Source organism: Columba livia, chromosome 2 (genome assembly GCF_036013475.1).
Source record: "Columba livia isolate bColLiv1 breed racing homer chromosome 2, bColLiv1.pat.W.v2, whole genome shotgun sequence".
Taxonomy (NCBI): Eukaryota; Metazoa; Chordata; class Aves; order Columbiformes; family Columbidae; genus Columba; species Columba livia.
In genome coordinates, this window is record NC_088603.1 from 126,795,982 (window position 1) to 127,009,031 (window position 213,050).

Genomic DNA, 213,050 nt, shown 5'->3' on the forward strand with positions numbered 1-213,050 from the left:
CTACCATCGGTCATGTGTAAGGGTTTTAATACCTGGAAACTTCCTCCAGATCATCACATAGGACCATTGTTGGAGCGAATAAAGGATTCAGCATTCCAATTCAATGAGAATCACGCAAAGCCATTTATTACAGAAACAAGCCTCCTTATATATGCAGTTATTTCCTGATCACGTGTCCATGCTCCAAGTGTGCGCTAATTGATTGGATATCATCTATGTTCACGAACTGTCCATGTGCCTGAGTCTCACTGCTGATAGGTCTGTTGATTTACGTTGTGTAGTTGCTAAACTGTTTTACTTCCACAGCAGATCTTCTTTTCAGCTTTCCAGGGTGACCTTGAAATTCCTTTGGGCCTGGCTAGTTCAATAACAGATCTCCATCTAATAGAAACCCATCCACAGACCATGAAGGTAATTAAGGGAATTAAGGGATCTCGCATAGGAGGAGAGGCTGAGAGAGATGGGATTGTTCATCCTGGAGAGGAGGAGGTTCATGGCAAAATCAATATCTCTTGATAGGAGGCAGTGAAGGAGGAGGAGTCAGGCTCTTCTCAGTAGTGCCTGCTGACAGGACAAGAGGCAGTAGGCACAAATTGAAAACCATGAAACTATTTGAACACAAGAGAAGACTATAGAACACTGGTCAAACGCTGACACAGATTTCCCAGAAAGCCTGTGGAATCTCCATCTGTGGAGATACTCAAAACTTGGCTGGACAACCTTTCCTGTTGTCCTGGGAGCCTTCTGTAGGTGACTCTGCTTGAGCAGGGGGATTGGACTAGATAATCTTGAGAAGTCCCATCCATCCTCAGTTATGTAATTTTGTGAATAGGCCTAAAGTTGTGTGGTACCTTTTTTTTTTTTTTTTTTCAACAGGACTTTTTAAATAGAGTTCAAATCTGGTCATCACGTACCCTTGGACCAAAATAGCTCTTGTTGCATTCTGGAGGTATAGCATTCCCATGGGAACAATCTGATTTTGGCAGTTTCTCCAAACCTGTGGCTTCCCCATAGGGAGCAAGAATTGCTGTCTTTCACATGCTAGCATAATCAATATACTGTCTTAAATAACTTGTTTCTATGTTTAAGACAAGTGGTGTTATCTAGTAGTCAGGTTCCTTGATACATCACAGTGTAAAATCTGCTCTTCGGTTGCTCAAAATATTTTGTTCAGGCTGAAACTTTTCATCATGTGTATTTGCTCTACCTTTCTTTTTATCCCTTTTTCCCCCAATTTTGGTGTAGTGAAAACTACAATTGGACCTATTCAACTTTTTCCTGAAACTAGGGGAAAAGAGTAATTTGCACTTCTGTTTAGTATACTACTTTAAGCAGGTTGTCAGGAAAATTGGCTAAGCTTGTGTGCACGTGTGTTTTCTGCAGATTGTGTCTGATATTCAGAAATACTTTTCCTATCACTGCACATCTGCTGTGGGCTTTGCTGGGTTCAGTGGCCTTAAATGAGTCATAAAAAAAACCCCCCAAAACACCCGAACAAAACTACGTCATCAGTAATACTTTTGCTGGCCCAAATAGCTGGAGCTGCCTGGGTGAATGAAGGAGCATGGATCAGCTGTGTGACGGCAGCAGGAGTGTAAACTGGGACAGGGATCACTTTGGCTTTAAGGTCTCCTGGCAATGAGATGACAAACATGAAGGAATTCTTACCACTATAGATGATGGGGAAGAAAAAGGCAGTAGGCTGCTGGTCCTGCCTCTTTCAGCCTTCACCTTGGTCTGTGAGTGTGCACGTGGGTTGTAACAACTAATGGCATGTGGTTGAAGCCAAGAGCAAAGGGGAATGAACAAAATCAGAAATTGTAGTGGTCCCTTATTTCTCCTCTCCTAAAAGAAAGAGGGTGCTTGCTGACAGGAGATTAAACTAGTTTGAGGCATCTGGCTATGACTGCTGGAGAAAGGGCACCCACATGAATTCAGGAGTGAGAAAGCAAGTGTGGTGTTCTACTCCAGTGGTTTCAGATGCTTTTGCTGGTTATCACTTGAGAAAACTTCAGCATGGGGTTCAGTGGATCACTCTTTGTCTTTTCACCACAGCATCAGTCTTCTTGGTGCTAGTGCAAGCAAGTGTGAAGCACTTAATCTCCTCCGTAAGATCAGGGCAGATGCCATAGAGCTTTGGGACTTTGGTTCTGTGCCTCGCTGGTGAAGTCCACCTGAGAGGGTGAAAACATTTTGAGCTCATCATCAGACACACTGTCTATTTTAGACAGGTCTCCTATGGAAACAAGTTTCAATGATTGAACGGTGTTGGCTTTTCTGCCTCTGTCTTCAACACATCAGCCTATTTGAACCGGATTTGGCAGGGGAGTAAGGTCCTTAAAAGCATGAATTTCTGATTTTCATGAAAACCAGTGTCTGTTTTGGAATGCCCATTGAGCACTAGTGTCCCACCGAAGAAAGTGCTACATTGGGGTCAGTATGCAAGTTTGCAGGCTAGTCTGCACATGCAGAAATGGCCAAGCAGGACACATGTAGTGGAGCCAGTGCCAGCAACTGCTGCTTCTTGACTAGGTTTTATGCAAGGGAGCGTGTGTACTTAGGAACGGGAGGATGCAGGGAAGTAGGACACATTCAAAGAAACAGCCTTTTCTATTTCTGCTCTTTGAGAAGCATCTTGTGGGAGCTGTATTCTCTATTTCCCAAAAGGTGTCTGAGGCAAATAGCCAGATGATGTCTAGTTACCAGAACACAAATATCTCTGCTTATGCTCTCCTAGTAAGGACTCTTCTCGCTGCCTCAGCTTGTACTGTGGCTGTAGAAGAGTTTTACACCCTGGTTTTCATTTTAGTCCTTCTTCTTAGGATGTTGCAGGTTTAGAAAGATACTTTGATATGGAATCTTGAAGATTTGGATTTTCTTTCCAGTCATGGATTGGAGAGCTAGGCAGAGAAACCTGCAGCTTTCAACAGTGGTCTCAAAATACACATGGAAGTGCCCTGACGTATTTGAGTCTTCAAGAAATCGGTTCCTTCTGTATAAAGTAGCGACATACCTTTTGCTAACTGTTTGAAAAGGGTACTGAATTACTTTTTACTCTTTTAATGTATTGTGCAAATCTAAACTTCCACTGCAGACAGGAAAACAGTATAACCTGAGGATTTTACAGCACTTTGTTTCAATAAACAAATACTCCTCCTGTCTCAGAGGAACTTTCCTGTACCTGTTGCAAAGTGTACTTTTTATACCTGCTTAGCTCTGTGTGTTTACTCAGAAGGGTATTGAAGCACGTGTTTGTAAATACACATCAGTTACGATATACATTGTAATATACATCTCGTGGGAAGGTGTGGAAGGGGTAGTTGAAACGGTTCTTTTGCTGATGATTAAACCAAAACAAAAACAACTGCTGATTCCCCGGCCAGCCAACTTACTGGGACATTTTTATAATTCTTGTGCTCTGTTGTTGGAGATCTCCAATTAGCCTCAAACTGGAGCTCGCAGCTTGTGTGTGAAACAGGCAGCTGCTGGCACGCAATCCTCCCTGAAGTTGTTTCCTTTCCTTTTTCCTGAGATTTAGCGAAGGGGGGGAAGGGGTTGGAGTCACATGGATACAAAGCTTTTGATTAATGTCCAAGTCTGTGCTGCCGCGGAGGCTTTCCAACCTCTCAGCTAACAGGGCGAGCTGGGAACCAGTGACCGCTCGTTTCCTTCAGGCTGTGTCCCCTTCCTGACGGGAAAGCAGCGCGGACAGGGCTGGCTCCTCGCCTCCGGACCTCGGGCCGCTGCCGGAGCTGGGTGAGAAGGGGCTGAGGCTGCTGCGCCACTTGGGGACCGGCCGCAGCCCGGCCCCGCTATGTAACTTAGCGGGGTCTTTTGTTGTCCGCAGCGCAGTGCCGGGGCGTTCGGGCAGCGCTGCCTGCAGCCGGGAAAGGCGCCGGGCTGGGAGCACCGCTCCCCATCGCTGCACCATGACCGAGGAAAGCAAAGGGGAAGGCAAGGGGGAAAGCGGGAAGGACTTGGAGAAGCAGCTTCGCCTGCGTGTCTGCGTCCTCAACGAGCTGCTCAAGACCGAGCGGGACTACGTGGGAACGCTGGAGTTCCTGGTGTCGGTGAGCGGAGCGGAGAGGGGGCTTTCCCTCGCCCCACGGCCCCGTGGGGCCGCGCTTGCCCCCGGGAAAGGCGGCGCCCACGGCGGGGAGCGGGCGGGCTGCGGCGGGACCCGCCGCCGGGAGAGGCTTGTCCGTCCCCAGCTCTGCGGGGCGGCCGCTTGGAAGGGAGGGAGAGGAACAGGTTTTGAGATGGCTGGGGAGAGGGGTCGTGTGTTCCACCAGCCCAGGTGCTCTCCTGGGAGAGCCTGATCTCACTTGTCCGGGCACGGAGGCTGAAGGGATAGTGTGTTTGGGTTCAGGTCTGCCGGGGGTGTGGGGGCTCGTGTTCATGGCAGGGCGCCGCAGCCCCCTTACTGGGGGTAGTCCTTGAAGCAGAGCGGTGCGGGGGGCGAGGAGGAGGCCGGAGGGGGTGCTGGAGTGCAGCAGCTGCTTGGCATTAAAGCCACATGGGGCATTCCCTCCCGTCTTGTGATGCAGGGTCAGCTGGGAAGGTAACGCGTTCTGGTGAGAGCTGAGTTGCAGCAGTTTTAGCATCTTTCTACATCTGTCTGTCAGTGTTGATAGGATTATTTGTGCCAGGTAATACTCTAGTCAGAAAGGCAGGAGTTTTCACTTTCTCAAAAAAAAGAAGTGACATAGTATTACAGAAATGCTGGCAGGGTTTCATTTGTGCATGGTCGTGGTAGCATCCCTTTAGAACCCTGTTGAGATAACTATGTCTAAATCAGCTGCTTGAGGTTGAGAAAGGTTTCACAGTAGCCCCCTCAAACTTTTCTCTCCTCTGTCTCACTGAAGAGGGGGAATCCTTCGGACTGCAAACTTCCTGCTTTGCTGCCTTGAGATCTGTGAACTTTCTGCTTATTATCATGAAAGAGGACATTCTCAACTTGGCTGTGACAGGGAGAATAAAAGCACAGACACTGGAGTGAAATAAGATCTACAGAGTAGCTTATTTTCTCCATATGTTTGTCCTCAGCAGAACCATGAAAATGGTAAATGATCCAATGTGTTTTCTATTTAAAAAAAAAAAAAGTTTTAATATGTACATTTGAGAAAGTGGCCACGCGATTATGTTTTACTTGCTTCCATTTAACCATCAGATTTTACCAGTTGTAAAAAAATACCTATCCTAAGGGAATGCTCTTCAATATTTTATCTTAAGCCCCAAGTTTGGTGTATGTCAGAGTCTTAGATCATTTCAGAAAATTCAAAGATTTGTAATATCTTTAATTTTGGATTCAACAGTTTAAGGCATAACAGATACTGGTGTTCAAGCAGTAAGTGCTCAGCTCCTTCTGAAGAGCAGACTCTGTACATATTTGAAGTTGCATCCGTATAATGAATTTAGGGATAAGTCTTTTTGCAGTTTTGATCAAGATGATCTAAATAATGTGGAGAAAGGGAGGAGGGCTGGTGTTAAATACCTGATTCTGTGTGAACTTTTGCATATTCATGGTTGTGAACAGGGTTCAAGTGATGGTTCAGAGAAGTCAATCCTTCCCAGGGAAATGTCGTGCATTTTAACTGTACCTCAGCCTTGGTTTGAGGAAACAGCTCCTGAGCTTTCTTTTGGTCTGCCCACTTGGACTGCTGTTGAGAGCAGCCGTGATGGTGGATTTCTGAGGGCCAGTGGACTAGGGCCAGTACGGACACCATCATATTTATTTTATATAAGCCATTAAAGCCATCATTGGACTTTTTCTTATGGTTACTTCTTGGTCCAGAGGCTAGATCCTCTCATTTAGGTGTCCTAGGCTTATGGTTCCCTTTCTTTTTCTTAAAACCATTGTCAGACCTAGGACCACCTCTTCTGAGACACAAACACTGTCCCAGGTTATTTTGATTCACCTCATGAGGTGGTCTTGGACACAGAGCCTGGGTTCCTTTAGGGTATCTGTGAACTGGAAGGTTTTCTGTAGGAGCACATCCAGCTGCTAATGAGTGTGCAGTTCCTAGGAGTAGAGTAGAGCTAGTCTGAAGTGACTCCACCACCCACAACAGTGTGGGATCTTAGTGTTGACTGTTTCTCTGCCCAACCCCTGTCCTGTTTTCCAGGACATCTTGTTAAAGTGGAGGCAGCCCGAGGGGTTGAAGTTCCATTGAAAGTTAAAAGAGTTAGGCTTCCAGGTCGCCTCAATGCCATCAGTGGAGCCCATTGTGGTAGAAACTGTGTTTCATTTATGACTGAGAAGCTGAAGTCGTTTATAGTCTTCATAACAGTTCATACGGAGCACCTGCAGTTTTCACTGTAGGTAATAGGAACAGAGTATTCACTTAGATAAGTGAAAAAACCGCTGGTTTCAGGGTTAGAGCCTATTTCTTCTGTGGGGTTACAGAATGTAATCTTTTATGATGTGTATGGTTCATATGTAAAATTATGTTAGCACTTGCATAGTAGTGGTGGGCAAGAGAGTGAACTCTTCACCGATTTGGACTGCAGTTTCCACTTTGTGGAAATTTACATGCCCCGTTGAGGAGGCATGTAGATTAAGGACCAGAAAAATTCAGTTTCCTTGAATCAGTTGTTCTTGTGTGGGAAAGTGGGATTTGTGTGGAAGCATGGTGTTCATCATACACATGATTTTCCTGAGTACTTCATAAGATCTTGTGACGTGAATTGGTAACATGCGCAACCGCTTTGGCTGAGGAAAAGTTACATGGTTGCAATGGGCAGTATGTAACACAGACAGGAGTGGAAATGAAGTGTAACCCTGATTTTTGAGTGGTGGGAGGAGGAGACCCCTGTCATGTTGGGGAAATGGGGCTTTGCCAGGTACGGCTTGGGGCCTCCTGGAGAATCAAGAGATCGTGATGAGGCAGTGACTTTGCTGGTGTCTATCAACATGGAAAATGCTTTGGTTTCCCTGCACTGGAAACATGTATGTTATATGTTAGGTGTATTCAGATTCTTCAGTTTATATTGGAATTAAAGAGCGTGTCACTGAGGACAGATTTCTGGTTGGTTATTAAAAGTAGTTTTGTTCCTCTACTCTGTGATTCGTCATCATCCAGTTACCGTCAGTGTGGAAAGCAGTTTGGTTTGTGTTCTCTGTCAAAAGTCTACAAGGCTTTTAAGTGCAAAGCAGAAGATTTAATATATTCTTTGTTTTATTAGGTGGATGTAGCTGAGTAGTTAGCCCACATGAAGTTCGTTCACCTCTTCTTTTTGGCTTTAGGCCGTGTAGATAACAGTGTATTGTTTTTAATCTGTGCTCATCACAGATCAAATCTGAGTGGAAAGGTCTGGTTGTATTAATATTATTCTTTCTGATCTCCTGAATCTTCAGTAGTAAACTGTAGTTGCACAGTATGTTGAGACATCAGTAATACTGAGCAATAACAACTTTGGGCCCATTTGATTGAGGTATGTAAACATATATGAGGTAGATAAACTTGAATCCACCAGTAGTCCCAGCAATGTTGGAGGGAGGAGCCGTGCACAGGAAATTATGGAGAAAGGCTTAAACTTTTCCTTCAGACATTTCACGATAACATTTGGAGTGTCATTGCAACACCAGAGCTTTTCTTCTTGTTAGCATTTAACATTTCTTAAAGAAACATTATGAAGGAGGAATTTACCCAAGGTGCTAAAGCGTCTTTGAAAACTGTGTCTACAGATGGAGTTTATAATGAGCTGCAATATGAGGTTTCTGTTATAAATTATTGATACTTTAATGGCTAAATTAGCAATTGGGATTTTTCTGCTGCTGAGTGACCTCTCTGGTGATTATATAATCTTCCTATGGCAAAATCTTTGTCTTCCAATGAAAGAGAAGCTGTACTTGCAGGGATAAAGGAGAATCTTGAGAATTAATTAATTAATCAGTTTATTGATGGATTAACCAAAATGCACTTTCTGGAGAAAAAGCAACAATTAGTGGATACTCTGTCTAAAATAATTACGTTATCCAACTGAATCATTACTATTGCCTTGAGTGTTCATGGTAAAGACGCTTTTAAAAAACATTTTGTGACTTTATAAATATGTGCCCTATCTATTTCATTCTTTACAGCAAACGAGTGTTTATATTTCATATACTCTGTGTAAACATAATGAAAATTTCCTACTTTGCTCTGTAAGCACAGTTACCTAACTAGAGTAAAACTACATAAACTTTTCCAAGATTCTCATTGGTCCATGATTTTATGCTGGGTAATATACTTGACTTTTTAATAAATGTTTTAAAAAATAAGTTTTGTTTAATTCATTGCATAAATCAGAATGTTCACCTGAACCCTCAACATAGCAGTAGTAAAGAGACCAGTAAAACTGAAGGTAAAAGTTGCTGAGAAATTAAAAAGCATTTAATAGTAAAGATTTGCTAAAAAGTGAATGGCTTAATTTGTCACGTTGTAACTTAGGGTAAGGCTTAGTTTTTATGATTGTGCTTTACGCTGACTGGCCAGTAAAGGTAAAGCAGACTATGAAAAACTTTTAGAATGTAGGTACACCGCAGGGAAATAGGCTAGGCACAATAGTAGGTAAATGTATAATTTTTTTTCTTTTTTTTTAAGGGGGGAAGGAAATTTTATTTTGGAATACAATTGGAAATTTAGTAGATCTGCTACACTTGGTACTTCAGGGGATATCCATGGAAGTAGAGTTTATTTTTCTATGACAGGGATTGTTTTTCTGGTGCTGTTTTTGTGTTCTGACAAATTTGACGTTGATGGGAATAGAAGCAGATGTTAGCACTTGTGTAAGCCTTCCAAAACCCCATGGCCTCAGCTGGGGTGACTGGTTAGATCCTGAAGCAGCTGGGGAGGAGAAAAAAAAGCTAGGTTATTATGTAGACTGTAGTGTGGTTTGCAGAGTCTTGTCTGTGAATATATATACGTTTCTGCCAGTTAACTCTCAAATCTGAGTTTGATTCCATTAGATCCCACTGCACTATCTTCTCCCCTCTCTTCTGCTTACACTGGAGTGCAACAAGGGTTCGTTTTCTTTAAATGTGTGGCTTGTTAAGGGAAGCAGAATCCTTGCTTTTCAGTGGGCATAAAGAGATTGTTGTTTATAGGTTTTGTTGTCCAGCTTCCTCAGAGGCTGTGTGGCTCCTCAGGATTGGGATTTCCCTGTTGCACTGAGCCTTTCCTCTCTCCTGGCTCGGTAGATATTTCTCTGATTGTTGAGCAGCCTAATTAGTTGGATGAGTGATTAATAGTAATTGAGACTCCAGGTAAACTTTAGTCAAATTCAGTGTTGCTAACCCTGACCAGCAATGAAGTATTTGTGTCCTGAATTGAAACTCCTCAAATGGCTATGTTAGATGATGAAATTAGGTTTTGGGCCTTTCACAAAAGAGACACTTTTAAATTACCTTTTATGGCTGATACAGTAACAACATGTGTGTGTTGTTTTTTTGTGTGTGTGTGTATATATCACAGAATCATAGAATATCTCAGGTTGGACTGTATCCATAAGCATCATTGAGTCCAACTCCCTAAGTATCTTACATGTGTATCTCAATTACAGTAATGATTGGTGACTTCATAATGGTTTGCATAATTGCATTTATATTTTATTAAAGGGATTTAAATGAATGGAAGGGAAGGGTTTTAGCTGGCTGCATTTTTTGATAAGGTTATGTGATTTCCTTTCTTTCAGGAAAAGAAAAACAACATTCTATGGCTGCTTCATCAGAAAAAGTCAAAAGGAAGTGCAGACACAATTACCATAGAAAGTCAATATCTTTTCCATTCACTTCCATTTTCTGATGTTTTTAACTTGCTTAAGCGTTACCAAAAAAATGTGAATGTGGTATTCTATTCTTCTTTGACTTTGCTTGGCTGTATCAATGGCACCACCTGTGGCCTTTATCAAAGTAAGGGTAACTGCTTAAAAGCTGTTTATTTTTTTGTAAGCCCCACCCCCAAGTCTGAATGCTTGCTTTATGGACTGGATTAGCAAGAAAGCTCATTCGCATCTCTACTAACTAGAGCACAGAGTTCATGCAAGATATGGGGGTGGCCAAAAGCAGAATATTTCAGACGAATTTTCAAGCACAGTCTTATCTTATATGGAGTGTAGGGTCTTATGCTGCACTATGTTGTAGACAGATGTTTCATACTTTTAATGGATTTTCTCTTATGTTCTCAGATGCACTTAGACTATATTGTGAAAAGCTGCTCTTTAAGAAGAAGGTGGTTTGTTTAGCTGGTCAGTGAAAAGTCTAAATACTGGAAGGAGAAATCTTTGTTTCATACCATTTAAGAAACTTCTGTTCCTAAGACTTATTGTAGGCTAAGGCATACTGAAGGCCATTATATGCTTAAGGGTGTTGTACAGCTTCTTGATTGTGATTCATCATATTTGCAGTGTTCCAGGTATTCCTGTGCCCTGCCTTATGGCTCAGTCCTAACTCTCCTGCCACGTATATTTCATAAGTTCATAGTATGAGCTGCTGATTTAGAGTAGACTATTTAGAGGGGACCATCAGTCAATACATCCAGACTTAAGTTGCTCCATGGAGCCTAACACTGTTGAATAGTATGCTGTTTGCAGTGATTTCAGATATTTATGGAGGCATATTTTTCATCCCTCTTCCATAATAATTTTTGTCACCATTCTACAACACCAAGCGCTTTGAAACGATACATTCCAGGGTTGGTTTTTATTTTTTTGGTAGGGCTAGCAGGAAGAACAATTTTGTCAAAGAAGATGAAGTCAAAGTTAGTAACAGTATTATGCTATAGGAGGAACTGAGTTCTTCACATTGGAAACCAAAAGGAACTGTATTTTGGCCAAAATAAACAAATTCAAACTGGCTATAGTTGACCTAAGATGCTGGTAGAGGCAACTTGCCAGTCTGTAGAAGGGTATAACCTTGTCTGTACGTTAAGTGTATGTGCCGATGTTTGAAAGGGATTGGATTACCCAATAATTTAGATTAATAATTAGAATAAGTTTGGCTCTACCTTTTAATACAAGTAACTTTGTATACTTATGAACTTATGTATATTCTTTTTCAGGAATTAACTACTTTTGCTTTAATTCTCAACTCTATGCATAATGGTTCAGTTCTGTTTTTAACTGACCGGGATTATCACTCTCTTTGGTGAACAGATTGTGATTTGGTGTGGAACTCGAGATGGCTTAGGGACAGGCTATTTAGGAGGAAAATAAAGACATGCAAGAACGGAGATAGTAAAGTCAAAGCTCCCCTGGCATTGAAATTAGGGATGAGAAGCGCAACAAAAATAACTTCACTAAGTACCTGGGTAGTAAAGAGAAGGCTAAGGAAAATGTGTGCCTATTGCTTGGTGGGGCAGGGAGCCTTGTGAAAAGGGGACACAGAAAAGGCTGAGGTACTCCACGCCTTTTCTGCTAGAGTTTTCACTGACAAGCGTTTTCCTTGGGCCTCTTGAAGCTTACTTGCAGATTTTGTGAGACTGTGTCATTGCCAACAGTGAATGAAAGCACGAAGTACTTAAGGCAGTTGGATATACGCAAGTATGAGATCAGATGGGATGCATGTGAGGAAGCTGGCCAGTGGCAATGTGAGGCCTGTCTGTCATCTTTGAGTGGTCATGGTGATTGTGGGAAGTTCCTGATGACTAGGAAAACACAGATGCCAAACTTAGCTTCAGCAGGTCAAGGAAGAGGATTTCCAGTTCTTAGAGAGGTGATGCAGTGAATCATCTTCAAAATTGTTGCCCTGCAACTGGTGGAAAAGAAAGTGATTGGAAGCCACCTCTGGGGATTTATCGAGGGTGAATCATGCCTGATCAACCTGTTTGCCTCCTATAAGGAGATGACTGGCTCAGTGAACTCGGTGAGAGCTGTGGATATTGTTTACCTTGATTTAACAAAAGCCTTTGACATGAGTCCTGCATCGTATCCTTAAATCCAGATCTCACCAATTTGGACTGAATAAATAGACAATAATATGGATAGGAAACTGGTGGAACTGTTAGACTCAAGGGACAACTGTCAGCTTTGCAAAGTACAAGTGCTAGCCAGTTATCAGTGGTGTCCATCAAGAACCAATTCTGTATCTTGTCTTCAGTAATGATGGTGGAATAGGAAGCTGCACTTTCAGCAGTCAGAGGGATCTGAACAGGCTGCAGTACTCATAGTCCTTGTCATCAGCATCGTGAAGTTTGGTGAAGGCAAACATGGAGCATCTGGGATGGAATAATGCTGTGCACCAGGATGGGCTGGGGACTGGGAAGTGGCTTTGCAGAAAGGGCTCTGGGAGTGGTAGTGGACAAGAACTGAAACATGAATCAGTATTGCACCCTTGCAGTGCAGAAAACAATCAGCATCCCAAGTCATTTTGGCAAGGGTGTCACCAGTATTCCACAGTTGTGAGACCTTTGTGACTCAAATTTTGAGCTCCCTACTTCAAGAAATAAATTCAGCTACTGAAGCAAGTCTAGTGGAGGGTGAGCAAGGTGAGGAGGGGCCTAGAGCATATTACCTGCAAAGAGAGGCTGGCAGAACAAGGCTTCTTCAACCTTGAGGAGGCTCAGTGGAATTTTTTTTGTTGTCTGGAACTCCCTAGTGGATGGATATAGAGCACGTGGAGCCACACTCCTCACAGAGGTGCATAGTGGAAGAAGGACAGGTACTGGAGAACAGGAAGTTCCAACTCAGTCTGTGGGGAAAAATATATTTTACCATGAGGATGGTCAAAAACTGGAACAAGTTGCCCAGAGACTGTGGAATATTTATATTTTGTTCAAAGCTCAACTGGGCAATACTGGGAAACCTGTTGAGTTGACACTGTTTCGCTCAAGTGCTTGAGCTAGATGACTTCTACAGATCCCTTCCAACTGCATGACACATCAATTTTTCAGTTTACTGATATGGGAAGAAAAGGTAGGCTGTCTTGGAATTTCAGCTCTGTAGGAGAACACATTTTCCAGGGTTGCACTTCTACTTTGTTTCCTCTGTCCTCTGCAATTGCCACGCAAATGGCCAGGCTATACTGTTCAGCAAACAAATATTCAACATCCAAGAGGAAACACAGATATACAGATTTTTTTTTTTTTTTCCCACTGTATTATATTTGGTTAAGAAACATAATCTGGTGGTTTTTGTAATATTTTCTATTTGGAGATCTCTCAGTGCCTTGCTGTAATTAATAAATCAAATCTGAGTAGTTCTACAATGGGAAATGTAGAGACAGATCTTGATTTTTGCATCTCAGTGGAAGTTTGTGACAGAGCCAGAAATATAATCTGATGTCTTGATTTTTAATTTGATACTCTGTCAGCAAAGCCGTCCTTTCCCTTTATATATAATTGATGCTAGAAGAATGGGTGTCTACTTAAAATGTCTGGGAAACTGCAAGGATAATTCTTCAAAGCCAACTTCATTTTGTGCAAGAGTTTCTGCTCCTATGATTCTCTCATAGACTGTCCACAGCTGAATTTATCTAGTTGTAGGGACAGAACTGAGGTATTAAGGGCCGACACTTATTTTACTTCCCGTGAAACCTCCTGATTCTCCTTAGGGCTTTTGGCAGCCTGACTGCCAAGTCATCTGGCATACCTCATGGGCTCTCTATGCTTTTCAAGTTCAAGGCTGGAGAGCATTTTCATGGAAGAGAATGGGTGGCAGAAACAGCTAGAACTGAAGAGTGGTAGAGAGAACAGTAATATGATGGGTGGCTTTCTTTATTTCAATGTCATTTGTGTGATGCAGGCCTCCTGAAAAATGGGTAATATTATGCTGAATGGAGCAGAGTAAATGATCCACTCCTTGACTTTCCTTGGGAAGTTTTATATGCATTCTTGCTTTAAAATGAAATCTGGCTGTAGTTGCTGATACTTGCACCTGAAGTTGATATGTTTGCTTTCTAAATACAGTTTTGCCTATTATAAAAGCTAGATCAAGTGACAGGTGAATTTACATTAAATCAGATTTTTCTAAGTTACCCTGTGTAATAGACTGGTAATTTCTCAGACTGTTTAAATTGAGTCGTTCCTAGAGTGAGGGATAGATGTGTTCTCACATGTTGACTGAGCAATCCCAGCCTCCTTATGCCTGAATCAAACACTCCGTGACAGAGGAGCATCAGTGGAGACAGAGGGCTCTTAGATAAGTCTTGGACAATAACTTGGATATCTGTGTTTAGGAACATGTTATAGGTGGTCTGCATAGGAATGTGGCAGTGTATTGGAGAGCCAAATTTCTTGAGATGTGTGCATGGTGTCTTCTGTAATATTTAAAGGTGAGGTGTTAAGAGCTTCATGAGGGATATAAATCATTGAAATAGCATAGTTTAGGCCAGAGCAATCAGCTAGCAGGCTGAATTTAAAAGGAGAAAGAAGCTGCCAACATAGAGAATATCTAGACCAGGCGGGGCTATCCACGAGATTTATGCAGTTAATCCTCGTTGTAGCTGGTTAGGTATGAGCTGGGCCATGGGAAATGCTCTGTACTTGGGACTTCAGCCTCTTGGTAGATAATAAGGATGTTTTTATTTGCATCGCAAAAAGTAATTGAGAAAATACAGATAGGTAGTGGCTGGTCAGAGCTTATAGGCTGGCCAGGTCTGTGTGGCTGAGGGACAGTGAGTAGTGTCATGTACTTGACAGCATGACAAACAAATCTGAAGGTAACACTTTGAATATATGTGTGGTTGTGACCTCTGAGTCCCCAGCTGAAACGGCTGGGCATATTTCAGGAGCTCTAAGTCAGAAAGGCTAAACTCCAAGAGAGTTTTCTCACTTGGGCTGGGATTGTTTTTATACGTGTCGTCCAGTTTTTTGAAAAGCCTAATTTTTTAGCCTTGCTAACTTGATGAAGCTGTGCTTACAGAAAGCCTTCAGAGATGTGTGTCTTGGGGCTTGTGTAGGACGAGTTTGCCGACAAGCCGTGCAGGGCGGATTGGTAGCCAGGTATCTGTTTTGTAAAGACTACGTTGTGATGGGCACAAACTGATGAAGTAGACAAGATACTTTGAGTCATATCCAGTGGCAGACCCTGAATCATCTATATTTGTGTCCTCACTGCCCCTCGCCCCCCAAAGCATGATAGTTCAAAACATGATGAATATGTATCTAAAACAAAGCTGTTTTTTTGTTATTAATCAGCTAAAAATTCCAGATTGCAAACTAAATTAAATACTGATTACTACGTAACACCATGAAAGTGGAGCAACCCCTGAAATAATTCATTAGTTTGTATTTTCTTTAACAAAAGATACCATAAAAATCATCAACTTCCCATTTTTTTCTTACTGAAATAAGCGAAAAGTTCTAGATACAAAATAGAAGAATGCTAAGGAAGATTTCTCTTCCTTGGCCCTTAATACACTTTCAGAATATTCTTGGGTTCCTTTCTAAACTTAACTGGACATGTTTTTAATCCCTACTGTAACATTAAAAAAAAAAAAAAGAGTACTAAAAGCACAAAGCTATAAAGTTGGAATGATGTACTGTATAACAAAAATTATTGATCTCTGGGATTTTATGAATTTATGTAACAAGACTGGAAAATCACTTCATTTTATTGCGTAGTATGTGCTAAGTTACCTTACCCAAGAAATTAAAGCATATGGTGTATCCAGATGCGCCAAAGAAATAGCACATGATGGATGCTTTGAGACAACATCCCTGGATTCTGTAGTGTGAGCGCAGTGAAGGAGGTTTGCTTTAAGAGTCATGGAGGCATTTGAGACTTAAACAGATGCAGTGTATAAGATGTTTAAAAAGATACCAACGCATTATAAGGTAGAGGCACGGGAAAGTGTCACATTAGTATTTTATCAATTTTAGTCAATTCGTATTTTATCAATTCTAAAATGTTAATTGTTGATTAGTTCCTATTTGTCCTTTTATTGTCTGGTGGGGAGTTACTTTGCAGGAGCCATCTAAAGCAGGAGACAGTAAATACATTCTGTTTCATAGAATGCCTTTGTAAAAATGGGCACTGTAAATTTATGATAGCTGCTTCCTTCCTTCCAGTTTCTGCTGCTTTTTGTTCTGAAAGCTTATAAAATACCAGTTTATCGTATACTACAAGTTCATTTTTAAGACGTAAAATGAGAGATGTTGCAGTGAACCTGTGAATTGCTGTGATAGATTTACTAACAGGTCTATCACGGTATCATTGATCATCACGCTTGGTTTGGTTCTTAATCTTTTGCACAGCAGTTTTCCGAGGGTAAAAATTAACCCCCCCAATGTGTGTAAAAGATGTTTGAGGTACTGAATTATGTTTTTTATTGTACCAAAAGATGTTAAAGAATTCTGCTTATCCTTCTTTTGCAAAGTGTACTTAGCACCTTACTTAGACCCTGCTTTCCTCTCTTAGTTTACCTTTTAATACTGAAAGTGGTATTAGGTTGATGCAAAAGTAATTGCAGTTTTTGCATTGTTGAAATTTGCTATTTGATATTTAAATACATTCTTAAATAAATGTGGTTATGTTATATATCATTTTAATGCACTTTTCTTGCTTTATGTTTTTGTGCTACTGATTACTTGCTGTTTATATTTATTTTAGACTATGGAAATGATGTTAGACAAAAAGCAAATTCGAGCAATTTTCTTAGTCAAGTCCAAAATGGGTTGTAAAGCAGTGAAGACAACTCGCAATCTCAATCATGCATTTGGCCCAGGAACTGCTGACGAACATACAGTGCAATGGTGAATCAAGAAGTTTCATGAAGGAGATGAGAACCTTGAAGAAGAGAAACATAGTGGTGGGCCATCAGAAGTTGACAATGACCAACTGAGAGCGATTGTCAAAGCTGATCCTCTTACAACCACATAAGTTGCTGAAGAACTCAATGTCAACCATCCTATGGTCATTCAGCATTTGAAGCAAATTGGAAAGGTGAAAAAGCTCGATGAGCCTTATGAGCTGACCGAAAGTCAAAAAACTCATCATTTTGAAGTCTTGTCTTCTTCTACACAACAGTAAACCATTTCTCAATGGGATTGTGATGTGCAATGAAAAGTGGATTTTATATGACAACTGGTGATGACCAGCTCAGTGGCTGCGCAGAGAAGAACCTCCAAATTGCTTCCCAAAGCCAAATGTGCACCAAAAAAAAGTCATGGTCACTGTTTGGTGGTCTGCTGCTGATCCGATCCCCTACAGTTTTCTGAATCCTGGTGAAACCACGACATCTGAGAAGTATGCTCAGCAAGTCGATGAAATGCACCAAAATCTGCAATGCCTGCACCTGGCATTGGTCAAAGGAAAGGTCCCAATTCTTCTCCAAGACGACACCCAGCTTCTCATTGCACAGCCAACACTTCAAGAGATGAACAAATTGGGCTCTGAAGTTTTGCCTTATGTGCCATATTCACCTGACCTCTCACCAACTGACTACCACTTCATCAAGGATCTCGACAACTTTTTGCAGAGGAAATGCTTCCACAACCAGCAGGATGCAGAAAATACTTTCCAAGAGTTGGTCGCATCCCAAAGCATGGATTTTTACGCTACCGGAATAAACAAACTTATTTCTTGTTGGCAAAAATGTGTTGATTGTAACAGTTCCTATTTTGATAAAGATGTGTTTGAACCTAGTTATAATGATTTAAAATTCACAGTCTGAAACTGCAATTACTTTTTCACCAACCAGTCTATTTTTAGAGGTTGGGGAAGATGCTTGAAGTATGAGTTGCAGCTGCTGTTTGCTTCTTCTCACCATTCTGTTTTGCAGCGTGAAACAGTGTGTGGGGAAAAAGGTGTGGAAAGAGTACTCGGTGAAGGATATCAGTAGTCAGCAACACTAATTAATATGAAGAATGAGAAGTGTGAGATTTCTGGAGAAACTATGCTCTGGAAATAGGAGGGTGAGAATATTGGAATTGAAGAAAAAAATGCGTGAACGGTAGAAAAGGAAGAGGGAATGGTTAAAGGTTCTTTGAAAAATGAGAAAGCACACAAAAGACCCCTTTGAAACATGTCAAGTATGTGATGAGATTTCCTGGTATTGTATTTGTGTTAAGAGGACAGGCACCACTGGCTTTTGCAGTGTTAAATTAGGTGCCACTTGTGGTCCCAGAAGTTAACTCTATTGTTGGGTGGTTGAAGTGAGTGTGGCTGCAATAAGGTGGTAGAAATGCAGTTGCTTAGGCATCTTCAAATGCAGTCAGCGTGAGGTGTGAAAATACCATCTTTGCCTTTGGTTCTTGTGTGTTTATTTTCATTTGTTTTACAATAAAATAGTAAGTTTCAATAATTATCCAGAGATAATTGACAATTTTGTCATTAAAGAGAGCAAAACATTAGCTGTCTTTAGCTGATCTCAAGCTTACCAGTAAAAGAGACCTCCGAGTTTTCAAGTGAAATTACTGATTTAACATTTTGAAAGTGATAGGTTTTAGATTGCCTCATAATGTTGGAAATATTTTTGGCAGATTTGAGATCTTCCTGTGAGTTAGAATTACATAGGACACTTTTTAAATAGAAGGATATTTTCTGCTGTTTTCTCTAAGTAGGGAGGTCTGTTTTCTAGTAAGATGTTGGTTCTGTAGTTAGTTACACAAGACAACACATAACTACCATTAATAATAATATTGCAATTAATGAATGGAAATAAAAAAAATAATTGGATGTATTTACGACATTTAAATATCTTGTAATATACCTGGAAGCATTATTTATGTGGGCAGGGGCAGGAGAGTAAAGACCTGATAGCAATAACTTTTATTTTTGTTTACTTTAAGGTTACTCCTCATTCATTTTCTCTTTGACACTGCGTGAGACTCTGTTTATTAAGAATAATGCCTGGAAGTTGGCAGTTATATTCTCTACGAGTGTGTTAATTTCTTCCCATATGCTGTGAGGTTGTCCTTACAGGAAATAAAGGGACTTTTTCCCATGTTTAGCTATACTGAACTGTTACAATAGTCAGGCCAGACAGAAACAATGGGAAGGAAAGTTTCCTGTTTTCTGCAGATATCGAAGAGGTCTTTGGCCCCAAGGAAGCTAAAGCTTTCTTCAGTCTGAATGCACAAAGAACTGGTTTTCATTAACGTGTGGTGTTGCGGTCATCTCCATTGAAGACCCATGCTTTGCTCTCTTTAACTTTTCACAGGCATTTTACTGTCTGTTCTATCTGTCTTGATTACATTTCAGTATTTGCATTTAGAAATAGTAAATTACAACAGGAAAAGCTTAAAGTGGCTACCACAGGTGCTGTCAAATCTCGACCTTCTGTACAAAGGCTTTTCGAATCACTATATAAATAGGTTTCTACTTCAGTAGACTGTCATATACAGATGTTTCTAGCCCACTGTTCCTAGCATGTCTATAATTCTAATTCACACACATCCCAAAATATTACATGGATTGTAAAGCCATGGTGAGTCATTACCAGACCTCATATATAAGTATAGTTGTTTATCACATTTCATTAGAGAAACATATTGCTAAAACAAATATTAAGCCTTTGATTTTCTCCCTTTATTTTATGTCTGTTTAATATTATACACATATTTTCTTTTCTGGAAGCTTGTCTTTTTTTTCTTCCTTTGTTTAAAAAAAAAAGCTTTGTCCATGGACTTTAATAACATCTCATTTTAATTCAGGTCCCATCTTTTGAATCCACGGGAAGAGTGTGTTATATTATAATTTTTCTCTTTTTGATTGAAAGTGTACAATAAAATTGTTCAGAAAGCACTATAGACTAATTGTAACTAATCTACTTGAGCTTGAGAGCTAAAGGTAGTACTTCAAAATATTTAAGGGCTGCAGCCAATATTGGGAGCATGTTCCCTGATAAATGATGTAAGGAGATTTCAAAATCCTTCTGAAATCCCGAGGTGATTCCTCTGGATGGGCACGTCCATAGCAGCCATCAACCTGCCATTGCTTGTCCTTAAGCCTCTGGGTTTCTATAGCTGTATGTGCATAGGTTGTGTCCAGGGTATGAAGAGGGAAAAATCAGCTTTCCACGTGAATCTGTTCTTTCTAGGGGATGATTAATATCATGAGGGGAAAAAAAGAATAGTTAACATAAATGATGATGTAGCCTGATGGTATGTCCAGGCTAAAACAAAGGGCTGAGGAACCAGACTGCTGGCTGAATTTCAGATTCTTTTCAGATCTCCAGCGCTTCTGGTGCAGAGTGAAGGAGTTCGTCTGCCAGCACTCGTGCTGCTCCCACCTGCTCACGTGGGGACAGGACTTGGGCAAAGTGCTTCATCTCAGCCTCTCTGTGTACCTGCGCTTGATCATTTTATCGCTTTTGTAATGTTTTTTTAATTACCACTGTTCAGGACTTTGCCACCTGACCTTGGGAAATTGGATACTGCTGCTCTGATTTTTTAATTAAAAAGCTTGTGTCAAGTTTTTCTCTCAATGAGAAAGAATGGCTTTGGTGGTAAGTACTTTGATAATGGAAGAATGAAAATACGTCTTGATTGCCCTATAAACAAGTTTTTGCACAATAAACTTCTAAATTTGTATGCTCATACTTATGATTGTCCTGTTAATTGAAAATTACAGGAAAACAAACTTACCTTAAATTCTGGAGGGAGGTGGGGGACCAGCTGTTGGTCCCAGTCTGTCTAATACCAGTTTTATTTCCAGGTTCTTTTTAGATAGAGGTGGACAAAGCAATGCTAAATCAGAATAATAAAGGAGTTATGGTTTTGTAATATTAAGATGATGTATATATGTAGATATGGATGGACATCTGTCCTAAACCTGAGGCATCTACTAGAGATGCCTATTTTAAGAGTTGTTTATCTGGTAGTTAATGGGGGAAAAGAAAATACTTCAAGGACTGATTCAGAGCACCCTTGTTAGGAGGCTTTCTGTCTCTTTTTCCCTCAGTTACCATATTAAGTCAAATACCCTTCCTAAATGCTGGCCAGTAGATTTTTTCCTTTTGTGATCCCTTTATTGATGTTACATTGGCAGCCAAGGTTTCCATCAGATTTTTCTATACATTTCCAGCTGTAGATTTCCCTTGGAAATTGTTCTTATGCTGGAAAGATTTCCTTTATACATGTTCCATTTTTTTTACTTTCAGTCTTTTTTGTCTGTCCCTAATGTGGATAAAAGATGACAGTTTGTGTCACCTCTCTTTGGTAACCACAAAAATGAATTTGTTGAGTGACCATGAATAAAATATTTAAGTTTCCAGAAGTGCAGTTAGTGTCTGTGTTTCCAAAGGCTTTTACAGGAGCTACTGTATGTACTTGTAGCACAAAAAACCCCTAAGAAGTTAACATTATCCTGGAACTCTAGTGTCATAATGGAAGTGCTTTGTCTTAGTTTAAATAAATATTTACTTTGAAAGTCCAAATTTACATTAACCAAAAAGACTGTTAATGTGTATTGTAGATTGTGTATTCTGATAGTAGTGCTGGATAACACATAATGGATAAGCATTCTCAAAATGCCATGGTTATTCTGAGGTTTGCTTGTTATTTATGGTACATTCAGGCTTTCATTATTTGGAAGAGCTGGAACTCAAACCGCTGTTGCAGTCAGCGGTGCCACTTCTTGCTGCGGGTGGGTACTCTGATGACTGCCATCTGCAGTCAATGCTGAATGAAATACGGGGAGGACCAGAGACAGAGACCAAATGCTTCAGCAGCTGCGAGCCCTGCCAATAACGAGTTGCAAAAGGAGAGACTTGAGTGTCTGGAATTTTACTTTCTTAGCTCAGGCATTTTGATAAGTACGGGTAACTTTAATTTTGAATGTCCACCGATGAACGCTGGAAGCTTTTTACGGATCTCCAGGATTTGGTTAGGGGAACAGAATGAAGGGTAAATTTAGCTGTCTCCTAGTGATGTGTCTGAAATATTGAACCTCTGGCTACTTTTGTGAAAGGTAGACTGGCCTGCTGTAGTGCAAGAAAACATGATGAGAGCAGCTGATCTGCTGTCCTGTTGAACAGGATCACTGGTATGAGAGAATAGCCATTGATACTGCTGGGGGAAAGAGCAGCAGGCTTTGGGAACCTCAGTGAGATAACTGTTCTGGAAATGGATAAAGGAGAGGGCTGGTTAATTCAAAGGTAGTGCATGGAACATGTAACAATGGGATGACAGAAGACACACTTCAGTTGTTAACAGTTTACGAACTGGTGCCTTTCAGTGATATATATGTGCTCGAGATTAGCAAAAGGTAGCTAGATAGTGCTTTATTCATTTATTTTTTTTTTTAAATGATCTCATGTAGTATTTAATGTTTTTAAGGTGAAAAGAGTTATTTAAACATTTTTCATATTTTAATAATTTTAAAGTATAGAGAAAATATGATGGTACTGACTTCGTACAGCACACTGAGTGCTAACTTCATTCTGCATGTATTTAAGCACTTGGCAAAAATGAAAGGCATATCTTTATTGTTTTATGGCCAAGTCAGTAAAGCACACTACATTTGCTTTTAATAAAAAGATAAGATGCAAGAACAGAGCTCTGCATGTGTTTGGTCAGGAAACTGGCACCTTGATATTTTGTAGAACTTAAACATAGAGGAGAGGGAGGCACATGGAGGGTGGGATGGGGTTATTTTCCTAATGTTGGAGAATTGGCTTTTACTCTTGTGTGCGGATCCAGTCAGTTCAACGAAGTGAAAAGCTCTGAAGTGCTTGGTGGAGGCTAATTGGAAGCCTCCACTGTCGCTGCCCACAGAATCTGTTTGCACTCGATGTTCTTGGCGTCCTGCACACCACTGCACTGATTTCACTCTTCATCTGCCGTCTCTCTACAGCCACTGAGCCTATTCTAGTCCAGAGACACTGGCCTGGGCAGGATTTTCCAAGCACTTATGTCTCTGATAGCCCGGACCCTTTCAGTACCCAACCTTAAAGCTGGGTTGGGAAAGACTTTGTGCCTCTTCTCCCACTCAATGAATGCGTAGATTAATGCAGGATCAGGGAGAAGGAGCACAAAAGGAGAGATCAACAGAATTATGAGCTGGGAGTGGAAATGGTGAGCAAGGCAAGACAGGCAGGAAAAGCTAAAAGTTGTAAGCAGAAATTAATACATGAGAACACTTGAGTGCACTCAGCATAGAGAACTTGGACTGAAAAGCTGGGTTCCTAGGTCTTCCTGCTTGTTCCTTCGCTGTTTAGAAATGGTTGTGAAACACTAGGAAAGTGCAGCTTCTTGCTCTGGGAAACTCTGAGGATTACATAATGTATTATTATTACCCGTTAGTCTGCTGAAGCAGTAGAGACTTCTGCTCCAAATGTAAAGGCTAATGACTTATGCAGAGGTATGTATCAGTTTACATGGCAGAACATATGTTTTTCAGCTTAGAAATACTCAAACAATTAGTAGATGTTAGCATACTTCATTGCTCACGTCAAGTGAGTTGGACAGAGAGGAGCAGGACATGATCAGTCTTCATTGCAGTGCCAGTGGTTGGAGTTGGTTGAAGTTCTGTGAACCCTGTTGCTCTTCCTCTTGGTTGTTTTCACTGTCATCGTATAAACAATCTTTTTTTTTTTTTTACATATAAGATCAAGTTGGTGTTGTAGATAAAGACATAATTTTTGCAACAGTGGTATGACATTGGGGACAACTAGGCCAGTCTCTGCTCTTTCGGTTAGCCAAAAATTAATCCTGACTCTGCTTCCTGCCATGATCATATCTTTGCTTGACCAATCCCAATTTTTTGCAACAGCCAGGGAATATGTTTCATTGAGGATCTGTCATGTAACATGGAACGGGAATGTTGACAGTAGAAGTCCATTGTTTTTACAGTGAATCCTCTGGTATGAAATCTTCCTCTGAAGACAGTTTTGAGTCCTGTCCCTCAACATCTGACAAAGTATAATAATACCTCATGCTTCACCAGCAGTTTTGGTGTCTGATGTATCTTTGACAGGGGACAAAGAGATGCCAAGTGTGTTGGATGGAGAGAGGTGCTGAGGAAGCTGCCTCTGGACTATTACTGGTCCTGTGCTTGGAGAAGATTTCTCATGTGTGGTGGAGATAAGTGACCTTCCTCGCACTGGAAGCCACAAGCTTCCTTGGCAGTTTGGAATTCATCTGTTGTGGTCTTTGCATATTTCTGTAGGTTACTTGAGATCCAGTAAAGTATACTTTTTTAGTAAAATGAGCTACTTTTCTAAGTAGTTTAGCAAAGTGCGAGTGTTCATTAATGAAAAATGCAAAAGCCCAAGGGTTTATTTGAATGGAAACATATCCATAATTTTTGGGGGTAGATATATGAAAAGAACTTTTCTCCTGGAATGGAAAAACTTGGATATTATATTAAAAAGTTTCTGAAAATGGAAGTGGTAAACTTGAATGACATGCTAGGAAGTTTAGTAAATTTGTGTTTTAAATGAGAGAAAACCATTAATATAGTAATTCTGCGGAAAATGGTGGTGATTTATATTTCTACTGTTTCAAGTCTTTGTATTTAGAATTGTTTTAAAAGTTGATTGTTGAACTTGTTCTAGGTAGTATTTGAACATAGATTAAAAACTATAGAAGAGAGCTAAACAAATGTATATCTGTAACAGACATTGTGTTTGTTCTTTGAAATATTTAATAGCACATTCTCCAAGTCTGACTTGGCTCTTAAGTTAATTAAATGAGTTACTTGACAGCAGCTGTTTTTTTATTCAGATTCAGCAATATTTTATATTTAAAATTTAGCCTGTTATGAACTTCTTTGGTTAAGTAGCATGCCTATCACTGATTTAGAAACAAATGTGAAATTTTGTTAGCCAAAATAGATTTTGTATTATTTTGTATCTCCTGAAAACTTGCTGGCTGTAGGACTTTAATCAAAAACATATGGTAGTTCTTATGAATGAATAGAAGAATAGGGACTTTGCTGTTAGAGCAATTGTCTGGTAATAAAGTTTTCTTTGGTTTGTTTGGTTTTTCTTCTTGATCAGTACGTCCTGATACAAAAACAAAGTCAAACCTGTACGGGCAGCAGGGTGCAGAGTCTCCGGGGTCAGCAGTAACGTAGGAAAAGCATGCAGGGAGGTCAGAGATCACTTTAGGGGCCTATTTATCACTGGAACGAGTCAGGAGCGCTGCCTCGCTGCTGCTTCACAAGTTGATTTAGAAACCTGGAGCGACAGCGGCGGGATGGAAAGCGCAGCTGAGATGTCTCGAGCGAGCGCGTTGATGGCACCGAATGCCTTTCTGGGTCACGGTCGTTTCACCAGCAAAGGGCTGTTGGTTCCCCAGTCCCCCCAGCAAAGGAAAGGGTGAAGGCCCCAGCTGGGGGAGAGGAGGAGGAGGAGGAGGAGGAGGGCATGTGGCTCACGCCGTTTCATTCACAAGCACAAGGATGGCAGAGGGCCCAGACTCTTCACAGAAGTCCTGCACAGCAGCTTTCAGTCTAAATTCATGCCACTGATTAGATGCAAGGTTTCTTTTCATTCATAGCAGCCAATTCGTTCCAGTGGGCAGAGAAACATAACATAAAGTATAGAAAACACAGTGAGCGGTTGCCAGTTTCTAGGCAGATTAAAACCTTTTCTCTGTAGCTGAAGGATGCTTTCCATGTAGATGTCCCTCATCATGACTTGTTTTCAAAGTTAAACACAATAGCAGAGTGAGCTCTAGTAATCATTTGGTATGCTTTGAAACTTTGCTGCCTAGCTAATTAATGGGATTTCAGTTTGGAGGATGGGCGGTGGTGCTGTTGTTGTTTTTGTAAAGACAAAAAAAGCTCTATGGAGAATTTAGAATAAAGCTGTAATGATCAGTGTGACTGTAATCAGCTTTTTGTCAAGTGTCTCTTTAACCTCGAAAACGATCCATACCTGTTTTCATATGTCATGTTTTTGTGTATGTCTCTAATTAGAAATGTATAATTTTTAATGCGTGGGTTGGTTGTCTTCCCCCCGCCCCCAAGTTACGTTAATGAATGAAAGCTGTTAATTGGAAGACAAAACTGATTCCAGTAAGGTCACAGAGTTCTGTGGGTAGCTGAAAAAATTGCAAAAAGCATTCTACCTATTCACTATTAGCGCTCTAAAGATGGAAGTAGTCTGTGTGCCTTAGAAAATGAATTTGCTTATCAGCTCTTGAAATACATGGAGCAAATAATCTTCTCCTGTAGTGTCATAGCTTTGTTGAGTTTGATTAGGTCTGCAGTGCTAGAAATTTAAGTAGATTTTTTTCCTCTATTGTTACCTAGATGCCTGAGTAACAGTCACTTTTGAAATGCTGTCTTTTTCTATTTTCTATAATAGTTTTGTGGCTTGTTTTGTGTGACCGATGTGATGTATACCGTCACGTTTTGGTTTAGTCTAGGCCTCAGTTGTTTTGTAAAATTAAATTAAAGCCACAACAGATTCATTTTTTGTGTATGGAATGAGACTGGATCATCTTATTGGCTGGTAGTTAAATGGTACTAAAACTTCTTCCAAACCACATGGTCAGAAATATTCAAGTAGTGATACAGTTATGGGTTCAGTGCATGAGAAAAAATTAAATATTTCATGGAATTAAAGATGATGATGAATCAGAATAAAAGATCTTAGTGATCTAAATTCATAGGATGAGCTAAGTACTGTCGTGCCCAATCGTTACTAGGTCTGACCAGAATAAAAGGGTGTTTGTTTATTATTGCCATCTGAGGACATTCCTCTTCCCCTCTATTGCACTAAGCTGTCTGTAGTTTCTTCTGACGCTTAAAAATGGAAATAAGTCTTTGTAGTTGTAATATTTGTGTAGCTGTGTTAGTTAGTCCTTAAACACACTCAACTGTACTAAAGCACAATTGAGAGGTGATATTTAAATTATTTGCACCCAATAAAAAAGATATTGAGGAGAAAAGCCCCCAGAAAGTGTTTGAAAATGAAACAGTGGTTACGACTCTGGCCTGGATGATGATGATTAGACTAATATTTCTGCCTTATTTTTCAAGTGGTAAGAAGTGTTCTCATTGTTAGTGGGGACCCAATTAAAAATAATTGTGCTCTGGCATTTTCCTTTCTAATACGATTTGAGCTGCAGTGATTCTCCATTCCTTCCCTTGAAGCTTAGGATATGAATTGGACTTATCTTTTTTTTTTTTTTTTTCAGATGTGATGCTTTAAAGATGTCTCCAACATGTTAGTATATTTGAGAATGCAATGTGTTGTGCCTGAGATTCCATGAGTCCCGAATTGAAGGTCAGAGATATCAGCAACCATGTTCATTGGCTTAGGAAGCTCAGTGTGTTAGTAGAATTACTTGAATTCTTTATCATTACAAAATCCAACAGACAGTTGCGGAATTTCACCATTTTTTACATTTTCAAAAAATCAGGCTCCATAAAAGATTGAAGATTTTTGCCATTGCTTCATTACACATGGAGAATGATTTCCTTTGTTTCATTTCCATATAGTTTGACAGTTACAAATGTAAAGTAAAATACTTTTTTCCTAGTTATGCTTCAAAAAGGGACAACTCATCCCTCTAATGCTGCACAGATTGTCTGGCTTCTTAACATATAGACTTGGGAACAAAATTGTCTATTTTCAACATTTGTAAAATTTTTCAACCCCTGAAATATTCAGTGGAGCACCCAAGAATTTGTTAAAGAGAATATATTAATTATTCTTGATGATGAGACTGTATATATTTTATAAAAGGAATACTCTGACTCCTAAACTTAGTTTAGAATGAAGCCTAGTGTTTTCCGAACGTGGTCATGGGGGTCTGAAGACTGTATCCCACTGAAATTCATTGTGAACTGGAGATAAGATCCATAAGGGGTTTGACATTTCTAACAGGAAACTTTCAGGCATGTGTCTTATCTAAACAAAGTTGTTAACAAATTACTCTAGCACAAAGGTCCCGTCCTGCTCTTTGCAGCACCAAACCCCAGTGGTCTGAGATACAGGCTTCATTGTAATGATATTTCCAGACAAATCAAAACACCAAAAGCCTCAACTGTTTCTCTTTCATCCTACTCCACAGAACTGTAAATACCTATGAAAATGGAGGAGAGGCCAAGAACACTATAACGCTCCAGCATGCTGAATCTTTATTTTGCTTCTACAAGGATTTCTTTAAAAAAATAAAATAGGAAGTTACAGTTCAAATATTATACTTAAGTTTTACTAAAAAGTAATTAATTTGTAGAAATCTGTGGTGAGATGTGGTGATGATATGCAGATGCCCTTAAGTGCATCCTGTACTGTCTGGTTGATAGGATGATCACAGCTCAGTACGAAGTTCTCTGCTTTAAGGTGATTTTAAACAATAAAAAACTCTGCTTGTCATAATATTGTTATCAGACAGAGTTTGGCAGTAGGAGGGTTGTGTTCGTTTGGTTTATGTAATTGCTCTACATCACTAATTTTTGCATCAGACGACAGTCCAGTCAGAGAGGTGAAAACTAGGAATAGTTTTGAATCTTCACATTCTGAGGATATAAAGCAGTGCACACAGACAGAAGTATTTCCATAATGAAATACTCTAATCAACTCAGTTAATTGAAAAAGAATTCAAAGGAATTTCTATTTTTATTTCAAGGATCAGTTCATGTTACAGTAAATGAAGAAAGTCCACATTTATGGTTAAACTTAATAAACTTTGGAATTTGGTCCGTAGGCAGAGTGTTAACATTCGTAAGTATTTATTTCCTGTCCTAATCTTTCTGTAACTTCTCTTGCAGTTTTTTTTTTTGACCAGAAGTGCTCTTAAGTACACTGCTCAGTGGGTAAATTCTTCCACAAAGTTCCTTAAATTGAGTGGTTAACTCACTTTTGTAGCCTGTTCCAGGCATGTGTGGTGCATTTCTAACTCTGAAATTTCTGGCTTATGTGTAACCTCATCCAGGTGTTCCTGCTCCGGCAGGGAGATTGGACTAGATGATCTTTCAAGGTCCCTTCCAATCCCTAACATTCTGTGATTCTGTGAGCTTGCTAATTAACAATGAATTGTAGATACAACAGATGATGGTTATTTTAGGAAACAAGGCAACATAGTAGCTGTTGATAAAAATGCTCTTTAAAGAATTCCCTCAGTTCTGAGGTAGTAATTTATATGTTGTGTGTGTGTGTGAGAGTTTTTTTAAGCTTTCAAGACAGCATGAAAATGATAGTTTAATGAAAAAAATAAGTAACTAAAACTTCTCTTACTGTAGTTTTAAGCAAGCAACAGAAATATACTTCAGCTCCTCCTTTTATTGTACCAACTTCCCCACCTGCTACGAAAAGGTGTGGGAGGCAGCGGTGGCAGCCCCATCACAGAGATGTCCTGGCAGAGCTGTCTTCCCTCCACTGTCAGCCAGTGCACTTTTCTGTAGGGGGGATATGTGTGAGATAATACCATATAGCAAAAGATCATGTTGTTATCAAAAGGAAGTGGGAACTATTAGTACTTTAGACTGTGTTAGTAAGTGGTGTAAAAAGTCAAAGGTGGTTGCTGGCTGTGCTACTCTTGAAAAAACCCAAAGCAGCTGCTGTTGTCTTCAGACCTTAAAGATCATCTCTGGCAACCTACCCACCACTTTAGCCAATTCTTTAATCCCTGTTGAAGGGGTTGGTTTATGTGGGTCAGAAACCTTTGTGAAACAGGTTGACAGAATTCTCAAATACTGGCCCTTTATAGGGCAGATGATGATACTAGTCAGCATTCAACGTTGCTCTTAGAAGTAGAGCCTTGTGCAGATTAAGAAGGCCATTGAAAGCAAGTCCTTACTTTTGAAGAAGTGGCATTTCATTCATACTAATGTTTTGGGAGTGAAAGAAAAAATCCTCTAATAATCCACTCTAGAGTTCCTATTATTATTATTATTATTATTAAATATAAAATATAAAGTCTGGGACTGACCTGATGCCAGGCTCCCTGGCTCTGATCGCAGGGTTGGAGGTAGAGTTCAAGCCTAAACTATCTTCACTTTTCTCTCAGGGCGCCGAATTCCTGCATTGTGTGGAAAAAGCAAATGGAAGATCTTCCTGCTGCAAAGGTGGCTGTTTCCCACATGTCCTTATCTGTGGTGTTGTCTGCAGGGAGAGTAGTTGCAGTTCATTTTTCTTTAGATTTTTAACTCACTTAAAGGAAGGAAACCTTCACATCTCAATTTCATTTGCTATTGCAGTAGATTATATTTTTCTGGAGACTTTGAATTGTTAATAGGAAGAAGATGGGCTTCAGCACTAGTCTTGGAAGTGCTTCTCACAGCTACTGTCTCCAAAAAGGTGTATTTCACAGCCTTATGGTCTTGAGATTAGGAATGGATGGAAAAAAATGAATGCAAGTTAATCTACCTTGCTACATCAAATATGTTATATATGGAGAAAACTATTACCGCGGTTATTTATTATATAGATCTACAGAGTGTCTCTCTCTGCTGTATCCATGTGCTAAGCGTAATTCACAGTGGTCTGGTGTCTATGGGACTGATCTGTAAATTCAGGAAGGGTGGACCATTCTGCCCAGTGCTCCCACAGTTCCATGGAAGCAGTTAACTGGTCGTGTGGTTAATGTTCATGACTCCGTGACTTCTTTTTTTTTAGCTGTGGTATTTTATTGTAACTTCTTACTAATTATTTACAAAAAAGGGGGGGAAGACTATGATCTTTCCAAACTAATGACATAAGAATCACCAGAGTTCAAAACCTTGCTTAAAAATCTATTCATTTCTAAAGCAAAAAACTTTATATAAAAATTCATTTTAAAACCTCACAGAAGTACCTATTTGAAATCTGGGATATTTCATTTTTTTTTTTGTCCTTTATGCAGTTTAAAGGAAAAAGTTAGCAATTGGTAAGAACTATACTGACAACTTTTGCATTTCAGACTTGCGGCAAATTTTGTAAAAATAACACAGAGAAAACAGATACAAACAACTGAATTCTGATGCAAGAATTAAGGGATTTCCAGAATGGGCATTTTTCATGACTTAATGCATACACCCTTAAACACTGTTTTAAAAGCTCCATGCCTCTGAAAACTTGGACACCAATGGAAATTCAATATGTGAATGAGTTGTATAACTATTTGCTAAACCATATCCATGTAGGATAGTAAGAGTGGTCTCAAGCTTTTTGCCCTATGTAAGTTCTTGTATCATGGACGGTACGGTGAGTGTCTTCCATTTATATACTAAGTGGTGTGACTAACATTTGTCATATGGTCTTTGCTTTTCCACATTTTCTGTGTTGGGGGGTAGGCATGTGTAGTTGAGTGTTTTGTTTCAGGACGTTCGTGGGTTTTATGGTGGTCTTTTGCTTGTTTGTTTGTTTTGTTTAAATACTCGTTGCTATGTTTTTGTTAAGGGAAGACAAAATCAAAGGAATGTGTTCCACACTTGAAGCAGAAAGTGATCAAGACAGTGATGTGTCTTGATTTCCTGTAAGAAGATCAGGGAATGTTGTACAATGACTGACTATGCTCTTAAGTTTCTTCTTTATTACATGAATGAATTAGAGCATTACTTGCAGAGAGCTGCATGTAGCCTGGGGAGCAGAAGTGTCCATCATAAACATTGTGCTGAAGTTTGACAGTCTGTTACTTCATCAAGGCCCTGTCTGTGTGTTTCCTTGGAGCCATATTAAAATTCTGTAGAGAAGGTGAATAGGTGTGATAATTCCAGCTTATTTTGCTGCAGATTTGTGTCAGTGTTCTGCACTGATTGGAGTTATGAGGCACTGAAGGGTTCGATTCGGGGTGCATTTACAGTTATGTAGATCTGTTATGGGAACATGAGACCTAGTAAGTCTTCCATCTGAACATAAATGGATTTAATGAATTATGTGGCATTATTCCTCTCAGTATTGATAGTCCTCCATTGAAATTATGCCTTTTAATTGCATCTTTTCAGAACTCACTTTTCTTTGCAAGTTGATTATAAATATAGAAGTGGTGATTTTCTGCAAATTTGTGGTAATGTCCCTTTTTCACTTCTAGCTTCTACAGCTATGATGTGTAAAAAAAAGTTATTTGTTACAAGTATGTTGTGGAAGCTCAGTGTGTTTGTGAAGCGCTTCCATACCCCTGGATGACACTGCCTCGGTACAGAGGCAAAATTATTGTTCTCCAAATATTGAGAAGCTGATATATTTTGCACTTGTGTTGCCAGTAATCTCAAAAACTCAAAAAGAACAAAACCCCACAATAACAACAAAAACCACAAAACCAACCGACCAGCGAAACAAACTCCAAAAACCCAAAAAAAACAGAAGAAGAGGGAGAGGAGAGGAGAGGAGAGGGAGAGGAGAGGGAGAGGAGAGGGAGAGGAGAGGGAGAGGAGAGGGAGAGGAGAGGGAGAGGAGAGGGAGAGGAGAGGGAGAGGAGAGGGAGAGGAGAGGAGAAAAGCCTGCAGTAAACACTAAGTACAGTGTATGGAGATATATATAGATACAAATACATGTAGCACTGTCTGAACAGTTACTGGGGCCCACTCAGAACAGAAACCACAGAGCTCTTTTCTGTCTTTGTGAACACCTTAGCAGAGCTCCCCGAGGAACCCCTATCCCATTGTGCTGCCTGGCCAGCTGCGCTGGGCTGGCTGGTGTAGCAGAACCCAGGGAAAGCACAGCCTGAGGTTCCGTCCTCTGGGCTGTGGACGTGCTTCTGAAAGCATGGCGTCTAAGTCTTAAATAATTTAAACTTTTTTTTGTTTTTTTTTTTTTTTTTTTTCACAGGAGTTGGTATTTTCCTTTTAAGATGTAACCTGGGTATTTTATAAGACTTAACACGGAACTCTGCGTTTCTGCAAGCCGCAAAGATAATTGACTAATGCATGAAAGGAGATGGAAGTACTAATTCTCTGATGTTGCATCACTAGCTCTGGGTGTTCTCTGGTGTGGTACAGTAAGGAGAGACTGTCCTTGACATTGTTTCAGCCCGGAGTTAGCTGCTAGCTTCTTACCTTTGAGGTCTCTGACCTAATGCCTCTTTGAGAGGGGTGTTCCTCTAACATGAAAAAGAGAGTTGAGTTCCTGCTTGCATCAGCACATCCTCATTGTTCTGGCTGCTTTCTCTGGCTTTTTTTTTTTTTTTGAAGGTTGAGTGAAATGATCTTGGGGGCTTTGATTTCAGGAGCTTAGAAGAAAATGTTGGACCTTGAAAGTTCCTCAATCTGACTGTGTTGTGATGGGGAAAAAAGAGGAACATGCCAGTGGTTCCAAGTTAAATTAATGCATCCTGTCAAGGATTACTCCCTTTCTGAAATACTGCATTAAATTATGTGGAAAAAACAGTTCTTTTTGCATCCCAAATATCTAATTAACCAGCACTTTTATGAGCTTTTGAGACTTGAATCTACTATGTTTGTCATATAGCCCTATGGATAAGCAAAAAGATAGAGTAAAATGTCGATGCTGGATTTTGCCTTGCATAGGCTTTGACTAAAAGTTTATGTTTGAAGAATATATTCCATTAAGAGTGTCTATGCTTTCTAAAATACCCAGTTAGCAAAATAACTTGATCCTGAAGTTCTAACCCAGATACCTGGGAGTCATGCAAGAGGACTTTAAAACATGTTATAAAATTGCTGTAATCATCTAACCAAAATTCTAAAAAAAGTGTTACTGTTCTGGGCATGTGTGATGGAGTGCTGCAAGTGATGATGTCTTGGCAAAATCCAGCACTGACATTTTGCTTCGTTTTTTACTCAGCATAACCTAGCTTAACATCATACAGACAGCATACTTTAAATGGGTAACATGATGTATTTATTAAAAATATGTGGCTGAATTCAGTTATTTTCCCCTGAGGTTCATCTTGTAGCATGAGAACTACAGGGGTAGGACTAGACCATTTGGAAGGCCAACCAAGGGAACAAACCAGCTATCTACAATGGCAACAGTACCACAAAACTAAAACCCAATAGCCTAGAACAGACTATCTTCTCAATTATGTGTCATTGTAAAGATATCCTGGCTGGATTCGCCTGTAGGGCCTCCTCATGTGATACAGCATATTTGTAAATCTTTACTATCTGGCAGTCTAGCCTCCCTGTAGGGTGGCTTTAGTCAGTGAGAAATTACTCCACTTTGTAACAAATTTGGTATTTCAGGCTATATAACAGAGGCCGTTATGCTAAGATCCTTATGTCCCATGTAACACCCTTGGCTCTCCCCCTTCTGTACTATTTACTTCTTTGGAAAGTGATTGATTGAAAATGATTGATGAGGAAGTCGATATATTTTATATAGAGATAAAGGAATTGTAAAGAAAGCGCTTAATGATCATTATTTCTTTCATTTAAATAACTGAGCAGGCCAGAAGTTTGCTATGGGCTTCTGAAGCCTTAGCGATTGTTACTCAGATATTTGTCTTTCTGCCATGTCCCAGGTTGGTTTTAAATTGCTAGAGAACCCGTTGTTATTTTGTACTTGGAATGTGTTGATTTTATTTACCATGGTAGTAGATCTGATAACAGTTGATACATTTGTATCAGCTTCTGTGAGTGTGAAGGCTGCTAGCAAAACACTTTGGAGGTACAATGAAAGTCAGCTTTTAGAACAATCTGGTGCAAGTTATTCATAAAGTGGTCAATAAATAAGATTTATCAACTCAGGATAAACATTGGAAACGGATGAATAAATGTTAACTTTTCTGCAGTAATTCTTTTCACTAAAATCGGTGACTAGGCATGCAGCACTTTTCTGAGAGCAAGACTTGGTTCATGGAAGTAAGGCAAAAGCAGGTGAGTGTAGGTCCTCCTTCCGAGTTTTGTGCTCGCTCCAACCAGAGGCAAACAGTAAAGCCAGGGACGTTTTCCTGTGGTCGAAGATTAATCCATTTGCATTCATAAGGATTGCAAGGCACATACATAGTCTAAACACAGGAGCTGGGAGGATTATGTCTACTTGGCTTGTCTTTAATGCCAAGGAATCTCAGAAACAAGACACATCAGACCTTTGTGAAGATTTTCACGGAACTGGAAATTGTGAGACTGGATAGCCTGAAGGAACTGCTGATCGTTCTTGTGTGGTGATCATGGGAGCTTTCATATGAGCGTTGCACTCACTGGTCCAGTACTGTGGGCCAAGCCCATTCAGACTGTTACTTTATCTGAATTGTATTAATTTAACTACCTAATCTAAAGAAGTTACAAATAGCCCATAGCTCAGTGAGCTGGCGATCTACGAATTACCAGGAGCACCTTTCTCAAAAACAGCAGTATGCACTGACTTTTCCCACTGAATACAGAGGAGGTTTTGGACTTTTAAGAAGCTTCCATCTGCCTGTCCTACACTACATTGTGTGATGACCCCCTGGAAAAACACTGGCCTACTTAGTTGTTAAGAAGGAGGGACACAAGATGTAAACTTTAAAAGTTTCATCTAGATCATAGAATTAATGGAGAAAACTAGAAAAAGGGCTCTTGCAGAACTTTGCCCTGTTTTGTTCATGTTGTAGGTGATGGAGGAACTGAGGCGAAGACAAGAAGCAAGCAGGTCCCTTTTTCTTTCCTCGTTGTGTGGGGAGGGGAAACATGCCTTCAGTTCCAATAAATCCTGAATGCGTCAGGAAGAAGAGAGATTTGTTCTGTTGTGTTTTCTCAGAGCTTTCCCTGATAATAGTGGTCTGAGAGGAGCATGTAAGTATATGATTGTGTAGGAGCGGGAGGCTCATGTCTGTGGACACCTTTGCTTGTTCTTGAGTTTGGGAAATTTCCAGACCTTTGCATACTGCTCAAATGAAGAATGTCAAGTAACTATTAGGTTGGATGCCAGACTGACAGCCTTGCACAGAGATTTGTGCAAGTTGCACTCAGAAACCCTTCTGGTTTCACAGTGTGCTCTAATCCAGAATTTTGCTGCTGGAATTTTTCGTGTGCAGAAGAAATTTGACAAAAATAGGTGTTGTGGGAGAAGCTGGCTGTGCAATTTTAATATTCTTTCCCATTTGCTAAGTGGGAGCATGTCATGAAATCTTTCCAAGTTGATGTTCTGGTTTTGGAAGCAGAACCAAAAATACGGAGTATTGTGGTGTGTTTACAGAATGACTTAGTTCTGCTCTCTTGAACATATTTATGTAAAGATACTTATGTAAAGCCATGCTAGTCACTGTTACCTGTTTACAAGCTGTGTGACAAACACGATTTGTACTTTTGGTTGCCTTCCCAGTCCCATCTAGCTGCTAATCTGATCATTTTCCTGCGTTGGCCCATGGCAAAGGCCCATTTTTGTTTAAAAATGCACAGTTCAATGCTGGAGAATAATCACATGACCAGGAAAAGTACATTGGCCACTAAACCCTCCGATGCACTTGCCTTGCAAAGCATGCTGATGCTCAGCCAAGAGCAGCTCTGTGTTCACCAGGTATTTGGCTTCAGTTTGTCCCACCTCTTGTGTGCATGGAGACTTCTTGAATTTGTCTGTTAGGTTTATTTATTTGACCCGTATCTGGTTGCTCTAAGTCAGTGTGCTACGAGTGTTGCCTATTTCCGATCACTTATTCTGATGCAGAAGGACTCTGTAGTGTTGTGTCTCCACCCTGCTTTGTTCCTTAGGTGAACTCTGATTTTTCAAAATAGGCAGGAAATTGTGCTCTTTTCCTTTGGTCCATTTCTTTGGATGACAATGAAAAAGAAGTGTCCTTGTTGTCTAAAAGGATAGCTGAGAAACAATATCTGGATGTCACACATCCCTTCAGAAAATGAGGCCACCCTCATGGATGACAACTCTCTGTGCTAAGGCCTTGCCATATTGTCCTTACGCCTCCATGTAGTGTTCTGTTGAAGGCTTTTCTGTTAGAATGGATGTTGCATTTCTCTGTTATATATAACCAGGATGCCTGTCCACTCAGGGTTCAGAAGGAAAGCCCGCAGTATTTGCCATATTATCAAAATTCCTTGAAATTTTATTTCTGTTCAGTTGTCTTAGTCCTGGATGCTGAGTTTCTTTACACAGAAAGTAAAATGCTAATTGTGCTTTGTGGGTAATGGCGGAGAACACAAAGGAGAGAAGGAAATGTTCTTTAATACCAAATTATTTTTCTCTCATGCTACCATTTGAACTCATGTTGTTCAGCTGATTTTCTTATTGAAAAAGGAGCTCAGTTTTCTCTGATGGGTATTGTATTTCAAAAGTTGCTGCTTTTGAGATGGTCATCGAGAGAGGGCTTACAAAATCACTGATAAGGATTTAAATTTTTCTTAGCTTTTGTGTGGTAGAGTTAATCCTATTATCCCAGACTTAGAACAGAATTTGCAGAAAACCACTTAAATGAAGAGAAAAATATCAAGTATGTAGTGAGCAGTATCCCATGTTGGTCATCAAAGACTTTGTGGCAGAAATGATACTGGCTATATTAGGGCTGAGAATGTATTGTGGATTTGTGCTTATGCATATTTGTTGCTAGTTGTTTTGGTGAAGTAGTGTATTATAAGAAAGGAAATTCCATAAAAATAACATTAAAAATAAGATTAAAATATAACATAACATCCAACCAATAGAGCCTAATTGTAAACTTTAAATCTTTTTGTTTGTTGGACCTGCAGTGTTTTTCTCTTTAAATGACAATTTCTCAGATTAACATCCTGTTACCTAAATATTTGCACTGTTTTGTCAGTAAATGTCCAGTATATTTAGGATCCTTTTCACATAGGTGCATTTTTGTTACTCTTCTTTAGCCAAATGAGTCACAGTTCTGGTCTTCTCTTATATTTGAGGGAAGATGTGAAGCTGTTTCTGCCCTACAATTTTCTTTACATCATCTTTGGGATGAGGAAGCTTATGAGCTGGTTAAGGCAGGAGACTCCAATGTTTGCCTGGTTTGGAGGATGTGAGTTGAAGGAACAGGAATATGATATCAAAACAAAACAAGCCAAATTATAATCAGCAAACAGGATGATAAACTTCCTGGAAGCATGTAGTTTAATGCTCAAGTTGATGTAACAATAAGTCAGTTCATGCATTTTTTGAGCTCTTCTTTTAAACGAGAAAAATAAATTCAACAGTACATACTACCATGTCACCACTTAGTTGCTGGAATTTGTTTTCTGACAAACATAACTGTTTGGTTTAGTTGTATATTTTATTCTTCTAGTTAGTTGCAGTCTGTAGCAAACTTAAGAATTCAAGACTAGCACTTAGTGCCATAATTTAGTCAAACATATTTTAAGGATGTGGGCTGCTGCTGTGTAATTGGCCACACTATTTTAGGATGGACGGTGAAGGTCACAACTCTTGGGAATTATGGTTTTGTTTATCTATAGAGATAGCATCCCTTCTGTAAATCATTGCACTGCAATCCTTACAGTAGAAGAGGCCAGAAAAATATTTTGAAATGAAACTCCATCTCTTCTAAAAAAATGCTCGTGGAAAGTTTCTAACTCTGTGGATTTGGCAACTCTCCTCTGTGCTTGTCCCAGTTTCTTTCACATGCCACTGGAAAAAATCAAAGTGTAGCAATTAGCAACTTTTTTTAACAGGCAGTTTGGGGAAAGTATGATTAAACCTGAAAGACCAAGCAATCTGCTTTTCTTTTTGCTTCCTTCTGACAGGATTTCAGCCTGTTATTGAAGTGTCTGCTTCATTTGCATGTGTGAAGTATTAGTTATTCTTCTGGGCTTGTATTTCCTAATTTTAAACAAACCTGTTTTCCCATGAGTTTTTCTTCTTTTTCCCTTCATTTTTGGTATAATTATGAATACTGCACGTCTGGAATGATGTTAGTATAGAACGTCTTGCCCTGGCCTTGCTGTGTTATGTGTTTCCTTGCCACTGGTCCTTCCTATAGGCAGGATCTAAGGGAAGAAGGAGGATGAAGATGTTTCTGCCAGGATCAGGGTAAGCCCCGATATCAGTACAGGCTGGGGGATGAAGGGATTGAGAGCAGCGCTGTGGAGAAGGACTTGGGGAGTACTGGTGGATGAGAAGCTGGACATAACCTGGCAATGTACACTTGAACCCCAGAAAGCCAACCCACATCTTGGGCTGCATGAAAAGGACTGTGACCAGGAGGTGATTCTGCCCCTCTGCTCCACTCTGGTGAGATCCCACCTGGAGTCCTCCATCCAGCTCTGGATCCCTCAGCACAGGAAAGACATGGACCTGTTGGAGAGGGTCCAGAGGAGGCCACCAAGATGATCAGAGGGCTGGAGCACCTCTTCTGTGACAAAAGGCTGTGAGAGTTAGGGTTGATCAGCCTGGAGAAGAGAAGGCTCTGGGGAGACCCTGTTGAAGCCTTTCAGTACTTAAAAGGGGCCTAAGAGAAAGATGGGGACAGACTTTTTAGCAAGGCCTGTTACAATAGGACACAGAGTAATGGTTTTAAACTGAAAGAGGGGAGATTCAGGCCAGACATGAGGAAGAAATTTTTTACAATGATGTTGGTGAAACACTGGCACGTTACCCAGAGAGGTGGTACATGCCCCATCCCTGGAGACATTCAAGGCCAGGCTGGATGGGGCTCTGAGCAACCTGATCTAGTTGAAGATGTCCCTGCTCATTGCAGGGGGGTTGGACTAGATGAGCTTTGAAGGTCCCTTCCAACCCAAACTGTTTTATGATTCTATGATCATGTATAGACCTGCAGACTGTAAGACCTGATCTTGGTGTCGGCTCTCCTCCAAAAGCTGCTCCATAGCCATGAAATTGCTCCTGAAGCCATTTTGCCTGCATTTTCAAGCTATCTCTGTCAGTACATTCATGCAGTGCCATGGCTCAGATGTACTGGTCATCTCTGAGGCAACTGTACCCCGTTCCCTAAAAGGGGGTAATTGGGCTTTGTAGTGGAAGAGCAGCACCTCATAGTCAATAAATGAATCTGTGGTCACAGCAGCTCGTGTTGCCCAGCAGATGGGCCTGTCCCTGGCTCACCATCGGCAAGTTGGATGGCTTCAGTTTGCCCAGGTATGGCAAACTGCAGTGGTCTGTTACGGACATAAGAAAAACTTGTGGAGGCGTCATTTCCTCACCCAGAGGAAGGACTGCAGGATCCAAAGCTATTGAAGATGCTGGAAAACAATACTTGATATTTATTTATAGTTTCTTGATTTCCTGGTCACACTAACACCATTGTTCCCTTGTGTTGTTCTTAGAAGTCTGGTGTCTGGGGTTTTGAATGGTTTAGACAATTATTTTTTTCTTTGCAGGATAGCAACTGAAAGTACGTTCCTCACAGCAAATTAATGAATGAAATAAAAATAATAAGAATAAAAAAATGTTCCGTATCCTTGTGTAACCTTATGTGGAAAGACTCGGTGAGACTTGAGTTTGTGTAATCGATGTGGGTGTCTTGGTAAGCAGCAGTGTGTCCCGGAATGAGCAGTATTCAGTGCTGTCAAACTCTGGTTGAGTATTAACAGATGGCGGTTGACACCAGCTTGCTCTGCTTGTAGTTGTGTGCAGTTGCAGTGCACACGGTTTGGTGAGGAGGGTGATGCGAGTGATTTAAGTAGTGCTCTTACAAACTGTCCCTGCAGACTGATTGGAAGAGGCAGTTTTCCTTGTACTATTTTTTACAGATGTAATATCATAAAGAGGAAAAAAAAAAGCCTCAATCCTCTCTGCTTCAAATGAAGGATGGTTTAAAGCTTTTGATTATAACCTAGAAGAATGAGGCTCTTATTTCAGGAAAAGGTAATAATAGGAACTCTCATCTAAAGGTCCCAGCATTCAAACAAAAAATTTCATTAAGAAGGCAGTGAAAATTGCACTGTTAATCAGGTTTTGTCTTCTGTTCCCTTATAAAAATTAATGAAAGGAGCTAGAACAGCCGTGCAATCTTTGTGTTCCCGGAGAACACATGCTTCACAGACAGTTCAGTGAAATTGTGCAATTATACTGGGCACTCATCAAAGCCAAAGACAGACCATAGACCATAAGACCTAAAAAAAAACCCCAAAACCAAACCTAAACAAAATCTGTGCTTGAATAGAAAGAGGGGAAAGAAACAGTGAGAGAAGGAAAGCCTATGAGAGTGTGTGTGGGGTTATTTTTCCCCAGTACACATGTAGAATCTAGGTCCATATTTCTTGAAATTACAAATTTATTTGACAGTAAGGCAATTCAGCCACTGTGGATAAATTCAAATGGCATGGCTTTATTCCTGCAGCTCTCTTCTGGATGTGGATACGGTCCATTTATTTTTCTAAAATCATGTCCTTGGTGATCATTGTATCCTTCAAGAAATGAAACCTCCTTGATGGATGTAAACTGAGATTGGCATGTAAATGTCCTGTGATATAATTAATGTTCAGCAGATGTTTAGATGGTAGCATGAAGAAAAAAAGTCAGAGCTGAATTTTTTATTAATCAAATACATTTTCTGATAGTTATCAAGACAATAAAGGAGTAAAAGGTAAACTGTGCTTTGCATTTGCACAGTTCAAGCATCTCATGAATCAAATATAAACCAGAAAAATATATTATTAATGATTGTATTTCCATGGAAATTGGCTCAAAACCATATAGACAGATGAAAATTCATAAGACCAATCCACGGCAGGCAATAGCAGCATGTGACAATCTTTTGTTTGTAGGAAGCTGTGTGTAAAATTAAATAATTTAAATTTTTGTTATGGTTGTATTCTTGTTGGAATGGAGTTGAGACAACCAACGCTGGCCATCTAATCTTCAGAAGCTGATAATTTCTTCATTTACCGATTTTGTTCTTTGTATTTCAGTCCTGGTTCAAAGTAAAAAAAACCCAACAGTATTTCAAGCCAGGTTGCAAGACTTGCATAGCTATAATCAGACCTTTTTCCATGGAATATGCAATAAATTTATTTTTTTTTCCTGAACACTTGAAAATATTTATTTGGAAATGGGATTTTAAAGTCACAAATCATGTAAGTATACATATGCCACTTCAATGTTTATTAAATATTGTAACAAACTGTATTTAATTAAAATACTTCTAGTTTTTCAAGGAGAATTTTAAGCCCATTTCTTGTCATCAGAATATCTTTGATGGACGATCAGTCCTGGTGGTAATTCGATCCTTTAACACTGTAGTAAGGTCCAGTTGAATGGGGTCTTGTTTTTTCATTGAATGTCACTGGTTCCTGTGGGATCTGGAATCAGAAGCTCTGGGTGTCTGACCCTGGAGATCTGGGAGGTGTGTATGTGCTGGTACTTGAAAATAGCAAACCTCAGTTCACTCTTGAAGCCAGTTCGATTTCTCAGAGTAGGCTTGTCATTCAGTTTGTTCAACCTATCTATTCTTGGTTATTTCCCAAGGAAAAACAAAAAAGTTAAAATGTAGCTAAAATATTCCAGGAAGAGAATCAGAGTTTGTCAGCTTCTTATAATAAGGCTGTGTGTTTCTCCTTTGAAATTATTATTATTAATTTTTTTTCCCAGACCTTCATGCCTTAATTAATTACCATGGCTTTGGTCAGCCTTGCTGGAAAGAATTGCTTTGGTCAGCGTTGCTTACCAGATATGAGCCAGTTCTGTGTTGTGTGCTATCCTGGGAAGAATTCATTGACTGGTTGACAAGAAGATCCTGTTACTGTTGAGAAATCCCTTAATTCGGTTTCGTTTCCAACATCTGACAAATACGGTATAAGGTGGAGGTGCTGTGTGTTACCCTTGGTAGCTGTTAATGCAGATTGGGTTTTGTAGACTGGCAGTTTCCTGGTTTGAGATGGCAGGGGGTCATACATATCGCAGTGTTACATTGCATTTAAAATTTCAGAGTGTGAAAACTTTGAGTTTAAACAAATATTAAAGATTTAAAGTTGTTTTATGCAAGTGCAGTGGGAGTGTATTTGTCTGATGATGACCTTTTGTACTAGATGATGGTACAGCAAGAATAGACATAATTGTCTGTCTGAATTGTTCTTTTACATGTGAGTAAGCATGTGTGTTTCTGTGTTTTCTTAAATACCCACACTGTCACTAACACTGTCTTCAAAAGCAGTCTGTCACTAAATTTATTGCTGGATGGAGACAGACATTAGAGCTGAAACTGCTTTCTGACCTTATTATAAAGAGATCCTGCTCTCTGTGTTAGAATTATCTGGTAAAGAAGATCTAGTTTTCCAAGGAAGTTCTGAGAACTTCACAGGTTTACAAAAGTTGGAGGCAGGGGGAAAGAAGACGACATTTAAAACTGCACACTCATGCAATTCTACCAGGGCAGGCATATAGGACTTCTCCTTGGTTTATCTACTTGAATTCAAATACGTTCCCAGTTTGGTATATTTGTGGGAAAACGCAGAGTTCATGTCGTTGTCTGGGAGTTTTTCCAAAATAAGTCTGTCTTGTTAAGACTCAGAAATGTGGCACTTGATTGTTGCATGATACAAGCTTGATAATTTTGTACCATTTGATCATCCCGGGTCCTGTCTAAACGAGAAGTGATAGGAGTTGGGGGCATGTATCCCAGACATGAGAGAGATATCCTTATGTAGGGAAGCGTTCTGGTTTCTGCTGATCGGAAAAGAACTTAAATGGGATGGTTCTGCTTTTCTTTTTCTGTGATCAGGAGGGCACTTTTTAGAAGTACTGCACTCACTACAGCTTCCCTGTAGCTTTTGTGAAGAATTAAAACTGGGGTAGAAAACTGCTGTTTCATACTCTTCTCCGCTTTGTGTTTTTCTTGGCATAAGTGTGCAAATCCAAATGGCAGCCAGAATTGGCACTGAATACTGTTTGAGAAGTGCACTTTATTTATACAGCGCTGGCAATAAAAATTGTAGAACTCTCAAACATGCTAATTCCTAATTAGCATCTAACCATATTAAACATTCAACTCACAATTAAGGACTGTGTAATCCAATATTAGAAAAAAATGGGTTATGTGTTGAAAACTGAGCAGGTAAAAAGGGTTTGGTGGGCTTCCATTGTGATCACCTATTGGTAGTTTCAAGTTTTCTCAGTTTGTAGGTAAAACAGTTGTTTTTTTTTTTTTAATTAGCTGCCTTAATAATTATGGACTTAATAATTCATTTTAATTAGTACTGAGTCAGCTTTCCTCCCTTATTCAGATGCAATAGGAATTAAGCTTTAAAGTTTAATTCTGAAGGCAGAGATGTGATGTGTTATTTCTGGTTTCTTTCTTATAATCAGTAATAAAGATTATAGGTCTCTTAATTCTGGTTGATATTATAGAGTCAGAAAAGACTAAAAATTTTTTTCAAACATGTTAATGAACTTTAGAAAGATAAAGAAGATTATCAGAGAGTGACTTGTAATATTTTTGAGTTTTTTAACTATTATTTCTTGAATCAGAAAATCTAAAAGATTCTTTCAAAGGTGTAGTTTGTGACAAATATGTTTATCATCTTGACCATTTTACACTTTCTGAAATTAATGAGTTGCTAAAAGAAATGAAATTTGCTCTGTAGAATTAAAATTTGTCTCAAAATATTTTGGAAATGTCGAATTCTTCCAAATCAGTGTTCTACTAAAAAGAAAAAGTTTAGAAAAATCATCATTTCGGGAGTAAAAATTAAATGAAAATTCATGATTTTTTTTTAATTGATTAGAGTGAGCAGACATGTCTCTATAGAAAAAGTAAAAGCTGTAGTATGAGTATAAAGGTTTCAAACATATGAATTGTTTTCTAATTATGATTGCAATTTAACGGGAACATGCTGTTACTTCCAGGTGGACAGATGCTCTGAGGTTTCCTACTTTCTTGTTTTGATGTGCTGGTAGTGGACACAGCTGAATTCATGGAGGTTTCCCAGTAAGAACCTCGTGTTCTGTAAATTCAGGAAACAGCTGACTTTTATGAGAGGTAAACTTTGTTTGTAGATGTCATTTCTCTTCCACTCCCACCTGAGTGATACAAGATCAGTTGTATGATTAGCGGTATATTGTTCACTTTGTAACATGCACCAACAGTACCATGTGATATCTTACCAGAGGGAATTCCACATACATGTGAACCTTTTTCAATCTGGGGTATCTTTTTCTTCATCAGGAAATCTTAAAACTGCAGTAAGGGTTAATCTTATACTTCATCAGTAGCATGTTAGAAACATTTATTGAAATGGATGCCTCATTTGCTTAGTTTATCTGTTACAATCCCAGCAGACTGTTCCAAAAATCACATAGGACAGGCAAATAGCTCTTTATCCTTGCCAAAAAGTCTCTGTTGGTGATGCTGAGACCAGAATCTAACCTGTTTGCATTTTTAGTGGGATTAGCAGCAACCAATGTTGCATAAAATATTTGCCAAAGATATTAGATAGACTCTGCCTTCTGCTCAGCTTGCAGATGGGGTTCACTCCTTACGCCAGTGTGTGGCCTTTCTCTAAAGCTCTAGTTAAGCTGTATTTTAATGAAGAAAAAATGTAGATGATCTTCTAGCAGCTTTCTGCACATAGCAGCATGTGTGAGCCACCCTGACATCTAGCCTCTGATTTGGGAATTTACTTAGGCGTGATCTTAAATGTAACCATGTGAGTAACTCCATCGTTATTCTTCAACCAAACTTGTATTGACCAGCAAGACCATAGCTAGTCCTCAGAAAACCCAAAATAAAGATGTGGGTGACAGGTTTCTTGATATCAGGGAAGAAAAAGGAACAGATATCTTCTGATCTGGGCCAGGAAAAGCTTGTACTAAATCTTTTTGAGAATAGTTTCAGTACAAGGAAGAGGGTGGAGACATCAGACTTCCCGCCTGGCTGAGGGGAACTGGACTTTCACTATAAATCTCTTGCTTTCATCTGCTATGGAGCTGAAAGGGAGGAAGGGATCAAAAGTGAAAGTGCAGCCGTAGCTCAGGTGATTTTAGAGGTGGAGAGATCAGGTTAGGGAGCACGTCCTCGTCAAAGGAGGAAACTGAGTTGGTAGTCTCAGTGGGCATGAAAGGATGAAGAAAATGTGCAATGAAAAGTTGAAAAATATTGTCAGTGACTAGGGAAATGCAGAAAAGGTGATTGAGAAAGAGGACAGGGTGAGGAAAGGTTTTCTTCTCTTGGCAGAAGTTTTCTGATACAATAGAGAAAAGCTTTAGCAGAATATTTAAACAAGAAAAAAAAAAGTGAGGGAGAAGGGGTTAAGATTATCCCTTAATGTGGCAGCATACTTACAATGTGTGAGAAGGTTATGAAGATACATGTTTCCTCAATGCACTCATTTTTTGTGTGGGTGTTTACTTCTGGGTTTATGTTTATTTGAAGGAAGGATGCCAGGGATGCTCTTTTCAGCAGACTGATGCCGCTTTGGGTCAGATGAATGGAGAAGGGAATAGTTTGGTCAGTTGTGAAAGGAAATGAGCACTAGAATGGAAAATATTGCAGATGCGGTCCATCTATTCCCCTGTCCTAGCTTTGAAAGTGGCTCTAAGTACAGTAGGGAGAAAGAACACATCTGACCTTGGCTGATGCTGCCTCTGCTGCTTGTGATTCATCCCGTCCTGCAGGCAAGATGGGAGAAACAGGTGGTGCCTCAGCTGGTGAGTTACTGGAGAGGGAAGAAGAGTCTTTTGTTCAGCAGCTGAAGCCAGTCTGAGCAGCCACTGCCTCTGCTCCTGGCACAGGTTAATGGGGAGAGGAGGGGAAGAACACAACGCTCACCACAGCTGCTATTGCTGCTGGAGACTTCTCTGCCGAAATTGTTTTTTTGGGGCAAAATCAAGGAAAAGCGCTTCGACAAAACCGACACGGTGTTCTCCTGGGACTTGGAATCTGATGTGCCTTAATTATAGCGTGCAAAACCTCAGGCTGCTGTGGAAAATACTGCATCGATGTCTGTGAGCTCAATTAGTCATTATAAGAAATCGCATTTGGCTAGTCACTTATAATTTTGAGCAGTTTTCTTCCCAAGTTTAGGTCTCTGTGTTCTCTCTAGGATCATTTGGAACATTGTGAAAAGAGCAAAATATTTTCTGCCATCCAAATACCTATAGCTATACTGAGAATGTAAAGAAAAAATACAAAACCTGCAAGTATTTCAGCTTTGTGTTTCTAAATTTGTGAAGATAAGCCTATTCTCATAGACAGTTATAAGAATTGTAATATATGAACATTTTCCTTGTTGTGGGTTTCTTCTAGGATTGTGTCTTTTTTCATTGTGCAAAATAAAATTTTGTTCAGTTTTAATGGACATCTTGCTAGTTTTATTCGGCAGGCTTCAATATGATAGATTAGGTGCTTCAGTTGAACTGTTTTTCTTAAAGTGAAAACATACAGGAAGTGACCTTATAAAAAAATATTTATGTTTTTGCAGTCCACCTTGGTTTTGCTTGTTACATTATGAAGGGTAGAAACAATGTTAAAAGAAATATGAAGGGGAAAAAATAAGGAACTTTTTATTTAGTTCTTTTTTTTCAAATGAAATTGAATATTTTTTTTCTGGTCTCAGGAAAGTAGGATGATTGCTTTCAGAAAAATAGTTACATATACTTTGTGATCCAGGTGCTCTAACATAATTTCAGGAGTTAATTTCTTATCTGTTGTGAAGGCAAAAACTCTTTGTGCCCTGAGACTCTTCTGCAGGCAGACGTCTTTGTCTTCCCTGATTTCATTCCAGATGTCAGAGGAGTCGTTTGTGCTGTTGGCAGCTTCTTGTGCTATCTGTAGCAGTGATACTTTTTTTTTAACAACACACAGAGCAACTATGGAGAAAAACAACCCAACAACGCTACTCTTATTTTGATAAGACCAGAAGTAAAATCCCCAGAACAGGAACTCAGTGTGTGTTCTCTGTGAAACATGCAGCATCGCGAAATGGCAGCAGATCAACAGACAGGCAGACACATCAGTGTTTATTTGCCATGATGAACGGATTCCTTAATAATTCTTGAAATTTGGATTTTCAGTCTTTATGTTTGAATTTTCAGTCCTGGTGTTTCCTGTAATGTGTTACAGCAGAGTTAGGTAAAGGGTAAAAGAGTTACAACAAGGTCTAGTACAGAATCACAGAATGCTAGGGATTGGAAGGTGTTGTAGGAAAATAGGAAATTAGGATTTTAGGCCTATATCAGTGTTATAAGCTGTGCTGCTAAGGCTGAAAGTCTCAGCTTGTCCCCTGTATAGTCCTTACCCAGAACCACGAGCGTGGTTACCTTATGCTTGCTTTGTACCCTTAGTTAAGACATTGATAAATGCTATTCTTAGGGTTGCTGATTTCTATGCTAGACTGGTGAACTATGGATAACAAATGAGACAGGTGGAACTTCAAAAGAAGCTAGCCCTGCGACCCGATGACCTGTCGTTCGGTACTTGCCAAGAAAGAAGAAGTGGAACCCGCAGACCACTGGAACGGAAGGAACCTGAGGATATCGACAGTGATAGATATCGACAGTGATAGACAGTGATAGATTTTGCTTAGTTGCATAATACCTGTTAGAACCCTATATAATGACTAGTTATACTGCTGTATGATTGTCACTCTCTGAGGAGGTGACCCAACGCTGCTGTTCCTGTGAATCTTCTACAATAAATACTGCTCAGAGTAACCCACAAGAGTTCGAGTCTCTACCCAGCGCCTACCTACGACCTTTTTTCAGAAGGGACCTCACAAGATCATGACCCAGTAATGAAAAAATGATTTAGTTATCTTCATTGGTATCATTAGTATGGAAACCTTTCCAAATGTTCTATATAATTCTATGTAGTCATATATAATGCCACGTTTCTCAAAGGTAGAGGTGAATTACCCAGCTCCTTACCAGCATGGTACAAAGACCCTGAGTCACAGCCAGTAATAGAGTTTTTATGTCCCCAGCAGGACCCGAGTAGAGTTAGGGTATCTTAGCCCTAAACTGTTATATATTTCACATGTAGCTGCTCCCCTATTCCAGAAGGCTCAGTTAGTAGCCCATGTTCTGGTCTGCGAGGTCATCAAACTTGGAACTTCTAAATCATGGGACTTCTAAAGATGTGCATGTGTTTAGAATTTTCTCAGCATTTTTGGCCATTTCTTCTCCAAAGCAGCTATACAGTGATCATTTAGATGCCATTTTCTGTTAATGAAGTTTCCAGAAGGATGCTTAAGGAAGTCTAGATCTCTAATTTGAATTCTAAACTTTGCAGAGACAGGGGTTGTAGAAATCTGAATGACTCAAGGATGTTCCTAGAATGACAAAGTTTTCCATAGACAGGTCTAAAAACTGACAAACAGAAGTGGATTATTTTTTTAATGTAAGTAACAAACATCCTCTCTTTTATCTTTCCTCTTCATCTGATCTTTTAAATTTAGACTATTTTTGATGGTGCTCAGCCAACTTGCTTGTCTGAAATGTTTCATGGAGGTTTCTTTTAACTCTGAATTCCGGAAATCTGCAAGAATCTGGCTGGCGGAGATTGCTGGGGCAGCGCTGCAAGGGTGAATCCCTCTACTGTAGCAATGTACACAGAATGCTGGTAGCACAAGGTCATAATTTGGAAAATTATGTGATGTTTATATGGCTTTACTGATGCTTCAGAAAAATAAGAATTGAAGGTAATAGAAAAGAAACTCAAGAATCCACTTAAAAAGCTTTGAGGAAGTTGAGGATCGCCATCCAGGTGACAAAGGTCTGGAATCCCAGAGTGCAGAGAGATAACGTTTTACTCTCGATGCTTGATGTGCTGAGAAACATCTACATTAATGTAGATGAAACTTGAAATAACCCCTGCGAGACATTCAGGATACTCCAGGAACCAAAGCTGAGTCATGTTTTACTGACATGTGTGCATGATAGATGAAGTTGCTTTAGGTTTGAGCTGATTCTTTACTTTGGAGTTTTTTTGTGTTTGTTTTTCCCTCAGTCCAGGAGCAGGGCTTATTGAGCTGTGTCCTTGCAGTTTGTAATGCTTTGCTCCTTTGTGCAGTGTGGTGCTCAGTAATGAGTCTGGACTTCGAGCAGAAGACTTGAAGTTATGGTAGAATTTTTAGAAACCACTCAGTGCTATTTCAGGGGAACTTCTGACTTTTTTTTTTTTTTTTGGTGTTGTCTGGTTCTTTAGTGAATCCTAAATTGGCTGAGGTGTCCATTTTGCTTTTCTTTCATTTTTTTACAGATGTGTTTTTCTACCGTTAGTTTATGCAGTGTACCTTCGAAAGCTTCAATAAACTGTTTTCTGTTAGCTCAGTAGCTGTCAAGTCCCGAGTACTTTCTGAGCATTCTTATATATTTTCCTTTTAAGGTCTGATATTTCTGTGTTGGGATCTTCCTTAAAGCTGTGCCTACAAATTGCTTGCTTTTCCTTTGTTTACTGATTTTGAAGAACTGTTCTTGCTTGTCCTCAATTGATGTTCAATTGATATTTGGAGTCTCTTGAATAGTCATCTCTGTTTCAGGCCTACTGTATATTCATTCAAATTCAGAGACATTTATCCTTCCATAGTCACAGTGCTGGATTAAAGTTATTTTACACTGTAACAAAAGCAATTACTTGTCCATCCTCCTGCCTGATGATAGCTGTCTGTTCTACTTGGCACAGTCCCAGAGCAGACGTGTGTATGGAATCAGTGGTGTCTCTGTGTCAGGAAGGGAGTTGATGGGGGCATTTGCATCATGGAAACCTGGGTTTCATCTTTGCTTTGCATTGCTCACACCACACTGGGTGAACTCCACCAAGGATGGGTCTTGGTGGCAGGCGGATGGAGGTAGACAGCCTCATCCCTACCTGCGCTCCCGTGAATTATCTTACACCACTCTTCTAGAAATGAGAGATTATTACAATTATTTTGGTGTTTGTGGCTTCATAGTTCTCACGTGTAAGTGCCCTGAAATACTCAAACGGTCACATTAATTGATTAGTGGGACATAGCATTATGTGGGGTTTTGTTTGTTTGTTTGTTTGTTTGTTTGTTTGTTTTTATTTCTTTCCAGAAAGGAAATATGTGTTTAGGGACAACAGATGGCAAATCTTTAGGAAAAACTGGTAGTGACTACACTACCCTTGCAATATGAGTACAGCAACATGACATGGTTTGGCTTGCCTTGCACCAAGTTGCTGGAAGGGGCTGAAGGCATCCTGGGTCTCCCTGCCTTTGTCAGTGACCTGTGCCTTGGTTCTGTGAGAGCTGGGATTTTCCTGGGCTCGGTTTCTGATAACCTCTGCAGATGTGGGCTCTGGGGCAGTGCTGCTTGGACAACTCTGTTTACTGCAGCTGATGTATACTCCTCTTGACCTCATGACTCTTGGCTGATGCCTTGAATCACTTGAGAATAACCACTGCCCCGAGCTCCCAGATTGCGCTCAGCTTCGCCTTCAGCCAAATGAACATTCACCTTCCTTCACAGTTCCAGGAAATGAAGATCTTCTGGGATAACATGAGTGTGGACAAGCAGTATGTTTGGTCTGTGGGGAAATAATGGGAACAGAGATTACAGATAGCAAAAACAAGCATGAGCTTCAGAGGTAGTTCTTGTGTGTTTTGTTTTGGTTTGGTTTTTTGTTCCTCTCAGTTCTAAAGTATATTTAATACTGTTGGCTGATTTAGTGAAAACTTTCAAAAATTAATTTAGTCACACAGTTAAACAGGCTTTCTCACTCTTGGTGGGATTGGTTGTACACCGTACAAGCAATGGACACAGCAAATTTGCCATAACCCCTGGGGATATTTGTAGCAAGGAAGGATAGAAAGGGCTGTTGTCCACCAGCAGCAAACTGCTGCAAATGAATTAATGACATTTTTTACCACCAATAAAACATTAGAAAGAAAGCACAGATAGGGAACAGAGGGGTTTAAAGAAGTAGAAAATCTACATCACTGTAGAGAGTTATATAAAACATACAATATGCTGGAAATATTCCAAACTTGGTTCTGTTTATGTCCTGAATAACTAGATTTGTCTCTTCAGTAATAAATGTGTAATGCCAGTTACATAGCTTGCTTTAACAGAGAAAAGATCACTGCACTTGGGAAGGAAAATGTTTAAGTCCCAGCAGAGAGAAAAAAAGGGATGCTGTGACTGCTGTCCTTCCACACAGGGGTTATTTATTGCCTCTTTTATGGAATTTGCACCACGCCAGAATTTAGATGAGTTCGTGTACAGTGTACAATGCACAATGACTTGGAGCTAAATGGTTAGGAAAGACATGACATTTGTGCACTTGTGGTGCCAGTTTTTAATGACTAAAGAATCTGAGTGTCTGTGTGAAGAATTGTCAGTGCAAGATTTTAGTCTGCCATCTGTAGAAATTTTCAGAACGTACCCAAGTCTTTGTAGTGGAATTAATTCATAAAAATTAATTATACCCTTTGTACCTGAAATGTGATTTATGTCTTTTGGAATGATTTACTGTACCTGTCTTCTTGCTGTTTCCAGTTCTTGAATGTTAAATATATGAAAACTTACTCCTGTGGTATTTCATTTGTGGGATTACTGTCTTCTCATTCGATCCCCAAGAATGTGTTTTTTTGCAAGGGAAGAGTGAACATTTTTATTAAGCAAAACCAGGTGCAGCTGACTGTTGTTTGAGCCAATTTACTTACAATGGATTTGATTATTAATACATCAAAAATCTTACTCGTGGTTACTGTGGTAAAAGTTACATTTCATAATAGTATCTCCTGACTACTTTTAATTTAGAAATTAGTGGCTTATTTTGGTTTGTCTTGTAGTCAGTTTGTAAAGTGCTAGAGTGATATTTTGAAAATGACTCATTTTGCTCTTGCTTGAGAACATTATGAGTGCAAGGTAGAAGTGGTACTTCAGAGAAGGTTCAGTTTCTCAGCTTCATTAATATTTCACTGTTTAACTCTTTTTAACACTATGTGGATAGGGTTTTATATCATGTTAGGATAACAGGACTACTGAGTTTTTTGTAAATAAAATACTTCCTTAGATTCCAGATAATATGCTGATGTGACTCTATATCCAAAGCATAAGAAATTTAGGAAACGAATTATAAGTGCAAAATGCCGAAAGTTGTTCAAGTCTTCCTGAAATAACTTTTTCCTTATTTGTCTTTTTTCATGCAGGCTTTCCTTCACCGAATGATCCAATGGGCTACAGCCAAAGTGGATAAAAATGTCACAGAAGAGACAGTTAAGGTTGGTCTCCTAATTGCATATTTCTTCTGTTTCGTATCTGATGTTTTATTTATGTATGTTTTATTCTTTTGCAGATGTTGTTTTCAAATATTGAAGATATTCTTGCAGTTCACAAAAACTTTCTGTCCCTGGTGGAGGAATGCTTACAGCCAGAACCTAATGCGCAGCATGAAGTTGGAACCTGCTTTCTTCATTATGTATGCTAGCTCTTATTATAGCCTTATTTCACTTTTTTCCTTTTATGAATTACTGTCATTGTGATGAGTGTATATAGTCATGACGACAAAATACAACTTGATTGCTTAATGTTGAGCACTTTGAGGTCATCTCTTGGTTACTGTTATTAAAAAAAAAAAAGGCGGGGGGAGGGCAGGGAGAGGAAAATGAAGAAAGAACATATCAAATTAGCAAACTTTTGTTGTTTCATCAATTTTGTATTCACCAAATTAGCCCATGCTGTCAAACTGAGCCCTGCAGAGTGGGTGAGGCTGGTGCCTATACCTGAGATGGTGGTACGATAATCAGGGTTGCGTGAAGCCAGAAAAATAATAATTTGCTTTATTTTTATTTCCTCTTGATACTAGGCAAAAAATGTGAATATTTAACAAAGAATTGCATATTCTGGGTAAAATATCTCCATGGTTCTGGAGTGTGAAGATATTTTACTTCTCACAACTGCAGTGCCTCCACGAGTATGTTTGTATGTCCTGTAGTAATGGTTTTATAGGAGTATTATTTTTCCTGTTGGAGCAAAACAAGGATGTCAGTGTTACAGAGGTCTGCAAAATCAACACAAGTTAGTTTGCTTTCGGTTGTAGGCCTAACAAAAAGTCTATGTTTCATCATTCTCTCTGGTTAGAGTCTCATTTATTTGCTACATCTTTGTTTATTTGTTTTGGGAGAAGAAAATTACTAGAGGTTCATGGAAACATTTTACAGAAGTTCAGTAACATTAATTTTTGACTGTGCAGAAGTATGGCTCATATTTGCAAACAAGTGTTTGCAGACAAAATAGGTAATGATGTCAGCAAATAACCCATTCATGCATTTTCTTCCTGATTTTTTTAATTCTGTGTTTTGTGATAGTACAGCCTCTGAAATTATTCAGCAAAACATTACAAAGTTCAACAAGGGAAATGTAAGGTCTTGCACCTGGGAAAACATAATGCAGGAGTGCTGCATAGGCTGGAACCTACCCAGCTGGGGAGCAGCTCTGTGGAAAGGGACCTGAGGTCCTGGTGGGCAACAAGCTCAGTATGAGTGACCAGTGTGCTGCAGTGGCAAAGAAAGGCAACGGGATGCTGGGCTGCATCAACAAGGGCATCACCAGCAGAGACAAAGAAGTCATTATCCTGCTCTACTCAGTGCTTGTCAGGCCACACCTGGAATACTGTGTTCAGGTTTGGTCCTTGCTGTACAAAAAAGATGTGGACAGGCTGGAGAGGGTCCAGAGAAGAGCCACAAAGATGATCAAAGAACTGGACAGCCTCCACATAAGGAAAGGCTGAGAGAACTGAGTTTGTTCAGCCTTGAGAAAAGGTGGTTTAGGGGAGACCTCATCACCGTGTTCCGGTATTTAAAGGGTGGCCACAGAGAATATGGAGACTCTCTTTTTTACAAGGAGTCACATGGGAAAGACGAGTGGTAATGGATACAGGTTACTTCTGGGGAGATTCCGATTGGACACAAGAGGGAAATTTTTCACAATGAGAACAATCAGCCATTGGAATAATCTCCCCAAGGAAGTGGTGGATTCATCAGCATTGGACACTTTTAAGATTCAGCTGGACAGGGTACTGGGCCATCTTGTCTAGACGGTGCTTTTGCCAAGAAATGCTGGACCAGATGATCCTTGAGGTCCCTTCCAACCTGGCGTTCTATGATTGAAATGCCCAAGTGATGCTTCCAAACTCTTCATAATTCTAATTTAAAGCTGGACCTCAAATAGTAAATGGAGGAGGAAGAGCTGACTTTCCTATATTAGCTATTCAGCTTTGAAAAGGGTTAATTCCATGTTTTATTAATTAAAAAAAAAATCAAAATGGCAAGTGAAAAACAATGTATTTCTTTGTTTCTGCAGAAAGAGAAATTCCGTATCTATGATGAATACTGCAGTAACCACGAGAAGGCACAGAAAGTTCTGCTTGACCTTAACAAAATAAGAACAGTGCGGGCGTTTCTTTTGGTAAATAAACTTTGAACTACTGTTCTAACTTTTTTTTTTTTTCCCACTGGATAGTGAATTGTTAGCACTATTACCTCCACCATGTGCAAGTGGTTAGTAGGCAGTTTCAGCTGGGGGTGGTGTTTCCAGAGGAAGGGGTTGTGTTTATCACACTTTCACTGCTGCACGTGGAACTGTGCATAATACGGCATTAGTGCATGTGCCTTGAGCTTGCTGGCCAAGAGGCAAAGGCGTAAATCCAGCCGTGTCTGTAGAAATGAAAAAGAGTAGGGTGAGATATATAAGGAGGGGCAGAGAAAGGAAGCTTAAGGGCTCGTCACAACTTCTGAAGAGAAGGTCCACGTTCTGGTACTGTAGTCACAGCTGCACCAGGGAGAAAAATGTTTTGCTATGGATCATGGAGTAGCCATCCTGATGTTAGACGCTGACTTAATCTGGGGTCAAAAGAAACAGCTACATAATTCGTTTTTCACTTTATAAGACAAATAAAGAGGGGTTTTAAAATGTTAAGTATGACAGTTTTCATGATTTTCCCACAGCAAGACCAGTTTCCATGTAAATACTGAGTTTCGTAATAGCTGACACTGGTTGCTAAAAGGATTCAGTATGGAATGATTGTTGTATTTTCCTTCATGGGGTCTGTGAGAATAAGGTCAGCTTTGACATGGGGGGCCTTATTGGAACTTAAATGCTGGAGAAGGTACCCTCAGATATGATATCCGATTTCAGACTGAGCAGAACTCATTATTGCATTTTAGGACTCGAGAGTAAAGCATCACAGATGTGATTAAAAAAAATTATGCCAGTGCTGTCACTATCACAGGTTTTATTTAGTTTTATTAATTATTTTTAGCATCGAGTAGGCTTTCATTACTGCTGTTGACAAAGTCCTTAATGAAATTGTCCTATTGCAGCTCATTACATTTTTGTAAGATACTGGGTCTGACTCCCTTCCTAACTGCATTTACTTACAGCCACGTTAATGAGCAGTATGGGAATTTCCTCATTGTAGGGGGTACTGGGTGACATGAAGTGCCATCTCCCTTCTTGCTAAGAGCCTCTTATTCAGCAGTGTTCCATTCATATTTAAAAGCAGCTTCAAGGTTGACCTGTTTTTCCTTAGCAGTTGACACAGTATCCTTCACCTTGTCCCAGGTTGAGGACCTTTCCCCACATGGTTCTTGTATTTGGAGCAGCATGGCCAGACTCAAGAAGACAGGGTGAATGCTGACTACAGAGACAAAAAGCAAAATACTTTGAGAAAGATTGCAAAGAACTTGTTTTGTGAGAAAGGAAGACAAGCTGTAGTTGTGGCAGTTCATGGTGTGTCAGTGTCATGTACTTGGGGTGCATGCGCAGGACTCTCACATTTGCTTTGGGTTCCTCCTAGAGTCAGGACCTGTCTGTAGAATAAGTGGCAACAGTCTAACCTAGAGAACAGGAGGTCTGACTATGCAATTCAGAAGTACAATTGAGATGTGATTATCTGTAAATAATCAGGAGCTGAAACCAGACCTTGGAGCCTTTAAATATAGAGACAGTCATTGTATAAACCTGTAGTCTGCGTTGCCGTTATCCTGCTCAGTCTTTATCAGTTAAGCTTTTTTGTTGGAAGGTTAAGTGAGATTCCTTTGGATAAAGGATCCTTTAGGACAAGACAGAAGTTGGTTAACCATGAAGTACAAAGCAGAGACTTGAGCGTGGGTGTAGAGATCCCTCTGGCAGTGCTGGTGTTGGGGTATGTGAGTTGTGATTTATGTGCTGAGCCGAACAACCACCCAGTTGTGGAGCCTCTGTTCCATCAACAACATGTCAGCATCCAGATTTGTGGCCTGTGTCAACATACCATCTGGCTGCGTTAAACTACTTTTGTTTAGTGTTCTCAGTTTAGACATCTTGCTCTTTGAAGCGGTAGATTATCTCATATCATTGCATCACAATTCCTTCTGATCTCTCAAAAAAATAAATTCCGTCATCACTTTAGGTCTCCATGTACTTACACTTGAATTCCAGCAATTTCAAATGTTTGCTGTAGTGTCCCTTGCATTCTTCATTATCTCAAATGGCCCTTATCCTTTTCTCTCTTGCAGATGCTTTTTCATGGATGCTTCCACCCAATATCTCATTCTTTGCTTCCATAGTTGCATGTCTTGCAAAACTTCAATATTCTTTAGCTCACGACTGAGGATATTTTATTCATTGCACACTGTATTTAAATATAGAAGTATGTAAACAGAAGGCCTTTCTTGGTGTGTGTATTAGATGGCCATATTAAAACTATTCAAAACATCTTTGGTACTACATATTGTCACGAACAGACCTTTTGGAACAAACAGCACCTATAGCAGTGGCCCTGAATTGATTTTATTTTTGTTCACTGAAGTGCAAAAGCATATTTTTAGCATTTTATTTACATTATTTCATTTTTAAACTTTAAAAAAGACAACTCTTTAATGGGATGAAGAGGATACCCACGCCTGCATAACACCACTGAAGCTTCCACGTCATATATGATAGTGAATGTACCTGCCTGTCCGTGTGTTCAGGCCTGTTCTTTAGACACTCCTGCAAACCTCCCTCATCACATAGTTAGCATACGTATCTAGTTTATGTACAGCTTAGCCAATATTGCTGCATGCATGTGCCCTTGTCTTTATTTATGATGATTTTATTGGGATTTTTGTATTAATTTCTGAAACTGTTCCCAATCTAGAATTGCATGCTCCTTGGAGGACGCAAGAACACAGATGTACCATTGGAGGGTTATCTAGTAACGCCAATACAGAGAATATGCAAGTATCCCCTTCTTTTGAAGGTACTTATACTTTATACTTCTATATAAAACTGGTTGCTAAGTGTAATTCCAAACTGCAGGAACAATCTCTCTAGACAGTGAATAATCTCTTTATTAGATACTGGACCCAGACTTGCTCTCGTTAAAGCCAATGGCAAGTCTTCTGACATCAGTATTAAAAGGACTGAGAAGTTTGGCTGGGGAAAGATGATTAGCTCCCTTCCGCATCTAGTTCTAAGGTTGCCTCTCCATTGTTGAACAGAAGGAAGCAATTTGAGGGAGTTTAATGAGACTGATTTCAACTGGATTTGACCATGTCCTTGCTTAAAATGCTTGGGGTAGCAGGGTTTGTTAGTGACATGCTTTAATGATTCTCACTTACCATCACCAAACTGCAAATTAAAAATGTTTATGGAAATGATTTGTAAGAAAAACTGTAGAGTAACAGTAAGATGCTGTAGGTGGTTCTATGCACATATATATGTTTATTCTTATCTTACTGTTACAACTTTTTAAATTAAGTTTTATGTGCTGATAAACATTTGATATTCAAACCTCTGAGTTACTGACATTTTTTGCATGTTAGGAAATCAAATAATACAATCATCAGGAAAGTAAACATTTAAAACAAATTTATGTTTAACAAAGTAAGGTTTAATATTGTTAATTGTTTCAAACTGTGAGAGAAAAGCCAGGGCAGATTCTGCTCTAGAAGCTACTTGAAACCTGATTATTGGACAATGTTTTTCACCACCCATGTGTGAGTTTAGGTCTGAAACACTGCCAGTTATGAAGCATATGCATCTCATTGCACTGACAAAAATCTTAAAGTGAAGATGCTAAAATAAACGTTTTTAAAACAAGTTAAAGAACATAATAACTGCAATGAGGTTTGAGTCATCCCCAGATATCTGTGGTTTTACAGTTTCTTTGGCCTATTTTAACATTATTTTTGTCTTCTATTTTTTGAGTGAAGGCTCTACAGACAAAACAAGGGAAAATGACTAATGAATTACTTCATGGATACATTTATATTAATCTATTTATGTTAAATTTAAGTACAGGGTGTGGTGTCAGCAGGGTTAGGGCTCCAGGAGGAACGTACCCATCCCTCAGTCAGGGTATGCACTGAAGGCTGTCTGTAGTCTGTCCAGCTGTAAATGGGGAGGTGGTGGTTTGAGTTGGGAAATCTCAGATGAATACTGGCAACTCCCCTTTTGTTTTTTGGTATGGCTGCCATTACCAGTAACCACCTGAAATCAGTGAGTCACCTAAGCTATTGTTCAGTGCTCTGGTGTTTTGCACTTGATTAAACAATAGTGTGGAGCTAAAGGAACATGGGGTTTGCCCTGAGTTGCAGGAAAGGCAGGTGTTAATTTTGACGTCAGTAAACTTAACATTTTTAAGCAGAATTGTTATCTTTGCTATTGAACAGTTCCATCCTGTGGAATATAAAAAAACAACAACAACCATCAAAAAACCAAAACCCGACAAACATAGTTGAGGGGAGAAAGTAGCTGAAATGCAAACTTATTCATAAGTAGTAATTACTTTTATTGTTAGTAATTCATTTCTCCGAGTTGTAGTGTCCTAATAGGACACAGTGCTGGAGGGTTTGTTACTTTTCCACCCAGTAAAAGAGAAGTCTGGCTACTTTTTGATTTTTGGATCCTACTCAATTTAAGCCTCCCGTAATTTACATTTAGAGATCAAAGACAGGTTTCTCTTTTTTTATTTTTTTTTTTTTTTTCTAATGTCTAAATAGGAGTTACTGAAGCGGACTCCAAAGAAGCACAGTGACTATGCGGCACTAATGGAAGCCCTCCAGGCCATGAAAGCTGTCTGTTCCAACATAAATGAAGCCAAGAGACAAATGGAAAAATTAGAGTTTTTGGAAGAATGGCAGTCTCATATTGAAGGATGGGAGGTACTGTCATAAGATTTGTTGCTTTCTTTATTGAGGAGAGAGTAACATTTTTGACAAGCATGTATTGCACTGTTTTTGTGATCCTGAGGGTACTGTCAGCTCCTCAGTTCTGTGAAATCACAGCTTTTATTTGGGATCTGCTCTGTAAATTAAGTGTTATCCATAATGGAGCATGGTTGTATAAAATAGCAGACTTCCAGGAAACAATGCAAATGTTCAGCTTTTGCCTTGAATAGTGATCATTTATATCAACACGTACGCGCACAGATACAGATCTGTAAATCCTCGTGGAACTGCTGCTCTCATTTAATTGCTGTCAATGACTGCCGAACAGCATTTTGCCTGATTATTGATTGAGCCCTGAGTCCATTAGTTTTTGTCAGCTCATAGGTAGTCGCTTACTATTGGCTGAGCTTAAAGTAAATATATTCAAAAGAATTTGTGTAAGACTATTTTTTTGTTGGTTTTCTTTTTTTTTTTTTTTCCCTTCATAGTTTGCAAATGGAGGAGCTCTAATGCTTTAGTTTTATGAAGTAACCATAGGTCTGTTCCTGAGTTAAATCTTCAGGAGTAACCAGAAGAGTCACCCTTTCCCCTAGATAACAACATGATGGAGAAGTTGTAGCACCAAAATCTTCCTTTTGTATTATTTTGAGCACTGTTTTATACAGAAAGGTGGATGTAGACACGTGTATCTTTAAATTGCCTTGGGTGTGAAAATGTCTGAGCTGCCCAGGCTGAGGTGGGAAGGAAACACATATGAAGTCCCAGTAAAAGAAATCTAAAGCAAGTAATATAAACTTTCTTTTTAATGAGTTTTGAATAGGATACACGGGTGGTTTTTTTAAGAGACAGATTTCAACGTGGAAGTAGTTTTTTGCTCTTTTGAATACTTTACTGAGATGCCGCTACTTCTGTTCCTGAGAGAGCTGCTTAAGAACTGGAAGAAGAGATTTTATCCCTTTAAGCTTTGTGGAAGGCTTGCTGACTGGAAAAGATAGCAAGAGAAATTTATTTTTTGCACGTTAGGCTGATAGACTGAGACCAATCTTTCAGCTATGTAGTGGGGAATTGCCTTTGTACAGTGTAGAGAAGATAAAAGTTTAGGGATGCTGATGGGACACTGAATTAGAGAAAGCTTTGAGATAGACCCACCTGAACTTTAACTGACAGTTGCCCAAGAAGTCTGACAACTAAAAATTAGAATATTGACTAGAAGAGTCGACTTTTAAATAGACATTCATAGTAATAGGTAACAGAGCAGAAACACAAAATAATTCATACACAGCTCTGTTTTCTCCCTGCGTCTCCTGCCTTTACCAGGCCTGCTGTTTGTTGAACCTGCTCTGTTTCTGCAGCAGAGGCTTCAGCCTCCCCCTGCCTTGCAGGAGGGTTCAGCAGAACAAGCCACTGTCTGAAAGGAGCATAAAAATCACACTGAACAAAGAACCTCCTGAGTACTGCTGGTGGCACTGCAGAATTGTTTCCAGTCTGCTCCACGTGAAGTCTCCTGATCTGCGGACTTGCGCAAACCTTTGGTTTGTTGTTAATGGAGTAGTGTGGGAAGATTTGGTTCATTCAAAACGTGGATTAAGCAACTAATTTTACTTTAATCAAAATTCTTCATGTTTTTTCAGTGCATTGTGGGACTTGAAATGTATCGCTTAAGGCATTTTTCCTTTTCCTGTGTAGCAGCATTTTCAGGAACTGCTCTTCCATTTCTGTAATTGGGGCAGGTATAATTTAGAGCAGAGAAATTCTCTTATGCCGGAGTTCAGGGCACTATAGTCTTCTCGTACATGACGGTCAAGATAACACATTCCACAGTAATTCTCTGTGCGTCAAGAAAAGGAGTTTCAGGCAGTACAAAAGCTATATAATTGCTGGTCTGTATTCAGACAAACCTTTCTGCATTTAGTTGTAATCTTCAATCTCAAAAAAAACCCTGCACCATTAAAGACAAATGACAGTGTGTACTCATTGCATGATACTGTTTGTAGGATTTTAAAAAATAAAAGACTGCTTAGATAAAGGAAACCTCTAAATTCAGAGGAGGTCTAGTTGACCTAACACTTTCCAAAAGAAGCAAGTATCTTAACAGCTGCTTGTGTAGACAGGAGAAAATAAGTTTCAATTTGCTTGAACTCGCTGTCATCAGCAATAACTTGGAAGGATTAGTATATGTGTATATTAAAATGCATTAGACATGCTTGTGCAATAACTACATGATAGAAGTAGTAGAAAGTTAAGTGCTTATGTTGCTGAATATTTTATGGCAAGGAAATTTGTTAAATAATTCTTATTGCCTATCACTGACATTACTCCTCTTATTTTCAACTTTTCAATTAAGTTTTCTACTGCAGTACAATGGTTAAAATTCTCCTCCTTGCTTGCAGTGCCCGAGTCTTATAAATATTTGCCAAATCCATCTTAATGAACACACTCACGTATAAAGTTCCATGCATTGTTAGTCATATAAGTTGTTGAAGAACTGACTGTTCTCAAACGTGTGACCGTGAAAATGGAATCCACTTTGCTGCATTAAGTTTCTTCCGAATTCTTAATATGACATACAGTAGTAAATATGTTTGCAGTTGCAAATATATTAATGAGCAAAGGTAACAAGGAAGGGTAACACTATGGAGAGAAACATGCGGAACAGACTTATTCTCTCTGTGCTCAGAATGTATTCTGTGAACCATAACACAGTAATTTCCTTCCAGCCTTGGGGTTTTGTCATTGTTGTTATGCCCCCAATTTAATTTTAGGATTTCACTTCTTCTTGAACTCTGAAATGGTGTAATTAATTGTCTTAAAATACCATGTTTTCAGTAGAGTTATGTGGCGTATATTGTACTTCAGCTGATCAGGTTTGTGATCATATGGCGACCACAGGGTGCCCAATCTGGCAAAATTGCGCATCTTTTTCAAACATAATGTATGATTAGTCTTTGAAATTGTAAGAACTCCAGAGCATATATAAGACCTAACAGTATTTTGGATGATACCCGACAACAATGCAAAAAATCTTTGAATACAATGTATGAGAGTGGATTTAATTAAATAAACATCTGGTTTTCTGAATCGCCTAAAAATAAAGAGACAAACTTGTTGGAGATTTCCTTCCAGAAGGAAATGCTTAGCACATTGCTTGGCCCCAACTAGAAGGAAAGGGAAAAAAATAAAGACTATTTTTAGAATCTGATCAAAGCATGGCTTGAATTCCGATACATAAGTGTCATAAAATGAAGCTTGTGTTTATTATGATAAAAATACAGATTCATGGAAAAATGGAACATCTGTTTCAAGAAATAAAATTTTGACTATAATGACTTTTTCACTTAATTTCCTAAGTGGTTTGATTTATTGGCCTGAATTCAGAACTTGTGTAGGTGGCTGTCTCAGCTGGAGAATGGCTCAGCAGCTGAAGGAGTCTGTCAGTAAAATTTGCGTGGATGTTTCAGTGAGAGAAGAAAAAATAAAATTGTATTATTTGTAAGCTGGAAACTGAACAAGCCCGTCTGAGTCACAGGCCAATGTAGTGTCATAGCGTGGGGATTATGTTACTTTCCATTCTGCCATTTCATCAAGTAGTACTTTAATAGAGATTCTGGTTCATACTCCAGGATTTTCATCGCTTTCCACTATTTTGTTTCCTGTGCCCATGTGCAAGTACTGAAGAGTAAGTTAATATCTGTAATTACTGACCTATCATAGAATATTAATAGTTTGGGTTGGAAGGGACCTTCACAGGTCACCTAGTCCAACCCCCCTGCAATGGGCAGTGACATCTTCAACTGCATCAGATTGCTCAGAGCCCCATCCAGCCTGGCCTTTCTCACTGTTAACGTGCTGGCTACTGAATCAGTATGGTCAGAACCTCCTCGTTTGACTGAAATTTGCCCAGAATATGTACATAAGTAGCTTTTGTAACAACTAAAACCAACAAATGCTGCTTTTCATCTCAAGGTGATATAGATATTTTTTTAATGTCAAAGGTGGGTATTCGTTAACTTAAGGATGAGGGGGATATTGTTTTCAATTTCTTGCATATGGTCTCTCTCCTTCCACTGCACTTTAAATGCATTTGTTTTGTGATATGGTCACGGTAGCTGACATTTCAGACCTCTTGCCTGAGCTATTGCCTTAGTGGGATGATAGGTGACTGACTGGCAACCAAAGTTTGCTAGAAGCCAGTTTTACCCAAATAACCTGCAGACTCTGAGGTCTTATGGGCTTTTAATTTCCACATTAGCTACCATGAAAAAAACCCACTGTCATTGGCCCCAGCGCTACCCACAGGAGAGGGCTGCTCTGTGTTAGAGGTCTGGAGTCTTCAATGACTCAGTAGGATAGATGAAGGAAAAACTAGTCTAGATTCACAGTATAAGCCTGCTTTGCAGGTCATTTTTTTTCCACTGAAGTCCTTTATATATTTTGTTGTAAGATGATTAAACCAGGCTTGTTTCTGCAATACATGGCATTTTCAAATTGACGTATTAGAAAAATGTTGGTTTCAGTGAAAATACCCCATCAGCTCTAATTGCAGGTACTTTAAATGTATAGAAGTATGAATTGTAGGATAGTAGTAGTGTTTCTATGTTTAGTTGAGCAACTATACAATCTTCCCTTGCAGGCACTGAGTATAAATATATGTATTCATGCAAGCTTCAAAACAGAAAATTACTTTTCAGGTTCAAGTTGCTTATATCTGAGATTTCCCTGGTAGTTTCGATTCAAACATTTAATGAAAACATGTTTGTGTCAGAAGATTTTGGTAATATTTATTCCAAAAGTATTGCTTGTGGGTAGTGTAGATCAGTTTTAGCTGTGCAGTAGATAATCTCACCTGCTTCTGGGACAAGGGTGACCTCTCATCTGTTACTGCAGCATCAAACGAGAGGAGCATCTCAGAGCTGGATAAATGAATTATCCTACTGGACTGGATATCACCTGTAGCTTGGTGGTCTGCTCTAAACCCATGTGGACGTTCAAGGTGTAGCCACATCTTTCATGAAAATGTTACAGTTGTCAGTCCTCCTTTGAATTGCATGGTGGGTATGGCAGTGCTTGTAGGTTAGGGGTTGACCTGCTGGAAAGCAGCAGTGCAGACAAGGGCCTGGGATTTATGGTTGACAACAGGTTGACCACGAGTCAGCAATGTGCTCTTGTGGCCAAGAAGGGCAATGATATCCTGGGGTGCATTAGGAAGTGTGACCAGCAGGTTGAGGGGGGTTATCCTCTCCCTCTACTCTGCCCAGGTGAGGCTACATCTGGAGTGCTGTGTCCTGTTCTGGGCTCCCCAGTTTAAGAAGGACAAGAAATTACTGGAGGGGGTCCAGCAGCGGGCTGCAAAGATGATCAAGGGCCTAGAGCACTTTTCTTATGAGAAGAGACTGAGAGAGCTGGGCCTGTTCATTCTGGAGAAGAGAAGGCTGAGAGGCAATCTCATCAATAAGTATCTGAAGGGTGAGCGTCAAGAGGATGGGACCAGACTCCTTTCAGTGGTGCCCAACGATAGGATGAGGGGCAATGGGCACAGGCTGAAGCACAGGAGGTTCCGTCTGAATGAGGAGAAACGTCTTTACCTTGAGGGTGCCAGAGCACTGGAACAGGCTGCCCAGAGAGGCTGTGGAGTCTCCTCTGGAGACATTCAGAACCTGCCAGGACGCCTTCCTGTGCTATCTGCTCTAGGGGAGCTTGAGCAGGTCGGTTGGACTAGATGATCTCCAGAGGTCTCTTCCAACCCCAACCATTCTGTGATTGAGAGCTCACCCCAGGCATAGGGACAGCAGTGCTTTCACATAAAATGCCTTCCTCTTTTCTCCCTTTCACTTCCATGTCCACCCCAAGTCCGGGAACAGGCTGACCCTAACAGCACTACATAGGCAAGGGGGTGGGCAGGGGCTTTTTCTGCACTAGCAGCGTTACATAGGACAGCCAGATGTGACTTCTTATCCTGTTATGTTATTCCCTTGGACTTCAGCAAATAAAACAACAATAACAAAATTCACTGACCTGCGGCCACGCCAGCATGGGTTATGATCTTGTCAAAAGGTATCCAATAGGTAAAGTTAATGCTGTTCAGTATTTGGATGGGAGGTCTGTAGGGGAAAAAAGTATCTCTGGGGTGTTTTTTTCATCATCCAGCAGTTTATATTAGAAAAGGAGGAAAATGAAGGGGAAAACAATAATAAAGCACAGTAGCGTGATACAGATAATACTCGCTGGCATATTGTAATGTTGAACTTGAATCATTAAGGAGGTGAGTCTTGATAATTCACGTAGCCCAAATTATATACATTTAAAATACGTTTAAAATATGGTATTTTGTGACATGATGCTGGTACAGGAGCAGATCTTGCTAGTACGGTTGTGTAAAGGATATATTTTTCTAGAAATAAAAACAGACAAAATGTTTTTATAAGACCGTTTCTCTGAAAAAATACACCCTTTGTAGAAAGCTGAAACTGCTGATACAGTTTTGAAGCCTTAAGCTGAAATATTTTAGCTTCCCTACCAAAAAAATTTCTAGCAAAGCTGAAGTTCTCTGTAAAAACAAACAAACTTCAAGAAAAATCCAGCCTTTTAAAATGCAAGTTATTGTAAGCAAATTTACCCTTTTCAATGCACAAAAGCGAAGAAACTGAATGGAAAGGAGTGACCTGCTTTTCTGTAGTTGTGGTCAGCAAGCTTCAAGTGCAGCCCTAATTTATGCTTAATTTATAATGCTGTGTGTGCTTTTAAGGGAATTCAGTGTTTGGTTTCAAATAAAACTGTTAAATTTGTGTGCCAGCTTCTGGTGCTGATGCTGTCTTAAGAAAGGCAGTATGGTATAGTGGCTATAGATGACATTCATTTTGGGCTCATTTGAACCTAAATGGGAACACAAGTGGTTAGTGCTGATACTGAAGCTGCTTTATTTGGAGACCCGAATTATGTTGCAGTGTGATGGTGCAATCTCTCTTATCGTCTCTGTAAACAGTCTGCATTCTCTTTACAACTGTCTGAGCTATTGCCCAATATTCGGGGTTGTGACGTACAAAGGATGAAGGGTAAGATGAAGAGCAGAACCCATGATTGCTTTTTGACTCTTAATTGGATGCATTTTTCTTCGGGCTACTGTGGTTATATCAAGCAGAGGAAGTAACTACAGCTATTGCAGGCGTAAGTCATTCATAACATCTGCAGATGAAAGGAAAGTCCTGGCTTCTGCAGGTTTCCAAGCTGACTGTTGACTGCCTCTGGTTAGGAAGCTCCTGGAGCTCTGGGTGCAGCCAGCACACAGAATTATCCACAGGATTGTGTGTCTGGATGTGTATAGTGCACGGACAGGAGCTCTGTCCCACAGGAGCAGGGATTTTCAGAATGGCAAAATACACCTCTGAATTCAAGGCAGAGTTCCTTGAGAGGTAAACTTCTCTTGATAAGGCATAGAAATGCCAGGATTTCTTCACAGAAATATTTTGGGCAAAAAGTCTTTTGTTAAAGTTGCTTCTTTTACATTAACCTTTATGAAAATGCCTGCCTCTTTTCACATGAAAGAATGATCTGCCTGAAGCGAAAATGAGCCATGGGAAGTTTCATCCCACACATTTCAAGCTTAGGAAAAATCTCATGTCTTCAGAGTATGTTAAGAAGTATACTGAACAGTTGTAGTTGTATGAGCCACTATTTACTTTGCCTGAATTTTAAATCTTGCTGTTTTTCAGTTTTGTGTTAAGCTTAATTTAGTGTAGAAGTGTATACTCTTGATGATGTTCAAGTTCCAGATAACTTCAGTTTGCAAATTCATTTTAATATAGATTATATCTGTAAATCCCCATTTTCTGACACTTCTGACTAAATAGTGAAGTTACTGAGGAAAAGAGTAACTGTATAAAGTTGGCCTAATTTTTCAGGAGACGTCTTATGCACAGATGTAATATAATTTGTGATTAACCTTTATCCATTCAAATAACCCCAGTTAATGGCAATGAAATGAATATAAAGCTGGTGTTAAGCATTGAGTAAACATTAGATAGTATTATTTAATTATAATGTAATAATTACCATGAGTTTGATTTTTGCTGTTGCCGGAAGATCATTACGGTTCTGAATTTGTATAAGAAACTTCTCCTTAATTGATGCAGACTCTTTCAGTTCTCACAGAAAAAAATAAAATATATATATATTTCTTTACAATTAATTTTAGGGGTCCAACATCACAGACACGTGCACAGAAATGCTCCGAAGTGGACTACTACTGAAAATTTCAGCAGGAAATATCCAAGAGAGGATATTTTTTCTTTTTGATAACCTTTTGGTCTACTGCAAAAAAAAGCACAGGTAAATGATTAGTTTATACTTCAGAATATAATCTGTTTTTTCTCACAGTAGAGCTAATTCTCTGTATGCTGTTTCATAACAATATCTGAACAACACCTAAGTGTTTGCTGCAGTTAATTGCAATATAAAAGTTAGCATTTTTAGAGGAGACCTATCATCCAACGAGAAATGAATTTAATTCAAACACTGGAAAAAAAAATTTATGTGAGAAAGAATCTGTTTTGTCAGTCTTCCACAACAGGTTATATGTGATGCTATCACCCTTTTCTAGGAATAGTAAACAAACTGAATTTTTAGTTCAAACAAATTGATATTGTAGCTTATGTTTATAAAATTAGTCTCTACAGATTGAAGAGTTTCAAGCCTTGTATTTCTAATCAGGGAAAACAGCCAGAAAGCTGCTGCTTGCAAGGAGCAATTCCTTAGTTCTGCGAAAAGCTTCTGCAGTTAACGTCTGGTGCTTTTATGCATCTAAAAAATAAGTGTTCGCCTACATATAGACTTCCCTCTTGAAACTGCTTGAGTTTGTGTCTTCGATGTGGAAACTGTTATTGAGTAGCCACTGAATATATATTACTGGATAGATTAATCAAATGTATTGATTATATACTAGCAAGATACTTTGGGTATTGATTGGTAAGTAGGTAAAGAGTGTGTTGCTCACTGGAGGTTTGTATTTTGGGAATTTTACAAAAATTTTCATATTTTTATGGTATAAGGTATTTTATGTAATTTTTAAGCATCCTTTTGCTGCTGAGTTGTATAAACATGGATTGCTACATTTGGGTGCATAGGTACAAAGGTTGCTGGAGTTATTGGATTTACCTCACTTGAGAGAGAAAAAGCATGATACTGAACCTTTATGCTTACTGCTGTTTTGTATTTTCTTAAAAAATATTGTTCAGTTTCTGAATAAGGAGCTTAGAGTTACTTGTTAGACAGTAATGACTGAGAGGCAGGTGATTTTCTGAAACTAGTACCTCTCTGGAATGAGTGGAGGTCAGAATTCAGATGATCGTTAGTTCTCAGGAACTGGCCTTTGTTTGGTATATGGTATTAGTTATCATTATAGGGCAGAATGGACAGAAAATGTTCCCCCTGGCTTATCTGAGGTGGGAAAAGCTGCCTAGAACTGGAATTCTTAAAAAGCCTTGACTTCTCTGGGAACAGAGTTATAGCAATGCAAAGTGCTTTGGACCATGTCACTGTGAAACTTTATAAAAATTTCAGCAATTCTTAATTATAATTCTTGGTTAACTCTTACGTGAGGAAGTAAATACGTCTTCATAGTTCTTCCGTGCATAAATCCCAATTATGAGGCTAATGTGTGTAGGTCAAGATTTATATCCAAAGTTGTTCTTATTTTATTTTTTCAGTCGTGCTATCCTTATGTTGAATTTCTTGACTGGCACATGGAGGCTTAAACCAGTTAGCAGGAAAGGTCCTCCCAGTGTGGTAATTCATCTTTAGTGCCAGGCAGCGGCGCAAAGTACCAGTGCTGGAACAGGGCATTTACAGAATGAGACTTCATATACTCTCACATCAACCAGCAATTCGCAGCTTACTCTTACCAGAGGTAGCACCTTTGTTTTAGCATCAGCAGTGTCCCATTCAGCAGTTGGTCTCCGCTGTTCAATTGAACAGGTACAAATGGGTTGTGGTCCTTACAGGAGTCTTTAAATGCTACGTGTACAGGCAGCATTGCAGAAACAGAGCAAAAGTGATGGGTGACCTGCTCCTCTGTTTTTTTTTTTCTTATCAGGCGACTGAAGAACAGCAAAGCATCTACAGATGGCCATCGTTACCTTTTTCGGGGCAGAATTAACACAGAAGTGATGGAAGTAGAGAATGTAGATGATGGAACAGGTGAGTATATTCGTGTTGCTCATTTACAGAGCAGTGTTTTCGAGGTGCTGGAATCAAATGCAGCTTCATGATTTCTTTGAGAATGGTGTGTGCTCCTTGTGCTTAGAGTAAGATGCCTCTTTAGAAGGACTGTCTGCTCATATGAAAGTTGGGCTTCTGTGACACGACATTGCTTTTGTACATTATTAGCTGGGCGGTCATAGATGACTAGTTTACACTAACATGAACATAATAATAAAATAAGGTGACATTTATTGCTCAACTGAAATTGTGTATTTAACTTCACTTTGCATCATTCCAGGACTCCTAAATAAAGTATCCCTAGGTACGTGATATATTTGTATTAATAAAAGCAAATAGAAGAGCTACCTCTGTTGGAGTAAAATCTCAAACACTATAAATACTGAAATTGTAACACAGCTTTTTAAGAAAAAGAAGTCGGTTTTTTTTTAACACCTTTAGGGATGTAATCCATATGATTACTTGAAATTTTGCTTACATTAGAAAGGTGAAAACCCGAAGTGTTTTTACAAATGTAAATTTTTTTGGGGGACCTTGAGTTTAACCCTTGAGCATAAAAATTATTTTTTCCTTACAATTAGTAGTTATTTTGGGCTTCTCAATGTAGAACTGAAAAACAAGTGATGGGAAACCTGCAGTGGATGGCATTGCAAATACGTAGGTCTGGAGGCAATTTCTGAAAGTTACGTATTACTTCTCTTGATTTTAAAATAACATTAGCTTTGCCCTGCGTCTATGACGGACTAGTTCTGTGTGCCACAGTATAAAAAGGATATAAAGCTACTGGAGAGTGTCCAGAGGAGGGCTACAAAGTTGGTGAAGGGTTTGGAGGAGGAGCCATATGAGGAGTGGCTAAAGTCACTTGGTTTGTTCAGCCTGGAGAAGAGGAGACCGAGGGAGACCTCATCGTGGTCAACGGCTTCCTCACAAGGGGAGGAGATGATCTCTTCTCTTTAGTGACCGATGGCAGAACCAGAGGGAATGGCAGAAAGATGAGCCAGGGGAGGTTTAGGTTGGACATAGGAAAAGGTTCTTCACCCAGAGGGTGGTGGAGCACTGGAACAGGCTCTCCAGGGTGGTGTCATGGCCCCAAGCATGACGATGTTCAAGGAGAGACTGGACAACGTCCTCAGACACATGGTGTGAACTGTGGGGTTATCCTGTGCAGGGACAGGAGTTGGACTTGATGGTCTTTGTGGGTCCCTTCCAACTCAGGCCATTCTATGATTCCAAGCATATTTTAATATACTTCTTTCTAAAATTTAGCATTAACAACAAGGATTGTACAGCTTAAGGAAGCTTCATAGAAGTCCTTCACAGAAGTTAAATATTTCTTAAAAATTAAGATTTTTTTTTTCCTAAACTTGAGTTCCTTGTTTTTGAAATAGTTTGTTCACTTCTTGTGCTACTGGGTAGACTTGGAGAACAATTTGACCGTTCTTATTGCAACAAACTAGTTTATTGGAAGGCTTTTTGTCTTTCCTCTATCTCTTCTTTAAAAGGCTTTCAACCTCTTGTCATGGGTCGTATTTTCCAAGTTTTTATTATTTTTTGTGTCCTTTGTTTCTTTTTTTTTTTTTTTTTTGTTTCTTTGTTTTTTGTTTTTTAAACTTGTTTGAATCTTTTGTATTATGAGGTGTCCAGAGCTGAAACATCACAGGTACCAAGTAGCACATAATAATTACTGTATTGCTGCATGTGGGATGTCTGTTACTAATCTCAGGACTGTTTGGCTTTTCTGAGAACATTATTTCTCTTTTAGTTTGTGTTCTAGAATACCACACCAGATCACTTTGTGCAGTACTGGTGACTCTCCCATTATATCTTACAGTGTGTCAATGTCTAAGGATAGGAGCTAATAATTACTTTATTTTCTGTACTGAATTTTATCATAGTCTTTCTGCAATTCATTAAGCATTCGGAGTTCAAGTCTTGTTCCCAAAGCTCTTGCATTGCTTCTTGCCTTGATTCTGTGAACAAACTATGTTATTACTGAACCATTTAAACTCTTGATAAAGTTATTGGAAAATGCTAAATGTAAGGTAGAGAACTGTGCGGTCACACTTGATTCTCTTTACTAGACTTTTTTGTAAGAACTCCATGACATCTGTCTGGGGCTATGTTCTTCACCAGACCCACTGATTTAGTTAGTGGTTTAGATATCTCTGGGTGCACTATAGTGAATTTCATCAAGCCTTGTTGACTTAAATATAATTTATCCAATATTCCATATTCTGCTGTTCCCCTTGCTTGTATTTCTGCCCAATTATTGGCTTTATTTGTGTGAAATCTCAGCACTTTGTTTATGCTAAAAAGACAGGTGTTTCAGTCTTTTATGTCCTGTATTATTTGACTACCTTTCATTTATTTTCCTTCATCTTCCTTATATATGCTTTAGAAATAAAACAAAAAGTTTTCCTCTTTCCATTATGTCACTTCCTGAGATGGCATCTCTTTACTTGTAACTCTCGACTTTACTGTGGCCAGAGAGACTCATAGTAGCCATCTTTTTCATTATGAATATTCCGAGGATTCTCTAACTTTTTTCTTTTGCTGGTTCCGATCCCAGATGTTGCTATGCTTTTAGCGTTGACTTTAGCAAATATTTCTTCCTTCCTCCTTTCATGTTTCTCCTGTATTTCTCGAATCTGTTGTAGCTTTTTTCATTTGCTTGTCCTAGCTATCTAGTCCTTGATCTGTTTCACACGGTCCATTTTCCTTCCTTGTTTTCTTCCTCAATGAATCTTCAAGTATAATTTGACTAAGCACAAATCATCTTCCTCTTCACTGCAGATATGAGGAGTCCGATTTCCTCCAACCACAGGAAATTTTGCTAGTGTCCCCATTTCCTATAGCCTCACACACAGCACTGGAGGCTATTGTGCTTCCTTCCCACTTGCTCTTCTGGCCCATATCAAATCCTGTCACTTTTATGTATGCAACATTTCTAAAATCCATCCTTTTCACATTTCTGAGACATCAGTTAATTGGTTATTTTGATTTTATTCTCACCTGCCTTTTTTTTTTTTTCTGTTTTAATCATATCCCCGCATTTCCCACCTTCTCCATTTCAGTTTGGCCAATATCCTAAAATAATCATTCCTCCTTTCTATAGTTCTCTTTGAAATATGAAAATTTATCTGTTATTTCCATGACCTGTGGCACGTTTATGTCCTTCTCTTGACACGGCCTCACTCTTTTTCTAAAGAAAAACCTGTTTTCCTTCCTTACAGTCAGAAGTGCATTCCCTGTTGTCACACTGATGCTTTTTCTTTCACACAGATCCTGATGCCCTTCTTTAACCTTCTGCTGTCTCAGTTTCTGTACTGTTCTCATTTGTTGCACCCAGATGTCTTGTTTCTCATCCTCTCTAGTCATCCGCATTTGAACTGTGACCCAGTACTATTCTGCGTTCTTTTTGTCTCATCTCATTGCCAAGTGTAGTAGTCTAGTCGTCTGAGCATCATTCACATTAGTTTTGCATGTTCTCTTTTTGGTATTGTATTATTTTATTATCCTTAATCATCTGTTCCCCATCACTTTCTATAATTCTTAATTGAGAGTGCAAGCTCTGAGTGCAGAGTGCTTCTGCTTTCATATCTAGGCGTGACTTTTCTCATGTAGTCTTCATGGGTCTCTGCATTAATGACTTGAGTCTAGATGACACTTCCACAGTTCTTTACCATAGATTTTGGGATCGTCTGCTCACTTGGTATAAGGAACCACAGGGCTGCAGGGAACAGGGTAACCAAGAGCATTTGCTCTTGGTGTAGATAGATACAGGAATGTCGTCTGCGTTGTTTGTAAGTAGAAGCACGGAAATAGGAAAACAGATTCTCAGTGTGGTTTATTGTTATGCTAATGACATGCCTACAGAAGTTAACAAAGCTTTTTCTGAAAAGCAAATTTTCTTTGATGAAATTAGGTCTTGGCTGAGCAGTACAGTTGGTGGAAGCTTTCTTTTTTTGTTTCAGGGTCATGAAGCACTCTGCCTTTTTCTGATTGCACTGGTTAAAGTGTAATGCATATTACTTACCAGGGCAGACTATTTGTATTCTTAAAACAATGTGACTACCCAACCACCTGGAAGTATTAGAAAGCTGTATATTTTGTGATGGTATAGTTTTATTCATTTTTAAAAATTCAGTTTTGAGAGAAAAGTATATTTCTAAAGGCACTCATCAGCCATTAAATGAATGTTATTTAGTTTATGAAGACAAGCACTTGAGACTTAGGAAATACCAGATTTATGGTTGCTTATAGTATCTTAGTTCTGTTCCCTGCTTTCATCAAATGAGGCATGAAATAGAGAAAACACTACATAACAATAGTAACCGGAGACTGCGTCTCAAAGTATACAGAGGAGGAAGGGAATTGATATTATACAGCTATTATTTCCTTGGTATTTCTGAGCATCAGTGCTCCTAAGAACCTTAAATCTGAGAAACTTAGAAGTACTTCAGTACAGAGGTTTCTCTTTGTTTTTTAAGGGAAGCAACAAATTCTGTTGTATATGGCTGTAACAAATTGCTTGTTATGCATCTCTCAAAGGTTTGAGTCTCAAATTTTGAACAATATGTTACAGAACAAATCACAAGCTTTAGTGTATTACCAGTTATCCTTAGAAGACAATGTCATCTTTCATCACCTTGGGAAGCTGGAGGCTTAATGACTTGTTAAGCATGCTTGTTCATACTTTGTATGGAGCAACCTGAAGTCTCATGCTCTTCTTTCTTCTCTAACTATTATGTCAGGTTTGCAAATAAGTTTTTTAGCTTGACTGGCAGCTGTGGTTGCCTTTTGGTGAATAGTGTGTGTATATCCTGTGCAGCTGGCCTGTTGAAGCAGGCACACCTCTTGGCTGCCCATCTGCAGCTCTTGGCCAGATTTTGTGCGGCAGACAGTCCGAAAAAGGTTCGAGTTTATATGGGATGATAGTGTAATGCTGAAATCCATGCCCATAGCCTCTTGAAAAGGGTACTGGTGAGAACAAACTGCTCATGGGAGCCTTGGGAAATTGAAGTCATGAGGATCATGAGGAGCAATAGTGAAAGCAGGGCTGTTGCACCTGAAGTCCAGCTGGGCATCATCACGGTGGGTTCTTTTTGCAAAACTGGGTGAATACTACCCGTTTTCCTCCACCTGAACTCATTGCCATCTGTATACAGCCTCAGTACCCGGCTAGGTGATTGGGCTTTTCACAGAATTCGGTGAGCTTGTAGTGGTATGAGGTAAATGTCAAACTGCCTGTGCTCATTGCCCTGCAGTTACAGAAAGTCAGGTGCCAAGGAAGCTGCATGTTTAAAATGTCACCTCCCCATTGAGTTATTGAAGTGGCTGGATGAGCCATTTTTTCTGAATTAAACTACTAAGTTGACACCAAATTTGCGTCGAGAGTGACATGGGAGGATTTCAATTTGTTTACGAGCCCAAGCTGTCTTCTTTGTTTTTTTGGCTGTAATTTTAACTGCTCTGGTTCACTGCTTTAGAGATCATTAATATTTCCGTACCAAACACGGGTGTTGCGATGATGGGTGTACAGTAATAAAGACTGCAGGAAAAATATCACCCTGTATTTTTATATGTATTAACCTCTAACTTAATAAATAAACAAAAAGGTGCAACTAGTGCCATATTGCAGGCTTTACAAGTATATGCTTAAATAATACGAAGGGTCCTTAACCTTCCTTCCTCCAGTAGCTCTCTTGCCTCTGATCTCCAAAATGCTGTAAGTCTGTCAGCTGAAAGCTTCTGTCTGAGACTTTATTTTCCCTGACTTCTGACTCTGATTTTCTGACAGTGCATAAATGATATGGTGACTGGCTTTCAAGAAAGTTTTTGAAAGGGACAAGCACTATTGGGCATAGGTTATGTGAATAAAAGTATTAAAAGTGCTATAAAAATTAAGTGCTATAAACATGATGTTGGAAGAATAACTTCATCTTTTCCCTGTCATAGACATGCTTGTACTTTCTTACACACATTGAGTACTAGAAAGTTTCATTGGTTTAGAAATTAGCCATCAGTCTCATGATTTTCTAGTAGTTCCTGACATTTCCCAGCCCAGTATACAAAGCTTGGCTGCTTTCCATCTAATTAAAATGCAGAGTTATTGAAAGGATACTAGCATGTCTGCTGAGATTTATGATAAACCTTAGCAAGCATTTCAGCAAGGGTTTCAGTTTCAGAAAATCCCATCTCATTAGACAAAACAGTACTGAATTATGAAAAAGTATATACAAAATAAAAAGCTCCGTGGTTATTACAGTATTCTGGGCTGGCCCTAGGACTTTCTTGCCTCTTAATGAAGGTTCATGATGAGAGAATGTTGACCTTTGATTTTTTTTAATGTTTTGTACTGTAGTTGCTAGCTCTAGTTTCAGTCTGTATTTTATGCAAAAAATCTATTTGTTGTCATGGAACACTGTGCCTTACAAGTTCCCCTCCTGGAAATGCCTATAAACCTAATTGAGAATATTCAAGGGTGTTAGTTTTGGAGAGGAGTCTGTTTAGCTAATTTCTGAATAGCATGTGTGGCCTAGCATGTTATAACAGAATGTTATGTAAATAAAGACAGAGTAATAAGGAGTAAATTGTCTTTTTTTTAAGAGCATAGTGGTTTAAAAGTCAGGAGTCAGAAGGTCAAGATATCTAAGATTGGCAGTCGTTACCTCTCCCCCATAACGTGCACACTGAAGACAGGCTTGTTAGGAACATATTTGTGAATATATGCCTTTTGCTAGTGCATTCTTTTAAGGTCATAGTGAATCTTTTATTATATTTCATTTTGTGTAAACAAGTAAATGTATATATATATTTATTCAGGTACCCAGTAACGATACATCAAATACATATGATTTGCTTACTCTTCAAACTGAATATTTAGCCTTTTAAAAATTTAATAGTAAATCATTCAATCAGCAGAGCAGCTCTGAGTAGTTTAAGGAGCAAAACCATGATGCTGCTTTTAAAGGAATTATTTATTACAGTTTAACACAAACAAAAGTACGCTAAGTACCGTGTTCTGTTCTTTCAGTGGGGGTCTGCCTGTTTTATTAATGAGTTTCTACATTCTTCCTTATGCTAGGCAATTCTCTGTTACATTTTAAAATGGACATTATGTGCTAAAAGTTAAAAGTACAGCTTATTAACTTATAGTTCACAAGTGGTACATTTTTATTCTTCTGTATTTCCTGAGCTTTGCTTATCATGATAGGATCTCTTAATAATTGTAACGACTATTGCTTTTTTAAGAGTTGTTGCTCTTTAAGCCATTTTATCTCTTCCCAGCTGACTATCACAGCAGCGGCCACACTGTCATTAATGGCTGGAAGATCCACAACACAGCAAAGAACAAATGGTTTGTGTGCATGGCAAAAACCCCTGAAGAGAAGCAAGAATGGCTGGAAGCTATTTTGAAAGAGCGAGAGAGAAGAAAAGGTAGGTTAATAAACTGCCTTGCGTTGCTTTGCCAGAAAGCCATGCTGGTATTTTTTATGTTGAGATGAAAAGCAAAACCAGCTGCTCGGCCAACTTGTAGTGTCAGGTTCAGCTGAAGGTTTATGATTACCAGCTTGGAAAAAATAAATCGAACTTGTACTGGGAAAGGCATAATGGCTTGAATCATGTATGCTGGTAGTGAAAGCTGTTCTGGAAATGGGCTGATGATTTAACCTATGATTTTACAGCTTATCTTCATCCAGTATAAATTGTAATAATTTCATTGAGGTCTGTGTAGTATTATGATTTGTGTTATATGAGGGGAAGTAAAACCAGCAAAAACTGTCCTAAATGCCTTGTGGGATTTGTATGTATAGATTCCCTTTTATGACTGGACATTTGAATCACTGACATGAGCAAGTTTTCGATGTTGGATCTCCATGCAGATGATCCACTAGGAAATGGTACAGAATATACCCACAACTCCATCCTTCATGTATTCTCCCCTGCCCAAGAAAGTGAGAAATCACTGTTCACAAACAACTGTCTTTTTGAATAACTGAATTATGGTGGAAGAATACTTGGATGAAATATAATCTTGATCTCAAATGTGACCACAAATAACCTCATGCATTGAAGGTGAAACCAGCACAAAGTAGAACCAGGGAAAGATGACACATTGTCATCTTCTGGAGCTAATTTCATTTGCAAGCTAAAATATCCTAATCAGTAACAATGTCTGGAGCCTTGGTATTGAAAGAAGATGTGACCTTGTAGTTAGATATGGGATTCTTTTTCTGGTTGGCTCAGATTTCCTGTGGCCTGTTTTAGTGGCCGTTGTTTTGTGCCTCTGTTGTAAATGGAAACTAACAATACTTCATCTGATCGTCTAAAGTTGAATACTGGATGTTTGTGGAACATCTCTGCTACAGGACCAGAGTTTTGACTAGGGTATCAGAGCACTGCCTAATGAACAGTACCAATGGGAATTAATAATAGAAAAGCTAAAAAGATGCTTTGGAGTACTAAAATATTGACAGTTTAAAATAAGAAATGAAAAATCAATGTGGTAGCGATGGTTTCAAATTAAACAAAACCCAGGTTTGTCTGCTTCTGTGTAGGGCCTTGTCTGAACCTGGCTACAAAGATTTTTACCAAATCCCACTTCATTCTTAAATTTCTTGGCTCTCTTGACTCTGATACCTTTAGGTAGGAAATAGAAAAAGTGGGAGTACTTTATGTTGATGTATTCTTACCACTTCACACTACTCTATTGAGCATTTGGTAGCAGAGGTGAGTTTCAGGTAAACCTTGCCAAGCCTGAGGTGTGATCTGACCTTCCCAAAGTCAAGCCAGGACCTAGGATTTTATCATCCTGTGACTTGGGGAATTGTTTAAATTCTGGTGTTTGCAGTGGGTTTGCCATCGAGGAGACAACCGCAAAAGAGGAAAAGGACAGAACAGGAGAAGATTTGGTACACGCTTAGATTCAGTTTGGAACACAGTGTTTTCAAAAGTATTCTTGAATTTCTCAGTTTGTCTGTCAACTTATAAATTTATCCATCTCTGTGTTAATACCTCTTGTAACGCAGGATGTATTAACTTAAAATTGCATGCAGGTTGCCAAATGACTTGGGAATGAAACAGCTATTTTTTTAGAATTAAAATACTCTATCTGAATGTAGATATAAACAATTTCTCATTCACTGTGAACATACAGATGCCTTAATTGTATATTTACTCAATGAGACAAGGATCCTTTTCGTGTGTGTATATATATCTACGTAGGCAATTACACTGAAGTCTGAGTGACTGCACATGTGAGAACTGTGTTTTATCTCCTTTGCAAGTCCGAGACCAACTCAGTTAAATGCACAGACTTGCCAGATCTGTTGGGCTGGGAGTGAGGCTCATGTGAGTGACTCCGGGTTGCAGTGAGCTGCAGACCAGGGAAATGCAGCATGTGGAGCAGGAGCCGGACAGGGAAACCCAGCTAGAGTGTGCTGTGTAGCTGGGGCTTGCTGGGCCATTCATATTGGGAGACCCGGCAATTCAGAGAACTTAGGGAAGCCCAAACTACACTTTCATTTGGAATCCGTAGAGCAAAAGGGAGGGAATGCACTAAATGAAGTACTTCAGCAGAGATTTCAGCAGTTGTAATTGAAGTATCATCTGGGATCACTTAATAGATTGTTTTTTCCTGCTAGGAGAAATCAAGCTGAATTGGAAACTTTTTGCTTGGAAGTCTTTTGGGGGGCTTTCCTGTAACCACCTGAGACATTCAGCAAGTTAGCCATTTTTTTAAAAGGTGGTAATCTTTAAGGCTGAGGATGCTGTGATGGCCTGTTGCGGTCAATACAAATAAAAAACATTAACATCCAGTAAGCTCCAAAAGTAGTATTTTGGTTAAGTTTTCTTTTCTTGGAAATAAATCGCGTTTTATCTGTTTGTGTGGCATCACCACTATCAGGTTCAGAGAGACACTCTGATATCAGTTTCCATTACCATTGTTAGCTTTTTCTCACGACAAGTATATTTTTTGTGGCTATTTTTTCAGAATTAAAGAAGTGGCAGACTATTACTCAGATCTATTATGTACAGTTATAATTTTAAAAATGTGAAAATCTGAACAGAAACAGAGAACACATACATAAGACATCCCAGAAATGTGTGATTTGTCCAGACTTAATAATTGCCTATGGAGAAAGTGCATGGGATATGAAGGTCTGTGGTATTCCTTGGAAGCACAAGCTTCTGTGAGTAGCAAATAGGATGCATAATTCAACAGAAACTGGTTTTCATCATCTATTATTCAGAAAACATAATGATTTTATCAAGAAGAGAAACAGGAAAAAAAATAAATCAATAATAAGTACTGAACTAAAACCCTTGATAGTTGTCAGTTGTTGAGAATGTTCTGAAGCAAATAAAATGAGATTGTGTAGATGCTTTCGTGGAAAGGGGGTGAATCAATCTTTTGTGAAACTAACAAATGTATAACAGATAACTTGTTCATTGGAAATTTGAAAAAGTTTCCTTTATGTAAAAACATTTTTTATTATCACATGGTAAGAAAAAAATGAAGGCACTTTTCTTTTAAACTTGTGGAAGACATGACTACTTGCTTGCAAATGTTCATATACTGAAATTTGAAAATCAGTGTTAGCATTTCAATGGTGATGTTAGCAGTATCAATGGTGATGTCAGAACAGATGTACATTTTCAGCAACAATTTAACTTCACCATGAGGAAATTATAGATAAAATTTGATTATGCTTTATGAATCTTGGATGTTCACAGACGAATCTTGATTTTGAAAAAAATAATGGAAAACAATTGCTTTACTATTTTTGTATGTAAAATACCAATACTGCTTCTCCCTTTTGGGAAAGATATTGAAATATAATGGCAATATCACTTCATAAAATTTTAATGCATTTTTGGCAGGTTTAAAATTGGGCATGGAACAGGACACCTGGGTGATGATCTCTGAGCAAGGAGAAAGACTTTACAAAATGATGTGCAAACAAGGGAATCTCATCAAAGACAGGAAGAGGAAATTAACCACTTTCCCCAAATGCTTTCTTGGAAGGTATTATGTGCATTTTATAGCATGAATTTTAACCAGCTAAACCCACATTTTAAATCTTCTTTGAGATTCTGCGGAAACCACGCTTTATTTGTAATGTCTGTTAGGCCTATTTGCCTCCCAGAATTTAGCCAAAATGGAAATTGATCTGCCTGAAATTTATGGATGTGTACTCATATTCCAAAGTAGCTTTTTAAAGGGACAAGGCTGCAAAGACATGTTGCAAATATGAAAATGAATTAAATAGTTTCTTTAAAGAAACAATTCCCAACTTGCTTAATGCGTTTTTGTCTCTGAAATGCCTAGTTTAGAGTTTTGCTTTATTCCACTTAAAAAATCTGTCTCTACAACTGTTTCCATCCTCCTCTTGCCTGAATGTCAGGTCCAGAGTTACAAAATGCAGGTTACATGTTTAAAAATTGTCAGGAGAATCTTCAGAATGTCATACTATACCTATGGCTTAGGAAGACTAAATGCAAGAGGAGGAGAAGGTAATAGGTGCCCCAGGATGTGGTTTGTCCTCTTGGCTGTCAGGGCTCACACTGCTGACTCCTATTGAGCTGCTGTTGACCAGCACCCCCACATCCCTTTGTGCAGGGCTGGTCTCTAGGTACTCCTCTCCCAATTTATACTTGTGCCCAGCGTTACTCCATCCCAGATGCAGAATCTGGCATTTGGACTTGTTAAATTTCATGCCATTGATGATTACCCAATGCTCCAATCTATCTAGATCATTCTGCAAGGCCTCTTGTCCCTGAAGAGAGTCATCAGCACCTCCCAGTTGGGTATCATCAGCAAACTTGCTAATGGTGCACCATGTGCAAAGATGAAACTTCTAAACAAAAAAGGCAAGACATCTCAAGGGAAACCATATGTGTTTATGTTGAAATAATTAGAAAGTTTAAATGAGTCGGTTTTTTAAAGGTGATATGGCATTCTGAAGATCACTAGGCTTAAGAATCACTTACTAGGCTATTAAGAAACACAAGTAACTAAGAGGGAAATGTAGTAGATATGGTGGTACATCTAAATGTTTTGTGTGTGTGTGTCTGTTTTTAATACAGTGAATTTGTGTCCTGGTTGTTGGAAATCGGAGAGATACACAAATCTGAAGAAGGTGTTCATCTTGGGCAAGCTTTATTAGAGAATGGTATTATCCATCATGGTAAATATAATCAGTTTTAACTTACTTGTTTTCAAGGTAATTGTTGTAATTAGAATGGCCTTAATTTTGTTTGACAATGCAAGACAGCTTGTTGAATCTGCATTATATCTTTGCATGGACCTCATAGGGCCATTGTCCCTGCCTAGCAGATTTACTGAGAGAGGCTCCATTGATTTAATCAGATTACATCTATGCTGTTGGCATCACAACATTGCAAGCAGGCACCTAGAGAAATGTTGCTATTCTCTTGTAAGCAAAAATAAATTCTGCGGGAACAGAGAACCACCGACTGCTTTTAAGGATTTAAACCTTTTATTAAGGCCAGGCTTTTTCAGGCATACATGTTTAACTAAGAATTGTAGAAAAGAGTGAGCCACAGTTGACTGTTGATAAGTGTGCTTACTCATTTGTTAGGTATTACAAGTGGAACTGGTGGAATCCAACCTAGAACACAACAGTTTAACATTTTGAAATTTAAGACCTTATTTTTCACTGCATTCTGTAGTTACTAACATTGATCTTTTCATGCTGAAACTTTCAGTCAACAATGTTTAGTTCATTCTGGAGAGAAGTATCACTGAAATGATTTTTAAGCCAATAAGAAGGTTTGATTTCTGGAGATAGTTTGCATTGGCAGCTTTTTTCTTTTACCAGAGCAGGTCCTCGACTCTGTCCCTTTTACAAGGTATAGGCAACAGGACCATACAAATAAACTGGAGAAATTTCTGGTTTTGAAGGCATATTTGGCTTACAATAGCTACAGTCCCTTAAAAAAAATAGTGAAACAGTTGTGAAGTTAGCTTCAGTTCCAGCATAGATCCAGGGTGTAAATTTAGATGGAATTATTGATAATATACATTTAAAATCTTACTTAGGTAGTTTAGTCAGTAGTGAATTTAATACATAATTTCTTTGCCACTAATAATAAGTTCTTTGCCACGATGTTTTCAGTGTCCTTGTCTGGAAAGAAAGCTAGGGTAACAGGGTGCCACTTAGCTGTGTGCATTTGAAACATGCACAGATTAGGAGGAAAAACATTATACGTCAGTAGTCATGTAGTCTTTAATTCTTTAATGGCAGTCTACATGATTTTCCTCCACCATCATTCAAATGTCAGATGCTATTATGTTTACTACACACACAGAATTGTTTTCAATGGAATGATTCTGTTGCCAAATATTCTTCTCCTGATCTTGTAGTTCATATCCCAAATACACTCGTAGACTTTCTCAATACAGAGTTAAATGAATATTGTGTAATTTCATGAGATAAAAGGGTAATTATATTAGAGCATAGAAATGTGAGCCAGACATGCTACTTTGTATAGTGGATCCAGCTGTGGTTCAGTGAAAATAGAATTCTTAAAATAAAGTTGAATGAACCATCTGTTTTCACAGAGGGAGCAAGGGAGAAAGAAAGTTTGGCTGTTATTCACATTGCAAATGTTGTAGAGGGCTTTGTTAGACTTTGCATATTCACTGTGTCGGACATTATTTCACTGTGCTGGGCTTCATTCTAGCAATGCCAGACCCATGTTGTGATGGGCATTGTTTTGCTTCCTGCTGTGTGAACTCTTGCAAGCACAAAAGTTACGGTTTTCCTTTTTTTTCTCTTTCTCCCATTTTGCAAAATGGAAAAATGTGTTTATATGTTGCTGTTTTAAATCCATCCAGTGTAATTCTCTAATACATGGAATGACTTACATCAACCAATAGGCCGAGATAGTTTGTCCAGTCACTTGCTGTTGATGATTAGAGATTGACGCCTCCTCTCAAGGCAGTAATGAGTTTTGGGGTTACAAAAATAGTCTGAATATGTTTTAAAATCAATAGACATTTATGTGGCTGTGCAGTATTCTGGGATGATATGCTGATCTGAGTCAAAATTACCCATGCAAAAAAAGATAAAGATCAGACCAGATTAAACCTGGATCAATTCCCTTTTCTAATGTGTGCCATATACATAACTATCTCAACACAAAGTGTAGGTACATTGTCAGAGGTAGTGTACAAAACAACTTGGAGTTCCTTATTTTAGTGGCAATGCAGTGTTTTATCACCTTTAAGTGTTTGAAACTCTGGCCTTGCAAGTATATAGATGAATCTATTTAAAAAGAAGGCTACAGAGAAAGCTAAATGTTTTCATAATTTTTTTAAGTTTTCCATGTTAGTATAGTAGCTGATAGATCGTCTGTCCTTCCTTGTGAGTAGAACAAGCCAAATCAGGTCTGTACAACAGAAAATATCCCCTGGGGAAAAAAGAAAAAAAAAAAACCAAAAACGTTATTCCGTGATTTACAGCTTCCCTCAGAGCATTCCCTGGATAAATGTGCTATTTTACACAGTACTGTAGCTGGAAGCATCCTTGTCTGGTTTCCTCGCTTCCCAGAGCTCAGGGTTGCAAAGCCAGTGCGGTGCTTGTGCTCCACAGAGGGCAGAGCCTGCTCTGTTGCTTGTGGGCACGCAAGGATGGAGGAGTGCTTTGTGGTCCTGGTTCTCTCCCTGAGCATCTCTGTAACAGTGAGGAACAATTTGCCATTAAGGAATACTGCCCAGGAGGTGTTTTTTTTCTATTTTCTGTAGTTGATGGTTTTAAAAACTCTTAATGTATGCTAATCTAGTGTAATATATTTTGTCTCCAACAGCAGAGAATTATTTTTAATTGCAGAACTAGAAGGTATCTTTTTTTTTTTCTGAGTTAAATTGTCTCAATCAATTAAAATTCATTTAGATAGCTATACTAGGCATTGTATGTGAAAATTTTGTAGCCTATATTTGATGTATTGAGGAGCAATGATACGTAAAAGAGCTTAGGGGTTATTTTGGATAATCATTTTAGCGTGAACCATCAGTTCAAGGCAACTGGAATAGTGTCCTGGGCTTTACTGTTAGTAGATACATCAAATGCAGGCATACAAGTTATTTTGCTCTTACACATGGCACTCGTGAAACCACTTAATATATGAAGTTCAGTTTTTATGTCCGTATATCAAATGATGTGTGGAGGTGCTGAAGAGCTTGAAGGGGCATGAAAAATTATGCAGACAGAAGGCACCTTAATATGCAAAGTTTATGGTGCCTAACTAAATTTTTTTGAAGAGAATAAGGGATGATAGTTCAGTCACTTGGGATAGGAAGGCACGTACAGAAGAATTACTTCATGCTGTCAGGTCTGCTACTCTGATTAATGAAGACATTACAGTAGCCTCCTTTATCAGTTGAGGACATGGAAATTTAGTTTCAAAATTAAAGCTTACATCTGCAAGCAAACTAGTAATTAATACAAGATGGTTGTCCTAGGATGGTGCTAATGCCTGGTGCTGTCCTCAGCCGTCAAATGAATCAGGTGTTTTTCAGAAAGAATTGCTGTAGTACCATTGCCAGAAGTTTTGTATCATGTGATGTGACTGTTTAGACAAAACATTTGAAGTTGTGAGGCTGTCGTTGGAATCTTGTGAAATTCTGGAAATCCATGTTAAGATCCTTTCTCATAGCTCTTTGGGGAAATGATTATTGACACCTTTGTAATGATGGCCTCTCTTGCACTGAAGACCTTCAGCTGGATGTGTATAGAGGATGATGTTGCCTCTCCCTCTCCTCCCCAGTGCAAGACTGGTCAGATGTATTGTAGAGGGCTCATAACTTTGTTGATTCATCTGAGATTGGCCTCTGCAAGAATTAGAACAGAGAATAATGTGTGACGATAGTATGAATAGTTGCAAAAGAAGCTTAATTTGGCTATTTGGTTGACAAGCTTTTGAAAACTGCTAATGACAAGAACAGATTTAAGTGCTTTATTTTTCAGGCTGTTCCCTGCCTGTTTGCTTTTCTTAGTCTTTGCCCTGTGACTTGAAATTGTTTGATTTCTTCTGGACTACTTAAATATTGTGAGAAATATTGTCACCAGTGACATAAAGGAGGGCAGATGATCTAATTTGGCTTCCTGCCCTCCCTATCTGAAATCGACGTATTGCTGTTACTAGAAAAAATGATGCTGATCCTCTTCTCTCCTGTCGACTTCTTCAGAAATTCACCTAGTTTTTTTTTTTGTTTTTTTTTTTTTAAATTCAGTTACAGATAAGCACCAATTTAAACCCGAACACATGCTATACAGATTCCGATATGATGATGGAACATACTACCCCAGAAATGAAATGCAGGATGTGATCTCTAAGGTACGGAATGGAATAGTTGCTGTTGTTAGGGAGAGCATATCACAGATGGAGGTTCCGCTTGAAAAATAGTGTAAAGAATTATGCTAGGATAAATAATTTCCCATTACACTTGCTTATCTCTATATTTAAGTTACTCAAGTTCAGTTTTCCATTTGTAAGGAAAGATTTTGGCTTGTTATATGTTTTAAATAAAAAAAAATAAAGTTTGTTATTTTTTAGTTATTTTTGTTGTTAATGGTTTCATATGCAGGATGCATTCCCTGTGTTTCTGGGTGATTCTGAAGCTGATGTTTCAGTCTAGTGTATTTTTTAGTCCATTTTAATAGATATGAAGTTGTATGTAGAAAACTTTTTAATTTCGTCTTAAATCTGAGTGTCTCTTATTAGTGCATTAACAAGGCAGTAGATCTGCAGTCATGTAGATTAAGCACAGATAGGTAGTGCTGTCCAACTACGCTACTGAGCGTAACAAAATGATTGAACAAAGTTGCCTTTAAACTCGTTTATGTTCAAACCTCTCATGATTTTGAGAAAATGTCAGCATTTGGGTATTCCATTACGGTACTATCCACTTTTCTGCACTCAGTTCTTAAGGTATATCTAGAAAAACGTTCAGCGCCAAACTAACAGGCACAGCAAAGAAAGATGTAATCTAATTTGATGCAGCTTATAATTGTCAGCCACAGTTCTTTTCGCATGTTAAAAACTTAATTCTTTTTTGATAGTCTGCTAAGGAATACTAATACTAAGGAATACTAATGTGATATCTTGTTTTAAAATAACATATTCTGATGGTAGTTTCTTAAACTCCATCAAATGTTTTATTTTTTGTTTTTAATTAAAAACATTTCCAGTCTTTGAATCTTTTTGCTTTTAAAAAAAAAATATTAGTTGTAATTTCAATTTGTACCTGAAGTATTCATGCATGTAATCAAATGCAGTGTTTTTTACTTTAATTACTCACTTTGTGTGTAGAATAGCAACCAGTGACTGGGAAAACCTTAATACATGGAAACATTGCTTTATCTTTCAGGGTTGGTGTACTTTTCTTTGAAAGTACTGTACTTGCAGAATTTTTTTAGTGCTGCCTTAAAGTTCATCCTTTTTGCGTGTGTCTCAGTGAAGCTTTGATTAGATTGGAAATGTTTTCTTTCTGATAATTTCTTAATCAATATTGTTATCTGGAAATATTAAGTCTTGGCACATGAAAATATGTAGAAATTTGAACAGACTTTTTTTACTATCCAAATGAAGTCATTTAGAACATATAGGCTTCCTTACTGCGTCTGTTGCTCTTATATTCTCAGTGGTGTGAACGTGTTGTTAACTAACCTCATCTTTCTCTGTAACAGGGTGTACGACTGTACTGTCGCCTTCACAGTCTGTTTACCCCAGTAATTAGGTGAGTCCAATTGGGAAATCCATAAAGAGTCATTTGGAAGAAGTATGTAATCTGAAGATGCTGTGTTTGAATGTAGGAACCTAATCCGTCCTTTCAAGATTGGTCTCTTGGGAGTAATCAAACAAGATTGAAGGGCTATCATGACAAAAAAGCATAACTGAATCATTAAATGATTGCAAACTCCATTCAATATGACCTTTTTTAACAGAATTTTAGAACCTTCTAGGTTCTGATGGATATGCTTGTATGCTTACTGTATGTATTAATACACTCCATTACCTCATCTGGAGAGTCTCAGCTTTAACAAAACAACTGACTTTTTACTCCAGTGATGCTATCGCTCAAGTAAGATCTGGTCAGCCTCCTTTCTGTCCACATTGAAAGGGTCAACTTGCTTTTTTACTCCAGAGGCAACTTCTGAACTGTTAAAAAATGTTTCATTCCTTGCACTAACTTGTTTATAAAGTACACTTTTATTTTTTTTTCCTGTTAGGCTCTTTTGAGGTTTTGTTTGATTTTCTTTTTTAAATTTTATTTATTTTTTTTTATTTAAAAAGGGATAAAGATTATCACTTGAGAACCTACAAATCTGTTGTCATGGCTAACAAACTCATAGACTGGTTGATTGCACAGGCAAGTATAAACCTTCGGATTTATGTCCATTTTGCATTTGAGTTCTAATTTGAAAAATAGTGATGTATTAAGCAGAATAACATGGAAACACTTTGTGTAAGGGTTATTAGAACAGCGTGTGTGAGTGTAATCTTCTTAAAGTAAGAGAAATCAGCCGTCAGCAGCCATGCTGTTCATGCCTTTTGTGCTTATCTTCTTTATTTGCAGTTGAACTTTAAATGTGTTAATGGGACTTAGCTTTGTGATTCAACATGTAATATTATTTATGGCTTAAAATGAAATGGATAGGCTCTGAAAAGCTCCTACTGACTAGATGGATAAAAGTCAGTACTAATTTGTTGTCATCAGTTCTGTGTTATTTTAAGGGGACTAGGAACAAGAACAGGGTGTCCTATTCACTCAGTCACCATGCACCAGTTCTATAAAATGAAAGTTAAAACCTTGGACACTTTTAGATTCTATTAGTTCAGTGTTACTAAAATGTTTACGTATTTATTTGTAGCTATAAAGAGGTATTACTACATAAAGGTCCCTTCCAACCCAGACTGTTCTATGGTTCTATGATAAACATGTATATACTGTTTTATGTGTATGCTATAAGTGCATATATAAAAGTGGCGGTGGTAAATATACAATCATTGCTGCACCTGTGAGGTTATGCCATTATGCATAGAATCCATTTTGCTGCTGTATTGAAAAATATTTTTAAAAAATATGGTATGTTTTAACAGGGGGATTGCCGGACGAGGGAGGAAGCGATGATATTTGGTGTAGCTCTTTGTGATAATGGGTTTATGCACCATGGTAAGTAAATACATTCTGTACAAACTATGCTTACCTTTTATTTAATGCTGTCTACATACTTGGAAGGAAATGCACGGGCTGGTAAAGACATTACAGAAGGGATAGGAAGTCATTTCACTGTATTGCTGAAGAGACCTGCGCTACAGTCTTCAAGAAAAAATAGCTGTTGTATGCTCTGAATGCATTTTCAGTTGATTTTATAGCAGGTACGGAAGAATTCAGTTTCTAAAAGATTTAGGGGAGGCAGTGTTATTAGACACTTCGAAAGAGATTTCTTAAGTAGGTAATACATGTTTGCACAGATGAGACTTCAAAAAATTAGGAAATATGTAGAAAAGAAGTGAGACATTTTGGAGGAAGTGAATAAAGTATGGAGCACAACTTTAAAAAAGTGACGTGATGACAATAGGAGAAAATGGATTGTAGAAAAATGAGAAAATCATAAGGACAGTGGCAAACAAAGAAGAAAGGAGAGGAGAGATATGTTCAGTACCAAAAATGAGGTGAACAAGGTCACTCTTAATACCATCAGAGGGAAGATTTCAGTGAAAGCACTGAAGCAGTAGGTCATTTACTGAAATGAAAAGAGGAAGAAATGGTTTTCTCACCAATTTGTACAGAGAAGGAAGGAGAAATAACTTCCTCTCCAGCACTGTTTGTTCTTTTTCTTTTGACTTTTGAACATGCAAACTTCATCCGTCTGCCAGTTTCATCCACATCCCACCAAACCAATTTCTAATACTGAACTTGGCATGCTTCACCACCTGGGGGGTGCCAGAACTTGGTGGTGAGCATCTCCAGCAGCTGTCCAACAGAACTTTCAAAAATAATATTTAAAAATATTTTTAGGAAAAATCCCTGTGTTTGGAATTTTCACTAGAACCATTTCAGGCTAATGTGTCTTCCTCAGCTTGGTGGAATCCAGATGTTGTAGTTGAAGATGAGCACAGTGATACCTGTTTGTAATAGATCCAAATAAAAATCCTTGTTTATGTTAAAAATTAAGATTTACATAGGTTCACACACAAAGACAGTTTGCTAGCATTCAATATGTGTACGCATGTTCGGTGTTTTATGGTTCATGAAAGATATTCAAAAGTTTAAAAGAAAAGAAAAAGGATTAATATGTGTGGTTTTGTATCATATAGTGTTAGAGAAAAGTGAATTTAAGGATGAACCACTGCTGTTCCGTTTTTATGCGGATGAAGAAATGGAAGGGTCAAATATGAAGCACAGACTCATGAAACATGATCTGAAAGTTGTGGAAAATGTCATAGCCAAATCATTACTGGTGAGTGAAACCCAATTAGCACTACGTATTGTTGTTTAATAATGGGGATTTACTTTAGCTCGTCCTAATGCCTTTCTGAACAATATTTTTAACAATTTTATTTTTCAGATTAAATCTAATGAGGGCACCTATGGTTTTGGTTTAGAAGATAAAAATAAGGTGCCAATTATTAAAGTGGTGGAAAAAGGATCAAATGCTGAGGTATCAAGTATAATAAATTATCTTCCCTGTTTTATTCACTTGATCACAAGTCTATGTGTTGTACATCAGCTAGGAAAATCTATAGTAGTAGAAGGTAACAATGACAACTTTCCAAGAAAGCTGTGATTATGAATATTTTTCTTTTCTTTTTTTTTTTTTTAAATGTTGCTCTCACCATTATAAATTTCTGCTCAGGTAAATTGTTATACTGAGTGGTGATACAAAATTTGTAATTTTATTTTTATACAGTTTATATTATTCCAGTGATGACATTAATCTTGAGTGGAATAAACATTTTTGGTAGAATATTAAATCAATAAATCTAGTCTATGAGTTGCACTTCATATATTTCATAATAAAAGATGTATCAAGCTTTGGATGAAGTCTAGAATTTAAGAATCTGAATGAATAAATTACAGCCTTTCCATTTGTTAGTATTGCTTTAGATACTCTTTGGGTAAATTCATGTTCTGCTGAACTGCATGGGAGTCTCTATACATGTGAACATAAAGTATGAGTCTGTTCCACAAGAGAAGTAATTTAGACCTAGATTTCAAGCCTTTGTAAATCTCATGGTGGAATAGAAGTTTAAGATAAAAATAAATACAGCGAATCAATAATATAATACAGCCACAGAGCTGTGTCAAGGGTGGTTTCTGGCAGTCAGGTTCTACCATCACCTCCGATTGTGCTAAGGCTTAGCCTGTGCCCTGAGCCACTCTGTGTACTCCTGCCATCCAACTGCTTACAGTTCTTTTCATGTTAGACCAGAGTTTAAAAACTGTTTGCAATTTGGCTTGCCATACTTTTGGCTCAAAGGCCATGAAACATTTAAGGATATTGTTTTGTTCTGGCACTTAATAAGTGCTCGCTTACTAAAATATCAATCATTAATCCTTATGAAAAAAGGCTTTACTTTCTTTGAAGATTGATGGATGGACAACTAGGTAACGTCATAAAAAAATAAATGGGCCCAGTGAAAACTGTGTTAAATATTCCAAATATTAACTGATATTGTAGCACTGTCATAAAATCTTGATTAAGACTAAGTCTTATACTTATGTCTCTTCAGAATGAGTGTTTATTGTACCTTCACATCAATTTAACCAGTTCTAGAAACATTTTGTGGTGTAAGTCTTTCGTGTGTGATCTGTGAAGGAGATGTGAAGAATGTAAAGGAAGCGTGCGTGTCATTATTCCTACTGAGGTGTCATTATTCCTACTGCGTACTAGCAGAAGAAAATATAACGTTAGTGATTCTAAAAGGCAAACATACACAACTGTTACTGTTTTCTAGATGGCAGGCTTGGAAGTTGGGAAAAAAATCTTTGCCATTAACGGTGACCTGGTTTTTCTGCGCCCCTTCAGTGAAGTGGATTGTTTCCTGAAAGTGTGTTTGAACAGCAGAAAGCCCCTGCGGGTTCTTGTGAGCACTAAGCCACGGGAGTAAGTTGTTGTGCCTTTGGGGGAATTCTTACAAACTACAGTTGAAGTGAATTTTAAAAGACCAGTGGAACTTCAGACAGCACTGTTGTAAAGTTACTTTAAATGCTGTATGTAATCTGACTTTGTAAATTCAAGCCATTTGGTCTGCTTTGAATTTGTTTTATTACATTTGTCAGTCAGTAAAAGCTCTTTAGACCATCAGCTCTGCCACTCTAACTACATGCAGGAACTGCAAGTGTAAATGAAATTTCCTTGACTATGTGAATAGTTTTGACCACTTATCTCTCCCAATGTTTATTAAACAAGTTGCTCTGCCTGGGACTTAGTTGCTTGTTTGGCAGAAGTCAGACTCTGTGATCTAATGGGCCACTTCAGCCTGTGTGCTGGTTGTGTAAACAGCAGGAGCAAGTAAAGAGCTCCCCATCTTTATGTAACAGATGCATTTCTGTACACAGGTTTGACCTTTCCTACCTGAATACATTTTTTGTTATGTGAAATAAATAAAAAGTGAGGCCTACTGGCTGGGTTCAGTAAGTATGTAAATGGGCATAGGTCTATTAATAAAGGTAGTGCAGTTGTTACTAGTTTGTACATACCGAAGAAAGAAGAGAGTGAGAAACAGTGGTCAGGAGTAATTCTAACAAAATTTTGTAGGGTAAGGAGGAGCCACCCTGTGTTCCCAAGGACGCATGGGGTGCCTTGGGAATGGCTCTGGCTCAACGCTAGAATGACAACCTATTTTTCCTCTTAATAAGCAAAGGTGTGTTGAGAAATACAATGGCACCCGGAAATGGGAGAAGAGTAAAGAAAGAAAAATGGCATAAAGTTCATCATCTGGACTGATACTCCAAAAAAAACCCCCAAACAAGCAAAAACAACAACAACAAAACCCCACACCAGTAGATATTAATGTTGTAGCAAACATAAAAACCATATCTTGGCCTTTCTTTAGTATAGATCTTGGTTTAATTTCTGATACAACTTGCCAGTGAAAATGTGGGTGAATTTCAAGGTTGATGGAGATGATCTCGTGAATGAGGAGTTCCGAGGAGCTGAAGAGTTCTTTTCTCAGTGCTGCCTGCTTTTTGTCAGGAGCTGCTGCCAGCACAGCTGTGTTGGCAGAAGATACAGGTCTTAGCCTAATTCTTAGCCTAAACGGCCAGTGATGGTCTTCCATAGCTCATTAGCATGTTCACAAAGGATTTTCAGAATGAAACCATGTGGATAGTATCAACCTTAGTTTATATGTAAGTGTAGTATATAATGCTATAATTATGAAATATTTCACATGAAAATTTATTAATCTCAATAATGTTCTAATATTTTAAAAAAATTATATGCTTCAATGGGTTTTGGATCTCACCTCACTGATAGTAGTCATCAAATGCTGAACATTATGTATACCAGAAAAAAATGACAGTACAAAAATGATGCAATGATGTTCTTCAAAACTAGCTGTAAATCAAGTTTATTACAGCCCGAATGTATTTTAAAATCGGTTTTCAGCATCGATTTGGGGTTTTTTTCTGCTTTTGCACTGGCAAATGGAGTTCAGGGCAAAGATCCCTCAACTAATAATGGAGCTGGCTCTGGAAGTAAAGGCTACAAAGTTAAATCAGCGCACTGTTATGCATGACCTGACTAGCTCTGATAAGAGCTATGCTTTTTCTGGAACCCGAGCTGATATCATGTGGGCATGCTTGCTTACTTTGGGTGAGCTCAGGGCTTCATTTTTAGGAACAAATGTGAATTTTGATTCTCAGAACTGTGTTTTTGTTGGTCATGTTTGTCAGTTGGTTTATTACTGTTGCACTTAGACCAAACGAGAGTATAGCACAATGTGCTCACAAGTTAATGAACGGTAGTAGGTGATTCTTGCTTTACAAACCTCAATACTTTGCAGTATTTCTGAGCAGCTATGCAACAAAATATTTTTTCAATAGCACTCACCAAGCAGGCACTTAAATCAGGGGTGTCAAAATAATTTTCACCGGGGGCCACATCAGCCTTGCGGTTGCCTTCAAAGGGCCAAATTTAATTTTAGGACTGTGTAAATGTAGGAATACTTACCTACTTGCTGATGTAGCCCCCAGTGAAAATGAGTTTGATCCCCCTGATTTAGATGTTAACAAATTGTAATATGGATCTAGTCTCTGCAGTCTTCAGCAGCTCATCTGACCAGGCCTGCCATGCTCTGTGGTCCCCAGGCTCTGTCCTCTTGGCTGAGACACCAGCTGCCTTCCCAGGGCTTTCAGTGATGCTGTGCTGTGGCAACTTACCCAAATCACAGTCCCTTTGGGAGGAATTTTAAAGCTATGGTGATGCTTTGATCATAAACGGCATATTGAATCTCCCTGTAAATAAGTATTGCCTTCCTCTGATTGGTTTCAGTACCTCAGCTTGCTGCTCTTCTTGATATCAGTGGTGTAAAATATCTGGAATATAAATGGTGCTGTATCTGAAACTGCGAACTGGATCAAAGTGTGGACTCTTCAACACCTTTGTGAGCTATTTATTGCTGTCCACTTTTACCTTGAATAACAAAATACTAACTTTTGCTCCATTCATATTGCATCTTTGCTTGTATCAGGACAGTGAAGATTCCTGACTCTGCAGATGGACTTGGATTCCAAATTCGGGGTTTTGGGCCATCAGTCGTCCATGCTGTTGGGAGAGGTAAGCCGTAAGAGCTGTAGTGGTAAATATACACTTAATACCAAAAAAGCATGGCTGGGATAAATCAAAATTAGGTCCAGTGATTCAGCTCAGATCCCCCCACTCCAATAACAAGCAATGAAATAAAATGAAATAAGGTTAAGGCCATGCATTCTTCACAGACTGAGGAATAGCTGATGGATGCAAAATCACCTTCTCCCTGAGCGTTAATTTGTTAGGTGGCCATATGGTTCTGCAATGTTCTGAAAACGTTTTACAGAAAATGTACTTTTCACAAATCTTCTCAAGGGTGCTAGTGACCCAGTCTGTCTTAGTAATTGCAGATGTTCCCTCTATATACTCTTTTGTCTGTTTTGTGGTGTGATTGTCAAATGCTTGCCACCCATAACTCACTATGTTCTTGACTGGTGCAGCAGCGATAAAAGAAGTTGAAGCATTCTTTGTTGCTGTTGCGTGTTGTTCATGGTAGAGCAAACTGACACTGTATTTTCAGCTATTGTGTGGCAGTTGTGTCCTTTTTACCCCCTCTTCCCTTTGTAGCTGAGGAATTTAGAGAGAACAGAACTGCAAAGCAGCCATATTGGGACAGAGCTCGATTACTTCTTTTTCTAGGCTGTGGTGCCAGAAATTAGATTTTCAAGAGAAAGTCTAATAAACTACAGACTGTTGAGCTGATATGATAATTATTTCTGCACCTGGATCTCAATTCAACTGCCTATCCTTATTCATTAAGCACATACTTTATTCCAATTAGCCTTAACAGTGTGTAAGTGCTTGCATGTGTGGTTTACTAAACCTGAGAGATATTAAGCATATGCTTAAATACTTCGCTAAATTGACCTTGGATTTTTTGAAGAGAGGGTTTTTTTTTTGTTTGAGAGAAATTTAATGAGGCCTATTTAAATGGTTTTTTAAAAATCTTTTGCAGGGGGAGGATTGCAGTAGCTGTACTGGTGTCATTTCCAAAGATTTTTTTGATGTTAGATTTAAAATGCAGCTATCATCTAAGCTGATAATACCAAAAATGAGGGAGTCCATGTCTATTCTTTTAAGTTATTTCCTTGTCAGATATGCTCAGCTGACAAGTCATGATGTAGCTTTTCTCTTTGTCAGCCCTGCAAATTCAGTGTAGCCTTTCTTGCATAGCGGCTGGCGTCTGAACCTCAGCCTTGCAGTCTCCAGGCAATACATTTTGACTTCCCTGGCACCTTTGTGGCAGTATCAAGAGAGACATGAAGGAGGTGAATGTTCAGGTAGCTGGAACTGAGGTCATACTCCAGCAGGCTGTCTTTCAGGAGTGGGCTTGAGTCACATTGAAAAGACTTGAAGACAGCTGCTATTTTTGCAGTACCTATTCAGTGGACAGAAGATTTTCCCAAGGTGGTTATTTCATTGTGAAGATAAATCACCGAACCATATATTTTATATTGCTCAAAGGGAATGTTTTGTTTTTCCCCCCAAAAATAATTAGATTTGAGATATCCTTTTAAATTTGATTTTTTTTAAATTTGATTAAAGCTGTAAGGCACTCTGCTATAATTGAGTTGGTAAAAAATATTAACATAAGAAACAATATCCTTGGAAATGTCTTTGCGTTTGGATATTTCACTTAATGTTTAACAAGAAATTCTAGTATGTGCTGCTTTGTATGTAAGACAGAGACGTAGTAAAGAAACTCATAATCTTGGAGCATATAAAAGAATTTGAAGTAGAAGTGGTCTAAGTTATAATTAGTGAGTTTCAAGCTAGGGCTTTTTTTATCCTTTTAAAATCCTTTAGGACGTATTTTCCACATTTTCATATCACTAATCAATGTTGGTCTTATGAAACAGCCTTTTGAAAGTAGTCTGGTCCCTTTTAATGAAATTGTCTGCTGGGGAACACAATTTTTTATGGAGTCCACCTGAGTGCAGAAGCACCCTGTGATCTGTGGAAGTGTGCAAGAATCAGTGGGAGCAGATTCTGATTTAAAAAATGAGGCCTTTGGACTGTAAGTTTTAAAGGAGATGTTTAGGAAAAGAAGTCGGTTAACTAAGTTTGTTTTGTTTCGTTTTTTAACAGGAACAGTAGCAGCTGCAGCAGGTCTCCACCCTGGCCAGTGCATAATCAAAGTGAATGGTATTAATGTCAGCAAAGAGACTCATGCAAGTGTTATTGCGCATGTCACGGCATGCAGGAAGTACAGGCGGCCAATGCAGGTGCGTCTCACCTTGTACCCTTACAGATTTTCTTTTAAATTTTTTTTTGGTCAGAGCAAACACTGTGTTGTGTATCTCTGTCCACATATCTGTTGTGTTTGAGTGGGATGAGGGGAAATGAGTGGTGAATAAAAGAGAAGGGAAACCAGTTGAATTAGAAAAGCTGAAGATTGCTCAATATTTTGCTCATGTTCGAGGTCTGTTTCATTTCTGCACTGAAGTACATCTAGGCTTGCAGCAATTTTTTTTGCATATGCAACATTGGAAAGATTATTTTGAATGCTTCTGCAGTTCTGTGCAGAAGGCATTCTGAGGTATATTCCCATCATGATGGAGAATGATTTACACAGCTCGCTGCCTGCTCAGCAACAGGAAAGTGCAATGCAAAAAGCTGAACTTCTTCCACAATTTTGTAACACTTCAGCACATAGAGAGCACAATGCACATACTCCATCCATAAAAGTCTCTGTGTTCCCATTGCATTCCAATCTTGGGAGTAAACATACATTCAAGGACTCAAAATTTCCCTTTTTTTTAGTGTAAGCATGCAGTTGTTATTACCTTTTTCACATTAGTTTAGGAGAAAATCTTAAGTTTCCAAGACACAAATTTAAGGAAGAAAACCAAAACCAGCTGGATTCTATAATGTAATTTTTCCAAGTCCCTGCAAATTTTTCATAAACTGTGGACCAGTATAATTAATTAACTTCACGGACACTTCCAGTGCATGTTAATTGAGAAGAAAAATCCAATTAAAATCAAGAGTGAAATCCCACACCTACTGCATAGATATGAGATAAGAATTACAAGTAAGTGGTAGTTAGAACTGTGTCATGCAAGTACAGTCTTTATGAAAATGTTTGTCTGGATGTTTGTGTTTAAACTCTGATACAGAATGGAAGTTGTTACGTAGCACATCCAGATCAAGCTCGCCTATTCTTTAAAGGAAGATGAGCTCTAATAAAGAGAAGGTGCTGTGTTCACTAGCAGCAAAACTGCCTAGAATAAAAGATTAATTAATTTATTTACAGCAGATGTGTTCTCTGTGTGTAACTATGGAGTTCCTATAGAGATTAATGACATCCAAAGAGGATTGATTAATGTTGTCTGGCATGAATGCCTTGCTGTGCAAAATTACTGTGTGTTTATTTGATTTTAATCCACTTGTGTAATATGTTGGAGTCCATAACTGGTTTTTATTTCAATCTTAAAAAGTAGCTGATCATAATTCAGCAAATCATAACTAAAATCCCTCAGACAGACAAGTAAAACTTCATTTAGTATATAGTGCTATCAAATACTATGGGAGACCTGTCTAGACTGAAATAAATGGCAGTATTCCCACTTGTGTTAAGGCAGCTAAAATTTCATTTCCTATTCAGAAATTTCGGTTTTTAATTATTTGGAAGATGACTATGGATTTCTCCTATTTTGTAACTACAGTGCATTAGCCTATCATTTAATTAACATGAATACTACAGGCTCCCCTGTGGTTGGCAATTGCATAATTGAAAGGGGTCTTTTTATATTTCCTGCATGTTCCACTCCTCAGGGTGAGGAATCTTCCTGCTTGTCTGGAGAGTGAAGTTTCATTTGAGAGTCTTGCACTGTGAATAACTGTGTAACTTCTGTTAGACAATGTTTCTATTCTTTCTGTCCTGTCTGGATAAAGAAAATTGAAAGCAGATTTTACTTCTTGGAATTACAATTTCTTTGCAGTGATGCTAACCATGATGTGACAGATTTATGCTTAGTTTGTGCCTCTGTAGTGCTTGTGGAGAACATCACTCTAAATCATATTGTGTTACATCTTGTGTTAACTTTGAAAGAGGGGCTTCCAGTTTAAGTAGTTAGTCCTTCCATGAGGCCATGTTACGTTTACATAATGAAGGAACCCTTTGACATAATGTAAATCTCCTATTAGAGACTGGCATGTCAGTCTTAATACTGGCATGCAGACCTGTGGGACTCCATAAACAAGCAGCAGGATTTTAGGTGTACCTGTGAAGAGGTGTGGGTTTCAGAAGCATTTCTATTTATCAGCTTGTGCACAGGTGTCCTCCAACAATCGACAGAGAGCTCTGAAAGTTAAGCTTCCTTATTAAAATATTTCAGTGCCTTTTGGGGAGAAGTGAGGCATACACGAATCTAGGAAAACTAGAGAGAAGGAGTAGCTTAATCTTTCAAACATTCAGTCATCTGTGATTAATGGGTTGAAGATAGCAGCTGGATGTTGTATATTAACAAAGCATAATCAGAGGTACTTGGCATTTTGTGTGAAAATTGTAATATTTAGCTTAAATGCTGGTATCCTTCCTTAACTTTGAATTGTTCCACAAACTTATTTTTAAAGTCTGTGAATTCAGATTGGTCATAATTGTGTCATTTATTCTACTGTAGCTGTTAGAGAGGCAGCGATTAAATGACTGTCAAGCTTCTTTTGAAGTGTAAGGTGAAGTCTGGAGATGCCATACTTGACAGGCCCTTCCACAAGGATGTGATGGGCATGTGGCTGAGTAAGTGAGGGGGGAGAACAAGATGTAAGGTGCTGGACTTTTGGGACCTGTGATACTTTCTTTTTTGAGGGTTTTGATAATCAGTTTGATAGATGGAAAAACTTCTTGTAAAATAACTGTAGTCAAGGCAAATATAGGTAATGAAGGCTGCAGTGTATATTCTTCTTGCCAGTGATGTGTAGGTGACAGATTAACTGGAGATACTGTGTCTTTGGTTGGTATTCCATATTTGCCAGTAAATTTGTGGATGCACAGCAGATGGAGCAATGCAAAAATTGGTTGCCTTTGTTTTTTCACTCTTTCTTCTCCCAGATATTTTTCAAGGTACAGCTTGATTTGAAATGTCTTAAATTATTTTTGGCAGAGACATGCAACTGAGAGATGTCATACTGTCACAGATTTCACACTGTCTCGTGACAGTATACTCTGAAATAAAAAAATTAGTTAACAAAATGCTTCAGATGGTTTTAGACAAAGCCAAAATTCTCTGCAGTTTTCACAATATTATTTTCAACTTGGAGTTCAGAAGGCAATAATGCTGATAATAATCAGGGAATTCAAACATCTGTTTCATAGCAGTGAAATAAGTTGTTATCTATTGCCCTTGCAAAGCTTTTCCTAGCTGCCTTTTTTCTGTTGTTATTTAGCAAGATTCTATACAGTGGGTTTACAACAGCATTGAAAGTGCACAGGAAGATCTTCAGAAAACAACCACCAAGCCCTCTGGAGATGATGGAGGAGATGCCTTTGACTGCAAAGTGGAAGGTATATGATGCTTGTTTTGATTTTGTTGTTGCTCAGAACGTTGGTGTAGTAGCTAGGAAAATATAGGCAGTGGTTTTGTTTTCAGCAAGGAAATTGCAAGCAGACTGTAAGATGTGATTTACATAAGGAGTTGGTTTTTTATGTATTCTAAAGATATGAATTTAACATGCTGTTCTCTGAAAATTAATTTACTTCCCATTTTCAGAAAAAGCTGCTGTGTACACTTAAGGGAAAATCTGTTCAATTTTCATTCATAGAATAGATAATACTAGGAATTACCTGATTTATTTTCACCACTAGTAATAATTTAAGGCTAAATTAGATGTGTTAGTCACTACTGCATGAGAAATCAGCTATCCTTCAGATTATTTTCAGACAATTAACATTTAGATAAAGCTGCATTCATATGCATCATGGTGATTAAAGAGACACTTAACGTATTTATGTTCTCTGGGTAAATGCTGATATTGTGCTTTCATTTCTGAATGTTGACACTTTTCATGGTCATTTTATTCTAGTTTATTTAGAAGTTCTCAGTTTTCCATTTTTTTTTGTTGATTTTTATTTCTTTGGATTATAAATTAAATTGAATTTGTCCTCTTCAATAACTGTTTGTAAAGAGAGACTACAGTGACTTGTCCGCCCATGCCTCTTCAGCAATCTAGTATTTTAGCATCCATAAACCTACTGGTGTTCTGATTATTAAGTCATTTGGCTGGTAGCTGGGGTTCTTGATGAGTGTTTTTTAAATAGAATGATTTGAAATACCTGTTTCTAGAACGTATGCCTATGTCCTTTTCAGTTCAATGGCCAACCCTCCTCAGCTGATTTGTGTTCTTTTCTTTATTCTAGAGGTAATCGACAAATTTAACACTATGGCAATAATTGATGGGAAGAAAGATCATGTGAGTTTGACTGTTGACAATGTTCATCTGGAGTATGGAGTAGTTTATGAGTATGACAGCACAGCTGGAATAAAGTGCCACGTGTTAGAAAAGATGATTGAACCAAAGGGATTTTTCAGCCTGACTGCGAAGGTATGAAGCAATTTTTGTATGTACTAATTCTTATTATGTTTAATACCTGTGGAGCAACTTCTGTCTTTTGCTTATTCTTAGGATTATATGTATTTAATGCCTTATATTGGGTCACCTTTATCCCTCTGACATTTTGAAGGATGATTGTGTACTCAGGAGGCAAACAAAGTTATGGTGAGGTTATAAATAGAGCCTCTGAACTCAAAAGATGTTAAAGAACGTGAAAGTCTTCCGTTCCTCCTGCCCCTCTCTCCTTTTTCTTAATTATCGAATAAAACTTGAAAGAAAGTCAAAGACTCACTGAAGTGTCATAACTTGGTGAAGGTAGGCTGTAGTTTCCAAAAGTTACTTAATCTCAGCATAACTGCGTGTACAACTTTCAAAATGTGAAAGGAGTAGTGCAACATTGGGCTTTTGTATGTCTGAAAGTTAAATAAACCTGTGCATATATTGGTGATATCACAGAGGAAGAAAAAAATACAAGTGCAACTTCAGCGTTTACTTCGGAATTTTTGTGAATATTTCTAAATGGCAAAATCTGTGATTGCTCTAAAGGGGATGTGATTTTTTTTATATCTATATTGGGTCATTGTTTGAGCCAAACTGGCAAATAATGTAGTCATATAGCTTTTACTAAGTTTGTTTTTATCTTTTCACACACATATGCATGCTAACAAAGTACACTTAATAAAAGTATGAAAGCCTACATTTTGGGGAGTGCGTTGGTATCTGCACATTTCTTTTTCTGCTGATCCTCCATCAGAAGTATAAACTAAAGTACTGATAACTTATTGAAATGAATTAGGCATGGGCACCTGTTTCTTTTCCCTGACTTCACTTTGGAGCAGGTCAGGTTGACAGACAGGGGAGTAACTTCATGCGCCAACACGATGAGATTTGCTAGATCTGGTCTAGTCAGTGCTTCAGGTTATTGGCCTGAAAGATGTTAATTCCTGTTGTAATCACAATTTCATGTAAAATGTTTAAAGTATTGTTTTCTAATGGCTTATGAAACATTTTTCCATTGCTCTGTATGGAGTAGTTAAGTAAAGAAGTACTTTCAGCACACTGATTCTGGCCTTAAATAGTGCAGTGTCATCACTCTTAGTGTTTAGGCTGGTTAAATAAATACTTAGAAATTATTAAAAACAAGAAGGGAATGTAATGTGACTATGTTAGAATAATATAAAGTTTATATCAAGTGATAGTGGTCTAAATGGCTACAAAAGGTCCACTGGTAGAAAAAGAAGGTCCCTTAGCTCAAAGGCGGTACTACAAATTGTAGTGGCGTTTCATCAAATATAACTGTCTACAAATGGTTTTAAATACTCTAAACATAACCTTCTCTGTGCATTCAGTGGGGTCTTATCCTTCTCTCCATACGCTTCTTTCTTTCTTGTGTATTTATTGTTACTTTGCATTTTTAAACATCTCTAGTTTGCATCATATGTAGGAGGGGAGTGAAGTAATCCCAGAGTGCTTTCCTGTATTGTGCAAATCTTTGTGCTAGTTGTTATGATGAGAAGGCGTCCAAAGTTGTGCTGCAAAAGTTACTGGTTTTGAATGTACTTATTTTAATAAACAGCTGCAAAACCCTCACCTGAATTATTTTCATTTCTATTATTAATTAAACCTGACATAAAGGAAGCTTAGACATACGACCAAAGAGACTGGGATGTTTTAATACAGTAATTAAACACCATAGCAGAAGAGTTAAAGACTTTGCTTAATTCATCCTGCTGGGGACCTGAGGAAAAAAATCTCTCAGGATCTACTACTTTTTAATCTGTGACTTCTTAAAAACTTCAGATTTTGCACTTTAAAATTTCTGTGTGTTATCATGTTACTCTAAACTCCTTGGTGGAATTTATAAATCATATATTACGTCCATGATGGTGGATAGTATAATAATGAATTATAACAGAAGTGAATTACAGACCTAAGTCCCATGCTGGAGTCATACTGTATGTGGTGTTTGTCCAGACTGCTTTGAGTAGCTCTTTTCTTCTTTAGAGGCCTTAATCTGGATTTTGGGTGCCTCTCTTAGAAAGTTATTTTGGCTGTGTTTTTCAAACATGTCTTCAGAGTTGGACCCAACTAGCAGGAGACATTTTCCAAGTTCCGTAACAGAGGGAATTTCAATGCCTGAAATGTAACTCTGACTCCAAAACCAGGGCTGTATCCTACCCTCACCAACTCAACATGCGTTTTCTTTCAGTTCTCTATTACCATCATTTGCTGGTGGTACTCCTATCCTAGGAAAACATGAGTCTTTGCTGGGCAATATAGCTTCTTCTGTTCCCCATCTCCCATTTATATATGCAGGATATATAAGAGGATCGTACTCAGTTTTCTTCTATGCTTTTTCAATGTGTTAGTGTCACTTTTACTGCAAAACCAAAGTTTTGCTACAAGTAATGAATTCATTCATCAGCTTTGCGTAGTATGTGCTGTTGAAGTAAATACAGCAGATAATGTATTTCAGAGGAGCCATAGTGGTTACATTAGTAGGAAATTAGTAGTAAATCCATTATCAGACAATGTCATGAGAAGTTAAATAAAAGTGCTTATTATAGGTATAATTTATGCAGGGGATAGATTTAAAGAAACCGCTTCCCCAGTTTCATTAATTGTTGTTCTGCAGCATTGCCTGTAATGTTAAAAGGCAACTGATTATAAGGCTTTTCAGCTTTAATTCTAAGGGATATTAAGTAAGGGGATATCTTAGTCATCTTATTTCATAACATACTGCTTTTGTTTTTATTATCTTAGATTCTTGAAGCACTGGCAAAAAGCGATGAACATTTTGTGCAGAATTGCAACAGCCTCAATTCCTTAAATGAAGTGATCCCCACCGAGCTTCAAAGTAAATTCAGTGTCATCTGCAGCGAGAAAATTGAGCATATCTACCGAAGAATCTCTAGTTATAAAAAGGTACAACCTGCATGTCCCAAGCTTGGTGATATTTCTCTTTTAAGGGAAAAACAAGGGAATGTGGTACAGTTTGAATAACTCATCAAAGTGTGTATTGCAATGACAAAAATATGGCTGAAAGTTTAGCTATTTTGAGGTGTGAATGCCTAAACTGAGTAACTGCATAAATTCTTTTCAAACTGTGCTCTTTATTACCTCTTATTTAGACACCGTGTAGATTGTATCCTTACTTGTTTGCTGTCTTCAGTTGCAGATACAATCAACTGCGTATTTCCCACAGAAGGCCCAGCATTCTTGTAAATGCCTTAAACCAATACTCTAGTGAATTTGCAGATGTTAACCAAAATGAGGCAATAACAGCTGAATTGGTTTTTTTCCTTCTAATCTTTTTAATATTCCATCTTAATTTTAAATACCAAATTGTTACCCTTTTATTCATCTTTTATGTCCTTCAAATTGGTATGACCTTTTCTAGCAAGACTCTTAATAGTAATAGCTCTGTAAATTGTTAGATTAACTTGGGTTAATAAAACATGTAGCACAGAAAAAAGGAGAAAGTGCTGTTTTTCATACAGTTGACATCTAAATTAATGAGATGCGAATGAATAAAGTATGACCTCTAGTTGCAGTCAGTGTATTTCTCTATCGTTGTTTTGCTAAGCAGGGCATAAATGAATCAACCATTTGCCAGTTTGTTAATGCAGACTTACGTTCTCATCTTGGCTTCTGGTTCCTCTCCCATACAAGCTAGTTCTTGGGGTTTGGAACTAGTTTGAAGTAAGCCCAAAATGGTAACAAAGAACTGGCTCTGCCCTGTCTTATCTCAGTTGGGGTCTGAGTTGGGACATTTACAAACTGCTCTGTTCTGAGAGTTAATATGCAAAAAATTGAAAGGAAACAGAAAAAATGGAAAAAGAGGTTCAATGTAGAAGCTTCACACAGTTCTAAAAGTTGCGTGGAAAAGAACAGATAATGTTTTCTTGTTTTTCAAAGAAAAGGAGGGAAAACTGTAAGGAAAATCTGTAGCTTCAGTAGGATGAAGGCCAAAAAGTGGTTTTCCAAAGACTTTCCAGGGTGCTCTCTGACAAGAAATCAAATAAACTGAGGAGCTGAGTAGCAGAGGAGACATCAAAAGGATTCTGATACTGCAGTACCAAACATCTGATGTGTCAGTTGTTTGCCTGAATTAGGCTCCTCTGTTTTTTCTGTTTAATTAAAATTCAAAATATATTTTAAAAAAATTATTAGTTTTAACATTAATAATAGTGTATTTAGAGTTCAAGTAATGTGTAGGTGGTTTACCTTTCCCATAGCCAAAAAAATTTGAGCATGATGTACAGTCTCTTTACAGAAGGCCAAGATGATATATGAAATTTTATTATATTATACTGGGTATGAAACAAACAGCCTCAGGGAAGTTTTCATAGTGCTTATACTGTCTAGAAGCAGATCTTGCTGATACAAACTGCACTTCCGAGCTCATCTGCTCAAAAATCAGTAGTTTCACAGTTACAGCTTTTAATGACAATTAGTAATGCAATGAATTTCAGGAATAGATATGTCGTTTTTTTGGCAAGGTAAGGGTAACCATAGTTACAGGAGACTTTCAGAGCGCCTGAGCCCAGCTTGGTTCCTGGTTTCACTGTGGAAGTTTGAGTTCTATAAATAGAAACCCTGTAGATTTCTGCAGTTCCTACTATTATTATTATCAGAACATTTTGCTCATAATAGACCTCGAGTCCAGTGCCATGAGTCCCAGATGTTTCTGAACACATATACGAAAAGAATTTTAGGCCTGACTTATGACCTGATTAAATTGTAGCCAGGCATTTGGTCTCTCTGGAGCAGGATGTGTGGGAGATTGAGATGTGAAATATGTACTGCTTGCAAGAACATTTTCATCACTGAATGTCCTTAGTGCCCTTCTTAACTATTTGTACATTCTTCAGCCTTCAAACAATTCCATAATTGGATTTCTTGTAACCTTCCAGATCGTACTCTGATATAAATATTTAAATGTTACTAATCAGTCAAATGTTCATCAGGCTGAAGTAATATGACACCAAAATAAGCAGAAATGTAAATCCTAGCACAAAAGCGTGTTGTTACTCAGAAGAGATATACCTTTGTTCAACTCAAGTGTTAGGCAAAACTTGACTGATTGAATTTGTACTGATATTTATTAGAGAGGGAACTTTGCAAATTGCTTTGAAAATTATCTTACACGTGAGCTATGCTCCATACCTGTGGTAGGTCTGCGCAATATTTCGACTGGACAAATACTGTGATTAAAATACCAGGGACTTGGAACTGATTTTGTCTTTTCCACAAAAAAATTTCCCCTAACAACAAAATGCAGTGGAAAGGACATACTTTGACAAAAATCCTACTTGTGACTGACAAGTCTCTTCTCCGGTGGGAGAGCTTGATCTCATGACTTTTGTGATTCTAAAACAGGTGTATTTTCTAAGTGTCCAAATTTGGTACAGTTCAGTCAGTCGGCCCACCTTAAAAAACCAAATGTATCTAAGGCTGTTCAAGAATGTGCACAAAATTTCTGATGTTATAGTGAAGGAGATGTGGCTAAGCACTGTATTAAAATTATACCATAAAACATTTTCATCATTGCTGAGCTGATATATGGGGGAGAAAAGAGATAGTATCACGCAGTATCACAGTAACACAGTATGTTTGGGATTGGAAGGGACCTCAAAAGATCATCTAGTCCAATCCCCCTGCTGGAGCAGGAACGCCTAGGTGAGGTCGCACAGGAACATGTCCAGGTGGGTTTTGAATGTCTCCAGAGAAGGAGACTTTACAACCCCCCTGGGCAGCCTGTTCCAGTGCTCTGTCACCCTTACTGAGAAGAAGTTTTTTCTCAAATTTAAGCAGAACCTCTTGTGTTCCAGCTTGATCCCATTACCCGTTGTCCTATCATTGTTTGCCACCGAGAAGAGCCTGGCTCCATCCTCGTGGCACTCACCCTTTATATATTTATAAACATTAATGAGGTCCCCCCTTAGTCTCCTCTTCTCCAAACTAAAGAGACCCAGCTCCCTCAGCCTTTCTTCATAAGGGAGGTGCTCCACTCCCTTAATCATCTTCGTTGCCCTATGCTGGACCCTCTCCAGCAGTTCCCTGTCCTAATAATAATAATAGTGGAGTAGCAAAGTCTGTAAAATATGGTATTTGCAGTTTTTATGCTCTAACGTTTATTAGTTTCACTGAACCACTCAAATCACAGAATGGTTGAGGTTGAGAGGGACTTCCAAAGGTCTTGTCCAAAACCCCTGCTCAAGCAGAGCCACCTAGAAATGGTTGCCCCAGAACTGTGTCAGTTGGCACTTGAGTATCTCTTAAGAGGGAAATCCAACAACCTCTCTGGCAAACCTGTGCCAGTGCTTGGTCACCCTCACAGTGAAAAAGTGTTTCCTGATGTTCAGGCGGAATCTCCTATGTTACAGTTTGTGCCCATTGCTTCTGGCTCTGGCACTGGGCACCACTGAGAAGAACCCAGCTCCATCCTCTTTGCACCCTCCCTTCAGGTGTTTGAATACATTGATGAGATCCCCCTGAGCCTTTTCCAGGCAGAACAGTTCCAGCTCTCTCAGCCTTTCCTCACAGGAGAGATCATCTGGTCCCTTAACCACCTTGGTGGCCCTTAGCTGGACTCTCCAGGATGCCCATGTGTCTCTATTTCTGGGGAGCCCAGAACTGGACCCTGCACTCCAGGTGTGGCCTCATCAGTGCTGAGTAGAGGGGCAGGTTCACCTCCTTCCACATGCTGACAACAGCTCTGCTAATGCAGCCCAGGAAACCATTAGGAAAGACTTAATCCTTCCTGAATATGAAATTCATAATTCATAGCTTCCAATCCCGTCTTTATTATAGCCTCAGGTAAAAATTTAAGATTTTTTTTGCAAGACATTAACTTGAAAACATCTATGTCAGCAGATGTTTATAAATATTGTGTAGTACAGCACTGGATCATAGAGCATTTCCACACTTTCTCCCCAGGAAAACACTTAATATTTTACTATGGTGCAATGAAAATAAATTATATTTCCTTGTTACAAGGCTAATTACAATTATAAATATAATCTACTTCAAAACCCAACCTCTCAGAAATATAAAATGAAAAATATTTTTTCTTTCCCTTATAGAGGAAGATGGAAATATGAAGTCAAGATGTCTGAAGTCAAGGTTGCCTGAAATATTTTATACTTTTGTTTTCTAGTCAGGTACACAAGTTTTGTCAGCCAACTGCTGACACATCAAAAGCTGTTAATAAAAATGTTTTCTTTCCCCCTTCTAGTTTTCAAGAGTATTAAAAAACAGAGCTTGGCCTACCTTCAAACAAGCTAAGTCAAAGATTTCACCACTTCACAGCAGTGATTTCTGTCCAACCAATTGCCATATCAATGTGATGGAAGTGTCTTACCCTAAAACCTCAACTTCCCTCGGTAGTGCCTTTGGTGTACAGTTAGACAGCAGAAAACATTCTTCACATGAAAAGGAAAATAAAAACACTGATCAAGGTAAGTCCATCGCACTTGAAAGAACTACTTCCAGTGCTTCTTATACAGAGTCTTAAAAGGTAACTGGGGCAGGTTTATGTCCCAAATATTAAAATTAAGGACAAGGCTTTATGAAATCCTTCTGTTTTCAATACTTAGGTTTATTTTAAAGCATAATAAATACTAGTCATAATTTCACAGTAACTTTTTCCTTAAATAGCTTGAGTTTGATATGCAAAATAAAATACAAAATTAAATCATTACATGAAGCTTTAAGCAGGAAAAAAGTTCACTGTCTGTTGGGTATTTTATGAACTTCAAAATGTATGTTGAAAAGAAGATAATGATGTAATGTATTTGGATTATTCCCAGGTAAACTGAATCCCATGATCTATGTCCAACATACCATTACTACTATGGCTGCTCCTTCAGGACAGTCTCTTGGCCAGCAGGAGGGCCATGGTCTGAGGTACCTCTTAAAAGAAGAAGATTTAGAAACACAAGATGTCTATCAAAAATTACTGTTCAAATTACAAGCTGCACTGAAAGAGATGGAAACATGTGTCTGTCAAATAGATGAGTAAGTAAATATTACCTTCTGGACCTGCCTTTGATTTTTCCATTGAAGATACTGGTGCATGTGGGAACTGGTTTTGTGCAGTGTAGGATCAGTGTCGGGTTCAGACAGAATTAAGGCAAAGAACTTAGGTGTAGCTAATATTATATTTTGTTCTTTTCCCCTAGCGTCCCTGATTTTTTTTTCCCCACTTTAGTTTGTAGCTTTTCTCTTGAACGTGGAAATGGTAGTTATTTTGAGGTGAGAGAAATAGGAGGCCCACATGTCATCTAAAATTTCACTAGGAATGGAAACAAAGGGCAGAGGTATAAAAACAGCTTATGTTGAACTCTTCAGGTACTGCTGAATAGTCGGGAGGTGACTTTGCAAGTAAGGCATTTTCATGCATAGGACAATTTTAATTTGTTGGACATTTTCCAAAACCAAATTGGCCTTAATGAAGAACTATGGATCTAGGGAGAGCTACTCTTGAGTGATTAGGACACTTAGCTTGAATGTAGGAGACCCAGGGTCTCATCACATTTTGTCCTGATTCAGGAGACAGATTTAAAACTGGCTTTTCCATTTGTGAGCTAAGTGGGTTGACTGCTAGGCTATTTGCTGTGTTGGGATGAAGATGAAGAAGGATGATAGGTCTTTCAGTTTCGAAAGATCCCATATGTAATGCAAATGTCAGAAATTACTCATTTTGAAAATACAAATAACATAATTTTTGAGTTTAAAAGCCAATGTTTCATGATCTCCAGTGTGGAAAAGTGGTGTATCACTGCTTCTCCTGTTATTTTGATGACTGTTCAGTGATTTGTCCTTTCATAGCTATTTCAAAGTGGGGATTTTTTCATGCTCTTCTAATAGTAATGTAATCATTACACAGTAATAAGTCATATTATATACTGCAATAGGAATGAAAGTAAGAGTGGCCTCACATTTTTTAAAGAAAATGTTTTCTGTGCCTTTACAGAGTTCTGCTAAGTATCATGCTGAAGATGTTAATAAAATTGAACATAATTGCAGTGCTTGGATGCACTTAAAAATGACTGTCTGTAAAGCCTGTCTTGTCACTTTTCCTCAAGGAAGTCAGAAAATTATATATGGAAGTTCAGTCAATGTTTCAGGAAGTTCCAGTTACCACTCTGCCACACCTTTCCTTTTCACTCCCTAGAGCCCATGATGCACAACCACAGGAAGTTCTGAGCCTTTTTTTCATGCACATGTATACATAAATACACACATATTTACTGTGTGTACAGGTGTATACATATATATATACACAGATATTAATGTTGAGTTGCACAGTTGCGTCAGTAATTACAAGGGATCGCTTTTTTTCTTCCCTTCATACATTTCAAAATTTCACCTTTTGCTGTTTGTAAGACTGAGATTTTTCAGGCTTTATTCCTCACGGACTTTGAGTGGAGTGGCAGAGCATAATTACTGTGGAGTAAAGCGGTTCTGTACAGGAAACGGGACAGCCAAGGGACCTATAGTACTTAGAAGTGCTGAACAGGGAAGAGGGAAGCTGGGTGTGAGCAGGTCAGCAGTACTTGTTGTGTTCTGTTAGAACATAGTTACAGCTGCTAATTAACTCTTGAGAGAAAAGTTAGGACTATTAAGAAACAAAAGACAGTAATAAAATCGTTAGTCATTACGAGCAATCGTCATTATGATGATTTTCTCAGGACAGAAAATATGAAAACGATGTCACAATTCTAAATTTATGTGTTATTGAATGATAGAACAATTGGCCTACTGAATGACTGTTTGGTACCCTGTATAACAGGACTGTTGAAAACCCGTTGTTCTTTCATGTCACTATTATAGATGTCTCTGCTCTGTGTTTGAGGTCAGTAGTGGTGTCTCTCTCTCAACTCTCAAAATCTGGGGGCAGTGTTATCTGCCCAGCCTCTCCCATCTGTTAGTGAATGAAAGTGAACTGAAAAGCAAGTGTTTCACTTAGTCTGCGGGTGAAGCAGGTCTGTGAGAGCTTGAGTATTATGGGAAGAGCTAAGAGGTGTACTCCTAACATTATCTTCATAGTAACTTTTGTAATGGTTTGTTGATGAGATAGAGTTTTTTAAGAAATACAGTACAGATGGAGAGAGAGATGCAAAAAAAAATACCCACATCCCCTTTCCACAGCCTTTCAAAGTTCCACTGACTTCTCATTCAAGTAGTTCAATAGTATCCCAGTACCTCTTTAGTTCCATTGCCAGATACCAGCCATTGATTCCAGGTGTTATACAGAGATAAGTCCTTTAAGTTTTTTTTCTCCCTGGTGACTCTGCTGTTTCTTGGTTCACATGCACTCAGTGTGCTCCCTCCATCCCAGATGCTTTTTGGAAAGATGTTTGTTGGGAGTATACAAGAGGCTTGAAAATTTTCCGAGCCTCTGTGATGTAAGGAAAAAGCAAAGCAGTTACAGCTTGCATAGGTTTTTTGTTACTGCCTGTGGCTATCAGTTTTTAATGCTTCGACTGACTATAGCAGGTTGTGTTTGTTTCTGACATACTTTTAGGATTGTCTTGATTTGGGTTACAAATAGGATTAATTCCACATGTGAGGATTGTTTTGGTCAAGACTCAAATTTCTGTTTTCATGGATATTTTCTTCAGAGTTACAGGGACTTTCTAGCTGTTAGTGACTACTCATTCACATATTCACATATTTATCTTATGAGAGATAGGCATCTAAGATAACTTTGTTTGGGGCAGACCCAACTCCAAAGAAAACATAATGCGCATGTTCTGTGTTTATGAAGAAAAAGGTTTTTTTTTAACATTTTTCTTTCATCCAGGTTTTGGTTTGTGTGTTTTAGACTCCCCGAACTAGGTTTCTAAGAGAACTTCAGTGCCCTCAGGAACTACCAGCTCCAGAACTCTGTTATCCAAAGTTCCAGTTTTCGTACATGGTAGTTAAGCAAAAAAAATATTCCTTAGAAAAAGAGGCTGCCTGCTGAGAGAAACAGAAAAGCTCCCTTAGGAAAAGCTCCAGCTCCCTTCATCAGTCTTTTACTGAGATCTTGGCAGCAGTGACTAAACAGTCACATAAAAGAAGAGGATATAATAGGCTGTCTGTGTCTTTGCAAATAATTACTCAGGGGAAGATATTTTCAGGAGTTGAAATTGTAGTTCATTATGCTTGTTTCTTGCTCTTGATTATTTTCTTGCAACAACAACAACAAAAAATCCACAAGAAGCTACCAGAATGGATCTACCCATAGCCCATTTTTGTTTTCCTAGAAGTGGATGATAATGGGAACACAAGAAAAATCAATAGTATAGATTAATCCTTGTCCTTATCTCATCTCATCTTCCAGCAGGCAGTGCTACAAGGTCTTCTTGGAATGGACCTTTTCTTTTAAGAGCACTGTTAGAATGGTGTGCTGTGAATTTGTCTGATTCCTTTTTGAACCCCTTTTATTTTTTCATACTTAGAAAATAGGTTTTAAAAGTATGAAGAACTGATTTTTATGAGGTCAACATTCTGTACAGTTTCTCTATATTTCATTTGCAGTTCAGATCAGTACGTTTTCCTATATATAGGATAAATATATATCTGTTAGATATTAGCCAGAGGAAGTTATGCAGAAATTATGAAAGGATTTGCTAAAAAGCTTTTGATTACCATCCGTATTTCCCTAAAGTTAATGTCAAACCCTGTGCTAACATCTATCAGGTCATAAATTCAATGAGACCAAGCTTGATAAACCATTTGTGGTATTTATTCATTGCTGTACATTCAACGGACAGCATTATAGGGATAATCTACCCAATTGCATTTCCAAAGAAGGTGGTTTCTTAATCTTTTCCTTAAAACTCTTTCCATTCCTGAGACTCAGGAAATGATTTGTATATACTCAAAAACATTATAGTTGAACATGGTATTGAACACGTTTTTTGTATGCAAGAAGTCACTGCTCTGAGTCCAGAAACTTCTGCTTTCAATGTGATCAGGTTGTTTTCTGTCAGAGTACTTGGTAGCTCAGTACTGATGGAACTGTATCTGAGCAAACTTAACTTTGTTGGGATAAAGAATTAATTACTTCAGCTGGCAGGTCCCCACAAAATTAAGATGGAGCTCTAAATCACTTAAAATCAGAATTCCTTCCTTGCATAATGTAACAGTGCTAATACGTGCATCGAGAAATAAGAGTAAAGGAAGGAATTCTGAGTGCAGCCCTTTAAAAGCAATTAGGGCAGCATTTTTGTTCACAAAAGATATGCATCTCCTTTTAGTTTCCCTTCAGAAATAAGAACTATGTGTAACAAAAAGATCTAACATGTTTGAATCCTACCATGTCTTTGGTAGAAAGTTTGCCAGCTGACCATTCTGACAGTTCCTACAGTAAAACCCTGCTATCATGTCCAAGTGCTTTACAAAGGAAAAAAACCTAAATTCAATGTCTTCTTATTTCAGGTAGTTAGAAGGTAGTTTTTTTCAAGAAAAAACGCTGCCTCTCAAATCCAAATTTTAGTTTGAAAATGTCACTCTAATGATGTGTTTGAGTAATAGGAATTAAAGGACAATTGCCCATTATAGCTGTTCTGATCTTGAAAGTAAATTAGAAGATCTCAATGAGTTAATCACCCAAGAATATGCATCTTTTGCTTCCACTACTTGTGTATGTTCTAAATGTAGCAGTCTGCACTGCTCTCTCTTCTCGACTGGATTTCACTTTTGTGTTTGTCACAGAAGCTTGTAGATTAATCATCAGGTTTACTAGTGAAAGTGGCTCAGATGCTTTGAATATCAGGAAATACACAGATATGTTAATAAATATTCTTAAAATGCCGTAGTAAAATAGCTCGTGTTGCAGGCTGGCATGTCTGGTGCAGTAGTAATTGATAAAACACAGGCTTTTCACAGAGATACAGTTTCTTTGGTTTTTCTCGATTTGTGCTGAGATGTATGTGGTTTTTGTTTAGAAGCAGTTAATTTAAAATTTGACCCCAAGTGTTCAAGGATGTGCTGTTAGTTCTTCCCCAGCCAGAATCATTGCCTTCATACCAGACTGAGTATTTAGTAATACTAGCAGGTTTCACTGTTACAGTTTTTAACAGTGGAATGTGTCACTTTCTTCCCTTCCTTCAAATAGGTATGGACTGAATTAAGATGTTCCCTTCACATATTATAGAATAATAGGTGAAGGATGTTGATGGGAAATGTTATACTGTTCTTAGCTCACTGTATAAGACATGATTTTGTTTGTTTGTTTGTTTGTTTGTTTGTTTGTCTCGCAGCCTTCTTTCTTCAATAACATATTCTCCCAAATCAGAACGTAAAACACCTGAGCCTTTAGTGCCAGCGGACAGTGATAATGAAAAGGGAGAAAGGAATGGGAAGAAAGTGTGTTTCAGTGTGACAGGTGATGAACAAGAAGATTCTGGTCATGATACCATCAGCAACAGAGATTCTTACAGGTAACTTTACTAATAATATTTTTGTCAACTGAATGAAACCTGTGAGTTTTTAGACTGTCAAGTGGCTGTGAAGACTATCAGAATATGATTCTGACATCTGAAATTTCTAACAGAGGAATAACTAACTGTGTTACAAGATGTGTAAAATAAACTCCTTAATGAGTAGAGATTAGTTATTAGATCTTAGTGTCCCTCAGCTTTGTAGGATATCACAACCAGAGCTGTAAAGCTTTGCTTTACGTTACCCATCTTAAAAAAAGCAGAAATCATTTCTGTTACTGTGTTCCCCCAAAACAAACCAAAGCAATATGCTAGAGGCACCACTCTTGCTGATCTAAATAACAAAAAATACCTGTTTCTCAACATATATTCTGTACCTTCTTCCACTCTTAAATATTGTAGCATCATCTCATCTCTAGAATTCATAATGCATCATGTTTCTGGTGAATAAAGAGATAGTATTTTTAAAAAGAAGGAGTAGTTGTAGCAAGCATAGGTCTTACAAAGATTCTCTTCTGCTGCTTAAAGAGAATTGGTTAACTACAGGATACAAAATCTAAATTAAAATTTTAGCTGCAAGTAAAACCAGGGCTTCATTATTTGTTCATTATCGTGTTTCATTATTATGCTCAGAAAGTAGAATCTCAGTAGGGTCATCATTTTTCTGCAGAATGCTCTGTTGCTGAGATCTCTTTCATAAGCTAATAATTGATTACTGCAGCACGGTAGATAGGAACTCTTCGTCAGAGTAGAAATAGAAATATACGTATAAATTTAAACAGAAATAAATACAGAGATGATTTGCACAGAATCTGCCCATCTTGTTCTAACCATGGTGAACACACAAGCGAAGTGCTGAAGTGTGTTTGGGGTTTTCTGTACAGCCCTGCTGTGTCAAACTGACTGTCCAGGGGCTGCTCCAGTGGCCTGTGCTTGATCCAGTTGGGAAGTTACCCAGTTGCCACAAGATTCGTGTATAGAGAAAGAAGGTGTGACTTAAGACATGAGTGTCTCTTAGTTTAAAATATTTTATTTAGTCTGATTCCTGTCATATATAGTCCATTGTAGTTGTTTAGGGGTGATAAAATCCAGGGTTCCATATGCAGAATAATAATAAAATCTGTGAATTTAGAACAATTGTTGGAGTGAGACCGGATTTTTTTGTTTCTTTGCCTAAATAGTTACATTAGGCAATACTTAAAATCTCCAGATCCCATAATACTGCTGTGGTTATTATTAGAGCTAGTAGGCTGGTTTAATCCATTAGAGTGCTCTCATTTTGTGTTGTACGGTCTCATTATAAACTTCACAATATAACACAACAAACATGCAGTATGATACAGCTAATACATCTAATCTATTTCTCATTTTCCTGTGTTTTATTTTATCATGTATTGCACAATCCAGTTTTAAATAACCTTCATCTTCTCTTTGGAGACTTTAATAAGTGAATAGAGTTAGAGAACATTTCTTAATATCCAGCCAGAGATTTTTAATACTCCTTGGGAGTGTTGACCCTCTGTTAGGGACATGTTGTTACTGATGTCTTAATGGATATGACTAATTATATATCTTATTGCTTCATTTATAAATTTTCTCTATTCATTTACGTGGTTGGCTACAGGTCCAAAACATATAACTTAGCCAGAAAATGTAAGTCAGTATGCCAAAACCGGTAAAAGATCACTTCTGTATTTACAAAAATAAAGAAAACAAATAGGGGGTTCATGTATACCTGCAGCATAATATGTAAAATATAGATGTGTGTATCTTGGGGAATGCGTATACTCGATTCATAAAAGAAAAACCAGATCATAATACATAAATATCCTTCAGGTATACTTGTACATTATCTCATATTCTCTTGTTTTTTTAAGTCTCCCTCTGCTGGATAATTACTTAAGCATTTCCTGCATTGAAACTAAGCAATCATTGTGAAGTGGCTAAATAACTCTGTTGAAGACTTTGAATTCAAAATTATTCTAATAGGAGTTTTAGTACAATAGGTTGTGTTTTATTCTGTTTGTGCTTTGGAAGTAGGTACGTTCTCTGTCTATTTTCTGTACAGAACAATTAATTTTTGAGGGCGAAGATGAGGTGAATTAGTGTAATATCTACAGCAGAGAAATGAGCAGAAGAAAAATAGACATTTTAATCCCCAAACCTCCTTACTATAGACTGATGTGACATTTTGTATGCATAGAAGTTTTTCCTGAAGTTACAGATACAAATGTCTGTGCACCTCTAACAAAATGAAAAACTGGAAGAGACATGGTCATAATAAATATTCTGACTGACAGGGAAATAAGTTTTTAGTTTGAGTTTTGTTGTTGCTACTGAAATGGATCGAGTCTATTCTAAACCTGTTATAGACTCTAGTTTGTAAGTAATTAACCAGACTATTTAATGATTTGTGTTAGCTATGGATTAGGAATACAGAGTTTAAATGTGGAGTTGCTAAAATATTTGATACCACAGTTTCAAAAACTGTCCCTTGTGTAAGAAAAGTTAGTTGGTTTGCATTGAAAGGGTATTTTATCATTCTGCAAGTTCTTGTTTGCTTGAAAGGGGGAGGGAGACAATTGAATCGCCTGTTTTGGGAATTTGGTCCTCTGCATCCTACCAGGATTGCAAATTATATGATACCCGAAGTATAGGGATCTTTATTGTTGCTGAAGAATTGTACAGACCATCTCATAATTAAATTTAAAGTGGAAAAGGGAAAGAATTTCCATAACTTTGATGTACAGCCTGAATTAAAGGACATGACCTTATTTCTTGTTTTGTTTTGTTTTTCGTTTTTTCCAAGCGATTGCAACAGCAATAGGAACTCCATTGCCTCATTCACCAGCATTTGTAGCAGCCAATGCAGTTCTTATTTTCACAGTGATGAAATGGATTCAGGTATGTTTAGAAAAGTCAGCTGTGAATCTGTCATATGTTCCTTTTATTCTGTTTTATTATTTTCATTTGCCTGGTAGTTTTGTTATTTAAAAAAAAAAGCCTCCTCCTTGGTAACAGAAGTGTATCATTTTGCTTCTGTCTAGCTAGTGATGCACTTAAGTCCTTCTGTGAAAGAGAGCTGACATTCCAGCTTCTCTGAGAGTAGCCTGAATTAGTCAGAGCTCTTAGAGTCCCTGCTTTAACCACACTGGTGCCTTGACCTTGACAGTGCGTTGTGTTGCACAGAGTAGGGAGCATTTCAGGTGAGTGTGGAGTGCTCTCCAGGCCTGCGTCAGCACCCAGACGGTAGGATATGGCTGTGTATGTTTGTAGGAAGGAATGTGAGACCACAGAGAAGCACATTCCTGTTTATGCCATGACAAATTGAATTTAAATAAATGCAGCTGCTAATAGGAATGAGATGGGATTTAACTGCCTGGAGTAGAAGGTCATATACTCAGGGACTAATAACAAAAAATATTTGCTCTGAGCTGAGAATTTACCATTTGGGAATGATTCAGGAAAAGAAAGAGCCAGGCATATTAGTTGAATATGAGCCACCAGTGAGACTTGGTCATAAAAAAGGCAGATTTTATTGCTGGTTGTATCAGGTTGTGTTTTCCATTGGGACAGGAAGGTATTAAAGACATTATGCAAGGTATCTGAGATGCCTTGTGAATAATGCAATTCTAGGCAACTACTTTCCAGAAATGATAGGTACTTACAGAGCTGAGCAGATGCAGAGGAAAATGATGAAGGACATAAAGAACCATAAATAAAAGAGGAGACCTAGGGTCTGTATCTTCAGCTTTAGGCATAAATGAACTGATATGCACTTGTGCAGCATCAAGCTGAGGTACCTAAGAGAATATATCAGTGCTAGCCAAGCACAGATACAGCGTTTGAGTTGATAAATAATGCTGCTCAGTGAAACTCCCACTCTCCTGACAACTTAATTTTCTTCTAGTTCTAAAGCTAACCTGGTTAACTCCAGATCAAGGCTCTTTGGCACCATGCTCCATCTATTACAATTAGAATCCTGTGAAGAGTTATAACTACTGGCTGTAAGGACATCTAAAGGAGCTTAAAAAAAAGTCAGGGAGAGAAAAGCTCTATTTAATTGTATCACTGACGTAAGAAAAATGAGTCTAGATTGACCATGAATAAATTTGGATTATAAATTATCAAGGGGCTACTTCTTATCTGTCACTGCAGGAAGAAAACCAGTTTTAAGCTCAATTTTTCACACCTTTTACAAGAGTTCAGGTTGCATCACTCGTTGTCTGAGAGAGCAAGAGACCGAAGGCAGTGACCTGGGAGTCCTTCTTTGTACTTTCTTAGGAAATGACTAAAAGCTTCATATCAAATACAGGGTTTGGATGCTGTATTTTTGTTGAATTACTAAACTCTCAGAATGTTTTAATTAGTAAGAACCTTAAGATTGTGAATTGTCTATAGAGTCCATATAAAAATTTTATGGTGAATGCCTTTCAGTGACTTTGTGGTCTTGCTATATTAGTTTCATTTAGTCTGGTGTTTAGGGTGTTCTCCAGCATAGAAGAATCATGTTTTCTGGTCACAGAATGTTTAAGGTTGGAAGGGACATCCAATCCAAGCCCCTGCTTGAGCAGGATCATCTTGAGCCGGGTTGTCCAGGACAGTGTCCAGTTGGGTTTTGAATATGGTCCTTTCTCTAAGAGGTATTTCTGGATTATCGAGTGACTACTAAATGGAAAATATGTCGGGAGAACAGTTACTATGATCCTGAAAGCCAACGCATCAGTCTGTGTGCAAAGCAGATTATCTAAGGTACAAAGGGTTTGGAAAATATGCTGAAACTTCTCAACAATTTTTCATTTCAAAATATTTTTCAGGTGATGAGCTTCCCATAAGTGTTCGAATCTCCCATGATAAACAGGACAAACTCCATAGTTGTTTGGAGCATCTTTTTGGTCAAGTATGAGATTATTTTTCTTGGCTTTGATACTAATGTCCATGCTTGAGCTAAGATGTCTTTAGCGAATACTTCTTTTTCTTTTTACTTTTGCTTTCCACTGTTTACTGGGATGGTATGTATTTACTCATTCTCCTTCAGTTTTCTGTAAACAGTTCAAAACTGCAAATTAAACAGGTCCTTAGATTTAGTCTAACATTCCTGAGCTTGTTACTTTAACTAGAGCCATTATGTAAGAAAGAATCCAAAGCTGCTTTTCTGTAGTCCATATTTCTTAAGGAAAGAATTTCTAATAGTGGTTATAAAAAACATCTTTCTCAGAAAACCTTGATCCCAACAGGTTGATTCGATTGTCAATCTTCTGAAAGGACCAGCTGTGATGAGGGCCTTCGAGCAGACAAAATACTTTACACCAGGTCGAGGCCTCCAAGGTAACATTTAATTCTATCAACGAGAATCAAAAAGCAGTTTGAAGGCTACGTGGATGTGTCTCCTATCTACTCCTTGAGCTGGATGTTGAAGAACAGATGTTGCTTAATGTTGGCATAATTTGCAATGATTGATGAAATTCATCTTAAGTAGGTCTTAGTTGCAAATTGGTTTATTAAACTGTCATTGCACAACTGAAAATTTCAGGTTTGTTGGAAAGTTAGCTTTAAATTTTAGACTCTGAACTGACTGAAGGATCGCTAAGGTTTATGAAGAAAGAAACAGATTTTGTATATTGCAGGTGTTTTTATTACATTTTTGTCTCAACTACTGAAGCCATTTCTGATCTATTTTATTACTAATGCCAGAATTTTAGTATTTTAATAGATATTTTATTTGTGAAGTTGATTTATAAATGATTTGTAAATGTAAATTTATAGTCACAGTAATATTTATGCCAAATATGTGCTTATATAAGCATTATTGATTTTTTTTCAAAACAATCCTGTATGTAATTTAAAATACTCTGCTAACATGTAGTTACTGAAGTCTAAGTGTGTAAATGGATATCTGGTGGGAACCGTAGATTGCGATGAAAACTGCAAAGGACTTATTTCAGTGAACTGAGTAGTCTTTTTTAAAAAAAAAAAAAAAAAAAAGAAAAGAAGAAGAAAAAAGCTCAGTGGGAGACTGAGGTTGTATTAATATGTATAATAGGTTTGATTATGATTGCATTGATCCTGCATATGTCTTTTAGCAAAGAAAACTAATTTTAGATGATCAGAGGGTGGATCTTTCGCTTTTATAAATGACTAAAATCCATTGAAGTCAACAGAGCATAATTACTGTACCCCAATTATCTGGGTTTGCAAAAGCTGAAGTACCTGCCAGACTCACACAACAAAACCTTCAGTGGTATAATAAATGTTCAGTTAGACACAAGATATGAACAAGTCAGATATTTTATTCTTGATCTGCACCATCTTCATGAAGTGTACAAGGAGCACTTCAAGGTTAAACAATAAGTAATCTTGTTTTAAGTTTAATTTTTTTATTTAATTAATTTGGCCTCTAAAAATTCCAGGGTCCTGCTTACTCTATAGAGACAGGCACCTTCTATCTGACATACCTGTTTCACAAAGAATCGTGTCTGGGAATGCTGCTCTCTCTCTCTCCTTTGACTACATAGGGAGCTTAGAAGACTGTCACCCTAGCTTTAGAGTTAAATAATTTAACACCTCCTTGAGCTGTGAAAACATTTAGGAAGAAATAATGTCTTACTGTGGCTTTTTCAGGAGATTTAAGCAGAAAAATATTTTTGTCCTTGTTTAGAATTTCAGCAGGAAATGGAACCAAAGCTTAACTGTCCAAAGAGGCTACGACTCCACATCAAGCAAGACCCTTGGAACCTCCCCAGCAGCGTCCGGGGGCTTGCCCAGAATATCAGAAAATTTGTTGAAGGTTAGTAAGAACAACATGATCATAAATAAACGCTTTTTTAATGATAGAGAGCCTGGGGGAGGGAAGGGGAGGAAAGTTATAATTGCTTCACATTATTGCAAGGCAAGGTTTGCTGAACACCGTGTAGTCTATGCTTGAATTTCAGGACTTTGTTTGCTTAGTAACAAAGTTAGGTGAGTATATCTCGGCTGTCTCACATTCACCCTGCTGACTTCAGATACCAAAGAGAAAATCATCTCTTCTGACAAGTGAAAACAGATGAGCCATATGTTGCATGTGCAGCGTTATTTCAATTGCTGCTGAAGTCCAGTGGGCTTGACTGATCTGTCACAGAACTTTGTGGGACCAAAATGAGGCTGTCCTTGAAATTAACTCCCTTTTTTTCTACCAGCTTAAATGGAAAGATGAAGACTCTGCAGGACAGCTTTTCTCCTATGTCTTGCTCTTATCTGTCATTGATCTGAAATAATTATCCAATTAAAATCATGCTCCCTCTTCTGTTGTGAAGCCAAATGTCTTCTACTGCTTTTCACTTACTGACTCTATCACAAGTTCCCTAGTACTCTGCTCCTCTTCACCACCAAGTGACTGTGTGAGCTGCGGTTTTCTGCTCTGTTTCATGGCTCCATAAGAAAGTAACTGAGATTTTCTGTCCAGAAAATCTTGCGTATAGCTTGTGCTTTATTTCCCATGCTGTTTGATAGAGAAACAGAAATAATGAGCAAAATTATTTGTATGAAACTACTTGCACTAGGAATCTACATGGGAACAAAAACTTGTCAGATCAAGCTTTAAATGATTTGTGCTTGTGCTTAGCTTCTTTTATTTTGTTGGCCAATTTCCATGGTGTCTCATCAACTGCTGAATTTCAGATCACTGGAAAAGAACCTTGTGAATAGTTTTATTAAGATAAACCTCCAAAAACCAACTGGCCAAAGCAAACAAACTCCTCCTCCTCTGACTTCTGGTGTTTCTCATTTCAGATACAATCATTTTTCAGACCCTGGGTTAGAAAATTGTAAAAACAACCACAAAAATATCTCCTGGTTTTGGAGTCAGTCATAGTGGGTTGACTCTCCAATACTAAGAGTACATCTTCTAATTTATTGATGGCTGTCACTGAGTGAAAAATGAATAAATATTTTTTGGATCCTTTTTTCTACAGGTCTGTCTCCAGCCTAAATCAAATTATATTCAAGTATTAATCACATTTTCTTTCACAGTTCAAGAAGAATGAAAATGTGTCTTTAACAGTCCATTGCGCCTGTTCTGAAGCCAAGCCTAACAGACCATTTTCACACAACTTGTTTACCCATAAATAGAATTAATAGACTTAACTCATTTCAACATTGGCCCCATACCCTCAGTACTGAGCTGTTATTCAGCTAAATTTAGTTTTAAATCTACCACAAAATTTTGTGGGAGACTTCAGTAAGGTCCAAATGATTTACTGCCTCTCTGTGATATGAAACTGCTCTTTTTACAATGCTACACTAATGTAATGGTGACATTTATCAGAAGGAATTTCACTGTTTACAGAACAATAAAACTGTTGGCATTTTCTAGTATTTTAGAAATTAGGATTAAAAACGGTTTTCCCTGTTAATAAATTATAGTAACTAACTTTATTGCCGCTGTCATGCACACACTCTGCCTTACTTTCTTTCATCACTGTGTCTGAGAAGTTGTCTGCCCATTTTAAATATTCCTGGCTCTCCCTTTCCCTCTACGGCACCTGAGCTTTTGTCTGAGATTTCCAACAACTGGCTTTTGTGCCATCTTCATAAACAAATACATGAGTTTACATGTAAAATTATCATCTTAGGTTTTTTATTCACCATTACTCTTTACATTGTTCTATTCTCTTGTGTTTTTTTTTTTCTTTAATTTGATTCCTATTCCACCATCACCACCCCTCAAACTGGTATCACTAATACTTGTTCCTAAGAAGTATTCTGGAGACTCATGATCCACATCTTCATAATAACTTTGATTTGCCTGTGAAACTAAGGAGTTGGTATGATGTAAAGGATACCTGAAAGCCCAGGTTCTTGTGGCTTCCCTGGCACAAATAGCATGAAGGAGAAACAGGAAAATGGAAGTGAGTAATTGCTTTTCAAGCCTTAGTTTCCAAGGCATGTCTGGACAGGTATATGTGTTGAGCATATTCAGGGCAGAGATGTGCCCCTCAGGCAGTTTTGGGAGACTGCTGTGATTTAGACAGGCTTAAGCCTGTGTAAATTAAATGTGAGACACAACCAGCAGCGGATCTAACTGAAATCAGATGAACAAGCAGCAGGATTAAAAATGCTTTAGTGGCTAAATTTTCCCTTCATATCTTCATTTCTTTTTTTCACCTTTTAGTCTAGTCTTTATGTATTGTGTTCACGAATGGTCAGGATATGTAGAAGAAACACTAGTACTACCCTGAGCTATTTCTGGCTGAAAACCTAACATGGGGTACAGAGATTTAGCTCCCTGACTCCCTCTTACTCACTTGATTTAGAAAAAAACAAAACATGCCTCCTATTTTTACTGCTTAGTTGGGCGTATGAGAACAAATCGAACAAAGTTGTGGGATTTTAGGAGAATCTTCATGTTTGTTTAGGCAGTATTTTAATAACTGAGGAAAGCAGATCTATTTGTCTCTTCTAGCAGGTTCTAGAGGAAGTAGTCAAAGGGGACCACAGGCACAGCTTTGTTCGCCATAGCAAAACAATTCTTGTATTTAAAACCTGCTATCGTTATGAACATACTTAACCATTATTGGTGAATGCTAAAGGAATGAACAATGCTTTCAGTGAATGCATCTCCTTATTGAAAACCAACTCATTTTCATAAAAATATCACAGGCTATTGTAATTTTTTACTCATTGTTCTGTTGCATTGTGTTGTAGAATACAAGGTTGGAAGGGACCACATTGTATTAGATAGATGGATTAGTGCTTTAAAGCAAAAGGTGACATGGGAGCCCCACAAAAATGAGACGTAACTCCTGGATCTTAGGATTCTTACCTTTTTTAATAAGTATGAAGAAATGGGAAAACTTAGAATGCCTTGGGGATGATTGTTCTAGTCTGTCAGTTTACTTTTTATTAGTATGGGGATTGGGTGAACAATTTTTAGAAGCTGTGAAGGTTTGCAGAGATTAATAAAAAGAAGAAAAACAACAACAGCCAACCAACCAAAAAAAACCCCTAACAAACAAACACCCCGGAAAAAAAAACAGCAACCAGACCTTCTTTGACATTACCATGTCATTAGAGATAGAAAAGTTTTCTATGGTTGCAGTAAAAAGCAGCCCTAGAAGGCTAAGCAAGTTGATAGAATTGCAGAATTCTCTGAAATAGTACATGAATTCTAGGAGGGTTTATCTGGAGCTAAGTAACTAAAAAAGAGATTAAAGATATTTCTTGGAGTGACTGAACCCACTAAATTGTTAAACCAATAAAGAGAAGTTATCTTTGAAGATGGAGTGCTTGATTTTCGTGAAGGAGAGAGCAGTTATCAGGGCAGGAATTAACAGTCGTTGAATAGAGAATAATGTAGGTACAGGATTCTAGATGTATGTGAGATATGTAACATGAGAATCAGAAAGCACAAGAGGAAGAGCTGAGGGATGACTTAACTGGGAACCAGGAAAATCAACACGATGGATGGAAAGAAAGGGACCCTTCAGAAGGAAAGTAAAACCAAAGCCAGCCAGCATAACAACAGAAGGGTATAAAGAGAACAAAGAGGAGGAGGAATTCTTGTTGTTGCTTGTTCTTAAAGAAAAAAAAAAGTAAGGTTTTTGGTCAAAAGAAGAAATATTTTAGAGCAAGTCAGATTTCTAGTCAGCTAGTCCTATAACTGCATGAGGAAGTGCAGTTGTTTTGCTAGCATAATACTTTTAAGTTTAAACAGGAGATATTACACAATTAGAGAGTTCACATCTGTTATAATATAAATTACAAGTGAAGAGTGAAGGAGCCTTTCAGGCAAAGGTATAAAAAATGTATTTCAACTTAGATCATAAACCATGCGGTGCAAATCTCAGTCTTATTTCAAAAATATATTCAAATGTGAGAAACAAGATGAAAATCCAGCCTTTACTGGCAAAGGTTAGAATGGTAGAATAGCACAATTTAAAAAAAGAAAAAAAGTACAAAAGAATAAGAATAAAAGAAGCTGAAGGTATCTTGCATTACAAACCATATAATCTAAAGCAAAATCTCAAGGGAGTTATTCCCTTCCATATGCCATGTAGCAAGAAGGGGTGGAAACTTCCATAGCATTTGGAATTTGTTGGAAAGCAAATGGTTGACATCCGAGGTTCACTTATAACCCCAGGTAAGTCTCTACTTACACAAAGAACCTAAAAATACTCTCCTGCCTGTGGGTGTATTTTGAAACGCAGACTTACAGCAGTGAAGGAGAGTGGCGATGTCCTGTGTTTTTCCCATAAACAGGAAATAATTATTTATAGATACCTGAAATGCTTTTGAATTCAGAGATTCAACAAATCTCATAGCAAACAAGCTGCAAGGAGTCGCCTCAATATATCTAAATTCTTCAGATAAAAGCTGTATTTCCCTATATGGTATTTTCAGTTACTAAGCTACTTTCAGACTCCAAGATGTGAAGTTATTAATCTCTGCAAGTTTTTTTCCAGAAGACAGAAGGCTGAGGCAAAGACCTATCTTCAGGCAATTTTCAAGCAAAACCAGTAATTTTGAGTGTTTTGATGCTTGTATTTGAGATACCATGGGCATGCATTTCAGAAGCATAGGCACTGCCAGTTCTTTTTGCAGTGAGTGTACAGCACGGATGGAGATCAGCTTGAAATGTTTTCTTTTTTGAGCATAGTCACCTTGGGGGAAGATTCTGGCTTTTCATAGAGATATTCAAGTGTACACAGAATCCAGACTGTGCTGTTGTTACGGTCGACTCCAATGTTTGTTCTGTCATCCAAGTTGTATTCATATTTCAAACTATTTAAATTTCAAACCTGTTGGAAGTTGAGACTCATTACTGTTTTGTAGATATAAATCAGGATTGCCTGTACAATAAGTTGGAGTTAAGCTGGTATAAAATGAGAAACTGAAAATGCATTATTATGTTGGAAAAAAACTTTTAACCATGACTTTAATATATTTTCTTTTCTCTTTAAGAGGTGAAGGCACGAATACTCTTGGCACTTCTTGAGTACACAGGTAATTTTGCTTGTTTTGGGAGTGGGGGATTTGAATGTGGATGTTTTGAGGGTTTTTTTTGCTTTTGGACAGAGTACTGTGTTTAGAGAAAGGGGAAGAAAGTCAGATACAAAAACTTGGTAATCGACAACTTTACCCCAGTGTTTACAGTGAGGATTCCTGAAGAACACAGCTATTCCAAAGACATTTCTAACAAACATTGCACACTCTTTTTTTTAAATGCAAAATACCTTCTCTGGTCATTTACTTTGGATCTTGCCAGATGAAGTAACTACTAAATCACTGAGCTTCTCCCCAGTGCTTCTGCTATCTTTCTCTATTTGGGTTTTTGCCTATTTGCTATATTTTTTCTTTTAATTTCCACCTATTTCCAGACTTACCTTACTATTCTAACCCATGCCTTTCCTTTTGTCTGTTTTGAAGGATACCTTTTTAAAATTCTTCCTTTTTGGAAGGGGTCTGATTATTCTGTGTATTATTCAGTCATGACCCCATACAGCATACAGTTTCAGATACACAAAATAAATATGTGTGTCTGCGAAATGAATGTCAGTAAATTAGTATTTAGAAAACAATACTTATGGCAGAAGATTCTCTACAGTTTGTAGGTTCCTAAGTCTTCAGGTAAGCAGTCACATTTTGCTGTAAAAGCTCATTATTTTAGCCGTCTTGCAGCACTATATGAATGCGTTATTATGTCATGATTTTTAAATGACACATAACAGCTGTTTTATAAAGAGGAATAAAACATTTCTTTGTTAGATTTCTTCCAAATATTATAAAAGTTTTTAGCATTTGAGGAAATGCTTCAGGCTTGACTTTTCTGAAGCAGTTTTCCCTATTTACATGGTTTCATAAGTTTGTAAATTCTGCGGTTTATTTTGTATAAAAAAAATCTTTTTGTAAAAAGAGCCTTTAGTGCTCTTGCATGTGGTATCTGATGTTCAAGTAGTATTAAATGAGATCTGGAAATGAGGTGTTGGAGACACAAGAGGGCTGCTTCAGCAGCAGGCAGTGCAGAGGAAGGCACGGAGGGTCAGCTGCTGTTAGACAAACAGAGATAAACTTGAGCAAAGCGAGGAGAGGGAATGTGTGTTGGGCTCAAATCCCTGAGCGCTGCTGTCACATTGGAAGGTTTTTGACCATGCAGAAGCCAGGGGATTTTTGAAGCTGGGGATGGGTGGAGTTCTTAAAGATGAAGGTTCTGTCTGTACTGGAATCTGCACAGATTGAAAGGCTGGAGAGAGAGGCGAGGAGAGAGCTTAGTTTTAATAATTGAAACAAAAAGCAAGGAGTCGCAGTGCAGAAGTAGTGGGGATTAGACCATTTATGGAAAACATTCATGAGGTCCTGAGAGGCTGGCTAATGGAATGAAAATGACAGTAAAAGAGTGGTCACTGTTGTCAATGGTTGAGGAAAAGGTTGAAGAAGATCTCAGAAGGGAAACAGACAGAATGAAGTTACTTTGAGAAATACTTGGAGTCTTAAAAACCCATATTTTTAAAGTCAATATTAATTTTGTGACTACAGAATTATTTCTGCTTACTTATCTGGTCATCTAAAGTCTTGCCAGCTCCATAGAGAAAGGTGGGTAAAGAGCTAAGCCTCTTAGAGGCAGAGGAATCTAAAAGTGTGGACAAGACTGTAGGATTTGGAAAGACCTCAGTGTCACCTAATCTTCGTCTCTTGCTCTAAGAAAGATTAAGTCTACCTGTACCATTTGTGATTGATGTTTGTCTAACAGCTCATAATGATAAAAATATTTGAAGACCTTCAGAAAAGAGAAGAAGAAGGAAGCACTGAATATTTATCACCACACTTTTGTGCTTTACTGAGAATGTGTTTCCCTTTCTCACTTTTTTGACCTTTAGTTAATCTAATGCCTCTGCCCTTCAGACTAAATGGGTAGGTTAGCTAGTCCCTAATTTAAATCAACTGCTAATGGTTCTATAGACTTCTGCCTAGGGACCTGCCTTGGACTTCCCTGACACCATAAGTCTCTGCTCCTTCCTGGATATGTCATGCTGCTCTGTGCTCATTTAATAATTTTAATATTCATATATATATATATATAGTATTTGGATATATTGTGTTTTGGTAGCAACACTCCTATGTGCCTTGTCTGCAGTTCACAGTGGACAGTCTTCATCTAACCTACCCAGCTGGTAGCTGTGGAATTGACCAGGTACTGCAGTCATGTTAAGAGCTTCTGCCTGTCCTTGCTTTCCTGGGAAAGTAAATGCTTTTGTGCCCAGGTGGTTCTCACCTTGCAGCAAAGAGATCTGGCTCACATCCGTCACCTTGTAACATCAAAAGTACATAGAATTGATGGTATATACATTAAAATCTACAAGATAAACATGCATTGTTTATAAAGAACCACTTTAAATTCCAGATATTAAATACATTCCTATACCATTTTAGAATTGTAAAATAATATTTTAATGTGGAAAATGGCAGTGTTGCTGTTTACTGGGAATAACATTAGGCTGTAATCTTGTCATTTACTTTACATTAAAATGCCGTGGGTTTAAAACAAAGAAAAATATTCCAGCCCAGGTCCTTTGCTGTTTGTTAATCTCCTGCTCCGTTTTTGTTTTTCCTCTTTGGGCTTTTACCCATCACAGATAGTGAGATACAGCTGAGGCGAGACATGGTCTTCTGTCAGAGCCTGGTGGCCACGGTCTGCGCTTTTTCAGAGCAACTGATGGTGGCCTTAAATCAAATGTTTGACAACAACAAGGAATATGAAATGGAGACGCCGGAGGCCAGCAGAAGGTGGTTGGAACAGATTGCCAGCGCGGGTCTTCTCCTTCATTTCCAGTCCCTGCTCTCACCTAACCTGGTAAGACTCCTCGTGTGACATGCTTGGCCACAGCCCGTCTTTGTTCTCTGAATCAGAGGCACAGTTAAACAGTCTTAGTTATAAATGTGATCTTTTGTGCCCTTCGTGCTTAGCTTGTTACTTAATTAGTTGTTATTTGGAAAATTTGCCATTTAGATAATTACAGATATGGGAAGTGTTTGTTTGTGATATGGGAAGTGTTTGTGTGTGATATGGGAAATAGGTTTTCCACATAGACAGTATGATGTTTGTTTTGAGTTAGCAGATAGTGAGCTTATCCTTGACTCCCCATCCCTATCATAGCTGTTCCCTAGGAGTGCATGTTGTATTAGGTGATAACCACCACTTCAGTTTACAATAAGCAGCAATGCAAAATAAATAAAATACCTGGTATGGATTATTTTAGTAGCACCTCCCAGCCCCCAACAAACAAATAAAACCAACAACCCAATAGGTCTCTAGTGGCCGGGGGAGTAGACATGGTGGTCTGTTTTGCTCCTGTTGAAGGGCAAATCCTCATGGCCTGTCAGGATAATTGGAATTCTGCTGTTTCTTCATAAGACATGGCAAAGAGCCATGGCTTAGGAAACAATTTTAAAAAGAGACATGGCTTTGTAGTCCTGTAATCCCCTGTTATCCAAAGTGCTTCTTCAGCTATTTAAGCTGCTTCTCACACCAGGCTGGTTCCTGCTAACCTGAAGAACTGGGAAGCAGTCTGCTCCATGGCAGTCTTCTCAGCCTCTGGAGTTGCTCACTGAAAATAACTGATTATACATTACACTGTATGAAAGTCCACACAAATAACAGACAGTGTTCTAGTATAAAAGGTCATATTTTCTTGCCTCGTCTTTCTTGTTAGCAAATTGCTGACAAGTTGACCTGATAATCTCTTCTGCTTCTAAAGCTTAATAAAAATGAGGGTATTTCTAAATCACAATCATAAAGTATTAGTCTGTGGTATTGTTGGAGAGCGTTGACTTGAGCTCGTGTGGGACAGGGTACATCAGGATGAGGCGAGCAGCTTAGAAACAGATCAGGTGAGTGCTTGAGAGAAACAGGATGAATATGTGAAGACAGCATGGTAGGGGGAACTCAGGCTCGTGTCTTGAGTCTTGGATGCTTTTTAGCACCATCCAGCACCAACATGTCCTGGTGCTGGAGTCCTCAGAGTTCAAGAGTCAGTTCAGTTGCTGCCTGTCTTATGTATTTTCATGTGCACAAAATAACTGTTGTCTTTATAGCACCAAATACTTTTGTTTTTTTCTTTCAAGATTGTAGAGATTTCTTTTGTAGTGAAAATGCATTCTACTTAGCTATATTCACATGATCAGATACCAGCAGTATGCATTGTTGAATTGAAAATACATTCTCTTCTAACTGTTATTAAGTGAGGGAAAAGTATTTAAATGCAACTTTTTCAATACCATCTCAGCACTATTTTGCTTACAAATGATACGTGTTAGTTTAAACAAGGGTATTTGAAGGAAATTACTCTCATTATGGCCACAGCTCAGTAAAGAATGAGCAGTTGTGCAAAGATTTCCCATGTCACTGAATGGTTTTCAGACTGTTCTGCTGATAAAACTGCTTTGTCCCTAGGGACTTCATAAATTCAACCAGGAGACAAGGTATTTGTAGCATCTTTGTGTTTTTTCATAAATACAAGGGAGATTGGCCTTTCATTATAGATCAGGGAAATCACAGGGGGTTTTGTTAGTTTGTTTTTGTTTTGTTTTGTTTTTTTCCTTTCTATAATTCAGTAAGCTAAAGTTTATCCTCATTTTATAGGCAGCTAGTTTATTCTTTGAATTCCTACTGTTTCAGTTCTTAGAGGAGGTAAAAAGCATGCCTCAAATTTCCATTTGTCTCTTGCTAGCTTAAGGTGCTAGGGGGAGGGTTGTGTAAAGAATAGAATTACTTTAAGTGATTATTGATTTCTGCTATAATTGCTCTGCATGTTTAACTCAAGGTAATTATACTTGTAGATGACTATTTTCCTTTTTAAAGGGTCTGTAAAGTGTCCTGAGAAGTTAGTAATTTGCTTCCTGAAGCTTTTTTGGTAAATTATGCTGGATCTCTTCAGCTATCCCTTCAGCTCAGGAGTACACAGAGTGAACCATAGGTGCACATCAGAATATTGGTGTATCTACATACTTGATTTACATCTAGAGTTTTGCAGGTGAAGGTGCAAATCACCCTGAGCTCTGGACTCTTACATAAAGAATAACTGCAGTATTGTTAGATACTTTGAGAAGTAGTGGCAGCTATAAATTATCTAATAATTTACTATGTGAAATTATAACACTAATTTTAATCATCTTGGACTAGTAATAAAAGGGAAAGTGCTGATAGAAACATTATCTAGGAGTTAATTAGGTTATGCACTGCACCAGTGAAATGTTGTGCAACATTCTGAAGTTATTTTTATGTCGTGCTCTGGTATTATTTCTGGTAGGGAAAAAGTCTGTCTTAAATGACCGTTTCACTTTTTCTTTTGCCTTTTTTAGGCCGATGAGCAAGCCATGCTAGAGGATACGTTGGTTGCACTGTTTGACTTGGAGAAAGTTACTTTTTATTTCAGACAGTCAGAGCCAGAACCACTAGTCGCAAGTGAGTAATTATAATTAATATCTGGGGTTTACTGTTCGGAAACATTTTTTGTATTTGTACCATTTTTCTTTCCTAGAACGTTACCTCCCATGGGGATTATTATATGATTTGAGATGATGGAGAATTAGTAGATCTGTAGCTCTCCTAATATTCCTAGATTTCCTGAAATACAGCTACCATCAGTAACAATGCAGAATCATTATCTGGTGGTGTCAGTAACCCTGAGGGCAAAACTATTTGCTTAAGCGCGTTTTCCGTGGACTACATCAGGAAAGTCCCTGGAAGACTAGTTGTTATTGAAGAGTCATGTGTAAAATAAGCATGAAGGTCTTAATATGGAAATGCAGCTGAGATAACATGGAGAAACATAAAAATAATTTCATTTTATTGTCTTAAGGAAAAAGTAGATCTCAGAAGGGTTCCTTGAAAGGAGGCACAAAAACTGTTAGGATGGCTTTAAATTGTGCAAGAAACTTCCTCCAAGACCTGCGGGTGCAGACAATCAGGGTCCTGAACCCTCCCTCCCAGTGCTCGCCCAGCTCGCAGGAAGGGACTGTCTTCTCAGTCTGCTGTTTATACCCTTCTCTCCTTTTCAGCCGCTCCTTTATTAATATGTTTTCAGCCAGTAGAGGTTTTCCTGCAGTGAACTTTGTTTAGTGAGCAAAAAGTTCCCATTCTTTCATAAGTCTCATAAATCCCCTGGGAAGGGAGGAAAGCATGTCTGCTTCACATCAAGCTTTTCTAAAACAATTCCCTTGCCGGATCGAGACCACACATGAGAGAACTTCTGCAGTAACCAAACCCAGAAGACACAAAACTCCTCCACAAAGCTGCCTGTGCTCCAGACAATTCGGTAGCGCAGGGCTGGTAGTCAAGTAGGAATTAGCCTATATGAGACCATATTTATTTCTGTATAATTCAAATAAGGACCATGTTCAGAGTGTTTGTTTTAAAAAAAAGCCTTGCCAAGCCAGGTAACAACATGGAACTGCAGTTACAGGAGGGCCTGCTGATGGGGAGTTAACCTCGGGCCTATGTTATGAACTGTTTGTATTGCTGTATCTTCCAGCTGAGGTGTCTGTGCTAAAACAGAAATAACTGGAAAGTCTGTGTGTTCTAGGATTGTAATAAACTCTGTGTTTCCTGTTGGTTTAAGTGCTGCCACCAGGGTCATCCTGACTGTGGTTACAGAAGACAACTGGCAAATTTGGTTTTCCTTCCCTTTATGATTCTACAGAATCAATTTAAAAAAAAAAAAAAAGTCTTTTTCTTATTACCAAAAATACTGAAAAATGTTCCTTTGGAGTGTTTTACATCTAGGTACAAAATAATTTATGCACTTAGTGTCAAAACTACATATTAGTATATTAATGCAAATTACTAAATTTTATTGTTACTTCTTTACAACTTGGAGACTTATGTATCAAAACGATGCTTAAACAAGAAATACATACAAAGCTTAAATTGAATGAAACTGACTGCCTCTGAGAGATTCAGCTAAATAGAAAATTTTCATTGACTTTTGCTAATGGTCATTGCATGCTGATCATCCGGTATAATACACACAGAATATGTTATGGAATCACTGTAACTGAAAACCAATACTGCTAGTTGCCCTGAACTCTAAACCAATTGATGCATTGACTTTTGGCTTCTCAAAGTGTAATGAAATGTGCTCCTACTGTTTCATATCTTCTACCACAATATTTTTGTTTTCCTAGTTGAATCCTGATTTTTAATAATAGTTTAATGAATATGGTGTAGCTACTTTATATTTATTTGTGTTCTGTCACACACAAATTGGAGAAAAATCTGACCCTGTATCTCACACTGACATTTAACATCGTGCACCTGAGGGAGGCATGTGAAATATGGCTAAAGATGTCAGTGTCGCTGTTTCTCTACTTCCTGATAATGGATAGGCCAAAAGTGACCACAGCAACACCAAGTATAATGTAAAATACTGCATGTATTAGTTTTGTGTCTGCCATGATTTTTACCTAACAGTGTGAATTTTTGGTGCAAGAGCTTCTGGAAAAGGTGTAATTGCTTTTAATGAAATAGTAACACTGACTGTATTCTTAGATGTACCAATCACATACCAAGCAGAAGGAAGCCGGCAAACCCTGAAGGTTTACTTCTACCTTGACAGTTACCATTTTGAGCAGCTTCCTCAAAGGCTGAAGAATGGAGGGGGATTTAAAATCCACCCAGTACTTTTTTCACAAGGTAATTTGCATTTGAATTCCTCCCCCTGCCCGAAGTCTTTCACATAATATTTAACTTGCTTCAAAACCCTAATTATTCAGCCTGATTTAAACTGTTAGTGACTATAAGGACATGATGCTTATATTTAAATTTGTTGTTTAATGCGGGCATTTATCAAGAACTTTGAATTAAAATGTGAATTTAGGAAATGCTGGGATTTGTGATAAAAATAGAGAGGCACGGGTATACACTTGTAAGTTTATACATGTTGTATGATTCCAACACCAAAGAATGAATCCTTTTGCATCAATATTGTTCTGTTCTTTGTAGACATTAGTGGACCATAGTCAGGCAATGCAGCTTGCTTTTAAAAGTGTTTTGCATTCCAAATGCGAAATCTTTTCCTGTTACTTCAAATTTAAGCACTAGATTGTTATCCCCCTATAATTTTGTTTCTTTAAAATGTTAGAAAGGCTTAAATAAGGTTTTCAGGCTTTCGTAGTTACGACACTGCAAACGTTACCAGCGGGATGAATGCTGGCGCCGATGCTCAGCCTGTTCAGAACTGGCAGGCAGCCCGAATCAGCCGCGGTGTCATTACATTCATCAGGAGAGTGGGGTTTGATTCACCGAAATGGAGAGTGCGAGGTGCTGATTGCCTTGAGCTGCCTTTGATTTCTGAAGGGGCTGAAAGTAACTGCGTACCTTGCGAAAGGCTGCCTGCGTCTCTGTGGAACATGCACACGTCAGGCATACAATGAAGGTTTCGAGGAGGGTTTGGTCTCTGATAGATAAGGAGAATGTAAAAGGAAATAGCAAACAGTAAGATACATGGAGAAATAGCTGAACTTACTGTACACTTAAAACAAGTGATATTTTAAAAATAAGATCCCTGAAGTCTGATTTTTAAACCAACTAATAAAGACAGACTTCAGCGTATCTCTGTTGAGCAGACTGACTTCAGTTATAAAGGAAAATGAGAGCACTGAGCAGACAAAAAGAAACATGAAAGAGAACAGAAAATACCTTGGTTCTGATGAAAACCTGAAAATACTGTGGTTTTTTTTTGTTTTGTTTTGTTTTGTTTTTTAGTTTCAGGGGGGGATTCAATGTGCTGCAGAATTTCTTTTGCAGAATTTTTTCCCTTTCTGTTTCCAGAAGTCCAAAATATTTGAGTCTTAGGATAAGCTGCTTTGTAGTCAGCTAAAGGAAGAGGGTGTTCATTCAAGTGTTACATCTGCTTAATAATTTTCAGTAATGTAGATTTCTTCTTTCTTTATTATACCAAATTTCTTTAATTTTCAAGGATCCCCCTCCAAAATACTCCATTAGACTCCAAGAATAAGAAGTCCTGGATAAGAAGTTAAATCCTAGTGTTTAATTTTTTTTTTTCCTCATTAATGAGTGAATTGGTATTCTATTTCTTATTTCTTTCCTAAGAGGTTTGGCTGAGCTGCCATCAAACTCACTCAGTACATCCCCATCTTTAACTGAGATTTATTAGCTGCAAACGTAGAAATCTTCTGTAAGTTCCTCTGTGAAGTGAATTCTTGCTTCCCAAGCTTGACAGAGCTAAGCTGTTTCCTTCCTAAAATACAATGGTTTATGATATTTTCAAATGGAATATTTAGAAAATCATGGTTTTGGAACACTTTATCAAAGGCACAAGTCAGAGCACTTCAGTCTTTTCATGTCTGTGTTGCTCTATGCTGTGTTGTGTAGCTCCATGCCTAAAATCACAAGTCTGTATTTTCAGGACTGGGACTGTAGACTTTTTACACAGTTCAAAAATGTTTATCCAGACTATATTATGTATCACTCCACTTTTAAAAACAGTTTTGTGCAACCACATGATTAAGTGTATACAGTCAAAAGAATCCTGATTTGCAGGATTGGGGTCTGAGAATGTTGAGGTACTGCTGTTGGTATTCAGATTTTTCTATTTCCTCTGTTAGAACTGAGATCTCAGCAATAAATAAGCTTAATTAGAAGAAACTTTATTTAAAATTAAAATACAGTTTATTTAAATTTGCTGCTTAGTTTCTTAATTATGTAGGGTTTTTCATTTTTTTTTAGTTTTTCATGGAATCCTAGAATAATTCAGATTGGGAGGGACCTCAAGAGGTCTCTAGTCCAACCTCCTGTTCTCAACAGCGTCAGCTATGACATCAGACCAGGTTGCCCAGATGTTTAGCAAGTAGGATCTTGAAAACACCTAAGCACAGAAACTGCACAACCTCTTGGGTAACGTGTTCCTCTGCTTGACTGCCCTAATGGTGAAAAAGTGTTTTCTTTCTATTGAGTTGAAGTATATCTTGTTTCAATTTATGTCCATTGCCTCTTGTCCTGCTACCATGCACCATTGTGAAGATCCTGGCTCTGGCTTCTTGTTGACCTGGTCACTAATGGCACCTAGCTAGTAGGCCCCCCCTGAAGCCATCACTTATACAGGCTGAATAAGCTCAGGTCCCTTCTGAGCCTCTTCTCAGAGAGCATGTGCTCCATCCCATGACCATCTTTGTGGCCCTCTACTCAACTCTTTCCACTTGATCAGCAGCTTTCGTGTACTGTGGGGCCCAAAACTAGACACAGTATTCAAGATGCTATCTAATGAGTGTTGAGTAAAGTGAGGACAAAGCAGTCTTTCGGTCTACTGGCTGTGCTTATGTTAATACAGTTTAGGGTGCTCCCAGCCTTCTTAGTTGCCAGAGAACTCTGCAGGTGCTTTTTCAGCTTGCTGTCTAACATGACCCTGAGCTCCTTCTCAACAGAGCTGCTCTTTAGGCTCTGCCTTCCCAGGTATAGGACTTAACATATGTCCTTGTTCAGTTTCACAAGGTTCCTGCTGGCCCATTCCTCCAACCTGTCCAGGTCCCTCTCTAGGTTGCCGTGCACTTGATTAAGTCCACTGCTTCCCCAGCTTTGGTATCAGCTGCAAACTAGACAAGGGGGCACTCTGTCAGTGCCCCTGGAGGGCTTCCTCCAGGTCAGTGGTGAAGATGTTGAACAGTATAGATCCCTGTGGTATTCTGCTTGTAATGGTCCCCTGGGTAGATCGTGTCCCATTAGCTACTATCCTTTGAGCCTTCTCCATCCTCCCAGGTTTTTCTCCCATTCAGTTGCCCGTGCATTCAGACCATAATATTCCAACTTTGAATCAAGAACACCATAGAACACGTGTCTGTTTGTAAGGAAAGCTTCCTTACCAAAGAGCTTTCTAATATATCAGGTAGAAAAACGTTAAACCCTTTCATAAAGTGGGGAGCCAGATCCCACAGTGAGATTCCCTGCCAGTACCACTGAGCATGGCCCTGCAGTGTCTGTGGAGACAGAACTCTCTGCTCCAGCCAGTCCCAGCAGACCACTGAGTTTCTGGGCTGGGTGGTCTAATTGGATAAAACCAGTTTTATGTCAGTAAACTAAGATTACCAACTCTGTTTGGACTAAGATACTGTTATAAATGGAGTTCAGTGGATATTTTTGTGGGGGCTTTCTGGTGTGACTTAGCACCAGGGAAGTTAAGAAGCAAGAATGACTGTTGAAATTTATTGTGGTTTTTTTTTTGCGCAGAAGTAGAATTACAAACTCTGAAATCACAGAAGGGGAGTGCAATTTGCATGTTCTTTCACAATGAATGAATTATTTATTAACTGGTCATATTAAGCAGTACAAGCAGAATTAATATTCTGTGTGCAGCCAAAGCTGTAAGACCGCAGCATGTTTCCATTAGAAGTCTGCTTATTGCTTGCATTTTCTGATAGAATGATGAATTCTTAGAATGTGTATGGATTATTAAGGTGGCAGTATTCCTAACTGCAGAATCTTTAATGCTTCTCCCTAGATGACCTATTTCACCAAGAACCTGTGTTTTCTGTTATAATATGAAGATCTTGATGTTCCCAGTCCAAGTTTTCTTGAGAACCTTTCAAACACTCATTTTGGCTTGGCTAAAGAAAAGATTAAACTTCCCTGAGTATCTAACTTAAAGGGACTGGGGGAATGCTCTTTTTTTTTTCTTTCTTCTTATGAAAACTATTGCTAGGAAGAGCGTGCCACAATGGAATGGTTGCACATACATTTTTTTCTTCTTCTAATTTCTGTGCAATGCTCATGTGAGGAGGACATATGATCCTTGCTTTAATGGAATTCTTTGTTTAGTTCCTGAATTTTGGTCGCAATATTCGTCCTTGCTTTGGTGAAGTGAATACAACAAAGGTGGACATAGTATTTGACTTCAGAAACTTACCTGATCCCTGAAAAGGGCATTTTCAGAGACTGAGAGAAGTTCGCTTTACTTGATCCAGAAGGCAGCATTCAGATTAATAGTGCAAATAACTAGAGGTTCAAGTGCTCCACGTATCCCAAAATCAGGCTTCATAAGTTATTAGATCTCCCTCTGTGAGAGTAGCAGGTACATCAGTCCTTTCTTTCCTCTACCCCCAGCTCATTCTATTATACTGTTTCCTTCCAGAACGGAAAGCCACATTTACATTCATAGGGCAGGAGTACTTTAATTAGGGCAACAGAACTCAGACTAGCTCTCTCCTTTATATTTTCCACAGGGCAAGAAATATAATTTTTCTTGTAAATGAAATCTTAGAGGGATCTGTATGGATTTGGTGACATATGGAAACAGCTCAGCAATGCATAGTGGGGTCACAGCCTCAAGGTTAAAAAGTAATTCACTAGTCTGTGAACAAAACTACAAAGAAGGCAAATGCTAAATATTTAATACTGATTTTTCTCTGCTGCGCTATCCTTTCTCTTTTTACAGCATTGGAGAGCATGGAAGGATATTATTACAGAGACAGTGTCTCAGTAGAAGAATTTCAAGCTCAGATTAACGCAGCCTCACTAGAAAAAGTCAAGCAGTATAACCAGAAACTACGGTGGGTAATAAAGCAACTTTCTTGAGATTAGTTTACCAAGTTCTGCTTTTCAGCTTAATTTCTATGACACATCTTTATACTGAAATGCATAGTATGGTGATTGGTTTTGGTGCATGATTGAATATCGTTCTGACTTTTTTGACATCTGCACTGTTAAATTACTTTTAAAAAAATTGTTTTCCCATGAAAACTATAGCTGTAATTGCCTCCAGGTTGTTTTACTAATGCATATAGAAAGGGAAATGTTTACTTGATCACAAATGGAGTATTGGAATTGCTAAACATTATGATCTGATTTTGCAGGCCATATTTACCTAATGTCTATAGAATATGACTTAAAAAGTAGTGTTGTTTTCCTCAAAGCTGAGAATCTTCCTCTCTTCCCCCCCACACTAATGGGAATATAAACATATTTGGATCAACTTTGGCTGTGTATTACAGGGTGCATACTTGCCAGTGTATGTAAAGATGTGTATTTATGTTGCACAAAGAGACAGAACTTCTGGTATACAAAATAATCCCTTGGTTATGAAGTAAAATGATGATAAGGTGTACATAGACCCCTCCCGTATCTTACTGTATCTGTGAAAAACACCTATTTACATACATTTATTTGTGCATTAGTTGAATATAAACAGTGCAAAGGACTGCAGTAAAATCATATCTATTCACTTTTAAAATTCTTGAATCAGGTGGAAACACTATCATCATTTCATTAGAACTGTTAGGCAGCTTTTGAAAGCAGCAGAGAAAAAGAGATTATTTTTTAAAAAAAGGGGCTAAGGACAGTGGAGAAGGGGAAAGGATAAATGGGATCTCTTCTTTGAATTCCTTCACCTGTTGGCTCATTCCTGTTTTTGGAAGGTTTTCTTCATGGATCTTGTAATGGTATTTCTCTGACGCGTTATCAACACAGTGGACTTCCTAGATTGTGTTTTAATCTAAGCTGTACTATAGCAAAAGTTATTTTAAAGCCAGTTGTATTCAGTGAGTACTGTATAATTAATTTTTTTGGTGCCGTCTGTATCAGTGCACTTCTATGTTAATGACAAATGTAGTATTTCTTTAGTCTGTTTTCCACCTTCTTTTGTTAGTACTTGCTATTTGGAAAAAAAGTTCCTCCTGGCTTTTTATTTGACAAGGTTTATGTTATAAATTAGCTTTACAGAAAACTTTGGTCATGCCAGTATTTGGCCTAGATGAAGTCAGCTAGCGTTGGAGAGAGATTTCCATCAGCTGGACAAGGCAAGACTTTCTGTGCTGGTTTTTTTTCTATGAATAGGCCCAATTTAGCCCCCATGAAAATCCTTTAAAGAAATTCTTCCTTACTTTATGCTCTAGTGTTCCCTGACCTCACTTACCTTGTGTGTTAGGACCTCTGTTCGTGCTGTGGCTCTAATGAGGTACATTCCACTTATGGGGTCATGACCCACAGCTCTGATCAGTTGCTAACCTCTGAGGCCTAGTTTTGCAAGAAGTTAGTATGAAAAAGTTAGCATTCAACAGAAATTAATGTGAGTGGCTCTATCCAGTCACAAGCATAGAAAAAATTGGGACTTTTTTCCAGCCATCCAATGTCTGATGAGAACATTCAGTAATTGATTTTTTTGTTTGGTTGGTTGGTTTCTGGTGAACTCTACCCATTTCTTAACTAAGGCACAAACAGCTTCAGGAATTCACAGACGTAATGTGAAGAGGAAAAACAGAAAAGCAGATGCTTTATTCATGTTCTGCCATTTGTTAGCCTGTGTAGGTGTTTAGCCAGGAGAATCTAATAAATTAACTACAGCAGCAAAAACTATTAACATTTGGGTAATTGTTCTAGAGAAGAACAAAAAAGTGAAATTGAATATTCCCTGGAAACATATTCAAGTGCAATAATACTGTCTTAAACTCTTCACATGGAAGAAATCTTCTGTGCAGAACCACTTTATTAGTAATAAAACAAGTCATTCAAGACACAATCCACAAACCGTTCTTTCTCCATAGAAAAGGAATGCATTGCCTTCTTGTGAAATCACCATCTGATGACCGTGTTACAATCTGCCCATCGCTACAGCAGCAAAAAGTAGATGGGAGCAACAACAAAGGAAAAAGTAGTGTGAGAAGAAGATGGGACTAGTGGGAATGAAACCACTGGTTGGCAGTGACACTGAAGCGCAGTCATCCATTGATGAGAACTCTTGATGCAAGTTCAGCTTCTCTTATTCCTGACACATTCAGATAATAATGAGACCATTTTGTTGTGTATGATCACACAAACAGCCATGTTGGCCTGACTTGGGTTATAACCAAGCAGGACACTAAAATTAAAAAATAAGTAGTCCATTTGCTCAGCTCTCTCTTAATTACTTGTGGTAAAGTCTTGTTGTAAAGTTTCGAATACATAGAACGTTTATGAGGAATGTGGTGGCTTTTGGGTCACAAATCTGATACTGATGTATGCCTTAAAATAATTCATTTTCAAATTATATATTTGAATGAATCAAGGGGTATAAGAGTAAATTTGCAGTGCATTGCAGGAACGATAACCTTCATGATATCAAGTCAAGAAGCTGAATCCTTGCTTTTATTGTGAAATTCATTCATTACTATGGAACTTTGACCAGCTTTTCCACAGTACCAGAAGTGGTACAATAAAACCAAGTGTAAAGTTGTTCTCCATGACACTGATTTGGGCATCATAAGAACTTCTGTCTTTCCTGGTTCTTGCTTTGGGGCTTTTGCAAATGCTACGTCAACTATTTAGGAGGATCTATGAAAGACAGTTGAAAACCAGTTACAGAGTTTGATTTTTACATGGAATTAAGAGAACTTAACCCTAAGGGAACTTTTATTCTTAGGACAGCTAAAGTTGAGTTTTTCTAAAATTCCTCAGGCAACATGCCCTGCCCCAGCAGTATCTAGGAAGTCCTTTAACTGTGTAAAGATGTTATTTAAAAAAAACCAACACCCTAGTTTATGAAATTTCTGAAACTTCTGGGAAATCTTCAACATCTGGCCCACAATTATTCTTAATGGTGCTGGATTTATTTTTCACAGTCAGCCAGATTGCGCTTGTTTTTATATTTCGCCACTTCTGTTTCTCTGACACTGATAAGGAAAAAAACAATTATACTCAAATTCTGTTTGCAAGTTGGGCTGGTGCTGGTAGTTGCCAGTGATGTAAGTTTAACCTCATCTAGTTGTTTGCTAATGAGAAATATGCAGTACAACCAAGTGAAAATAATTAAGTCAGCAGAGATTTTTAAGATCTTTATTACTGTGTGTTTGTAGCTCAGCGGTTGTCTTCTGATGCAGAAGAGGACCAGAAAGAACCTCTGTATCTGACCTGAACAGAGGGTGATGTTACATGAGCCCATTCTGTATTCTCCTGCCTCCTTTTGCTTTTCCGCATCTTCTTCCTTTGGTGGTCCTTGCCATTTGAACAGGCTTTTTCCATCTCAAATCAGTCCTTTTGCTTTTACAGATACCAGAGACCATTTTCCTTCAACAGTGCAGGGGCAATGGTGTTTGAATCTGTAACTACTACAAATGCCAATAGGAATAACAAGAACTCAGGAATGAACTGTATTTACTTGGACTGCTTATTTGGTTTTAAGTATTTTCCTGCAAATCTTGAGTCAGGTAATTGTGAAAGCATGAGGGTGAACTTTAATTGTAGTTTTTGAAGTTTAAAAATGTAGTTAAAATACATTCTGTCCTTTGAATATGATTTTAGTATTTCATAAAGATCTCTTTCCTGCAGGGTAAGATTCAGTATGGTAGTTATTATGTCTCACAGAAATAAATCTTGATTATTACTGTGACCAAATTGATTGCAATGCAGGCCTGTTGGAAGGTGGGACAGGCCCTGGCAGACAGGTTAGTGGAATGGCCATAACTCAGGCAATTCTTGGTCTGCATAGGAACCTTAGGATAAAACATTTGGTTGCATATGAGAACAGTTTCTATCTTCAGAGAAATCAGGTTTTGGATTAGCTTCCTGCAAAATCCTTTTTAAAATGGTCATTGATGAGCGTAGGAATGACAACTTTTGTAATGTTTGTTTAAATTGTCATCAGAGGTTTGGACTTGACGGCCCAGCATGGGACTTTCAATCTACAGTAATAAGGAAGGTTGATCTTCCAGTCTTCCTTTTTCTGTGCATATTTGACATTTTATCAGATTAGTCTTTTTGTGTGTGCGTGTGTGAATTCTTTTTCGGGGAAAAAAAAAAAAATTGGGTCCCTCCTATGACATTCTATTAAAATGCATTTTTCTACAGGTGCTGCTGGTTGGCTTCTAAATCAGAAAAGTCCAGGCACATCTGCTCTGAAGAGCTTTTTGCTGGATGCATCTGTGTGCATGAGCCGTGCGTCTCAAAGGCAGAGAGGGTGTTGAGGGCATGGATCTTTTCTTTTAGCTGAGGAGAAATTACGGAAATCACTGGCTTTTAAATTAATAAGGATTTTAAATGCCTTTTCAGCACTTATGCTTGCATTTAGACATCTAAACACTTGTAAAATTTGGTTCAAGATGTTATGGTGGCTTGGATTTGGAATATTCAGAGGGAAATCAGCAAGATAATAGAGGAAGGTGAGGAGAGCTCTACTTTCCCATAACTTTTCTTTTATCCCAGCATGGCACTTTCTTGTGACACCCCTGACTATATGATGACCCAGTTCTTCACTCCAAAGATAGGATCATGCTGTGGAAAAGACAACTGAGGATTGCTATCCATCCCCGCCCCTGGTGTGGGTGCTAATTACCACTGTGTAGTAATTAACTTGCCTGGTCATCAATAGAAAAAGAAGGGTCTGGAAAAAAATTTCCTTCCTGCCATTTTATCTGATTTGGAACTATTCTTTGAACTCAGCTGTGTCCACAATTATTGCCACTTTTGTAGCCTGTTGTACAGCAGTAATAGAAAAAAATTAAAGCAAGCAGTAAAGGGAAAAGGCCATTTTTTGGTGTGTTTTTTTTCTCTATGTTGCTGCTTTCTTGGTTATTATTTTAGGAGGTAAATGCAAGTCTGTTACACTAAGGAAGCAATTATAATCAGTGAATCTAATGACAAATGATTTAGCTAACTACCCTCATTACATTGAACATCTGATTATGTTGGATGTAATATTTCTCGTTTTAAAGTGTTTCATTTACAATGTAACTTGAAACAGTTTCTCTGTCTTGAAGCCTTCTGTATTTATTTTATTGCATAAGCAGCCCTCCACAGAATGATGGCAAATTTAATACAATTCTTTATTCAGAGTCAACTTGTTATAATCCATGAGGTTTTCATGTTGTTGTTCTTTTTGTTTCTTTTAATTTTTAAAAAGACAAGAAAAGGAAACTATTTCTGCCCCTAGAATTTGTGTAAGCACAGAACAAAATCTGTCTGAGGAATATAACATCTTTTTTATTTATACACATATACACGCACAGCAGCTTCTCAAGCTGCAGGCTGCTTGGCAGGCTGATGTTTTCTGTATCCTGTATAATTTAGTCAAGGCAGAAAATAGATGTGATGGCACTCGTGGCTTCAGGCTGAACTAAAATTCTCTAATAGTTACTTCGGTATAAATGAGATGCAATGACATAAAGGACATATCCATATAGCGATAGTTAATTACGATGAAAAGAAGAACTTGTCTGTCTCAGGGACAAAGTCATGGGTCCTCAAGATGATACCTGCATTATCAAAAAGACCAGATCATATATCAGTTCCTGTAATAAATGCATTATCCACCTTAAAACTGGCAGATTTCTTCCCCCAGTGTTTCCAGCTTTTCCAAACCAAATTGCTTGTGTGGTTAAGCAGCTTATGCTCTTTCTCCTTGTGCCACTGTTGTCCTCTGATGATTTTAGTCTTAGCTCTGCTTTGCCTCATGTCTGTCCACTTCAGTGAGCGATGTTAATGAATTGCCATCAAATTCAGAAAAGATAACCTGGAGAGAGTTTCAGGTTTCAGAGAGTGATTCTGTGAAAATACATTCTTTTTGGTACAGTGGGATATTTATAAAGCAGGTGAAAAACTGTTGTCCTGTTTTCAATACTAGGTATTTGATGTGTTGCTTTGTGCTTAAAAAAGGCAACAGTCAAACTGGACAGCAGTGCTACATACACAAATTTATCAGCTACTTTATATGACTGAAAAAACTGGAAATCAAATGCCTTTTAGATTTTTTAAGATGTGGTTCCAAATGAACTAGATACTCATGGCTGAACTCCCACTAAATGCAGAATCTTTATGAAGGAACGATTGAAAATTAAGCATTTACTCTGAAGGACATAACAAGGAAATAATAGCTAAATTTGTCTCTTGATGAAGCATTTTAGGTAGAACAGAAAGTAAGATTCATTGCATCTAAGTGAAGCAAGACCAGAGAGAGAATAGAGAGATCCCGGACAAAGTAAATTAAATTTGTCTAGCTGGTCTAAAAGATACTGCCAGCTGGCTTGAATTTAGCTTATTTTTTTTTTCTTCCAGTGCTATGCTCTTTCTGTGAGTGTAAATTAATTGTTTCTTTAAACTTTTGACAAATTATGATCAGTATTTGTTATAGGTAGTATTCTGAAATTGAAAATAATGTCTTGATAGATTATACATACTGAGTCTTTGCTCCCTGAGGTGGACATCTGGTTCCTTCTGCTTCCTTTGTCCTCTGCAAATGCAGAGAACATTTATCTGCAATGATCAGAGGTGGAGCCTTTTCCTTTGCTCCTGGTCACTGGTAGGAATCCAGCCCAAGTCTGCAGCTGGTACAGCTTGTGGCTGTAGTAGGAACCCTGACCACCCAATGACTATTTGGCATCTTGTCTTTTTTAACAGTGTATTGCATGTCTGGAATATCAGGAGCCAAAAAGGAGACATGCGCTGTCTGAAAGGCAAATGTGGAAGCAATTAGTTAGTACTAATGGGTTCAGTGTGGATTTGACTGTCTGGATAATGGTGGGAGAAGCAATAAAGCAGCTGTAACTGGTTTGTGGCCCAAGAGCTTCCGTTTCACCATGATGGTGCTGAGGCACTGGAACAGGCTGCCCAGAGAAGTTTTGGATGCCCCATCCCTGGAAGTGTTCAAGGCCAGGTTGGATGGGGCTTTGAGCAACCTGGTCTAGTGGAAGGTGTCTCCTAGACAGGGGGCTTGGAGTTAGGTAATCTTTAAAGTCCCTTCCAACCCAAACCATTCTATGATTCTATGGAATAGGGTGGTTTCAAGTGATCTTGGAAGTAGCTAGAGTTGCTGAAGACTAGATTCATGGAAAAACAGGGATTAAGATCTAGCATGTGAAAAGTGGGCAGTGTTACATATAGCAAAGGGAATTTTCTTTCATTTTTTGTCATATTTGACTTTCTGTCTTAACATATCTATGCTCACATTTCTACAGTCCCCTGCTTGTGCGTTTATAAAGGTTTGAGAGGAAGGCTGTGATTTGCCTGCTGGGGTAGCAGGGCTGTTCCTTTGCAAGTCGGTGTCCCAGCTATGCTCCCAGTCTACTCCACTAAAGCCAACAGTTGCCAAGAAAGCCCTTAAGTTTCATTTTTTGAAATTTTCTTAACAACCCTCCCCACTTGTAGGTATTTCTATGAATAACTAAATCTAACTGTTCTTACCTTTTCTCCATGTATTTTGCTTGTCCCAGCTTACAGTCACATCCTCCTCCCCACAGACCACACTGTTTCACACAGTGCTGTTTGCTTAGTTACAGCAGAGACTGACGAAAGCTGGTTTGTCACTTTGTGCCTGGAGTAAGCCAGGAATCGTAGAATCATTTTAGTTGGAAAAGACCCTTGAGAACATGGAGTCCAACCATTACCCTAACACTGCCAAGTCCACCACTAAACCGTGTCCCTAAGCGCCATGTCTACATGTCTTTTAAACACTTCCAGAGATGGTGACTGAACCACTTCTATGGGCAGCCTGTTCCAATGGCTGACACCACTTTTGGCGAATAAATTTTTCCTAATATCCAATCTGAGCCTCCCCTGGTGCAATTTGAGGCCTCTCCTCCTATCTCTTGTTACTTGGGAGAAGACACACCCTCCATGCTACAACCTCCTTTCAGGTAGCTGTAGACAGCGATAAGGTCTCCCCTCAGCCTCCTTTTCTCCAGGCTGAACAGCCCCAGTTCCCTCAGCTGCTCCTCATCAGACTTGTGCTCCAGACTCCTCACCAGCTTCACTGCCCTTCTCTGAACTCTCTGCAGCACCTCAATGTCTTGTCGTGAGGGGCCCAACACTGAACACAGGATTTGAGGTGGGGCCTCACCAGTGCCGAGTTCAAAAGAAGGGCTTACTGTGATAGTTACACGTGAGATGTGAATTACCCATGGTAAGTTCAGAGCCACGAGGTGTTAAAACTTTCTTTTCTACACTTCAGTTTGCACAATAGTTGTGAAAGGTCAAAATGTTACCATCTATGCTCTTTGAAAATTTAAAGTCATGATACTGTCATAGAAGTTTTCTTATAATTAAATGTTTCTCTAACTACTAATGACAGTGTACATAGGATTATATCACTGACAAAAATGTTAGGATGCATTGTTTAAAATCCCTAGGTCTTAGTATGGGCTGAAAGGCTAATTGGTAACTGATCATTTATTGAGGTTTACTGTTTAGTGGAAATAACATGTAAAATACTTACATTGTTTGCTGTGACAGCAAATAGTTTTTTTGCTGGGGATACTTTGTACTACAGAAACAATTGAATTGATATATGTTATACATATATATAAATGTATTTCCAAATGTGTGTATACATATGTATAATATACACACAACACATGCTCACCTGTATAATTAACAATCTAATGGCAGAACACAGACTTGTTATTAAAGAAATACAAAAGTGTGTGTGTAGTTATGCAGATACACAGAGATGTTATTTATCTAAGTTATAAATACATGCTTTTTAGTTTGAGCTGAAGAAGATAATTAGAGGCACTGATTCTAACAGTTCCTGACTCTGCACCTCTGTACTGATGTATCTTTTGCTGTGTTGTTGACCACGCTTATCTACATCGTATTGAATATCTCGTGATCAAGGGGCTGAAAATCAAGTAGAGTTGAAATATATTTCCATCCTTCCATTGACAACAGTATGAATTCATTTATATGTATGCCACAGTGATGAAGAAACTATAAAAGACTAAATTCTTCTTTGCTATGATATCAAAGCAAAACCTTTCTAGAGCAGAACCGCTAACTTGCCATTTTTAATGCCATAACCCAGTAACCTGCCCTCCTCCTTCTCCTCCACTCCAAATTTACTGTCCTTGTATTTTGAAGAAAAGATTATCACCATCTAGCCTGTTGGCTTCCTGGACCAACAAATGGAGAGCAAGACTAGAAATTTGACTTTGAATGATTTGCATGTACAAAGTTTTGCAGGAATGTGTCTCCCCATGGATTTGAAGCCTCTGTAGGGTTCAGTATTTCAAATTTTCAGGATTTCATATGTCCGGGTCAATTTTGGAGGGTACCCTTTAAAATGCTTCACTAAGAGAACATCAGTACTTCTGCATCTCCTTTGTACTCGAGTTCTGGGAAAACATCTAGGGAAAGCATTCATTTTATGATAAATTTTTCTTTTGGAGCCCTAAGATGTTTGTTACTTTGTTCCAGTATAAGCTTTCCCTGAGATAGTTGACCCATTATTTGATATCGTTACATATGGGATGTTTTACAGAAGTTCAACACAGCAATAATCTCCCATAGTTTGAATGCCTATTGGATTTTCTACCTTCTTTTTTAAGAAAGGCTTTTCTGCTACAGCTCATAGAAATTGTAAAGCTTTTAGAAGCAAACCCACCATCACATTTGCAGACAAAGAACTATGATTTCATTCTTGTTCATTTCAAATGGATTAGAAAATATTGTCCAAATTGGGCACCATGCCAAGATTGCCATTAACTTTTCCCATAAAATATGATTAAGGACCTTAACAAGCATTTAGTAATTAAGTGAAGTGCTTTGGAAATTTATATGCTGTCCACAGTTTGTCATGTTCTGTAAAATACTGAAGACAGTTTTTATGAAAAGCAATAAAAATAAAGCACTAGAGAAACATCTGGGAGTGTAATCTGATTGGAGGGGGGATAGTTTCATTTTTAACAGTGTATTTTGATATTTAAAATTAATGTTGTGTATAGCTGATTTTTCTTTGTTCTTTAGGTTAATGAATTATTGACTGAATTAATGGAGTAATTCCTATAATTGTATATCCCATTTCTAGTGTCCATGTTGCTTCAATTTGTACCTCGAGTTGATTATTTTCCATGTACTCCATTAATGTGTGTACCGTTCTATATTTGGTTTCTGGTTTCATTTAATGCAGCTGAATTTGCTGAAATAACAGTCCGAAGAGAATGGGAGTGCTGAACAGACTCTGAATGAAGCAGATTTTCCTGTGCATGACAGGAAAAAGCAGTATAGGCTTTCAGTCTGATAATGTTCAGTGGATGGCAGCGTGATGCTTTGTTTTTTAGCTTGGCTAACAAAGAAAAAGGTTGGTCTGATGCTGCTGATGTAGCTTTTATGTGCTGTGGCCACTCAGAATGATTTATAGGTAATTTTCTCTGCAAACCTCTTTTCCTTCCAAAAGTCACCAGCTTCCTTTGACACCAAGTACATTCTGGATCATGCAACAGGCTTAATGGAATAACTGATTTGCTTTTCTGTACTTTCTGGGAGGATTAATTCAAACCCTGAATTTGGGAGGAGATGCTTTTCAAAACTGCAAAGCTATGGGAAGCAAATTCTACTAGAATTAAAGGTGGCTTGATCTTTTTATCAGCTCAGTTATTCCACATTACTGAAGAATAAAAGTCTCTTCAAATCTGCAGGCTACACCCCTGCTCTCCAAGTGTGCAACAACGTGAATACCTTCTATGACGGATAAAACCTTAAAAAAGTGAGGAGAGCAGTTTTTATCCATGTATGCTATATGAATCAATGTTTTCATGACTGGAGGATCCAGGTGATCCTGTCTTTTGAGAGTTAGGATGCAAGAATGCATACTTATCAGTGTTTATATTTTATTGCAAATGAAATTTGGTTACCACACTCCATAGTTCCAGCCTGGGTCTGTGGCTCAGCTGTGACGTTCAGTCAGGTCTGCTCCTTCTGCACAGGAAGCGGAGCTGGATCATAGTGGTGCTTTGAGGTTTCCACTGGAGAAACCTATTTTTTTTCTCTTTTTTTTTCTTTTCCCTCAACACATTCCATAGTTCAGTGGGTTTTTTTCTTGTTTTGTTTTATATTAACCTTGGCCAGAATTGCTGCAGTAGTAGCTGTTGCCTGGTTCTCACTGGGTGCCTCATCCAGGCAGGGGAGCCTACCAGGTGTTTCTATTTTCAGCTGCCCCAGCAGGATTTAGGAGCTTTTCAAGCAGCAGAGAATGAGAGTTTTGTGGTCAGAGAATCACAGAATGGGTTGCGTTGGAAAGGATCTTTAAAGATCATCTGGTCCAACCACCCTGCAATAGGCAAGGACAATTATTTTTTTGTCCTAAGTGGTGCCACAGTAGCAGAGAAACTGTGATCTTGTTGGAGAGATATTGTCAGCGTTTACTGCAGGGTGACAATAAACTGTGGCAGATGCTCTCTGTTAACCCTCCCCAGTAAGGACAGGTAATAGGAGGAAAAGGGAGAGAGACTTGCAAGTTGGAAAATTTAAAAATGCTTCACTAATGCTTCTAATAAATAGAGAAAATAATACAAAACATACAAAACCAATCTTGAATTTCCCAGCATAGCACAGCATTGCCTGCGTTTGCAGGACAGGTACCTGGAAGTCCTGGGCTGGACTCTGCAGCAAACCGGTGCTGGATTCAGGGATGCAGGGGCTGGAACCAGGCTTCGGATCACAGGGACGACAGGCAGGGACCTCCTCAGATGCTGGCCATGGTCGAAGAGAGAGAGACTCTCCTGATCTCCCACTTTTATAGGGTCTATGGGATGGAATACTTGGTCAATTTTAGTCACTTGTTCTGTCCACCCCGCCTTACAAATATGCCCCTCTCACTTATGGGACGTGCAAAATTTATCAGTAACCTTGGCTACCATAGCAATAAGTCTAAACCCAGGCCTCTTCTGCATACCATTGCTACTGTTATCAGCTCCGGAGCTCAGTGTCTGAAAAAAAACATGCAGCCAAATTCAGAAAAGTGCAATTACTTAGAAGAACTTAACTGAAAGAAAAATTCACTAAAAGAGAAACTGGTCTTGTTTTTAATAAAACCAGGACAGATATTTAAGATAATTCATCTGCCTATGAGGTGTTTAATGATAGATCATCTGTGGTAAGCAATTAATTTTCTTATAACATAGAAAGAAAAAAAAATCCTCTAGGGTTCCTGAGTTGAAGGAGACATGCAAAGGGCTCCGTGCTTCCTGGGTGCTCCTTGCTAAAGCTCTTCCTTTCTGGGGTTGAAAAAGAGTTTACATGTGTTCTGAGAGAAGGATAGCATGAAAGCCATCTGTACAAAATGTCAGCCTCTGTTGTGCCACACAGAAATTAGTCAAACTTTTCCTTTAAAACAAAATATGTTGCCTTTGTCCATTTTTTAGAGACTTTTTCTACTACTGTTCATTGGTAAGTGAAAGGTTGTGGAAGGAACTGGGAGAATGTGGGTTGCTGAGCTTTAGTACACAATAGATACTCTTGATACAGTAAGTATGCTTGCTCTGTCATGTTTGTGTTCTGCAGGTGAATGAGAGCTGTCTTTGGCTTTTTTCTTTTCAGGCACTAATTCATTTTCAAAGAAGTGTGCAGGAATTGTAAAGGAAGGCAGTTTGGTTTTTATTTGTGTGAACATGCATGAGCACACACATTCCAAATGCAGTTTTGCTTGTATGATGCGTATTTGCCCCTTGCAGGGTTTTTGCCTTTTCATTCCTTTTTATATTGTGAGCTTGTGTATGTTTCCTCTGTCAGTATGTGTTTCATGTTTGGGATTCTGGTTTCATGTTATCGCAGTTGTATGCAGCTAATATAGAAAAGCTGTACTGCATGAGGCTCAGGCACTATTTATATACCTAGTTCCCAAAGTCACTATTAAAATCCAGGCAGTTGCCACAAACCTTTTCATGGATAGCTTTGGTGAAAATCACTTTCAGATCCAGTGTTTCTGCTATCTGGACATGAAAACTTTGCACTGTGCTGTCAAAGGGCAAAGGGACAGTTTTTGTCTCCAGAACAAAAAATGTTCCTTACGACTTCGAAAGAAAGTGTGGTAGTGCCTGTTTACCCATGTGTTATTCTTTGATCATCTCTTAGGGTTAAATAGTGAAAAAAAAATTTTAAAAAGAATTGAGCCTTAGGATAGTGTCTAAGAATAGTCACTTTGCATACATTTTGTTCAGGCGTTTAAACAATTAATAGTTTTTGCCTTATTCTGTTTGTTCTTTCAGGGCATTCTACCTGGACAAGTCCAACTTGCCTCCAAATTCAACATCCAAAGCGGCTTATATAGATAAGGTAAATAAAAATGTCAAGTGCCTAATTAAACTTTGCATGTTATACACTGTGTCATTGTAATCCTTTCCTGAGGCTTTCTTAATTCCACCAAAAATTTGAATTAACGCTGGGCTAGGGAGAAGCAGAGAAGGAGGAGCTCTCTTGCAGCATTTTGTCCCACCTGTGGTTTAGGGGCATGTGGTGCCATGTAGTTCTGTATCAAAAAGTGTTGCTGAAGGGCATCAGTGTACTGGAGAAGGGTAACCGTAGCTGTCCTTTTTCACCGTGCTTTCAGAGCAGTGCAGTTGTGCTGGGAGCATGCGGGGGGCAGAAGGGTAGGGTGGGGGGAGAGCAGGTACAGGCAGAAATTCTTTGTTCTGAAAACTGGAAGCGCTGTTCCAAATTAAATACTCCTCCAGCATCCTGTTCAGAAAGCTTTCTTCTGAACCACCTCATTTAGGCTTTCTTCAAATGCTTTCATCTATCTTCAAACTTCTGGGACTGAGAGATCCCAGGGGCTATGAAAATTCATTTAATGCTCTCTCCTATTGTTGGAGAGTTAATGCCTGTATTGCAGCCCAGTGGGTGAAAAAAGAAGTTCCTTGGGTCTTGCCTACACTGACTTCAAAAGCGATTGAGCTGCTGTGGCTTGCGAAATGCTGTGATCATCAGCTGCGCCCTATGACAGACTTAAAATTTTATGTCGATATTATTCAGCATGAGTGTTAACTGATAGTTCCTGCTTCTTGGATCCAGGCTGGACTGCGTGGGAGGGGAGGAGGACACGTGCTGGTTTGTGCCCAGCTTTAAATATGCTGGTTGTTATAGTTGATTTACCTGAACTCTGTGCTTTCCTATGAAGCAACCTTCATATAGGAGCAAGTCAGGCTGCCGTTTCCCTAAATAGTCAAAATTGTATTCAGAGAATGAATCTGTCTTTCAGAAGATTCATTCTTTGAGTAGCAGGGCGGTTTGTTGGAATCTTCAGGTGTTTTTGGAATAAAGAGAATAGGGAATTTGGAATTATGAGGTCTGCAAAACTGTCTTGTTAATGTCTCCTTTACGCAAAGCACCATAAAATGGTGCTTTTTTATTGCTGAACCACTCTTGAAGGTTCCTCTTCTGAGAGCAGCCTTCCACTTGAAGCTGCCTTCTTTACTAGGTGGATCATATATTTTCCTTAGTACTGCTGAGTTTATTTTAAATCTCACTACAGTAGTAGTATATATTTGTCACTTTTGTTCATTTTTACTTTTCCATGTTGTTAGTCAGAATTGGGAACTAGACATTTGCATAAATAAAGGACAGTGTTACATTAATTATAAGCTGATTTTCTCAGTGAGTTACTAGGTTGCCTCTTCATGGCTTCCCTTCTTTGTCAATACCAGTAATGGAAATGGCAATGATGGATGGGTCTGTTGAAGTGAAAAACATTTCTGTAGGCAGGACTGGGAATGAAACAGTCAGTGATGGTAAGAATTTAAAAGTCTGGAAAAGTTGTCATAGGTCATGTAACAGAAGATTGTGTGCTCTGTATTTGTTATGAATTTGGCTTCTGCTTTCTCAGCCAGCCATGCCGTTCCATCTGTGTCTGTGAGGACCTGCCCTAAAAGACCATTTCATGTGCTCTCAGTACCAAATATTCATATCTCTCTTCCTCTCTTGCAGCTGATGAGGCCTCTGAATTGCTTGGATGAACTTTACCGACTGATCGGGTCCTTCATCCGGTCGAAGCGCACGGCTGCCTGCGCTTACACCGCCTGCAGCGCCTCCGGCGTGGGATTGCTCTCCGTGTCTTCCGAGCTCTGCAGCAGGCTTGGAGCTTGTCACATCATTATGTGCAACAGCGGAGTTCACCGGTATGGCCATTTCTTTCCCTCCCTTTGTTTCATTCAGTCATTGCAGGTTGGAGACCGCTGCTTTTTATTTCTAGAGAGGTCTCACACTAAATAATCTTAGACTAAATGTCTAGTACACTTGAATGATTTGTAGGGAAAATGTAGAATTGTATTTGCAGTGACTGACAGAAATGAGCAACGCAGTTTTGTTTTGTGCGCTCGTAATGGATTGTTCCTCATTCAAGTCAGTAAAAGGCAGAAAACTTAATTGCTGAAGCAGAAAAAGAAAGGTTTCCTAGGTGAATAACATACTATATTAAACTCCTAAAACAGGCAAAAAATGCTGAAATTTTTATCTGCTTCAAATACTAAGGGGAGTTGTAGAAGAGCTTGCTTCAAGGAAAAAAGTGAAACAGAAGAGATACAAATTTTTGCAGGTGTACCTGATGATAAGTAGAAGTTCGGTCTGTAGAACAGTTGGTGTGATTAGTATAATATAAAAAAATGAACTGAGCTGTAATCAACCAACCTTTGTCAATGCTAAGATATTTTAATAGATGCGTATATATGACAACAGTGTCATTATAGACCTCTCTAGTACTTAATGATATTCATCAAAGGCAGCAATATGTTTATGTTCTAGCCGAGCAGATAATTTCTTGTACATTTTACCAAAAAAGCACAACTACAATTGGAGAGGGGAGAAAAAACACAACAAATAAAAGATAAACATAAACAAAGAATCTGATGCTAAATATCTGCTTTTCCTATAAGAATTCCAAACTGTGGATTACAGGTAGCAATATGTTAAAAATATGCTGCTTAGTTTCTGATCTATGCAAATCCTTATTTTAGCAGACTTGGTTACCTGGTGCATTATGTTAGAATGAGCATTACTTTCTCCTCACTTTAAGTAATGTCCTTTCTTTAAAAGAGCTTTGAGAAGGAGGCGGGGTGGGGGGGGAAGCAGCAACATAGCTGCAATGCAGATTATCGAGCACGGAAAATGGAAAAGCTCCGTATATAGCCAACACAATTAAGTTGTATGAAAACAGTGCTTGCTATTTCTTTGTTAACAGAGTTAACAAAGTTTGCAACAGACTATTTGTTTTACTCTCTATCCCTGATACAGCTGTATGTATCATGCTCTATACTGTACTTGATTTTAGGCAGTAACAGAAAAAGGCTGTAGTACTGAACACTAGTCACTGTATCAAGTGAAGATGGAAATACTGCATAGCATGGGCTGACATGAAGTTGTCATTCCAGAAGACCATGAAGCTATAGAGCTTTTCTCTGGCTCTTTGTCTCAGTTTCAGTTTAACATCTTGTGTGATCAGAAAAGACTTTGGGCTTAATTTTGCCATTTTTTATAAAGCTGAAAAAGACTACCTCTGGGTTTGACTCTGATTTCATGGATTAGGTTCTGAATTTGCCAGTATATTTGAGCAAAAAATTCTTGTAGTTTAAGAATAAAGTCAGAGCAACTTTAATAGCTGCAGTAAACTATTACCCCCAGTGTGTGGGTCACAAAGTATTCGGAATAATTTGGTGACTGAGTAAGAGGTGGTATGCTGGTATAGTTGATTCTGAATGTGAGCTGTTCTTAGATGAATGTAATTTCTTCATCACATTTCTGCACAAAACTAGGGCAGGTATCAACTATTGAATGTCTGTTTAAGTATATCTAAAAAAACCCTCCCAAAATAGTAGAAAACGAACACATTGAATTTCAAGCCTATATTAAGAGCAACAGGAGTAGTGTCTAAATGTGTGGTTTTTGATCTAGATGTTAAAGTATTCAAGATCACCTATTTACGTAAAGGTCCAAACTACTTTTCTCTCAAGCCTGACTAAGTTCTGCTCTACAGGGAGTCCATTTGAGCTTTTATACAAGATACTGTTACTTCACTTGTGTATTAAAACTGCCTTTGTGGCTACCATCTGCTCAGAGAAAGAAACATCAACTCTTGGCATTATCAGAAACATTTTAAGATAGGCCCTTCAGGAAAAAGGAGTGCATTACTTGAGATTTTTATAGGTACTCAAAGAGTTTTTGCCCTGAATTTCCATAAATCCAGAAGAAAACTCATGTATTTGGAGACTGGAAGGGATTCTTGTACTGTTATTTGAAGTGGAAGAAGTTGAGGATGTTTTTTTAACAATGTTTTCCTGAAGTTACTTTTGTGCATACAAACTCAATGGATAAGGAAGTTTTTCCTTAGAATTCAAATTCATAAAAAGTCACATAAAGTCACTTTGTCTGCTGTTTTCTCTTTCTGGCCTCCCAGACCACATCTCTACAGTCCAGCACTAAGCAGACTCTGCTTTTTGGCATAATGAAATTGCTTTTGCACAGGTAAAAAGCATGTTTTGTCTCCTGCTAGTAGGCTTGCTGGGTGAATTTTGTTCCTGAGATTTCTGCTGCCAAATTCTACTGTGTTCTTGTCAACCTGCTCCCCTTGCTGCTCTGCAGAGTGAAACTGTCTTGCAGCACCATGAAATTCTGTCAGGAGGACAGAAGAGGGAAGAATAAGATGCTGGATCAAGTCCTGTCGACACAGATGATTTTGCCTCTTGCCTGCAATCTTGAAGGCTTAATTCTTCTGCTTGTTGGATGGAATATTATTTAATCAGGGCAGATAATTATGCAAAATTATGCTCATTTGCAAATGCAAACTAATGCTTATTTTTCTCACGCAAAATGTGTTGTAAGTCGGTTCTGTAGAGTTCAAGCTACTGCTTTGCAGCAAGAGAGGATATTTATCTCTGTGTTCAGCATTGTATCTGGCCTCTGTTCTTAGAAGTGAAATGCCATGATGTGTTTTATTGTGATCAGTTGCAGAAATCAACATTTTGGAGGCCCAGACCCAAGGATCCGTAACTGTTTTTAAACACCATGTTATGGATATTAAATAAGATGAAAACTGGTATTATCTACAGATACTACCAGACAAGCAAATGGGGGTGATGTGATGGGGGCGATGTGATGTGATTTGTGCTTGCAGGTTAAACTTTGAAAGCATATTCTTCATTTATCATCTTATCATCCTAAAAATGAAGAATAATTGACTCAAAGAAAAGTCTGTGTATGCTTTCTGTAAAAACAAACTAGTCTTTGCTTAATTTCTGTGCTTGTCTATTGGGACAAAATATCTGAGTCTGGGGAAGAGCACAGAATGCTCTGCTGGTCAGCATCTTCCTTTTGTTCTTGGGGAGTGGAACTGAGCAAACCATTAATCTGTCAGAATTTAGATATAATTAATATAATTGAAATATAGATGAACCATCCCTCACTGAATTTCTTTGTCTTTCACTGAACTTCCTGGAGAGCCCTTTTTGTGTTTCCTCAACCTAGGTTGACAGAGTGGGGAGGTTTCTGCCACCTTTCCTCTCCTTCTAAGCAGGAGCAAATCCCAGATATATCTTGGGAGGGAGGTGCTTGGTGGCAGTGCAGTACAGAAGAGGCCAAGAACTATGAAACAGCAGCTTTGTCTGCTTTGACAGTGATGGCTGATCTCTGGATCAGCAGTGTCTTGGTTTCTGACTTCTCTGTGATCCATATTAAATTGCTTTTTACACTGCACTAGGCTAATACAGCTTGACAGAGTTCATATTTTCATCCCTATATCCAAGATAATACTGGGGATTTTGAGTTGCTCGTGATTGCTTTGCTTTGATTTTTATTATGACAATATGTTTACCAATTTACTTTAGAGCCTGAAATCCTATATCTATTTCAGACAGCAGCTCTTTTCAAATATATTTTGATGTCCAGAAAAACAAGGATGGGGGAAAAATAAGTCCCTTTAACCTTCACTGTCCTAAGTGATATGTGAATACAAACTCCCTTTGGATTATCGTAAGTGAACATGCCTTGTTGATCAACATCAGGAACAGAGCTCTAAATTAATCCAAGAAATCAATAGTTCGCATTTCTGTTTTCCCCTTTTTATCATCCATAATTATATTTCTGCCTGCCACTCAGCTGTCACCCTGTAAACAATGTTCTGCTTTCTTTACTTGTGCTCTTTCTGTTTGAAGTTGCAATCACTCTGCGCAAATGTAGGTGATGAAAGGCACTTTTAAATTTTATTGAGTCATGATGCTTCTCCTGCTTGAGGGAGAAGAGCGAGACTGCACTGCACAGACATGCCTTAGCCTCTTTCCATGCCAAAATGAAATTAGGTGCAGCAGCTGCAGAAGTCTATTCAGGGACCATAGGCCTTACAGGCTCAAAGCAATCATTTAAAGCATCCAAATGAAACAAATCCCAAGTTTATTTAAAATTTTGTATTTCCTGGAGGATCGAGAGAAAAGAAGTCTTTCATAAGCTTGATGAGCCCCAGAAAAATCACTGTCTTATTTTCTTTTCTGAATTTTAATTTCCCTTCCAAAAAGTCTCTCCTTAGTGTGGCCGTCCCTCCAGCAGTGGGGTTCTGGCTGGCAGGAGCTCGGCTGAATGATGAGGCAGGTTCTGCCAAGGGTTGATTATGCGTCTCCTGGAGCTGGCACCGCTCCTGCCATCCCACTAAACCTGCTCCATCTTCCACACAGCGAAGCAGAGTAACTCCATAAGCTGTCCAGCACGGCCAGCTGCCTGTCTGTGCATCAGACAAAACCAGGTGAAAATTAGGGATTCTGACTATTTAAGACATTTTATAGTAAAAATTCTTCCTTTTAGATTATTTTAGAAACGTCTCTGTAGGAATTTAGTTCTTAGCTCAATGACTGTGTGATATTAATTAAAAAAAAAAAAGTCTCCTTGAAGTTTTGCAACTATATTTGGGCTGAGTATTAGTTCCAAAGTACGAAGGCTTTCTGGGGTTGATGGGACGGCTTTTAGGAGGCAGGTCAGCACAGGTTGGAGGACTAAGCCTTGCTTGTCTCTAGCCTTCTGGTCTAAACCATGCTTTTAGTCCTGTTACCTTCCCATTTAGTCAAGATTCCCTTTTGTTTTTTCTTAATGACAGTTTTCTTGTGTCTGTCTACAGTTAGTGTATTTTTCTGATACCTTACCTACTGAGACATAAACTTCTGTTTTCATAAAATAAGATACTGGCATACTTCCTTCTGTGCTGGTTACTGTTTGCAAACAGTTATTTACTTGTAAAATATGTGATAATTTGTGTTAAAACAATATAAACAAGGCATTTAGCACAAATAGGTTATTTCTACAGTGATGATAGTTTTATTTATGTTTGCCTTTCATAGCCAATCTGGCACGTTTGCTTTGTTTATGTCTAATATGTGCATGAAGGATTATTGTCTTAGAGTTCTCTTGCGTGTTTTAAATTCTGAGACACTTACTTTGCTTAAAATGCAATCTGAAAAAGCAGAGAAGTGCATAAAGTGCACTGAGACAGATAAGATAGATCTAATTTGTTGCTAGTATGGATTTCAACGTGTTCTTTTTTCCTATTTGGATTCCTTTTAACATAATGGGCCAGGACAGACATTTAGCACCAAGGCTGACACACAGCTCAATCACCTTACTATGTAAAATCATTCTCTCACACTTCAGTTCTTGAAGTATTACCTTATCTGCAAGCCAGGTCTTTGGTAGAATCTGAGAAAAATAGAATAGATCCTCTCGAACAATCTAACATTAAAAACTTATCCAAATGTTCGAGTTCTGAGGTGGAAGACAGTTACCTGAATAACCTTAACAAGTACTAGACAGGAAATAAATTGCAATTTTCTAGCAGATTTACTTGCCTGCTTAAATGGGAAGAAGCCTTTAATGTGAAAATCTTTCTGCACTGAACAAAAGATAATGACCAAAGCTGGGTTTTCAGATTACTTTAGATTTTTGTTTGTTTGTTTTGAAAGTATGACTGAGAATGAGCAAACAAAAGGCATGAGATACTCTGAACCTTTTGGAAATGCCGTTCTTCCGTCCAAAAAATAGAACATTTCATGGTAGAAGTGTCTCCTTGCAACATTTCCAGCTGATTAAAGGTGGCAAGATCTTACAGGAAGAATGTTTCTGAGAAGATGCTCTGTGCAGTATTTTAACAATTACAGAAGATGTGTGGTGAAAATAAGTTTATTTTTTCATTATTCTTTGAAAAGCTCTCTGTCTTGGAAAAGGTGGAACAGTCACCTTTTATTTCTGGAAATAGATTGGATGATAGTAATCTTCCAAATAAACTACAGAAAAAATCATCATTACGTACTGCATGTTGCGTGCTTCGGGATTAAAAATTACTAATTTGAAATTGAATAAACCTGATTAAAACTGTGTTTGTAAACTACAAAAGAAGTCATTAACCAAGGTTAGGTCTGAAATACGGCTAATGTATACTTAGCTCCCAAGACTGATTCTCTAGCTCGAGAAGATTGTGCCATCTACTTGAGCAAGTCAGAACTCTACTGGTAGCTTGTGTTCAAACCTGGTAGGGCTGGGTTTGAACATCCTATCAGGGGACAGGAGTTGGGATATACTGACTTGGAGGTTGGCACAACTGTGTAATCACAGTGGTGCCTCTAATGAAGGAAACCTCTTGTTGCTGAGGCTTAATGGATAAAAGGCAGAAGTCCCCTTAAGCATGAGCTATCTATTATATTTCTGTGTTGTGGTCTAATGTCTTTCACTGTCAACTTTTGAAGCCTTGTTTATGATTACTGAACCATCATAATAGAATAAATATATTTCACATGCAGAGTAACAGCTTGCTATATATTGGCAAAAATAAGAGAAGTTTTGGACTAACCTTTCATGGATGGGTTCAGCCCAATGCTAATTTTAAAGCAGTGGTCCTTCCACACTGGGAATTTCTCAGCTTCACAACGGTTCATAAAGGACTGAAAGTGTCCTGAACTCCACTAGAGTTTTGTTGTAATTGTAAAATACAATACTGTAGTTTAATGTACAAAATTCTTGCTTATTTTCTCTCTAATACCTATCGACTAGCCCAAGTTCCGTCTCCCTTTGAGATGAAATTCTGTTCAGCAAAGGCTTCAGTATATGGGCACAGGGACTGCAAACTTCCATTTAATTGCCTGGAGACATATTCCCACAATGAGAACAGCTTAGAAAGTGTGGGAGAGTCTTCAGTCAGACCTGTCTACACTTTTAATGCTTATTTCTTTATAGTCTTGAACAACATTTCCTCTCTTTTTTACGTTTATCATAGCCTACTTTCTTCTTTGGGTTGCTCTCCAGAATCAGTACCTATTACCCAGCCATCACTTGTAATTATAGAGAAAAACACCAAAAACTTTTTATCCCAAAGTGACTTAACTTAGTACTAAGTTTTTAATTGCCACATATGCTGACATAAATGATAGCTGCTCTATAAGCATTAATTTAAATGACAGCAGAAACAAATGAATACTTAATAGTGTAATTTGTTTAAAAGATGATCAAATGTAGGTATGATTAACTTATGATGCATGGGAAAAAAAGTAATTAAAATAAGACAACAGCATTTAATTACCTGTTGAGTAGAAGTTTTAGATTTTAATTAGACTAACTGTACATGCATCCTTTTCATATTTTTATCCTATTCACATAGTCAGAACATAATTCATTTCAACACCTCTTACTGTGGTAACTACTAAACCAATTTGTTTCACCTCATCTTTTCTGTTCAGGGGGTTTTTCTAAGGGATGTTTTGATGCATCTCTGGATGCAGGATGGCTGGAGTCCTAATTGAAACCTGGGAATGAATTCAATCATTTATATTCTTTTTATGCTAGTAACATAGATGTACAGCTCACTGAGTGGCAGCTCTGTAGGTAGTGTTCATGAACTCAGCTTATGTTTCCTTTCAGGTGACATTAAATAAGCTGTCACAAAATAATCCATTTCATAGAAAATTTGAGTCTCTTTTCCTCTTTCACAACTCCATTTTTCAGTGTCAACCTACGTCTATCCAGACGATTTGCTGCCCTTTAGTAAAAATTACATCCAGTCAGAAACAAATGGGCTACTGGTGATAGAAAATATTTTAACCTCTTTTGTTCAGGGTGGTATGATGCAGAAAATGTTTGAAAGTGTGTATTTAATCTTCACATCAATACTGTCATGACTGATGGGAGACTGGGGGTAGCAGGCAGGGGCTGGGAGCAGCTGCAGCCCCTTCTGTTCCTTGGAAACCAGCTGGGTGAAATGAGGAATTCTCAGCCCAGTTGTGCTGGGAAAGCCAAACGTCTGTGCTGCCTTGCTGTGGTAATCTGTCAAGGCAAGGAATTTGTGATTCTGACATAAATTCTGAGATGATGAATTTGGATCTTTTGTTTTTCTGACTTAAAAGGAGGGATGAGAGTAAAAGAGAGGGAATGAGAACAGATTTTTATTTGTTTACACAGTAAAATACATGGATTTGGGGTTTATGTTTCCCATAACAGAATGTTATGAGAGAACTGAGGAGTTTTTCCCCTAATATTTTCCTTGTTTGGTTTGTCTGGGCTGATTGCATCCAAATGACCAGATACTTTCAGTGGTCAGAACTGCTTCCAGATTGCTTTGTGAACTTTAATACCATCTGCTTATCAGCTCTCAAAACGGGGAAGAAGAGTGGATGATTACATTTTGCTCATATTTCTTGACAATCCTTGATATTGAACCTTGCTCAGACCATTAGAACAGTCTTACCATATGAGGAATTCCCAGCTTTCGTATCGTTTCATAAAGCTGTACCATTTGTGTTGGTTTCAATTTGCGTTTGGTTGATCTCTCTGTGCTCGGCTGTCCTGTTGCTGAAGTACTTCCAGTTATGGCTTTTCTGTGTTTCCATCTGATGTTTTGTGTGTGCATTTGTTTCTTTCACAGCTGGTTTCCAGGGCAGTTTGATTGTGGTAACAAATATGTAGTAACTAAAAAACTATATTTGAAGAGCTGGAAGAAAGCACTAGCATGTAAATGTATTTTTCTAGTGAGTCAGTTTAGCATAGGACTGTGGAAGGTTTATATGATCAGTTTTGTTAGACATGCCATCTCATTGATTCAGTATTCAACCAAAATGAAGCAATTTGAGTGGTTTTGTTGTTTGTATTTAGAAAGTAATAGCCTTATTTCATTATTACATGACAAAAGCCATAGCAGTGACTTACATTTAATTCTGCCATTCATCAGACCTTTTACATGCCTTAAGAGAAACCTGAAATCTAGTGATGTTGTATTGAAATGCAATCATGCCACTGATACTCTTTTAACATTTTTTAACATACGTTAATAAGTGAGAATGTTTTTTAAAAGACACAGTGGATGTATCTAACCAGCATTACTGTAGGACTTCACCTTGAATGTAAAATGTTTTATTAAGAGGTGTGATAATAGTTAACATCATCACTGCTGTCAGCCTGAGTGTCTCTGCTACTAGTTTCCTAGGGATATGTTAAAAATATTGTCCTTAGGATTACTCTTGTTTTTTTGCCTTGAGGTGAAATCTTAAATCTTAGCTTATACCATTCAGGATTGTATCGTCATTGTTGCCTACCTCCATAATAGCCTATTAAGGAAATCCTAATTCTGCTGTTTTTCTCTCTGCTTTTGCCACTGTGCTTATGTCTTTATCTACACACTTGGCAACCTTGTTTCTGAATCACAGTTGGCGTTGTCAAAATGTGGGCGGCTCATAGTGTTCATGATCAGCAACCATTTCCTCAGGTTCTGGACAGAGAACAGTCTGTCGGTCTTTTCCAATCACAAGATCAGTATTTGCACCTAATTCTTCAAGCTGCCCTTCATTTAGGAGGTTCTTTTGTTAGTTTTGATTCATGCGTGCACAATATGATTTTTCTGTTCTTTTGGTCTTTTGAGTTCCAGGCAGATGGGATTTATGGGAAAGTTGGCTCAGTAACTAGTTGGTTGAAAGCTGTACTTTGAGCCCATTAATCTGTTATACCTGCAGAGAGACTTTTTACCCTTTTTCTCTGGCTTAGGTTACACTTGTCAAATTAGATTTCAGATATTTTTGCTTTTTCCCATTGTCAATGGAACAAAGCTGCCTTTGCAATCTGGTCTTGAAGGTTAGATGTTTAGATTTTGATTCCGGCAAATATTATGAGCGTGTACTTTATTTGTGCAATATTTCACCTGTCAAAGACAAGATGAAAACACAGTGTTTGGAATTTCTAGTCTAATATTTAACTCTTATGCACCTTAATCAAACATATAACAGAAACGATCAATAGATTTTTGCTTCAAGTTAACTCTGGGGTCAGTGTATACAAGAAACTGGGGAATAAAAAATTTTTCATTACCAAGGAAAATCACTTAGCTTATAAATTTTTAATGAAAGGCCATTAATAAAGCTACAGATCAAATTTAATATCTTCTACATTCACCAGTGTGAAACTTTTACAGTCCATAAATTTACTTAAGCGGTATTTAAAATGTGTCAGGGTTTGGGGTTTTTTCCCATAAGAAAATAAGTGCAGACATGTTTTTCCTCCTACAGATCTTCTCAGCAAGACGAGTGTTTGATTGAAACACATTGTTCTGTGCGCTTCACAGAAACTATACAGAATCTTTTGGTCAGGATTTTGCCAAAAGGCTACTCAAAAGTATATTTTAACCATGTCTCTTAGTTTAATTGTTTGAACTTGATATAGGCAGCTCTTGTCAGGTTCTGCTGAGGTGGGGTCATTTTCTGTCCACCTCATGTTTCTGATTGAAGAGATTTGAATGTTGCGGTACTTTGGTTGTGAACAGAAAAACCATCAAGCAGCTTACTGGTGCTGAATGGAGCCCCTCTCAACTCTTGGATGATAGCAGCCCTCAAACATGTTGTACTTCCCCAAAGTACCTTTTTCTACTCAGTTGCCTTTGTCTATGAGCCTTCTACAGCTTTGGTCTTGATTGTATGGGAAACCAACTCTCCAGCCGTGTCCACCCCATGACAGCTGAAATCAGATGGCATGTCCAAAATTACTTTCCCTACTACTTCTTGTCTGCTATGGTGACAGGTTGTCCTCCAGCAAGATCTTTAGCTCTGAAGCTTTCTTGGTTGCTCTGACAAAGCAATCACAGCATTTTCATTAGGATGTGGTACCATGATCAGTTTTTATCCTCAAGTGTTTTACTTGAAAAAGATTGGCAAAGAAGGGGAGGACAGTTTATTTGAAGGAATGCCCTATTTATTTTCTTTTTTGAAAGGAGTAAATGCCTCTAAATTTTGGACTGAACTGCACTAATGGTCCATGAGAATAACAAAGCTAAATTAATGGCAAGTGGTCAGGATAATGGTACCAAAGCTTGGGTCTGCATTAACAGTGGAGGACAAGAGATAACATCTGCAGAAACCAGCTGGGAAAGGATTCATATAATTACAAAAAAATTCTTGTCCTTCAGTTGTCATTCTCTCTGCGCTTGTCAACAACAAACCACAAAAAACCCCAGCAAAACAAGGCAAATGCATTTGATTGTAAGTCAGCAGGAACACTTGTTACACTCAAAATCCTTAAATCTTTCTACTTAAGAAACATTCTAGTGTTCAGACTGATGCCTGCATAAGAAGGATGGGGGCAGGTCTATTCTGTAATCTTTTTATTCATAACATTTTTTTAAAAAGATAATTGATCTAAACCCAGTTATTTTAAGGAAATGACTGCTGTCAGGTCACTGACTTCCGTCCTCCATTGCAGCTGCACTCTGAGCGTCACCCTGGAGCAGGCGATCATTCTGGCTCGCAGCCACGGGCTGCCCCCGCGGTACATCATGCAGGCCACAGATGTCATGCGCAAACAGGTAAGGTGCTCCCTGGAGGGAAGATTTGGATGTTTCCTGGGTTAGCATCAAACTCTCAGTGACTTGACTGAGTATTTTTTAACCTTCATCTTAATGTTGTGCAAAGTCTATGTGAGTTTTCTTTGCGTATTTTTTTTTTTAATTCTCTTCCTTTATTCTTGACTGAAAGAAGTTGTGTGGGTTTGTTGTTGCTGTTTTGTGGTATTTTGAGGCCTGTATCTAGTGCAGTGCCTCAAGGGTCAGTACTGGGGCCGGTATTATTCAGTATATTAATCAATGATTTGGATGAGGGAACAGAGAGTACTGTCAGCAAGTTTGCTGATGACACCAAGCTGGGAGGAGTGGCTGACATGCCAGAAGGCTGTGCTGCCATCCAGAGAGACCTGGACAGGCTGGAGGGTTGGGTGGGGAATAACCTAATGAAATATAACAAGGGCAGGTGTAGAGTCTTGCATCTGAGCAGGAACAACCCCAGGTTCCAGTATAAATTGGGGAATGACCTGTTAGAGAGCAGTGTAGGGGAAAGGGACCTGGGGGTCCTGGTGGACAACAGGATGACCATGAGCCAGCACTGTGCCCTTGTGGCCAGGAAGGCCAATGGCATCCTGGGGTGTATTAGAAGAGGGGTGGTTAGTAGGTCGAGGGAGGTTCTCCTTCCCTTCTACTCTGCACTGGTGAGACCACATCTGGAATATTGTGTCCAGTTCTGGGCCCCTCAGTTCCAGAAGGACAGGGAACTGCTGGAGAGGGTCCAGTGCAGGACAACAAAGATGATGAAGGGAGAGGAGCATCTCCCTTATGAAGAAAGGCTGGGGGAGCTGGGTCTCTTTAGTTTGGAGAAGAGGAGACTGAGGGGTGACCTTATTAATGTTTACAAATATATAAAGGGTGAGTGTCACGAGGATGGAGCCAGACTCTTCTCGGTGACAACCAATGATAGGACAAGGGGCAACGAGTACATACTGGAACACAGGAGGTTCCACTTAAATTTGAGAAGAAACTTCTTCTCAGTGAGGGTGACAGAGCACTGGAACAGGCTGCCCAGGGCGGTTGTGGAGTCTCCTTCTCTGGAGACATTCAAAACCTGCCTGGACACCTTCCTGTGTAGTCTCATCTGGGTGTTCCTGCTCCAGCAGGGGGATTGGACTAGATGATCTTTTGAGGTCCCTTCCAATCCCAAACATTCTGTGATTCTATGATTCCTTGTTTAAAAGCTACTTACATTAACTTTTTTGTTTGGGTTTGTTTTTTTTTGTGGTGGGTTTTGTTGTTTTTGTTGTTGTTGTTGTTGTGTTTTTGTATGTTTACTAATTTTTTTAAATAGTGGACAGACTGTTTTTAACCAGATACTTCTTTCCCTGCATGGATCATAATTTTTACAGGGGTATGATTTTAAGATTTTACTTAATGATTTTTGTATAGTAATTGCTGTGGCATCACCTTACATCAGAATAGTCTGTTGAGTAAGACAATCTTTATTTTAATATATAGAATCCATAAGAATAATTTAAGATTATTAACTATTGTTCATAAAAAGTGACTCATGCACTGAATGAAGGGGATGTGTAGGAGGGAAAGGGAAAAATAAATACCGTGGTTTTTAACTTTCCAGGCAAGATTCCTGAGGACAATATACTTATTTCAAAATGGTGTTTTTCACTCTTTGGTCATACTAGAATGTTAGGATTTAGAGACTGCTGTGGATAGATAACCATCTCAACATGTACTCTTAATGCTAAGGTATGATAAAAAAATGCTGGTTTAAAAAGACAATAACAACTGAAAATGGGGGATACAATCTATTGGCACAACTTTTCCCAGAATATCTTGTTATCAGATAAATACTTTGAAAGGGCTGTTTGGAACCTTGGAAGGTGTTCAAAGGAGGAGCACGACGGATGCAGAGGTTGTTAGACAAGGCTCATGAAGTGAAGATTAAAGAGCTCAGCCTATTCATTTGATCAAAGAGAGTTTAAGTGGGGGGCTTAATCACTCTGTGTGCATATGGAACATATATCCCAGCCTGTGGAAGCTTTCAACCTTATGACAAAAACATCAACAAGATACAGGAGGCACTCAATCTTGACATGGAAAAAAGATAATGAATTATTGGAACAATTTGTCACAGATAAGACAAGGCTCATAATTTCTGGTTTTTAGTTTGCATCTAATTTTATTGTTTTCATTAATTCTGCTACATGTTCTGTTCAGTAATCACAGTTTAGTTATGAAAATGATTAAGCAGCTGTACTTTACTTCTAACATGCTGTAGATAAAAATACACATATGCTAGATCAAACCTTTAGTCTGTTAAAGCAATTGTGTAGATATTCTCAAGCCATAGATCCTGATCAGTTACATGTAAGTGCTGCTGCCTAACATGGATACATGAGAGTAGTTAGTCTTATTCCTTTTCATATAGGACTTTCACTTTATTCAGTGCATAAATTAAGTTTATGTGGTGAATAGATACCCTCAAGGTTCCTGAACTGGATCATGTAGGTCTGCTCAGAAATTACAGCTTTTACTTGACCTGAAAAGAAAGCTACTGCTGTATAAGGAGTATACTGCTTGTGTGGGTTGATATGTCTGCTCCTGAAGTTCTAGACAAGAGGAAGATCTGGGCATTTTGCAATCAAAAAACATGGATGTAGAGTTTCACATAGGTCTGCTTGTGGGATATATGCTGTCAAAAGGTACGTTTCCAATCTACAGTTCTAGACCCTTTTCAGAAATGCTGATTCATTTGTGGATATTCTGCAGTTTCTTAAATGAAAATGAAAGACAAGATGAAAGTACCTTGCATGGTTTTGAGCAGCTGTTCCTGTACTTGCTCAAACAGAGATGTAGAAAAAAGCCTTGAGTGAGGCTGCATTCTCTGAAGTAAAACAGCAGGTGATCAATAGCTGTTAAAGATACCAATATCTCAGTACCACCCACAGACACTGCAAAAAAGTCTGCGGGTGTATCAAGCTGGACTTTTTTCACACATTTTTCCTCTTGCAGGAAACCAGTACAGCATTTAATAGAGTAATAATCTTTTGTTGTAATTTTAAATTAGTCTTGAAGTTCTGTAGTAGAAATATAACCCTCCATTAAATTCTAAATGTTTTGGAGTCATTTCAACAACACACTATGGTATTTTCTAGAAACGTGTTCCGGTTTTAATGTTTAAATTATCTGCAGGATTTAACTGTGAGAAGCATAATGCAGGCCGTAAAACTTAGAGAGGAAAAAGAAAAAGTGGAGTTTGATGCAGAACATTTAGTTAAGGGCAATAAGTGTATCTTTTACCTGGCTTAATATAAAACAACAAAACAACAACAACCAAACAAAAACTTTATTATCCTGTTTACACCCTGAATCTTTTGTGGAATAAAGATAGTAGCTACAAGGAAGTGCACATGAAAGGACATCTACTCCACCTGTTTTTCTGGAGAAGCCAGGAACGTTGTCTCCTACCAGTATCAGCTTTTCACGAGGAGAAATCATCTGGAAGCTGACACCTCCTCCAGCTTGGGGCACCAGTGCTGAGTAACTGCAGACACCTGATTGAATGGATGGCCCCAGGAAGTGTTGTGGGGTTTTCAATTGAATGAGGTCATGATCATGGTTAACAAGACTCATAATAGCCCTGACTCTATTGTTGGAATAGTTTTCAAAGTAATTGCCCTGTCAGTTATAATTAGGTATTCACAAGCACCTGTTCTTTGAGAACTAAAGAGACCAGCCTGTGAGAGTTGGAATGAATTTGGGTTTATAGGATGGTTATAGTTAAGTGGTTTCTGTTTTTCATCTACTAATCGAGTCTAGATTGATTTTTCAAATGAAAATTTTGAGAAAATGCCCCGCTATCTTTTAGTAACTTTACTTGCTCATATATGTTTATTCACATAAACTTCTGTGCCCACAAAATGCTGTGTAAAGCATCTGGACAGGAGTGTGTCTTCAGGATGCAGCAAAGTGTGTAGGGGACAGAGGCCTGGGGAGGGAGCTGCAGGGGGGCACAGGGCTCTGATCCAAGCAAGAAACGTAACTAAAAAGCTGGTAAACAGAAAAGGCTAGGAGAGAATTTGTGTTGTCTTTTGAGTAATCATTTTTCATGCCTTTTCATGAGTATAATAACAGCCCTACATTTTGCATAATTCTCATAAGAACTCTACTGATTTACAGCTCTTTGAGCAGGACATAAAGAGAATCTGTTTTCTTTATGTGACTGGTTCTTGCTATCCTTAAATTAGCGTGTAGCTTGAAAATAACCCTATCATTTTTTTCCTCATGGCAGTGAGAATACTAGTTCATATATAAGAGTCCAGATGGATGGTGGTGCCTCCTCAGAGCTGCCGGGATCTTTCTCCAGTGCCCTGGCAGTACTGGTACGCAGGGGGAAGCATTCTGCACCTGCATAGCCCAACTGCTCCTTTTGGCCTACATGATACAAAAAGTATCAGTATTTACACGGCCATAGCTTTAAAAATACTGTTGGAGAACTATGAATTAACAGTATATTGCAATAGAAATAGCATAATGGTGCTTAGTGGAGACAAAGAGATGTCATGTAGCAAGTTGCTAGTAATTTTTGGGGGCTTTTCCTCAAAAGAAATAAGAATTTAGTGCCTGTAAGTAAAGTCTAATTTGTTCTCCTGCTAAACAATAAATTACATGGTTGTATAAAGATAGACTCCTTTTTCTATCAGTGCATTTGATTTATTATGTGAGCAAGATACTAAAATTAATTTGTCTAGTGAGTGATGCAAGTAAAAATAGACGGGTTTTGTTCTCAAAGGTAATCACAGTACTGACATCCAGGATCTACATGTGATTAATTTAGGTAGTTTTCCCATGTATATGCATATTCTGGCTCTCGGTTACATTAATCACATGTCAGTCTCAGCAGTCTTGTCATGATGAGGTTTCTTTATTATGATAAAATTTTAGAAAATGGCACTGAAGAAAGGACACTGAAGGTGATGAAGGTCTGGACTCAACATGTCTAACTTTGTAACCAACAACACATCAGCTCTCCTTACGGAGTGCATGACAGACACTTGCCTTATCTGTTCTCAGACCTCCAGTAGTGGAGATTCCTGCACAGTGCTGCCCAAGTGGTCTGTTTCACAGTTTTCTTAACCTTTTCTTTAGGATGTTTTACTTAATGCCCCATTTGAGGTTTTTTCTTTTTTTTTCCCCTTAAATCTAAGTTTCATGTTTTCTGTCCATTATACTGTAGACTTATAGACCAGATTTTGCTCCCTTTTTAGCAGTAGACTTTTAGTATATTGAAAGTTTCCAGAGATGGGGCATCTACCATCTCTCTGGGCAACCTGCTCTAGTGTTTCACCACCCTCATTGTAAAAAATTTCTTCCTTATATCTAGTCTGAATATACCTTCTTTTAATTTAAAACCATTACCCCCTGTCCTGTTGCAACAGGCCCTGCTAAAATGTCTGTCCCAAAATTTATGGGAATTTCCCTGGTAAGCTATCACTTTTGTAGATAGAAGAACATTAGTTCATCTGATCTTTTCAGTTTTGTTTTCTTACCTAATCATTCTCCCTATTCTCTTCTGAACCCTTTTCAAGTTTTTATTAAAGAGGAGAACTATGAAGACTTACCAAAAGATCTTACAGAACTTCATGACTGAGCAATAAAATGGCAGATGAAAATCAGCGCAGATAACTCTTCAATGATGTACATGGGGGAAAAAACAAATTCTGAGTTCACATTGAAAATAATTGACTATGAGTCAGCCATTGCATCTCATCTTTAAGACCTCAGGACATGATAGAAAACATCAGCTCAATTCTCAGTAACTATCAAGAAAGCAAACCAGAAGTTGTAGTGGTTTAGGTCATGACAGGTGCTGTCATGACCCTTCATTTTGAACTGTCTGATGTTCTGATCCCTTCAATAATGATACAGAATAATGGAAAAGGTACAGAGAAGGTCAGAAAAAAAATAATCAGTGGTTGGATAATCAGTGGTTGGGAATGGTTTATAGACAGGACAAAATACTCCGGGGTTGTTCAGCTTCATGAGTGAAGAAGGATATGACAGAGATCTAAAGAACATATGGCATGGATAGGGACTGGCCATTGTCCTCCAGTGCAGAAGTAAAGGCATCAAATGAAACTGTCAGTTTCAAACCAAATGAAAATAGTGGTTCTTGACACAGCAATCAAAGATTGTACCCAAGATGTAGATCTCCTTCCACAAGGTTAGTGATGGGAAGTTATTAGGGGATTCAAGATGAGATGGGAAAGAAGAGAATCACTGAAATTTATTGAATCCATACTCGCTGCTAAACAGAGGAAATACTGAGTGACTAATGATGGAATTCTGAGGGACTTTATGGAGAAAGACATGTTTGTGATGGTCTGTAGTCATGTGTCTTTTGCAACTGTTGGAGTCGAGCTTACTGGGCTAGATTTAAAGCTAGTAAAATCACTTTTATATTTGGTTTTGTAGGTACTCTAGTTATTTTCTGTGTCTTTACTGCTGTTTTATTCCTAAAAGAAATGTAAGGACACAGTATTTTTTGTGGCACGTGTTGATTTACATGAACTGTAAGAACTCACCTGTGTGTAACCAAACAGCCTGTTTCATCTTTTGTTTGAGCCCTGAACAGTGAGCTAATACTTTCTAAATTACCTGGGTACCAAATTTCAGTCAAATGCAATGTCTAGACTTACTCTACCTATTGATTCAATGATTATACCTCATTTTTACATCATGTGTAGCTGCCATTGCAGCTCTCTTTAGAATGTAAATGATCCTGGTGTTTCACACCAATATAAGATCTCATAGTAAGAATTCTGAGTTTATCTTTTTTTGTTCTCTGTTACTTTGTCCTGAATGTAGGTAGTCCAGAAGGAGAAATAAAGGGAGCGTTAGTGTATGGATTACAGAATGAACAAGTAGTTTCCATCTCCTTTAAAATATTAGAAAACATAAAGAGATTGTAAATCTAAAATTGCACTTCAAAAGCTAGACCTCATGATTTAAAAACAAATTTTACTAAGTTCTTTCATATGTCTAAGTTAATTTGTTTGCAGAAGTCTGTATTTTTCACCATCATGGTATATGAATATTGTACATGTTTTATCAACTTCCTCCTTATTGGCTGAGTCAGGTGAAAGTGCTTTCACTATTGTTTCTCAAAGGATCAACTGAGGTACAGAGAGACCAGCTGTTCTAGTTGACCCTGCTTTAGGCAGGGGTGTTGGACTAAACCAGGGGTGTCAAGCTCATTTTTCACTGGGGGCCTCATCAGCCTTGCAGTTGCCTTCAAAGGGCTGAATTACTTTTATGACTGTACAAATGCAGGAGTAGTTCCATTACCTCTGGGCTAAACAATCTCAGGAGGTTCCTACCAACCTGACTTTTTTGTGATCCTGTGATTATAAAAGAAGATCAAGACCTGCATTTTCATAATCCTAATTTAATGCCTCAATTTAGGCCATTTTTCTAGATTGAACTAGAAAGCTGTTCATAGGAAATAATCTGTAATATTTGTTTGTTCAAAAGTTCATAGGAAATAAGTGACGTTTCAGAAAAGAACTTGATTATCCATGTCATCTACTAAGAATGGTGACAAAAATCAAACAAATTGAAGCAAGATGTGTTTGAATTGTTTTAAATCTTGAATGTGTTTTTTCAAATTAAGTCTTTTATGTTAATAAGATTTACATATATGCATTTATTTAAAGACAGGTGGAAAGATTTTGTCTCTCTTCTGCATGTTTCTCTCTTGTTACCCACCTTAGAAGTTGTTTTGGAACACGGAGCATATGTATTAATTATAATCACAGTTCTGTTCATCTAGAAAGCTCAGAAAACTTGTGTTGGAATAAATGAAGCGAAAGTGTTATTTTTCTTTCACAGGGTGCGAGAGTGCAAAACACAGCCAAGAACTTAGGAGTGAGAGATCGAACGCCGCAGTCTGTCCCAAGGTAACTGATTGCTTGTGTCCTAGAGCTTGATTTTGTCTAGTTGTGCCAAATTCTGTCCTAGCTACTCAAAACCTAACAGGAGACATTGACTGTATTTTGCACTAACTGGTAAGATTTGGCTTTTAATGTATATAAAAGCCACTACGTTTTTAGCCATACAATTTTACTTAATTAGTTGCAGAAGTTCAGGCTTTGTAGCACTTCAAAATGTGCCCAGTTTTGAAAAATGAAGCCTTGTTCATGTTAATTATGAAAACACTGGAGTAAGTCCTTTATCACTTGTGATATTTAGTGGTTTTGGGGAAATATTTGGAACTAAATCAATAACCCCATTTTAATGAAATAGTGTACTGCAGTATCTCAGCAAAATCATGTTCTAGTTGCTTTTAGAGATGATGTAGCCTTTCTTTGTCTCTTTCTGAAACATCCACTGGAATGAAAAATGCAACTGTTCTATATTTATCCAGCTTCTTAATGCTGTGATGGATTGCAGGTACCTGAAATGTTTCTTAACAAGCCCAGTATTTATAAATGAAAATAAACAAGAATGTTCTCAGATTTATCTTGAAGTGGTTTTATTAATCTAGCTCTAATTTAAACTTTTTTTAACCAATTTAAAACATAATGTTTTTTGTTGACTAAAAATAACGCATTGAATGCTAAACAGTTATGTGGAATACATAACAGACCCACTGTGGTGTTTAAATTTCAGTAGGGAAACAGTGAATTAGTAATACCTGATAGAGGTAACCATGTGAATGAACACATACGCTATCCATAGCCTCACAGAGAGTCTGTCTGCTGGGTTCTGACCATTTACAGTCTGAACTTCTTCTTACACTATTTGTTCCCCTTTTCTCAGGTGTCCCAGTTTCTCCCAGTAGGGAGTCAGGCTACTGCTCATCATTTGTGACAAATCACTGCACGTTGTTCCATGCCTATGCTCAAACGCACTCTAGAAAAGGGTGTACCTTAAGTGTACAAGATGTAAATCTGAGTAGCAGCTGCTGCTCAGTTGCTGAGTAGCAGCATTTGTTGGAGCATATATGCATCTTGCATGCCTCATAAAGGAGATTAAATAAGATCCAACTGAAGTACTGAGTCTAGAGTAAACCCATCAGCAATAAAGACTTGGCTTTTACCAGCCGATGAAATCATCCCTTCTCGCAGTAATGATTAGCCTAGAGGAAATCCAGGACCAAAACTGCCCAAGCAACTGTCTTGCATTGTGGGAACCTGTGACAGTAGAGTAACATTTTATTACAGTAAAAGCTGTGAGAAGCCTTTTCATTTTTTAACTGTATGGTTTTGGCCTTAAATGGGCTCCTCTTTCATGACATAATTCTGGAGACAGACACAGAACTGTTGCAAATGAAGCTTCTCCCACCTCTAAATGAAAAAGCACTTATCTAGATTCAGAGCTTTTGTGATATAGGAAAAATCCAAGTTCTTATAGCCATGAGATATTTTTTGGCTTTGCACCAGTTGAGAAAAGATTGCCTCTTTCCAGTTGACACTCCTACAACATTGCAATTCAAAGCTAAAGAAAAGTTATGGGATTGCTCCTGGAACATAGAATAGACATCCAGATGGACCCAGCATGCTTGCCAGTCTGCAGCCACAGCAATGTCACAGGAATATCTCATTGAGCTCAGTGTTCAGGGCATTTGGTGTTCCATGGGAGAAATAAGTCATGTAAGTCAGAATTGTTATCAGCAGGAGCAATATTTTTGATGTATAGGTAAACAATACTGTGGGTGCTCAATTCTTTGCCTTGAAAATAATTTTACCATTACATTTGGTTCCATTTAACGTCACTTGGCAGTGTTCTCAGTTCTCTGCAGTTGCCATTGTTTTCTGTCTTTACTCAGCTGATCTGTTCATACCATCTCAAATAGATGTTCCATATATGTTGACCCAGAACTGTTTCTGCTCGGTACCATCTTCAGCAACTGCAGCTCCTTAGGGGCTTATGCAGCCTTGTTGTTAGTTTGCTTCAGAATTCCCAGACAAGTAACGCCAAGACAAGTAATCCAATGGTTACCGTTTAACCTGAAGAATACACAGACCTTGGTACTTGGGTCTGAGTTTTTCTACTCATTGTTCCATAGAAATTAGATTTTGTTACAACACCATCAAGAACTAATCCCACTGCAATTACTTAGATGAGATTCTGACAGTAATTTTATCTGCCTTTTGCCAGCTTTGAATATTACTGTTTTATTGCACCAGCAGAATCAAATAACTCAAATAGTCCCTGTTGATTTTTCTCTGCATACTTTTCTGTATAAAGATCAGGCCATCTTATTCTCTCATTGGTATACAAATACGAGATACGTGTGTATTGGCTGATGTATGGCTCCGAAGAAATGCATGGCGTCTGCACAATGTGACCTTAAAGGATCACATTTCTGAATCTGCCAGATGACAATGTGGAAGAGCCCAGTGATGTTCAGAAGACATTATGGTGGAGGTTTGAAAGAAGGTTTACACTTGCTGTTTGGCTAACAGAACTGATGCTCCCCATTCCTACCGCTTCATAATCGCTTCCAGTTGAGATTCAGAGACAAGTTATTTAGCCCACAGCCATTTTGTGTTGTCAGTGTCCTATGGGTTTTAACTCCTAAGGGAACTGAAAACTGAACAGCAGCGATCCTGCCCTGCTCTTGCATAGCCACAGGAGGCTTTTTCTGACAAGATGTGCCTGGATGTTGAAGAGGCTTTCAATACCCATGGGGCAGCTGTATATACTGTGCCTCACATAATTTCAGCAGCAGAGCATCGTGCCAAGAAGGCACCAGCCCATTGATCGTGGATTGTTTGTGGAGCCCAGCCACATTTACAGAGTTTTGTTTTCTGTGTTTACTTGCAGTATGATTTCAAAATTTACGATTAGTTAAAATGGAGTCATATAAATTAATACGTTTAGCAGGCAAATTTGCAAAATACCCTTGGAGAACTCAGAAACCCTGAGCACCTTATATATCCCTAGCACCAAAGCCATTGGGTGATTCACCACCCTGCCTGTAGCCAGACCTACCAAACCTGCCATCTCGATTGCTTTGGTATTTTAATAACAGAGATTCTTCATGTTAATTGCTGATGCACATGCTGTGTCTCTTCAGTTTTGGATTCTGATGCTTTTTCTCCTTCCCGTGACACACTTGGTCTCTTCTCTTTGCTGTTCCTTCAATGATACAGAGGAAAATATGTAATCTCCAAATGAGATCATGTCTGTTGCTGGTTCTAATTGCTGTGGTTGCAGGGGAGATACTGTATGCTGGACATACTTACTGAAGAGAAAGCCTGAGGTCAGAAGGATTGCCACTCATTTTCAGTATTCCTAACATTAAAGTTTCAAACACTTGCTAATTATCAAGTCCATGTAAAAGTGTTTAATAGGAGTTCAAAAGCCTTTCTAAATGAAGGAGTGGCTATTTCAGTCAGGTAGTCATTTAAACTTAATCTTGCTGATCTTGACTTCATACATGTAGAAATGGGACAGGGGGAGAGGGTATGCTTTATGTTGGCATGTCACATGTCTGATATTTGTCTTAGGTTCTTCAAACAGCATCAGTTATATGGGGAACTGTGTTAGTATGAGGTCAGACTGTGCAAAAACAAAACAAAAATGGAGGCAGTTGCATTCAAGCAGCATTTCCAGTTTAGAAATTTAGAGCAGCAACTGCTATTTGGATTAATGGAGACTTAACTTTCTCCAGAATGGAGTCTTCAGTGCAGAAATGTGAGAACTTGATTAAATGGAATGTCTGTATAAGATTACTTAATGATGTGTGTTTTAATGATAACCACTTTCAAGGCAAACATTCATGCTCACGAACAAGATTTTACTGGGCTCACACCAACGTTATCAAACCGAATTCAGTGCCTCTTGTTTTACAGTGCAGAAAGACTTAGATTTAGTTTGTGTTTCTTAAGTTTACTCATTTTAATAATGACCAAACTCTTGGTATAACAATTGCTTTGTTCTTTTGTCATTGGCAGATTATACAAGCTATGCCAGCCACCACCACCTGTTGGAGAAGAATGAGGAGAATTGCTCCAGAAAATAATCCAATAATGGCCTTTAGGATACTGGGACTATATGACGAAATTGAACTGCATGATAGCAGCATCTGCCTTGGGCTTTGATAAATTAAAAAAAAACAACAAAACTTTACTCAGGATAAAGAAAGAAATACCGTAAATGTTCTCTATGGGCACTGAGAAATGACTTCCAAAAAGCATTTCTGGAATCTGTGCACTCTGGCCTTACACTAGTAGGACAGGAATCTTCCTTGGGAATTTTACACTGGAATCGGATTCATTTGATGTATCTTGTTCAGCCACATGATAGCTATAGCCAGCAGCTTGAAAACAAATGTTTTGTTCAGAGAGAATTAATTCAGTTGTACACTCTACAGAATGCGTTCTTGTGGAAGGAATAAAAGGCTAGATAAACTAGGCTCAGAAATGAGCATGCACTTCATATGGGGCCCTTTGCACTGATAATCCCTTTTCTCCTGTCACCATGATAATTTCTCAGAACGATGACTTTACTGTTTCAATGATAAGTGAGGTTTAAAGGTGGAAAGCTCATCTCAGTTGTGTTTAGAGGCTGCAGGCAGACTGCTGTGATGAACCTGTGCTTGTTATTAGTAAACTCAGCTGTGTCTTAAGCAACCTCTGTCATATTTTGTTAGAGAAGAACCTATTAATATATGGCATATGACATGAAGTTTTTGCCCTTTTTAGTTGCCATTATAATGAAGGAGAAGTAGTATAAGTCTGATCTTCATAGTTAGACTGAATTTCAGACTCTGTCTAATGGATGTTTTATATTATTGCTCGTCTGCATTTCTGAGTTTTCCAGAGTTGTTTATATTCCTGTATAACACTATACTAGCAAATCTACTTAAGGCGAGGATGAGGCACTATTGTTATGTTTAACTGGAAATGTCTTTGGTTTAAGTTGTAGCACAGTTTGGGGTTTGATGTTTTATGCGACCATTTCCCATATTTTGCCAGAATTGTTTCATATAGCACAGTTCTGTGGAGTGGTAATTGTCATAGATTTATTTTGACATTGTATTGAGTATTTAGAGGGCCCAGGGAAAATACGTCTGCATTTGGCTGTTCTTTTGGCCAAAGAATTCTCACAGAAAATGCCCCCAAATGAGGTTTCATTTATGAACACGTGAAAACAAAAACTATTCTCAAATAATTCTACTTGTAGCAGTAGCTACACATTCTATCAAAGCAGGACATACACTGTCTGAATAAAATGTATTTTTCGTACAACAGCAGCCTATAGTTATGTTGTAGCAATCAAGCTCACACTATAGTCGTTGCATGTTATCTAATTATTTATGAAATCTTCAAGTATATCAATCCACAATGAAATACATGAGACTTCAAAATGAGCTGTACTCTTGCAGAGAGTGTTCATATATAGGAAATTTAGGGGACTTGTTACTTTTCTCCAAAGGAGGAATTAGAGCTCCTACGTTTTTCAGTATTCTTAATGTTTTTACACAGACTTTAACTTTGCTAAGAAAATAAATATTTTTATATATCCACAGATACATATGTCTGTGCATATATGTGAGTTTCAATATGTATATATTTATATAGTCAAATCAATTACCTGTGCATCCTTAAATGTAGAACGTTTGCCTTAAACTATAATGAAGACATGCAGTAATGAACACTTCAGTAACAGTTTTGCCTTTGTGCTTTGAAGTTTACACTCTTTCATAGTTACTGGAAGCTGTGGGACTACAATGTTTTTATTAAACAAACAAACAAACAACCTAGAAAACGAAGTTTTACTCTTTAGAAGCTTACTCTTTTTGTCTAGGATGACCTAATTCCTGTATCTAAGAAAGAGTCAGAATTTCTGTAATTGGTCTTCTAGTCAGGATCTCGTATTTCTGGATGTGTTTAATTCTGAGAGGCAGTATTGATGAGGGTCATTCCCAATCCAGCCAAAAGCAGCAAAAATGTTTCATTTTTGCTTGTTCAGACGCTGGGAGCCCAGAGAATCCACAACCTCTTTGTGCTTAGGATGGTGCTGGTGTCAGCCCCGGCCATGAGCTCCCGTCTTCCTCTGAGATTTGCCCACATGAGTTTTGGTTTCTAACAACAAGGCAAGTCAGCTGCATGGAGCTGCTAATCCTGTAAAATATAAAGTAGAGGACAAGATCTTTTGCTTGCACACACGCAACTAGTCATCACTTTTTCTTTTTAATTGCATTGAAAATGGTAGGAGTGCAAATATGCCAAATTTTCTCTCTGTATAATATGGTAATGTGCAATTAATTTTGTTGTTGAAAACATGGCGTAATAGTCATTTATAAACACTGAAGAACAAATAATTATGAGCTGGTCACTGGACCAAATTCTTTGGCTATTGTTTCATGATTGCGCATCAGAAATCTTGACCTCTTGTTTTTGTATCTGATTTTTAGCTCTTTATTCTTTTTCACCCCCTAGAGGCAGTTTTCAAAACCTTGCTCAGCACTACGAGCTTGCTTGGTGACCCATACTGCAAATTGAAGTATCTCTTTAGCCAAGCATCAAAGGGGCTGAGAAGCTCAAGCCCTGGTTTTCTGGGATCACAGGTAAAGATAGGATTTCCAGAGAAGAATGGGCATCAATGTCCCACCGACAGTCTATGGAAAGTGGGTGCCTAATTTCTCAAATTTTCCTTCAAAAACCAGTGTTCACTTGAAACATTATGCAGCTTTTCAAACTGCTTTTCTCGTCCCTCTGTTTTCAGAGTGCACTGCACATTCTAACACAGCTGGCTTCTGATAACATCAGATAGACCTCTAAGAATCCCATTCTTAAATTATAAACTTACATCTGTTCAGTATTAAAGCTATTTATCTTGTTTGGTATATGTAGACGATGTATTTGTTCCTTATGCAAGGCGCACTTGCAGAGTGAAAAAAAAATCCATTCTCACCACAGTATGTTTATCCTCTCATAAATTTTTAGACTTACAGATGACAAGAAGAGATGACCAAGACTGATGATTTACAAGAACTGTGACACCCATAACTTGTTGAATCTTTGCTTCTACAGCAACAGATTTTGCAGTCTGGTTTTAGGACAATGTGTTGTACCCATTCAGGGAAAGCATTCTGTATGTAATTTGTACTTTCTGATCCAAGATGAGTGTAATTCTTCTGGGAATAAATGCAAAGATTTAGAGACGTACATTACCAAATACTGACTACAGTGATTCAGTGGTGGTCTGTGGGGGAAGTATAGGAGATCTAACAGCTGGGAAGGGAGGGCTAAGGGCCAAGAAACAGTGAAGTTTCCATAGGGTTCATACTTGGAGAAAACTTTGGTTTTGATTTTAAGGTAGAGCTGGTGATGTTTGGCCTGTCTTTGTAACTGTCATCTGTGAACAATAGGATGCTAAACAGTCTTTAATCTATGAAAATGGCCATTGATTCAGTCCAGTTCCCCAAATTAAGTGTTTTGTAACATTTATTTTGCTTGTAGATTGTAAATGTAAATTAATACAAAAATGTATATACTCTAGTTTCTCAATGTTCAACATTTTTGTGTTTAGGGATCCATTTGAAAGTAAATATTCCCACTATCAGCTGAACCAACCAACCAACCAATTTTACGTCCATTGAGAGAGCTGCAATTTTTACTGGCCTTTTTAGATAATTTTCACTGCATTTTAGCAAATGCATCAGATTTTTGGGTTGTTTTTTGTTTGTTTTAATGCAGTGAATAGTGGTCAGAACTGCTCTTCTGTGTTTTATAGTCAAAACAATTAGCCTTAAGTTGATGAGAATTCATAGTAATCATACTTTGTTTCATTTGTTAGAATCCCCTAATGGAAAAAAATGAACCAGTTTTATTGATCTGTTTTTACGCAGAGAAATTCACAAGCAAACAACCGTGATTTTTTTGGTTTTATTAATTCATTGTCAGATGTAGAGTGTGTATATATATATTTAAGACAATTGCCTGAGTGTGACTATATACATCATGGTTAAGCATGATGCTAAAAAAGGAAAGTATCTTTCATTTCTTTTCATTTAAATTGTGAAATCAGTAGCTGTAGTATATATACATATTGTTCCATACTCTTTCCTTTGCAGCTATTTCATATGTCCGCCAGCATTTTACGCATATTTTGCACCATTTTTGTTTAACATTATGGAGAGAGGAGAGTTTCTCAAGCTAATGCATTGCCTTATGTATTTTATCTCTGTACTTGTTGATAAATGCAGGTAGTGCTTTTCTAATTGTACTCCAGCAGCACACTGGCATTGGTCAGTTAGATGCACAGTACATACCTGTCTCAGGATACCTGGATTTTTCATCATTAGGTTTTGAAGTATAAAAAGATACTGAACTCATATTTTTATATGCTGACAGTTGTGTAGGGTTTTTTATATATATACTGTATATATCAATCAAGTTTTCCTCAAGATAAATGTATTATTAGGAATGTTTCCCTTTTCCTGCTAGAAGATGTGTTTTTATGTTTTCTTGTTCTGTATGTATAAATGAATATACAGCATGCACACTCATGCAGATGCTCACTCCAGCAAGAAATTCAGATTGTCCAGAGGCCAGTCAGGGAGTCATTTCTTACATTCTTCTCCAGAAATAACACTTCCATGCTAGAAATCCTATATGGCTAGAGTGGAACTACTTTAGAAATAATGTCTGCTTCTATTTGAAAGTCCAGTGGAGTATTCGAAGTAGCTGGGACATTTTTGCCAAGTACTTGGATTTGGACTTTCATTGGAATATCCACAACATCTCCTGTGGGTGTGTGTCTTCTCTCTGTACCATGCACCAGATTTAACACTTTTTAACTTTTTAACACCCTGTATATAGTGTATGTATGCAGTTATACTTGTGTTACACTTTAAAAATGAACTTAATTTCTGCATTGAGTATTGCACACTTTTTTTCAAATGAAGAATATATTGTTTGTAACGTCTCATTAAGCACAAGAGAACATTACTGCTTTGAAATACTACATATAAGTACAGCCATACACAGAATCTCTCAGTGAGCTTTGTTTGAAAACAAACTAACAGCTCTGTGGATAGTTGAGTAGGTAGATAGAAGTAACCTTAATGTTAAATATTCTTGAAACACAGATTTAAATTACTTTTTTTTTGTAAAGTGCCTGGGTAGCATACTTTGAATCAGTTCCTATATTGATTATGGGTTAAACTAATACTGTGTACTTCTAGATCTATGGTTTATTTTTTTAGTCTACATATTAAAGACTGGAATGGTAACAATGTATTACAAAATGTCAGCAATAAAACCATTCATAATATGGTCACTGCAAATCTCTTTATTGCAAGCAAGAAATAAATTGGGGAGGAGGGGGCTGGGCATCTTTGAGCCTTTTAGTGCAGCTGCCCTACGTATTCTGCTGCAAGAGAACAGAAATTAAGCTTGTAGAAATAATTGTTTATAATAAGAATCTCTGCTGAGAACGCAGGCACAGTCTAGGTTCATTGCTGACAAGTGTATCTTTATAACCAGCAGAAAACTGAAGCCTGCATGAGCAGTAGTCCCCAGCTTTCGGCAGCTGTATTTTGTGAATGCTGGAACAGACACGGGCATTAAAATTCCTTTCTGGGCCCTGGTGCTGGTACCACCCCAAGAAGATCCAAAACATTCACCATTTCTTGCATACCTTGTATCCCCTCCCCACCACCCCAAAAAAAAACCCAAACAAAACCCAAACCAAAACAAACACCAAAAAAACGCACAACCCACTTGATCTTTTAGAGCTTCTGGCTACGGGTGGGATCCAGGGGTCTGAGGAGTTGCACTGAATGTTTCTTTCATAGGACTGAAAGCTGATGAAATATTAGACCTCACTGAGCAGTTGTCTCTACATGAAGGGAGTTCTGATTTCTGCACGGTTGTTGTGATGAAGACCAAGAGGAACAGTGGAGGTAGAACCAAAAGCAGCTACAATGGTTTTGTAAGATCCCTTTTGCTTTCAGTCTTCTGCTAGCAGGGAGGAGGGTGAGGATGAAAGTATTTCTGGATAAGTAGATTTCAAGATATAGATTACTTCCCCCCCCCCCTCCCCTTTTGTCGTAAGTATTCCTCTTTCCATTGTTTGGTGAAGGAAGGCAGCATGGAATTTTTGAGAAGTATTGAGAAGCTGAAGTGACCAGATGATTTCAAACATGGCCTGCTCTTCTACCATCGTAAGTGGTTTCTTTTTTTATTGCTCCTCATTTCTGTAGTCTTGACTTGCTGCCATGAATACATCAGAAATAAAGTCTGAAGAATTATCTTCTTGATCAGTGTACATAATGGGAATATATAGTGCTTTGAAACAACTTCTGAGAAAGATATCAATGACACCATGATGGGTGTCCAGTAACTTCTCGTCTTCCATGAGAAAGTATTGCTGTCATTGTGATTTGAATGTCAAAATGTCTGCAAAGGGACTCGCTACACGTATATGTCAGAGGTCATATGAGACATAGCGTAAGTCCACAATTCAAAATTGATAATGTATCTTTGCCTCACATCAAAGTATGTGTCAGCTAATCTTTCAAAGTTAAGACACTTCTTTTACTCATAAGCTTACTTGTACTATGTATTTGATTGCCCTTTTTTTAATATAGCTCATTATGTCATACAGAAACAGGATAGATGATGCTCATGTTTTGCCTATACTAAAGAAGTGGAATTGCTAACAATTACTTCATTCTTGCTTGTAGAAATCTTAATGCTCTAAAACTGTTTTCCCAGGTTCCTTGATTCCTCTCCCTTGGACATTTCTGCTTACATTTTCCTCTGTGGAGTTGCCAGGGTCCTGAAGAGCTAAAAGGCCCTAATTGCTCCAACCAGCCTCACCCCTGCACCCACTGGCCGTGGATCTGGGGCAGCATTTCAGCTCAGGCCTGGGCAGCTCCTGTCTCCAGCCTCATCTTCTGGGTGGACACTGAAATGTGTGTTCTGGGGAGCTTTGTCTCTAGTCCCATCTTCTGCTGTTTCTGACTGGATTTTCAGGATGGACCCTGCACCTGATTCTGCCTTATCTGATCATCCCCAGCAGAGCCTGTGGTTGTCCTGGTCCTGCCAGGGGGAGGCCACTGTGGTCACCCACAGCTCCTGGCTTGTCCTCCTTCAGGGACGTGGATCTTCTCTTGCTGCTCCTCAAGAGGAACACCCAGTGCTGGTACAGGTTCTGCCACGTCTAACATATTACTGGCTTGTGTTGCATTAGAGCAGATTAATGGATTAGATTTCTGTTGGTGTCCAAAAAAAGCCCATTTCCAGTCACAAGATGGATGGGAGGCATCTTCCATTGATTTTTATTCTGGGACTAAGGGTAGCATCCAAAAATGCTCTTGAGCCTAATTTGATGAAAAATATTTCAAAATATGTCTCCAGAACGTGACAGGACAGGGGGAGAAAAAAGAATATTGGTTACTGAGAAAGGTGTGCAAGATAAGACAAGTGCTGAGCAGTGTCAACACAGCAATTAAATGTCCTGAAGATTTGACTTCAGTTTTTGCAAGTTTTTAGCACAGTTGATATGTCATTAAAAAACTGCATCCTTTATAAGAGACTCAGTGTAAATTCCTACTATTCTTACTAATATCCAGAACTTTTTTTAGAGCTCTAGGTTTTAGCTAGTCATGTTTTGTTCTTGTTATTTACATTTCTTGATCAGAGCAGGAGGGATTTTAACATCTGGAAAAAATAATTGTTGTCTTTCCTTGTGAAGCATAACAGCCTCTAAAAGTAGGAGGAAATTGTACTGGATATATTCTGGGAGCATAATCAAATAAAAGGAACACCAATAGGTTTTGATTCTGCTTTCATTTAAATGAATAACCCAGTTTTCATCGACTACAGAGAATGAATCCATAGTACTAGGACTATTATGCCAGAACAGGACTAGCTTGAATGCTTGTCAACATGTTTAGTTCACCTAATTAATGAATCTATTCATGTCTCAAGACAGAAAGCTTGACTGGAAATGAGAAGCAGACCACATGTAATCAATGGGGTTTTGTCATCAACCAGCCATACAGTAGTTCTCATCAAACCAATACAGGGCATGATTGCAAGCAAATGAACATCCGTACTGCGTTAACTGAAGTCAGTGCATCATCACAAAACTTAATGACAAAGTATCAATCAGATTAAGACAGAAATAATGTCTGATCCTGATCAGTGCTATTTGCTCATATTGTAATACATTTCAAAATATGTTGAGTGACAGTTGAATTCAAATTCAAGACAAAGTAAAGCTTGACCAAATGTTTAGCAGTATCTTACATGCTGTTCCGAAATAGGAAAATACATAAAGCTTTTATATATTAAAAAGTTGGGTAGGTGTTAGGAAGTTTGACAGCACACCCTGGAAAACTGGTAGCTTGGGAAACATAGGGAAATAATTACAACCATGTGCCAATTTTAAAGGACATCTGTGGGCCTGATACAGACAGAACAGACAGTAGGCTTTCATTTCTGGACTAGTTCCCATGACTAAGAGAAAGCATTAATACTTGAAACTGTAACGTGGGACTAAACTGCATTATTGGGATATTTATCACAATACAGTCATGAAGAGAAAGAGAACTTAATCCTTATCTTTAAAGAAACACACATTCCCTACCTACTCATAGCTCCAATTTTATTTACTGTCTACAGTAACAAAACAATGTGTTAAAAGTGATTTTAAGATTTTATAATTCCTTTCCCGTTTCATTTAATGAATGCATTTGATTTCATTTAATAAACTGATTTATCCCCCTGCTCTGGCAGAGGGATTGGACTAGATGATCTTTCGAGGTCCCTTCCAATCCCTGACATTCTGTGATTCTGTGATTCAGGTGAGATGCCTTTCAGAGGAACAGTAGAAGTTAAGACTCCAGCCACACTGATGTTATGGGCCTGATATACCTTCAACATCTCTCTTGAAGGCCACAGTCTGTTTGGAGCTCCCTGTAGCAGCACTTGTCCCAGTGGTGAGCAGTCAGGCAAAGAGAGGACTCTGAAGATGGAGGAGTGACGGAAGTGCTTCTGCTGAGATTGTGGTAAAAATGCACCCCGTTTCCATTGCAGTTTAGCTATGATCTAAATGAGCTTATAGCAAAATCCACACTCAAGTATAGTGAAAATAAAATACGAGCCTTGCTGATGGTCTTTCATATGTCTGATTGGTAGAAAAATGGGAAACAGGTATTCTGCACCAGTTAGAATAAAAGTGGGACAACTGCTTATATCATGTTTTAGAATGGTAATAAAGCTCGAATGAGAAGGGCAGAAAAAAGAGTGGGAAAACCCTACTTCGTCCCTAGGTATCCTTAATATTTAAATTTCCTTTAGGCCACAGCAGATGAAAAGAGTGAGGAAGTATCCCCCATTATAATCAGGATTTCAATAAAATTCAAAGCACTTCAAAATTTTCTCTGAAGAAATAGAAAGCTTGGTATAAACTGATGAAATCATTCTGCTATTCTTCCACTCTCCAAGTCCTATTTCCCTGTTTTCAAACACTTATAATCCCTGTGAACCTTCCTTCGAGCAGACTCAGTGGGGAGGCCAAAGAACAAACCAGCATGGAAAATGGATTCGAGTCATGTTGAAAGGAAAGAAAATCACTGTCTCATTCAGCACTGGTCTGATGTCTGTCACTGAGCAGGGCTGTTGGGGCAGAGCAGAAGTACAAGCTCTGCCAGATTATGGGATAGGTGGAAGTAGGTCTGCTTTGAATAAGGTGGGGCAAAATGGAAAAATGTGATTCTTGTGAAATTTGCTGTTTGGATCACATACAGGGCTGTTCATATATGCTGCTGTGGGAAATAAGACTTTTTGTCAACCTGCACGTTAACAGTCTGTCTACAGAAAAGTAATATACTATCTGCATCCTGATGTGACAGTTGTGTGGGGTGTCAGCTAATGGATAGCAGCGTGAAGATGTGGGAGGACACGAGAGTGATGTTGTCAAGGTTCCCCTGGCTTGCACTCTTGCTAGGCCGGTGCATCTTGTGTAGCTTCAGCAGGAGAGACAAAGAATTGCTTCTCTTCTAGAGCACAGCCAGGCCACTGCTGTGCAGTCCTGGGATAAGCATGGTCAACTGTTTTCAGGCAGAAGAGACCACAATGTTTAGTTTGGACTAAAAACTTTTGATTGCCAGGCAAAAAATTCTGAGAAGACTTTTATACCCTTTCAGCATGTGGCCCAGTCTCGTGTGTGTTAGATGTTATAAATGTATGTGCTTTGGATCAATCCTACTTTTTTTCCTGATCCTAGAGGCAGTTAGTCAAGAGTTCAGCTCCAGCCCATTTGCCTATCAGCACACCCAGAACAGAGCTACAAACAGCTCAAGGGATTCTTCAGCCAGAAGGGAGGTATCTGGAAAGTTTAGGCAGACTCACGGGCCATTTTGAGTAACATCTTTGGACTTAGTGATTGACATCCTGGTTATAGGTACTGAAGTTGTAATTATCTAAAAGTAAAATGTGAAATTATGTCATATTTTTCAGAAGTGACTCAGGTCTGGGTTATCAGAATAAATATATATATATATGTGTTTATATATATATATATTTTTTTTTTTTTTTTCAACTGGCATTGAGATATGCATCAAAGGAATTAATCCAGCTTTGGACTTGGATTCTGACGTGCAACCTGGCATCTATGCATTTAGTCACTGGTGTCAATAAATGCTAAGTGTCCAGGTTTATCAATCACTTCTGAGAACAGAACTAATGCTCCTGTTCCATTACTCAGCTCTGATAAATTTAAAGTGAACATATAAATTCTTCTGACTTATGGCAAGAAAAGTCTTAAATCCCTTTTATGAGACACTTGTATTTGGATACCTAATCAGGAAGACAACCACTTGTTAAGATTTCTAAAGCCTAATCCAAATAATTTACATGATTTTGAAAATCCCATCAGGCTATCTGCACCATTTGTAAAGAGGTGACTTTAAGAGTCTCATCTAGATGCATGTAAAATGTAAGATGAAGGAGGTAATACTTGTGGTGTCATAAACTTCCTTCAGAACAGAAGTGAAATACCAATTCTTACAAACAAATTTTATCTTTCATTTATGATTTTCCAGTCAGAAGAGCAGTGCACATTTTTTCATACACATATGAAGTTCAAGTATTTAATACTGTCAAAGCAACAGCCTTTCACTTGTAGTTCAATTCACTGCGTATTTGTCTAATTTGGCTGTAGAGACCTTGCCCTGTAACTGCCAATCCCAGCATATGGCAAGTTATATTTAAATTCTTACTGGCAAAATGATCAGTTATCCACAGATTCTGGCTTATATTCAGAGCTTCCTCTCCTCTAATCTCCCTTCCAAATGTCCTTGAATATATGTCTTGGCTAACCACCTAGTATCAGGCTGGCTGGCTGGCTCCTACCCACTGCAAACCTTACTACTCGTGTACTTATACCACCAGTTTCCCAGATACCTCAACTATTCAAAGATTTTTAAAATTTTTGCATAATCTGGAAGATCAGAACTCGCGTAAGTCAGTGTTTCTGTTGAAGCAGCAGGAATAGATCTAAGCCCTAACAAGTATTCCCTGAGGATAATGAAAGGCACCATAATAATCTTAAAGGATTGTTGTACAGCCATCATATTTGTGCTGTTGTTCAGTCCCCTAGATACCACACCATTCTGAGATCCATGTGGAAATGTTATATATAGTCTCCCTGTCCTATTGCAGGATTGTAGCTAATTTAGAAAAAGAGGATAGTTCATGACCATGTCAAGGAATTAATAAGTATCGGATCTGTTTCCAATCACTAACATGCACTGAACTATTTACTGTGAAACGTGAATACTACTATTCCTTCAGCCTCTAAGGTCTTTCTGTTCTCTCTTGCTCCATATAAAAGCATGCAAATGCTGCTTATGAGCATCTCTATCCAAGTTTTTGACGCTCTTAATGCCAACCAACATTTAAAGTCATTATATTTCCACCAGTAAAATTCTATAGTCAACTGCCTACCTCCCTGCCTGCTTTGGGGCATCCCCAAAACTCCACAAGTCACTCTTGTTTTCTAGCAAATGATTTAACCTCATTGGAAACACCACGTAGATATTCTTCGGCATATTTCACTAGCAGGAGTTTTCTTAGGACACAAATGTCAGATCAGAGCTCACACACAACCTTGAGAGTGAGGTGGTATAGCCAGGTCATCTTCCAGCAGATAGAGAGTCCAGCCTGCTTTTGTTTATCGAATTTACTAGCAGTAAAACACTATATACAGGTACGTGAACCTGGGAGATGAAGATCCACATCCTCTGGACTTTCTGGAGAACTGATTAACTTTTCAGAAGCAACAACTCAGAGGGGGTGCACTTGCTGAATCATTCTGTTCTGGCAGAGGCTTCCAGGAATAGTTGAACCCTAATTATTTCACCACATAACTATAGATTATTCCTATAATAAGGGCTTACATAGGCCAGACATGCCAAATCAGGCCCTTGTCGATACTCTTCAGGCTAACTACTGGGATGGTATTTATTCTGAAGCTATCAAAAGAGAATTTGCTGAGTCTATAATTCTGCTGGTGATAATTAGTTCCGCTTTGTGCTAAATGTTCTAACAAATGGGTCGTTCGCAACAAAATACGTTCATCAATATTTCTGCATTCTGTCTACATAGTGAGCAAAGCAAGTAAGTTTTGCATCAGTGTAGTAATTATTTAGCATGTTCTCATCCTTTAAGCATACAGAATCATTTTTTTGCTTAGGTGCCTCCTAATTACCTAACTCCATGAGTAAGAAGAGAGAAGCTGAGGAGGGGGATGTAAGTAAACTGGTAAGATGAGTAAGCTCTTTAGATAGAAACCCCAGTAACATTAATGGCAAAACCTCTTTTGGCCTCAGGCAGCTTTGAAGGAGCCTTCATTTGAAAGAGAGAGAAAGCTCTCTCCTTCCTACAGATTAAACTAAAAGAATTATCAGAATGGCAGCATAAAACATTGCGAAGCTGAGTTCTCCTATTATGTGGGGGTTGGAAGCTGGGCAAGGACACAGAGCATTTTATATTCAGGAAAAGTATAGACTCTATGATATATGTGTTACATGGAGGAAAGACAACTTTTGAAGAACTAGAGCCAACAGATAAATCTTTCATAGATCTGTAGATTTGAATAGGTATTGGATTAAATTCAGGGTGATTCTTTTTCATCATAAAGTTTGCTCAGATAATGACATAACTTCGCAGTCTTATGATCTGGGCTGAGTAAGTGGTATAAATCGTAATTCTGCAAAGAAGGATGTGGAGGCTTTAACCATTGACATTATTCAGAAGCGACATTAAAAATACATAGTTGATTGCCATAGTGGTGTTAATGCTGCAGGGGTTTCTGGGAGCAGGCTCACACCTATGATCACAAAAGAAAATGTGTTCCAGAATTTCTGCCATATTTTGTTGGTGGCAAGTATTTTGAAGAGTCCTCTGTTTAACGTGCAGAAGTGTCTTCCAGGCTCAGGTGGCCAAGCTGACAGTGGTTTAAATTTAGATTTGACTGAGCCTTAAAGTGTGTGATTCCTTTAATTTGTTTGGAAAAAATGTCTCCAGGTAGTGTACCTGGAACAAAACATTCTTTTAACTTTCTAGGTATTTAGGGTTCTGTAGGTGTACAGACTCTGTGTGTGTATAAAAGTTATGAAACAGGGAAAAAAAGTTTCATATTGTATCCCAAAGAAAGATTATTCAGGATAGAAATTGGTAAAAGGACTATATTGCAAATATGCACTTGCTTTTATGTTACTGCAGAATACTCACTGGGAAAGTACTGCATTAATAAATTAACTACCTATTAATTTCCAAAACTAATTTTAAAAGTACAGATACTATAAATGTGATGTTCTTAGGACTGTTTAACTTCATTCTTCCTGAAAGTCTGTTGACACAGATGTTTGGTATCCAAAGAAAGAAAAAATTGGCTTTTTTTTTTTTCACTGTTCTTCAGAATATTAAGATGAGGTTCTTAGGGACATGGTGTAGTACTAGGGTTAGGTTATGGTTGGACTTGATGATCCTGAGGATCTCTTCCAACCGAAATGATTCTATGATTCCATGATTCTATAATATACAATGAGAAAAGTGAGGCAGAAGGCCACATGCCTGAGGAAACAATACATTTGTAAAACATAAAAACAACTGCAAGCCCTCTCCTGCAATACTTAGGTAGAAAACTCTATATAGTTGGATTACAGTAAGCAAAAGCAAATGAATCACCACAGAAATGTGAAGAATAGGGAGCTTCTGTGTACTAAATCAAACTTTAATTCCAGGAAGGGCGGTGGGGGGGGGAGGTCTGCTTTGCTGATACGTTTTCTTCCTCTTTTTTGTCCACCACTGGAATTTATGCAATACCAAAGAGCTTTATCTGCTGTGGATTTTTTTTTTTCTCTGACAAATAAGTTATTAAGAGTCTCCTTAGGAGAGAAGGACTATTGACAACTGAAAACTTGAATTACTAAGTACTGGAGACTGAAATCACTAGAACTGTATGTTGGACTGGTATTGATTATTTGGAGAGGATTCCTGTATTTTTAGTGAAGCATTTAAAATATCAGAGGTCACCGCTCCTAGGAAAAAAAAAAAATAAAGATGCTTTTTTGTTGTTGCAGGGTATTTTCAAAATTCTCAGACATGTCTCCTCCAACAAATTCTTCTCTCTGAAGGATGTTTCAGGGCTCAAACTTCAAGCTTAACTTTAAACAAACATAGGGATAAAAATCTACTTCTTACCATTTTTCATTTCAAAGTTTGCAAAAGGAAGTAATTCCAATGGAAGCAGCTGAGCTGCCCCGTCTCCTTATCCCTAGAGAAGTTTGGAGGGAAACATGTTCAAGCAAGTGGCACTAGTTTAAGTTTCTTGCAACCTACCTCAGAAACAACTCAGGGCTGGCATTTTATAAGCTGTGAAAAGGTTGAAAAAATCATTGTGACTTAGCAGTTGAGAAGACCTGCTAAGCAATTACATAAAGCTATAAGATAGGAACTGCAACAATTGTTCCAGATTTTCAGACTCCATTTGGGAGCATCATCTAGAGCTGAACATTGGTTAATGAAAACTAGAGCTTTGTTCTTTGCAGTAGAGACAACTGAGCAATCTGATTTAGACCAGTGTTATTGCCTTTGGAAAGGAAAAATAAAAGAGTGCATTTGGAGCATCAGTAGACTACAAATTTGCTGGTCCAGTGGTTCCAGAGGCATGAACACCATCTTTATATGTATCTGCCTCTTGTGCTGTTTCCAATATATGTGTTAGCAAAGATATTTCTACTTGGCTGTACTGAAACAGTGAGAAAAGGGGTGGTTAGTTTAAGACTGGGTGATTTTGGCTCTGGCTGACTCACTAAAGTCTCAAGTAACTCCAATTTTATTCCACCTTTTTGAAATACTAGTGATGGTACTTACCCAGAATGTCAAGATATTCCTTTCAGATGGAAGTTACGATACAGAGCTGAATCTGGATTTCAGCATGGTCTGTGGCCTCTCACTGGACGCAGAAGTACTATGTGTAGTTTTGCACATCTTAATCGATCACTGGATCAAGACCTATTTAAGCCTTGAGTGAAGAATAGTAAGTTGTAGGCTGTTAAATGCTTAAGTTATATTTGAAAACAGGGCATATCAGCTGCATTGGTAAATCTCTGCAGGGCTGCGTTTTAAGGAGTCCAAAGTATTTTACTATAAACCTTCAAGTTTAAGGCTTGTAGCAAAAAAGTTTCTGAGGAAAGGCTTCATGTAGCATCATGGCTATGAATATAGAACCAAACTACAACTAATTCTACAAGATTTTTCTGGTAAAGTGAGGCACTGTCAACATCCCATCTTGCATATGTGTTCTGCTGTGTATCGTGTAAAAAACACTTTAAATGCTCTCACTGTAAAGGCTTTTTTTTTGCCAGACAGGAGGTAGAATTTTCTTCGACAATCTAAAATTTTGTTAGATTTGTGACACCGAGAAGACAGGGAAGATTTATATTTTCTATTATACTTAAGCAAAACCTGCTGTAATTTGGTAGTTTCCTTTTCTGAAAAATATACATACCAGTAGAAAAAAATATATACTTATGTAGTTTTATTATGGTTGATACTCTTTTCTGGAGCAATGCCATAGATTCCAGAGCTCTTACGTGACAGCTGCACATGCTCATTACAACCAGATTTTCAGTAGTACCAAAAACCAGAATCTCCACTTATTTCACCAGGATCCCAGTGTGTTCACTGAAGCAGATAGTTCCATCTTGGTGAAACAACGAACATGAAAAAATAAGGCTTATTGGCTCATTGAGAGGCTTTGAAATTCAATTGTTACAGGAAGAATTTTTTTAAAGTAATGTAATTAAAACATTTAAAAAATAAAGAAGTGCAATAGAAGAATAAATCCAAATAACGAAGCCTGCTATCAAGCAATCATAGAAACTCACCCTCACCTGCAAAATAAGATTTTTCTGTTACAGAACAACCCTCAATAAGTTGTTATTACATTGATTTCTATAAAGGACAGCTCTATAGAGAACAATGTATTGTGTAAAGAAGTAACTCTAACTGTTGTGTTGTGGTTTTTGTTTTGTTTTTGTTTTTTTTTAAATATAGTGCCAAAATAAGTTCCAAGCTTTCCAAAAAACCTTTCATGAAGTAAACTGCTGCCTTATAAATTTGAGGACAACAATGGGACAGAATCAAACTAGCATGAAAGTTAGCTCTGTCAAACTTAAAACCAATGAAAACACTTTTTGTAAAGTGTTTTGCTTTGGTTTGGAATTTTTTTTTTTTAATACCTTGGCATTTTCAAACTTCGTATGATAGTTAAGTGATGGGAGTCTTTGAAAACCTATACTTTAATTTCCATACCTTAAAGCTTTGATGCAAGTCATATCTTCTGATGAATGAGCCCATCCCAGCCATGCTCACAATAGCTGCAAAACTAGAATACTGGATTCGTAAGCAGCCGGTACATGCAGCAGTATAAAATACTGTGCACCCTCAGATATCAGAAAGATTGTGCATTCTTCATATCTTTACTTTTCCAATAACAAGTAGAGGAAAGGAGAAGACTTAATTTCCAGACACACCAATTGTCTGGCCTAGGACTGTGAAATTCAGGTTGTCCAAGCAGTGGGTACTGGAGACTATGCTGGAACAAATCCACAGTCAGAATCACTGAAGGTATGGGCCTGATGTAGCATAGTGACTGGCCATGAAGGCAGTGACTACCAGAGGAGCTCTGTAAGGAACACAAGGGCAAGAGGTAAAGGACATTTGAACAAGTCTAACAATGCTTCTGGGAGCTTACTAAGTTTCCTCTCATACATGACCATCTGCTCATAAATGGCAGATCAAATAAACAATCCCACCTACTTGGCACTCAGGAGACCACAGCTGGAGTACCCTGTCCAATTTCAAAACCTCCCCGCCATCCTAGTACAAGAGACGTCTACAAACTGCAGAGAATGCAGCAGAAAGAAGACAGGGCTGGAGCACACAGCACACAAGGTGAGGGGGAAGGATCTGAGCTTGCTCAGGATAGGAGAGAAGGGTGTTGTAGAAACACAGCCAGATTCTTCTGAGAAATGCAGAACTGAAGCACAAGATGTGATGGTCACAAGATAAAACATGGGAAATGCAGCATGACCAGTGTTAAGGGAAAGAACATTCATCACCTTAAGCACTGGCACAGTTTGCTCCAGACAGGCTGTGAAATCCATCCTCATCCTTGGGGATTTTCAACACTCAGCTGGAAAATGCCTTAAGCAATCTGATCTAACTTTGAAGTTAGCAAGGCTTTCATGTCCCCTCTGACCTAAATTACTCTGGTTGCTGAATCAATTACCACTAGATGAAGGCCTCAGCCACCAGCATGTTCCTTCCAGACATGTTGACCCCAAACTGGTTGCCAGCTGATCAGTACAAGCTAAGGCATGTAGGCTCCACAGGCTTCCTGAAAGTGCTAGATGTGGTGAGCCACGTTCTCATATATGGCTGTCTGCCTCAGAAAATTCTGAGCAGGCTTCCTGGTCACATCTGCAGTGTTGAACCATTTGTCTTCAATAAATGACATCGATCTTCTGGACTCAAACTTCCCCTTTGTGATGGGAAGCCTGGCTAGAATGGTGTCAAATGATCCAGTGGTCAGAGACCTGAGCTGCTGATGGAAATGTCTCCTCTATGCACTGCCAGTTTTCAAACACCAGTTCTTGCAGATAGTTGATAATCTACATAGCAATGGCTCATCTTACGCAATGCTGGAGGCTAGGGAGAGCCAGATGCACTTCACATGGCACAGAATCTTGAGCAGGAGGAGCAAGAAGGGCAACAGCAGGTAGCAGTTACTTGTGAACTGAAGTTGGTAGCTGTGGATACTTCTGGCTGTGTCTACTGCATGGTGTTTTACCAGATGTGACACCAGAGGCCTATATGCAGGTGTGGAGAAATGCAGGGTAAGTGGTATGCCAAGCTGCACTGCAGCCACTCGGAAATGCGGATGGAGTCAGCATGCTCAAGAAAGTGCAAGTCTTGAACCTGACCCTACCATAAGTGGTTGGCCTCTTCGGCCTTCTATGGGTGGAGACTCATATTTATAGTTCTTTGCATGCCAAGAACATTGTTACATACCACTTACCCAATTACTACTGTTGACTTCAAATGTGTGGTGGATGTGTCAACAAATTAATTAGACTGTCAAAGGAAAGGCAAAGAAAGATAAAGATTGAATGCTTTGTCAGTTCTGGATAAAACTACTCAACGACAAAAAATGATGGGAAGGTAAATACCATTTTGAAATAAAAAAAAATATTCTCAGTTCTTCTCGAATAGCCCTGGACACCTGCATGGGAGTTAAGAGATTTAATTTTCTGTAGTAAAGGGACTTAGAAACAGTATAACAAAGAGCAAAAGTGGGAGAACCAGGAAGTCCCAGACTACAAACTACAGTCAAGTGCCATCAAATAGTTGCCTACTGAAGTTATCTGAACCACAAATATAACGTGACTTTCTGATTAAGAAGTCAGAACTTCTTTGCTATAATAAAAAGTTTCAATCCAAGAAAAATACCAAGAAAAAGGTTGTAACTCATCTTCAGAATTTTAGGGCCTGGATGTGAGAAGGATAAGAGAATCTTAAAAAGCAGCTTTAAAAGCTCCTATAAAAGGGAGAAATATTTGAATACTTAGTTTTCTTTGCTGCCAATGAAAAATAGTGAATGGTATTCCTCAGGGGAACACAGAGATGGTAATCTGGCTAAAACAGAGCCTTCCCATGAGGACTGGAAGACTCTGCTTCCTCCCTTTTTGGAATGGTCTTGGTTACCTATTGAAAAATTGGTAACAATACAGAGATTGTGGTGATAAAGAATACATGCTTTCATCCCTACACTGTAGCAATCAATCACAGCACAATGATTCAATGAGATTTAGAGAGCCAAGAATCATTAGAGAGAGAAATAGCAAAGAATAGACATGCTTTCTTAGAATGAAACAGCATCATTTTCTTAGCTGTCCAAATAGACTATAGAATGCTGTTAGTTTACTCTAAGTACACTTTTTCTGTGAAACATTTTTTATTGACCAGAAAACAGGTGGTGTTTGTTTTTTTTTTGTTTTATTTGTTTGTTTTTTAATAGAACTGAGTTTCACATCTATTGAATGCTGCTGCAAAGGGGACAGGGATCTTTTTTTTTTTTCCCTTGTGCAAGAGATGTCAAATAGCAGAAGAAAAACAAGTGAAAATCGGGATATGATTTCTTTCATGATGTGAAGAAGTGGGATAGAAAAGGTGTGTGGCCTCTCATGCTGCAGGTATTAAGGAGTATATCTGACAAACATACATCACAACTGATACAGATGTCACTGATTTTGCCTTTGGACCAAATAATGAAATAAGGGACTTCTCAAAAACCTTTTTAGCCCTAATTTTCAGTGTTTGTATACATTCTAGTATGGATCTGAGCTTGCCCAGACCCACAGGCTGATAATGAAATGCAGCGCTACAGGCTGGGTGCAGAGTGGCTAGAGAGCAGTCAGACAGAAAGGGACCTGGGGGTACTAATTGACAGGAAGCTCAACATGAGCCAACAGTGTGCCCAGGTGGCCAAGAAGGCCAACGGTATCCTGTCCTGTATCAAAAATAGCGTGGTCAGCAGGACAAGGGAAGTGATCCTTCCCCTGTACTCTGCATTGGTGAGGCCACACCTGGAGTATTGTGTTCAGTTCTGGGCCCCTTAGTTCAGGAAAGACATTGAAGTGCTGGAGCGGGTCCAGAGAAGAGCAACACAACTGGTGAAGGGACTTGAGCTTAAGACCTATGGGGAGAGGCTGAGGGAGCTGGGCTTGTTTAGTCTAGAGAAGAGGAGGCTTAGAGGTGACCTCATCACTCTCTATAACTACCTGAAGGGAAGTTATAGCCAGGTGGGGATTGGTCTCTTCTCCCAGGCAGTTAGCAATAGGACAAGGGGGCATGGGCTTAAACTCTGCCAGGGGAAATTTAGGCTGGATATTAGAAAGAAATTCTTTACAGAGAGAGTGGTCAGGCATTGGAATGGCCTGCCCAGGGAGGTGGTGGACTCGCTGTCCCTGGAGGTTTTTAAACTGAGATTGGACATGGCACTTAGTGCCATGATCTAGTAAACGGACTAGAGTTGGACCAAGGGTTGGACTCGATGATCTCTGAGGTCTTTTCCAACCCAGTCGATTCTGTGATTCTGTGATTTGTGGTTTTGCACATCTGGCATCAACAGAAAAAAGCTCTTTCTCTACTTTGAATGTTCAAAGTCACACGTTGGACCTGATAATATCTGATCATTTAGAACAAGCACAAAACTACTTCAAAAGCAACCATTACCATAAAATTTCTATTTTAGACTTGAGTGAGGTTATGTTGTTTTATGTTAATGTAAAATAATGCAAAATAGAAGTTGAGCATGAATATACCCACTTGCAGCTGCTATAAATAAGAATGGCATTATTGAAATTAATTAAATCGTGTCTGCCTGCTCCAGAAAGTTATCTGATTATAAGCATTTTGCTACACAACTGTGTGCATTGTGGAAGTAAAAATTATTGTCTGCCACTACTTTTGGGAAGATTCTTGCTATTTTACTTACATGAATTTTGAATAAATTTGGTAGCATGTAAGAACTAAATCCAGCAAAATGTAGATTAGAAGAAAAGTAGTGTGTGGGGGGGTGGTCTACCTGTGCAAAAAACATATATGTCAATGTATATATATGTGTGTGTATGTATGCCCGTATTTAAATATGTTCTCCTATTTTGCTATCACCCTGTATTGTGTTTTTTTTTTTTCCCATTTGTCCTGTCTGCCTCTGTGGACTGGTCTCATGTTTCCCAAGACACAGACCACTCAGCTCCTGTTGACTCTGTGCTCATGAAGCTACCCTGTTTTCCCCAAAATAAGACAGAGTCTTATTTAATTTTTGCTCCAAAAGATGTTTACTTTTTTACATGTATAGCTGCCTGGACACTATTTAAATTGACTTTTTTCATTAACTGTAGCTAGAGCTTGTTTTTGGAGTAGGGCTTATATTTCAAGCATTCTCAAAAATCCTGAAAAATCATGCTAGGACTTATTTTTGGGGTAGGTCTTAGTTTTGGGAAAACAGGGTATTAACATCTGTAAAGTTTAGCATATGTATAAACACTTTCAGGAATAAGGTCTCAGCTGTCTCTAGATGTCTACATTTAAACATCTGGATACCACTTCTATTTTATCTTATGTTTTCTATGGCTTTTTTACGAGGCAAACCTAATTGCTTATAAGCTCCTGCTGGCCCTGGCTCCCTGATTAGATACTGCGAATACTTACACAGTACATTCTCCAGACTGTGGATTTTCACTGAATTGTGGTAAGCAATTTCTATCGGTGCGCTTTCCTGGTTTGACTTGCCCCTCTTTATCTAGGACCTTCTAGCCATGCTGAATTGTGCAGTGAATCTTTTTCTAAGAAAATTTGTTCCATTAGTCATCACAAGACCACATCTGGAATATGGTGTCCAGTTCTGGGCCCCTCAGTTCAAGGACAGGGAACTGCTGGAGAGAGTCCAGCGCAGAGCAACGAAGATGATTAAGGGAGTGGAGCATCTCCCATATGAGGAAAGGCCAAGGGAGTTGGGTCTCTTTAGTTTGGAAGAGACTGAGGGGTGACCTAATTAATGTTTATGAATATGTAAAGGGTGAGTGTCACGAGGATGGAGCCAGGCTCTTCTCGGTGACAACCAATGATAGGACAAGTGGCAATGGGTACAAACTGGAACACAGGAGGTTCCACTTAAATATGAGAACAAACTTCTCCACAGTGAGTGTGACAGAGCACTGGAACAGGCTGCCCAGGGGGGTTGTGGAGTCTCCTCGTCTGGAGACATTCAAAACCCACCTGGACACCTTCCTGTGTAACCTCATCTGGGTGTTCCTGTTCCGGCAGGGGGATTGGGCTAGATGATCTTTCGAGGTCCCTTCCAGTCCCTAACATTCTGTGACTCTGTGATCTAATTACTAAGTTTTCCTCCTCATTTGTATATATGTTCTGGATTTTACTATGTTCTATGATGTGGGTTTTTTTTTCTCAGTATTACTTTCTCTCCAGATGCAGCTTTTGTTTGGCATTGCTATGCAACAAACTCACCAAACCCAAAATCTCGTTGCCACTAAAGGCATTAGTTCTGCTGAAATATGTACTTTTATATTTCTTTTAATAATATGATGTTTTCCTTGCATAGAGAGATCTTACCTCAAAAGATTTGAAAGGTTTTTAAATTAACCTATATACACATTAAAAGACATGCATATTTTCCCAACGAAGTTAAAGAATAAAAGTAGTTTTGATATTGGTCCATATTACCTATTGAAAACATTTCACAAATGAGACACTGAAACTATGTAGTAGATGTTGTGCTGGGAGTTTTGATCCCATATGATTGAAAAATCCTTTTATTTGTCTTATGATTCACCCTTGCAGTTCTGATAACTTATGAATAATCTCCCACCAAATTTCATATGCTAGTCCTTGTTTTGCTGATGTTTATACTGTATTCTCTCCCATACTCCTTAAATTCCTGCCATAAGAGCAATCACATTTCTTAACCATTTTTCAACAATATTTGACCAATCTGTAGAGCTGCATAAATAAATGGACTGCAATTCCATTATAGATGTACCGGTTCCTTGTTGTTATGTTATGTTCATTCGAATATATCAATTACAATTTTGCAGTAACTCCTGAAGTTAGGTAGCAGATTTTACATTTGTGAACCCGCTGCCTAAGAAAATGACAATAATTTCTTTGGAAAACAAACAAAACCCCAACTCTTACCACAAAAAACCTTCTTCTTTTTAAGACCAGTTTTGAACAGTTAGTAAAAATTTGCCAGGTGACACACAGGCAGAAAAACAGCAAGTGTAAAGGGTCCAGAGATTAATTTAGAAAATCTGAAGTGAACTGGAGAATTTGGGTCAGTATAGGAATAGACAAGGGAACTGAGGATTTTGGGAAAAGGTAGGCCTCCTACTTTTTCCTCCTCCCTTGTTTTTTAATTTCTGATTTTGACATGCAGAGAGCAGACATGAGGGGTTCTTGTTCAGTACTTTGACTCTGCAATAGAGGGTAAGTTAAAGCCCTTTGGAGAGTTCTGTGTACCCAACAGCCGCTATTCATTTACGTGATTAGAAGGGGGATCCCAATAAATCTTTGGAACAAATTCTTCTACCCTTATTCAATCTCAGATAGCATCTTTGTCCCCAAGTATTTTTGATATATGTGTAAATGAAAATTTTTATTATATATGTTAATGGTAATGATATTACTTGGATAAAAGCCTTCTGAAGGAAGCCAAATTTGGTCAGGAGCTGGAATCCACTCTTTACCTTGCAAATAATTTCTGCAGCAATCCAGTGTCTCCTAGCTCCTTTGGCATCAAATTACACTAGACTGTCAAGTTGAAAATCACTAATTCAACCTACTGAAGTCCCTTTATGTATTTTGGAAGAGCACCCAAACCTGGTGCAGCCTGACCTAAATTAGTTTGTGTGAGCTGATGAGATCACAGAACAATGAGAACTACTGTTCATTCCTGCCATCACTTAAAAAAAGAGTGAATACAATTACCATATTATACAAAGGAGAACCATAAGGGCCTGCTAATTACATAAAATAATTCAGTATTAACATATGCACAATAGCATCTAAATAATTAAAAGCTGCAAAATCAAGTACTTATTTGGAGTAGAAAACGATGACAAATTTTTGGTATAGATGTTTACTGTGAGAGGAAAGTTCATGCTGAGTGCCAGCTGGAGGAGAGAAAAGATGGAGATGTAGGGCAGAGGGTATTTTTTATCCAGTGATAATTACACCTGTGAAAGCCAAACACTTTCCTACCTACTGACTAGTTTCTGCCACTCTCTGTGCAATGACCATATAAACGTCCTCATGCACAGACAAAAAAGAGTTAGCATTAAAGGTACTGCCTGCAAACTCTTGGATTTTTAGGCTATAATTGAAACACTAAGCTTTTTTTGTTTTGTTTTGTTTTTTCCTATTTCTACTGCAAGCAATAATGTATGTCTCCATTGCAGAACTGGGTAAGACAAGGCTAATCCAAGCAAACTGAACATCTGTATCTTTGCCAAGCCTAAACAGTTGTATCCACATTCATTCTATATTAACTTATAAGAAGAGCTAAAACTTTGGGGTGTGTGTAAGGATCACAAACCTCTTTGTAATGTATTAAGCTTTACCATTCTAAATTTTTTGCATAAGGAGAAATATGTATAGCAGAGATCTTGACTACCCTCTCCCTTCCCTAGTACATTATAGCTTTTTTGAAGATTTCTAGTAAGCTCACTTGGTAGAAATTCTGAACTGGAAAAGGGAACGCCTTTTTCAGCTACTGGTGGAAAGTAACACATTTATGTGGAAAAGCTCTTTTGAAGAGTTGATGCCTGGTAGTCTTGTGGCCTGGGTACAGAACAGGAAAATTGTTCTTTCTAGAATCTTCACCTAAGAAATTTTAAATTTCTTAGCTGAATAGCTTCTCTACATTATCCAGGAGTATAATAAAGTTCAAGTAAACGTAAGAAAAGTGCTGATAGAAAATACAGTGCCAGAGAAATGTCTTTGTAAAAAATAACAATTGCCTTTTTTTTCACCTGGACTGCACTTTTGAAAGGCTTTGCAAATGTTTTAAATGTGATTCTGCTGCGGCTGTCACCTTGCCAAAGTGTTGGGTAGCATTTTAAGAATCTTTTGGGTGGTATATTAATATCAGACTGCAAATTATAATCACAGTCCAGCTGCTTTAGGAAAACTTAATTGAACAGAATGTATATGAAACCTATTTGATTCCTAGTGTGCTAATACAGTATTTTGTATCTCTATGGCACAATTTCTCACTCTTATTTTATCCAAAGTGACATTACTTTTGTCATCAGGATAGATCAACCACTGCAAATTATATCTTCCCAAACACCAGTTCCAGTTCATTTCATACAACCTCTTCTCGCATCATGCATTTTGCACATATCTTATATCTGATTTTATTGTAATCACTCATTTCCTAATGTTCCTTCAGCTCATATCTTTTTTTGCTCTGCTTGGCATGGTCCTTAGACTATATGCAAAATGGTCTCTGATCTTATTGTTCAGTAGGCCATATGAGAAAACACATCTGATCTTATCACACAGCTCATCACCACCATTGTATTCCACATAAATTTTGTTAGTCATGCTAGAATTTTTATTTCACTTACTCTACAAATCTAATGGAAATTCTGTAGGAGTTATGAACTAATCCTTTTGCAGGTCACTTTAATGTCCAAGCAAATCAACAAGCATCACTTTTCTTGCTCTCAGTGATCAGTGTTAGTTCCCTGTTAATACATGGTGGCAAATCTTACTCTGGTTGAGCACTAACAGCCTTACTTTTGCATCTCCAAGCTCCAAATCAGTTGGGAGATCATCTGTTGTGCACTGGTAACTTTACCCTCCAGTCCAGCCCGGACACTGCAGGCTATGTGTGTCCTCATACTCTTTACTTGCATTCCATGTGGGCACAGGGGTGGGCTGGTCTGAAGCCTTTAAAAAGAAAGGGTGTGTTTTGGAGCCTTAGCGGTTCCTTTCTCCCATGTTCTTGCATCGCTTAATTTTGAAATGGTGCTCTGATTCCTTCCCTGCGCCTTCTCAGAACTTTTCTGGCAGTGTGGTTTGCTCTAGCGCTCTGTGGGGCTCTTAACTCCACTCAGCCACTCTCTGCCACTTTATCCTTTGCCTCAGAGCCTGAGGGCAGAATTTCATGTAAAGAACATAATGTCTTAACTCAGTAATTTTGATGTATATAAGCTTCTCCTTCAACAGCCTTCTAATTATATTATATTCTCATAAAATAAGCTACAATTACAGTCAACTTCCTGATTTAGATACTACCCAGACCAATTGCATTATATTTATCTTTAAACATATTGTGTACATTTGCATTTCTGATATGCTGTTTTTCAAGCTTCTTGATTGTGAACGGAAACTGAATTACACTCTGTTCTGTACTTGTAAGGAAAATGTCTCCTCGTACTGTTTCCATTTCCTTCCTTTGTCTATGCAATTCTTTCTGTGAACATTTAAAAGTACTTTAAAAACACTTTAAGATACACTTGCAATGTTTCAGAATTAATTCTTAGGTAGTGTTTTCTCTCCTGCTCTCCTTAGATAATATCTTCATGGGAGACACAAGTAATTTCAACATCTTTCTGAAACCAGAACCAGATAATTTTGTAATATTATGTATTTTCTTTAATTTATTGAATCAAAATTTGAAGAAGAGGCCCATGTCTGAAACAGCTTTTGACTGGAATGTACTGTTTTAAGGTGCTGGTTTTAGTGGAATGTGAATTCATATTTGAAACATCAGTTTATTCAGATTATGAGAAACATTAACAAACGAAAAGATTAATATTTATTATCGTTAACCTACTTTTAAAGTAAGAAGAAAATTTTGTTTCTGTGAGAGTTAATTTTGTAATGAAAAGACTTATTAACTGGTACCGGTGTATATCCTACTTGAATTTCTGTCAAAATGCAGTTCAGTAGAAGACAGCTCATCAATCTGGACCAGTCAGTCATAACTCTGTCAAGGAAATATATTTGTACATAGCTTCATTGCTGTCATGCATAATGTCTCAAATTGACATGCATTTTTAAACTAAAAAGAAGTAAAAATTTTGTTGTGATGCTAGCAAATAAATTATTTGGGGAAATGTTCAAAAAATTAATATTCAAATAAATGACACAGAATATAAAGTTTTCGCTATTGCAGACTATGGATCAGGCAAGAGAAGGCACCAACAGTGCATAAGGGCAGTGACTGAGATTGAAAAATTATTGTGAAGAATGGTGGGGGGAAGAGGGATTGACAATCAGTGCAACTTTAGTCTCAGTGCAGAGGTGAATGCAACTTGATAATGGAGGAGAACATCTGCAGTGAAATAATTCTTTCTACAGAGCTGGTGTTAGATAACTATAATAATTTTTCTGTCATAAGAAGCTTGAGTAGAAGACTAAAATGGTGATTTATTGGAGCAAGACTTTTCCATTGGTGGAGACAGAAGGCTAAATCCTGAGGTACAATTTCTTAATATCATTGAACAAAGTTGTACTGAAGCTGCTTACCTTCTTTGTAATTGAACTGAAACATCAGATTTGCAGCCTTAAACAGACATATCTTTACTACAAATGTTTCAGAATAGGCAGATGAGAAGGGCAAAAAAGTAAAAAAAAGTGAGATTCTCATCTTTGGAACCCATATTAACATCTGAGAGTAGCCAGGGTAGATTCTGGGATGAAGATTTTTTTTAGTGGCAGGAATGCTTTATCTATGCTAAAGAAAGGGGTAGGAAGGAAAGTGAGGTGTATAAGAGGCCTTCACAGACTAGACAGAGAAAACTCAGTGCAAAGTACGAAAAGAGAGATGCTGATGTTATGGTAGGAAAATGCATTGTCAGTGATCATCTGGATTGTTCTGTGTGATGTGCTTAGATAACAGGGACCAAACCACAGTCATCTTTGTTTGTTTTCTCCTCATGCTAACATTCAATGTACAGAGCAACCTTACTGTTAAACAAAATAGAAGTAGATAATCTGCTTATCGGCTTTGATAGATAATGTACTCTTCTATTTCTAATACCTCTTCATAGCAATCGTAAATGATAAATAGGAAGTGAATAGGAGAAAAATAAATGGGAAAAACATTTGAGTAATAGGGATACTATATTCCTGAATGGGTTTGTGGATTAACTGTTGAGGACCATATTCGCTCCCAACTTAATCTCCAATAACTATCTAAACTGATTGTCCAAATTCTTCAAACCTTTCAAAATGTTCCAATTACTAGTGTACTTTATCTAAAGATCACTAATAGCAACCTGTGTACACGCTCACAATCTGTTGGCGATACTGACAATGCTGTTATCTTTCTTACATTTTCTGTTTTGAACAGACTGTTCATTCATGTGTTTTTTTTCTCAAGTGCAGCATGTTGCTACTTCAGAAAAAGGCTGCACCAACAAATCTGGCAGATCATCTAACTTTTCAAAATTCCTTTCAAAGCTTCAAGATTTCTGTTCTTTTTATCTTGTATCCTTACTGTGGACCTGATACTGATCCCACTAAATGTAGAGGCATAGGCTCAATCTTGCAGGTGATTCCAAACCTCTTGGAATTTTTTCCTCTCAGGTACAAGTAGACAAATACCTCATTTACTTTGCCATTGGCACAAAAGTGGTAGCATAGCATAGTATAGTGAGTGTGATAAATACCATTTTCTAATGAACCATCATACCTGGTCTATGATCCTTTTCAAATTCTCTGGAGAATTAATGTTGTAGACTTCATGATTCTAGTACTTTGCTCACTCCTGCTATTTATGTTAGTTATGTAGACACTCGCACAGTTTCCTCCCTTAATTGTTTTTCCAGTCACTGAGGCCTTGTGCTTCTCTCCGTGCTTTTTCATCTTCCATGCCATTGTTTAGACATCATCAAAAAAGTCCTTATGTAAATCCACAATCATGACTACCCCCTTTTCTTTTTAAAAACCTGCCCCCTACAGGATTTGCCAAAAAGCTTTAAAAGCTAGATAAATGTAAAAAAATTCTTATCTTTGATAATATACGGATGTCCCTAAGTTACAGTATTTTATATAATGTATTAATGCTTTCCTAACAATTAGGAAATAGTTCTTGCTGTAAAGAAAACCACTATACTGAATTTCTATTGTGCATTATTAGAAATACAGTATAATTCTACAGGGGTCAGTTGGCATGAATATTTCCCACAGAACAAAACATTCAAGACTTGGTCCACAAATCCAACTGGAATAGAACAACTGTGGTCTAATTATTGTAAACCTACTAGTAAGAAGATTTAAAGCAGGTCAGCCAATGATTACTAAAACATTAAAATCTTGACTCCTACAACACCTAAAAATACAGTTAATAGTTGTGGCCTATATTTTGAGGCTTTGTGCTAGGGGAAGTCAGTACCAACTCATGTATTTTTTATGTGCACAGTTTGGAATTTAAATTTCCTGATACAAACATGACTGAACCTAAAACACTTCTCTAAAATAGACAATACATTCCTCTATTTGCATGAAAAAAGTTTCCAGCAAAACAACCGTCTATATCTTTTCACAAAAAAGCTCAGGCACATAACTAAGCCAGCCTCCAAATGAGCCTTTCAATTTTGCTACAAAAGATAATCCTTTATTTCAAAATTGTTTAGGACAATGAAGCTTATGAAATGTAAATTGCTTTATCAAGTGCTCAAAAATTAATCCCATATTAAAAATACATTTAAATATGTTATTAGGGATGTCATGTTACTAATAACAAACCAAGTTTTTCCATCTACTTTGGGACAGGAGACAAATTCAATTACCTTTTTGCTAATTGTTTGGTGTACGTTCTTATTGTAATGCATACTCTTTTAAATGCTCCAAGTTCGTAATTGCTTCTGGGAGACAGCTGTATGGCTAAGATTTGGTGTATCAGGTGGAAAATGCAACTCATTATCAAGGCAACAGCCTATGAAGACCAGCACACACACTGATTTAAGAAAATCAGTTGAAACTTTAGGAAAGCAGATAGGTGCAGAAAGGTTAAACTTCAGCTACTTTCATGGCAGAAATATCAATCCCCCTTTCCATTTAAGCAAATCAGCCATGATGATGTAACCTTGTGTCCAGCATTCTCCGTGAGAAACAAACCCAAGGGGATGGATCCCAAGCCAAGAATTTTTCCCCTTTAGAAAGAATCAGATGTGTATGTTCTGGCTGCAACGCTGCCAAGGGCAAACGTTCAATGGCACATTCAGTCCAAGGTCCTTGTCTTCCTCTTCAAGGACTATAATGGGCATTGGCATTAATATTTCAAGGACTTCCTCTAATTTCACATCCCTCTGTGTATAAGCAGTAAACACCTAAGGAGATATTATTACTGAAGAGCTGTTAAGCTTCCTACTACAGGAAATTAAATGGGATCATTGCTAGGCTCCCTCTCACTAAAAAGCAACACACACCTCTTTGCCTGGATTTTTTGTGAAGATAGCAATCTTTAGGTCAGTAAATTTTCAATTTTTAAGCTCTTGTCCCCAGGTATTTTCTTCAAATCTGACTCCATTAAGCCTGGAAAAGAAGATACAGCAGCGTTGCCAACTCATATATTTTTTTTTACCATTACTCCTTTTATGTTAGTGTTGGGGTTTTTTTTCTACTTCTAGTTCCTACAATAAAATGGCTACAACAGAATCTTTGCTTTCACTATAAAAAAGAGTTACTACAGCTCACAGCTTTGTGTCAGGGAAGGGGGCAAGGGAGGCAAGGGGCCCAGAGGCCTTGAAACTGTGAAATGTAAAGGTTTAAAATCTATTTCAAGATCTCTCTTGATGGTTTTGGCTTAGAACCTTTTTTTTTCTTCCCATTTTTAAATGTTGGAAGTTGGCATTACTGGTATGCTCATGGAGCATAATCCTGTTCATTCTTAGGCGTGTTCTGGTATTAAAAAGAAACCTGGAAAACAGTCTCCTGTGCATCTTGGGGATTCCAGATGAGTAAGGAGAATCCTTGACTAGTGTTAACATCTTTTGTTAAGAGAAGAGGAGGCCAGGTTGTATACACAAAAGCTAACTTGAGTGTCTGAAAACCAGTTGTCCTAAACTTCCGCTGCCTCAACTGGCTTCTGCACTGGTTCACTCTTGAGCAGCTTTAGTAATGTTACCTGGTTTCAGTAGCTTCATGGAGGAGTGTCTTACAGGCAGCCAAGGCTTAAGAGCACTCCTAGGCTAGAGTTAGCTGGGACTGATCTCTGCTGTCCCCACCCCCTTGAAAATCAGAGAACAGTTTGGGTTGGAAAGGACCTTCAAAGGTCATCTAGACCAACCTCCCTGCAGTGAGCAGGGACATCTTCAACTAGATCAGGTTTCTCAGAGCCCTGTCCAGCCTGGCCTTGAATGTTTCCAGAGACAGGGCATCTCCCACCTCTCTTGGCGACCTGTTTTACCACCTTCATTGTAAAAAAGGTCGTCATAATTGTAAAAAAGGTCATCATCTAGCAATGCACTATAAATCTGTTTACCTTAAGCATCTGAGAGCCTAAATAACATCTATGCTTTTAGCTCAAGAATACGCTGAAATGCTTGGTGGTTCAGAGCCTGCATGACTTCATCACTGCAAGTAATTAGGATGCAGTTAGCACATAAACATTTAGAATAATTATGCAGCGAGTATACAAATGTAGTCCAGGTTTACAGACCCTTAAGTAAACCTTACTGTCTGAATGCAATATACATGCACAAACGTATTTGCTCAGAGCATGCGCCAGGGCTGCCAGCTGAGTCAGGTACAGCACTTCACCATCTCTGAGATTTTCCTGCAAAGCAGTGTACAAAGCAGTAATCCAGATTAGTAGCGTGTGACTCTTTATTCCCCTCTAGTGGCTAGTCTGCATAATTTTACAGTTACTAGTCATGGGCTAGAAGAGCTAGACCAGACTCTGGGGACAGCAGGACATGTCTCAGTACCCACTGCCATCCATGCTACCAGGATGCCAACAGTGCACAGATAAATTCTCTGTGGTCTGGCAGTGCTATAGAAGGAGGAGAAAGGAACAGTTTCCTAAGGCTTGTATTTTTATGCTCCCTGCCACTACCAAATAATTAAATTAATATTTGTATCCTTCAGAAAGGAAGAAGAATTGTAACTGTCAGTTGGTGTGGTAATTCTTTTATTTAATTATTTGAGTCTTTGGGTGTTAGTGTAGCTGAATATGAATCTGACCTCTCCATCTTCAAGAGGGTACTGGGAGTTCTGCTTAGCAAAGCTTCATTGTAGTCATAGTTGGCTTCCTAATAATGCCTGTCTCTAGTCTTCTGTACTGCACTTAAACTGTGACATGTCAGAGCAGATTTGTCCTTGAAACACATTTAATGTACACAGTCAGGTCCTGTTCTATTATCAGTGCACTCTTACGTATTGGTACTTTTCCTTTTACTACCATATTATGTTTATGTGTAGCCAAACAGAAAGAAAACAACTGTAAGTGCTAAAAATTGATACAAGCAGCAATAAAGTCTTGAAAGAGTAGTGATTTCTATTAATGGTTGGATTGGTAATATGACATTAACTAAATTTTTCAAGTTGAAATGGATTTTTCTTTGAATAGCATGAGAGAAGAGCATTGCCAAACAGACTACTGGAAACAGGAAAGTGAACATGATGAATGAAAACAAATTACACAATACATCTGAGAATAAGAGGAGAGAAGAGGTAGTCACTCATCCTCCTTAAGCACATTGTGGTTTATGAATCTTGGATTTTCTAGTGATTTGTTCTTGTCCTTATTGAAAGCCTGAGCATAGTGCAAGTTTTTAAGTTCCCAAGGGCTCCTGCCCTGCAGGGATTGGGAAATGTTCTACCACAAAGGCTGAGTGTTTGTGGCCAAGATCACAATGTATAAAGGACAAAATATCCAAAACTTAGGTTGAATTCTCTATAAGAATGAGGATGCAGAGGAATTCTTGCTCTTCACAACAAATCTGAGTCTAAGCCCTTGGTGCAAATAGAAAACCATAGAAAGGATAATCAAGGTTGTATGAACCCAAGCTGATGCTTGTGGGGATATTAGCCTTCACTGAGCAGGTTAAAAAATGAACCAAACAAACCAAACGCCAAACAAAATTGAATATACCAAATCACTGGCATGAGCCCTCCAGTGATGTTATTCCCCACTCTGTCTTGCTAACTGGATAGGGGACAAGAGGTAAATTGGGTATTTCGGTACAAAGAACTATGATGCTGCAATTTCTTTTGACAACATGCTATCTGAGCAGATTCATTTTTGGGGAAATACTAAATAAAAAGCTAGATGGCAGCTTTCTAGGTCAGGAACTGTTAGACCTCCATTATTTTAAACAGCTTGAAGCACTGCAATATTCAGCCAGTGTATATGTGTGTGTATGTGAGTGTGCTGTTCTAGAAAATTTTACAACAGGGGTTTGTAAAGTTCCAAGGCTATGCTTTTGCAATAAAAAATAATGCCTCATGTATAAAGTGCAGGAACTCAGGGGTTTTATTTTCCTGAAGGTAACTCCAGTTGCATTTTCTTTAAAGTACAAGCATACTGTAAGAACTACATTTAGTCAGCTGTTGACAAATGTCTCTCTTAGCTCTTCATGAAGTAGATAATGACTTTGCATAGAATCTCAGACTCAATAGAAACAGACCACAGTAATGGAAGAAGAATTCTTTGTTATTGAGTTATTACATTAAAGGAAACATTCACAAAATTGAAAGCTTTATAAAGAAAATATCACCATGTTTTGATGAATACTACCTCTTTAAATGTGCCTGCTAGATGAACTTTTTTTTTCCCCTAATTGTTTTTTGAAAGGTTCATTAAAGAATTTCTGATACTTTTTGACAGCTGAAACATAAAACACTTAATAGGATCTAGAAAGCCATGTGAAGGCCTGTAATAAATTCATATATTGCCACTATAGATTTCTCTCAGATCTTAATGTTTCTTTTGCACTCCAGATGCCATCTCAAAAAATAAAATTCCTACAGAGCATATGGATCAAATTTTAGCCAGCAGGGAGAAAACTGTTGACTTGGCTCCAGGCACTTGTGACCCACAGAGTACCTTTACAGACAGCCAAGTCATCAGTTTCCTTTTCTGCTCGGCAGTGGCAGCTCTGACTCCTGAAGAGCACCTTCTTTGCATGTAAAGCCTGGGTGTCTTAAATGCAGCAATGACAAAGGTGTAGTGCAAGTGCCCACACCTTTGAATATTCGGTGCTCAGTGCTGGAACTGCAGCAAACTTATTCCTGAAAAATGGGTGACAGGACTGAAATTATGTAGAATACAATGGAATTACTTAATGGGCTCCTACTCCAGTGAAGTCCTTGAACTAATAAGTTAGACCAGAAACAACCTACCAAAACATGCACGCTCCTTTGGTGAGAAGGGTGAAAGATGACAAAACCACAGACAATGGTAGTAAGCATGGAGCTCAGATATCATGAGTGCGGACACAGGATCAGAACTGAATAGCATGTGCTCATAAGCATCTTAAAATGATCTCTGGTTTTTTGTCCTTCTCCCTGTTCTTTTCTTGGAATCTTATCGTTTTAACTATGGTGCATATAATTTGAAATTGGGACACCATTTATTTTTTTAGGCTTGTGTGCAAATTTTCACAGTCATTTCTCTTCTTGTAGGTCAGTCCTGAGTGTTACATAGAATGCATGCTGTACGCTATTCTTTAAAGAAAATATCTACAAAATGAAACAGGAATGATAGCACAGCAAAATACAGAG

At 38.3% G+C, this 213,050-nt stretch overlaps 1 protein-coding gene across 5 annotated transcripts; it reads left to right on the forward strand.

Moving 5' to 3' along the window:
* Positions 1-3,584: 3,584 nt before the first annotated feature.
* PREX2 (phosphatidylinositol-3,4,5-trisphosphate dependent Rac exchange factor 2) lies at positions 3,585-181,374 on the forward strand. Of its 5 annotated transcripts, none has more exons than XM_065053725.1 (41): positions 3,585-3,756; positions 3,848-4,070; positions 52,702-52,773; positions 52,848-52,970; positions 54,854-54,958; positions 57,672-57,773; positions 59,518-59,679; positions 67,874-68,007; positions 69,770-69,873; positions 77,185-77,334; positions 80,782-80,926; positions 81,988-82,088; positions 86,159-86,262; positions 87,615-87,664; positions 88,222-88,297; positions 89,029-89,101; positions 90,250-90,392; positions 90,501-90,593; positions 91,891-92,039; positions 94,630-94,715; positions 96,777-96,913; positions 100,077-100,194; positions 101,047-101,231; positions 104,004-104,165; positions 108,481-108,703; positions 109,055-109,262; positions 114,500-114,679; positions 117,489-117,583; positions 119,497-119,579; positions 119,917-120,007; positions 121,338-121,466; positions 126,620-126,661; positions 129,289-129,506; positions 132,014-132,116; positions 134,202-134,345; positions 139,099-139,213; positions 152,606-152,672; positions 154,320-154,510; positions 166,086-166,188; positions 174,073-174,140; positions 178,146-181,374. In XM_065053725.1, the coding sequence occupies exons 2-41, from the start codon at positions 3,930-3,932 to the stop codon at positions 178,189-178,191; spliced, it is 4,821 nt and encodes a 1,606-aa protein (XP_064909797.1). In that variant the 5' UTR covers positions 3,585-3,756; positions 3,848-3,929; the 3' UTR covers positions 178,192-181,374. The 5 variants fall into 5 exon arrangements, with proteins under 5 accessions (XP_064909797.1, XP_064909800.1, XP_064909798.1 ...); XM_065053726.1 differs by having other exon boundaries at positions 3,620-3,756; positions 3,853-4,070; XM_065053728.1 differs by lacking the exon at positions 90,501-90,593.
* Positions 181,375-213,050: the final 31,676 nt, after the last annotated feature.

What these genes read in the sequence shown, in the direction of transcription:
- PREX2 (XM_065053725.1), top strand. Translation starts at nt 3,930, where the DNA reads ATGACCGAGGAAAGCAAAGGGGAAGGCAAGGGGGAAAGCGGGAAGGAC. An exon ending in GAATGGTATTATCCATCATG is followed by an intron (nt 82,089 to 86,158) that starts GTAAATATAATC and finishes TTTTAAATTCAG; the next exon opens with TTACAGATAAGCACCAATTT. An exon ending in CAGATGTCATGCGCAAACAG is followed by an intron (nt 166,189 to 174,072) that starts GTAAGGTGCTCC and finishes TTTCTTTCACAG; the next exon opens with GGTGCGAGAGTGCAAAACAC.